Here is a 288,358-nt window from a genome sequence, read left to right as displayed (position 1 = left end):
AATGTACAAAACAGTTCATATGTTTTTCCCCCTGATCGGGATGTTCAATTGTATGATTATTATTATATTTATAATAATAAAAGTTATTATTATTAATAATAATAATGTATTTATATTGATGAGTCAAAGCCTTGACACATTACAGTCCTGCTATCCTGTATTGGATGAGTGAACAATTTATTTAAATTGGGGAACGCTTCAAAGTCATAACATTGTGCTCTTCATCTCTTCCAATATATCCAAATATGCAAAAGCAAGACCGCCACATAACAAAGTCTTCTTTACATGTGCTTACCAGCCAAGTCATAACCACCACTTCAAAACAGAAACTCCAGACACGACCATTTTCTGGCACTTTCATTCAAATCGCTTGCCATTGTTCACAAGGTTCACAAAGTCAAACATTTGGTTTAATTTTTGACAGCGATCTGAGTGGTATTCAAACCTACACAGTGGGGATGCCCAATTAAAATCCCCATTGATCAAAGTATTAACTCAACTGACTTTCCAGCAGTCTGTCAACATCCCAGTAGCTGACTTAAGTTAAAACATAGATTTCATAGATCGTATATTCATTTTGAACGTGGGGGAGTTGGAAGGCAGGTTTTGAAACCGACAGGCTTGCCATTGTATTGTCAAAATGCTAGGCCATGCTAAGCTAGTGTTTCCTGGCTGTTATTTCATATTTTTAGTTTGCAGACATGGGAGCGGTATCAATCTTCACCTATAACTTCCTTCTCCCAAATGTTGTACTTTCCATTTTGTCAGTGACATAAGAATATATTTTTATTTGGAATAATAACATACAAATAAAAAAGGTTAATTAATAAATAAAATAAAAAGATGAGAAACAAATGCTCAATATATTTATTTACATAACATTAAATTACATTAATTACAAATTTTCTTTCTGCAGGTGCACAGGATTGAGTGCTATGGATTTTATAAAATATATAGGTCCTTGCACACTAGATGCGTTGTATAATGCATGTTGCTAATATATTCTGAACATGTATCAATGCCAGCTTTTGCATCAGACAGAGACAGATGTAATTCACTTCAGTATATTTGCTATTGCGTGTTGTTTATGTGCATCGCCATTGATGTGCAAAGGCGTTAATGGTTTTACACAATATGTCTGTAAATGTGAAGTAAAAACACCAAATATAGGGAGAATTAAAGGGATCGAATTTCAATTACACTTTAAAGCCAAAAATAGCTCAGGGGAAACATCAACTTTTCAATTAAAAAAACTAATCTACTCCACAAACCAAGCTCTCAGCAAAAGGAACAAAACAACAAACCATTGCATGATTCCAATATATTCTCCAGTAATTTTCTCCGCTCCCACCGATGTTGGAGTTCTCAAAGTTCTACACACACCGACTGCAAACACAGTTGTTAGAAATACACACCCACTTTTTTAAACACTTCTGTCAACCATCAAGGCAGCTTCCGCTCCCTCCGTCTGTGAGAAGTCTCCATAATCTCCACAGCCTGTTAATATTTCCTCTCTCCAATCTGGAGTGTGACGGTTTAGTTGCTATAGGAAAGCATCACAAAAGCAGATGAGAACATACCATGATGGAAAATAATGCTTTTCAGTACAACAGCCGCCTTCCTTCCTTTCAATATACGGGAGAAAGAAACAGTAACAGCTAATATTTATTTTAATTTGAAAAGACAACTGTCACAATTATGTGAACACATCTTTCTTAGGTTAATGATAAGGAGGTTGGTGATCCTTGTGGTAGACGTTTTCTGGGATGGATAAATATTTCTAAAGCTGTTTTCTGACTTGAACTGAAGTCCAGACATTTTTTGGGACTTCAACTGCCGGTCCCCGGTCCCCTGTCCAGAGAATATGTAAATGAGCCCAGGTGAGGATACCGCAGGAAAATGGCCAAAATTCATGGCAAGTGAGTAGGCATGTTGATGATGTTTGGAACAAGTGATGGACACAAAACTGAAATAAATAAATTTGAAGATGCAGAGGTGTAAACTTAGAAAGACAACAAGATCCGAGAGCTATTGACGACAACAACCAAAGTATGTTAATTGTAGCAAACATGGCCTAGTGGATAAGTAGTATGTATATGGACGATCAGGGGACAGAACTGACACTGATGCAGAGTTCCATTAGACCTCGGAGCTCAGATCTCGGAATGACGTCACAACCGAATAACCCTGATAGAGTTTCAGTTGCACAGGAGCAATATTTAAGCTAGCTTGACTAAATCAGTTCATGATAACTCATTATGCTGCATTTCACACAGACTAACAGTCTGTAGTAAAATGTCCACAGACAGTAACTTGGCAGAACTATGTGTACGACAGGAGTGCTAATAAACTCTCACTACTGTTGATACACAGAGGGGCCATCTTTAATTTCGAAGTTGGCGATGGTGAGGCTCCTCCGACCTTCTGAGTCAAAATTCCGACTTGAGGGCCGTTCCAATTGTTACTTCTGGGTTGGAAATTGCAAAACGAGGTTTAATGGAACATTATAGCCCACTGCTAAATGTAGCATGGCCAGTTGTGTAAAGCCATAGAGCTAAGCTAAACGACCACGAGAAGCTAATGTCACACTCTCTGTTTCTCCACTGTAAAGTCGGTGGAGGTTTGAAGGTTTCATTGCGCCCATTTGAGAGAGTCACGATGCGAAAAACCTGTGTTGTAACTAAAGCTGTTGTGTTTATTGCCAGATGTGATCCAAAAACAAGTAGACCCTGTACTTGTGAATACATTTCATCACAGTTTATTTTTCGGGGCTGAACCCAGCTCTCAAATCCAGACAGACACATACAAGCTAAGTATGAGCAGGAAAACCTGTTTTACACACATGTGTTTGAAAAAAAATTTTTGTCAGCAAGATTTTCAAGAGGTGTTAAGAAGCGTTAGCACCATGAGACAACTGGCTAAACTCCATCTGCGGCTGCACAGGTCTGAATATTTCCATTAGACTGGTCTGACGTGGCTACATACTGTGCATCATAGGCTACTATGGTGAAGGACCTTATAAAAGTAGATTGAATTCAGATTTTGGAAGATGCACTTATGAACCATATGATTTACAATGAATATTTTCAATTTACTTGCGTCTGTGCTGATAGAATCATAGCCAATTTTTGAATACTATATTTTGTGGAATTTTTGGACGAGTTTGACAGAAAGTCAGTCAGGAAGTGCAAAAATCAAATAGAGAAATGGACAGACAGAGAGTAAAGACGGACAGACAGAGAGAGAGAGAAGACGGACAGACAGAGAAGCACCAGACACACGGGACGTTTCCTGTCATGTGGTGCGATCATGTATCATTGGTCAGCACGCTGGGTCAGACCCTCGCTCTATCAGTCCGCAGAGATAGCCCACCCTCCAGATGGCCTTGGTCCAACAGGTGGTCCCATAGTGGGGGTGGGGCTGAGAGGTCTGACATCTGCCTTCCGCGGCTAACCCCTCAAACACACACACACACACACACGCACACACACACACACACAGATACACACGGTAGTTTGTAGCAACACCTTTTCCTCCCTGTTCTACATATTTTCTGCAGTGAGATCTCGGGGCCCTGGGGCTCCGTCTCCTACTGTCTGTCTGTTTCCTCTATCAGATTTCACACGTTGCAGCTCAGTGTGTGCTAATTTCCATGGCTCACGCTTCAAACAATGACAGCTCATTAGCATGTATTGTGCGGCCTTGGATTGTTGGCAACGACTGAATATGGATTCAATGCACAGGCCTTCTGTTTTATTTTATTTTCATTTGCTCATAATGTGAGTTTGTTGTAGCTGTTTGTGTACAGAGCTTTACAGTGTACAGCTTTGCACTTGTTAGATCTGTACTGATGTTTGGTTAATTGCTTATGTAAGAGTGATGCTTTTCAATAGTCAGGACTGAATCACTACGGTGAGCAAGTTTAAGGCCTGTACACTTTCCACTTAAATATCTATGACAGATATTATAATTTTTCATTAAAAATGAGTCAGATATCCAATGTAAAAAAGTTAGAATTCATTTTAAATTACAGACCTGGTTGAGCAAGTTAAAGTTCATATTAGAAAATAATAAAATGTTTGTAACAACAACAGATTTATAATTTATTTCACTGACTTATCTGTTGACTGATGATATCAGCCAATCGTTGTCCGATCACTTTATATACACGTGAATTTGTTTTACTCTTCTACTGTACTCACCGTCAACCCACCAAAGTAGCTTCCATTCTTACATGAATATTGGGATTTGTTCTCTACACTTTCACAGCAGCTGAATAAAAGTAGACTTTTGGTTTTTCAAAACTGTTTTCAACATTTAATCGGGGAACAGGATTTTATCTCAAATTTGTAGCTCACGTTGACTAAATAAAGTAAAATTAGAGGGAAATATGATCAAAGACAGAAGCTTAAACTGTTTATTGTTGAAAAGCTGAATATAATGAATGTGACAGAACATCCTATCAGCTGTTCTGTTTGATACTAAGAGAACAATTACAGTTTCACAGCATCAGTTTTATTTTTGAAGGCAAAGTGTGGCTTGAACAAACATGTTGATTCTGTTTTGCAAAATTGAAGATGGTAATGAAGTATTTTCGTATCATTGCTTGACAAAAAGATGATGTCTGTCAGAAGGGAGGTGACACAATGACAACTGATCTGCAAGAAAGTTGTTAAAGTCTAAAATCAGACGAACAATGTGGTGTCCAGGTGACAGGAGATGTGAGATGCAGTGTGAAGGTTCAGCAGAACTCGCTGTTAAAGTTGAATTATTCATCAGATGTCATTGCCATTATTTTTCTACCTTCAATTGACAGGTACCTGTGAGTCCATATGGCATCTGTGCCCGGATACATGCACACACTAAACCAGGAAGGGTGGGAGGTGTCAGGGGTTGAGAACAGATGATTTGTAGTACATTGAGAGCGTGTGTGTGTGTGTGTGTGTGTGTGTGTGTGTGTGTGTGTGTGTGTGTGTGTGTGTGTGTGTGTGTGTGTGGCAGAGGTCTCGTTAGCACCACAAGTGTACGGCTAAATTAGTCTCCTCTATGCCTCCATCACACCTGCTCACAGACCCTGCAGCTGTCACTAAGCCCACGTCTGTCTTTCTATCTATACATCATTCATTCATGCATTCGGCCCCTTCAAAGAAATAACCTAATTGCCGATTCAAAAAGGGTTGTGATGAAAAACATGATATTTACATATAAAACTTAAGAACTCTTTTTATGTCAAAATATTTGATATTATATATATTAGTATTTTTAAATGAGGCCCTGCTGCTTCTAATCAAGAAGGAGATCAGAATACTTGATTCAGCAGTGATAACAACAATTACTGACGGTATAACAACTATTATTATGACTGACAGTGAAATATGAAGGCAACAAGATTATAATTGGCATCAGTAAACACATTTTAAACAATATGGGAAAGCAAATAAGAGTTTAAGTATCTGTCTTTCATCTGTCTCAATGGATTTTTTTTTAATCTATCTTTACTTCTTTATCATAATATTATTATTATTAATAATAATAATAATAATTGTATTTCTCCTGACAATTATCAATGATTAAAACAATTGTAAATGTTTTCTTTATTTTGTTTTTTGTTTAAGAACAGTTTTACTTAATTAATACAGCAAAAATAATGACGAATACAATTTATTTTAATATAACATACAAAAAAGAAAGTCTAAGTAGTCCAATAGAACAAAAGAACAGTGGTGTTCTTCATATTATTACTCAAGTCACATTACAAAGAGAAAACAGATTGAATTAGATGAGTTACAAAAGACAACAAATTGCATTATACAAATATCTTTATATTTCCATCCAAGTAAATATAATTCTTCATTCATTCAATGAGCCCAAAAATCACAAAGTGAATTCAGCCTCACATATAAAACATAATATATTTTTTTAAATATCAACATTTAACAGCTTCAAACTCCTGCAGCTTCTGCACTTGACTGTCCTTACTCTCTCTCACCTTGAATTGTTAAATTGTTGTATTTTATTGCTCGGGCATTTAAAGTCTCGTCTCATCAACTACAGTGTTATGCTGAGCCATGCCCCCCTCCCCCTCCCCCCTCCCCATATTGTACAAACCTCTAAACAAAAGAGGAGCCAGAATGAACAAATGGACTAGAATGAAAGTGGACAATGGGCCGCAGGAGTAAAAAGGTCAAGAGGTCAGCTTGGCCGCGACCCCTCTGGTCAGTTAGAATCAATGTGGTCTGTGCTGCCACCACCTCAACAGCTTGTTATTGCTGGTCAGGTCACTTGTGTCTGCCCTCTTCTTTGGACCCTCACAGCAGGCTTACAAATGATTAGAACAATATATATACTATAAAAGTACATGTTTAAATATGTTGCAATAAAATGTGTTTTCTTGTGTTTCTTGTTACATCTCTTTCACTTTCTGTCCTTTCATCCACGTCATCTCTTCCCTTAAACTATCTGCCACGGCGTGACCTTCGTCCACTTTACAAGCTGGACTCCCACAGCCTGTGGAGACCTTACAATATTGCTTTTGAACAGGGTCCAATAAACAAACAATTACAAGAGAAGAGGACGTATCGGGCTGAATTGCTTCACGATGGCGCAGCGTTTAATTTCTGATTTCACAGTCTTTTGGAAGAGGGGACGGGGGGCCAAGCCAAACAGCAGCCACTTTCCCAGGGACTCTGATACACACACATGCACACACACACACACACACACACACACACACACACACACACACACACACACACACAACAAACACACACACACAATGTTGTTTTCATGCCCCACTGTTTTTGAGCGGCCTGTAATTACACCCAATAGCCCAATGTCATGGCTCCCATTTCCCGTTTTATGTATAGATGTAATGCATTGTGGCCCGAGCACATCCATCTCTATCTGGGTTTTTACATGCTGTCTCATAACTGAATTGCATATTGAATAATTAAATATCCAGCCATATATAATCACTACACATTGTGGGGAGTGACCACAGTTTCAATACTCACCTAATGGATTGATTCAGTTATAACAGTGGGCAGGAGTAAGTAGCTTTCCTACTGGCTTGTCTAACCACAGCCTCGCCATAAAGACCAACGTTAAGCAACACACAGATCAATACGCACCGCTGGAAGAGGGTCTGGGGGTTGGCGGTGGAGGGGAAATCTTGAGTGAGAGCATGATGAAGCCTTTCCATCGAGAAAGTTACACGTTCTCTCCATTTTAAAAAGCTTTTAACTCCATTTCCTCCTGTGTGAGATCTTTTACAGCGATGAATAAGTATTCTATCAATATTTATATCATATTTTACATATTTTCAGTCTTTCATCTGATGATTTGAAATCCATAAGAACATTATTATATCAGGAGTCAAACACAGTCGCAGTGTTGTTTTACATCCCCTCTCTCACACTTCTATCTGGAGTTCTATAGGAAAAACGTTTTGGTTCGGTCTATGTAAACACATCCAGGCCAAACACGGATTGCCTTATACTGTAGCCTGGTAAAACTCACTGATAAATGCAAATGGCGACGGTCAGTCAGCTTTAAATTAAACCAAACAAATAATCAAATCTGGACTTAAATGCTAATTATTTCATAAAAAATCAACATCAGCCACTGTTCTCTAGTGTTGCTATCCTCATGGAAGGCTGTGCATTAATATGTTGGCTCCCTAACATTCAACAATTTGCACTTCTTCAGAATATTGTAGGCTCAGTAAAATGAATATGTCTTGTTGCAATGTTGTTTGCAAATTTAAAAAAGCAAAAAAGGTTATAGAGATCGTGTGAACCGTTTCAGAAAAGTTAAGTTAGTAAGCATAAGTAACTTTTGATCTCATGAATATTCTCGTTACTTTCTCTGTGACGTACTTTTTATCCTCTTGGCTCTTTTAAGACACACACACACACACACACACACACACACACACACACACACACACACACACACACACACACACACACACACACACACACACACACACGCTCACACGTGCGGCAGCCTGCACCCATTGTTCCTGCGCTATTGTTCTCAGCGGCTCATCCACCCCCTGATACATCTGCCAGCCCCGATCCATTGTCCAGCAGCGTGCCACACAAACAGGCATCAATTAGGCAGCCTGTCCCTTTCTGTAGCAACGTGATTGTTGTGGCCTGGTCTCCGTCACAGCACCTGTTTCAAACATGTTGGAGGCCTTTGATGGGCTGTAACTTAACCCCTGCTCAAATGATCCGAGGGGTAAAAATAGCATGTGCCACACAGGTCAGGTTCAGCTATTGATCAGTAAAGAACTCCTTACTGTGACACATTGACACAGTGTGCATGAAAAAACCCTTTTTCCTTATTGGTTTTTAATTATTATTCATTCATTTAATCATCATTATACATATAAGAGCCACACTGTGGTCATATAGTGCAGCTTACCTGACTTGAATGGTGACAATATTTATGGTCAGACATGGATGAAGTTGTAGCTCTGTCATCTGAACTTTGTAGGAGTAGGCAATTGAAAAAGAAAATGATTTACCAACTTAACACATCTCTTCACTTGGTAGCAAACAATATCATAAGCTTTCAATCATACTTCTATTACCCGATAACTATAATTTGAACATACTATATTAATTACTGTGCTAATAACTAGTATTTTTTCAAGTTCCTCTGACAACTTTCTTTTTTTATTGCATGTGGATGATATGTAACGATGTTCTCTTTTCTAGAAATTATACTCTATTATTCATTAGGATCAGGTCTATTAGAGAGTCGACGAGATGGCAGGAAATGAGGGAAAAGAAAGATGGAAATATAGTCCTCAAATAGACTCAAAACTGGAGAATTGGATCTTTAGTTTTACTTGAATTCGACAAATCTACCAATACAAATACATGTACTTGAGTGGTGTATTCCACAGTTTATTTTCTTGACCACTACTTTAAAGAATATTATTATGGGTCTCAGTGGAGACTTTTAATACTCCAATGTCTGCATGCTGGTTCAGAGGATACCAGGGATAGATACAGTATTGCTGACTGCTGAGGTATTGGTTTGTTTCTGTTGACAAGGCAAATATCTACTGTAAGGAAGCTGAATATTGGCACAAATATTAGTGGCAGCCTCCAAAAACACAAATCAGTTATTGCACTCCTTGCTTTCCTGAGGAAGCTTAAGACGTTTTCCTGCTTATAGATATTTCTGTGTCATAAATGGGCTTTTCCCATAAATGTGTTGATCCAGCATCACAAGCTTTACGGATAATTTATTTGTCTACTGAAGCCTGACGAAATGTTCTACTTAGGATTTGAATAAGTAACATTATGGTATGTTACTGATATTTGGTTTAACATCTATTGGGACTGGTCATGAACAAACACTGCAGAAAGCGTAGAGCAAGTGATTGGACAATGAAAACCAGAGTAGAGTTACCAGACAATCATATGTACACAGGAAACTATCTGACACATGGTGTATCACACCGGCCGCTGACCTGTCATACAGTTATTGATCCATAGGTCAAGGGTCATTATACTCCTAACAAAGCTTCATTAAGGACCCTTTTATTGGCTCCATGGAATAAAAAACGATAAAGGGTCACTGATGAAAGGCTCAATACACCATGATAAAGAGTTTTGAACATACAATATGTAACCTCGGCCACTAGGGGTCTCATTAACAAAAGACCTGAAATCGTGAACCAGTGTGGGATCATCGGAGTTGCTGATGAAAACCAATCTGGCAGGAGTCAGGTACAAATCATGTTCACAGATGAGGTTAAGTATTAAAGTTTTTTTTCACGTTACAGAGTAAAAGTAATGAATAATCATCCACGAGTGTACAATAAAAACATAGGATCAAGAAAAAACGCCGACTGACTGACTAGGTTGTGTAGTAGTGTGTATGTGTTGTCTCTTTGCAATACGCTGTAAGACACAGGATGTTATAACAAAGACGCGCAATTACGAATTAACTGGATATGAAGCAATCAGAAGGCAACAGAATGAAAGGTACCATTACCTTGACTAAAATTGTGTATTTCTCTGGGTATGAACACTGGAAATGTTAGTACACGTGTCAACAAAATTTCTGACAAAGGTCTGCTCGCGTATTAGACATTTTAATAAAGGATTGTTAAATATTGTATCTTTACGCTGTTAAATTGTCCGCACCACGACTTTATTTGGACATGAAGTAATAAAACAATAAGTGACTGTGGTTATTCCAAACCTTTATTTCAAAAAGGAGTGAATGAATAATAAGCATAACAGCTTTTTAGACGAAGCAGACACGGTACTAAACTAACTGGAAACACACGATTTCCCCAATTCACACCAGAGGATCAAATGCTAGTTTATAAACATTTCATGCAAATTTAATGCGGATCCACAGTGAACAAACATAGAAATATACAAATTATAGCAGTGTAGAAAAAGTCTGTGTGTCTTTGAGACATAAGCCACTATAACATGATAAAAGGCTTTATTGAAATACTAAAGAAGCAGACGTACAAAATAGAATCATTGTCTCCATATGTCAACAGACTCTGATACACCTTTCCTCCATGCCTGCACGGACGGAGCAGAAGTAAATATTATCTTGTGTACGAAAAGAAACTGTTAATCTGTTCTCAAACTTCATGGTTTAAAAGAACCGCAGCTAATTAACCGCACACCAAAACAGGAATACATTTTAATATTGATCCCCTCATCTCCCTGGTGCATTGTCTGTGTGCATGTGAGTGTGGCTGTGTGTGTGTGTGTGCATGTGCGTGTGTGCGTGCGTGTGTGCAGGCAAGAGTATGATTATGAATATTTTAAGAGCACATTTAACATGGCGAAGCCGGAGCAGGCTCGGTGAGGGATTTGCGCCTACTCTTCAGCTAATGACCCCAGGCGCTTCCAGCAAAGCTTCTTCATATTTTAAAGAAAGTCGATAGAGCTGCAGCCCAGTCAGCAGCATTAAGATTCATACAGACGCCACAGGGACCCTGAAAAAATTAATAACACGCGTGTCTAACAATCCTTCCTGCGATTTAGTGGAGCACCCACGCTCTCTGCCTGAAATGCAAAGTAGTAATGAACACACAGATAACATAAATTCCGAACACGCTTGCCGTACCCCTCAAGTCAGGGCACAAACACACTCTTACACCCACGCTTTCCTTCATCCCCTTCTCGACAAACACACCCATCATCTCCTCGCACTTGTGGCCAAAGGTAAACACACTCTTTTCATCACTCGGCACTCTACGATTTTACTGTCTACTTTCCATCTCTGTCTCTTTTTCTCTTAAAAAAAAGGAGGAGATGAATAAGATGAATAAAGCACAAATCCAGGGGCTCTACAAGACCCGGATGGCACTAAGGAATAAAAACACCTTTTTTTCACTTTCCTTGGTTGTAATGAATTTTTCAAGACTTCTTGTCTGCAGATGTGCCAAGGCATTGACAGGTCCTCTCACTGCAAGGTTAGCCATTGTCTGGAATCCATCTCAGCAGCTCTTTGCTTGTTTACAGTTTTAAAGTGTTGACACTGCTGGTAGTAGTGTCTGTCACCCAGTAAGAAAGGGATGCTGGGAGGCCCCCCATCCAGTATTATTGTACAATTTCCTTAACGATAATAATAATGCTAATAAACACACACTAAGTGGCAAAGGAGCTGACAAAAAAAAAGTGCAAATTTGGCCCACTGATTAAAAAGGCTTCTTGTTTCTTAATGTGAATAATGTTTAAATTAATAAATTATGACAAAGCCACATATCTATTCTGATTAAATTCTGAACTTTTTATACCTTTATAAATATTCATTTCAGTTAACATAATAAACAATGATTCACTATCTCACTGAAAAATAAGAGCCCTGATTTACCAACAAACAATTTATATCACTTTGAAATTCTTTGTGACAACTTGACACACTGGTAAAATGGGGGATCTTGTTTCAGTGTGAATAATCTCTTCTGATTAAAATCTGAATTTTTAAAACCTTTTCAGTTTATCAAAATGAAATATTGTTCCATTTCTCACTGTGTGTAGATGCTGCAAACAGTTTAAAATCTAGACGTCAGCAGGTTAAGGAGTAAATTAAATAGAACAGGTTGAGTTGTAGGTACTTGAGGTTTGGTTCTGCTCTGGGGTTTCCTTATAGTCAGGAAGGACAACAGTGCAGCGGCAGGCCCTGCTCGCCCTGTGAGGCTAGACAGCATATGGCACCGTCTCCCAGAGAACAACACACCACCCGAGCAGCCTGGCATTCTCAGAGTGAGTGTGTGTGTGTGTTTGTGTCAAAAAATGTGTGTGTGTGTGTGTGTGGCTGCTTATAATATGTGAATATTTGCAGGAGTAGGAAAGATGGCTGCTTAAGAAGAGAAACAACTCGAAGGAAATAGAACAAAGAGGACGCACGGGAAATTGTTTTTGTTTCCATGGTCACATCAACTAAACAGATGTCGAACACGACAAACCGTCACAAGGCTTTTGAAAACAAAGAACCGTCTCCTGATGTGAACGAAGGGAATCAGTTTTAATTCGAGCTGCATCATGCACATGTTTGTTAAAAGAGACGGGAGATGTAAGAACAAAACATTTCACTTTACATGTGGACGCACTATAGGGAAACTAAATGCTTGTTTGAATGAGATGCGAGAAGCCTCTGGATGTCCAATGAGGCAGCACATTGATGAGGATGCAGGACAGAGTAAGTGAGCTGAGTTAGACTGAGCGGGTCTGATTGTCTATCTGACAGAATAGTTTCCACTTCCATATGTGAGTTAAAAGGGAAAGAAGAGAATCAATAAGGCATTAGTGGAAAGCCATCAAAAAAAGAGCGATCCAAAGCTTATTACAGCCAGTAGGTCAGGAAGTTGGCTATCATTTATTTAGGGTGAGTTACCTTAAGACTACAGTTAAATCAACTTTATTCCATCCATTTGACCACACCGTCTGCCTCAGTTATTCAGGGAACGTGTAAATTAAAGCAGCAGGTTATAGAGTGTGGGTGTCCGCAAGGTATTTGGAAACAATTTTATAAAAATCGACTCAGCCCGAATAATGCACAGCCTTCCTTCAAATCCTCTGCTGGAAAGATCTCTCTCTCTCTAAGGCCATGATGAGAGGCTCATATAAAGCAGCTCATCAGCAGCCTGCTTGCCCATATGTGCCTCACACCCCGAGGTCCCCAGTGGGCCCTGGCTATGTGCAGTGATATCATCTCATCTGCCAACATGGACCACTTGGATAAAAAAAACAGTGGCTCTTCTGGTTGGCCTCTTTTGCTCTCACTGGCTATTGTCATGAGCTGAAGAGAGAGTGAAGCCAGTCTAGTGCCCAAACAAGTCAGTCCAAACAAAACAAATAAACGTGCATACTAAATAAGAGAGGTTAGCCAATGATTGAGATGCAGAGTCATGACGGCAACTGGAGGCCAAATGGGGGCAAACACTGTTTACACAACAATAAATACACACTCAATGCATAAACAGGGATAAATAAAGAAAAACTGAAATCCAAAAATGATTCACAAACAAAGGCAGACATCCTCGGCTCAGAGCAGGAGGAGGAGAGGCAGTCGTAAAAACTGTGTGTTGTCAAATCACTAAGGTGTGAATCCTCGGGGCCAATATTGATGATGACATATGCTGTGGGAAACAGACGGATAGACAGGGAAGCAGGGTCCAGCGTCATATCGGCGGAGTGTGGCTGCGGGTCCCGAGCGGCGGCGGTTCGCTTATCCCCCTGCCACCGCACATATGTTTGGGACATGGAACAGTTGGACGTGGCCGAGGGCTAAAATGGGTCAGACCGACACAGATGGAGGAAAAAAACTCCCACTGGGTCACTGTCAGATGACTAACACTCACAGAAGGAGAAAAGGGGAGTGATAGAATATGTGCACGTGTGGGTTTTTATGGGAGTGAGGTAGTTAGATTTTGACAGATTTGAACAGTTTGCCAACTGCATTTGTCGAGAAAGCAGGCCAGAAAATATACAAGAACAACCGCAACATGTTTTGGATACAAAATGTGTTTGTGCTACCCTCGAGTATGAAGAGCAATAAGGACAGTCCGAATGTCCAACATTAAATTTGGTTTCCTGCTTTTTTCACCTCTCTTCCCTCCACTGCTTCCCTTGACCTTTTACCTCATGTATAATTATATGAATAAGAATTTCATGATCAATAACTGACATGATCAATAACTTGAGTCACAGCTCCTAATGTCAAGTGATAATCTTCAGCGTGATACATCTAATACACTATTTGGACATTTGGACAGACGGAGAGCTTTTGGTTTAGGGGCCTAGAAATGTCCCATGTGAGGGATTCTCTACAAGAGAGATCAGCTGCAGGAGAACACAAACATATTTCGAGACTGAAAAAATTAGCAAATTGCACCTCAGAGATGACGTGGATCACCCAGACCAGATTACATGCTATATTCCGAAACAAAAAGGTAAAAAGGTCACTGGAAATAATCAAGAATTAAGCACAGAACAATTACTTTCCAACATCTATTTATCTCTAATACAAGAAATGACAAAACACGCAAAGATGCCGTTAGAAATTCTCCTCCGATATGAGAGGAAGTCTTTACACAAAGCTTTCCTCCTATTTTTCAGCAGTCCCATGGTGTCAGCAGAGACGTATTCATAGGGCTTCAGGCAAATGTCCTTGGTTGTCAAAAACCTCCATTAGGGAATAGAATGTGAGGCAATAATTGTAGAGTTGAAAGGTCACCTATCCATTTGTTCATTATGTTTAAACGAGAAGGGAAATTCCTTTCAGTGTAATCCTTGGCTGCCTTTTGATTTGATCTTTCAACACTGTTTCTAACAAAGAGATGGACCCATTCAGCACTGAGCTCAAAATGCCTTGGCTCTCTGAACGTTGTGTCACAGCGTCTTTTGCTGAATGTGCTTTTGTTGATGTGAACTCTATACATAAAAAATCACTTTGCCAACAGCTTCCAGGTGTCGAGGCGTCGTTTCCCTCAGGTCTCTTGAGAAGCACTTGCATTTAACATATATAGATACAACAGAAAAATAATTCCCGAGCATCTTTCACCTCAAGTGAACCATGACATCACACGGAGACAAACAAATCCCTTTCGCGCAAACTGGAAGCCATGTTGTCAACCATGCATTAGTATGTGGGTGGCATGTGCTCTGCGAGGCAGTCATATGTTAACAGTGGATCTCTTGGATGGAAGTCAAGTTTGCAGCTGCAGCCTCGGAATAATTCATTGCTTGCCTTTTTACCCAGGAGGAGCCACAGGTAGTTGATGAAGTGGCAGTGCCAAGACTCCCAACTGGCGAAGACGAAGCGCAGCTGCCAGGAGTCAGTGCAGCCAGATGCCGCTGCTGATGTACCATGTGTTCCAAGCAGGGCAACAGTGTGTTTGTGTGCGAGCTGGGGTGGGAGGGGAGAGAACGGAGCGCTTGCCAAGACATTCGCACATTGATGCCAACCTGACACATGCTTGGGCACTCCCCATGGTTTGTGTTACCATCTCAGCCTCTCGCACAGATCTGTGGGGGGTCCCCTGTCTCCCCTTTCCCTCAGATGCAATCCTCTGCCAAGACGGGAGTTGGCGCCTGCTTGCGGCCATCCTGCCCATCGGTGGCGAGATCCTTTCAGGTGGTCTTTGCTGAATGGTGTGCTGGCAACAGTCCATTGCAGCAGAATGCCAGCTTCTGCTTACTAGATATTCTGTCTCATCATGTTTCCGCCATAACCGTAATTATAACTCCTTATGTTAGCCGTGTCTGGTCCTCTCACCCCTGACGGACATATAGGCGATGCCCCGATCGTCCTCCACTCTTCATCCAGCCCCAGCAGGTCTCCAGGAGCAGTAAATACGTCTCTAAATGGCTCCGGATGCGGTCCCCATACGTCGCATATCAAAAATATGGCCATCTTCCAGGAAACAAATCCAAAAAACGTGGGTCGTCTGTGCCTTCTTTCGTCTCATCGGAGATGACGTTCGGTCATTTTAAGATTGAATCCTCAGAAAATGCGGCAGTGGCATAAGCATCGAAAAAGACTGAAGGCTGTGTAAAATCCCCACCAATAAAGGATTCCCTAAAAAATGACATAGCTCCTGTGGTAGCATAGCATCCCCGTAAATAGCATTTCCCCCCACGAATGGGAACGAGTGGTCTTTGACGATACTATTCCTGAGAGTGGAGGGGAGTTCTCCGAAACAAAGGCTGCAATTTGGTTAGGAACATGCCATCCTCGTTTCTAGTGTAGGGGGTTTGGGAAGGGAAATGAAAACTTTTTGAACGTGTGCCATGTCTGTACCATTCTCTTATCTGAGGCCCGCGACTGCCAGCTGGCGGCAGAATGTGCCTACTTGCACTGTGATGATGAAGCCAGCCAAGCTAGTTGGCACACAGTGTGGTAGGACTGGCATGTGATCTAAAGCCAATCTGTGTGGTGTAGCTGTGCTGTCTGGTCCCCTGTCCCCGTCTCTGGTGAGCAGACTCTCCCCTGGTCCTGCAATCTACAATCTGAGCAGCATGGAGAACTGTGCTTTAATCACAGGTGATAATTTCCTCACTAAACTTGGCTTTTTATATGAAAAGGTGGGAAGTTTATACAAACAAAACAGGAGGGAATAACATTATATTGTTATTGATATAAAGCCTCACACACTGTCTCTAAACCTCTGGTGTCATATTAACACAGTTCTTACAATCTGGTGACAGGATATTTCAACATTATCTGTGACACGTGTTACGACGTTGTGATTTTAATAAATGGAGTGAGCAGCAAATTGCTTTCTACTGATTTATTGAATGATTTTAATAGTGTAGTCCAAATGAATGGGCCAATGTGTGTGTGTGTGTGTGTGTGTGTGTGTGTGTGTGTGTGTGTGTGTGTGTGTGTGTGTGTGTGTGTGTGTGTGTGTGTGGTTGTTTAAAGTGCATATGTCTGTTCATGCACCCATGTATCACAATTTCATTGAGAAAACATGTTTGAATAAAGTTTTTTTTTTAGAGGACGACAAATTACATCATCACTGAAATATCTTAAATAATTAAGTACAGTGTTATTCAAATACCATTCATTTTAAATTGTCACGATTTTGACATAATATATGATATCTGTTTGTACTAGCGAGGTGGGAACCATCGCGAGCAATTTTTGTTTCATGTCGGAACGTTAATGCCGGTGCACCGTCCTTCACGACATGGCACCGGCTTCTTGTTGAGGTGAGTGTGAACAGAATGAAATGTGTTGACAGCGGAACACAGACAATGTTAAAGGGATTTTCATGAGTTATTCTCGGGGAAATGGAGATTTTCAATCTCCCGTGTTGTTGGTCTGAGTTGTGTCGTTTCCTTCTGTCGCTGTCAGTCACAGGAACAAGTCCAATGTTGTGTTTAGCTGAACTTTGTAACGTTGTTGTCCTTGTTATATTTGAGGTGAGCGGTTACAGCTGCTCTGAATGACGTGATGGTTATGTTTAATATCTCATGAAGCTACTCAGAAAAGGGTTGAACCTTGATAGTGACACACCTACAGATAGATAGATAGATAGATAGATAGATAGATAGATAGATAGATAGATAGATAGATAGATAGATAGATAGATAGATAGATAGATAGATAGATAGATAGATGGATGGATACTTTATTGATCCCGAGGGAAATGTATGAATCCAGTGTCACACAAAACAGTCAAACACAAGATTATAAGAATAATAAAACCTCAAAATGAGTCAAGAATAAGTTCACTACAGTGAGATGAAAGTCCAGCCACCAGATCTACTAGAACGCTGTCACATACAAATATTTGAAGTATATAGTGATTGAAAGACACAAGCGAACATTGAAGCCAGCCAAATATATACACATCTGCATCTGTACAAAATTGTGCTTTGAAAATTGCATACACATTGGAGGCAGTCACACGCCTACAGACACTTTTGAAATATATCTAATATAATTTTTGTCGTGTAGTTTTGTGTAATAAACAGTCCAGAAACTCAACACTGTTACGACACTACACATCAGCTGCAGACTTCTTGTCCCAGAGAGCACTGCTCTGCCTGTGTAAACAGTCGCCTCATGTTGACTGTGGCTCTGGGGACGAGCAATTCTGACAGCGTCTGAGCCAGAAAACCAAAGTTATTGTAGGACCCAGTATCCAAGTGCTACACAACAGGCAAACTGGACTTGGTTGAGACATTTCACTCAGTTCTAACTGAGCTGGGAGTCGTAGACAGGACCCAGTGTTGTGAGTTTTCAAAAAACTTGAGACTATAAGTCAGGATCTCTCTGCTGTGTTAACAGGTTTCTGCAGGTTCCTAAAAAGTCTGAAAAATATTCATCTGAAATTTACGTCTTTAAAAATGTTAAATCATTACACACAGTACTTGGCTACTTCACTCTTTAATTAGGAAGTGTGAATAATTCTGGGTAACGGGGACGATATTCCTTCATATCTGCTTTAGTTGACATAGGTCTTAAATTTCACTAATAATGGTCAAGACAAAATAGTTAATTCCTGCTTTAATTTCTGTCAATAATCGTATTATACATATTATACAGTCATACATTCCTTTGGGAGAAGATGCTGATATTCGTGTGTTGCGTGATAAAACAAAGCTCTAATGCTTTTTTGTCCTTTCACCTCCCAGATCTCGTCTGATATGAGCAGACTGAGGGTGAAGCCGGCCTGAGGTTCCGTCTCTAGAGGATATGAACAGCTGAATCTCAAACATGCTGCCTGGACTTGTTGCTGTTGCAAGTCGCTCTCTGAAGGGGACTGTGCCTCACTGGAAAGCCACTCTTCACAGAACTTGTTTTCCATCAAAGGCCAGGGAATGGCTTCTGGTTCAAAGGGGCACTCACAGATGGACCTCCGCCCCGTCATCGAGGATGAACCAGAGGCCAGTGTTTGTCAGAGCTCCAGCATTTGGAGATAAGCTCGCTGTGATAGACAGCAGTGGCAGCCACAGCTACAAGCAGTTATACTGCAGCAGCTTAGATCTTGCAGGTAGAATCAGCAGCGCTCTCAACTGTGACTTTGCAGGTCTGGAAGGAAAACAAATCTCCTTCCTGTGTGCTAATGACGCTTCATACACAGTGGCACAGTGGGCAGCCTGGATGAGTGGAGGGACGGCAGTACCACTTTACCGGAAACACCCTCAGTCGGAATTGGAGTATGTGATCTCTGACTCCCAGAGTTCACTGCTGGTGGCGGGACATCCCTTCGCCGAGATCCTCGAGCCTCTGGCGCTGAAGCTGGGGCTTCCGTGCCTGACGCTGCCTCCTATGTCTGACCTGGGCTCTGTAGGTGTGGAAGACACAGAGGACAAGGAGACGTCCATCACTGACTGGGCGGATCGACCAGCTATGATCATCTACACCAGCGGAACCACAGGGAGACCCAAGGGGGTTCTACATACACACAGCTCCATCCAAGCCATGGTGTTGTCTTTTTTACCTTTACTACATTGGTAACAAACAAATACATTTAATCCTGGTTGTCATAGATTAATAGACTTCCAGTTTTTCTGCGGTGAAAAAGGTTTTTTCATCACTCTGACCCAGTAGAGCATGATACAGCTGGTGCACTCTGACGGAAAAACTAATTAAAATAATGAGCTGTGTGCGTTTTCAAATTTTTGGTTTTATTCACATTAGTCTTTAAATAGACCTGTTTCAAATAATTGAATTAGATTATATGACCCCTTCAATAATTAGTATTTTATATTAATAATGTTTTGTGTAATATTGAGTTCATGTAAGTGTGCTTTATTGAACTTCAATCCATTGTAGCTTTGCTACAAAAAAATAAATAAAACTCCCTTTTCTTGTCTTGATGAAATAAAACTTTCACATCCCTCGTTTCTGAAATAACTGCAAGTAGAATATCCTTGTAAAATAGTCAAAAGCTACTTGAGATTTGGGAATTTGTGCAATTAAATGACACAACAGGCTAGTTGTGTTAATTGTTCTAAATCATTAACACTTGAACAATGAAAGAGATTCAAGAGGTTGGAAAGTGTTTCATAACTGTTTTTGTTGCTGTATGTTGAATTTCTGAGCCTTTTTATTGTTTGTTGGTGATATTTACACTTTTTATTTCTGTTAACTACTAAAATCATGATGGTGTGACATCATGAGCAGCCACAATTATAGTTTCAATACATGAAAATGAAATGGTACTTCATTTTATCTATAAGTTTACATACCACTAGGGGGAAATACATTATATGTAGATGTGTTCTCTGACAGGAGTGATATTAGAGCATAGTGTGTTTGATTATTTCACTTATCGATTAAATGTCTTTATTCATTGAATTCTGGGAATTTCAGGAGTAATTTGTAAAAAATTGGGAAATCTGAAGGACATGAGACACAGAAAGTGAAGCAAATAAACTTCATCAGAAGACTTACACATGATGCTTTTCTTAAATTCATCCTCCTCAAGGACAAGATTACATACATTGTATTCATCTATAAAAACCTACCATTACATACAACAAGTTACATACGACCAGAGGGTCCTAGTACACTGGTGAAGAACAGGAATCATTTCTGTGACCTTGAAGTGTCCCATCTGAGGACAAGAGGGAGATCATCATGTTTGCAACACTGGGACCAGGTTGAGATGATTAATCTGAAGATGATAAAATAGTCTGACCCTTCACCCCTCTTTTCTTTCCTCCCCCCTCAGGTACAGTGTCTGGTCTCCGAGTGGGCGTGGACCAGAGATGATGTCATCCTCCACACCTTGCCGCTCCACCACGTGCATGGCATCGTTAACAAGCTGCTGTGCCCGCTCTGGGTGGGCGCCACCTGCATCATGCTGCCTGAATTCCAGCCTCAGAAGGTCCAGACTGCACTTTATCTCTCTCTTTATCCTCTTCTTCCAACTCTTTCTTTTGGTACAGTGCAACTTTCATTCACCAAAAAGAGGCAGATTTACAGTTGTAATGTGGAGGGAGACTGACAGAGCCAAAAAGAAGACGTCCGGCTCGGTCAAAGTGTTGCAAGGTTAAAAAAGACCTTGAGCAATTTCCAACTTCAACCCCTCTTTCTCCATGGTTCCTCTTTTACTTTTCTTCTTCCCTCTTTTCTCCTTGCTTCATCTCCTCTCTGTCTCTCCCTCTATCAGTCCCCCCCAGCCCCCCACCTACCCACCCCCCTCCTGTCAAACTAAGTGTTTGGGGCTCAGTGATGAATTGCCCTGTGTGGCTTTGTATCTGACCAATGCCGACTCACAGCAGGGGCTTAAGCAGCAGATCAATCGATGAGCTGACATTGAAGGATGATAGTGCTTGTTTGGCCCGGAGAGGGGAGGGGAAGATGGGGTACTAAGCGTGTGCGTATAGAAGTTTAGATGCACGTGTTTTCCCTATAGTATATGTGTTATTGTTCGTCAGGACCTCGGCAGCTTGATGGCAGTGACAGTAGAGGGAAAGTAAAGGTCTTTATAGGACATGTATGCATCAGTCAACAGGGGTATTGCTACGTTGTTATTATAGCTATCAGTATTCAACTGGTATCCCTGACCTTGTGTACCAAACCACAAAACCCCTCCTTTCAACCTTAGAAAAAAGCCTTTATTCTCCTCCTGCTGAAGTTACAGTACATTGATGAAGTGATCGATAGTCTGTCTCTTCTCTCCCTGAAGATCTTTGAAGGGTAGCCCGAGCAGCAGAGGCCACCATTGATTTTTAACGATTTCGCCTGGAGATAGTGGCAGAAATTTTCAGCCCAGGAATTGTGATCCAGTAAATCGCTGTTAAGTCTATTTCAACTGTGCTGTTTACAGACTGACGTGAGCAGATAGTCATGCAGGGGTTTACAGCACCAGTCTTATTACGGTTACTTGAATCCCACTGACCACTTCAACAGGTAATACTGTATTTCAAACATTATGGAACTATTCCTTCAACACAGCAGACAAGCACACATTAAATATTGCAGACATTGACATTGATATTTATTAAAAGGAACGGATAATGCACAAATTCTTGTGTTCTACCAGGTAAAGGCATTTTATTAAGTTGACTGATTGATGGAGGCGTTACTTACACACTCACATCTTCCTCTTCTATAATTCAAAGTCAACACTGTTATCTCTAAAGTGTTATTTTATACACTAATGGTTCAGGTTGAATAGACTTGGGGGCATAAAGCATTTGACAGTGTTTTGGCTCTAGGGACGGCAATTTAAGTCCATATAGCAGCCTGTCGGTCAAACACCACTTTCTCCAGACAAAAGTATCTCAGCTACTATTGGATGAATTCCATGGATATTTGTACACACAATGGTCTCATGGTCCTGAAAGCCTGAAGTCTACTGGCTTTTACAAGCTTGTAGTGTAGCTCTAGGTTCTTTCGACATACTTTCGAAACCAATACCAGCACTGCACTCTTTGAACCTTGTTGGAACACAGTTTTTTAACCAACGTAAGCCAAATGCATCAATGTTGTTTTCATAAAAGCAACTGCAAAGTAAAACCACTCTGAAAGGACTGATCAAACTCAAAAAGCTGATAAAGAAATAAGTTAATGATACAATCTGGTAAACCATCAATGCTAACTTTTGATACTTTTTCAACATCTGATCGTCCTTTTAGAAGAATTGACGTATTTGAGTGCCGCGCTGAGCAGCTCATACAGTTATTTAGGATGCAGACCATTGCTCAGGATTCTCACCACATCCTGTCCCCCAGGTGGAGGCCAACTCTTTGACAGACATAAATTGCCTTCCTCTCCCCTCTAGACTGGACTTGGTTGAAGCGCTCCACTGCACTTGATAGACACCACCCAGAATGGTCGGGGCACACAGTTAATAACCCTGCTCTCTCTGCACAAAGTTTTATTCTGTATGAGCACCGGTGAACTGTCAATGCTGGCACATCAACTTCTAATGATATTGCAAGAAATGGCACAAGTATAGACTGTAAACAATCATTTGAGTTGTATTTATCTAGATATTCTTTATTAGATGCAGAAGAGGACTTAGTAAGTGAGAAATAAGGTGTTGTCTACGATGAGGTGAGTTGAAGGATGAGTTGAGAAGTGTTTGCCACATTAGAAAGGGATGTGGTGGTACTGTAGGTGAGAGTGATGATAGGAGAGACTGCATCTTTCTCTGTATATGTCTAGTTGGTGTGTGTGTGTGTTTGAGAGAGAGAGAGAGTGAGAGAGAGGTAGCGACTGCAGAGGCAGCGAAGCAGGAAATTACGAAATGGAGAAAGAAGGTAAGTGAATGTGAGATAGGGAGCGAAGGTAAAGGGGGGGCCGAAGATGAAGGGAAGATGCAGGGTCAGAGATGAAAGTAAAGAATAGAGAAGACACACTGGGTAAATGGAGGCAGAATGAAAGAAGAAGAAGAAGTGAGCTTAAGTAGACTAAGAGAGGAGAGGAGGGGAGGAGAGCGGAGACAGCTGGGGAGGAGCGTTTGTCTCCCAGGGGGGAGACCAGAGTTAGGGAAGCTGTCGTTCACCTTCACTTAATTCATGCTGTTGTCCCATCCTCCCGTTGTCTACTGCGATGCACCCAGACGACTCGTGTGTGTGTGCGTGTGTGTGTGTGTGTGTGTGTGTGTGTGTGTGTGTGTGTGTGTGTGTGTGTGTGTGTGTGTGTGTGTGTGTGTGTGTGTGTGTGTGTGTGGGAGTGGGAGTGGGGTGGGTGGGGCTGGGTGTGTGAAACAGCTTTGTCCTTGAATAAGTGAGTTAATGTGATATTTGAACAGTTTTTTATATGTGCATGTTGTTCACAATGTATGTTTATGTTCATCTGTGTGTGTGTGTGTGTGTGTGCGCATACGTGTGTGTGTATGTGTAAAGCCTCTGTAATGGTCAAAAAGCACATTTGTCATCAGTAGCTGGACAGAGGCCTTTTCACTGGCCCACAGCGATCTGCTGTTTTCCTCTCCCTGACCTTTACAAACCGTGACTTATTTTCTTGTCTTTTTCTGGCATTGTGTTGACAGGTCTAAAATAAGGCTGCCGTCTGGACCATACTCTGCCATTTACATCAAATATAGGAAAATAAAAATCACACCTCTCTATCACAAGCCCTTATGGAATGCATCTGGACATTATAATTTAGTTTGCTTGGCTCCATCCATTATATTCACGGCTTTCCTTTTTAGCTTTTCCTTATCTCTGTCCTCCCTCTTCACTTAAGTGTTGTGCTTATCTCTCCCCTTTCTCTCTGTCTCTCTCTCTCCCTCTCTTTGCTGCGTTGCAGGTGTGGGAGATGCTGTTGAGCTCTAAGGCTCCCATGGTTAATGTGTTCATGGCCGTGCCAACTATCTACTCTAAGCTGATCCAGTACTATGATCAGCACTTCACGCAGCCTCATGTCAAGGACTTTGTCAAAGCCGTGTGCAAAGAAAGGATCAGGTACTGGTTGTGGGATGGATGGCACTCAGCTTACTCATGGGCAGAGAGGTGTTTGTGGATACATGTATGAAGGGTGCGATTCTATTTGAGGTGATTACTGACACCAGGGCCGTTGGATGGTTGTGTTGAACAAAGGACAACCTCTACCGACTTGAGTCAGGAAAAATATTAATTTCGATATCACAATTTTGGAATATTTTAGCTCAAGAATTTGTATTCATCAACTAACTAATGTCATATTTCCACTGCTTATCTCATGTGGATGATTGATACACAACAAAACAAAAATTGAATGCTATAGAATGCTTGAAAATAATTAGGAACTAAATCCATATTTCAGTACCATGGACAGTGACACCAGGCCAGGGATGCCATTTGTAAGCTGCATTATTTCAGAGAGTAATCACAAACTGTGAGAGCACAATGGGTCATCAATATAAAAAAAAAATAGACTTTTGTTGTACCCATAGATTTTATATAAAGATTGACGACGTGACTGCTCCCCAAAAGTGAAGCGAAAGCGTCTCGATCGGTGGCTGGCTACAGTACACGTTATAAATTCCACCTCCTCCTCTAAAAGTAAAAGTACAAGCTGAATACATTTTACTTTAAAACTGCTGCAGTTTTAGCTAGTGCCTGTCACACTGACGTTCGTTCGGGTGTTTTTTCTGTACGTTTGGTTTTATTTTGTTATTTAATGCAATACAATCTTATAATCTAAAACATGTTTTTTAAATTTTCTGTGATGTTTTATAAACCTTTAGGGTCATCACTACCCTGATACCCGTTTAAGTTCCAGTCCACTGTAAATAAGCATTTTTCACAATGTGTTTTTATGGCATATTAAAGCCTAGCAAGTTCTTTATTTGGAGCCTGGAGTGTTTTCCTCATGTCTGGCTTTCTCCCTCCAGATTAATGGTTTCGGGCTCGGCTGCTCTCCCTCTTCCCACTCTGCAGCGCTGGGAGGAAATTACAGGACACACACTGCTAGAACGCTACGGCATGACGGAGATTGGCATGGCACTGTCCAACTCTCTCAAAGGCCCACGCATCCCAGGTACACAAGTTTGACTGACTGCATACACCCACACAAAAAAAAGTGTTTTTAACACATTATGGTAAAACACAGAGGCAAACAAGTGAAAGTAAGATAAAAGGTCATTGTCAGAACAGCTCTGTTACCAACTGGTTTATTTGAATTCCTTAACTTTAATAACTGACAATAATTTACTACCTCAGGTGTATAAATACTGACAGCACAAACACAAGTGTGCCAACTGTTGGTTCAATGGTCCTTCTTTATATACAGTCTATAGCTCGAACACCATCACTCTTAGTCAGATCATCAAACATTAGTCAAAAAAATTGGCCATTTTTTGTGTCTGTCTTTCATTTACAAATGCTGGATTAAGGCTACACATCATTTATGTTCTGTGTTGTGCTCTTAAGAAACATTGTCATCACTGTGTTGGTGAAACTGAACTCATAGTTTTACTGGCAGTGAAAAATTGGTTTCCAGTCAGCCCTTCTTTAAGATTTGCATATGTCAGACTTTAATGTGGGATGTCATGAACATTTTCCTTGGCACAAAAGACGTTAAAAAGCACAACCTTGCACCACAGCATTATTGGGCAGGTTTACAGCGACAGCATGTCTGCTTGAGCCACATCTCAGGGATTATTCTGCACCTTTGGCCAAAGAAACTGAGCCGTTGGTCTCACCACAGATTGAGATACTTTTTATTTTCTTTATCATAAATCTCAGATCTCTCTGATATGATTCCATCTCCCTCACCAGTTTGATTCAGTGCTTCAGCTTCTTGGGTCGTGTTTTGATCATAGGAAGTTCTCTCTGGTTTGATGTCAGGTAAAAACCCACGATCCCAACTACACCTCCCTCACACACGCAACAACAAAGACAGGGACTGGAAATGAGGTCAGAATACTGGCGGTTTCTTTCTTCTTTCGTCTTTTCCTGCCCCCCCCCCCCTTTTTTTCTTCCCATCTTCTCCTTCCCTTCCTGTTCCCCAGCCAACTCTTCCTCTTACAGGTAAAGCTAATTAGCTTGCAAGTGGATTGGGTAATCCTCTGTCTGCTGTCTTGCTGGGGCATTGTTTTGTTTGTTTGTCAGGTTATGTTTGGCATAAACTGAACAGGTTGTGTTTGATTCCTCTCGGGTGATTATTAAGAAAGGCTTCAAGAGGTCTATTGATGTTTCCATTGCAGCGCTGAGACTTGTGGAGGATGTGTGCATGTTTGTGTGCCAAGGTGTGTTTGTATATATAAGTGTATGCAGTCATGAGCTTGTAGCTGTTTGAGTCAGTGTGTTCCTGTCTTGTCTTTAAGTAGGTTAAAATGGATCAATAGCAAACCGTAGGAAACACTCTCAGAAGAGTAGTGGAGTCACCTTCTCTATGCTCCTCTTACACACACTCACTTTCTCTTCTCTCTGTCCTTCGCCAACTAAGTAGCACACAACTCAGCTTTTAATGCACCTTATTGACAGCAATTTTATTAATAAGTTCCGACTGTAAATACAGCGTCTAACTGGCCTGATTTTGTTGTGTAGCGTACAGTTTTGGAGCATTACAGATTAACAGCAGCGTGGCTTTCTAGGTCACGTTGCCCTTGTTGAGATGTAAATATGTGAGATGAGTTCACCCTAGTTCTTTCCATCTCATTATTATCTCACTCTGCTGCCCCTTTTTAATCTTCATAAATCTTTTTCTTCCTTATTTTTGCCTTCATTTCTCGCCTGAAGTCTCTTCCTCCAGATGTTCTCCTTCCATACCTTTATGTCATTTATCCTGAAGATTATTTGGTCTTTCTTACAAGTTCTTCGAAGAGCAATACTATTTGGACCTTTGTCCTTCTTGTCCCACTCCACATATTGAGTTATACTATTAATTGATTTTGGAGACTTTGCCATTGAGGTTGTTGTCAAGTTGTTTACTTGGAGAAGATCTCAAGATGATTATTGTTCTTTTGTTATCCCTTTTTTTTACCAGGTTTGTTCCCAAGGACAATTTTAATCAATTTTATTATTTCATAACGATTGCTACAGATATTTTTAAATACTAAAATAAAAAAAAGGCCTTAGATTTTGTGCCGCTAATTTAGGGTTGTGTTGTCATGGAAGTAGGTCAAGCAGAGCTCCAGATGTCCCTGTCCCCAGCAACATTTTCGAGCTTCTTCTGGAGGAGGATGCCAGGGATCAGCATGCCCAGGCCCCTGACCTGGCTTGTTGCCCGGCTTACATTGCAGCCCAACCTGATGCCTGCTCCTGCTGTGGTGAACCCAGGGTGTTGACTTTGTGTAATTCCATAGCTTCAGGGATCAATGGCCCAGTCACCAGGAGTTCACTGGTGAGCTCTCCTGGGAACCAGGTCTCGCTCCAGGATTGTGGACAAACTTTATTCTGGTTGTTGTAAATCGAACTTAGTCTGATCTCTCTACTTGAACCAATTTGCTTTTTGTAGGCCAAAGGCAAAGTAATGCCCCCAACCTGAAGTGTCCTTAAGCCAGTCACTGAATGTCCTCCAGCTGAACCTGATCCCACTCCTACTGCTTCTGAACTAATGAAAATAAGTTACCAGAACCACCTTGTGCTGCAGGTGTCCATTAACCTTGTTCACACTGTCCACAGCAGTCCAGGATATCATTATAACCAGTGATGGAAGATCACTGGTTATTGAGAACCAATACAGTAATAATATGTAAAAGTAAAATTCCTGCATGGAAAATCCCATTTATGAATAAAAGTACATCAATATTAATAGCTGCAATACTGATATTATATATGGCATCATACAATGATTAATACTGAAGCATCAGTGTAACTAAAGCAGTAAAATAAATGTAATGAACTACAATATGAAATATTTAATTAGTTTCTTTGATTATGCCCTCGACAGAAACAGCTTGTCTCATCTTCGGACCCCAACTTGTTTGTTATCCTGCTCAGTATCAGTCTTTTGTGGTCATTTCCCTTATGGACTGAATGCATGTGAAGCGGGGCATGTGATAGACATTGCCAATCAAGACTGGAGTGGACTGGATCAATATGAAGCGAGAGGATCAGTCTTTAATTAGGACCTGACCTGCTCCTCACTGGGAGATCAGTGGTCTGTGAAACGGCATAATAACCTCAAAGGTGAAGGTAGCGATTCTCATCCGATACACTTTTTGTCAATCTCAGTAAATAACTCCTCAGTGCCAAGCTCTCCATTCCGTGGGTGCTACTGGACAGCCCTGGCTCTGTAAATGAGAAATAAATAAAATATCTTGGTCATTGCCACACAACAGTATTCCTGCTACAGCAACAGGGAATGTTAATGCACAAGGAAAAGTAGAAGAAGCAGGGACATTGTGAAAAAGGGAGGTGGGAGTGAAAGCTGGTTAATCTGTTACATGCTAGTGGATAGTTCCAATCTAAGGATTACCAGGGGAAGGGGAAAGAGCAGTCAATCCTTCTTTCACTCCCAGACAATGTAGATTATTGTGTTATGCTGCAGAGCCAATAGAATAGTAATGTTTGTCCCATCTTGTTAACCAGCATGTGTTTGTGTCGCAAATGTAAAATTACTTGACCATGGACATTCAGCTTGCTTTGTAGTTTTCCATATGTCCATACGTGTGCGAAGCTTCAGTGTGAAAAGGGTTTAATATCATGTAGAAGAGCTAAAAGCATAACTTTGCTAGCACAAGGACTTTATTTGAATAGATACATCATTTGAAATGTTATAACGTGACCTTACTTATTAGCTTGGCTACCAACCTCGGATCCTTTGTTTTTCTTTCAATTCATCCAAAAATCTGTGGTAGATGTGGTAGAAGCAGAGAAGGATGATCTTGTGTAATTGGGTTAACTTGATACCATGGATGCTGCAGTTCATACATTTTGAGAATTCAATTCACTTGATAGATGGCAGTGTCTCCAAGTGTATCTGGAATCTGTTTTTAAGAGTCTAAGACAGATGTCCAGAAACAGTTCTATTATTTGGAGTTTACGCGGATGCTGGTGAGGCTGCATTGGGCATTTTCCCCGAAATCCCCATTACTGTCAACGTAAGCCAACTTGTGGCAACTGAGATGAATGGCCTTTGGTTTCCACTGTTTTACAAGCTCAGAAAACCATTTAGTGACTGGTTATGCCCTGCAGATGGAGGTTAATGCCGTCTTGGAAGAGAACACTATCGTTGTCGTATAGGCTTCGCGAAGGCTGATGATCGTCACTTTGTTAGATACGCCCCAAATGTGTCCAGCTTTTTTGATAAGGGACGAAATCATCCCATCTTGTTTGTAATAAATCATCTTCCCTTTGTACTGTGATACTTATGTGTGTCTGTGTCTCTGCTTGATCTGTTGACAGGGGCTGTGGGGTCACCACTCCCAGGTGTGGAGGTTCGGATTGTCATGAATAATGCAAGCAACACCACGATCGCGGAGGGCAGCCACAGAGAGACTCGGGTAATCTATAAATAAATAGGGTTACACACTGAATTATCTATAGGAAGTGAAATATTTCAAAAGGTTGTATAATTCATTGAAATTCAAACCTTGAAATGTACTTAAAAAGTCATGATACCGATAGTGACTAACTTTCCAGAAATGTATGTTAAATATGGGATATGTTTAGTTTTCAGCACATATTTAGTATGTAAAGTAGTATTTGTTTTCTTGCTTGTTGTTGGACAGTTCATCACCCAGCAATCAACCAAATGGTCATTTAACACTATTCTGGCTAATTTAAACTCTTTCTTACTGTCTAAATCGTGTGTTTCTGTCTCTTCCTTTCTCTCTGTGCATATGCTACAGGTTCGTGCAGGTATGGAGGGGAAAGAGGGCGATCTCCTGGTTCGAGGTCCGTCTGTCTTTCAGGAATACTGGAACAAGCCTGAGGAGACCAGAGAGTCTTTCACTGATGGCAACTGGTTCAAAACAGGTACTGAGCCCTCATCTCCTCCTCTACCCTTTGCTCTGGTCTTAACTCACACTTCAGCACTGTACGCAGGCCCACACACATTCGCATACACACACATTCGCACACACAATCCCTTGGAGGAAGTGAATTCTGCTACTAATTGCATCTACATGAGTGGTGCTGTCAGAGGGATTCAGGGGAGTGGGAGAGATGTCAAAGGATTTTTTTCATCTTCACTACAGAATACTCTTCCAGGGCCCGATTTTAAGCACTGGATCAGGAGTCCAGTCGCCAAAGCACACACGCACACACATGCACGCCCACCTGCGCACGCCCAACCACGCACGCACGCACGCACGCATACACACACACACACACACACACACACAAACACACACAGTTTGAGTATATGTGTTGTGTGTGTGTTTCGGGGGACTATAAATGGACTATGTGTGTTTTTGGTGCTGCAGGGCATTTTTCCTCCTAAGTGGTTATGACTGCTCTGGGTCTTGAGGAACCAAGTATTGCTCTCTCGCTCTTCCTCTCCCCCTCTCCCTGTTTTTAGTGTGTGTGTGTGTGTGTGTGTGTGTGTGCACGTGTGCGTCTAAAAGCACAGAGAAAAGCTGTCATCGGAGGCTTTCTCCCCTGCGGCCTAGCACTTCATTCTCTGCCCTCCTTCCCCAAAGGAGCGCTTCTTTACTGCAAAGCCACCGACAGACAGGTGTTAGGTTGTCATGGGGGAGGCTGGGTGGTGCACAAGGAGCTTTGAATTGTAATGTACACGACAGGATATAAGCAAGAGAGTGAGGAAAGAGCTGGCGGTATTGAGCTTGGAGATGTACTGGTGGAGGGGTTAGAAAGAGTCAACTACAGAGGGTGGCATTTGTGGTCCCAGAGAGACTTGTGACGGACAAGGTAGGGATGGGGAGCGAACAGTGGTGTTGGAGGAGGAGGGAGTAGGAGTGGGGGGTAAAAAGCAGCAAGGAAGGAGCGAGTGATGGAGAGTGAAGCAGGGTGAGGCAGTGGGAGAGCAGGGCAGACTGTGTTTAATTGGCTTTGCAGGCTGGAAGGACAGAGATCCAGAGCACAGCACGCTGCTGTCACACTCCATTACAGCCACTGGCCACATAATGAGAGCCAGTGCAATCAGCTCCCCACAGACTGGTACCTCAAGCAACATGCACACTGACACACACACACACACTGTCGACTCTTCTGTAGAAAGCCTTCAAACGCCTTCTTGGCCCTACCTGCCTCTGATGAAGTTAAACAAACACATACACTGAGTTGTCAGTATATTAACCACCTAGTTAAAACTCACCTCTTTAAAACAGTTAAAAATGAACATTCATTCTTTATGTAGGTGAAGTTGCAAGACTGCTGTATTAGGCTGCACTATTTTAAATCTAGGTGTTCCTAATAAACTGCCAACTAAGTGTATGAAGCTGTGAATTGAAAGGTTCTCTAGAAATAAAAGGCCTGTCCAGACAATGTTTGGTTTAAGCTCTTTCAAAGCTCATTGTGATTGAATCATCTTCCCCAGTCTTTGTTGTTGTACTCTGGCTCAAAGCACGAGCAGCCATCGTAGTCGATGCTTAATCAGAAATTAGGAAAAGATTCAGCCATAACAATCCAAATGTCTCTCTCCAACTCTCACTCTCTCTCTCGTTTCCACCTCTGCCTTCCTAAAACAACCCAAGTCTCAAAAGATTTGAGTGTGAGGCTTCTTGTTGAGTGAGAAGTGTAATGTTGCCTTTTAGGAAAGTTTGAACCTTTTATTAGTGATAAAAAAAGCCTTTTAATGGACATTTCTTGGACTGTCGCAGTTGCCCCAGGATTACTCTGCTGCCGTGTTGCAGCAGTCAGGGGAGGAGATTTAAAGTGAAGGCTATAACGAAAACACACTTTAGTTTATCCTGTGTTTCTTTGCTGTGGAACAATTTACGGAGAAGAAAAAATAACATCTGTAACCCGCAGCTGATCCCAATTCACAAGTCTAAACAGTTAATTCTGTTAATTTCCAGATAGACGCATGCTTTTGTGGTCTGGAAACTCCCACACACGCTACTTTTGCACTTAACCTTCTCCTGAGCTTTCTACCTCCCCTCTCACATTCGTACCATTTTTACCCTCACACCTGCTCCTTGTTTCACACTCCACCTTCCTTTCTAACACTGTCTCTTTCTCACACTCCACTGCTGACTTACTAAGTCCTGGCTGATCTTTTGTCACCTTCCCTCTGAGCTTTTCATGTGTCCGTTGTTATATATCCCCCAGGATTTAACCTCCAGGTCAGGGAAAAGGACATAAAGGGTGTTCAGCCCTTTTCAAGAATCGGACTTAGATCTACTTTTGTGTACTGGGGCTGTCAAAGTGATTTTCAACAAATTGTATTCATGTTCAACTCTCACACATCCACTAACTGATCTACATCAGGACTGTGACCGTTCGTCCGTCTCCAGCTACAGTGTCATCGGCAGGATTTGTATTCAGCCTGAGAGACTCAACTTAGGGCTGAAATTCTATTTGTTATTCATCAAAGTAGCTCATGACTTAAGTGCAGGACCAACATTTTTGCTGAGACATGGAGAATGTGTAAAGGAGATAGCGCTGTAGTTTGAAAAGAGGTTTGTGGTTCATTGAAGGTCAAAAGTGTCCAGCTTTTCAAACTCAACTTTCAACAGAGTGTAAGATTTAAGAGAAGTAATGTTCAGTTTTGCAGGTCCATTTATTGTTAGTAAAACCTTATCTTATTATCAAGATTATTATTATTTTTCACATTTATTTAAAAAATAACACAGTTTGCGTTTGATAAATCCGAAAAGTTTGAGAAGAAGAAGGCAAAGGAGAGCTGGCTGGAGAAAAGTTGAGTGTAAGAATCAGAGGAGGAGGGTGAGAGTTAAGATCAATAAGTTCTCAGCTGGCCAGAGGTGTCCTCTCTAGTGCGAGGGACTTCTGCAGAGCATGACTGGCAGCTTCATAGGAAAACTGTCACCTTCTGTTCACAAACATCTTTGAGTGCGTTGGCCCCTCTCACCTTTCACAACCTCTTTGTGCTCTACAGTGTTTTCTATAGAGCTGTTTTCTGACATGGACTCCTGAGGAAGTCCGGAGAATTGTAACTCGGACATTTGCCTTTCACAAATGAAGAACGCAGGAGAAATAATATAATTCGATTTCAGTCCTTATTGTCAAAAGCTCTCACATCTTGTCTTTCCAAGCTGACATCTTCCTCATCTTCAAGATATGTATATTATTTATTTATTTATTTATTTTTGGCTTGCGTCTCTTGCAAGTTAGAATCTCGCTGCAGACATTTTCCTGCTGTATTCTCACATGGGCTCACTTGGATATTTTATGGATATAATACCTGGGTGTGGCAGGTAAAGATCCAGATAAATGTCTGGAGCAACTTGCTCTGACATGCTTTCTCTCATACGACTCTTGAAAATGTATGGAAAATATCCAGCCTTGTATTGGCTTTAATTGGATTTCATGTACACTTGTAAAATACAACAAGTCAGGGCCTTCATATTACAAAACCTTTGTGTTAAAAAGCAGTTGGTTGAGAGGGTACATATGTGTGTGTACTTCTGCATGTGTGTGACCCAGCGAGCACTCACCCCAGCTGTAAAGGTGAGCTTCAGATCTGCGGGGTAACTCCTCCACAGACAGACTGACAGTAGTGTGGCTTATATCCTGCAGAGCCATCACTACTCATTTGTGCATGGGTCTTTCGCTCCCAGCTGTGCTCTCCTCTTCCCTGCCTCCGTCGCTCTCTGTGTTTCCAGTGTCATATTTTACCCCGGGTCACATCTTGTCCTCCTAACTCCAATGTCAGAGCTCCCTGTGGGATCCGCCGACACCCCAGCCTCCGAGCAGTCAGTTCAAACAAGCCGTCCCTGTGACATTTAAACAGCAAAGGTGGCACTGCATGCTGCTTCTCGTTTTATTAACACCAGTTGAAAGTAACTTTTTTATTTCATTGGTATCTGCTGTTTTACATTCATCCGTTTAGGGGCCTGTAGTACAAAGTAGGATTTGTGGTTATATAGGTAACTTCAGGTTTAACTCTTAACTTCCTTCCCACAGGGTTCGGAAAGGGACAAAAGAGTAAACTGACGAATCATCAAGAGAAATCCGTACATTTATATAGATCAGTCAAATCCTTTTGCTGTTCCAGGCTGTCCTTCTGACAAACACAGGGAGATATTATCACATTGAATAAATACACACAGTATATGTTACAGTTTCATTTATACTGAACAAAGGGTTCACTGAGCCATTTGATAGTCCAGCTTCATATAACAGGATATTGAGGACAGTCAGTGGTAGGTTCAGTAAAGCCGGATCAAGAATATATATATATATTATATATATAATTCCAATTATGCTAACTTGCTACAGGCCCCTGGTCAAAAGCAAAGACACTAGATGTAGTGTGATTTCATATTGAACCAAAATTTAAAATTAATTTGAGTTTTTTAAAACTGTTTTGCCTCAGACTTCAATGTGTCTTGGCTGACTATCGGATAGTTCTTCTTTTGATTCAGTGCAGAGAAGGAGCATATAAACAACAGTTAAGTAGTTTGCCTGATGATCATGAAAGATCTGAGACAGACATCAATCCTCAAGTTCAGCTTGTTATCTGCTGGTGGAGAGGCAGCCCAGCACGGACTATAATCAGTAATATTAACATAAAGCAATTCACGCTCCTTTAATTGCATTATATTAAACAAATTAGATCACTCATCCAAGTGCAAAGTGCTTTATTGTACAATATTAATTACAAAAAAAGGAGCTGTGACAAAAGTTAAGGATGATAAATAATGTCAGAGCTGAGATTTCTCTGCTCGGCTGTCTGTTATTTATCCTCATTAACTCTTCCGTCTAGGCTGTGGAGCTTTAATGTGGAACATTAATATTCATATATGCTAAGTGTTTACAGTCAGTCTGAGGAGAGGCATGACTCACATTTAGACCTCTGTCATCTCTGTTCAGATAAGGCTCTCCTCTCCACTGTGATGGAGGGCACTCGGCTCTAACCCGCAGTGTGAGGGTTTAGGTTGTGATGAAAGACGGCGACTCCACTTGTACCTTCTCACAGAGGAGAAGCACCACCACTTTCAAACACTTTGGACTCGCCTACGCACGACACAACGTGACTGTCAGTGCCTCTGAAATGTCAATGATTCTGAAGGGATACGACACTTCTTAGACTCAAAAGTTTGAATGGACATGCCATCGGTGTGTGCAGACATTTTTATATCTTGGAGTTGGGAGCACCTATAACTTCGGCCAGGGAGATTATGTTTTCATCTGCATTTCTTCATTTGTTTGTTGGCAAGATTACACAAAAAACAATCAACAGATTTCCACAAAACTCAGTGGAAGGATTGAATAGGACGGGGAAGAACCCATTCAATTAAGTTGCCGAGCCAGATCTGTATGCAGATCTATTATTATAATTTTTGTTCCTTGTTTTTCTTGGTTAAGAATTTAAATACAGTTAAGGCCTACAGAACTTCAGCAACCTCCACAGCTGATGCGATTGGTCAGATCAAAGCTTTTCTTTGTCTTTCTGGAATGAGCAGAAGGTAAAAATATAATTAATTATCGCAATAGAATTGTTTTCAAATGCAATGTTATAAAAGTCCAATATATGACTAATGCATTGTGCAAACACAGTGAGGAGGTATAACACATATTTGATCTACCTAAAATTTATTACATGTTTTGCTGTTGCTGTCATTATCTGTTTAAAACCACAATTTTCAGGAGCAAAAATCTGTCTTTAAACTTAAAAGACATTTTAATGTCATAATTCTCCCAATTTACTGATGTGAACATTTTTATCACAATAAAAATCCTAATGTCACCTTTGTGTGTTACAGTTTGGGATCATCTTGTTTATAAGTCTACATAACCTGGTTTTTACAGCAGTTACAGGACAAGTTATAGACGTATAAGACCTCGCTGTTATCAAGGCTTATTCTATCAACCTTGGATAAGTGGAGATAGAAATTCCCTTCATCCTCCCAAAAGAAAAATTGTGCCAAAGCTGCTCAGTAAGAAAGTGACACAAACGCTTTGTATAGTCACAAAAAAATAACATTTTAACTTAGATTTTCAGGATAAAGTGTTTGCGTGTTTTCATAATGTTTTCATCGTTTTACTAAAGATCTTTTGCCTTTAACCACCCAATTGAACTTGAATTATTAAGCCGCATCTCATCCTTGAATTTAAGTCTTTATACTTACTAAAGTGTTTCAGTCTTTGTTTGAGAGTGCAGTAAATTAATGTGGAAATGTTTTCATTTTATTCCTCAAAGTATGCGCTTTACAGGAAGCTACATGCCAGCCCACGTCTCCAGGGCTGGGTGGGGTGTGCACACAAAAACAAGTACATGGTACTTAGATCAAGGCCAGACTGAAATCACATTCAATTACAAACACTCGTCTAACACTTCTTTCTATCCGTGTCAGTGACAGCAGAAATGTGTTCTGGGGATGAAAGTTCCTAAAAGTGAAGAGATGACTTCTTTCACCTCCACAAAACCAGTTGTTATGCATTCTCCGTGTCCGCTCTGCTTCCCCAACACCTCCGGCAGCGATGCTTGTGGCTGAACTGTTGTTGTGGCGTTGGCCTTTGTCATGTGACACACTCTGCCCTTTTCCTTCTCACTCTCTTGTTTTTCCTCTAAGAAAAGAAACATGCTCTGTCTCTGCCTGTATCCGTGTGCCTGTGTAATTTGAATAGTTTTGTGCTTGCTTTGCAGAGCAGAGCTGCTTTGGAAACATGTAAAAGTATAGTTTTAATATTTTCTGAGGTAACATTAAATGCACCGTAACTGTGGAACCCTCAGCTCTCGGTGTTTGTTGAGTGAGGACTCAGGGAAACAGGGGCAGTTTTAAAGCCGACAGCCTGGTTCTACATCCAGGATCTTCCCCGACTCTGCTGGGCTAACATAACATGACAGCTCCTCAAAAGTGAATCCAAAGGGTCTCAATTATATAAAGCTATGTTAGAGTGCACATTTGACTGGTTATCTTGGTATTGTTTAGTTATCTGATGCTATAAAAACGTGGTGAAAGCTGAGAGTGTCTTCTGATTGGTTGAATGGGGGTGTTGCAGAACCTCGCTTCCACAGCTCAAGCCTCTAATCACTACTGCACAGATTCTGGCTTCAAATCTGAGAAAAGTGGCAGCGTTTTTAACCAGGATATTTTGTTGGAGACATGTCTCTCATTTTTTTATACTGTCAATGATCTGGGCTTAATTTAAGCTCCAGCCAACATCACCAGTAGTTTGCTGTAAATATCAAATAGCCTTTGTCTGTTTACGAAAATACTATATGGGTGCTCAGGATTAAAAAAACATGACAGTTGGAATGAAGATCAATAATCTATGTTAATAATTTCATTAATCCTCTAAAAGCAATGTTGCATAACAACACGTGTTGTTTTTTCCTGGTAACAAAATAATTTTTTATAGCTGAAAGTAATTTGGTGTTGATTTTCTGCCGTTGTGGTTTAACAGTTCTGTGGCGGCAACTAATGTGATTTTCTTGTTTTCTCTGAAAGACATTAGTGAAGTTTTCTCCGCCCTCCATCCTCAGTTAAAGTCTTGATCTGTTTTTATTTCTTTTTTTTTTCCTGCACTGTGTGCCTTCACTTTCTTTAATGCCTCAGAATGAGATGAAAGCCCAGTGCAATTAGGCTTCTTATCGTTTTAATTAAGAAAGCCATTCGGCCATATCTGGCTCCAACGCCATAACACATAATGGCGGAGAGTCTCTGATGCCTGAAGTAGTGTTTGTGTGCATGTGTGTACATACTGTGTGTGTGTGTGTGTGTGTGTCCTAGTAACACAGTTCCCGACAATCTCTCCCGACCTTCTTCCCTCTTTTATCAGTCTTCGTTCTCCAATCACTATTCCCACTTGTGCCTCTCTCCAAACATGCTGTTCTATCCCTTGTTATTTACTTCTCCTCAAAGAGAGACAAGGTCAGAGTCCTGTGTAAGTGCTTCAGAGTCAGCTCAAGTATGTTGTGTACCAGTGTTTCTCTCAAACCCCTTTTGTCCAACATAGTCTCAATAATTCTGTTTCCTCGCTTCAGCATTTACAGCTAAATGGACCCATTTTGTGGTGTTTTTATCTGTTTCAGCTTGCGCACACACACACTCACACACACACACACACTCATAAACTCACAGGGCACAATAACAGCTTATCAATGTGCATGTAACCAGTCCCTTTCCCCTGATCTATGTGCATAAGATGATAGAGCTGCATATCATTTTTTCCTTCTACCCCCTCATCCTAAGACGGAGAACTACCCTGTTAGTAGTGTTAACACCCAACCAAGCTCCTCCACTCCCCTCCTCCATCTCCCTCTCCCTCCATCCCCCCTCTCTCCTCCTCTGTTACCCCAGCCTATCAGTGCGGAGCAGTGGTCTGTGAAGAAATTCCCAATATCTAAATTTACACACTGTATCAATCTTGTTTAATAGACTGGAAAGCTTATAGCCGCCGTGGCAAGCCGGCAGAGAGGGCAGCGGTGATAAATTGTCGGTGTGCAGGCGACAGCCGCCCGTGATGTATAATGAAATATTTATGATTTATCCCAGCTAATAAACTGAAATGAAGTGCGTGATGTATGGGAACAGATGGGCCCTCTATTGATGCTGAGGCAGAGAGGCAAGGAGGGAAAGGAGGAGACAGGAAGAGAGGTGGAGATGTGATGAGAGATGCTCCAGACGTAGTGAAAGAAAAAAATGGAGGGTAAGGATGGGAGTAAAAAAAAAACAACAGTTGTGTGTGTCTGACTGACACTGTGACACTGGAGAAGGGGAAGCTGGGGGGAAAAGTTGACATAAATGTGAGATGGATGGAAGGATTCCGGGTTAGAAGAGAGAACAAATGAGATTAAATGATGGAGAACCAGACATACGGAAGATGGCAGTACAAACAGACCACTATCAAAATATAATCCTTCTCCTATAATGCTTCATCGTGTTGAATCCAGGCAAGGGAGGGCCAGTTGTTTTCTTTTATTGAGTCGATATTTCAGGTGCAGGTTTTTTCCCAGCTCTGGTGTCTGCAGACGTGCACAGTCTCACATTGTGGAAAGGTTCCTGGGAGGGCTGTACCCACGATTTTAGAAATACTGAAACCTTAGAGTGGAATTCATTTTCTTATCTAACTCTTTGTCAGAAAGTAAATAAATGTCAAATTATTGTCATTATTATCATTCCTTTAAAAAAAATCAACCATAAATATAATATGAATGATTTGGGGGGTTTTTCATTGTATTTTTATATAAATTTAATAATTGAATGGTTTAGTTTCTGTAAATGGGATGTCCCTACAAACTGGTCTCATTGATTCTCTGTGCCAGGTATTATTGCATTTGGCAAGAAAATAATAAGTTCCTTTATTTAAATGTATTGTTTGAGTAATACAAATATTTTAGGGTTGTTTTGTGTCTAATGTAAAAGCTCTTATATAAGAATGGTGACAATTAGCCTTCCCTCTGAGAATCTCTATATGTATAGCTGTAGTCTACAGCTGTGGCCCCCACCCTTGACTTTTCCTGACCTCTCCTTCATTCAACCCCATCCAACCTTAACCAAATTAGTGTCACACACACACACACCGTCACACACACACACCGTCACACACTTCCATTCCCTCCTCGGCCCCAGCTGTGGACGCAGCACCTGTAATAATCCAAAAGGACACCTTCCTGTTCCCTCTTTTCTTCTCCCCCACACCTTCCCTCCTCCGTCCATTTTTTATCCCTCTGTCTCTCTCCACTCATCCATACTGACCCATTTCCTCGTGCTTGTCATCCCCGGGCCCAGCTGAGTCCCCCATCCCACATACTGTACTCATCCTCCCCCACACCTGTCCCCCAGACACCTCTGTGCTTGTGTGTGTGTGTCTGGAGGATGTGGGGGGAACTCTCATCCATCCACTGCACCCCGACTTCCTCTGTCTCAGACACACACCCTATATTGCACCAAGTTCACACACCCTACATTCCTTGTATCACGTTATGTAGCTTTTATGAGTATATATGCTTTTTTTGTTCAGTAAATATTTTGGTCACCCGCATAGTATTCCCCAGAAAACCTTAAAGTTTTCTCTGTCCCAATAATTAATTCATGGCTATTACCAGTAAATGAGGAGGTCTTGTGGCACAGATAATAATAAAAATTAGAATCAGAATTGTTTTAATTGCCAAGTATATTTACACATACAGGAAATTGCCTCGGTGTGGTTGGTAATAGAAAGTTAGGAGCGTATAGTTGAAGAAAATGCTAATACGCTGCTGATCATAGACAATCAACGTACTTTAAAGTGTCTGTGGTGCAAATGGATAATGTTTCAAGATTAAAGATAGTAATTGTAATTATTCATTAAAATGTTTAAAAAATGAATACACCTATCTTAAGAATTTTGTTGACTTGTGTACTTACAAAATTTAATGTTTCAGCCCAGGGTCAAGGTAACTGGACGTTTCATTTTGGTCGCCTTTGTACTGCATCATATCTACTTCATCTTCCAGGCTAAACACTGTATGAAAAGGAAAATCCAGTTAGCCAATCAGTCCATCAATTTCCGACCCTATTAAATAACAAAAAATAATGAGCCATGAAAATCTTCCTGGAATGTTTTTATTGATCACCCTCTCTCTCCCTGTTTGTCTTTTAGGAGACACAGCCGTCTATAGAGATGGAGCGTATTGGATCATGGGCCGAACCAGTGTTGACATCATCAAGAGTGGCGGCTACAAGATCAGTGCTCTCGAGGTAGAGCGCCACCTACTGGCTCATCCAGCCATCATGGGTAAGAGAGCTGATCAGTTTAAGTCTGTAGATATTTGGACAATAACGCACTTTAAATTTTTATGATATGTCTGTTCTGCAGTATACAAATTAAATGACGATGTTATGAAATTGATGGGCTTTTGCATCAATATTGTATCAAGACTTAAAGCTGATTTTAAACATTATCTAATTCCGGAAATAAGACAATGATGCTGCACAAACAAGATGACGGAGGAGAGTTTTAAGACCGAGCCGTGGGCTGTTTCAAAGAAAGGTGTAATTTCAACATCTAATGTACATGTAAACAACCTCTAATCACAATTGAGAGTCAGCACCTTTAACCCCAGGTCATTGCTGCCCTTTAAAACCAATGTGTTTAAGTACAGAGCAGACACAGCAAAACATGGCGGTGTCTTATTATTCTTAAGTACTGCCCTAAGATGAAAGAATGGGAGCAGCTGAAACTTAACAACAAGGCGTCTGCTCCGTGTGGTCTTCACTTCACAGATGTGGCCGTCGTCGGGGCCCCAGATGCTGTTTGGGGTCAGAAGGTCACGGCAGTGGTGCAGCTGAAGAAGGGCCAGAGTATGACCCTGCCGGAGCTGAAGGCCTGGGCGAGGTACTGTGACTTTAAGATTTGTAATAATTCCTTCATTGTAAATACCTTTTATTTCTCCTATAAATTTGTTTATACTTGATTTCAGAATGATGTTAAAATCGTGCCACAGTCTGTTAACAGATCAATAAATTAACTTCATTGGCATATTACTGTTGCTACAGGGTTAGCAACACATAAGCCATAACAAGAGCAACCTCAGTTGTTTTGTTCATAGACATTAAAGTAGGGAAAATGCTTTTAAATACACGGTAATAAACCTGCATCCTTGAGTCTAAGCTGCATAAAAATGTGCATCCCCTTCATTCAGTCCTCTCTCTCCTCCCACTGTCAAACTAAAAAGAAATGCCACTAAGCACAATATGATTTATATGATACATTTTTTAAAAGATACGTATTTGGAAATGAAAGATGGTTATCAGGTCTTTTTTTCTTAATAAAAAGATAAAAGAGTTTTGGTTTCTAATAAGGAATAAAGCTTAAAAAAAAGATAAATACATGGACTTAACTGGAAACTTGCCTTTCTGGATTATATCTGATCTCACTAGTACATGAAACCAAATATTTGCTACGTACACACCAGCGCAGCCCTTTTGTGTTTCTGTTATTTTTGGTATGAATGACCAGTGAGGATGAAACCACTAACCACTGGACCACCTGCCACCTTTAAAAGTGCTCTGTGGCAGCAGGTGGACTCCAACCAGTACCACCAGTGGAGACAGTGACCTGAATAACTTGCAACCAATCCATCATCCTGAATTCACAAAAACAAAAACGCAAAAAAAAAAAAAGAAGCGCTGTGTCCCGTTACTGCCAGAGACTGCTGACCCTGTCTTATTGCGGTGATTCCAGAAGACAATTTTCTCAGTCCTGCGGTAAACAAATGAAGGCTCCTAATGCTCTTCCAGCAGTTCAGCACACCCTCCCCCAGCGACCGGCCCTGAAGTCCTCAGATCAATACGAGAGGATGTGAGGGAGAGAGAGAGGCCAGAGATGGACTAATGAGGCGAGCTGAAAGAAAGACAGGCGATGAAAAAGAGGAATATGTGCGAGAAGTGAACAAACCATAGTTACAGTGGGCTTTGTCCCCCCCCCCCCCCCCCCTCTAAATGTCAGCAGTGTTTGTTTTGTGGAACATGGACAGGTAGTGTTGACACGCTGCCCTCCACTCCACAGTGACACACACCCCTCTTCCTTTTCTTTTACCCTTCTGTTACCTCGTTTTCATAAAATATGGATCCATTCATCTGTCCAATATTTTTTTTCTTCGTTTTGTCTCCTCCACTATCCTGTCTCGTAACCTGAGTGGATGGGTGGGTGGGTGGGTGGGTGGGTGTACGCTGTGGGCTACATATGGTGTGGGGGGTGTTAGATGCTACTGCTGTGGACTGCTCGGCTGGTCATACTGCTGCTGCCTGTTACCCAGGATAACACACACACACACACATACACACACACACACACTCACACTCACACTCACACTCACACTCACACACACTCACTCACTCACTCTCACTCTCACTCACACTCACACACTCACACACACACACACTCTCATACACTCACTTACAAACACACCCAGTGTTTCCAGCCACGGGTGCTGCCAGTGGACAGGCAGTGCCAGCGCCCTGTGCCGAGGCCAGTGTGTAGAGGAGAGGGAGATAAGAAGAGACGTAAACAAGGAGATGGATGCTCACTCTTCAGTGCCCTGGCTTCAGCTGTCAGTCTGGATCTCCATCACCCCCCCCTCGCCCCACGCAGCCTCGAACACGCACGCACCAACACGCTGCCCCCGAGAAACCTGTGACACGAGCGAGCCCCATTACAGAGATGTGGATGTGTGTACAAATACTCGCTCACACTTCACTCACTGAGGGACAGAGACATCTGCTAAAAGTAGTGTTTGATGGCAGCAACATGAGTCATTATGCACACTCACACCACAAGCACTCACACACACACACACACACACACAGACACGCACACAAACAAACAAACTAGGTTAGGAGATAATAAAAAAAAGCTTCAGGCTTCAGGACTTGACGTAACAACCATGCACTCAAAACGGAAAAAATAAAACACTTTTAATTATCTCAGCCTTCTGTTTTTCCTTTTATTATTAGTTGTTTTTTTTTATTTCATCTCACAGTGATTATATTGTTTTGCACAAAGGGAATTGTCTGTGTCTGGAAGGCGAATTGGGGATAGAAGGGAGGAGAGCTGCAGAGTGTATGAAGGACATTTCTTTCCTTATCTCGGCTGCTCTGCCACAGGGCGAGCCTTTGTGTTGCAGTTGTTTTCTGTTTTTGTTGTTGCCTATGTGCCGGCGTGCACACGTTTATGCATCCGCTCGTGTTCTGTGTGTCCCCGTGCGTGCTTGTGTTAGTTTAGTCTGTGCGTTTCTGCAGTAAACAGTCATCAGTTTACTAACACCAGTGTTTGTTGCAGGGAACACATGGCTGCCTACACCATCCCCACAGGCCTGGTGCTGGTGGAGGAGCTGCCCAGGAATCAGATGGGCAAGGTCAACAAGAAGGACCTGCTGCGACACTTCTTCCACTGACCGAGTCACCTCCATGTGTACCACAACAAACAGGTTCCTGGTCACTTCCTGGCTGCTCTCATCCGGTTCTTAGATTCAAATATCACAGACAAGTGCAGGAAATACAGAATAATGGATAAACAATAACAGAATTACTTAATTCTAATGTGTTGAATGCCAATTATCCTGAGATCCCTTCATGTCAAATAATCTATTTGATATGTATTTTTTTGAGAATTTTAAACAGATCGAATCCTGATGGAAAAATCATCTGATGTTGCTTCAAAAATAGATTCAAAATTCTAACTAACCAACATGGATGTGTCAGACGCAACCTAATATGACCCACTTTTGTAGGGTTTGCATTGGAAGCAGTGTCTTTTCTTGCCACAATACTGTATAACCAGGGTTAGACTATGTAGTGGTTCATACTGGAAACAGAAGTCTATACTCTAGACACATAATACGGATAAAAGACACCTGATTTATAAGAGTGTGTTCAACTGTTGACCAACAAATCATCCATTTTTTTATTTGGATCTGCACAAAATTGCGCACACTCATAAATATCAGCCTCCTAAACATGATTGATTTTTGAATTATTTTCTGAGAAATCCACTAAAATTGTTGCAAATCTTCCAATGTTGAAAAAAAGGACTGCATCCAACGCTGATCAGCACTAACATGTAATGGGGTTTCTCCTTGACCCATTCCACAACCTTCCACCAAAATATATGGAAATCCATTTAGTAGTTTTTGCGTAATCCTGCTTAATTACAGACATATCCATGCAGACGTAAACAGAACCCGTTGGTAGAGGTTAAATGTAATTACTTTAAACTGAGACGGCTCTTACATCATCTAATCTTTTCGTCTTTAATGAAATTAATTTGAAACTTTTGGTGCAGTTTGTAGATTGTTCTGTTTACAGTGTGTAAACTGTACAGAAGTGGGACAAACTATTTGATACACTCTCCTCAGAGTCCCCCAGCAGATCGTCTGCTTTGACTCCTGATCAAAAAATCCACAAACCCTGCGCAGGAAGTCCAACTTTTCCAAGAAAAGAGTTCAACACAGCGGTACCTCTTGGTAAAGAGTGCTAAGGGTTCTGTTATTTGTAAATTCAGATGTTTTATTGGTGTGATCACTTCATTTTGTTGGTAGAAGTGGTTGATTACACCCGAACGAATGGGCTGGAAAAGGAAACATTGAAATGTAATCAGCGGGAAACATGGTTAAGATTAATTTCTTTGCACACACACACAGATGCACTTGACATGTTTATCTGAAAAATAAAAAAGTTTTTATAAAATATAGATTTCAAAAGTGTTATTTTTTGTTTGCTTCTTGCAGACTTCTTACATGTGTGTGTGTGTGTGTGCAGCTGTGGTTACACAGGTGTGATGAGAGCCTGAAGGCACAACACCACAGCTGGATGCCCTGCTCTCCATCTGACTCACCCTCTCTCTGCGCTCGCTCTTCGCACCTCTCGTCCTTTTCTCATCTCCGCTTCTTCAGACACTTCACCTCCTCTTTCTTCATCACAAGTCAAAACAGATTGCAAAAGCAACAGGACGAACTTGACTGCGAGGCTCTTTTTGAATGAGCCCCAGCGAGCAGCCAGAATAGACAGAGAGTGCATGAAAAGATGAAAGAAAGGCAGAGAGAGAGGAGTTAAAACATAAAGCAGGACTGTCAGAGATTGGAGCCTTAACAAGAGCTGGCTAGAGAAAGTTGAGAGGAGGAGGGGATGAAAGAAATGAAAATGCAAAAGAAAAAGTCAGTGTGTGGTTTTGAATAAGTGATGTGCTAAAAAAATATGGAGATGAAGACGGGGAAAGAGAGGCCGTTCGAAAATACGGTTGAGATAAACAGATGTGATGAACAGCCAGAGAACTGAAGAAGGAAAGAAACACAAAAACCTTCGGCCAATAAAACCGCCCGTCCACACACACACACACACACACACACACACTTACGCACACACACAGTAAAACACACGCTCATCCGCCCACAGTCACCAGAGACCTGATTAAGAGAGCAGAGCTATCGATCTGTGGGCTGGCAGGCTAGGATGGATGAGCAGGCAGGGCTGCAGGAGCACCAGAGGACAGCTCCCGTGCCCCCCCATCCCTCGCCGCCCCACCCAACCACCCACGCCCGAGCTGGGAGTCGGCCAGGGCCAGGGGCGGGGGGGCTGCCACGCTGAGGCCGCGGCTGAGGGTCAGAACTGAAGAGTGTGGAGCTGCTGCACAGTTGTAGTCGATGTATTTTGGATGGGGGGGGGTGTTCAGGACCAGGTTCCAGTGCTCGGCCGGTGCTCATGGTGAAGCTGGTGGAGATATTCCCTCGACTCCAGCTTGACGGAGCGCTCGTGCCCTTGAACCACCTCCACCCCCCCGCCCCCCCACCCCCTTTCGCTCCTCTTCTCTCCCAACACACATTCAAACCCTGCCTGCCTGAGTCCGCTGGAGCATGGCGGAGGAAGTTGTCTGCAGATGGCTGCTTATTGGCCCCCAGGGTCCTGAGGACGGGGGGGTTATGGGGGACACCGGTGAGGTTGTATTTGTTTGTTCTGTAGAGTAGAAAAGGTTCAAAGAGCAGGTGATGTCACAAAGAGATAGAGGAGAAGTTGGTATTCTCATGGCGCAGTTTCACTTTTTATGTAAACCTCCTTGGAAAGTGAGATTTATTCCTCTGGACTAATTTCGCCTCCTGTCCAGATGACGGATCCATCATCTGGGAACATGAATCAGGCGGCATCACAGGACAACAGAGGAGGGAAAGAGAATTACACTTTTTATGACATCCAGCGCACTGATTGAATGCCAGCTCATTCAATCACTGATTCATTTTCTCTGAGCGCCTTTCAGAATCTTATCCCAGCATGCACCTGGTCGAAGGCAGACAGGAACGCTCGACAGCTTGCGGCTCACAGGGCGGACAGACACCGATGGGCACATAGTTCAGTCTTGACAAACAGAAAAAAAGGACACAAGGGCAGTATGAATAGAAAAACACAAAATCTGTGTGAAAAATGTGCTTCAGAGTAAAAAGCCGGTGAAGAGAAACTTAATGGAAGCTAAGGGGGGGGGGGGGTGTTCCACTGGTTTAACCTCCCACCGTGTTGTGGTGATGTGGACGTGTACAGGGATGCTTCAGTGCACTGCGGCGTCACAGCTGAGTGTAACCACATGTGCAACCAGCGTCTTCTCATTAAACCTGCTGCCTCAGAGTCCCTCTGATCCCCAGGAACACACCCTCACCCGGCACTGATACCTTTTGTCAAACACATGGAATTTGGGATTTAAGGCACAATTCAAGCTGATGGAATATAAAATAAATATTTGCACATATGCAGAGATAGGTTTGTCATGAATGGGTGAAAGGGTCTGTAGCCCTCTCGTTCCTGTGTGTAGTCAGTTGTCTCAGCAGAAGGACGGGAAGCAGAGGATACAGAGAACCGAGAAGTTGCTGCTCCAGGCCCAGAGGCAGTCCAGCAGTGAAACCACAGCTTCCTGATGTACAGTTATTTTTACAGATTGAAGAGGTTTTATGTAAGTTGTCTCTACCACCACATGGGGTTTCACACCAGGAGTGGGTGGTGGGGATGGTCATGTTACCTTTGAACTGAATCAGGCTATTTCCAGTTTCCAGTCTTGGTTTTAACGATTTTTAAATGCCTTGTCTCACTTGGCAGAAGACAGGCTCAAGTGTTTATTGTAAAAACTAGCAACAGATCCCCGGCTGGTCGGCTGGACAGGAGACGTGGTTGTGATTGACTGAGCAGGACAGGCAGGTTGTGTCTGAGCAGGAGTTCTGAAACCAGGCAGGCTGGAGAGGCTGGACGTGGCTGGTCACAGGCACAGGTGGGGGGGGAGGGTGAACCTGAGGCAGAGGCAAACAAGTGTTTAACAGGAGCAGGCCGATTGGCAAAGCATCAAAGCAAAGGCAAAGTGTAGCTGTGACGTTTCTACCACCGCTGGTGACTGAACAATCTGCTGGAGACTGGAGGGAAGAGGGTTTTACAGCTGCGTCTCATGAGGAGCTGACCCGGAGACGACAGACACACAAACATGTAAACAGGGGAAACAGGAGGAAGAGAGAGGAGTGCAGAGGGATACTCTCAACAAGTGGGGGTGAGATAAGCTTTGTATCTTATTGCTCAGACATGAGAGTGGAGTCAATCTTATCAGCACGGAACTAATTAATAGAATACTTGAAAAATTTGCACTTGAACATATTGCGTACTAGTTTATAACTTATACTGCAGCCATCAGACACCATGGGGAGATCCAGATGATTTGCCTTTCTTATGTGCAGCTCTGGGAACATCGAGAGTAAAGTTCTGTGACCTGAGTCACTATATGAATACAACAATTCCGAAATGTGCCCAGCACCTGCAGCATGTAAAGCCCTGAGATGCAATAATTAACATTTAATATTGAAATAAAATGAATATTTAAACTTTACAGCCGATGCAGAGGGGTGACGCTGTATTAATGTGTTCGCTGCTTTCGGAGGATTTGAATTCAGTCTTGCGCATACACACTGTGTTACTTTGAAAGTCATCCTCGGCTGCTCCGGCTCCTCAGAGGTCTCCGTCAGCCTGTCATCCTGCCGCGGAACATGAAAGCCGTCCGTCATGAATGATTCTGGAGAAGAAAGAAGTTCATCCCTCGTCTCTTCTTAACACCGGCTGCATAATAAACAGGTCAGAGTGAAGTAGTGAGTCACAGACACACGGTGGCCTCTGCTCTTACACGCTGCTGCTCTGTTGTACATTTCTGGCACAAACAGAAATATCAAGCTACAATTATACAGTCAAACATTTACATGTGCACACTTTTGACAGTCACAAAAGGCTCCGGGCCTGCAGCTACTTGATCAACATGACAGGCTTTATGCATGTAAGTGGGTGGAGGGGAGGAGTGATCGGAGGATGACAGGCAGAGCTCCTCAGCCCCGGGGACACCCTGAGTGTACAGTGCACACACACACACTCAAATGCACATCAGTGAATCCAGAACCCACCAGGTCCGTGTGGGTACATAACCGATGCTTGTAGTGGCAGGTTGTTGTTTACATGGAGCTCATGTTTATTCTAAAGCTACTTACACCTCACTGGCTCAGCCTCGGGCTCCGTTCCTGTGAATCTCCTGCTGACTCGCTCTCTGCTTTCTCTTTGCCTTTTTTTCTCTGTTGACCTTTTTTCACATTTTCTATCCCTCTTTTTTCTTTTCTTCTCTTCTCCCCTCTGTCCCTCATGACTCGGTTATTTTTATTCATCTCATCGTTTAAGATGGAGGATGTTAGACGTCACATTTCAGAGGGCATTGTGATATTTACCTCCTCATGCAAAGTTGTGTTTTCAACTGCGTTTGTTTGTTAGTTAGCAGGATTATTCCAAAACTTACAGTTTGCTAGGAAATATAGTGGAAGGATGCGATATGGCTCTGAAGATCCCATTACATTTTAGTGCGGATCCAGGAATTTTTATTCTCTTTCTTTAAGCGATAGGGCAAAGACCTTAAATTTGTTCTGATTTCCCAGGGAATCATTTATGGATCTTGATTGAATTTAAGGGGACTGTTGGGACTTGGTGGAGCCATGTGCTCTGAGTAACATTCTAGTTTTTATTTGTATTGGAATATCTCATCATGATATTACCAAGTAAATATTTGTTATGCTTTTTTTTCCTCATCTCTATCTGTGTCTTTGGATGTGCAGTTAAAATTAAATTTTTTGGGGGGGAAATAAAAGTTAAAAATACAGAATCAATACTGAATTATCATGTTTTAGCTCTCATAACTCGGCCCACTCCACAATGGAGAGAGACAAGGTCATGAGAGAATAAATAGCAGGCAGACTAGCTAATGATCTATCATTCTGGACAAGCGGCTGCACCCAAGAGCGGGCCGGCTGACAAGATCATTAATAAAAGCTGCTGGGAGAGTGATCGATCGGCTTGATGGATGATCAGAGCCACAAATACTATAAAACACCTGGATGTCAAGCCTCGTCTCTTTGAAGAGAGGGAGGGAGGGAGGAGAAGGAAAGAGAAAAAAATCCCGACCCCGATGGGGAGTCGTCGGGGGGGATCAAACCCCGACGCTCAACCTCTGTGCTGGAAAATGAATTCAGTGCCGCAGCCGCAGGTGTGGTTTTATGCATGTAGCCTATCTGTGCATAGCCGCGCTGTAAATCTGTCTGTTTTTGATGCAGTCGCTGGGTGTTGTCCTTCCACAGACGCTCAGTGGGAGAGCATCATTGTAATTTGAGGTGGATGGGGGAGCCGGCAGGTGTCGTGTGGTACAGGCTGATGCAGCAGTCCACTGTGGTGTAATGGGAGGTATTTATTATTGACGTGCTCCGCTCACACCATTACTGAGCTCTGTGGTGGTAATCTGTGTCTCTACAACGCGTCTGCACTCCCTCCTTCTATCTCCTCTTTCTCCCTGCTCTATCTGTGGTATCTGCCGGTGTGGTACAGTCTCTTTTGTCATCTACACACACACACACACACACCTTACTCAGCAGTTCATCTCAATTCCTAATCTTTTCAGTAAGAGAGAGAATGAGTTCAGAGGGAGTGTAGTCTCCTTGCATGGCTGCGTGTATCAATATCTGTACATTGATCTGGCCTCGCCTCTCCTCCATTCGTGCAGATATAGATTGGTTTTCCCAGCAGGTATCTGCGCCTAGAATCTGACTGATGGGCGGAGTGCATGAGGGAGGCTGTATTGAACCAGGGTGTCCCACATGCCACTAGAGTGTGTTAGACCGCTGAGCAAAAAAGCACTGGGAAGAGGAAGGGGGGGGGGGGGGGGGTGCAAGACTCTACTTCAGGCGAGTGCAGCAGATACTGGGGATAGAGGAGCGACTTCTTACCAATATCTGACTTCACGCTGAGGTAACAACAAAGGCCGAGGACTGCAATGATCGTTTTCATTATGGATTAAACTTTTGATTACTTTGGGATTTATTGATCAGTCATTTAGTCGATCACCAGTAGAAGTGGTGAAAAGTGCCCATCGACCAGGAGTCCAAAAATGTAAAGAAATTTAACGCAACAAACATTTGAGTAGCTCAAACCAGATAAGATATTACATTTTTTTATTTTAGCTGAATAAAATATGAACTTAATGAATATATGAAATTTGGACTTCATGAATGATGTTCATTCGGACTTAGCTGCAAATAAATATAACATAGAGGTAAACCGTTTTCAAACATTGCATTGATATCATACAATTTTTGATTTGTTTTTTTTCCTTCCACTTATATCAAACCTAGGTTTACTGGCCTGTGGTTGTATGCCTCCCTCATATGAGGTCGCTGTGACCTTTGACCACTACATTTGAGTCTGGGGCACAGATGGTTAATTTCTCAGCCTCAGTGAACATTTGTGACAAACCTGAAAGGATTCTCTCCGGGCTTTTTTAAGAAAACCCATTCATAAGGCAAAAAAAATGTTTTTGTCATGTTGCTCTGACCTTGACCTTTGACCTTCAACCCCCAAAATATAATCAGTTCTTCTTTGAGTCTAACTGAACATTTGAAGTAAATATGAAGGAATTCCCTCAAGGTGTTCTTGAGATATCGTGTTCACAACAGTAGGACAAACAGCCAGCCAAGACAGAACGATTTTCTTTTCAAAACTTTATGACATCTTTAAAAGATATATTTTGTATTTAAAGACATATAACACAGGCTACCTGCTCTGTGACTGGCACATACCACACATGAATTAGTCAGCACATTCATTTAAAAAATCATGTGTCTGTGCAAAAGAGACACATGGTCACACACAAACTTTCCAACAACAATTATATTAATGTTAAGATGTCAGAATATTTATCTTAACATATATAATATTAATAAATGACATCCTGATTAATGCATGTTGTCCCCTACATTTAAAAGCACCAGATTGATGGCACTGACTATTTAGTTTACAATAAATATGTAAAAGCATAAACCTGATGGATAAACTCCATACAGTAAATAGAAAGCTGTGTAATCTGTGTTTGGGTTGGGAGTGTGTAGGATGTTTTATGTGCAAATGCATTTTGTCTGTGTGTGTCTGTGCTGTTAGCATCAGTGCCTGACCATAAATCAGAGGCCCTCAGGCCGGGGGATTGCCCATCGCGTGGCTCCACGTGTAATTACAAAGCTGACATTTAAACAGCAGCAGCCATATTTCACTCGCGCCAGCACCGGATGCAGAGTGGTCTACGGATGGAGTAAAAGTTTTCAAAAAAAAAAGAAGTCAGGAAAAAAAAATCAATAAGACATAGAATGCATTCTAATGCCTTGTTAATGGACCCGCATATTAATTATTCAGCAGTGGCCATTTTGTCTGCTCATTAAAGTGGCAGCTGTGAGGAGAAATGTGCAGCATTACTCCGGCCTGCTCTGCTGCTCGGGCGACGTTATTACCTCATTCTCCTCCTCCCACAATGCAACATGTCTGCGTGCGCTTGTTCCCTCTCAGAAAACTGATGTGGATTTGTTGGTCTGAAGATCCCTCATGTTTGTATTTGCTGGTTCTTTTAGGAGATGTTATTTTAGTGTGTTTAGAGGAAACATTGTTTTTGAGTTTAATGCACCATGTGATGTCATCGCTTATGAATTATTTCACATCAATCATGTCATATTATCACTTTTATTTATTTACTTGTGTGAGATTAGTATTGATTATTATTTTCTACTCATTGTGAAAGGAAAAACAACTTCATCTTTGACTTACCTTCTTCGATTGCTTTTCTCCATTACATCTCTCTAACATGGATATACTGTATCAAACTGTCTGAAATTGTTGACTTCACACGTGAACCATGTCAGAAACTATAGAGAAGGCAGAAGCTGAGGCAACGTGACAATAGTGGGTTAAAGGCAAACTCTGCAGTGACTTTAAAAACAGTCACATGTTTGTATACAGGCTGCAAAAATGAATGTAGAATTTAACTTGAAAACTGTCTTAAAAGAGGCAAAGCACGATTTGTTTCCATTTCAAATAAACTGATGTTTTTTTTAAACTCGATCAATAATGAAAGGACCTGATCTTTGCTATTCAATATATGATTTAAATGACTTTTTCCTTATTATTTTATTATTGAGCTAAATCTTTGAACATCATCCCTATTTACAAAATCAATATCTTTTTTATTCAAATTACAAAACAGAGGAATACACAGTTTACACTAAAAGGGAAATTAGAAGAATTCAAACATTTAGAAAACAGGTTTGAACCTTTTCAAGCATGTTGTTGCAGCCTGCATGTTACACATTATGTTACTGGAAGTAGTTTTTTAAATCCATGAAGGTTCAGCGGTGTCGAGGATGAGGGTGAAGGCTGCTGCTGGCAGGTTGACCCGGTGGTTAGGAAATGTATCTGAGGTGGGAGCTGTGAGACATGGGGGGGGGGGATTAAAATTCCTGTTTGGCCTGCTGTCAACCTGCGTCTGCTGACTGCTAAGAGAAGCCGCTGCGTGACGGGACTCCTAATGACACTGCAGCAGCTATTGCCACAAATTGCTTTGACTTGATTTATTTCTTCTTTTACAACCCACCTCCCCACACACCCACCGCTGCTCCTCCTCCTTCTTCTTCTTCCTCCCAACAGCCAAGCATTCGGTTTCTTTCTCTGTCTCCCTCTGTCTTCGTAGACACACACACTCTGTGTGCACATGGGATGGCATCTCCTCTGCAGCGCCATGCCAGTGGCAGGCAGCATCTGTCTCTAGGTCCCCCTGCCACACAGTGTTACAGTCAGGGGAGGTCACTCACTCGACTGGCCAGTTTGGAAAGGCCTGTGGGCAGAGCCGAGCAAGACCGGCTCCGAAATGAGGGCGTCCAGGCGGAAACTTGTCCCCAGGTCCATCCTGCTTTGCCTGCCTCATGCAATTTGTATCTGTTTGTGTGCTTGTGTGTGTGTGTGTGAGAGAGAGAGAGAGAGAGAGAGAGAGAGAGAGAGAGAGCTTTTGCAAGCACAGACAATGATTTTGTAGGTCAGAGGGCAGCAAGGCATCAAAAACAACTAAAGGCTGCTTCTACAAGTCCTCTCGCCCTGTGTGTCTTTTTCTGAGCTTGTCCAATGCTTGTCTTTCTGTTTGACTTTGCGAAATGTGTGTCAGTGTGTGTGTGTGTGTGTGTGTGTGTGTGTGTGTGTGTGTGTGTGTGTGTGTGTCTGTGTGTCAGTGTGTGTGTGTGTGTGTGTGTGTGTGTGTGTGTGTGTGTGTGTGTGTGTGTGTGTGTGTGTGTGTGTGTGTGTGTGTGTGTCTGTGTCTGTGTGTGTGTCTGTGTGTGTGTGTCTGTGTCTGTGTCTGTGTCTGTGTGTGTGTGTGTGTGCGTGCGTCTCTCATTCTTTCCGCAGCACACAACCTGCAGTGATGCATCCCTGTGCTCAGCCACTGTTTGGCCAGTTTTAATCTCCTTACATTTAGACTGTTTAAATTGTCTCAGTTCAGTTAAGTTCCTATTTACCTAACCAAAGTGGAATGCTATCAGAGGCAGCAGGCAGTCGTCTGCCAATCACACAACAGATAGCTCCTTCATGCAGCGACAGCCCAGATAAGAGGAGAAAGGACCGTTTCATTAAACAGAGGAGGGAATAGGGGATGAGCACAGGCAGCCTGGACCAGCTCGCATCAGCTCTTTATTCATTCCATCGCAAAGTTAGTCCTTCTTAAATTCAAAGTAGTGCTTAAGCTTCAAAGTAGTGATTTACAAAACTGGCCTGCACCTTGAAACTGTATCTAAATCTTTAGTAATGTCCAGTAAAAAAGCAATAATCAGCAGGTAAACAGTCACAAATATTACTATTAATTGTAACTGTTTAAGAGAGGTTGAAAATATGTGTCATGGTAGGTATCGCCTTGTTTTTTTAGCTTTTTTTAAATTTAAATTAAAGTCTTTAGCAGTTTACATAAATATTAAACAGCATTTGTTGTTAAGTCGACTAGAATTACTGAAGAAACTTGAGTTTGGATTTCTGGCTTCTGCTTCGGCTAGAGAAAAGATATTTGAAACCGTATGAAGAATCAATGTGAAGCTAAAAGTAGAAGACCCAGACTCACATTATCATCTTTTCATGCAGCAATGGAGGCACTGGCCAATCAGATTGTGTTAATGTGACAGAGGAGGCAGAGAACTCATATCTAGAAAGAAGTGGAACGGCAGACACTTTGTTTTATGGGTCTGTAAATTATAATTCATTTACAAATGATCTCCCAAGATGTTCCATAGAAAGAACTGTGTAAACTGATAGTTATTACAGGTAAAAAAAAGGGATCAGTTGATAAACTAGCTTTTTATAAAAAAAAAGTAGCACAACCTTGAGATTTTATACGCAATGTGTGAAATATGTTTAACAGCATACAGTTGACACTGTTCAGTATGGATAAATAATAAAGTTCACAGTAGAAATGAATAAACTATTGATTAAGGAGAAAACTGAAGAATTTCTCTAATGCAAATTATATATTTTTCTCAAATAATAGTTCGACCAAACCAGAATAACTGCCTTTTATTTTACTTGTTCCAAATTACAAAACTATATAATGTAAATGTCTTTGTACTGAGGTTATAGTGAAGCTGATTTTCGGCTTATAAACTGTATAGCGGATGTTCCTGGTGCGCTCGTGGTCGTCCTGTCTCACTGTCGTTTGTCTTCTTCTTCAGTTTCTTTCATCTTGAAATCCTTGTCATTCTTCAACTCCACCGTTTTTTTTTCTCTCTCCCACAATCAGTTCATTTCGATATCTGTAACTGTCTCTCTCGTTCCATATCCATCCATCTTTTCCGCATGCCCTTTTCAGGAGGTGGGGTATTTATCATCTTTATACCTGGAGGTTTGAGGGCTGTGCACTGGCCTGATAGATGGGCGAGCCACTGATGTGCAACCACCTCAGGAGACACAAACCAGACAGCTATTTAGTAACTGAACAAGACACATTGCTTTTTCTTTTATTGTTTTCAAACTGCAAGGATGTGTGTGTGTGTGTGTGTGTGTGTGTGTGTGTGTGTGTGTGTGTGTGTGTGTGTGTGTGTGTGTGTGTGTGTGTGTGTGTGTGTGTGTGTGTGTGTGTGTGTGTGTGTGTGTGTGTGTGTGTGTGTGTGTGTACAGGGAGGTCGTGGAGAGGGCGGTTTAAGAGGAGGAGGACAAGGAAGGAAAGAGAGGAAGAAAAAACTAAACAACAGATGCTCCTTCGCTGTCCAGAAAAATGCAACAACTGTGCACAAGATGGGCCATTATCCATCTATAGTGTATCACAATGTTGTTGACAAATCAATGACTCTGACAGTGATGACTCTGTGTTACAGCAAAACACAAAGCACTCAGACAGTCTCCCTGCCTGCTATGGAGACTGCAGCGAGGGAGCACTCGGGGCAAGGGTACTCAGAGCCAGGAGGAGTGTGTGCGTGTGTGTTTGAGTGTGTGTCTGTGTCCGTGTGTGACACAGAAAGAGTTTATATCGAGCATATTTGTGTTTGCTGTTTTTGAAAATGTAATGTAAAAGCACAAGAGATCCTCATTAAACCTTCATGCGATTGGTCTGATTTTATGAATCGTACATATTATTGCGGTGAAATATTAACATTAATTTAAAAAGCACCACTCGGCCTGACCTCAGACATTTTCCTGGTTTCCTGAAGTGCTGAGGTTAACACAGCCACTTTAGTTCTTTAACACAAATCAGTCTTTTCACAAGTGTGTGCAGAGGCTTTAATGTGAGACCTGACCTGTTCCTGGCTAAAGCTGCTCTGCATTCATATCCTGCAGACTGGAAATCCTTCAGGAATCAGATGTGCCGCCTGTAGCCGACTGTGCTGCAGAACAAAAATCCATCTGTGCCGACAGACTTCACAGAACATGGGATCCATGGTTAACATGCAACATGCACGCTGAGACAGGGTCGGAGATGAGCGTGTGGCGTGTAGTGAGTTGGAGAAGACTTGCAGCGTGAGCCTTGTGGAAAGAGAGGGGTGGGCGTTAATAGGAGTTTGATTGACAGGTAGTCTCAGAGCCCCCCCGTGGACGGTGCCAGGGGCAGGTCACTGGGGCGAGAGCACTGTTGCCCATATAGATATAAACGCTTGAGCGCTTGACTGCTGTCTTTGCATAAGGGCCTCTCCCGGCTGGGGAGTCCACTGGTTTCTAGTGAGTGATGCTGGTGCATTAGTTTATTCTCTTATTCTTCAGGGACACATTGATAAACACACGGTGTGTTTTTCATCTGTTGACCGTGTTCAGACGTCAAAGGGCGAGACCGTCCTCCCGTCAAAAATGTAAACCCAGAGGACATTTGTGCGAGCAGCTTGATATGTCCCAGGGTTATGTTCTATCAGGAGGTGACGTCTATTAGTCTTGTCAGGCGGCATCAGTCTTTTCAGCAAATGCCCGAAAACATGTTTACATTCAACTGAATGAGTCGTCTTTTGGATGAAATAATATGACGGAGCAGAGGAGGAAGTCAGGTGACGTTATAGAGCGAGGCCGATCCTAATTTCCTGTTTCCTACTGAGAGTAAACGCTGTTACTTTTATACTTTGTTATCACAATGACAAAGGTCGTTTTACCTTAAAGGAGAACATATTTTAACCCAAACTTTTTTACTAAGCATAGCCATGTTGTTTTCAGAGTTATTGACTTTTAATCATATTTTTCTTTGGCATATCTCTTGTTGTCATAAGGGATTATAATTCAGATACAACTCCTGAAGGGAATGTTGTATACGCTCATTTATTTTCAAGGGCTTGTTGTAAAAGGCTCCTCAGAATCTACATTTATTGTTTGAAGCCATGGAATTGAATTGAGTACAGTTCAACTGAGCATCCAAGGAAAAACCATAGAAATAACATGTTTTTTATTCATACACCCTTGATAAAAAAACCTTGAATTTTTGTACAATTTTTTTGTGGAAAAACTAAATTTGACATTCATAATAATAATCTACATATGAGGGACTTAATATAATTACATGGAAACTGTGTGAATGTGGGGAAGTGAGTGTAATTTAGTTTGTAAGGTTAAAAGCACTAAGAAAAAATTTACCTGTGAGTGGCAGCTGTTCAAGTAATCACCGTGTTTTAAAAACACTTTCTGCAGTTATTTCCAGAATCCTGCAACCACCTGGACGGTTCCTGGGAACAATAAAACTATTTTCATACCTATATGAAAATCACCAATGTTGAAAAGAAGAATAAACATGTATATTGGAATATTACAAATTGAGAAGGGAGTTATGCCATTTCAGGCAACAATCCTTTCTCTCTCTTTTTTTGATGAGACAAAAGACTAAGACACACACACACACACACAAACACACCCACACACACACACACACAAACACACACACACAAACACACACACACACACACACACACACACACACACACACACACACACACACACACACACACACACACACACACAAACTGGGAGGTCAGAGCTCAGGATCAGTGCAGAACAGCATCAGTGCTGAAGGACGGTCCCTGTACTCAATACAAAACCATGCAGCCACAATTAAAGAGGCTACAAAATCTGTTTATGGATGAAAGAACAGAGGCTGGAGGAGAAAAGTAAAAATCCCTGTGAGTGTCATTTTCACGTCCCTGCACAGACAGGGGAGGGAGGGAGGGAGTGGGGGGGGGGAGCAGCAGGGAGAAACAACAGGGGGAGCTGAAGGGGTTAAAAGGGAACAACGACAGCGGCACCCAGGCAATGAGACAAGTGTCGACAGCGACAGGAAAAAGACGGAGGCTGCCCATGTGCCTATGTCTCCTGCGACCCCCACCCCCCCTCTGTCCCCACCCCCTCCACTGCAGACGAGCATATGTGGGCTGACAACATGACATTGCCGGTGAAGAGAGGGAGGGACAGACAGAGAGAGAGAGAGAGGGAGAGAGAGAGGGAGGACCAGGAGCCTCTGTAGCCCTGACATCCCCGAGTCTGACAGCTGATGGAGGCAGATTAGCCTCACGCATGCACATAACTGTCACCCACCTCCAACTCCACACACATCCCCGTCCAATCCTCTCCTCATTCTACCCCCCCGACCCAAAAAGACCTCTCTCTGCTCCTCTCCATCCCTCGGCTGCTGCTGCTGCTCCTCCTTCCCTACATCCCTGCCCCGGCTGCACAGAGACCAGCACTGACTCCTAAACTCTCCTCCCTCTACTCCTTTTAGTTTACACACACACACACACACACACACACACACACACACACACACACACACACACACACACACACACACACACACACGGTTGGCAGAGAAAGTGACCATTACCGGCTCAGCACTGAGGGGATGATGTTACACAGATGGGTTTTGCATCACACAGAGCTTGGTGAATTTGCACTGGTACAATGCTTATACGTTTGCTTTGCGGGCCATGACCCGGCTCGTACTGACAGTCAGGGTCCTAACAACCGAATCAAGATGCAAGCCGGCAAGCGCAGAGTCGAGACCTGTTACTGGGAGCAAGTTCACGCAAGCCGTCTGCCTATTACTGTACACAGCAGATAACCATTACCATAATGTCTGTAAGCCCCGTGACTCGAGTGCCCTCACACAGCCCTGACACGGGGAGCTGGAGCTACGATGCATTAGCTGTTCAGGTGCACGCATAACTTCACTATGCATTGACATCTTTGGGTCTTATCTCACAGCGGACAATGGATTGTGTTTTTCTGGTGGGGGGTCATTGTTAGAAGCATAGAGGAAGACAAAGATTGTGTGTGTGTGTGTGTGTGTGTGTAGGGCTTGTGAGGCTTGTGTAGCTTGTGTACTGTATTTCTGAGTAAGAAACAAAAAGCTGACATTTTACTCTCCGACAGAGAAGAGGTTGAGGCGAGAGAATAGAAGAGAAAGTGTGTGCATGTGTGTTGCCTCTATGTGTGTGTGTCTCTGTGTGTGTGTTGCCTGTATGTGTGTGTGTGTGTGTATGTGTGTGTGTGTTGCCTGTACGTGTGTGTGTGTGTGTGTGTAGCGAGGCAGACGTCCACCCTGGGACTGTATGTCATCGATTGAGCTGCAGGAAGAGGCCTATTATCTCCAGCCATGGTTCAAGCGGGGGAGTCAAGTGTGTCATATGTGTTGGCTCTAATTGGCAACCCACCCTGGTGGAGGCTGACTGGGGGTGAAGGCCGAGCTGCTGCAGCAACACGACCACCTCACACACACACAGACACACACTCACCTGCCTCCACCGGTGCCTTTGGTTATGTTTCATTATTCTGTTTGGTGTTTGAGTCGCTGTTTCTCTGCACGTAGACAGATTTATAAACGAGAGGAATGTTCAGAAATATGATATCGAGCATAATGACAAGCCGACGTAAACGCAGGGATTATTACAGTGCATTGTGTTGCTCTGTGTTTGTGTCTTTAGTTATATATGATGCAAGGATTTGGGGGATTAGCCGACTGCACTTTACTGTTGTGCTGTGAGTCAGTCTCTGTTTTTTTTTCTGCTCAATATTTTGCCCTCCATCCTCAGGGTCATTATTTGTTCTATTCTGCAGACAGATCTCTTATCAGACAAACCCTCAAGTCTCACAAGTTTCCTCTTCTCTTGTCTCTTCAGCTGTACGCCAACACAGTCTAACACTGCCCCCTACAGGTCCACAAAATCACTGCATTCTCTGCAAAGACAACTGCTTTCAAAACACAAAAAGACCTGATTTTGGCTCATGAGGTTACAGTGGATGGAAAATGCATAAAGAAATTCACATGTATATTTAAAACTCACAATCTGACTGATACAAAAAAATTTAAAAAAAATCATGTATATGAGTCTTATAAAGCTTTTTCAGGCTCAAGTCTTTTATTGGAATAGCAATGAACTCCCATTTATTTTGTGACATCATTCATTTGTGTGGTTGGTTTAATATTTCCCACCTAAATTATTTATTGTGATACAACATAAATAGTTCAATATGAGCTAAGACAGATTAGATGGGGTGGGACATGCATGTGTCTAAAAAGAAATGACTCTGCCATAATGTGCAAAAACAACAATTTAAACATATCTAATGCTTTGGCAGCCAATCAGTGAGTCACACTGACGATGCCAGAGGAATTAGTCAGTTGTTCACAGACAAATATCAAGAGCTGCAGCTACAAAGTTGAGTTAATGGAAAAATACATCAAAATATCAGTATGATAAAGTGATAGAAGTATATGAAGGGGCAGCAGAGTGGATTGGTGGTTAGAGAAGGTTGCTAGTTCAAATCCTGGGGTTCTAAACAGAGGTGTAAATGTGAGTGTCTCTGTATTTTGATTCGCTGGCGCCCTCTCCAGGGTGTACGTCGCCTCTTATCCAATGTCAGCTGAAAAGGATAAGTGGTACAGATAGAGGATTGATCGATAGATAATGGACTGATCGATTCCTGTGAGGCTGCCTTGTTAAACCACACACGTCACAGAGAGAAGTTTCATCCTTTGATTTGTGAGTCAAACCTTAAAGAGATATCTTGTGAGAGGAGATGTTTTTCTCATCAGGCAACTCTGCTTTCTTTATTTTTTTTAAATTAAACCATGATAACATTCTTCATTGTTTGTTAAAGTGGTCTTCATAACCAAATGACATTTAGAGAAAATCAACCTCAACAGTAGATTTGTTCTCGACTGTAGCTGCTACTGACGACAGACATACGTGAAAACCAAGTTGCTCTGCCCCCCCCCACAATATCCATCATTAATGGTGTTACTGTCTGCCTGGAGAGCCAGACAGCTCCCACGTCTGGTGCCTTATTTTCCGATCAGTGGGGCTCCGAGCCACCTGTATGTTCACAATATTGTGTAGTTACATGACTTCAGCTTCAAGAGCACTGCGAGTCTGCTTCCCCATTATCACCTCAGTGGGTCCCGACAGGAACCAGCCTTTGAAACTCTCATTTCATCGTGTTCTGCTGTGTCTGATTGACAATGAGGTTCAGTAAATATATACATAAATTATATGTATCACCCTTTGCAGAGTAACCTATATTTTCACCAGTGTTTGTTTGTTTGTTTTTTGGTTTGTATATTGTTTGTTTGTGAGCAAGATTACACAAAAACAGTTGATTTTAACGAAACTTAGTGGAGAAATGCCGTACAGGTCAGGGATGAACCCATTCAATCTTGGTGCGGATACGGATCAGATGGTGAATCCAGGAATATTACATAAATGTCTTTATCATTGAGGTATGGAGCGTTTTCTCCGGCAATAATTTATGTATCTTGATGAAAAAGATCTGCCACAATTAGGGGACTGACATTTCTGTGTGTGACATTTGGTGCATCTTGATGTGACTGTTGGGCCTTGGCGGAGGTATACTCTCTATTCAGTAATTTTCAGGTTTGAGCTGTCACAAATATGATCATTAATAATCATTGAGATGAGGTTCTTATAGGGTCTTGTAATAATTATTGTTGTATATTGAATCACAGATTTGAGGTATGCAGCTTTCTGCAGATCTATATTTTGCAACTTTCAGCTTCTTGTTTAAGTTTTGCTGCCTGAATTGTAAATAACACATTTCATCATACAACCAACATTTTAAGGAACCTTTTTGCTAAAACGTTAGCGAACAGTCTCTTGTTACAGTAGAAAGAGACATATTATCAACTTCTAAAGTGATACTTTCCTAGGGTTGTGTTTACATTTTATTCTTTTAATCAGATGAAACATGGCTTAGATGAAAACAAGGCCACATCATTAATTTATAGGATTTACAGGTTTCCAACAGTGGGCAGCAGAGCTCTGTCACTAAATGTGTAAGAAATGTTTTTAAGCAAGATTATAATTAGTTCAACTTTCTAACTTTAGTTTTACCTTGTGTTTATGAGAAACTCACCTGGACGCCTCTTAATCTGATCTAATCCAAACTACATTATCAGCTGGAGAAGAGGCTCCACTGGCACCATCTGAATTTTCTGCATGCATGCTGTTAAGAGAGCTGTGTGTGTGTGTGTGTGTGTGTGTGTGTGTGTGTGTGTGTGTGTGTGTGTGTGTGTGTGTGTGTTTGTGTGTTTGTGTGTGTGTGTGTGTGTGTGTGTGTGTGTGTGTGTGTGTGTGTGTGTGTGTGTGTGTGTTTGTGTTTGTGTTTGTGTGTGTGTGTGTGTGTGTGTGCGTGTTTGTGTTTGTGTTTGTGTGTATATGAATGTGTGCTTGCATGTCTATCTTTTTGTATTAGGGCCATTCAATGGGCTGTTTTAGGGGTAAGACTTGGTTTTAGGGTTAGAATTAGGTTAAGGTTAGGGTAAGGGGCTAGGGAATGCATTATGTCCTAACAACTATAGAGAGACATGCATGTGTGTGTATGTGTGTGTCTGTGTGTGTGTGTGTGTGTGTGTCATCAGTGTGGCTCCTGCCAACTGCCTCTGCCTAAAATGACAGAGACAGGTGCTGTAAAATCGCCCCTTTATACCAGACACACACATACACACACACACACACATTCATGAACACACATGGAAGCATACGGACACCCACTCAGCATGCAGGCCCAGTCTGCCAACACATTCCCACTGCTCTGCTTTCTAACACCAGTGTCTCTACTGTAATATCAACAGTCTTCTCTAACTGTACATTCATAACCCAGCCCGTGAGTTTCATTTGTGTGGCAGCAGCGAGTCTTCACTTGAGGTTTTCAGCAGAGTTTGTTGTCTGACCTGTGAGCGGTGTGTCTGTGGTAAACGAGGAGCCGATGTGCTCCGACATTGTTTACGCTCTAAAGATCCGTATCGACCGCTGACCTGTGAGCAGACGTGCTGAGGGGGTGTTGATGAGTGCTGAACGTAGCGTGGAGGAGACCTGGACTCTGCACGTCTAATGGTCCCATAATGCCAAACACATCTTCCCTGCAGGTTTCCCCTCCCTCGAGGGCGTGCGTCCTTCAGAACAAACCGACTTTCTCAACTTTGTCCCTCTGAGGCGGAAAAACAGCAAAACACCTGAACGTAGGCAGTCCTCACTTGTACCTGACGGCTCGTGGGGACGTGTCAGTCACATTTCAAGCGTCACAGAAATGGCAGTCTGAATTTTGACATCACTTGCAGAGAACCATAGATCTTCATCTTCTGCTTTGACAGAGAGTTGAAAATAGCAGGCCATCAAAGGGTTGTGTGTGAATGTTCTGAATATGTGAGGGTGCAACTCACACCACACGGCACAGAGAGGTCACGCATCCGACCTCACGACATCAAGACTCATCGGAACAAGATGGATTTAAGAAGAACCTTCGACAGAAGAGTATATTGTGTTGTCAAGTTGGGTCTGTAAAACACTAGAAACATGTTTTATTTATGTTTCTCTGTAATCATGTCAGCAGGAGATGTTAGAGGACTTACAAGGAAATCAAACTCTTGGATAGATTTTTTCGTGCCAACTTAGTTTTAGTATTACTTTTTTTTTACGGTAACCAATTTCCACCACTTTCCATCAAGTCATTATAATGAGAAACTTTTACAAAAAAGTAACATAGTTATTCAAAATAACCTGCTCAAAATTACAACAAACCTCCTTAATCTACTGATTCAGTATCTCAAAATAATGAGTTAATATCACAAAATAATTACTTGGTATCTCAAAATGCTGAATAACTTAATACTTGCTTTTTGTTTTATTCCATTATATAGTTTTGGGCTGTTAAGGTGACAAGACATCTGAAGACGTGACCTTGTTTCTGAGAAACTTTGATAATTTCACCGACGGCAGATTTTATTAAAGCAATTTGAAATTCAAGTCCTTTTTTGGTTGCTGCTAAATGGTTCGGTGCCATTGCAGACGACCAGAGTTGCATCTGACTTCACATTATTCCATCATTGCCAGAACCAGAGCTCAGAGAATTTGGAACAGCTTTCATCGCTTTTCAATAAGCTACATTTAAAAAGAGAATTTTGAAACACATTCGGTTTGATTGATATTGTACTGAAATTGTGATTTCACAATTCTGCTTCATATGTTTTGCTCAGAAACGTGTTGAAGTTTACTCACACGCTCATTTTCATCTGGTGTAGAGACACAGACTGCGTCCACACTACCAGCAGCTGCCCTGCCTCTCTCTCCATCTCTCTCCCTCTCTCTCTCTCTCTCTCTCTCTCTCTCTCTCTCTCTCTCTCTCTCTCTCTCCCTCTCTCCCTCTTCCACTGGGTCCATGAGTGACAGCACATGTGCTGGGGTACTTGGGAGGGCCACTGCTGAAATTCTAACCCCCTACCCAGCGACTGTGAGACATACCCCAGCTATGGACAGGGAGGAGCCCTGAGAGACGGGCGCTGGGAGAGGGAAGGGGGGAGAGACAGAGGGAGAGACTGCGAGAGCGAGAGGACGGAGAGAAGGAAGGAAGTAGAAGGTTCAGGATTGGAGAGTTTGGCCCAGTGGAGCCACTCAGGAGCTCAGGTCTCAGTTGGAGGAGCCTCGGATCTTTGATTCATCAGTGATCTGTTAGTGCTGAGTTTCTGAGTGCAGGTAGTGAGGATGAGGGCGAAGACCTGGATGGTGTGTCTGCTGGGTGCTCTGCTCGCTCAGGTAAGAAACAGACTTTACTTTGTGTTGAGTTATTTGAGCATCAAAGTACGTTTGGTGTTTTCTCTTGAGTTAAAGACTTTCGAAGATTTTAAAGCACAGGTGCCTGAGCAATGGACGAGTAGGAGGGTCAGGGGTAGCTTCTGATTGGTTTAAAAATGTCACTAGCAAGTACATCGACTACTATAAAGGCATATGTCATTTCCATCAAACTGTACCGTTGTGGTACTGCCCCCCCTCTCCTCCCCTGCTCTATGGGTCTATATTCAACCTACCTCTATTTGTTGGCTCTTCCCACTTCCTGCCCCTTCAGAGTGCGAGCTTGGCCGGAGAGTGACCTTTCACTGGCCCTGCTCCCCAGATACACAGTTTATGTCTTTACCTGAGTGATGTCCTCAGCCAAACATCAACTCATTTCCATCAATATGGAGCCACTGCACCGGCTCTGCAATCAGAGGCCGCGGCCGATATAAACACTGGAGTTGTAACGAGGATGATGAAGCGTCCTAAGGAGGACGAGACTCCAGATCTGTAAAGAGGGCTCCGGGCATCATTAGTCGCCCCTGTCAGCAGGCGCCATTATGAGTTCCAAAATGGATGACAATGTAAACTGACTTATTACCAACAGCACTTCCAAGCCCCATCCGTCTTTCTCTGTGTTTGGAGTTGTAATGCGGCCCAGGTCAGGAGGCTGAGTGACGGGGCCATGGGTGATTCTTGGGGAACGTCTTGCTATGATTTGCTCATAGTAAATAATTAAAGCCATTGTTAATGTGGCAGATTCTGTGTGGCTGTGGAAAGGAATAATTCAGATCTTCTTTATTAGTGAACTTTCTCACCGATCATACATTTTTGCAAATGTTGAGTATCTTCAGAGTCTTTATTTTAACCTTGCGCTATTTTTGTGGTTAATTTTCATCTTCCACCAACTAACTGATGGAGAGAAAGGCGAGAAAATATTTTTTGTCTATTTTGAACATGGGAGTAATAAATCACTGACACAGCCAAGGGGAAAACCAATTAGTCACAGTGAGGCCCTGAAGTCCTGTGACATTACACAAAAGATATTTCTGCTCAAACACTCAGGAGAGTAATACTTTCATTTCAATGACCAGAAGTAACCTATGAATGATCTGAAAGCAAAATGTCTTGTGGTTCATGGATCCTGATGAAGAAAAATCTGTCATATTATTTATATGATTATATGATTTGTGCAATTAGTTTGTGTTTATTAAAGAAAGTTAATTTGAACATTTATGCATAAATGCAATAACTTGTTGACGAAGTGACGAATTGACGACTGTAAAACACATTGAGGCGAAAAACAAAGTAAAGGAAACCGACTCCTCAGTCAACTCGTTTTATGATCTTGACTCTTGTCTCTTTATCGTTTGCTCCCCCTGAAACCTTAGTCGGTGTAAAACAGCTTGCAGGTATCCCCCCCCCCCCCCCCCCCCCCCCCAGCAGGACGACTGATTCAGGCTCTAAATCCTCTGACTGATTGTTTCCGATGAGTGAGACCTCAGCGGCAGCTGGACGCTGCTACACTCTCTTGATTTGTACCCAATTTCATGGTCCAGAAGTGGCCCACTCCTCTTTCCGCCAGGGGGATTACAGAGCGGGACAAATGGCATCACGTATGCATCTGGGAACAGCTGTGGCTGCTGCCCACTCCTCACCTCAACAGACACCCGCCGCCGCAGGGCCAAGCACCGTCCGCTTCAAAACAACACCAGCTCACTGAGAATGAATGGAGCACAACTGACGCACAAGTGGAAGCTATCAGGTGACACTGAGAGCTTTCACTTGGACTGGACTGACAGCTGCTGGTGGTTGAATTGATCTATTCAGATTACTTACTCATTAGTTACGAATAGAAAGATATTTGTAATCGTTTTACATATGAAACAGCCACCAGTTGTCTTTGAAAAAGAATATACAAAGAAAATATGGGTAATCTCTGTAGAGATTCTGCACATGACCTGAAGCCACTCTCCGTGTTAGTGGATGGGACTTGGGCCAAACTAAAAAAGTCAAAGTAAACGTTAATTACATTATTATCTGGTGAGATTGGATAAGTCATTTGATACAATAACTCTGGCTCCATTCCATGTTTACATCTGCACAGACTTCAGATCCATATTGTGTCTATTTTAGCTTTATTTTGGGACAAAGGAAGTGGAAACGTGTTTTCCATGTTTATGTTCATTTTAAACTTAATACTCTGGAAAGCTTTTAGCAATTGTTGACTAGCATTGAGCAATGCGTCCTCCTCCAAGGGAAGGGAGGAGAAATACAGACATGAAATTCTGTAAACAGACTTTTTCTGTGTTGTAAATTCACTCTCTAAAGGAATACACAACCAAAAATGAATCTTCTGAGTCTCCGGTTCCTCGGTGTTGATCATATGTTCATTATGTTCCAAACACTTCCCTGTTGATCAGTCTCTTCCTGTTTGTCATGACGCTTCCCTGAACGAGGTGTGTCTAGTGATTTTTGGTTTGTTTGCAGTTATTTAAGATTATTTTGATGTTTTCTCTCATCACAGTGATATTGGATTGTAATTGCAGTAAACTAATGCTGCTGTGCAGATTTGCAACACAGTAAATAGACTGAAGTAGATCGGCACTCAGTGGAGGGGATTCCTCCACCAAAGCCAAACAGTCTCCTTATGAAACCACATTTAAATTCACTAGAAACAATGATTATTGATTTGATGTTCACCAAAATTGCACAGACTCATACATATCAGTCCCTAAATATGAAATGTTTTTTTCATGAAGATCCATACATTTTTATGGAGAGAAATCTCACCAAATTTGTCATTGTTTTCGCGTAATCCTGCTTTAAAAACACGAATGAGAACATAACCTCCTTGACCGAGCTCATCACGTTATTAAGTATCTTTAATCCACCACTTGTCGGATGACGTTATTTCCGTGTGCATTTTTTCAGTGCCTCCACATTTCTCCCCTTATTGAGTCCTCTCTTTGGACCTACTTGAATGTTACAACCTTGCTCAGCATTCCGAAAGATCAGACATCTGCTCCAAAGAGGACACAAACTTGTAGTGGCTCCAGAAATAGGGTGTCCATACCGATGCTGGGCAGTCATGACTTAGCAAAGAGTAGGGTGTGGGACCAGGGGGCGGTTGCTGCAGAATGTGGTTGAATGACCAGTAACAGAAGTGACCAGGGAGGCACCTGTGCGACCTCTTGACCTGCGGCTGAAGGAAGTGTCAGACGAGCGAGACCTTACTTCTCAGGCTGCGCAGTGTGTTGATCTGGAGTTGTTTGTGTGATTGTTCCACTCACACACGTCTGGTCTGGAGACGCTCAGGCCGATAGAGATTGAGATAAAGAAAAAAAACAGAGATTCAGTGGGCAGTGTGCTCTTCTAATAGGCCAAATGTTACAAGGAGGCATTTTTTAAAAATCTATCACTTGTTTAAAAACATCACAGGAATTGTGGTTGTCCCAGTTTCATTTATTTCTTTCACATGTCTCGTTTGTAGTGTGGCGTAAACATTCCCCACTTCCTGTAGGCTACCAACACTTTGAGGTTGTACCAAACAATCTGAAAGGTGTGACTCTACAATCAGGGCTGTTCTGAGGCATGCTGGGAAGGACGATTGTAAATGCTCTTGAATGTGTGTCCGTAAGACATAAGGCATTTGTACCAGTTACAATATTTGGAAAGTGGAAAGTCCTGTTGGATTTGTGAGTGAAGGTCCCAGGTTTAATGTATTAGCAATGTGTTACTACTAGAATGTTAGCGTGTGTCACTACAGTCTCACACTAGTTTTTCTATATATGTCTATACGAGTATATCCTGGCTCTATTGATATGTCTATTATCTGTTGTTATTGTTCTAAGTTGTTAAACAAGAAACAGGAGACTGCATATCTTGCATGCCAACAGTCCTCTACTGAAACCACTTTTAAATTTACTAGAAGATTTTATTTGGATCGGCGCCAAATCGCACAGACTAATAAATACCAGTCTCCTAAACATGACTGATTTTTAACATCATGATCCAAAAATTATTCTCTGACAAATCAGCGGAAATTTTGAAAAATGCCCGAACTCGCAATGTTAAAAAAATTTAAAAACAAATATCTTATCTGAATAAGCACCAAACCTTAATCGTTTATTTCTTGACCCATCACACATCCTTCCACCAAGTTTTGTGGTATACTTCTGGTAGTTTTTTGTAATTTGACTTACAAATAAACAAACAAACAAATGGACCTCCTCCCTTGTAGAGACAATGATAAATTAGAAACTTAATTTTGACAAAGGCATTTTTGCTTAACAGTTATTTCCCAAAGAAAGGACACATTCAAAATAGGACTCTAGTGAAGTACAATGTGACACTTTTATTCTCACAATCCAGCATCAAGGAGGCAGAATCTAGCTTTCTAGAACTCAGCCAACACTCTTCAGCAGCAGCAGCAGAGTGCTTCATGGCTCCTGTAGTGAGGGCCTATCCTCCCTAAAGAAGCTGTCCATGCTCCTTTGAGGGCCTGGGGTCAAAGGTCAAGCTGTAATAGTGTCTGGGAAAAGCCTCTAAAACGGTTGATCTGTGTGTGGTGACATCTCTCAGACTGTCAGAAAAGGTAGTTGTTGCTCTAATTGGTAACGTGACACTTCCATTCAAGTTTCCTCATCTTGGTCTGGTAAAAACGTTATAACAGATACTTGGTGGAGCCACCGTCCAAAACACGGTGTCATGTTCCCTTCAGACTGAAGAGACAGGACAGTGATGAAGGGTGTGTTAAAAAAAAACCTGTTATCTGACCGTTGTATGCTTTTCTGACTACTACTTGTTTTATAATCTGGAAAATGTTGCAGTTTACTTCAGTATTTCCACAATAAAGTTTGTGACTTCATTATCGTCCATTAAACTTGAAAACAAGCAGCAGACTTTTACTTCAGTCCACAATTCTTTATTCACCAAACATTTTCAGATTTATTGCATTCATGTACATAAGAGGAATAAGAAGCAGCGTTAAGAATTAAAGAGATTGCTAACAAAAATCCTTTGGTTCCAAAATTCTCTGTGAAATGAATGTAATGATTTAATTACAGACCATAATGTCCTATTAGTTCTTATCAAATTTTCTGAATATCTGAAAGTCTCAATGAATCAGCACAGTATTTCTTAAACAGTATTCCTCCTTGCATATTAGAGGAAGATAAAGATGGTTCAAAAATAGACCAGCAAATTAATAAAGCTACCAAGTATTTTCTAAAAATAGATCTCCAGGACCTGGTGGTTCTGACAATGATCTTGATGCTCTACTTTTGCATATATAGCAACCATCTTATATCAAATTAACATTCATCCTAAAATGCTGCTGATAAAACCTTTGAATTTAACCAAATGTCAAAACTAACATCAACCATCATCCTCAACCATATTGTTTAGTACGAATGATCAAATTCGACCAAGATTTTAGACTTAATATAGTTTATGTCAAATTCATCTTTTCAAAGTGTCATAGACAATATCAAGTCACACTTTTATCCTAAATGTTCTATTGCTTACGTGAGCTGTAAAGCAGGATGTACTACAGAGAAGGGCTGTGTGTTTATGATGAATTTGCTGTGTGTCTGCATTCTTAAGGAGGAGGTGGTTGCTCCGACCGAAGAGTTCACAAATCAGTCAAACTGAGAAAGTGCTATATTTGGACGTACGACCGTGATGCAGCTGTTATTGATTTTGGGGTGAAGTAGCCATACACAATGTGTGCAATGCTGCAGGAGGTTCGAGAGCGTGTATGTGCAGAGGGCTTAAACATGGAAGTGGATAGCTATCAGGATGAATTTGTGTGGGTGACAGGCACTGCTGGAATGCGCCTGTAAACATCTCGGTGGATGTGTAGATGAGGACGGCTTCGAAAAGTTAAATAGGTATGAGCCGGGAATATAGAAAAAGTCTAAGATTAGCCTGCCCCCTGACTCGGCCTGCAGATGCCCGCCATGGTTTCCATTCCTCGCTGTACTGTCCAGCGGCATGCCAGAGGATCGGAATATTAGCTCCCCCACCCCAGAGACAAGGGATCACAGGCCATTAGGGAAAATATTCACAATTGTATCCACTGTTTTAGTGAGTTCATGTTCAGTTATATCTCGGTTTATGTCTGGTTTCATTGGACTGTGTCTTTGAGCTGTTCAACATATGGGACGTAATGCTGAGTCCAGTGAATTCCCACAGAGGAAGCAACTTACGGAAGTGTAATGTTGGACCTGAGCGTGGGATGGTGTTTTGTTGATGCACGTGCATGTACTGTATATCAGTGTGTGGGGGTGCGTTTGCGTCTGTGGGATTCCTGCAACAGAGCAGATCCGTAAGGTGACCCCAAACTCCCAGTCAGGTGCGGAGCTAAGCATGAAGGGGGAATTTGTGAGTGTGAGTGGGAATGCTGGTGGGAAAGCACAGGATCTAAATCCACAGTCGACAGCTGTGGCCTGAGTATGTTTCTCATGTGTGTGGGTGTATTTGTGTGAACGTGGTGGAGACAGCAGCGCGGTGGAGGAGGAGGAGGGCTTGTGAAACGAGTGTGAGTGTTTGTGTTTCCTCGTCCTCGGATGAATTTGCGCCCAGTTCAAAGGGAGCTGACAAAGACGTGTATTAGTGAGTGAAACCTGAAGCCGTGGCCCCTCAGACCTCCTGCCCTGAACAATCCCTGCCACGGTTAACATACAGAAATTCCATCAGGCCTCTGAGAGTAAATAGCACTGAGGGATACTTGTGATATTGTTTTTAACAGCTGCATATGTCTATAATGACATAATTTGTGTCGGTCCCTGAAGGAGAAAGACTGGAAACAAAAACTTCAAGTGACTTATCCACATATTATATGTTTATGTTTGATGTAATGTAGGTTAACTTTGAATTGACTGCATATTCCTGTGATCATCAGGCGTGGAGCACCGCAGAACATCAACGAAATGAGGAAGAGCTTCCTCCTCTGGCCCTCTACCCCTGGAGAAATCAAGGAAGGGGATTGGTCAGGGTGAGGAGAGACTGGATCATCCCTCCAATCAGAGTGTTGGAAAACAGCAAGCAGGTTCCTGAAAACCTTGTCCAGGTAAAAGCTTTGATATATAACATCATGATAGATAAATGCAGAACCCTGGTGTAAATGGTACTTAAACGTAAGGTTCACAATATAATCTGCTGAAAGACGATGTCCCTACTGTGTAATAATATTGTATAATAATGATAATAAAATTTCTCCATGCTGTGGTGCACAGTCACTCACTCTATACCAATTAAGAGTTTATGTAATTATAGCTGAAGTAGCTGATGTGAGGCCTCAGCAGAGAAACACCCTCAAGGAAGGAGCATGATCAATGCCTGTTCACACGGCTCACGCACACTTTTCAATTTAACTCTAAATTATTTTGAAAGCTTCAACACTACAGTTCCCTGACTTTCAAAGAGGTGCAGGCGAATGAAGCAAAAACGGCTTTATAACCTTTTTTTAACATTTTCCTAAACTGTCTTTTCAATCTCTCCGGCTGTGAAATTAGAAATCTTGGAGGTATCTTAAATTTGATAAGAAAAGACTGAGGCTAAAGCTACATGAGTTAATCCATATAATACATTGTTCTTGCAATATAATAGATATAGAGCTGTTCTGTTGTAGTATTGCAAAGAACATGGAGAATAAAAAAAAGAAAAATCTGACTCTGATTTCATGGAACAAATCATGTTTGGCTGCTCAGCAAGCTAATAAATTACTTCTTGTAAATCATTCACATTTTCATTCACTTGAAACATTGCAAGAAAAAAACACTCTGACATGTTTGGACCGTTTAACAGGGAGCTGACAGGAACGGTTCTGGAAAATGTCCAGAGCAATGGACACGGACATTCGTGTTCTCACATGCAGCCCATCTGGAGAAATGAAAATGTCTTTCAGTACATGTCTGAAAACAGCTTTACTTTAGTTGTAGTGACATTTAGCTTCTAATGTTTAACAGCAGTTGCTAACCATTTGCCAAACAAGTGCATATATATGTTTATATAATGTGAGTAACAGTTATACTTTGACTATAATCAAAATTAGATTGTGATGAAGGAAGAATCTGGTGTTTTTCTTCTCCTGAGGGCAAACTCTTTATTATGCATTTGTTTCACTGAGCTGATGACTGACTCCAGTTAAACACACTGCCTCCTGTAGCCATGCACTGCTGATTTGAAATGATGATCTCACACTTCACTGCACCAGTTTTTAAAAGACGTGTGTCATGTAAATGTTGTGTTAATGCTTTTACAGGCGACCTGTAATATATAAATCCCATCATACCAGAACAAATATTGAGGCACTTTTATGAAGTGATGAATTTGCTGTAAAGACGATATGTCAAAAACAGGGACTACAAAATGCATGAAATATGGACTCCCTGCTACTATAACTTCAGAATCTCATTTCCTGCTATAAGTCAAAGACCTCTCTGAGTTTAAACACTCTTGTCTCAAGGTCCCCCGTCAACATCCACACATCTGGTCTTACGACATATGGTCTACAACCCCCCTTCCTCCTTCCCCTGAGGTTGTAACAATCATATCTCCTTCCTCTGCCCAGATCAAATCGGACAAAATCTTTACAGGTGAGGTGATCTACAAGCTGGAGGGACCGGGGGTGGACCAGGTGCCCAAGAATCTGTTTGAGATCGACGATATAACGGGGATGATCAGGAGCAAGCGGCCCCTGGACCGAGAGAGATACAGAAGCTTCACGGTGAGAGAGCATTTATTGGTGTGGCCGCTTTAAGTCCTCCAGTCGCTTGAAATGCGTTTTAAAGGCCAATCAAACAGAGGCACTTAACACAGCGAGACACCGGCCAAGTGTTTCAAAGTGTGGGTCCATGTTTTCGTCTCAAAGCCAAGATCTGCCTCAGACACCAGCACAAACAGCCAGAGGTCAGTTTCCAAGGGCTTTAATGGGCATCTAGGGAGCGAATTCAGGATGTTTCACACCAGATGACTCGTGATGGATGCTCATGATGTCGAGGCAAACATCCTGCACATTTCTTTCTGCTATACCCAGCATATGTTGTGTACACGTCTCACAGATACCCGCAGAGAGTCTCATCTGTAGTTTCAGGGGTAAACAGCATTGCAGCCAAATACAATACAATTGAAGTACATTTTAACCACATCTTCAAACGTACAACAGGAAAAAAACATAAAATGCCTCCATACTGCTCGTGTGGTGTCATCCAAGTGTCCATAAGCCTCGACATTCAAATTAAAACTGGAAACGGTGTCATTTACACAATTCTTTAAGCCTTTTTACGTTTGTGGAAGTGGTCACAATTAAATGCTGTTTACTCCTGATTCTATGTCAGCATCGGCCTCACATGGTCACAGATGGTTTGAAACATTGAGTGTCATTATTGGCCATGTTCAACCCATGAAATGACAATATTTAATAAATTTGAAACCATCATTGATGTGTTTCATCATAGTACAGTCATACTAGTTAGTTTACAGCTCAATGTATTCAGAAGAATTCACTTTTTTAATTGAGAAACATTTGCTCTTGTAACTGTTTGTGTTTGTCTTTGTTACTTGCAGCTAAAAGCCTTTGCGCTGTCGCCCAGTGGAGAGAGACTAGAGAATCCCACCACCATAGAGATAGTGGTGCTGGATCAGAACGACAACAGACCGGCTTTCATCCAAAGCGAGTTTGTCGGTGCTGTCTCTGAGTTCTCTGTCCCAGGTACGTCCATGTGTTATATGTTACATCACTAACCTTTCATTTTCTCAACTTACACACATTTTCCTAGAAATCCCAGGTTACATTTCCTTGCTAAAGTGGCCTGAGTAGCTTTCTGGTGTGAATCCGGGGTCTCTCTGTGTGGAGTTTGCATGTTCTGGGTTTTCTCTGTGAACCCCGGCTCCCTCACACATCACATTTGACAGATATAATATTTATCACTTTGCTGCATAATGTGAATAAAACTTGAATCCATAACCTCATCCGTGAACATGATTTGCGCCTCAGTTGGATCAGGTAGATTTCCATTGGTAATGGTGATGGATCATTGATCCCACACTGCTTCATGCTGCCATGCAGCAGGTCTTTTCTTCATCTTTAGATTGAGACCCCTTGTGGCCAGAGTTATATATTGTACATTTAACTTAAATGTGTAATTTGCTAACAAAGTCACTGAATCAACTAGGGCAGTGTTGTGCCTCTAAGAAATTGAAGGTTTGAGTAAAATGCTCAAATAACCAAGTAAATATTTTACACCTAGAGACACATTGTCTTTCCATTTTAGGAATAGTATGTTTAAGTCTTGCAGCCTCAGCTCAGCCGGCACATTCTTATTATTTCTCATAGGCACATCAGTGATGACAGTCTCAGCCACTGATTTAGACGACCCAATGACAGAAAACGCCTATCTGAGCTACTCCATCATCGGCCAGGAGAGTGATCCTGCCAACGCCATCAGCAGGACCATGTTTGGTATTAACAACGAGACGGGAGCCATCTACACGAGGGACGTCGGCTTGGACAGAGAGGTGAAGTGCAGGTCAACGTTAAGATGCATTTTCTCACATTACATCGTTCATTTCATTAAAATGTGATGAATTCTGTTTCAGGTGGTGAAAAGTTTCAGATTGAAAGTGCAGGTTGCTGACATGGGGGGCATGGGACTAACAGGGGAAGGTGTGGCGGTCATACACGTATCTGACATCAACAACCATGCTCCACAGTTCAGCTCTGTCTCGGTGAGTCTCACACAACCATACAAGAAGTTATCCGTATTAAATTACATAAGGTTAATTTCATTTATATATTACGAGATACGTTGCTTCACAGTGATTTCAATGCTTCGGCCTGTGTTCTGTGTGTGCATGCAGTACAGTATGACAGCAGCGGAGAACAGGCAGGACTACGAGATCGGCCGGGTGAATGTGACGGACAGAGACGATCAGGGAACAGGAAACTGGGAAGCCAAATATTTTATTGCCAATGATCTTGATGGAAACTTCGCCATCGCTACAGACCCCGTCACCAACCAGGGCGTCCTGTCAGTAGTGAAGGTACAGTGTGCAGGAGGAGAGTGGGAGGGAGGGGGCGTGACCATTGTTAGGTATCACATATGCTTTTATTTTACTGAATAAAACTCAGGTTCTATATATTTTTGTTGTTGTATTTGTTTTTCCTCTTTATTTATAATTACTTATCAAGTTTGTGATTATGACATTTTTAAAGTTACATTTCAATGTCATAAGGGTTTGATAACATCTCAGGAATCCTTGCCAATCATTTCCAACACACATATTTCCGCAGATGTATCGGGTTCAGGAATATTTTACTCATTTATATTAGTATCGACTTCAGCTCCCAAACCTCCACATCAGTCAGGCTCTAATTGAGACATCACATGAGTCATCGGTTTGATCAAACATGTGGATTCATGTCAATTATCCACAGTTACTCTGACAAAGACAAATTACTCTATGTGTTGTTGTGGGGCCCAGGAGTAAAAAGAGGTTTTCAAAATGGGTGACTTTGCCCTTTAAATCAAAACATACACTGAGGTCCACAGACACAGTTCAACTCAATAACACCATCTAGTGGTCAGATTTGGAACTAGAGGTACCTCATATAAAGATTTTAATTAGGCTTTTCCTACATGTGCGATGGGGAATAAGGTAGAAATGACTGAAATTTAGTTTTTCCTTCAATTAAAAACAGTGTCCTATCCTGTGTTGCAGCCTCTGGATTTTGAAGCACATAGTGAGTATGAGCTGAGTGTAACGGTGGAAAACGTCAACAGTCTGAGCAACAAGGCTCCGAACCTCCCAGTGAGCTCTGCTGTGGTGGTGGTCAGTGTTACCAATGAGAACGAAGCTCCACATTTCAGGGAGGACCCGATTCAGATCGTGGTCCCTGAGTCGGTAGTTCCCGGGACCCTCCTGAAGAGCAACATCGCCTTTGACCCTGATTATTCTGAGCTGAGGTATGAAGATACAGCAGCAACACATAGGGACCATTTTCTATTCATAGAAACTGTCAGCAAATAAAAGTAATCGTCCACTCTTTGTGTTCTAGATATGAGATCGTCAGGGATCCGGAGAAATGGCTGGACATCAACAGAGATACAGGAGATATTACAGCCAAGAGAACCTTCAACATGAGATCTCCAAATGTTAAGAACCGTATCTACACGGCTGTGGTGAAGGTGACAGGTCAGTTCATCCACTTATTCTCACTCTGCTCCTCTGGCATTCAAAATTTAATATTTGTATCTATATCTGTATTTAATATGACATTTGAGAGTTGCAACAAGTTGAATGAGTCGACTGTATTGTCTTGAGGGAAATTTGTCTTGGAAACACACTGCTGTTGAAAAACATACACACATTAACACTTTATGTTTCTGAATGAATCAATTTATAAAGCAGAAAAAGATAATTTAATGGCCTTAAAATGTAATAAAAGATGGGAGGTCACTTCACGAATATCAACATATGTGATTTTAAAACGGTCTTGCAAGTTGATTTGAGTTCAAAACGTGATGTTCTGGTTAATGTTTGGTTTTCACTTCCTTTATGAGGAAATAATGTCTCAATACAAACTTTCATTAACTTGTTTTTGCATTTGAAGAGAGATTAGCAAACATAACTGATTGTTGTGGTGTTTTCAGTGGAAGTTGATAATACAAAGTTGTCTCATTGCTGTGTATTTATGTTCTTCCCTGTAGACGGTGGTGGTGTGTGGACCACAGCCACAGTCGTCATCACACTGAAGGAGACCAATGACTTCCCCCCTCAGCTGTTTCCTCTGAGCGGCTCTGTGTGCAGGGGGGCACACCGGACACGCTCTGGTCTGATGGTGACGGCGGTGGATGAGGATCTTCCTCCGCACGCTGCACCCTTCTTCTTTGAAATGTCAGATTATCTGTCAGTCAACTGGACTGTTGTTCAAGTCAATGGTAAGGAGACAGCACTAAGGGTGAGAGTGGAGGCGGTGCTGTGGATTTGTATAAAGGATGTTTAGTCTCTTCCTGATGTCAAACCATTCTCGTCTTTTCTCATCTTCAGATACTCATGCTGTGCTTCAGCCCCTGGTGGAGCTGGAGGCAGGAGAGTATGCAGTCACAGTGGTGGTGTCAGACTCTGGCAGCCCAACTCTGAGCGCCTACGCTCAGGTCAACATCACCGTGTGTCCCTGCGACTCCTTCGGAGACTGTAAGACTGAGGCAGGGGCTGTCTCAGGCACCAGCGTGGGAATCAGCTTCATCGCTCTCATTATCATCATGGCCTGTGTTGCACTCCTACTGTGTAAGTCCTCTTAGAGAAGCATGAGTCTAGTTCCAGACGCTTTCAAACCTTTGGGCTGATGTGTTGTTTGAAGAAAACTCTAAAGACATGTCGACTTTGAGCTGTTGAAGACTGGGTTGGATTTCTTTCTTGATGATAGACTCGATAAATCAATTAATAGAGAAAAAATATTCAAATATTCAGAAAAAAGTCCAATATGATAATTACAATGTTGGCTGCAGCTCTATCATTATTGAATCCTCGCTGACTTCTCTGTGTTTGATTGCAGTGCTGCTGCTCCTGGCCGTGGCAGCGACCACCTGCGGGAGACGCCACCACATCAAGAAGGGAGGCGGTCTGCTTGTCGGGGAATCGGAGGATGACATCCGGGACAACGTCATCAACTATGACGAGCAGGGCGGGGGTGAGGAGGACGAGGTGAGGACACTATGGATTTTAATTATTGTGGATTTGTTTTGTTTGTTTTTATGCAATCATCGCTGATTATTAATGTTCACGTCGTCAAACCGTTCATCTTATCTTGCAGAACGCCTTTAACATCGACATGCTGTGGACTCCCCATGATGCACCTTCGACCCCGGGGTCATACTGCCCGATGCCCCGTGTCCCTCGAGGCAAGCAGCCCCTCAGGATGGACGCCCCACACAACCTGCCCTCGCCCACCTACCCGAGGAGACCTCCTGCAGATCCCACTGACATCGAGGACTATATCAATGACGTGAGAGACATTCATGACAGGCCCAAATCATAATCGAATGTCATACAAAAGAGGACAGACAGGAACTCACCATCACTGTCTTCTCTGGGTATTTTCCTTTCACTTATCAAACCTTCTTTATCGTTCTTTTTCCTCCTCAGGGCCTGGAGGCAGCAGACAACGATCCTAACGTGCCTCCATACGACACAGCTCTGATCTACGACTATGAGGGAGAGGGATCCCTGGCAGGCAGCCTCAGCTCCATCGCTTCAGGCAGCTCGGACGGAGACCAAGACTACGACTACCTCAACAGCTGGGGACCACGCTTTCAGAAACTGGCCAACATGTATGACCCACGTTAAGTCGGACAGCGGTCCCCCCCCCCACGGAGAGTAGTATCACGAGGAGCTAGAGACACAGATCCTGCTGCAGGCGTTGTATTCTAGACACGTTTGATGAGTGTTTTTTGTCCAGGACGAGATTTGAAGTGCACCGGGGAAAATGAATGTGATGTAAAAAAACGTGGGGCTTTGATCTAATGTGCCTTATGTTGAGGATCATTCGTACACAAGTGTCAAACTGGCTCGTGCCACTGTTTTGAGGTGAGCTCAGGATAAGTCAATGAGAATGTCAAAATCATATGTTGACGTGGTCACAAAGGAAGGAGCTGTGCATGTTACAGGGCAAACAGAACGTGTGTTGAAATGTGAGTCCATGTCTGCTGTGGTTTCTCTTCAGACAAGGATGACTCGGTAATGATTCATACAACAAACCTGAAATATAAATGTATTTCTTTTTTTTATATCAGTGATTATTTTATAAAAATGTTTTGCTTTGATATTGATTTTGTTGGTTTTTCTGTTATCACAAATCCTCCATTCCAGCATCTGTTTCAATCTTTACAAAAGCCATCGCAGCACAACACATGACTGAAGAACTTTAATGCACTATGTTCTGTATTCTAACTGTTGGAGGTTAAACATTTTAATGTTTATTGAATTTAGATTATACTGGTTTCTTCAGAATAAATGTAATTATTTTATTTAGTGTCTACCTCATATAATGATCAGTATGAAACACGCTGCAGGGTAAGTCGTACTACATGCATGTTACCAATGAAATTAAATGCTACAAGAACATCACACAGTATTTAAATATTTATTTATTTATTTATTTAAATATTTAACAACACAACCCTTTGGATTTTCATATTCACAAACCAGCACAGAGCCTCTCAGACAGATAGTGTTTTATTTTTTCTATCTGTTAATTCAATCTCTATCTGCTGCCTAATCACCAACACAAGTCTTTTGGGTTTGAACCTTTAAGGCTTATTTCAAAATGTACAAGGAAGAAAAGTTTCCTCTGTTGATGGAGAGCAGTTGAATTTGTCCTTTTTTAACCACACGTCTCTTTCAGCCTGGTCAAAGGAAACACTCCACAGCAATTTACTGATGTGAGTACAAACACAGTGATGCAGACCTGAATGCGTTTGTGTAGAGTCAAAACATCCAGATATTTTTGTTGCAGTTGGCAACTTAAAATCTCCCTTAGTTAACTTTTTCCTTCAGTGTGCAACTTGAATCCGAGCCTGTGTGCCACAGTGCGGCTGCATCAAATGATCCCAGCATCTGTTTCAGGTATTAACACAGAGTTGTGGAATCCGAAGACAAAACATTTAATTGTTTATTACACACAATGTAAAATGCTGATTGGAAGCTTTTTCCGTCTGCTCTTTATGCGAATCAGAGACATCCTGTTTAAATAGACTTGTCTTTATTGCTTCCAGGGTATAATTAACTGTGGCACACGACTAAGAAAACAAATGGACTTCCTCCCAAAATAATCCTTCTGCACTGGCTGCACATTAAGGCCTACGTCAGATTATCAAATGGCTCCGTACACTGGAAAAATAAGTGCAAATGTTCATTTGGACAAATGTCTGCATGGAGTTCTGAGAAGCTATGATTTCACCTTCAGTCATATAAAGCTTCAAAGTGAGGGAACAGCGCCGGGCTTCATTAAGCTCACCCAGCCCCTGATGAACCGCTGCCCCCCCTTCAACAAAGTCAGTGTTCAAAAATACTTTTGCTACATTCACTTCAAGATCAGACTAGCTGTGGCTCCATGTGGTCTTCACTGTGTTTGAGAGGAGGTGGTTGAGGTTCGTCCTCTCCTGTGTCTTGTTTGTCCTTCTCAGCTTCCATCCAGCTCTGAGGGCTGATCATCTTCTTGGGTCCGTGAGGGGACGGGCCCAGCAAAGCTTCGATGTCATCGTAGTTCACCACCTCGCGCTCTAACAGGGCATTGGCCAACTGGAGAGACAGAAACAGACTTGGTGTCACTTAGGCCCCGTTCAGATCAGGTATTAACATCCGTCCTGAGTGATCCAATCACAAGTGGACAGAGCTAAGTTCTTCTGTGATCAGATCTCACTTCACCGCTCTATATGCAAATTATAACGTACGTCATTCGTGTTCGTGATAACCAAATGTATTTTTATCCAGCTTACAAATGTGTCCGATGTTACTGTGAGTGTGTGTCTGCACGAGTGAGACATAGAGAGAGAGAGGGGGAGCAGAGTCAGGAGGGGCTGGATGTATACATCAATAGTAAGAAGAGCTTCTATGAAGAAAGATCTGGAAAGGTATCAATTAGATGAGGTGATCAGTTTTGTGTACGTTAACACATGTAGTTAGTGTTGAGCACTAGTGATCAGATCCCTTTGGATAGAAGTCAATAGCAGGTCTGAACTGGGTTTTACTGCAACTTCTCACTTAAACATCACAGAATGGTTAAGACAAAAAAGAGGAATAATACAAGAAGTAAAGTCTGACCAGTGTCAGTTTGTCTCTGTTGTCCTGTATCAGCTTCTCTGTTTGTCTGTAAGCGCGGGCTATCAACAGCTTGGCCTCCTGAAAGAACACAGTCACAATTTAATTACATTCATTGTGAACTAGATCAGTTGAACAGGGGGATGATAAAGTAACTAGACCTACTTCAGAAACACGGTTAACATTTCGGCCTCATGAAACATAAATAGCAAAAATGAAAAAAAATGTCAACGTTTCAAGGATTTTAAGGTGATAACCAAAACTGATTATCTCGACTTTCACCGTGGGCTAATTTAAGAGCAGTGAACTAATCCAATTTTAGAAAACTCACGAGGTCCATCTGTTGCTGCAGGCCCTGGCTGAAAGGACGGCGCCCAACGGCACCTTGCGCCTCTGACTCTGGGAACGAGACCTGTCCGACGCTGTCACACATGCCGTACTGCTTCACCATAGAGTAGGCCACACGTGTCACCTTACGCAAATCATCCTGAGCTCCTGGGGACACAGCGGAACATTCAGTGGGTGTCGGGTTAACCACACAGAGTAGGAGAGTGTTGGCTGTGTAGTCGGATGTTTTTAAACAATTTCTCTTATTTAATTCTTGTAGCAAGAATAAAGATCAGATTTCATGTTAGGAATAATAAAACAAATAATATTTGGTGATTTTAAAACTTAGGAATGTGGAAAAAGTGAGAGTGAAAGCTATGAAGAAGTTACTTTGAAACAATCAGCAGGATAAATGAGGAGCATTTGTTAGAAGGTGACATGCAAGTGAACAGGCTGTGGGAGATGTACCTGTTGTAACTTTGTTAAAGGTGATAGCTTCTGCCGCTCGTCCTCCCAGAGCCATACACATCCGCTCAAACAGCTGCTCCTTGGTGAACAGGTACTGGTCACGGGGCAGGATCTGAGCAAATCCCAGAGCCGCATTGGTGCGTGGAGCAATGGACACCTGGAAAACACATCACGTGATCCATCAGTTACAGCAGACGTTGCAGTCTTCAAGGCATCACAACTGCCACAACTTCCTGCACTGACTGTCCACAGCACAAATCTAAAAAATCCTTTCATTCATAATTTTGGCTACTTAATTTGTACTCATTCATAGATGAGGTTGGGTTTGTAGGTCGCTCCATCTGGCAGCCAATACCTTATTAATTGAGCGTTCCATATTTAACACCTAGTCTGATGCCCTGGTCGATTGGGCTTTGGCAGAGAATCTGGTTCATTTATTCTACTTTAATATAATACACAATTGCTGCAGCCTTATAAATTGCTGAAAACAAAACCTCATGTCCTCAAACTCCTCTCAAAACACTAACACAAAACTGCACAACTTGTTTTATGTTAGGGGATGCAGTTACACAGGTCTTGCATTTTAAATAAAAGCCTACCCCACATCAAGCAGCAGTCATACATGAGTGTGTTACCTTCATCACTGCCTCTGTGTGCTCAAGTAACCATCCCACCAGGGCATGTCCAGACTCATGGAAGGCAACCACTCTCTGCTCCTCTTTACACAGGATCTTACTCTTCTTTACGCTTCCTAAGGAGACACACACAAACACACAAACAAGCGTATATGTCAGATTTCAGAGTAGCAAATGAGACATATGAAATGTGTTGGTGTGCTGCTTGTAACATGTTACCCGCTATTACTCTCTCCACTGCGTACTCAAAGTTGAAGGTGTGGATGGACTTGTGTCCCTCTCTGGCAGCATGCAGAGCGGCTTCGTTGCAAATGTTAGCAATGTCTGCACCTGCAGAGAAACAGTGGAACAGAGAGTTTTCATATTTGTTGGAGAGTTTTGACACCGGGGGTGCGGGCAATTCTTTTGTTATGGCCACAGATGTTCATCGATTTACATGAGGACAGAACAGTAAAAATGCGTACCACTGAAGCCTGGAGTTAGCTCAGCCAGACGCTGAGAGTAGAAGTGAGCCGGCTGCGTCAGCTTCAGGATCTTCAGATGCTGCTCGTAGATCTCCTTCCTCTCCTGAGAGACAACAAGGGTAATGAGACATTAGAGTAGATCTAATGTAGGTGTATATGAGTCAGTTTTCCCGGTATTATATGTTGATACATTGTACTTTAGATTGTACAATGGAATAGCTTATCCCATACTAATGTGTAGGAAAGGAGTAGTTACAAGGAATGAAAGGCTAGTTAGTTCCCTGCAAAAGATACAGTGGTTTGTCAACAGTAAATAAACTTTTTGCTTTACAATAGTACGAAAACAACACATTGGGTAGAGATGTTCCACTACAGATAGCAGCATCAAAATGCCTCTGATATTACAGATAATGCCAGGACAAGCATGGACGAGTACACAAATGTATGTACCATCTTTTTTGCATGTAAGTATTCACCCAGATAAAACTTCTCTCTTCGTGGAAATCACTTCTTCTCCAAAACAGCAGTTACACTGTACTGCCACAGGTAAATACTGTCTTTAGAGACGTGAAGAAGACGTGATTTCCAGTACTGTAGCGTGAGACAGGGGTAGTAAAAATTTCAGGAATTTCACACAGGAAAGTCCCAAAAGTAAATGGAGATGAGTTCCGTATCCAGGACTTCAGTTTCAAATGGTGGCAGTAATTAAAGGTCTTTTTTTTCTAATTTCATGAAACTGAGGCTACACTTTACAAGTTGTTATAGGAAGTAACTGTTGTGTATTCCAAGCTTAATGTATCAATGATAGCAATCATAACTTCCATACAGAGATAGTAGCATACAGCTGTTAAAATATAATAATATTAATAATATATGTTTTTATGCAACCACGTCAACTCATTATTGAAAGACTCAAAAAGATACAAGTAAGTGCAGTACAGTAAGTACACTTTTTAAATTGAAACCAAAGTGAGGGTATAAGTCTACCTGCAGTGTCGGCATGTCTATGAAGATATGCCTGTCCAGTCTGCCTGGTCTCATGAGAGCATTGTCCAAGATGTCTGCTCTGTTGGTGGAAGCGAGGACGATGACATGGTCTGTCGTTCCCATTCCTGTAGGAGAAGAGGAGTTCAGCGTTTCATTGTTCGGCCTCTTATGAAAACAGACTGCTCTAAAGTCCCAGGTTTTACTCACCATCCATCTCGACCAGCAGCTGGTTGAGGGTCTGCTCCTCCTCATTGTTGGAGAAACCCGACGTGTTGGTCGAGCGCTTCTTTCCTACAGCGTCGATCTCGTCGATGTAGACGATGCAGGGCGCTCGGGACCGAGCCTCTTTGAACAGACTCCTGACCCTCGCAGCACCCAGGCCTACACACAAAAACACAAAATAAGTCAGATCACAACTGTAACATACCCTTATTTAACGTGTCATGAGAAATTAACGTTCTGATAAGCCTGCCATGAACCGTCGTTATAATTACCTCCGATGACCTCCACAAACTCAGAGCCAGCCATAGCCAGAAAGGGCACCGCGGCCTCAGTGGCTACAGCCTTAGCCAGCAGCGTCTTCCCACATCCTGGAGGACCAAGCAGCAACGCACCCTTGGGAACCTTGGCTCCCAGCTGGAGGTATCGTTCTGGATTCTGACAACACACAAAATCACTGTGGTGAGCAATGCACTGCAATCTTAAGTGTTCAAAGTTTGCATTGACATCCTGTAGCTAAGGGGGACTGAATCTAAATCGCTCACACTTTAGATTACTTATTTGGAATTGAATATTCAGGGGCTAATATATCATACAAGAGTGACATATATTATTTGAGTCTGGTTTCTTACCTTGAGGTAGTCGACGAATTCCTTAACTTCTGTTTTAGCCTCGTGCAGCCCTGCCACATCTTTGAAACGCACACCTTTACCCGACTTGCCATCCACAATGGTGAACTTGGCCATCTTCAGCTGATTCTGTCAAGTGTGTTGTGATATGCAATTAATACGCATGATAAAGCAGTGAAACAGCCAAAAAAAACTAATTGTTAATGTACACAAGTAGATTTGCTAATGCAGTGTCAACTCACAAAAGCACTGAAGCCACCTTCTTTGCCACCCATGCCCGCAAGTCGAAAGATGTACCAGAGGATAGCCACGCCAATAGCTGCCATCCCCAGAGCATAGAGTGCACTGTGGAGAGAAGAGATGAGAAGGCATCGTATCAGAGCTTTGTTCTCTTTACATCAGTGTAGGAGAAAATCTAAATCAGCGTTCAAGATACTAAAAATAGAGCTGGAGATGCCAACATCACAAGTCACAAACATAGCCACATAAAAAAAGAAAAAGAAGAGACTGTTCATGGATTATGGTAACAACACATAATGATAGTGACTGGCTCTTTATGAAATTACCAATGAGAAGAAGAAGAAGAAGAAGAAGAAGAAGAAGAAGAAGAAGAAGAAGAAGAAGAAGAAGAAGAAGAAGAAGAAGAAGAAGAAGAAGAAGAAGAAGAAGAAAAAGAAGAAGAAGAAGAAGAAGAAGAATCCAAGATAATTACAAGTTAATTGATAAGTTTTTTGTGATTGACATTTCCTTTGACACTATTTGGAGATAGCATTCCTTCAAACAGCAGGAAACACCTTTTCGATTTAAAGTTTACGGTGAGATAGTTCATCTTCTTACTTTCCGAAGAATCCAGTACGTTTGTACGACACCGGTATCCTGTCTTTAGCGTTAATACCCAGCTCCTCCTCAGCAGCTCGCAGCTTCTCCTCAAATTTGTCTATGTTGGCGACCTGCATTCTGTATATGAGGGCCAACTTCTGCAGAGCGGGAAACATGGAAGGATGTGAGAGGTTAGCGTGCCATGGTGCTGTGAAAGCTCTGGCGCTAATTACATGTTTGCATTAATCCTTCACAACGTACAGGCCTCCCAAAGATGACTGCGCCAGGATGAAGGTAGATTTCTACGATGTCACTCTCAGGAACAACTTGCACACGGGACACCTCCCCTTTGGCCAACATCTCGTTGACAAAGTCGTTCCAGGAGATGTTACCACCGCTGGTGTTAATAGAGTTCAGCAGGCTAATGATGAGAGCGACGATGAAGAGCATTCTCAGGCGCTCCCTGTACATCTGGTCCTCCTGCTCACGCCGTTTCTTCTCCTCTGTTAGGCGAGGAGGAAGGAAACAAAGAATATCAAAGAAAAGCATTAAGATCACAGCCGGACGTTATAAAGTTATGGAACAACCATCTGCCTAAGCAATTCATCACTTACCCTCATTTTCCTCTGGAATTTTTCCCTTCGGTTCATCACTTTTCTTATTCTCTTGTTTGGATTGAGACGTACTGAAGAAGTTTGTTGACCCTGAGATCAGAGTGTTTTAAATCATGATTCAGTCACAAGAAATAAATAAATATTCAAACTAAGGTTAAGAGAATTGATTGTTTACCTAATAGATTTATCAAACCAACAGGGTTCCTCAGCAGGTTGTTCCTGATTAAATCTTTGCTAATTCCCAACAGGCCAGGACTCAATGGTCTGTGGAGAAGACTCTGAAAAGGGAATAATAACATTAGGGTCATTCAGTGACAAATCCTCACACTTTATGGTCGAACCATCACAGATTTGATCTGACATGCTGATTTGATCACGAGAAACCAATGGGAATGAAGATATGAGTTATTAACTTTTTAGGGTACTCTGTTACTTTGACTTAGACTCTCTTCTTTAATATACAGTAGGTCACGTGGTTATCATATTGTTTTAAAGCTCTATTCCATCTCGATATTTAACCAAAACATAGAAGTTATAAACCAACCACAGTGTGCACAAAATCTTTAAATGGAATTATGTATTATACTGCCTCACCATGAATAAACAATAAATAAACATATTGAACTTAAGTTATACTGCTATCGGTGAAGATCATATTGTGATGATTATTGATATCAATCCTACGTGTTGTGTGTGTTATTAAAGTTGTGTGCTACGGCAACAACTGACTCTCTTCTATCAGTTTTCTACATTTGACTCACAGTGTGTAAGACAGTTGATAACAAACCACATGTTAGCTCGGCCTGTTTGAGGATCCATGATGTGCTGGTCTCACCTGGAGGACTTGCTGAGGCTGACTCGTCACTGTCCGCTCGGACTGGGAAAGCAGCATCTTTCGGAACAGCACATTTTGAACACTTTCGCTGCGGATCGTCCTGTTAGCTAAAGCATGAGCTCCTCGCCTCGACAGTAGCCACAGCAAACGTGAGCTGTGTTTCCTACACAGACCGAGACGGTGCTGTAACAACAGAGCGGCCATGACACCGGTGCTCACTGACTCTGTCAACTGAACAAGTGTTACGACATAGTTATTAATGTCGTAATAAGCTCAAAGTCAAGCTGTGTTTACCTCTAGCTTGGTGCAGCGCTAGCTAGCTTGATTGCTATGTTATTCAACTGTGCAACAGAGCCAAGATGTCAGCGGCTGAGGGAGGGACCTGGCTGCAGACAAGATGGCGGACCTCCAAGCTCTGTAAGCGCATGCGGGGTAAATATGTACTCGACAGGAAATTATGCAAACCCAGGAGCGGAAGTGGATCTTCTTACTTTATTTTAACACAGATTAATCAAACTATACCAACTTTATTCCCTAGAAATGTTTTTTTACAAGTTAACTGATAGTCGATACTTTGCATTATGTTATTTTTTACATTTTTATAAGTTGATTCAACAAGTCTTTAAAAGGTCTCCAATTATTTTATCTGTATAAACAGTGTGAATGTAGGCGATAGTTAGATATACATCTATTAAAGCAAATCTTCCACAAATGTGGTTTCCCCAAAAACAATGTTTTTGTGGCAGATTTGAATGAGAATGACAGTTTACAAAAATATCGTAAACGCTAAATTGAATAAGAGAATATATGAACATTAATTCCAAAATGACCAGTTCTGTGGTATTAGGCCACTTTAAACCACACTGTTTGTCTCGTACTAAATTTCATGTTACCAATCATTTTTAAAAGCATAAAACTTTTAATTCAGCTAACTATCTGCACTTGAATGTAGAATCTGGACCCTAGAGTCATATTATATCATTTTCTGTTAGTATTAATAGGTTTGTTGACATAATGGTTGAACAGCGAACCAGCAGGGGGCACTGTTGGTTAATTCATGACCCAGAGCTGTGGCTCGTCTCGGTCCAGTTGATACGTGTAAATATTTTGTTTACAGCTGCACGAGTCTACTGGTGAAAAACCCAAACACGTTTTAACCTGGATCATCGTGCAGCTACGTGTCACTAACTGTGTCGCTAATTATTATAACCAATAATAACCAGAGCTGGTCGTTTTATTAATCACTTTTAACTCCAAACTTTAGAGGATCACAAATCATTGAACTTTACGAGCAGTGTCTTTACAAACTAATTTCCAAACAACTGCAGCGTGTTAGTACTCGTGCCCCTATTCGTTGCTGGAACGAAGGAAAGAACGTAGTGTTTAGCGACGTGTACGGGTCAGTTTGAGTGACGTGTGAAGTCAGCGAATGAGCGTCCCGGATTTGTCTGTGAGCGAATGGGATCCTTTCTTTCAACCCTCCTGCGTTTCAGCTTGACGTTGGGTGCGTTCGTTGTTCTCAGCGACACGCTCCGATCTCTTGCGAACTCGGTGCCCCCCCTTACATACTTGACCTTTATTTGAAGTCTGATTCTCTCCATTGAATACAATATATAGTGAGTAATAATGGCCCAAATATATGGTGTGACTTGCATTTTTGATTATATATTTGTGAGAAGTTAGACGAGCATAAATAGCTGGTACTACAGAAATTCGTTTAATATCTCAGTTAGCAACATTAAGTGTATTTATACTAATTAGGTGAACGTTTGCAGAATACATCAAAGTTCAATTGACCTCTGAAAAAAAATCTATATGTATCAACAACAACACAAACAAAAAAAAACACTTTGTCAATACGCATCACGGTTTGTATAGGTGTTGAAAACGAGCGCACCCGACGCTTCTACTCCATTTCCTTTTCTCGGTCTCCAGCTATATAATGGAGTGTGGTCCATTGCGCATGAAACTGCGCGCGTCGGTCCGCCACGTTGGGGCCCAGCTCGCGGTCATTGTGAACGTGGAACGAGACGCTGTGCGGATCCAAAATGGCGTCAGTTTCCTAGAGGTCGGAAACGGTATCCACCCACAGCAGCGCATCCAATCAGATGGCTCGTTTTCATCTCGGAGCACTTCCGCCCCGCACGTCCACACAGCGAAGTCAAAGGCCGTTCTGAACCCGCTCGAATGTGTTGGCGGAGAGGATTAAACCGAGAGAAAACATTGTCTTTCGATGGTTTACGACCACCACAGCAAGCCCGGCGTCGTGCACATGGACTGGTAAAGGCTCCCAGTTGGCGGTGGAGACGAGAGAACTGCGCAGTGAACGAGCTTTCGTGGATATTTTAGTGTTTCCCCCCCCTCGCTGGAAGCCTGTTCGCACTGTTTTCGCAAGCTAGCTGCTAGCTGCTAGCCTCGGCCCCGCGGAGCTGCGATGGTCGTCGCGGGGTTTAGCGGATGTGTCCGGGCCACTCTTCACTGAACCGACGACACCAAATGGGACCGTCCAGCATCGGGCGAAACCATCGCGGCATAGACTAACCTTTAAGAGACATTTCTCTCTTTGTTTTTTGTGGGAATTGAACCCGAGGTAAGTCACATTTCACTTTGCCCTGCACGGTTAAAACGTGAACAACAACAAACTGAGTATTTCCAGTCCCTTGGGTGACTCTGGTTATTGTTTGTTGCAACAAAGGTCAACTTTATATCTGAAGTTGTACTAACGATTTAAAAGCATTTGCGTCATCAATGGAATAATTAGTTCTCATCGGTTTTTGCCACGCTGCTCTGTTTATGTAATACATCCTCCCAGCTGCTTGTTCAATCGGTGATAATCTGAGCAGAAATGTAGGTTATTACGTGTATTACATCACCTGACACTGTTTTGGTAGACGTTGTTTAGCTGACATGAGTGTGATGGGTCTTGCACGAACAGCAAGTTGTTGTTTTTAAACTAAATTCAAATGTTTTGAGGGAGAATCTGGTGCTGCATGCCTCCGTACCATGCGTGCACGTATACGTACGTGCAAGCCTCCAGAATAACCAGTCAGCCTTGTGCTTGTGTATTGGGAGGCTTGTGTGTGTGTGAAGCGATGATACATTTATTTATTATTATGTACAATAGGTTTAATAGTAATGTTTGGTTTTGTGCATACACTCGTGATCAGCATTTTCAATATCACACGCTCCAATTATCATTGCATTTCTCAATGAGGAAAACTGACAACCTCCAAATGTTGACCTGGGTTGGATTGTCACATTGACACTGGTTACTTTGCAGGTGACCCGAGTCACCACGACTCCACCTGCTTATCCAGTTATGTGTGCATGGCGTCACACATTGCTGTCACCATGTCTTGCCCATTTGCTGGTGTGTTCCTGCCCTAAAGCAGAATTGATGTGTCACGAGCCTGTGTGCAAGGATGGCAATGGACTAGATTGTGAGAACTACACAGCACCAAATATATACGTGCTTTGTAGTACTATTTAAAGAACGGTGCTTTATAATGCCCACAGGCTATCTGGTGTTGTCAGGAAGTGTCAGTAAATAGTAGACCAACAGTGGGCTGTATGAATGGATAAGTGTCACAGTGATTACCTAAGTTGGTTAAGCGGAGTGCCTGTGTTTTCTGTGGTAAAGAACATGTAAAGGAGGCACAGCAGGGTTGGATTTGAGAGACTAGTTGCAGAAGGAATCTGAGTGTGGATAAAAAACTCTCTACTTTGGTGCAGTACCAATGCTGAGGAAAACACTGCAGTGCCGCTGGTGGTGTTTTCCACCAAGATACTGAGAGTGTTTTAGTTTGTTGGGGCGTTCATGTTGACTACACTGCAGAGGCAGTGATGCATATCTCTGTCTCCCTTGAGCTTGCGTAGGTCCTATTTTTCTGTGCTATATTAAAACACTAATGTTCGAATGGTATCAAATGCTCTTCTCATGTACATGAAGATTATGAGGATTGGGATGTAAATATAATCGAGGCTTCATTGCATAATGATGACAACCCCAATACTGATTTAAAATCTCATTGAAATGTATCTTTTGGGCAGTTTCTTAGTAACAATTATATTCTTTGACATTCTGTTAAATTCCACACACATTTGTACAGGTCTGCAGCATAGTGTTCTCTTGTATACCTTTTATTGAACTGTTTCCTTTTGAAACTATTTACTAGTGTTTACGTGAAATTTATGATTGTAGACAGTATTGAGAATCCCTGAATTAGAAATAATAATCCATCTGTAATGCTTACAGTAAGCAACGGGCATTTATTTTATTCCAGTCTCTTTTTGAGACTTTCTTGAGTTAAATGCCAAGTACTTATCTTGTCTCATGTACGGTTAATTGCCATGTCGATTGACGCTCCTGATCTGGCCCTGCTATAAGTGGTACCATATACATAAGGCATAACCTCTGTCTGCAGCAGGAAATTGAGATTTGTTGGCATCAGAAAGAGCCATGAGCTGTGGTTGTAGCTCCAGGATACACATTTTGTGTTGTATAAAAACATGTAGCAAGTTTCTGCTCCTCAACTGTTTTTGTCACTTTGATTCTAAGACATCCTGATCCTATCGTGTATTTGTAGTACCTTGAGTAGAAGGTTGACTTCAAGGCAAACACTACTGAGTGAACTCATCATGGCAAAAATACAATTAGTTAAAAAAGAAACAGATACTTTGCATTAGTGTATTTGGACGACTCAACAGTTGTACAGGATGAAACATTAAAGAATCAATATTGTTATTATACAAACAATTCTCAAACCGAAACCACGATCCAGACATCCATGGTTTCGGTTTGCGATTCGCAAAGATGTAATGGCAACACGTCTCCCTGCCCATCCCCAAGCGCTGCCATATCTGCAGCCGGTTGCTTGTGTGCATATGTATCCAGTCACACTCCACTTTCTTTTACCTTTACAAACGTGAGTTTTAAGGTTTGCGTGTTGTCCCCCCTCGGGCGCAGATGCCCCGTCTCTGAAGTCGGAGTCGGGAGGAAATCAAGCGTCTGAGTCAGGTGGACTGTTAATGCCTTATGGAGGTTCAGAGTTGCTGGCCAGTTAATGCCGGATTCACCTGTACATATTGTATAAACGCTGTTGTTCTGGCTTCTCTTTCCATTTACGTTCCTGAGGTTGTTGTTTTGGTACGATTCGCAGTAAAACCCCGGAACAGATTGTTTTAGTTTAATCTGTTTTTTGTTGTATGAACTGGATTGAACTGAACTGTGTGGGGCCTGTTGGGGAGACTGACACTGACTTTGTATATATACAAATTGAACATTGAGACTGTGGGAGATGCACCCCTGCATCGCTCCTATTCATTGGTTATTTTTGTTAACGTAGTTTCACGTGGTGTCAGGTCCAACATGTTCTTTAGTGTTCTTCTCTTTGCTGTTCCAAATGTTGGATTTTTCTTACGAACCCACTACACACGCTCTCCAAAAAAACAAGGTATGAACTGAACTATTGAATAGTAAGTTGTTGTTGTTGTTGATGGAAAAAAAATCATATAAGTGGTTGTGAAACCCTGTTTGTCTGTGCCATTACGCTAAACTTTGTAGTTGTGTTTATGTATCAGTTGTCTTTCCGGGAAAGAATGGGCGTTACTTTTCCTGCTCCCATGCTCTCTTTATAAGATCTATTATATAATGATGAAATGCGTAGGTGGCTGACAGTGTACATGATTCATTTTGCAATTTTTTCCTTGAATATTGCCGAGAAACCCTCTTTAGGATCAAATGGAAGAATACAAAAGCTTGTGCTGGTTGTGAGAAGTTGGAGAAGGATTTTGCTGCAACTTCAGCACTCACTCACTCTGCCTGCCCTCTGTGTATGCAAGCTCTCCCCTCCCCCACTAGTGCTGGGAGTGTGGTCCTTTTAGGTAAACAAGCATGGCTACTCCTGTTTCTTGCCTCTCTGCCTTGTTTTCTCTCTCTATCGTGGTTTCTCTCTCACTCCCCTCGGTTCAAGTTGTCTAAATCTTTAATTGCTGCTGTTCTTCCAGCACAATCTCCGCGGATACTCAAATTGCATCTGAAGCCCTTTGAAATTCAGACTAGTCCTTTGCCCCCTCACTAGTCCTTTGCCCCCTCCTCAATCCTCCAAGCAAAATGGAACAAAATGGCGGGCCCCAGTCCTGCTGTTTCCCTCTGGGACTGTAGAGCACTATTTTGGGGTTAAGGAGGTCCTGGTGGTTGAAGGCATCTTTAACTCATGCAAGGTTGTGGTTACTTGCTTGCCTTCCACTGCACCACTCTCGATAATATTTTCTCTTTCCTGAGTCGCTTGAACATCAAACGGACGGGTTCTCTATTCTGGCATGCTGCTGCTTTTCCAGAAATGTGCATTTACAGACTTGGCTTTTGATCTTTCTGATTTAAGCTTGAAGAAGGAATATTTTATGCCCCAAGTTTTAGAGGTACATTATCAATATGCCTTGTCAGAATCTCAGGCACCCAGCACGTCTCCAAACCTGTATAATACACGAGTTGGCTCCTGGGGGGTTTGATACGACTTGTTATTCTTTCACAAATAAAAAAATCTTTAAAATGGAAGGGAACAAATCTTTTGTATTTGAAGGTTATAAGGTTACTGTAAACAGGAAGCAGATTGTCAAGTTGTGCGTTGAATTGTTAATGAAAGTTAGCGTTAGCATTGCTTTGTATTCAGTGCTGGAAGTAGAGTCATAAGCTGCTTTTAAGGATTGGACTCGGCAGATCCACTCTATATTTTGTGGAGGAGGTGCATTTGTTAACGCAAATGTCCGAGTGAGATGCTCTACGGGTACTACAGACAATATCGGCCTGACCTCCTTGTATAATGTCTGTAGAAACCCAGGGGAATCTGATGTGTGAACACAGCAAGGGATCCCCCACTGGATTTACGTGCAAGTGGGGGAAGATGATCCACGAGAGTTCGTAGAGATAAGACCCGATGACGGTGTCGGGGTGCTGTAAACATGATCACGTGATCTACGCAGCAGAGTTAATACGTCACTTCCTGCCTCTGTCTGCTCCACCTCTAGCCTGAATAATGCAGAGGATTTAAAGCTGCGCAGAGAACCTCCAGCTGTGCAAGTGTGAAAGGTAGACCATGGGTAAATTTCGTATTCAGTTTTCTGGGTTTACCCAGAGGTCATGCCTTAAACTGCTTTACAGCAACTCCAGAGTAGCTTGGACACCAGGTTTAAACTAAGCGCAAGTGATGTGTTTAAAAATTGAAAGGTATCATTGTTGACATAGGGGCAGCTAGCATCAGGGGTGGTACAAATCTTAAGACAACACTAGGTGCTTAGTTTGGATGTGCCGGAAGTAGCATGGGATGATGCATTTTCCATACATGGCAGAAATGGATACTACAGGAAATGTCCTGAGGTCAGTTGGCCAGGTCTGGGAGCTGATGGCAGAGACAGTCTGTGTGATGTGTCCCTGAGGGCTGAGCTGTTATGGTCTGCTCAGCCTGTAGTTGACACACAGCGAAGAAGACAGGCTTGCTTGCCTGGTATCACTTACCTACTCTGTCTCTACTCCTGAATCTTAAGTCCCCTTTTTAACCATTTGCCATGACTAAGGTATCAGGCTCATGTGTTTTTTTTAACCTCTTAACAAGCTGTGTTATAAAACAGAATGTTATTCATTCATTGCAGTGATACATCCACAACTGAAATCAATTGAGATCTAGCTCAAGCAGTATACACAGAACATTTAGTGAATAAAGCTTTGTTTTGAAGTAACCATAGCAGTTCTTGCTGACAGAATCCTAGATTGGTTTAGTTGCATATTATGTAGAAAAGAAGCCGGTCAAAATTAATATTGGGTCTTTTTTTACTATATTGCTGAGATAAGTAGGCAAAGAGCTGCAGGTCCCAATGCAGATTGGAGAATGATATCAACTTGATGGTAGACGTGATATATGAAGCAGTTTGTCTTTTGTGTTCCCCATCACTTCAGAGGTGGAACAGGGTGACAAACCAACCTTTGTCACCCAGAGATAAATAAAATATGTCTGGGATTATTGCCACTTTTAGAGATTGCTTCATGCTGTCTACTTGTGTGCTCTGAGGCAAATGGCTATATCAGTTTTCTTTAAGCCGTCTTGTACCCAGACGACCGCTTCATGTTGGACATAAGCTATAAGCTGAGACAGGGGGTAAGGGTGTTGTGACAAAGTGTCGGGTGGGGGAGGGTAGAGGTGGTGTGGCCTGGCTGAATCTCAATCACCAAGGCCCTTCAGCAGGGCTGGCCTTTTGATGGGCCAGCTGCAGCCATTCATCCAGCCATTTACATTGAAATGCAACAACAGGAAGGGGGGAGGGGAAGACTGTGGGGAGATGGGCCTCTGCGCTTGTGCAAGTGGGATGTGAATGAAAAGCAAAGGCATACCTAAATACCAAAGAGAGGAGGTCCGTCAGTCGAGGCCCACGCCCGTGCTAGCCAATGCGTACTTTGTTTTTCACCCAGCATGCTGTGGGGCAGTATACTTTACACAAAGGATCTAAGCACCCTTTTGACCAGTACATGCATTTTCACCACTCAGCTCTTTTCCATCTTTACAGCCAGGCTAGTGGCTATAAAGAGATTGTGATTCATCCCACTGTCTGTTTTAACAGGACTCTAATGTTACACCTGTTGACCGTAATGCTTTTTTTACTTTTCTTTAATATTTCCTGGGTAATTGCCTTCAGACAGATGATTTACAGATGTTAGTTCTTCATCAAGACTTATTTATGAAGCTTGTAAGCGCTGTGGAATTTAAAGTTCTTGTTCCCGGCTTGCTGTAATGGAGGCCATGCTGTGCTTTTGGTCGGGAGAAGAAGCTTGTTCTCATTACGAGCTTTCGACCCACAAATGAGGCCAGTGTGTCATTTTTCTAAGTTCATGCAGCTTTCCAGGATAACTTGGATGTCTTCAGAGGTGTGCATGTGACAATGTTCAAGAGGCGTTTTGGGGAACGTGTTAAAGCCAAATTCATACTGACAGTAGTATTGCATCACTAACCACATCCTTATTTATGTCAGGTAAACTACTGAATAGGTAGTCCAGCTAGAGGGCTGCAGCAAAACTGACAGAAGTTAAATCTGGCTGAACTTTTGCAGGTACACAGTTCCTCGTCAGCCAGCAAGAATACTGTTTGGGTTGGTCAGATAAGTTCAGGCTACCTTCTAGGTAAAATTCTTGGTAGAACAAACGATAAAGGCCTGCTGTAAAAGATAAGTATGAGAACTTTAAGAATTTACAGAAATGCCATATAATAAACATAATCCAATGTTTTTGTGTGCTAATAATCTCAATATCGGGGCCAGCTCCACAAAAGTAAAAATCCCTTCTATAAAACAGCATTGGTCGGCTGGATCAATATCATGTGGCGCAAACAGTCACTATAGCCATTTTCAGACATGACCTGCGGGTAAATCCCAGAGAATTAGTTTGTCTTCACACATGCAGAAAACAACGGGAGGTTCCCTGCATCGACGCATCCCAACAGCATAGTCCTCCGCATAATTCAAGCCAAGGGTGGAGCAGCCGGGTGCAGCAGGCCCAGGCAGGAAGCAACATATTACCTTTGCTTCTGAGATCATGTGATTGCCTTTACAACACACAGACACCGACGTCAGTGTTGCACCCCTGAATAAGAATTACATAACTTGAGTCAGAAACACAGCATCTGTTAAGCTTTTAAGTCAGTGTTTTTAATGACTGTTATAAAAACAATGAATAGCGTTTCCTCAATGTGATGTCTTGTTGGACGACATCTTGTATTAATCAAAACCTTTGTTGTGATGTTGACTGAAGTGATGCTTGGTCCAAGTACTCATTCTAATATAGTGCCACTTATAATATCATGCCTTACATAACTTTTAGATTGCAGAAATGGTACCTGTCAACTGAGGCTGATGAATATTTCTGGGCCACTGCACCAAGGCCTGCAATGAGTTCACTATTTCATGCTCACAAACCCTTCTGACAACAAAAACAGAGATATGTCAACTGAACCATCTGTTCTCTATGAGCACATATATTCACATACAGAATGAGTGCTCACAAAGAACTAGGTGGGTCAGGGGTGGTTTCTAATTTGTACGATGTTATATAGGAAGTTGAGTGCCATTGTTTGGGTTTCATTATTAAACTGGAGAAAAAATCTAAGTATTTACCCCTTCAACCCTTAACTCGACTTGTATGTCGTAACCTTTGGCTGAAATCACAGCCTTGAGTGGACATTTTATTTTACTTTTTTCATGTATTTTAAGAGTTGAACATAATGCAGTTGCCTTTTCACAGAGATATATTTGCATTGCATCACATAATGCAGGTTTTTACATTCATTCTCTCTTAAGAAATATATTTTGTGGATATAAGGTTTCACTGAGATATTAAAGATGTCTCTTTGACTCAAATAGTTATAATTGCTGTTGAGTCAATGCTGTAAATGCATCATGGTATTACAGAGTTGGTAGCTGCGGTAAACAGTTGAAGCTTGAAGGGTAGGTGCTGCCAAGCATGTATATCAGCAACAGGACATGTACATTTCAAGTAAAAAAATTCAAAGCTAATGATCTGTTGAAAAAGTATAAAGCAATGAGATGTCACTAATTTTAGCTCGTCCACTTTCCGTACTTCGTACGTTGCTTTAGCTTGTCAAACTAGGGCACTGTAAGTACTGTTTGATGCTTTGCTTTGATTTGCTGTACAATAGTGTGAGATTCATCGTGAGCTTATGCCATTTGTCAAACAACAGTTGATGTTACATCTGAGTGTAACTTGTCAGAGAAGAATTCAAATGTTTGAAGTGCATTTGTGTTTGAACAACTTACCATCAAATCTTCAACACAACTAAGCATTGGATGTGTTTGCTGTTGGTCTGTTTCCCACATAATAATATCAATCGATTTAAATGTTGTAATTCAAGAAAAATACAAAAAGCTTAAGTTGCTGCCCTGAATGGTTATTTATATCATATTGTACAAAAGATTCTCCCCAAGTCATCGAAAAGGTGAGAATGAAATGTGTCTTTTTGGGGGGCAGGGGCAGGAATTAGCTTGTGTGTTTAACTAGAGCAGTCAAGAGGGAGTGGAAAATCACATCATCTTCATTCAGCCTGCACAGGGACTTTCCCTCCTGAATATGTGGCAGCACAGAGCAGCTTTTAAAGCTACAGGCCACTATGTGTTTGGCCCTTGTATCGAGCCTTGTACGTCCACATTGAATCCCTGTGTCAGACATTGTGAAGGTAATTTCGCTGAGGTATTTGTTTTGCCCAGAAAGGCAGTAGCCTAAATGAGAAGTGGAAAATAGGAGAACAGGAAATATAGAAAACATTTTAAGTTGGCCTCGAGCTACCAATAATCTTTCCAACATTTCACTATGTTTGTCTGCCAAGGCTTTGCAACAGTCATAGATCTGTGATTGGGTGACTACAGTTAACCAGACACTGATCCTCTAAGTTCTTTTGATGCAAGAACCTTCTTCCCTATAAATACACTGCCTTGTTTTTGTGCCCATCTCTGTGTTTGTGAGGGCGTCTGTGTGCGTGGTTGCGTGTGTGCTTGTGCCACTCATACTCCCTGCAGTGAATCTTTTTATAGAAACAGCAGCCAGCAATGTAATCTCTGGCGTGGATGTAGGACAGCCTTTTATTCCTCCTCATTACTTATGCAAAGCCATTTCTCACCCACAATCACTGCATAGCCTGTTTGAAAAAGGTGAACAGTCAAAGGATCATACCCGTGTTTTTGCATGGTTTAGCACATGTTCTACAAATTGTCTATACTTTGTTGCTGTGAGTCCTTTCTCTGAAGTGTCATGTCTTTATTTTATTTTTAATACCTTTTCCTGGCTATTATCAGCCATGCCAATATTTGAATTTCAGTGCAGTTTGAAGTGCTTATGTATCGTAACTGTTTTGTTATAATACATAAATAATATAAAAGAGGAAACTTAAGCTGGCAAACAGTATTTTACTCATGGTCTGTGGTGTGAGAAAACACACCTGGAAGACAGGAAGCCAACATTAGTGTCATAAAAACAGTATAATGAACCGGATGGCTTCCTGCATTAAAATGCCCTCCTTTGTTGCCAGCTCTCTCAAGTCAGATTTTAAAGCCCCACCATTAAACCATCTAAATAATGGAAAAACACAGCTCCTGTAAGCTTTAAATGTGCACATATTTTGCCTCAGGCGCTTCATCTCAAACAATAAATGTCAGAGGCTATGATTTGGTTGATGTCACGTTAAGTTTCCCAAGGTTGTGATCAGTGATAAGTATTGTTGTTGGTTTTAGTTTTTAAGGGACCATGTGGTTGTTAAAGAAGAACCTCTTTTTTTGCTGCATTTGTTCTTTTTTTTAAATATGTAGTTATAAGTGGTTATTTTTCAATCATGCAATAATTCATAAATCCGGTTTGTCTGTGTTGATTGGCAATACAGACATACACCTAATTGTACTCACGTGGAACAAATCTATCAAATTTCACCATGTTATCTGTATTTCTTGGACAGAACAGATTGTCTCTTGAACTCAACCCTGTGGTGCACTGTTATGCTGCTCTCTCACACACTTGGATCAACTCTCCCCCCATCCTCTCTTTCCATACCCAACTACCTCTGTACTTGCTCCTCTTATGCTCCCACTCAAACCCTTATAAACCAACATTTGGCCATATATGTTTTTTTTTTTAATGCAGGCAAACCCAATTACTCTATTTCCATTGCCAGTAGACACGTTTTCCTTTCCGTTTTTGTCTTTTTGTTCTTGGTGTGTCATTTAACGTCACAAATATGCTGTAAAACAGATTTGGTAAACTGTAGCAAGCAGCACATACTCCACTAAGTATGTTACAGCAGTACCTATTTAAATATAGTTAGGTTTAATCTCTTAAAACTTGACACCAACAGAAAAATGTTTGGCAACTGCTCTGAGTAGAGTGAAATTGAATTTAAATCTGAGATGGCAAGTCTCACAAGTTACCAATTGAGGTGACAACTTTTATCACCTCTTAAACAAACATCATTGCATTGCGTTAATTTGATTTGGAATTTAATGTTCCTTTACTGAGGACTAATGCCAGAGTTTAGTGGATGTTGGCTGGGTTTTTGGTCCAGCCGTTTTCAGACTTGACCTCCGGGTAAAATCTGGAGAATTGGCTATGGAATTAACCAAGACTTTGCCTTTCACCAATGCACAACACAGCGGGAGGCTTTCTGCCCAGACAAATTCACGACTGCATCAAATCCTCTGTGTTATTCAGGCGAAAAGGTGGAACAGCCGGGTGCAGCATACAGAGACAGGAAGTGAAGTATTAACTCTGCTCTGTAGATCACGTGATCATGTTTACAACACCCCGACACCATCGTCAGCTCTTACCACCACAAACTCTCCTGACATCTTTGTCAGTGTCTTCAATGTGTGTGTCACCACTTTTTCACATGGGCATTTTTGTTTTCTTCTTGTTTTTTATCTTTGTGTTTCACACATGCACCTCCTCCGGAGAAATTCTGAGGTTCTGCAGAGTCCCCTGCATGTTTGAAAGCAGCTTATGTCGGCCTCTGCAACCCTCTCCGTATTTTTTAACACTGCATCCTCACATGCCCATCCTCCCTCTCCCGTCCCTGACAGCATCTCCCCCCTCTCCCATTTCCACCTCAATGCAGTAGCCCTGGGTCGTCAGGGAGCTGAGGGCGTTGGACCTAACTGTTTGTCTTGATTCCTTCTTTGACAAAAGTCATAGTAAATGATGCACACACACCTGTAGGCTTGGTGTTTTCCGTATTTGGTCTATTACATTTTGTGTTGGGTAATTCAGGATTATTTACTTGACATGTCTTTCCCCTAGTCCAACCTTCAAATATGTACATTTATATAAGATACCCCTTTCCGCTGCTGGAAGAACCTGACACTGAATCTCTTAAGTGATGACCAACCTGCACTGCTGATATGATAGGGGGTGCAAAGTTCACTCTATTACCTGACTTAGTGCAGGCGATTGAGATCTCTATTCTTTGTGTGAGGCAACGAGAGGCGGGCTACTAACCATACAACTGTCAAGGCCATTTAACAGATCAAAAATGTGGATGTATTTTATTTATCATTGTCTCTTTCATGAACAGATCATCTGTTTCTACAGTTGCACATTCAGTATATATATCCAGATTTATGAAATGCTGAGATTGTGAGGGCTCTTCTTTATGTCTCCATGTCTTTCTTGTTGCCTCCGTCAAGGTGGTCATGTTTTCAATGCTGTTTGTTTGTCTATTAGTTTGCAGCATTTTATAAAAACTGTTGGACAGATCACCATGGAAGTTGGTGGAAAGATGGGGACTGGTTCTAGGAAGAATACATTACAATATGATGCAGATTTGGACCAGGAAAGTTTTCCCTTTCTTAAAGGTTGCATCTTATTGACTATTTAGATTTCCCAGTGAAAAAATCATTGATCTTATTTTCAAGGGGACTGATATCTGTGAGCCTGTGTGCACTTTATCCTAGGTTTTTGTCATAAATGGCCACCGTCCTGAGTCCTGTATATTTCATACCTCCATAGAAGAGTTGTCACCAGCTTTTTATCTAAAAGATCAAAGCCCTCTTCAGCAAGCTTGTGTGTGATTTGTCTTTTCCCTCCAAGGAGTGAGAGGAAAAAAATATACACTACACTCATATCGTGTGGGTGTGTGTTTATTCATAGAGTTCAATGGCAATCGTTGTTTTCATAATAGTGGCTTGACAGCCTCAGTTAGCGTTGTTACTTAGCATGTTTATATTCAGTGGCAACCCTTTATCGGGTCGTGTTGTCTTAACATGCATCAACCTACTGCTCTTGTCATTATCCCACTTTGTGCACCGTGTGCTTTGCAGTACTTTTTACACACTCTTAAATGTATTCTCGCCCATATAAAGCATTTCAATAAATGCCAGATGCTGGCCAAACAGATGACTTTTCTTAGAAATCCAGCTGGCTACTGGATCACGGTATTTCAGCAAAATAGTGACCACAGCCCTTATTTTCCTAGACTGCAGAGAGTAAGGCCTTGACTTGAGGCTGACTTGTTTTAGAGGTATACTTTATTTTGAATTCCCTGCATTTTATAAGTGTTGAATAATTGTTTATATTTTAATACGAAGCCCTGTCTGCTCACTGTCCAGGGCTCAGCTGTGGTGTATGCTCCACAAACACACACGCACTGAGTAAGCTGATCATAGAGGTTGTGTTAGATGCACACAGTGAACCAGTTGAAGTTGACGACAACAACTCTAATTTTAAGTTTAATTAAAAGGCCAATACTTTATCAACCCACCTGATAAAGTATGTGTATGTACTCAAATAATGGATTCAGCCAACACAACCACTAAATGCTTCTGCAGCTAACAGGGCATTTTGATGGAGAAGGTAAAATGTGTATGTAGCAAACGTACCTACTGCATGAGACAAACAAGCCAACCTCCTTTACCAGCGGTACCTGCAGACAGTGAATCACAGCAGCTTCAGAGGGAGGAGGACATGAGGATGCAGTGATTACTTTGACAAGTGCGATTTCAGGAATTTTTTCAATCTACTGATATTTTAGATGTCTTTGCATTGAGAGATTATTGATGTAAAAGTAACTTTTGCTGCTCTAAAATACTACTTAGTTGGCATATCAGATGCTCCAAATAATGTTTTAAAAATAAGTAATATAAATTCTTCCAGTAATACACATGGTCGTATTGATATATATTCTTTCCCAACGTGTATATGTTCTACCAGAGCTACCAAATTTGAGCTTTTCAGTGCTAAGAACACCCCTAACCGACTTCTTTTACTTGCTCACTAGTTGTTATGTTTACTTTTGTCAAACCCCTGTTTTCTAAGTTTTTTAAATAGGTTTCCAATGAGGACTAAATTAGAAATGCCATAGTGACTCAACCTTGTCAAAAATGAGAAAAGGGTTATTGACAATATGACCCAATGAAATACAATGAAGATCACCAATGGCCTTTTTGACAACGATACAGTTGCATCCTGCATGATGGCATGGTGGAATTTGCACAGATAGAATTCTGAGTTGCACATCCCTCTGTAGAATTGGGGAGTAGACTTTGGTTCAGTTTGTGTGGAGACAATGTGTGTCAGCTGGAGATATGTATTAAATGCCTACTTTTTAACTGGCAGAGTTTTTGTGTGGGTGAACGGATGGCCGCAGGCTTTCAGAACAGTCGACTTGTTCTGTGGTGTTAGAGCATGTGCGGGTGTTTATGTCGATAATGTACCATGTGCTGCTACTCCTCCATTTCCAATATTCATAGGGCTCTGTCTTCCACTGCAACCATGGCAACAGAAAATTAACAATGGCAGAATTGTGGAGATTTGGGTTCTTTGCAGGGCTGATGTCGATCCCGATTATTAATAACCAGGGGGGGGCGATAACTGAAATTTAAACTGGCCCCTGGTAATTAAGTGATGCGCAAGAAATAACGTTAAAGCGTATTATTTTCCTTTTCCTAGTTAGGTGGTATAATTACAGATCAACAAAAGAACTTAACTTTTACGTTACCTATCACATTCAAGTTAGCTCTACGAGACAACAAAGCGTTACGATATAATGGCCTTAAGTTAGCCTACCTATAATCTATGTAAAAACACCATCCAACTAAGGGTGAGTAATGTTACGTTTGCGATATGGTGGCTAAAATGAGTTCCAGTTGCACCAACGTTACTCAAAAGATATAGCTGTCACATACATAAATAAACCTGTAATAAAAATAAAACTGTAGGTTGTATCAAAAGTGGGCATTTTCAGTGTAACTGGGAAACTTGGCTTGTTTGTCATCATATAAATAGATCATAGGATTGTGTGTTTTTGCAACTTCTATCTCTCTCTTTGTGTGTGTTGGTTTCACTCTAACCCACACGTCACTGATGCGCAACAGGTAAAACATAAACATAGCTCCGCTCTGTGTTCAAAGTTGCTCCAGTCTGAAATGCGTTCCTTTGCATCGGTCTGTGAAAGATGTGATGTCTTTGAAATCAGATAATGCTGTGGGCGGGACATTGCTCGAGACCACAGAGTTGTCAATAGACATTTTAAAATTGATTGATAGTATCGGCAATCTGATGAAAAAAAATGTACAGATAATGTATAATAAAGAAGCAATATATTGGCCCTGATAACCGTCCGGCCGATAATGGATCGACCCCTCGTGGAAATGCTCAGGTTGTGTGTGAGGCTGAATGACAGAGCAAGCTTTCTTGAAAGAAAATCAAATCCCTGTTAGTTCAATGTCTGACTTCCCTACACTTATTTATAATGCCATTGTTAAAAAGCACAGATTATTCAATTGTCAAATGACGAAACATCACGACTCAAATTTTACCTAAAATGCTTTGTGTTGTTTGGCTGTTTTGTTAACATTTGGTACAAACTAGATTTCAATGTGGCACATACCATTCTGTATCTCCATTTGCAATATCATAATTAGGAACTATAATGTGCTATATAATCTAAGTGAACATAGACCTCAACAGCTGTACCACAGTATAAAAAGCTGTAATCAAGAAACAAACCAGATTATGAAGTATACAACAGTGATATGTCGGCTTGTATACTAAATAATAGGAGATGCTGTTTTCATGAGCATAGTGCAGACAAGTGTGATTTGGACTTCTACATAGGGATGTCACGAGAACCGATACCTACGATACCTTTCTATACTAACATAACAAAACGATGCCGATCCCCAAGTTTTTGAAGTACCGTAGGCACCGTCAGCTTCGATGCCAGCATCTGTTAGCAACTTAGCATTAGCATCGGTGCTGTGCCAGTCGACGTTTACATTCTGAAAACCAAGACGGCAACTGCGGCTGCAGCGTTCGCCCCACCTCGACTTGTTTATTAAAAAGGCACAAAGAGTCGTGTATGGAAGTATTTTGCGTTTGACGCCGGGTTTACACCGGACACGGAAGCAACGCCGCTGCTCCGCGCTAATCCTTAGCGCGCCGGCACATGGTTGTTTACACCGGAAGCTGAAGCGGCGCATGGGAGTGGATGGAAGCCAGCTGTTATTTAAGGCTTGGTCCTGCGCTTACGAGTCGCTTTGGCGTCGCTTTGGCGTCGCTTTGGCGTCGCTTCAGCGTCCGGTGTAAACCCGGCGTGAGGCAGATGTATCATTTAATGCATAACGTGTCTCACAACAAAGCGTCACTCACATGCGACCGCAACTACCGTATAACCCTCAGTATATGCGCAGCGCAAGCACATTGAATTACCGTATATGACATTAACAACATCCAAATAATGCACTTTTTTTTTACCGTGGTATCGAAATTGGCATCGAGAATCGTGTTATTTTACTGGTATTGGCACCGACTACTGAATTTTTGGTATCGTGACACCCCTACTTCTACATATGTATTTGAAGCAAGCAGTAGTACACCACTGACTTCTAGAGAAACAGTTTGTAAGTGCAGAAATTATTGTTGTGTTATAGTCAGTTGACAGAAAATGGATGTCTTATCAATTTTAAAGTGTATTTTCAAAGTCATAATTTAGGAAGAACACATTTACATCGTCTTAAATGAAGAGGAGTGTTGTTGGGTTTGGATTTACTGAGAAAAACCTGGTTGTGGTAGTGGTGAAATCGATAGCCTATAGATGTAGTGCTGATGTGGCTTGGCAAATGCAAACAGTTTGTCTTAACATCAGTGATTGTTCAGTTATCAACATTAATTGCATAATAAATCTAAGCTACACTCCTTTCTTGGCTTCCTTTGCATTCACAGGTTTTGTCTATGCAGCAGTTCTGGCCCTTGCTTATGTAGTTAGGTTGTTTATGTAAAATCTACAAGGAAATAGCAATAGGAAGTTGATTAACTTGATTTAATAGAAATTAAACTTGGTAGCTGTTGGTTTGTGTGCTGCTGTCAGTGCTTGGCAAAGGGTTTGTGAGCACTACATTTGTAATGCCAATATACAGCCATGAGTTTGTAGTATTTTTTTACATCACCACAAAGTCAATAAATGTGTCTTTATTTTTGAACCATAACCACAACACTTTAAAGGAAGACGCATAAAGTGATAGAGATTAACTCCTCTATAGCGGTGTTATATTAATATGTCAGATGCAAAGGGTATTATTATCAAATATTAAATAAACTTATCAGACTCAGAATCGACATGAATGCAGTATTAAAATGACACCTTTTCTGTAATTAGTTGTTGGCTGTTATCACCTTAATGCTTGTTTTAACAGTAAGTTAAGCCCTTCAATCACTATTCTAAACTAACATTGCTAGTAAAATGTTAATCTGCTGCCAAATAACTGTGTAGTGAACCTACATTGTTTATTAGTTTGCTGGTGTACATTTTAATGTACAGTTCGCTCAGATAGAGGGGGAAATGAGCTGGGAAATTATATAAAAAAGCAACAGGCTGGGCCCAAAGCTCTGTGACCAAAGTGGTGTGAGGCTTTTCGAGCCCTCTGTCAGAAAATAAGGAAGCTTCTTTAAATTTGACTTCATCAGAATGTAAGACTTAAGGACCCAATATGCAACAAGCCCAAGCTGTAACTGTAACTATACAAGAACTACTTCTACGCTTGGTTGAAACTAGGGATGTCACGAGAACCGATACCTACGATACCTTTCGATACTAACATAACAAAACGATGCCGATGCCCAAGTTTTTGAAGTACCGTAGGCACTGTCAGCTTCGATGCCAGCATCTGTTAGCAACTTAGCATTAGCATCGGTGCTGCGCCAGTCGACGTTTACATTCTGAAAACCAAGACGGCAACTGCGGCTGCAGCGTTCGCCCCACCTCGACTTGTTTATTAAAAAGGCACAAAGAGTCGTGTATGGAAGTATTTTGCATTTGACGCCGGGTTTACACCGGACACGGAAGCAACGCCGCTGCTCCGCGCTAATCCTTAGCGCGCCGGCACATGGTTGTTTACACCGGAAGCTGAAGCGGCGCATGGGAGTGGATGGGAGCCAGCTGTTATTTAAGGCTTGGTGCTGCGCTTACGAGTCGCTTTGGCGTCGCTTCAGCGTCCGGTGTAAACCCAGCGTGAGGCAGATGTATCATTTAATGCATAACGTGTCTCACAACAAAGCGTCACTCACACGCGACCCCAACTACCGTATAACCCTCAGTATATGCGCAGCGCAAGCACATTGAATTACCGTATATGACATTAACAACATCCAAATAATGCACTTTTTTTTAACGGTGGTATCGAAATTGGCATCGAGAATCGTGTTATTTTACTGGTATTGGCACCGACTACTGAATTTTTGGTATTGTGACACCCCTAGTTGAAACCTATTTTTATTTTTATAAATCCATGTGAAGAATAACTAGTTGCAACGCCATGGATGTTTCACTTAATCAGAAAGGATTGAACTAGCTAGGGAAGAGACTTATTGGTTTAGCTTCTCTCTTGTTGATGAGGTCTTGGATTAATTTACTTGATCATTTTTAATGAAGCAGCTCTTAACAGCATTATTATGAATGTTTGAACAAGCACCGTGCTGTCATTGCTGTTCTTCATTTTCATTCCAGCTACATCAGAAGTTACAGTATGGCGGTACAGTATGATTTCTGAATCCATGGGACCATGGGAAATTGGAAAGTGTTTTCCTTTGTTGCACAGCCAAGCTGAGGATATGTTCATCTGCACACCCTGTATATAAAGAACACATGCAAGTGTCTGCTTGAGCCCAGCATTTAAAAAATAAAAAATAAAGCATCTTTTGAATGTGAAGGTTTTTCCCAGTCCAGAGAGCTTGTTACCTTGACAACAGCAGAAGATTCGTAGCAAGGGGAACTGAGCGTGTGAGCTGAGCTTGCAGTGGCATGGCTGTGCTGAACAAACAAGCGCTGTCGCTAACCATGTCACGAGCAGAGCTGCTGCTGCTGCGTTTCATTGCAGCTCTTCTCCACTCCCTGCTCCTCCTTCTCTAACTCCTCAGCCTTGATTTAATATCAGGCTTTTATTTGGCTGGCTTGTTGTTCAGCTACCCCAGCCATGTGACAGACTCACCTTTAATCTTTCCCATCTTTTATTTATTCTAACTCCCAGCTCCATCTCCCCCGCTCATGCTCCTGCCTGCACTTGCTTTATATACCTCTCATTGTTAACTTCTATGCAGATGTTTTATCTCACACTAGTGTGTTTGGTGTTTGGATAAACTGATTTGGATAGAGCTGTCCCGCTGCTGTCTGTGCTGGTGGAGATATGGAGGACCAGTGTGCTGTGGTCCCGCCCTGCAGAAGCCAGGCTTTATCAATAATGTAGATGTTTTTGAGGAGGAGAGGTGTGGTGTGTATCTCTTTTCCTTTCTCCTCCCCCTGGCCCATCTCTCCATCCCCCTCAGCTGTCTCCCCATACCCTCCAGTGTCAGGTTTCCCCTACAGTATTGGCGCATAGAAGAGCAGATGACTGAATCTAATTAGTGAAGATATTACAATAAGCTCCGATACCTGATGCTTTGACGTACTGCAGGCCAAATCCAGACGTCTATATTAAGCTGCTGTTGCTTCCTATTGTTCAATTGGTATTGTGCTCGGATCTTATATAGGCGTTCTTCACTGACAGACAACCCCCCCAGATATTATAGGCAGTGCTTCATCCATGTTTAGTACGTCATTTTAGTAAAAGTAGTTTGGTGTTTCAATTGATTCAATCGATTATAATCGGATGTCACAATACCAAAAATGTAGTAGGCCATGGCATGAGATTTCCACGATTCCCGATACGAAGATTTCAGTTATCAGATATAACTCAATGACTGAAAGACAACAGCAGAGGCATGCACATGCAATGTACTAACACACTGACACACTTATATACTCGAGTGTCAGGCTGCAAGCAGAAGGTTACTACAGCCGTAGTGACGGACCATTAAAACATATATTAAAATGCTAACCCTATCAGTGCCCAACCTCTGCGCCGATCATCAAATGACTCCAATCACACACAAGCTGACCCGATCTCAACAAGAACCTGCTGAACTCCATTTTCCTAGATAAACCTGCCTTAGCTGTTTCTGCAACAATGAGGTTGAAACACTGTGTTGCATCACAATCTGCTGAAAAGACTTTGCCATAAGTGAATAACTTGAGCTGCTTTCAGTAGTACACTGAAGTCTGGACATTTTCCTGAAATCTCGAGAGTGTCTGTATGCGAGAGTGTCCGCATCAATTGCTAATGGGATTTTCTGGACCTTTTCCTGGCAGGCCCCTGGTAAAATGTCTGAGTGAGGTCAGGAGGTAACGCAGCAAGAAAATGTTTGAGAACGTGAGTGAGTGGGCATGTTGATGATGTCTCTATCAAACGACAGACCCGAAATGGGAAGAATACAATTTTATCAGAATGAAAAAGAGGTACCATACACCTAGACGCCGATGTTGATGTTAACTTGGACAGATAATAAGATTTGACCGCTTTTGGCGATAAGGGCAGATGTTGATGTACTGTCAAACACTTGCTTGTTTTTATCACATTGCCATTGATACAACAGCTAACAACATGACTTTAGGCTAATGCATTATTTCATGAGTCTTTCATCAGGCTACTTTGGTCCGATATACTATATTTCATTGTGTCTAAAGGCACTACAGGTTCATTTTGTTTCGCTGAAAATTTCTGCCAACTTTTCTACTCCAGTGCATATCGTGTCCCGTATATGAACTCCGCTAAAATTTGGCTAGCCTGGGAATTCTTGTTCAAGATGATTAACTGTGCTGCAGATTCTACAGTGTGAGCATGAATAAATGTTTCGCTATGACATGTATGAGGAGGAGATATTTATGAAATCAGACATAGGTTAGTATTGTTGCTACAGCTGCTTTTTAGTTGGCTCTGTTTGTTCGCCGACATGACAGCCAGACACAAGACTGACTGAGTAGGTGTTCTGCAGGCCTGCGGGGGGTGCACAGTGATGTGTTATATAGTCCAGGTATCACATACGTTATGTGCTCCCATTGTTCATGCACATGGGCCCAGCATTCTTTAATTGTTTTCCAACCATGAGGTCTTGATAGCAGTCTGTCGTTTTTGGGTTTGTCTCATACACTAAATACACATTACCTTTATAGTTTACTATTTGAATCTCCTGCATGTCACCTCCATATCAAACATTGGAGCACATTTGAGGCTTTAGTCTGTGAATATATTGTAGGACAATTGTTGCAACGATTGAATTGAGTAAAACCAACTAGCAAGAAGCCGTGTTTGACTGAAACTAAACATTTCAGTCTCTCTAGTGCAAAGCCATTGCCCCAGCTCCAGTGAAGAGATTTATCCTTATCTGCAGTCATAGTCTGTCAGCATCAAAGACAGCCTCTGATTGTTGTTGAAGGTCACTGTTAAAACCAGCATTGGTCTCACCAGCTCTCTCACTTACAGCAGTGTTTTTAAAGAGCTTGTAGTGCATCTGCCTCGACCACACATGTGCCTCCTGCCCCCCTGTGCCTCACAAACGGTTCTGATCCTCACCAATATGGTGAAATCTCTGCTGCAGTGATGAGCTTAGATCTCTAAATCTCTGATATTTCAGCTGCTTGTCAACAGCGACATGTCTAGTGAACATGCAGATGAATTCATAATGCGGACATGTTGTCATGGTGATGCAGAACTAGAAATTTGCTGTATGTATGGCTGCACTTGGCTGAAGCAGGCTTTTGACTCGGGGCAAGGTTGTATTGAACCAAGGTTTAAAGCAGGGGTTTGGCCTCTGACCTCTAATGGTTCAGCTACTTAGTCTGGTTCACAAATATTTAATCACATCTATAGATTTTATTTTGTACAGACTTGTGCATTTAGATTTAGTAAATTTGACTATTCAGCAGATTTGCTATTTGTCATCCCCCATTCTCTCCTTCTGTAGTTTAGTCAAAGCCAATAAGCTAGGTAGCAACTGTTCCTGAGGAGCATGCGTCTTTGAACTTTGAACTGTCCCAACCTAATGTTGAGTGCTTGGTTGAACTTATCGAACATTTGTTGAACTTTACTTAGAAGCAATTCCAAAATAATTGACACCATGTCAAACAGGTCGTTTGTGTTGTGTTTAAAAGTCAAATGGTATCACAGCTCAACCAGCTAACTTGGATGCTCAGTCAACTTACGCTGAGACTTTCTGAGTGAACATATGATAATTGACATATATAATATGATTGATCTAATAATGATTGAATAGAGTTCACACAGTATACCATGGCCGGTTTAGTTAATCTAAACAGTACCCTCAGGTTATTCTTTTCCTGCAACCAATCGATGGGTGGAAGAGTAGGTGCGATTTCAGGCAACTTAGATTAACCAGCTACAGCCCTAGATAACTTTCAGCTTCCAACTAACTGGTGCAACTAGTTCAACATGTTTATTTATATTCTTAAGCTATCAAAGTCTTATCTGTTACACCACAATTCCTGTTGGCAGAGTAATGTGCCCTATGTCTTTGTCCTGTTCCCACGGAGGTGTTAGTTTTCTGAAGTGTGCTGTGTAGTGAAGTGTAAGGTTTTGCAAAGTAAAATCACAAAGCGATTGTTGGTTAACACTTGAAATTGTCACTGATAAAGCTAGTAAGTGTTCAGTTTTCATATTATGGAACGGCTTTCTTTTATTTCACTTCCTGACAAATTTCCATCTAGAAATGTTCATTGGAGTGACAGTCGACTCGTTTTCTTACAGCTCATTGTGTTGCTTGCTAGTTTGTCTTTACAATAGTGAATTGTATACAATAACAAATTATAATTTTGTAATAAAGAAAATTCATAGTTTTTGTCCCTGACTTACTTTGGTGTAGCGATTGTTTGTTGGTGCTGTTTGGATCGTTTATTAATCTCCCGCACTCAGATGAAACGGTTTCCTGTATGTTTTTTGGGGTGATTGTCCAAGTGAATTTATGCTGTGTCTCAAACTCTGTTGGGAGTATAGGGTTCTGCTTCCTGGCTGGATTATTACATTCTATCAACCCTGTGATTCCCACTGGGAAAGCCCCAGAGGTTCCACTTCAGAACAAACATAAATACACATCTATCCATCATCCTTCTTATCACTTAGGCCTTTCCAGCATGGTCTGGCCTTAATCTGTCCTGCGTACCCACCTGCCACCCTGCGTGTACTATCAGCTTTTGAGCTCTATCCAGTAAAACCTTGTACAAGAGTCCTGTTTGATATTCATACCAATAGCAGAGGTACAAGATCACTCCTACCCAATAATAATTTGTGCATGAATGCAGATTGTGAGATAAAAGGGACTTGTAAATACTATATCTATTTAAATGGTGTTAACCCTGACAGCTAGTTGCAAACGACCATTCGACTCCAATCCTCTTGTGATGCCGTAAACCAGATTGATGGAACAAATGTGGGTTCAAACTGGGGGGGGGGGGGGTGGTCCAATAATCACTGGAATGTTACCAGTTTAGCCTGACAATGGACCTCTGTTAAATACCCTCCCATGTCCCGCCTCCTAAATCCTGATAAATCCTTGTCCTCATAGTTGGGAAGAGACTGGGGGAAGGGACACTAGCCAGACAGGTCAGTAACATTAGCAGATCTCGGACTCTGGACTGTGGCTGATGTGTGTTCCAATTTGGCTCCTTACTGTGGACCAGATAAGGAAATGTTCTGAGGACAACCAGGTGCAATAGTCATAGGGGTTGGCTGCCACAGTCATCCTTATATGTGCTTCTTTTACAAACCATTAAACAGGACACAACTAAAGTTAAAGGTCAACATATCTTTACACAATCTTTGTTCATGAAGTTGATGCATTGTGACTGTCATTTCATGAACCCTCTAAACACCAGAGTTGCAAAGCACTGAGGCTGTTGGTGTAGTTTTGTTGGTGCATTACCTAACCACATCTTGTTTATAAATTCAGAAATCTTTGTCTCTCTCTGTCTATGATGTTTAGTGCTTTTATGAGTGCCCTTTGAGACCCCAACCCTCATTCCTTTTAAACTAGACTTGTTGTGAAGTCACGTATGTCACAGACATCCAGGTTGACATGTTTAGTAAGGGGAAGGGCTGTCAATTATTTTACACCATAAAACTGCAAGCTATTTATTTCAAGTGACATTAAAATCAGATGTTCATATGTAAGATTCCTAACAAAGCCATGTGAAGAGGACTTTTTGTGCAAAGGGCCTGTTTATGGCATTTTATGGAACTTTTATAAGTTTTCCATATGAACTGAGAAGTAGCAGTGAGCCTATTTTTACTTTTAAATTGCTGAAATCGATAGACCCACACACGTTTTCTACTGGCATACCTGTAGCTGTATTGGCTCGACTTTAATAATGTTTCCACCTCATTGCTGCACACCTCAAAATGCAGGCAGTTTATTAGCATATTTGTTATTTGAACACATATAAACAACTTTTGATTGTAGACATTCTATGGCATGTTATCAGCAGGTAAATCTTAAATCAAAATAAACCCCTAAATGTTGTTGAACTGATAATCTGTCTATACACAATTCACTTTGATTTGTCAAGGAAGGTGTGGGCTCAAGACATACAATTTAGTACAAGACAATGTAAAGGTTTGTGATAATGACTACACAGGAGCACAGGGGCTGGGTGCAGATATTCTCCATCTTGTCCAATGTTCTAAAATGGATAAAGACATGGTTTTGAAGGAACAAAAAACTGAACAAACAGCTCACTTTATTTCATTGCCTCTGTACCCTGTTCTGTCATAGGCCTCTCTCAGCTTGTCATATAACAGTGGGAGAACCGATCCTGGGAGGAGAAACATGATCCTCTGCATCCACCCCAATACCCATCCTTTGCAAGGAATGTGAAACTGCATGTTCTGTCCAAGTAATTAATGCCTGGTTTTGTTTTCATCTTGTTTTTCAGGATTCTGTGGACTCTGCAGCAGCAGGTGTTTTTCTAGTTGGATTTTAGCCCACTGACGTTCTCCCACAGCCATGGAATCGGTATGTTAATGAAAATCATCTTCTACATCTCCAAGCCGATATTCCGTCTTTAATGGCAGTTTGAATTGAAACCGTTAGTAAGCGCTTGCTTATTAGAAAGTTGTTTCTGACTAGTTCCTCATCTATTTGCACTATAGTACAAAATATGCAGTACATTATAGTGTGTGTGTGTGGACGTTGTTTTTAAAATTTTGGTAGGGAAACTTGAGACCCTTTGAGGATATACAATTTCCCCTATATCTTTTCATATCATATGCTTAGGTATACAGTCTTTCTGCTTTGGTTTCACTGCTAACATAGACCCCATACAGTTAATAGCCTAATCAGATACGGATAAATTTAAATGCATTATTTCCATTCTACCAACATAGTTGTATTGAAAAAATTACACCTGGCACCCGAAAAGTATTAGACTTTATTTGATGATCAGTGTTTAAAATGTGGCGCTTTTTTTATGTAGAGCGTGAATGCACGGCAGTTCAAGTCTAATGCGATGTATATCAGGCAAGTTCATATAAAATTATTTATATATTGTGCAGCCCTAGTACAAGGTTTTAGTACTTTATTTGATCTCTTGGTATGATGATATAGGTATACAAGAGCACAATGAAATGCCTTTGACCTTGCATGCCGCCCAAAGGGAAAAATTAAATGCGGAAGACGAGAGGGGGCCCTCCTAAAGAAGAGTACACTCCTGCTGTGGAGCTGGCCCTTTGCAATAATGAGGGTCGTTCATAAAAAAAATTGTCAGGGAACTCCAAAGGGTTTTATTGGTCTCTGAACACTTCTGTGCTTCTAAGAGATCATCTGATGATACACAAACCAAGCTCCTCTGGCCTTCCGCAAATAGTGCTGCCATTTTTCCAAGAGAATTAATTGGCAAAAAGGTTGTGCTTTTATATGCATTTATTAGTTTTGATCGAACTTAACCAGCTCCTATGCAGATTAGGGCTATATGGTTAGTTACCATGGCGATGTCACTTACCAATGTTACCCTGAATACCCAGGGTTAAATATTAAATGATCTCATAAATCAGACAAGCATGAGGCATCTCAAGCTCTTCTTTTTAAACCAAACAACTAGTGTATTGTGTTTGTTTTAAGCAGTATTGAAAAAGACTGCCTGTACATGAGTGCACTTAAAAGTCAGGCTCTACCTTTTATTGTCAGTCATGCAGGGGACTGTGTGTGTGTGTGCAGAAGGTGCTTGTACCAACAGGCAAGTGCAGCAGCATTGAGCTCTATCCACTGGAATGCATGTATTAAGAACAGGGCTTAGTGCATGGCTAACCTCTGCTTTCCTGTCCCTTTGTCAGAGGCTGTGTCTGTGTGTATGTGCTTGTGTGTTAGAGACTGTGAAAAATAGGTCACAGCTTCTGTAGTGCAGCGTTAGCATGTGTCCACCCGAAGCCCTCCATCACCCTCTCTCTGTCCCACTCACACTTACATTGCATACATTGAATACACACAACTACATCTTTTTGTTTTGATGATATTTTTGAGAGTCCAAATATGTATCTTTGACGCACTGGAGCATTACTGAGAAGGACCTATCCCCTGAAAGTGTGACAGGAAAAAACTAGAGCACATTAGCATCGGTGGTTCTCCAGCTTGATTGCAAGTCCACTACATCTGACAGTTTAGCTAAGGCTAATCTTCTCTGGATGCTAGAATTTATTAAACTTAAAAATATGTTTAGATGAGAAGAGTTGGTTCGAGATTTTTGAAGAACTCTGACAACAACTGCTAGCACCTTGAATCTACCTCTTTGTTCGAAAGGTGCTTTATAAATAAGATTGCCTCGCCTTGCCAAGATCTGTCTTTGTAAACTCTAAAACAAGGGTTGGTAATCTTGGAAAAGTTCAAGAACACCCTACTCTTTGAAAGAAAGCACCCAATACATCCCAGCCACCCGTCCCCCCGTCCCCAAAACACATGAACACTGCTTGATAACTGCTAGAATCCGACTTTTCTGTGACCTGCTCGAAACGTCCCGGCTATCATCTCTGCTCCGGTGGTGTATGCCTCTCTGCCCCAATCGTTTGAAGTTTCAGACCACTCCATTTGTTGATAGCTATGGAGACGTGAAGAGGATTTCAACTAATAAGAACATGTGTGAGAAACAGCTTACCAACCCTAACCCCATTTTTATGCGTGACGTCGCAAACACCTGATCATGCGAAGTATTCTGACACAGACAGGATAACATCTGAAATATGTGATTCTTTTTTATTTTTACAAACAGAAGTGTTCGATCCACAAAATCAGTGAATATGTGTTATTAGAAATCTGGGGGCTGATGATCGCTGTCTGCACTGCCTACATTTCTTGACCAACAGCTGCAAAACTGGCTCAGCCCCCCTCTTCCCCTGCACAAAGTCATCTCTCTCCTCTGTCTCTCTTACTCTCCTCCCACCTTCCTCTCTTGCGTCTGTTTGTCTGTAGCTGTGCACCAGTAAGAGCTGCTAATGTTTACCTCTCTGAGCTGCCTATATCTGCTTACTGTCAGTGGCAACCACGGAAACTGATCATTAAAGGTCCCATCGTATGAATTCCACTTTTGTAGTGCTTCTACACGTTAATTTGGGTATCTGGCATGTCTACCGTCCCAAAAACTGTGGAAAAACACAACTCCCGCGATCTGGTGTGGTTCCTCTATGTCAGGAAGTATGCGCTAGCGAGCGTCCAATGGGGTTATGGGCATTCTTTACGTCATTGGCAGTTTAGGGTTACGTCAGCGCAGAGACCCCCACCAACACTCGACCCACCAATCGATGGAACCACAACAGATTTAAGAACCACCCACTTTATTGACCGTCCATCGGTTTGCGCCGCGATTGCATTCTTGCGAGCCTTGTAAACACTTGGATAAGCTATCTAGCAGCATGAAACGAATTCGACCACCGAGAGCCACCGCGTAGCCCATAGCCCGTAGCCTGGAGCCCGGGAGGCGAGAGCCGGGAGAGTGAGCTGTTGGTGTTTTTTCCAGGTAGGAGCTCGGAGCTGCTTCACTGTGTTGATGCTGTGGTTATGCTGCCTCAACTGGATGTGACTTTGTTGTTGTTAGCAGCAGCAGCTAACGCTGGCTTCTGTGTGTGTGTTTTTCCCCGGTGGAAGCAGCATGTATGAATACAAAACAGCTTGCTGCTAGCGACGCTAGCCTAGCGTTAGCTGCGGCACCGGCACCTCCGTGCACCGCCGCTGTCGGGTCCGGGACGTCCCGGTGAGGGCTCCTTGGAGGTGCCGCTGTTAGCTCCGGGGACGTTCCGGTGAGGGCTCCGGGACGTCCCGGTGAGGGATCCTCGGAGGTGCCGCTGTTAGCTCCCGGAGTCTAGCTTGTGTGTGTGTATGTTTGTGGCGTTCCGGGCATGCAGCACGTTTACATAGAAAACAATGCACTCGGAGGCTAACCCGACTCGTAGCTTCTGTGTGTGTCTGTCTTTGTTAGAAACTAGCATTGGAACGTGTTCAAGGAACCCCCCCCCGGTCTCCGGTTGCATTGTACCGGTGCCGGTGGGCTCGCTCAGCGCCAGGGTGGCGAAGCGGAGGAGGAGGAGGGGGGCAGAGAGCTGCACATTATAACTTTTGTGGCTCTTACAGATTTGCTCCACGCAGCCCGAGCTGCACAAACCGGTGCCGGTCACCAGCAGCTCGTTGCCGCCTCCGTCGCTCGCTTTAAAATAGACTCATTCCCGGGGTTTTAAGTGCATTTCGCCGCAGAAGTTGCAGCAGTGTTAGCTTCCAAGGCTAGCCCCCACATCCCTTTGCCTGTGTGTGTCTGTGTCTATCTGTGTGTGTGCGTGTGTCTGTGTGTGTGTGCGTGTGTCTGTGTGTGTGTGTGTGTGTGTGTGTGCGAGCGCTCAGACACAATTATATACTGTATACACACATATCTAATGCATGTATTTAAATAAATGTACATCCTTATCAGAGGGTGTAGTAGTTTTAAAATTGTAGCTTCAATGAAGAAACACAACAAACAAATACAGAAATATATGTGCAGGACAGTGACTTAAAATTATTTTAACAACCTTACATATGCTAAGGAGAGATTTAAGACGTGAAAGTGGATGTGTGTGTGTGTGTGATTGACAGGGGGGGGCGGGGCGGTGAGAGAGGGGGGGGGGGACGGGACTCAAAAGAGGTCAATCTGCAGAGGGCTGTTTTAGACAGGGTAAAAAGGCTGTTGTTTTAAATGATCCTTGTGGTATTTTGACCAAAAAATGTTACAGACATTTCATTAAGACCCCAAGGAACCATATCAACTGTGGTAAAATGGGCATACGAGGGGACCTTTAAGCTTATTGTGGTGCCGGTAGTGAAATGCATGCTGTCTGCATGGGTGCCTATGGTGTCTGGGCGTGCTTGCACCTAACACACACACACACACCTTCTGTCACTCTCCTTCTACCTCCCCTCATGTGATGCCAGTCACATGGTTTCCAGGCAAGCGGCTCAGTAAATCAGAATCAGACTTTTATTTTTAACTGCTTTAAATCCTCCACCTGGTCTTCATCATTAGCAGAAGGGACTGAGGTGTGACGTGATTACGACTGGGTTTAGACACAGATTTTTTCATCAGTCAATTCATTCTAAAACACGCTATTTGTCACGATTCCATATCTGTTTGTTTAGGGATAATTTAGTTACCCTCTACTGCTATGTTTTAGCACTGAATACGTGAGAGTGATATGGGAACTAAAGTTATGGGTTCAGGCCTTTGTGGCATACCTTCTAAATTTACATGTTAGAAACAGTTTTTGGACCAAAGTGTGTTGAATGTGTCCGTTTTTGTCTAAAAGTGGTGTCGCCTCTGTGCTGTAGCAGCAGTATTGATATTAATCTGACTGGTATTCTTCAGCAGATGAGCTCAGAGGGGAGGGGTGTCGGCAGGTTTTCGATTTATTGCAGATAAAAAAGCAAAAATTCATGTTATCACACCTTCTCCACTGGTTCTCTCACAGCTCGCCTTCCAGCCCCTCCCCTTCCTCTAAAGCAGGGCTCGCTCCTCAGTGGGGATTAGTGTGTGCTGCAGCTCAGAACAGGGAAGTGGGCCCTGCTAGTGGTATTACATAACCCGCCCCCGCTAGTGCAGCTCGGGCTGGCCTGGCTGGAGAGACGACTATAGAGGCTTTGTTTTCCCAACCTTCCCTTCTTCCTCCCCTCTGCCGCTCCTCCTCTTCCCCTTTAAGCAAGCTGCATACTGATGCCGTATAGAAGGAGTCTGTTTGCCGGGAACAGGCGAGGCACTGTGGCATGGAGTGCAGAGAAATACGCTAATAGCAAGCTGAATGGTGCGAAGCGCACCTCTTAGGCAGAGGAATTTGAGGGCTGCCATAGGTCATACAATTTCAGGGAGATAGGGAAACAAGGGACTGCAGAACGGGGCTTTAGTATCCGCCCAGGGGTTCCACATCAGCATTCCCAGTGTTTATACAGAAGGTTAGAGTTATTTTGAGTGTTGGAGCTCTGTGCCAAATTTCTCAATGTTGACAGGTTATGAGATGCTTTCTAAGTATTTTTTGTGCAGCACATGAACACGCACGCACACAAGCACGTACACTATTCCCCACCTGGCAGTCTGCCACTGTAGGGTGGGAGTGGGAGGCCAGTGTGCTCTGTGTAATGGAGGTTCAGACCAGTTAGCACTCTGACTGAGAAGAAGTAACCCGTAGGCGTGAGAGTGAAAAAGATAAATAGCAGTGCACAGCGGCAGCTTTATGCACAACATCTTGCAGCAATGAGTCCTTTGCTTGCTCTTTATTTCTGCATTTTTCCTTAAATTGATGAGGAGGGAACGTAACTCGACACCAGAAGATACTTGGTGTTATGGGTATGAGTAGCAGGGATTTTTCCGTCTCACACAACAAAACACTTATTTGTTTCTACTGGCTTAAATTCAAATTTGGGAGGTATTTGAATACCATGCCTAGAATCATGCTAGAAGCATATTCAGCAAGTTATCTCTTTGCTTGACTGTCACACATTGCTGCAGCGGTTAATGTAGTTCATATGGTCTCGCTATGTGGTAAATTAGTCTCTGCATTTCTTCCTTGTTTCTGACTCTTCAGGGGTTTGGTTATTCATATGTGTTGAGGAATATATTTGTTTTAAGGTCACAAAAGCCATCAAGCGTTTCCAAAACTGTTGACAATGTTTACAAAGAAAAAGAATAGTTGTCATATGTTGATAGTGTAAACATTTAATTTACTAGCAAGCCCCTCTTGCTATTTAGATATGAATACAAATAATGTGGTTACACAAATTTGGGATATAAATAGTAGTATCTGTGCTGGTGCATGGGCTCCATGAGCACAGGATGTTGGTTTGCTTTCATCAGGATTTTTTCCTGCTCTTGCTGGGAGGTCATGGTTTCTTCCCAGGCACTGTTTTCTACAAACTTAAGTACACGTTAATACACACACGCAAACAGGATCTGTACCTGATGGTTAGACTGATTTAGACTCATTGCTTTATAATGTTGGTGGTCTATGAGTTGCCATGAATTCTACTGTCTACTTATTCCATCAGCGTCTTGAAGCCTGTCTTTTGAAGAACTGGTCTGTTTTATGTCATTCTCCCTGTTGAGTCATAGCTGCTGTCTTCGCCCTTCCTTTATTTCTTTCTGTGTGGCTCACCTCACTTTATCGTCACAAGAGTCGTGTCATGGAAGTTTTTTGGTTACTTGTAATTAGTAAAAAAATTACAGATTGTGTGATTTGGTTGAAGAATACTGTATCACATTATGGCAACAATAAATGTTTTATTAATATTATCTGATGTGTTTTTTACCAGCAGACCAACTGTATGCTTAATGTATTCATTTTGAAATTATGTTTGATTGGCATGGCGTTTTTCATATTGATAATGAACACAATTTACACAATAATAGACACTACAACATTATGATAGATAGTGATCAATGAAGATTATAATCTGTGTTATGGGCCCACTTTCATCCCAATGCTTCCTCCCTGCATATCAAATTTGAGACAGTCAAGGACTGTGTGTCTCTAGTTTGCATTTTTATACTATCTTGGCGTCATCTCTGCATTTGGAGATGGGCTTGAGTGTGCTTTCAGTACGTCAGCCATGAGCCAAGTTCCCATCAAAGAGTCGCTGCTGCACCAAAGACAGTGTTTAGATGTGATGGCTAATTTTAGAGCAGCTAGGCTCTTGTCCAAGGTGGGGGAGGATAAGATAACATTGAAGCAGCCCTCCCTCCTTACACAGTTTGGTTTTGATTGTCAAACCAATATCCATCATCCAGCTGTCTCCATCACCCCTCATTCAGCCCCTGTGAGTGTTGGGCACAAAATAATATTTTTGGGTGTAGATACAAACCTTATTTATGGTTACCAACTCTCAGTCCATGATCTCACTGAGGATCATACAAGCGAGGACATATTGTCATCATATTTTACTTAAATAAATTGGCATTAGTACAATTGGCATTTGTCATATGTTTTTATGAAGTTAAGTGCTACATCATCCTTCATTGTTTTGCAAATGCTCCAAACCACTCGGGACCATATCTGAAGACAATGTACAGATACACCAAAGGGACACATACTGCCTCACATGTCTCCACATCAATGTGCAAGAGCTCAGCCTGGATAAGCAGCTAGTTTGAATTTCTAAACTAAACCATGTGTTTGACTAATCCTTTGCTGTATACGAGTGCAGTGCGAGGCAATTGGCCTTTTTTCTCTAAGAAGGTAGTCAAAACCATGCAAAGGGCTATTTAATGCTGAATGAGAGCAGATAGCAGCTAAGCTCCCTTCTCTAGAGATTCTGGCCATAATGGCAGTGATAATGGACTGTGTTCTGATTTTGTTTATGTCAGAAAGGCATATGGTTTCAGGAAATCTGGCCCTCAATGGTTGTGGATATGTTACTCGTTCATTTATTTATTTATTCTCAACATGAGATCTGAATTCCATCAATTTGGACTCGCACACAAAAACATGCAGTTACACTCCCCCAGCACATCATACTTGTACACAGACCATGTGGCAAAGCTGTCCCTGTCTGGCCCCTCTCCCCTCTCCCTCTCACAGCCACAGAGCACTGACCTTGGTTTCAAGTAGCTGTGCTCTGTTAGAAAGCCAACACCTCTCCCGGGATGGGCTGACCTTGTTGTCTGACACACTGTAAGTCTGCACGCCCCTCTCTGTCTCTCTTATTCAGTCACACACACCTCAACCTCAGCGGTCTTTACAAGTCCCTCTGTGTAAAACTTCACCTTTGCAAAATCATGGATATTATACTGTAGAGGAGCAGGTCTCTTTGTATTGTTGTTTACATAAGAATGCAGAGTTTAGCTGGTTTGGGTTTCTCCCCTACCAGGTGTTCCTTCATCAGACAACCAACCACCTCTTCTCTCAGTGACAACATGCTCTTTTATGATGGTGTTTGCAGCCTTGCACATCATTGTCGCCTCCCTTTATGCCCCTAACTTTGATTCCCTGTAGCTGTCCAGCTGTGCAGTGCATAGACGGGTCCAGACATGTATATCCATTTCATTGTAGGCTCATAACTGATAGTGTTCTTATGTAGAGGAGGTTTTTCATCCATTCATGAAGCTTGCCTCTCTCAACTTGTGTTTTAGTCACACCGGCATAGGTTCAATTTGTGTAAAAAAGTATTGCTAGTATTTGCATAAAGTGTCAGCCAAAGCAAATATGAAGTGTATGACATTCATTGTGTCATACAGGTTGTTGTAATCAAAGAACGAATCATGAAATAATGAAATGAAATTTAAACAGGTTGTTCTATATTATGTAAAGTCATTATTACCAGCTTGCGCTTCAATCAAGCTATGTACTGGTACACATCCCAGAGCACATTGTTACATTTCCAGTCAAGTCGAAAGGAGAAAAATGTTGTTGGAGAAACATCAGGAATGTTCCTTTGGCGTCCAGGCTTCTGAGGTGGTGGGAAAGTTTGTGTATTTGACTGACCGTTGAGCCTGCAGCAGCAGTGAAGCTCAATGTAAACAATTATGTCCCTGTCACTGTAGTTCACCTGACAGCAGTTGACAAAAATGACCAACACAATTTCACATCTTATCCGAAAGGCTATAGCCTATGAAAATGGTAGGTTTATGATTCCTCTACAAAACCTCTCCACATGATCTCCTGATTTGATGAACATTTGGTTCTTGGCTGTGCATGTAGCAACATAGGTTAATAATGGCACCAACAATATTTAAAAGAAGCAGCCCTCATGGTATGTTTCACTTACACCTTATTTGATCTTCTAGTGTTTCATTCTATCACAAACTTCTGTTAGGAGCTTAATTTGATACACTTGAAACTTGTTTTTGTTTGTGGCGTGGACTTTCTATGTTTTACCACAAAACAGGAAGCGGTTTGTAACTCGATTGTAAATTGTAGAGATTGTAAATGGTCAAATCAGCCTCAAACCTCACATTTGATAAGAGTCCCGATTAACACTTCTTGAGGCTTAAACTTCACAACTTTCTGTTATTCCTATATTGTGATCCATTTCTTCTCACAACTGTCAAAAGGTATTTCCAAGCAGCAAAATGTGTATTTTTGCTCTAAGCTTGCTGTAGCGTACTGTAGAGAAATGTTAAAGACGTTCTCAGATGTTCACTTAAATGTATCGGCCAGGTCTTTGGCCCAGGGCATTAGTATCTTGTTGAAGGCCATCTGGAAAACCCTTCTGTACTTATTAAAAAATGAAAAAGCTATGCAAAAATGCTCAAAACTGTCAGCATTGTGGTTTGGTTGTGTGCAGTCCAGTTGTGTTTATGTGCTTTATAAAAGTTGGGCTTGGGCCAATAGCCAGCCAGGAGGACAGACGAGGAAGCAGATGGATCTGTTTGGACTTAACCCTTCCCACGCCACTTCATCCTCTTGGCCCTCCTTTTCCAACCTGCACGCCTCTCTGCAGAGTAGAATGAAGGGGGCTGTTTGTGTGTATGTGTGTGTGTGTGTGTGTGTGTGCGCGTGCATGTGGTTGTGGGTGAAGACAGAAAGCAGACAGACAAAACAAGAGGGAGCGAGAAAGTCTTTGCTATTGCAGACATTTCCATACAGATTCAGTCTGCTCTGAACTATGCTGACATATGGCTCCTGCTGCCATGTAGGAAATGCTCTGGTACTCGGCTCTCTGTCTCCGGCTCTTCCCCACCTCTGGTACTCTCTGCTGTCTGCTCTCTCAGCCAAACCAGCACTTTGCTTGTTTGTCCCACGAATGTCTTGCTCTTTCTGGGATGTTGAGTCACCACACCCAATGAGGTCCACTGGCTGTCAGCCGATTGTTTTAGCCACTCTGCCTCCCTTTCTCTTGCTGTAGCCATCTCAGTAGTCAACGTTTCACCTGCAAACATATAATTGCTGTTGGTCCCATGCTAAAAATGATTTTTTTTCAGTCAGGCACACACCACTATACGCAGTATACTTTTTTTGTACTGAGGGGTGAATTGCTCGTGACATTGTTGTTTAGCCCCATTTCATTGCCTGGCCAGTGTCTGTCTACAAACATGCTCAGGAGAGGGTTTGCAAGCAACAAAATGTGTCGCAGTCACTCCGCAGTCACTGCAACAATTAAAATACAATCCTCAAATGTAAAAAAGATGGTGAATTGAACAAACAAAATTAAACTTTCTCAAACTTGTGTAGTTTAAAAACAAGACAAAAAATGGAACAGTCGACAAAAGCAAAAGAGATATTCCCATAGTATACGTGTCAGAAAGCTCCAGGGTTTCCCCCAGAAAACTTGCTAAGCCTGGTGGTAGGGCTGCTAGAAGGCACCCGCAGGGGTGGGGTGGTTGAGTCGGATTTTGAGCTGGACACCATTGTTTCTTATACTCTAAACATGTTGCACTTTGTTTAATATGCACACCTAACTTTTTTATTTTGATAAGGGGTTAAATAGATACTTTGATATCTTTTTGAGTTGCACCGCTGACTTAACTTATAAGCCCTCTTTTTTATTTATTTTTATCACGTTGGAGTTGCTAGTTTAAACCTACAGTTTTGCACTTTAATATTTGAGCCTTTGTTTACATTTTATTTTGTGCTGCATTATATGGTGACATACAGTTTGTTGTTGAAATAAATTAAACACAGAACTTTGTAGGGCTATTTGAGTCCTCCTCATATTTGTGGAAAATGTATGAAATAAGAAGTACCCTATTTTTAAATAAATAAAACCAAATAGCTGCAGCCTAATCGTGTAACGGACTAGGTTTATGTTTATGTTCGGTTTTGACTTATGTTCAGTAAAACACTGTGTTGAAGGAGCGTTCTGATGTCTGAGGGTCAGTGAAGGCGACGTATGTTCAGTAAAACACTGTGTTGAAGGAGCGTTCTGATGTCCGAGGGTCAGTGAAGGCGTCTGGGTGGGACATGTGACTGTTTGGACCAATAGGATGGTTGCTTGGGGATCGGGGCTCAATGAGGAAGTGAAGTGTTGTTGATGTGCGCGAGTGACGGATTTTTTTTTTTTTTTTTAAATAAAAAAAACATGCGACGCTTAGCCTGGCGGGGGGGGGAGTAAGGCCTGGCGGCCCGCCAGGCCTATACAGCACTGGGGGAAACCCTGAGCTCAATATCTGGCTATATTTTAATAGATCTGAATCTCACTTTTTTAATATTCACAATAAAATATGCTCTGCATGCTTACCTTGAGGCATTCGAGAGTCATTCAGAATTTGTGTAGAAATGCAGGGTCCCACTATTATTGGAAATCAGTGTCGTCTGAGTAAAGTTTCTGGAAGACACCCTCCCTCCTAACCAGTGGACTGTAAATAGAAAACCCCGAGGGAAGATCAATACCAACTCTGCCTGTTGATGAGGAGGGAAGCTCACTGTGTGAAAGAGATGCACGGCATGTTTTATAGAGTAGATGTGCTCACATGGTATCCCCAAAATTGCCCCCATCTTTTTCCCATATTGGCATAGCTGGACAGGTCCATCTACTTTTGTATTTTGTTACCTCTGGTAAGGAGGTTATGTTTTTTATATATCAATGGATTTTGCTCAAAATGTTTCTTTGTATCACACTGACTCTTCGACTTATTTTTGGAGAAGAGAGCATCTGTGGGTCAATGCACTGATGTCATCTGTTGCCGTATGGTAACAATAGCTTTAGTTCCTCTTCCCATTTCTTCCTTCCACCCATCCATTACAACTACTACAGCCATTACCCATCGACTACACTCCGATCCCCCCTTTACCGTCCACCAACAGAAATAAGAGCCTTGGTCTTATTGTTCTCAGTGATGTAGATAACTATAACATAAGGGGAGCAGGAGAGCCAGAGTCAAGTAGAGAAAAGAGTATGGGGTAAGAGGAGGAGCACTGAAGGCTAGCATTTGTTTAAAAAAAGTTGAGTCTCACAGTCTCGTGTGACTGTTTTATGGATAGATGGTGGGGGATGGTACGTAGAGGGTTTAGAAAGGCACTGACCTCTGATCTGAAATACGTATTCTGGATTTTTTTAAGTCAACTAGTTCACCACCCTCTGGTGTCTGTCTCTTATCATTATCTCAGAGCGTCAACCAGCACCCCAGGATAGACTGTGCTGTGCTGTTCTTATATAATCAGAACTGTGTTCTTCTCGTGCTTCTTATTCTTACCTCTTGGCCTTTTTTGTGACCTTTGGCCAAACCTTAATGGCAGTGAATTGACAGCGTCACAAACCTTGCAGCCTTTGAGAAGCTGTTAAAAGGAGAAGGGATTAAAGTTAGACCTGTGTTCAAATTCAGCAAAGTAGGCTAGCAAAATACTGTTATGGTATGTGCTTGTTATGATATGTAATGGCGAAGCAGTAGTCAATGTTGATACGATGAAAGTTACAAACTTTGTTCTATGTATTTTGCATAGTTGCTTCAGTATCATCTGGAGATCAAATACAACATATGTCATAATTTCAACAAGCTTTAGAAGGGTCCCAAGAAACTATGGTCTTTGTTTATATATTCTCTTGCACAAACTCATAATAACTTTTGTTCACATTTTCTCAGAATATTTAAGCCCCAATAACAAGCCATACATCTGTGGTTCAAGTATTCTCTTTTCTATTAGTAACCGTTGATTTGTCACCATGCATTGTAGTACTTGCATGGTAGCTGAGAAAATGGGTTGACACATAATGTACCAGTAAATTACTTCCCAGTAGCCTTGGACTTAAGAATCTGGTATGTGTATGTGTGATAGAGGTGCAGTATTTTAAGGATACATACATACAAACATGGTTTCGTAAAAATAGAATATAGTAATAGCCTAAAATTAGGTAGTGCATGTCCTCTGTACTGATGCCTGGCCACTCACTCAGTTCTCCTTTGTTGAACAGTATTTTTCTGCTCTCACACCACCTCTGCTGTGAGAAGTAGTGATGTGTCGGTCGTGAACGATTCGTTCACTATGAACAAATCCTTACAAGGACTCGGGAGTAACGAGTCCTCTCAATGAGAGATTCGTTCATTTTCTTGTGGCCGCGCATCGGGACTGTTCCATAGGCTCAGTCAAGGAAGCAGAAATGATTCGTTCACTTCCCTACTGGGTCTTCGGGTACGAGTCTTTGGATCATTTTTCACGTGACCTGCATTGGCTCAGTAGAGGAGCGCTGGAGCTGTAGCGAGGGACGTTCACTGTCTCCCGGAGAAATGAACACTCTGTGTTTTTAGTATAGAAAGAGTGAATTATATTCGTTCACAAGTCATACAGACTGGTTTTGTTATTTCACTTTACATTAACACTTACAGTTTAGTGCAGTGTAATTGTTTGCCGTGATAATTAAATGCCAGTATGATAATAAATGACAATTTCAAACCATACAAACTGTAATGTTGTACTGTATTTAATAGGTTTACTTTAAAAAATATGATCTGCAGTAAACTGTAAGTGTAAATAACAAAACCAGTCATTATAACTTGTGAACGAATATAATTCACTCTTTCTATACTAAAAACACAGAGTGTTCATTTCTCCGGGAGACAGTGAACGTCCCTCGCATCTCCAGCGCTCTTCTACTGAGCCAATGCAGGTCACGTGATAAATGATCCAAAGACTCGTACCCGAAGACCCAGTAGGGAAGTGAACGAATCATTTCTGCTTCCTTGACTGAGCCTATGGAACAGTCCCGTTGCGCAGCCCCCCCCCCCCCCGTTGAAATGAACGAGTGACTCGAAAAAAGATTCGTTCCTTTTACTGAACGAGATTCAAAGAACCGGGTCGGTAAAAAGATCCGAACTTCCCATCACTAGTGAGAAGACAGAAATGAAAAAGTAAAACATTTCAGGAGAGCTCCTCTGCTCCCTCATTTTGTGTAACGAAGTAATGTACCAGTAATTCTAGAGGACCCATTCATAATGACCTGGTTCATAAAGTTTAACAATTTATTTGTGACATTGCTGTTGATGTCATTTATATGGCTGTAATTTGGCAACATTTTTAGTTTTAGCAAATTCTGGGATAATAGACCTTTTTGTTCCTACATCTTTGTTTTTGTTGTTTTTAGATTATAGTAGGTCTGTGGTGCGTCACTACTAGTTGTGTCCAAAATATTACATCTTAGTGGGAAAACCCTTGTTGGGTTTGGTTTCTTGTCATTAGTTTATGAATCAGTAATTCCTTTGCTCTTTCACTTTATTTTCCTAAAGCAGACTCTAAAAACATAAATGTGATAGTATCATGTGATGATCTTTCCCCGCAAACAGAGAGGCAGATCACAAAGAGCAGTTGGGAAAGTTGGTTTCTTGATATTATTGAGACACAGCACCCGGCCAGCTCTGTTCATTTATTGTCATTGTGTTTGACAAGCTTTGTTTTCCGATCCACATCATAATTTAAAACTGGCATTTTGAGATCTATCCACTTCGAAGATTGTTTTTTGAGAAAGCACAATGATGGATGGAAAAATATTGACTTTGGCCCAAACTTAGAGAAAATGACCCCTTTTCTGATTTAGCCGGCTTAGCGTGGATATTTCCGTAACTAGCAGTCATAGGCAGCAGCCATTCATGGTATGAAGTACCATTAGATTGCATCATTCAGATTTAAAGCTCTTCCTTCTCTGTCTGCCTGCCTGCCTGTCTTTCTCTTTGCTGCTTTACTTTCTCTTTCCTGTTTTATGTACAGCACAACATCCCTATTGTCTCTGATAGCAGTATTTGCTTAGACATATGTGATGGCAACTGCTACGACTAACTACTAATGTCACAGGAGGCTCGTCTGCAGTTTACTTGTTTTGTTTTACTGTCATAGCCAAACATTTCTTTTAATGGATTAGAATCAGTTCTGATGGATTAATGAATTATTGGGTGCGTCACGATTGGGGAAAAAAACTAAATCAATAACAATGTATTACAGCAAATTAGGTAAGGCCTTGTATCTTTGCCACAGATTGTTGCTTTTTTTTCATGGCCAGAAGGGAGAGTGACTCACGCTCATCCGCCCTCACATTTAGAGTTTGTGTGCTTGTGAGGAGCGAGCGGCTTGTTTGTGTGACAGTGATGTGTTCAGATAAGACATCAGAGGTGTGGCGACTGTCTATTTTCTGCCCTGCATCGTTATCTGCTTGCTCCTAGTCAAGTCACAAAGCCGGAAACTCACCCACTGCACATGTAGGGTTGTATTGTATTTTTGTCTTTTTGTCAGTCAGCAAAGCGCTGCTGCACGCTCTTCAGCAATACCAGTGTTGTGTGGATTGTGTGGAAGTAAACCGGACACAGCTCAAATACGCAAATATATCAACTTATACCTTATTTATTTATTCTTTTATTTCCAGTCACCACTCACATACTAGTAACCTAGTCAATGTAGCTATGAGGCAGGTTTTGGTCTGGTTAGGTCAAGTTGGCTCTGCTATTATCTTGATTTGTTTTTTACAGCCTATGTGCCTGTAATTGGGAAAGATATTGGTCCCGGACCCATAAAACAGAATTCCTGTCTGTTTCCAGTTGAACAATGTTAGATATCTCTCTAGCTTGCACAGAAGATTGCTTCCTGAGCCGCATTCTAGAACTGATTGGTCTTTGATGTATACGTTTTGTGTTGTGCTTTACAGCATTCACATTTTAACTGTTTCTGTCCTAGCACATGGACTTACTCTGACATTGTCCGGGCATTTTACTAAGGAGCTGTCAGGGAAAAACTCCGGAGAGCGACCAGAGCAACTGACCCCCACATCTGCATTATGTCATACAACCTCTCTGGATAGTTTGAATTTCAGTGCATGTCTGAAAGCAGAATCAATCAGAGCCTTTTATAAAGACGACCAGAAGCAGGGTACTTTTTTAGCAGGGTTCCCTTGAGACAAACTAATGCATCTATTCAATACACTGGATTGGTATCAGCATTGCTACTGAGCTTACTAAATGCTTTAGCCAGACAGGACAAATCCCCAGCAAATTATTTCTCATTTGCTTTTGGGAGGTAGCAACAGTTACATGTAATATTTGTATTAATATTCTCAAGCATTACAGTATTGCATATCCATTATTTTCTCATTGTGGTTCATTTCACAATTCCTATACATTTCATTTGGTTCTACCTCAATGTGAAAACAAGTTCAGCACATGATAAGGTGTCATTTTTCTGTCTAGTGAAATACTTCATTTTAATATGATTGGTGATATATCAGAGGTGAAAGCGTCAAAGGGAATTTTCTCTGCTCATATTCACTCAAATCATCCCAGCAGGGTTCTTCTTTATCCACTGCAGTCTATCATGAGAAATTCTATCTCATATTTTCCGTTTTTTTCATATTTATCTCAATGTGACCCACAATTCCAATTTATAATTCAATTCAGTTACGCTTTGATATGTAAATTACATTTTGAAGTATGGATTGCATGATTTGTACTTTTATTCTGTGAAGACAGAATCCAGTAGATGTTGCTGTGGGTGCTGCTAAAACTGTCAGTCTGATGTGGTTGAATGCTTGAATTGGAACAGTAAATTATCCCGCTTATGCCTGTATCACAGAGTAAAAAGCAGGGGGAGGAATTTATTAGCTCACATAAATAAACAAGTTGCTTGACAAACATTGAAATGGGTGAAATGATAAAGGCACATTTATTTGTATTATTTTCAAGAACTACATTTTCACCTTATTCTGATAATGGAAGATGTTTCATTCTGGCCTATCTTGGCAAACGCTTGAGAGCTTTTTCTTCTTGGTTTTGCTGCTGTGTAGTTCTTCACTCTGTTTTTGCTGCCCCTCTTGTATTGAAGTGATGTAGAGCACTGGAGCCTGAATAGGCTGAAATAAACAATAGGAAGTCTAATCTCTTCCCCAGCGTTCGCCCCCTGACTTTCATAGTCCCGTGTTTAGCCCTGAGCAGAGTGAAATGCCTTATTTCCAGCAACATGGCTGCCTCTCGACAACTTTGAATTATAGTGGAAAAGCAGCTTGTCAGTTTCTTCAATCTTCTACGTTTTCTTAGCTATTTCATCCTACTAAACTTAGTTCAATGAGTTCAACCAAGGTGTAGTTACCAAGCCCTTACACCAGCTGATTGTTTTCCTTTCAAACCAGATAAGCTCCAGTTTCTTCATTGAGCTGCATGGTTTTTATTTTCCGCCGAAATGTTGGTGACCTCAAGCTCAGTTCACCTGTGCTCTAGTTGGCATTGTATACTCCCATCTTTCCAGTGCTGTGGCTCACGTAGCCAACTGGTGTGAGTTGCTGAGAAACGAGGCCCTGCATAGCAGTGGAATAAAACACAGCACCTGTCACAGAGGCCTGAGGGGGACGAAGAGGACATTGCTATATCAGCATTGCTCTATGTATGTTTCTTCCCTTACTTTTTTATTGTATATACTCCATACTTTCCAGTTCGACTGCACTAAGTTTAAGTCTATACTGTAATGGTGAGTTCACCAGCCAATCCGGAAGAGCACGCAGCTTTCACCGGCTCCTCCAGGAGCTATGTCTGGTTGACGTTACCTTTGGCCTACCAGTGGCCGGTGAGTTTCATTCATACAATGTTTGGCTTTCGCGATTCAATCATCAAATATTTCAACTCGCATTGGAAGCAATTGACGTGAAATTTGCATCCAACGTGCAAATGGTGCGGCACAATAGACGAATGGGACGTTGGCCAAGAGAGAACCATTCAAATCTCGGTGTGGATCTGGACAAAGATACAGGAAGATAAAGGAAAATGTTGAATTTTTGCGTATCTTGGCAAACGCATGGGATTCTTTTTCTCCTTAGCTTTGCTGCTGTGTAGATCTTCAGTCTGTTAGGTCTTTTGAATAGGACGTGGGCCAAGACAGAACCTTTTATATCTTCGTGCAGATCTGGACAAAGGGACTGATCTTTTCTTTCACATTTTGTTATTTGATACTTTCACATATTTCTCTTGGAATAATGCATGTAGTTTGAACAAGCATATTTTGGGGACAGATTTCTTATAAAATATAGATCTAGTAGTTTTAAAAATGGTTTCATAGGGTGGCTGTTGTATCTTTGTGAAGGTGCTGTATGTGTTCTGAATCGCATTCTAGGTAAAGTTTAATTTTTATCTCTACTGTAACAATACCGATTTTGAAAGAGACTCGCATTCATTGTTATACTCAAGTGTTCTAACTACTAAACAAACGTATGGCAGTGCATGTTTGTGTGATCTAGACCACTCACTGGTTACTATGGCAGTAGGCTTACAGCAAAATAACAAATCCTCTCCAGATGAAGTTGCATGTGTTAAGAGCTGTGACTCAGTGCATGCACAAATGTAGTGACTACTTAAAAATGGGATAACATGTCATATTTTACAAAGGATTTAGTATTGCAGTACAGATAGGAGAAAATAGAAACAGGGTCCATTTTGTTTGAAAGAAGACAATAAGACTGTCAAGTTTGTAACATTCAAATACTAATAGCAGGTGCTTTTTGGTGTGTTTTTTCTGCCAATTTATGAACCACTCTACTGCTTCAGTTTATGTGCCATTATGCACATTCTGTGTTTAAGATTAAGAGTTTATATTTTGGATGGTCCTTATATGGCTGTTTACTAGTTTACATGTTACAAATTCACATTCAACTTAATATATGACAATACATACGATAAAAGGTCTCAAATTCAAGGGATTTTGACATTTCCAGCAAAGACAGGAAGTTAAGAAAAACAAAAATGCAATGGAGCGCTTCCCTGATTCTGGAAAAGCTGAGGCGGAGAGCAACTGCCTCGTGTTCAACCCATGTTCATAGTTTCAGACGGGGAGGCTGGCGTGTTTATGTGCAAGTCAGTAGGTGGATGGGGGAGCTGAGGGTGGCATCTCCTAATGGAACTGGATCTGTACGTGATCAGGAATGAGATGAGGCAGATCTGCTCCTCACCTGTCCTGTAGTGCAGGGTAAGACACGCACACATACACAATCTGTGTATCAAGGAAAGCCTGCCCTGAGTGTTTGCTGGATAATCTGATGAATCTCCCCAGCAGCATGTGTGCCCACCTGTTAGTACAGCCCCTTGTTCCCCCTTCAATCACTACCACATTACTGAGAGGGGGGGGTAATAGTATGTTTTCGCGTGGATAAGTGGGCAAGAGTGGCTTGCGGAATGTAAAGCCACTTAACTGTTGAAAGATGACTGGTTAAGGTGTGGTGGGTATAGGACAATATAGGGGTAGAGTGATGTGTGTGTGCTTTGCTGATTGAACCATAAAGATCTGGAGATTAGTGCTTTTGCAATCAAACGTGTGCCATACATGGGCTGCTTTTCCTGGAATCTTACATCCGATCTACTGTATGCTGGTGTAGGGATAAAGAGGCATGTGTGGTTGAACAAGAAATTCCGGTGCTCAAAAGCCGAAGACCCCTCCAGTTCTTTGCCATTGCTGTAAAGACGAGCCAAACCTCTGAGCAACTTTTGAATGACAATAAACCAGCAGGGTTGACTCCTTTTGGCATGGTTTTAAACACCAGTATTATAAATGAATCATACTGCTACCTGGTAAGGCTGCATGGCTAACAGCTGTTGAGTGCTAGTTTTCTTTCAAAATTGACATCATGCATTGCTCCTCTTTTTAATCCTGAGAAAGTTGAATTTGTCTTGTTTTGTGTCTGATGTGTGTTAGAAACATCATCACACGCACTTGCTGTGAATTTACAAACTTTTTAATTCAGTTTTATCACAGACGTTTTCTGTACATTTTTACCAGAGGGCTAGCAGGAACTGACTCAGATATTTGCAATGTCACATAAAGCCTCTCTGGAATATTTCAGGAAAATGTCTGGACTTCATTGCATGTCTGAAAGCAGCTAGCGACTGGCCAGCAGCAGAATACCTAGTTTAGCAGCTATTAAGAACAGAGTTGAAGGTGACCCAGGTGATCCTGATGATTCTTGTCTTCACCCACCAGGCTCCTGCAGACGGGGAATAATAAGAGAAGAGAAAACATGAAATGGGGCCATCACATGGTACATTCCTGCTAACTCAGCCAAAACACCATAAACCCTGTAGGTGCTTCACACTGTAGCGTACTCTTCAACAGCACCGCACCTTGTGTTTTACTGAGCAGCCCCGGCAGCAGCACGAGGGCTGGGTAGATCTAGAAGTGTGCTGCGTTGTCGATAACATAAAAGCATTAGGTCGAAAAATTAACATGTGCTGAAGCCACTGAATTACACAAATGTGATGGAGCAAATTAGATGAGGAGACGTGTCCTTTTCCTGCTGTGTGGTTGCTGAAGCTGTTGGCTGGGTGTCTCTCGACAGAAGTAACCAGCACACACTCATTGGTCTCCTGCACTTCCCCTCTACCACTCGGTGGCTTTCACACACTGCAGAAACGTGAGCCTGAATAAATTGTCACACGCTCGCAGATTATCTTCCCAGGATGTTATTTTGTGCAGGGAGGATGTTTGAAATGCCAGTCACAGACACACTGCACCCTCCCCCATCCTCTCTCCCACACACACAGTCTTTTATAATGTACCGTTGAGCAGCAGTGGAAGAGTGCAGTGTAGTATTGCAGAGCTCTGCAGGGCTTATTTTTTTGTTTTTTTTGAAGTGTGTGAGTGTGCCGGAACACATTGTGACAGTGTGGCGTAACGAGGCAACACGTGAGCCATTCTCACAGTGGGACTTTATGGAGAGGCTGATTTACAGCACAGCTATTCACACCATCCTGCTTGTTCCTCCAGACCCTCCCCTCTGTCTTTCGCAATGACCATCCACCTCTTGATCTCCTTTCAGTCCCTTTCTAGTAATTTCTCTCGAACTCTTTCCCCCTTTTTCCCCTGTAAATAAAATGCATACTACCTCCTCAGTTAACAAGGGGAGATGAGCAATCTGAGGCAGTGAGGGAGGGAGGCTGAGCTCAGCCGAGGCATTGACAGGAGTAGAGAGACCCAGAACGGGTGTGAGCAGCTAAATATAGAGCGCCTCTTTGGAGCGGTGATGATGTCACAGGCCGGAGAGGAGAGGAAAACAGGGGGAAAAGAAGCAATGCGAGACTCGGAGGCAGCAGCCACTTCTCATAACTGACTATTCGCCAAAAGCCATACACAAAGAGCCGTGTTTTCTATATTACTGAAGCGAGAGTAAATGTAGTAGTTTAAGGTTGCTTTCTATGCAATTTTGTCATACCGGGGATTAAGATGTTTGTTTTGAAATATGAAGATGTATGATCTATGGTAGAGATGCAGTAATGAGGGCTTAAGTGGTGATACCAATCATTTGGCATAATGTTCCATTTTTAATTATGATAGGTACTTTTTATTATTCTTGATGTCAGGGAGAAACATTTTTTTACTAAATTTTTTTTGCTAAATACTGATGTTCTTCGTAGAAACATATTTGCACTGTTCTAGTTTTGCGTACACGGTGTGACAGTCCCACACACCCCCACCCCATACTCCATATCAAGGACACTACCTTTGTTGAACAAAACTAATATGTAATCCTGTCAGATCTCTAGCACAAGATAACTGGATATGTGAATGCATCTGTAATGGTTTGCAGTGAAAGGAAATGTGGAGGAGCGCTCGATTTACTGCAGCAAGATCTATGTGGTTGTGCAACCGTACAAGCCTCCTTGGTTTTTTCATCTTCCTGCTGGCTCTGTAGCATAACACATTTCGGATGATGGCTACTACAGAGGGATGTATAATGATAAACGTATGGCCATATAATACTTTACTGAATTTTAAATTTCTTATATTGTGTCCTTACATTTTTCTGCGTGCAAATGTTTTGCTAAATTAGAGAGGCTAATGTTCATGGTAAAGGAACAGAAAACAAAGCAGTGTTTGAATCACCTTGTTTACTTGACATGTCTTTTTTTGCCTTTATGTGTCTACATCACATAAATGTATAGTTTGGTACGTAACAGAATGGAAGATTAGAGACCCTTGTTCCCATGGCTACAACGTTATTTACTGCTGATTGGGAAGCCTGTGGTTTATGGATGTGACAGTTCTGATGCACGCTCTACACAGTTGACCAATTGCAAAGGAGTGCTCCAGCTGACCAATCAGAGCCGTCTGGGAGAAATTTAGATGGAGATTGAAAAAAGTCACTCTATACAGTATGAGACAACTGTGTATTTTGAACATTACAGCATTTAAATGACCCCCAAATCATGAACCTGTAACTAGCAGATGTAAGGACACTTTTAAGTGTGTGTGTGACAGCGGCAGAGTTGAGAACAGAGTGTTGCTGGTAATCCAACTAACACAGTCTTTTTAATCAGTATTAACTTTTGTCAGGTCAGGGCCAGTGAGGATTTTATTGCAATGCGGCAGCTGCAGCACAGAGCCATTGCCTATTCCTATTGATCACTATGCTTGGTGGATTTTTTAAGTACAGAAGGTTGGCTAGTCTGGTTGGAGCTGTGTATCATCTACAGTAATACTGCCAGCAGCATGTTTTCTAAAAAAGTCAACTTAATGGTTCATTTTTCAAGAAGCAGTTTGACGTTTGAATGGATCTTAAGCGTAAATGACGTGTGGTTGATCTGAGCAACGCTGAACTGGACTATGCTCTTAACCCTTTGTGTTAGTAAACATGACAGCTGTAAAAGTGTAAAGTTGGCCCTCTTTATGACCCATCTTTAAACAGAGGTGTGTACCTCCCTTTTCTGTCATGCTCTCCATCTCTCAAGGCCGATATATAGTCGGATTTTACGCATGCACGCAAGACACGCAACACACCCCTCACGTGCCTGCGTGCCCCCTCTTGCGGCTTGCGTGCGTCCGCCAATTTTTCTAACTATACGCCAAAGCGACGCGAGCCTCATGCAGTCCACCAGAAAAAGGCTCTGAGGAGCCGTCATGGCGATGCAAATAAACGACTCTTCTTCGTGTGTGGCACGAAGAAGAGCCGACTTCGACAAAAAAAACATTACTCCGCCTAGTGTTCTGGTTGGAAATTGCTTTGCAACACGCGCAACACGTTATAGAAGCATAAACCAAAACAAGTCCGTCGATGCAGCTGCGTGGCCAGCCGCGGTTGCATACGCAGTACTATAATTCGGCCTTCAGACGTTGGCCTTGTTTTTCAGTACATTATATAAGTTGTTGCTCTTCACCAAGCAACTTGCAGTAGTGCTGTTGTTCCCTCAGTCAAATATTATTCATATGTTGAAGGACTTGGAATTGAAAAGGGTTATTGTCACTCATTTAGGCAATAAAACACTTTGGAAATTAAGAGTTGGGACTCATTCAAGCTGAATGACTTCTTACCTTTGCCCTAGCCTATAACAGATTTAACATCCCTTTCATTCTATCATATAAATAGAACGTATTTTATCTATATAAACTGCTTCTATTTTGCAATCATTTTAGATTTGGCTTCAGGGGAGCATAAACCACATATTATTGTGTGTGTGTGGGTGTGCATGAGCCTGCACATGTCCCTCATGTGATCTGATGTAGAGTGGCTTTCTTGTGTAGGTTGCTAGGCAACATGCTGTAGAATTCTCAGTCATAATCTTTGATTTTAGCTCAGAGAGACGGAGAACGAGTGGAGGAGGAAGCAAGAATGAACCAGTGTTTTAGAGTGCATGGCTAAGCCCTCCGAAAAACACACTCACTGCCTTAACAAGCTGCAGTCCTCCTTCAGAGTGGCTTTTGTATTTTCCGTGATTCAATTTAGTTCTGTGCTAAAAAGTGGTTGTGAAGACCATCGTTTTCTTGTGTACAAAGACGTCCTAAACAGTTGAATTAGGTTGCTTATATGAACATGTGAGGAACAGATATTGTATTATGTGGGATCAGCAGTGGGAGATCCTTTAGTGGAGTAAAGTAGGATGGTTCAGGTCAGTTATTGTGAGCCGTGTAGAATATAGTGGTATTGAGAAATATTAGCTTACAAATGAAAATAAAACATATTCATACTGGACCTTGCACTTATTTAAAATGATATGTTTGTATTTTCCCCTCTTTACTCAGAGGGGACATGAACAAGAGGTGGTTATTCTCAGTGGAAGGTGGCCTTTAGTTGTTGCCCAATAGATAAAGCATGAGTCGAGTAGTAATTTGGCTTACTGTGTTGTAATCTCTGTTGAGAATAAATACAGCTATGCAGAACAGTCAAAGTTTATTTTCCAACACGTATCCGTTTGACCTCATTTGCACATTTCCATTGGCTCCATGGAGAGCCTGCTCTCTGTTGTTATCATCTCCATATTATTCTGCCTTGTTTACACTTGTCTCATTCGTACCTTAACACTCCATATGCTGAAAGCATTATGGTCAGACTTTACGCATTTAACACCTAATGATATTCAAATCCACTTTCTCATTTTTTTTAATTTATTATTTGCCATAGGTACTGTGCTACTACTGTACTAACAGTAGCACAATCTCCAATTTAATGACTTTTTCACAGGCTTATCTGAATATACTAGAAAAGAAAGGCAGGGAGAGGGGTTTGGAGAGCTGTTTTCAAGCAGGCTAAACAAACCTGGAGGGAAAGAGGAGGTGCAGACGGCCTTGTAGCTGACTAAAGAGCAAGTTGGCGAGGGGTAAGGGAGGCAAGTCTGCGAGATGATGGAGGAAAGCAGCCCAGTGACGGCACAGAGGTAGTGTGTGTAGGCTGAGGAGCTAGCTAGCACCCTAGCTTGAATGAAACGCCTTTGTGTGCTTAATAAGATTGCTGGCAGTGCTCCAGCAGCTCTGGCTAGTGTAGGATTAGGCTTGGACAATCAGGACTGCAGGATCAAAACAAGGGGCAGGAACACCAGGGTCATTCTGCTTGCTAGGATACCATCTGCCCTGCCTGCCTGCCGCAGTCAGGGGGAGGGGAAAGAGAGAGAGAGGGTGAGAGGGGGGAATGGGGGAAGGGCAGACCAGAGCTCTAGAGGCATCAACAATGTTGAGGCAGAGCTAGGCAGCTTTGTATGCAGCTCAGCTTTGCTCTGCTCAGTTCAGCATGCTGTGCTCTGCTTGCATACGCACACACTGAAACCCAAAATATATGCCTGTCTACAGATATAAAAAATCATCTGACATTGCTATACCCTCACAAAAGGCATTTCAATCGCAGTGACTAAACGTGTTAATAAAATACGCAACTTTAACAAAACAAATCATAATAAATGTCCTTTCAGTGGGATAATTTGTATTTTTGCATAGAAAATGTTGTCCTTTTTCAAGCTCATGTGATACAATATATTACACTTTTTACACATTTTCCATTTTGTTTTGTCCTCTGCACAGTTAATTCTCACATTATCAGTTTTACAGACATTCCATGTTGTTGTATCCCCTTCTCATGCCTTAACTAAAACTTTTACTAAAACTAAATATTTTTTGCACACTAAAAATAGCAGAAATAAAGCCCACAGAAATGTTAGAAATGTTTTTTTACCTCAGTATAATCTTTGTTTTTATGGTTGATATCGCCAAAGGGCGCACAGAAGGAAATTGTATGCCTAATATTGTGTGTGTGCGTGCGTGAGTAGGTTTCTTGGACGACTGAGCTGATTGCTAAGGCCCTTTTGGGATCTAGTTTAGTATTCCAGCAACGTCATGCTATCAAAAAATAATCTGCTGCCTTCGTTTTGTATTGAATACAATCTACTATTTATTCCCTTTCTTACCAAGAATTTTTTCCTCATTTTCCTTACCCCTTCGTCTGGCTTCAGCCTTATGCTTATCCTTGCTCTCCAGTCTCAGACACAACATTACCTGCAGGCCCCATGACACAAACACGCACACACACTCTCTCCCCCCCTCGGTTCTCACACACGCTCTCTCACACAGACACGTACACACAAAAGACAGGACAAGCTCAGAGCAGGGGTGGTGTCATATTGGTTCAGTCCCCCCTTTGTGTTTGTGTAGAATGGATTTGTCCAGCCGCCCTGTGTTGTGCTTGGCCTGCACACTGTATTGTTGGAGGGGGTGCTCTGCATGGCTCCTAGCCTCTCTATGAACTCAGATCTTGTGGTTAGCACTTTCCAAAGACTGCACCTGAACTCCCAACACAAGTATTTTTGTTAAATCATTAGTCTTTTTGCTTGGTTTGCAATTTCTACAACAGATGTGAGACTGAGTGTATAAAAATATCTTGTGTTACAGCAGACTCTGTACTGGGGGGGGGGGGGGGTTAAAGTGTTGTGGGTGAAAGCTGCTGTGGGCATGGTGTGACAGAAGACAAGAGGGCAGGTTGAGGTAAAGAGATTAGAGGACCGTCAGGCTCATTCGAGGCAAAGGTTGTGGATGGTGGCTTGAGGAAAAAGAAGAGAGTACAGCTGATGTAATGGGTAACAATATCCATGCTCCTTGTAAATGCCTGTGTGCACCTTTTTAGAGTGTGTGTGTGCATGCGTGCATTAGTACTAAGGGCCAGCCTGCTGGCTCTCATCAATAATTCACCAGTCCTCTTAGTGAGTCTCTCCTCCTCCCTAACTCCCCTCCCCCAGCTGCCTCCTCTATCCTCCCTCTTTGCCCTAACCCCATCTCTCCTTTGCCCATCACCAAACACCTTCCAAAAACACAAACCACACCCTCCATACTGAACCATAATCTTGATACCCTATCCTGTACTACAAAGTCCCAAGCTAGTGCAAGCCAGGGTTACAGATATTTTTTATAGTTTTTGTTATCTGGTTTATGGTCCAGGATTCATAATAGGGACATATCCCAAGATAATCTCAGTTTGTGTGAGAGAAAGCTAGTGCACTAGGGGTTTCAGGGAGATGACGTAGTTTGTTGTTCTGGTTGCAGCCATCCTCTTGTGGATGGCAGTCTTACAGCTTTTTGGCAGAGCTCCCATGGCCACATTTAATGCTGATGCAGCACAAAAACACAAAGTAAACGAAAGGAGACAGTTGGGTGGAAGAGGAGGTCGGCCTCTTTATTACAGAATTGTATTTCCTGATTAATTTTCCTTTCATTTATTTGTATGACTCAGTTGAATCAGTTTCAATGTGATTTCTTAAAAGCCAATTAATGTACTAGCTTCAAACAATGTACTATACATCATTTTACATCCAGACACATGGGTATTCTATCATTAAATGCACATAAACTGTGATACATTTAGGCAAGGTTTTTCTGTGGAACTTTTATATAAGCAAATGCGTATTACCCTGGCCTTGGTTTAATTTTATGGCTGCTGCTGTGGAGACATAACTTTGTCATAATTTCAAAAATAAATCTCTAAAGGATTATTCCAATGAATAACCTAAAGGGCCTCAACGCAAATCACAGCCTGATCTGAAAACCACTTCAGCTGAAGTTATTGTTGCATAAAGTGTGAATGTTTGAGTCTTGTATTTTCAGAGTGATAGCTTTTCCATTTGTTTTACCACTTTTCCTTGTTCTCCTTTTGCTTTGCCTCAACTTTGCTTATCACTGACACTCACTGCTCATGCTCTCTTCCCCTCATCGGGCCGTTTCAGCCCAGGTCGTCTTGTAGTGTGAAAACTGCTCCATTGTATTAGAAAAATTTGTGGGTGAGACAAAAGAGGAGAAGAAACAGGGTGCAGGGGTGGAGGTAATTAGGAAACCAGATCCACGGCTTGGCTTCAAAGGCAACTAGATCCCTTTGCTGCGCTTATTGATCAGCCAGGAATGTTGCTGGTCTCCTTGGTATGGGTGTGAGATATCATGGAGACACTGCACTCACACCACAAACATTTGAATCAGTATTTTTCTTTTTTTCATGTCGATTTAATATGGGGTAGAAATATAATGTTGGGACTATTCGCCAGCATGAATATTGAGAGTCTGTGATCCAGCACGCTCTGCATTTTGCTTTTCGTGTAGGTTTTAGGAGATAAGATTTTCGGTGTTTGTCCTGAAGTGTAGAGATCAAGAGAAACCACAACTGTGACAGCCATTGTACTATTTAACTCCTTCTTTCCTGTCCCCTAATTTTCTTTTCCATCCTATCGTTATCTACCCCCGTTATCTTGCTTTCCTTTTTCCTGTTCCCTCCCTCCCAGAGAGCAGGCACATGCAGAGCCAAGTAAACACTTTGATATGCAGAAGGAATCTCTCTCATCCCCCACCCCCTTCTCTTTCTCTCTCACTCTCTCTCCCCACAGCCTATGTAGGTCATCATGACTCACTCCTTTATGCTTCAAAAGCCGGATCCCTGCTCAGTTGCTCTATCTTGAGCCCTCTCACGTTCATCGTTGTGTAAGAGAAGTGTTTGACAGAGTGTGCAGGCAAAGGAGTTGCAGACGACCATTTTATGATTGAAATGTTTTTTCTGTTGAATTCATACTGTAGGTTTTTAGCGTTAATTCTGTAGTTCGTTTGCTTGTAACAATCATTGCTTTCAGCTGCAATATACAGATTTCTTTCTCAAAGCCAATTTGTTTGTTTCTCCTCTGCATTTTCTCTGACCTAGATGCTACAGCAATCAGATTTAACATTGTGCTGTGTCAGAAATTAAATGCCTTAGGCCTATTTCCAGGTTTGTGGCTCAGAGTTAAGTTTAACATTTTCCTATTTCTTTTTTCGACTTACTTATATGCAGGTTTTCCCATTTGAAAATATGTTATTGTGATTCTTTAATCATCCATGCACATTGTGTACTATTTTAAATATGTTCCCTGTTTTTAAGCCCACATCCATTGCGTGACCACGTAAGCAATCCAATTGGGTTAAATCCAGGCCAGTGCACGCTGCACATCTGTTGCTGGTGCTCGCTTTTACTACTCCTCCAGCCGGCTACCTGTTGACTGGTTAGCTCAATATTTGTGTGCTTCATCCTTGTGAGGGGTTGCAGTTCAGAGGGAAGCCCCTTTTTTGTGCTCCTTCAACACATGGCAGAGTATCTGCATATGAATGCTGCCTTCTGCTTCTCCACACTGCCACTGAAGAACCACCCCCATAAACGCCAGGGCGTCTTGACATGTATGTGTGCTAACATGCATGTGTCTGCACTGTCAAAGAGGATAAATCGTTCTTTTGGCATTTATATTTGAAGATAGCAGATGAGACCAATCTATGCTGAATGTATTAAAGTCATCTGCTTGTGAGTGTGTGTGTGTGTGTGTGTATATATGAGCGTGTACGGGTGTGTAAGGGTATGGTGAAACTGCCATGGGCTACAGTCTGTCAGAGGCGTTTACTAGTGAAAGCCAGGCTTTGAGGACCATCTCACTATTCTGACCCAGATCCCAAAAGGCCTTAGCGTGTCACATGTGTATCCTTTTGTGCTCCTCTCTCCAGGGCTGCTTTCATATTGGCCAGACCTTAGATGGATACAAAGGAGTGCACAGGGTTTTTTTGATGAGTCACTCAACCGAACAAAAACAGAAGGAGGGGTGAAGGAAAAAACACAATGCCCAGCAACCCCCCAGCCCCCAACAGTGCTCCCTGAAAACAGTCCAATATTACATCACATACAGTGAGGACTGACAGTTAAGAGTGTGTCTAGTGGTCTTAATGGTGGTCAACCGATACCCGCTACATTATGCCATAACATAAAGGAACATGCTGGGAGCAAATTTAAATCGCCAGGCAAGCACAATAAGCAGAGAGGCTGAAGAGGCTTGTGCATCTGTGTGCAAGATGAGGAGGGGGGGTTGGGTGTACTATGGTAAAAGTAAAGCTTTGTAAAGAAAACCTGAGAAGGCTGAGTTTTGGGGCTTTACAATCACACACCTGTATCATCTGTCCCTTCTCCCCAGCCTCAGTGCTCCCCTGAAATATTCCATCACGGTCCCATCTTCAAGTCACTCCCGTAAGACCAGAAACTATGGCTTGATAAGTAGAGATGTCGCATACCATTTCCCCCTTCCCGATACTGACCTGAACTTGGTTATTGGCTTATACTGATCTGATACCAATGCATTTTAATAACAATCCTATATAATCTTTTTTCAACTTCGCTATGCTAGTAACCCTGTATCGAAGCGTTAATTGCTATTATTGCTGTATGGCCTGGCTCAGGTTAAACACTTTGAAAAACAGAGATGAAACTAAAGTCTTGCATCCGGTACACGTTTTATTTGTGGGACTTTCTTGCATGAAATATTACTGATATTTGAGCTAGCTTTGGCTAATGCTACATTTTACTATCAGAAATCCTCACTTCTTTGCTGCTTTATAAGAAGTACTTGCCAGTGACAGTACAGTGCAACTGTTGTTCTGAAGCAGCAAAGTAGAAGTTATTTCCGGGAAAGATATATGTATATTATGGGCTGGGGGGTTGCTGGGCATTGGGTTTTTTCCTTCACCCCTCCTTCTGTTTTTGTATCGGTACATATATTTGCGTTGCGTACTCGCCAGTGCCCAACCGACCGTTTCATCAGTATTTGAGAATTTTCCAATGCTTGTATCAGAATCTCTGTTGATAAGTGAGTCCTTCAACAACCTCTGTCCATGGATCAATCCCAAACAAAGACTGGGAGAGCTTCAAATTCTGTGAAATCCTGTCCAGTACAGTGATATGCAGTCCATCTTTGCCTTCCGCTCTAATATGCTGTTATTATTATCAACCTCCTTTTATAGCCTTGTCAGCAACTTCTCTCTAAATGCACTTGTGTATTTTCCACTGGTGTAACTTTAGTAGCAGTCCGTCTCTCTGGCATGGGTAAATGGTTAAGTGTGCCTGCAGTGTAAACTTTCCAGATTTTGCCAGAAGGCACTATTATGGCATGCATTTCTATTCAGTAGTTGTCTCCCTCTGTCTCTCATGCTCATCTTCAAAGTAACTTTTCCATAAGAGAGTGGGTGTTTGCAGTTGGCCATCAACAGGAAATTCCAGACTTGGAGTGTGGGGGTAGGGGATGGCTGGGAGAGAAGTGAGAAGATCAGTGTGTTTGGTTTTATAAGAGCACCCAAAGGTCTCTGAGTGGTTGGTCTACATAAGAGCTCCCTCTGGTCACTTGAATGGGAAACAAAACGCAGCATCTTCTACACTAGTTTTGAATCGCCTCTCCTACCTCCTCATAACCTTATTTTGCATGTCATTGTTTATTATTACTATTTGTAAACTCTTATTAACTATAGTTTGCATTTTTTCCTCATTACTCCTACATCATACTTGATGCTTTTATATACTTACTTCCTCTGCCTTCATTTTCCACGGAAATGCTTATCTTATTTTGCTTTATAAATGCTGCTGAGATGACCAAGCTGTTTTTCTACCTACTACTGTGCCTTGGTTTCTACATGCTTAAAAACTGCAGAAATTTCAATCTTACTAAGGATGCTGATACTAACAAGCAAGAATCCCTCGACATAAGTAATTTATAATCCGAAATCTTTATTTGCCTGTAGGGGTGCAACGATTAGTCGACGTCGTCGACAAAAATTGATGACCAAAATAGTCGCCGACGGATTTACTAGTCGATGATTCGTTGGTGACGTCATAGCGCGTGTTTCTCGTGACGCGCAGCGGAACTAAACGTCGTTTTACCGGAGGTGCTGATGAAAGTACCTGAGGAGTGAGCCATCTCGCTCCCTTCCTATCTCTGAAAGTCGCGCTTGTGCAATAGCGACGAAACATCGACCAATGTCGGTGTCCGCTGCCGCGCGCAGTCGCGCACCAGGAAGTAAAAAGTTCGGGAGAACTTCACTCATAACATGGCCCGAGAAAAACTACATGCAGTATCTGTACGGTGGACCTGCTCTCCATGGAAGCATGACACGCGCATTTGAGGAGGAGGCACGTGTGACTTCGTAACGGAGACGATGCGGACTCGCCTCTGTCAGATGTTATATATAAACGTATATACCTGCGCGCAGGATTCTAGATACAATTACAAAAATATGGTTTAAACTTTTTTTTAACGAGTTTAAAAGCGTTATGTTATCCTATTGCCTGATAAACGTCTTGTTTTAATCAAAATGATTTAGTCCGAAGAAGACTGTAGTTTCGTTTGTTGATGTTTTTATTAATGTTATTTTCCCTGTCCTTTTTTGTTAACACGAAAAATGGATACTTGATTTTTAATTTATTTTTAGTACCAGCACTTGGCCTGTTCTTGGTTCACAGTAAAAAGGGAAACTTAAATTTAAATTCATTTTTTTATTAGCACTTTGCCTGTCCTTGGTTTTAAATGGACAAAAACTAGATTTTTCTTTGGTTTTGTGTAAACAGTACCCTTATATGCAGCAAAGTTTATTAAAAGACATTTTTTGTAATGAACTATCTATCTTTATTGTCTTTATTTTCAGTCATCACATGCCTTGAACAACCTCAAGCTAAATTTAAAAGCTGCTTGCTAAATAATAGCTATTGAGAATTTGTGTCATTCATAATCCTAATTCTTCATAATTCATAATAAAGTCGATTAATCGTTTTCAATAATCGGTGACTAATCGACTATCAGAATAGTCGTTAGTTGCAGCCCTATTTGCCTGAACAATTAATTTGAAAATATATTATATACAGGCCCAAAACTTTACCTGGGCGGTAATAACATTTTTTGTGGGAGCATCAACTGGTGTGCAGACATTTCTTGTCTTCTATTCTCTTGTTTCTCAGTTAGATAATGTTAATCTCCATGTTCATGCATGTTCCCATACTTGCATAAACATTTGCTTTAAAAGCTGCAATATAACGTGTTTATTGTTGTTTAAGACACAACGGAACTTGCCACTAAGCAAACAGTTAATGCAAACCATGTATGGTATAATTACAGGACCGCATTGGTGCTTCATTCATGTTAAAGTTTTGTGTCGTTAGTGGCCTTACAATTGAACAGGAAAGTGGCCCAAGAAGTGAAAGCCACTGCCGTTCTCCGTCTAACATCATTCTCATCTTCTTTCTAGTTGTCTTTTTTATTTCTCTAATGAAAACAGTGTGTTCTGCCTCTGCGGTAGGGCTGCACAGGGTTATGGGGTAAAGCTTTAATTGGCTAAATTGCATTCATATGTTGATAGCTGTTGTCTGGCTGGAAGTGTGTGCGTGTGTTGTGTGTTTGTGCACTTGTGCACATCCGTTTGCTGGTTCAGATGTTAAGAAGTGATACCTTGTGAGCACCAGAAGAATAATTCCCTCAGGGTAGTGCCTCTTTCAGTTATTGCACTTTCCATTCCTGACAAAAATAGTCTGCACACATTCGCACATACACACTTTTTAGACACGCAGACTCAAGCACACTAACACTAAGAGATAAAGGAATGATAATTCAAAACTGCATGTAAATTGGGTTGGGTTGTGCTGCTTGGCTTAAGCATTAGATCATTAGCTCTTGATATGAGATAGGAGCCATTGTTTCTTCGTAATAGTATATTGATCAAGTTGCTGGTTTGGGGTCAGAACTAGTTTTTGTAGTCCAGAGTTAGGAATGGTACCTTTATTTATTCCACTACTCCTAAACTGGTTTGGAAAAGTACAAATCGTAATGGCAATAGTGTAAGAGTTCATAAGGTTGAGATTTTACCTGACTTGACTTGAGAACCCCATTGTCGTTATACAATACATGTTTCCCTCCAAGCCATGTTGATGATGATGGATGATTTCAGGGCTTTATTTTATATCTAGTCTCAGTGCTGGTGATAGAATATAGTTATGTAGGTGCTCTGTGGCTTCATTGATGACCATTCAAGGTATCCTCAAAGGCACTTTCCTCAATCCACTAATTGGAGCCTTTTTGTTAAACTTGATGAGTTTATTGATTTTTCCATTATAAGGGAGTGTTGCCTGCTACAGACCCTACCTGGTCAGTTGTTTGCATGTCTTGCCTTCCTGTTCGTTGTATTTGTTCTGCATCAATATTAACTTTACTGTGGTTAAGGTGAGGCTTAAGTAAGCTAAACTGAGACTGCTTTATGGCAACTGTTTTTCAGACATCAACTCTCTAAAATGTCAGGAAAGTTGGGTCCAGACATTGGTTTTTCATATTTGTAGAATTCAGCAGGAGATTGTCCGGGTCAGTCGTATTTACCACAACCGGACCGTTTCAGGCACAGGAGATGGTCTAGCTAAAGCATGCTAGAGGCAGGACACGTCGTATAAATTCTGCTGTGAACAGCACTATGTTTTTGTTTATAGCATATGAGGTCGCTGACACTTAAAGCTCTTGAATCATGTTGTTTTTCCAAGTTTATATCTTTGTATGTGCGTTCTTTGTTCAAGGCACATCTTCACTGTGAATTTGAGATATTGCATAACTGGAAGTCGTCTCACGTAATTATTTTCTCTGACAATTTCTAACCTATAATTCTTTTTAAAGACATGATTTGTGACAAGTATTTCTTGTCTGTTTGACAGATTTGATCTATTGGTTAAGTTATGTCATCTAATGTCAATAAAGACAATCGGAACTCGTTCATACAGATAAATGAATTTCCTCTGTGGCAGCAGAACACGTTACACCAGCCTTCAGAAACTCCTTCCGCTAACCAAACACTTACAGTGTAAGGCTGATTAACTCTGACATACCTACTGCCAAAGAACTTGAAAAATAAATTTACTAGCCTAACAACATTAACGCTACATACTAACCCAAAATGCAACAACGACCGTTCTGACACTGGTACTTGCTCCACCCTAAAAGAACACCAATTTTAGAATTCCTGCTACACCTACAGGACCAGAGACTGCTGATTTGTAAGATCCTACTCTAGATTACACTATTGAAACATACCTTGTTTGCATCAGATTTGTTTTAAACAGAATCTAAACTGTAACTTGAAATCAAGTGGCATATTTATCTGTTCATCGTGACATTATGACTAAGCTCGTCAAAGACTTTTACGTGGCATCCACTACACACACATTTCGCTTCTTGTACTTTCAAGAAAATGTTTCCACACACACATACACACCCTGAAAAATGTTAACATGCAAATTCGTACTAGGAATATGCACATATTCTCAGTTACCTCAATTTGGCATCCCTGCCCCCTTTTTTTCAGCAGGCACCGCCCCGGCCCTCAGCTGGCTGTGCTCTGCAGTAGCAGGTCTTTCATCCCTCCATCCCTCTATCCGGCCCAGCCCAGTGATTTATAATTCATCTGGGATCCTGCGTCCCTCCACCCCTCTGCACCAGGACAGCATTAACATTCTGTTTGGTCCCCAGCTACTCTGTACCCGTGTGTGTGTGTGTGTGTGTGTGTGTGTGTGTGTGTGTGTGTGTGTGTGTGTGTGTGTGTGTGTGTGTGTGTGTGTGTGTGTGTGTGTGTGTGTGTGTGTGTGTGTGTGTGTGTGTGTGTGTGTGTGTGTGTGTGTGTGTGTGTGTGTGTGTGTGTGTGTGTGTGTGTGTGTGTGTGTGTGTGTGTGTGTGTGTGTGTGTGTGTAATGATTCCTAGGCCCAGCCAGTGAGGCTCCATTTGGAATGGTTGTTACTGTAGCTGTATGCGTGTTCATTCTGTTCTGGCTCTGCCAGCGTTCCTCTGTCATTGCAGGCATCAAGTTGCTTGTCTGGCTGTCAGTCTGCTTCTAATCTCTGCTGTTTGTTCTCCTTCTCCTCTGTCTTCATAAGTCAGCTGCCTGTCCCTCCTTCTGATCCCTGTATAATAACAGAAAGCAGTGCGGCAGAAAGTTTTAAGAGAGCAGCTGTAATAGGGCCGCACCATTAATCGTAAAAGTGCAATATCAATTCATACCTCGGCACAATCTCATTTGTAAAGGACAACTATTCTCCTGCGTTTTCATCAGGGACTTCACCTGCATCCAAACAAGTGCTTGTACTTTCTCCCTCAACAAATTGACAATGCACACATTTCACTGCACCTGCTGAAACCAGCAGTAAGGAAAATAAACTTAGTGAATAACTAGGATTCTAAGATTTGGTGCAGAGTTTACCTGCAGTTTGCTTTTCAAACATGCACAACACAGCAGGAGGTTATCAGCACAGACACATTCACAACACCATCACATCCTCAGCATTATTCAGGCAAGAGGCTGAGCGTGGAGAACTAATTCCGCTCCAGATATCACGTGATCTTCTTAACACAAGATACGAGTGTCCACTATTAACACCAAGAACTCTCTTGACACATTCGTCGTTTTATTCTATATGTGGGGCTCCGCTATTTTTGTTTAAGTTTTTTTCTATCACGCTTAACAAGCATCATCATTGGTTGTGTTATAGCCTTTTCCTAGACCATTTCACCTGTCTACCATAGCGACTGACCTCATGTCTTGTTCTCACGTGACGACAAATAGGAGCAATCAGTGAGAAAGTCAATAAGAGAAGGAGAGAGCTATAACTGCTTGAGCAAAACAAGTGTATGTTTAAATGTACAAGAGGCAGTTAGCCATTGTAATGTAAAGAAATGGCAACAATTAGCGTGGAGATAGAAATGGGCATCCCATGTAGTTAGGCCTGCAACAGAACAAACCTTCAGCTGCTACAAACAGTGCATGTGTGAAGCTTCTACTTAAAACTGCTATGGTTTTATCAGGGTTGCATCACGGCATACAGTTTGCTTCAAAAGTGGGATGCTTTTCAGATGTTGGCGGTTTCGACATCAGTCTGTGTGTGTGTGTGTGTGTGTGTGTGTGTGTGTGTGTGTGTGTGTGTGTGTGTGTGTGTGTGTGTGTGTGTGTGTGTGTGTGTGTGTGTGTGTGTGTGTGTGTGTGTGTGTGTGTGTGTGTGTGTGTGTGTGTGTGTGTGTGTGTGTGTGTGTGTGTGTGTGTGTGTGTGTGTGTGTGTGTGTGTGTGTGTGTGTGTTTGTTTGCATGTGTGTGAGAGACATTATGATGCTCATCTATGGAAAGGTCATATCCACCCTCTGTGCCTCTCTTGCCTTGCCTCTCTCTCACTGTTCATTATCCATCCAGGCTTTCTCCCTGCGCTCTGCATTTATTTTTACCTCCTCACATAATCCTTAATTAATGTGGATCTAGTCTTCGTGCCTCACATTCTACGACCATACACACTTGCTTGAACGAACGCTCATTCATGTTCCCTCCAACAGGCGCACACAATCAATTGTGTATCTTCCCTGTCAGTCTCTTGCTGGAGAATAATGATCTAGATCAGACACACACACAACCACATCTTAACATATGGCACACTGTACAATCACAAACTGATTGAGTGGCTCAGGAAGCTAAAGCATTTACCATACAACCATCATGCTCTGAGTTTAATACGGAATGGGACCTCTTGCACACGCCACCTCTACCTCATTCTCCAGCTGTGTTGAATAGTTTATAAAAATGTGAAATTTTCACGATTTCATTTGGTGACTGAGCACACATTTTGGATTAAATTGGAACATATATGCCTCAAGTTTATTTATTATAAGTTGAAAATGTAAACCAGGTTCAATGTTGGAATTGAAAGGATCTAGATTCTTGAAATGCTTGTGTATAAATATGTATTACCGCCATCAAGACATTTTTCACCCCTGTCCATTTGTTTGTTGTTGGTAGGTTTGTTTGATTGTAAGACTGATTACAAAAAGACCTACAGGATAATTTACCCTGAAACTTAGTGGAAGGATGTGGTATGTGTCAGAGAAGAACCCGGTAAATGTTGGTGCGGATCCAGGAACATTTTCACTCTTTTCCCAGGGGATAATTTGTGCATCCTGATGAAAACAGGCATGTTTAGGGGACTGATTTCTTTAAGTTTGCAAATGGCTGCATGCCTTGGCTGGGGTTTGCGCTCAACTGAGTTCCATTCTAATTAGTACTACGCATCAAAATCTAAATTATGATGCCATAAAGGGTTGTCCTCCTCTAAATGTTATAATATCTTAAGCATTACTTGGAGCAGTAGCTTGTTCCTTACTGTCCAGTCTGTCAACAAAAACACCTGAAAAAAGTCAGTGAATTGGCCTTTAGCCCTTTTAGTTAAAATAATAATAAAATGTTGAATGGAGATAAAATATGTGAAATTATTGTTGGAAAGCGGGTTGCAAGCTGTCACTAAAGTGGTGAAACCAGAGCTGAGACTTTTGTACTTCACAAAAAAAAAAAAGCATGGTGTTGTGTTAAAGCTGTGCTTCCCCTCCAGTGTCTGCCCTAAGCTATAAGCAGCGAACACTCAGTCTTTAATTGACGTCACTGGTATGATTAGTGTAAGAGCCTAAATGCAAGAGGCTGCAAATGCTCTATGAGGAATGGGACAGCACTTCAGGCTGTGCTGCTAACCCCTGGTGCTTTACATCACATTAAATGTAGTACACGTTTCTGTCTTTATGAATAGGACCTGGGAGTTGTATGGGTACTTTTTGTTATTATTATTGTATATCATGATGTCTATCCTCAGTTGATGTACATTACTCTTGCTCTGGAGAGAATAATATAACCATCAACCATCTGCAGATGAATCTCATCAGCTATTTGTAGAGGTCATTATTGTTATAATTCTGCTTATCACATCTCGCTTTTATTGAATCTTGCTTTACTGATGTATTGCTATACTTACTTATTTGAGTTGGTAACTAAAGTTGTTGATGGTCTCATGTTCAAGATTTGGACGATTAAATGTATCTTTATCAAGGCATAAACATTACCTGTGCATTGTCCATATTATTTTGTTTTGTCTTTCAAAATATGTCTTATAATAGATCTGTTTTGAGAGAGGGGCGCTCTGTCTTCATGTTGAGCCATTGAATTTTGTTTTGAACTTCATACAAGGCATAATTTGATTTGCATATATGATGTAGAAAGGTTGTAAGGGTTTAGATTTAAAAGCTTGCAAGAGTAACAGTCTACATGGCATCAGTAATCACATTTTGAGTGGGTGTCACTTAGAGTGGCAGCTTCGAAGATTTAAGCTCAGGTTGATTTGGTCTCTATTCTAGTTGGTTGTAACAGCAAAAGCCGGCAGGGCTCAGCAGCAAAACCAACTATTGTGATTTTATTCAGGAAGTGAAGTTATAATTGGCCTTTTTTCCTTCATTCTATGAGCAGCTGTGATCTGATGTTGTGCTGCAGACCTATGAGTTTGCAAAGAGCAGTGCACAGAGAAAGTTGTTGTTTACCTCTCTGAGAAGTAGGAGTTGTGCAGCCTGTCGCTTGAAGCGCTTTGACTAACAGCTCACTGTGGCTGCACCACCTTGTTTCATTACTCCCTGCAATATTTCAAACTGATCCACTGTCAAAAAAATGAATGTTTTGTAGATTAAGTTTGGATGAACGATTTGTCAAGTGCTAAGCTCACCATCACATTGCCTTTCCTGTGACTGCTTCATAATAGGAAATATTGCCAATTGCATGCTTTTAGCGTCACTTATATCACAAAAGTAGGAAATGTTATATTTGCATTAGCAGTAACTTAGTACAGCATTTTCTTCCAGCCACAGTAAGAGAATTAGCTTGTGCAAAACAATATTTAACTGGATTCCCCCTTGTACAGAATCGTGTCTGGTAACTAGGACACTTAAACATAAACTTGGTGCATTTTGTGCTTTGCTGTGTGTTTATGATCCTAATCAGCCTGAGTACATTCCCTGCATGGAAAGATGGGTCAACCAAACATGCTGCTGTTCTTTCCATCACTGCTGCTTGACAACCGCAAACCAGGGGGTTGGGGATGTGAAAATAAGGCCGAGTTATCCAGAGAACTGGAGCAGATAATGTGGCTTCAGCTGATGTTTGAAGTGTCATTTTTGTTGTTGTTGTGTTTATTGTGGTGCTGGTTGTTTTGCAATCTTTCACTGATTTCCCTGGTGCATGGTGTGATTAGTCCAGTTATAATGTTTTTTGGACTGTTATGCTATTTTGCATTGTAAAATACGTTATGCATTGTGATTTCAGGCACTAACTGTGTACTTCTGTAGTATCTACGTTAGTAATGACATTTGTCAGCGCATAGGAGGCTGTGAATGAGTGAAACAGCCCTGTTTGGTCAGACGGTGATCAAAAGGTCATAAAGTGATTGAATCCTTGTTGCTTGAGGTTGAATTGTAGAGGCACTCTTTTATCAATTGGTTCCCTCTCTCCGTTCACAGCAATTTCACTAGCTTCTCTGATAGCCCTGCATCTGTCTCATCCTTGAGTTGCTAGGCAACAGGCTTTCCGTGTGTGTGTGTGTTTGTGTGTGTGTCAGCGCGTGCTTGCCTGCATGCGTGTGTGCTGACACGTTGCTGTGGCAATGTCAGGCTTTTGCCGGAGAGAGGGAGAGATTGAGAATAAAAAGAGAGGCAGATGAGAGAGACGTACTCAGAGAGGAGAGGGGGAAGAAATGATAATGAGTCAGAGCACTGATGAAGCTGAGGGATTGGAGAGGAGAGAGCTAAAAAAGCACTAGATTGTCTCTGGCCTTTCCTGTAGCCTAGCAGCACTTATACATATACTGCTATATCTCTCTCTATATATATACAGGCCTGCAACTATCTTAGTGAGGTCACTGGCAAAGACGGTATGATTTACCAGACTGGCAGGCAGGCAGTAAGCACTGAGCTCTTATTGGATGGAACAGAGAGGTATAAGGGAGAGTGAACGTGCTCAGAATAGGAAATCAGAACAAGTGATTGGATTCCTCCCCACATCTCACTCCTCTCTTGCTGTCTGGCTCTCTCTACTCCTAGAGCCGTATGGATAATGGAACCACTCCCACTTACTCACATTTCTAATATATGTTTGTCATTTCCAAATGCCCTTGTGTATCACCTGCTGCTCAGATCGATATTTAACCATAAGGACATGTTATTGAGTAGAAAAATAAATCGAATATTGAGAATCTATTGAACCCAAAAACTTTTGTTTGCTAAAGTACAACCTACAATGCAAGTTGGTAGGCTAGTACTCTAAACCCTCCTGTTTCCCAAAAGCAGACTTGTGCAGGAGCTTGGCCCCCGCCCTCCAGAAGTATAGATAATCTCTGTTCTTTGATTAAATGCTATGCACACAGCAATTCTGCTCTTTTCTTACTGCTTTTGAAAGCACACAGTTCTCATCTCGCATAATGCAGCCTTCCTCCGAGTGCTTGTGTATGTGTTAGCACACATGTTTGTGTGTGTTGCTCTCCTCTTTCCCTACACAGGTTTATAATGAAGTGAATGGGCCCAGGTCAGGGACTGAGCAGCCAAGCTGGGCTCTGGTTGCCAGGATACAGCAGCCAAGCCCGGCTGGTATATCTGCACACCAAACAGGCTAGTTAGCTGCTGCTGCTGACCTGTAGACTGTTTTCCTGCATTACATGTCAATAGATTTCCATGGTTTCTACTGGGTATCCACACAAGGGCTGGTTGATATGGTATAATTTTGACATTACAATCACAAGACTATGCCGAATGTTATTCTTGAAGCCAGGTCAAGACAACATACTTAGCCTGATGACTTCTGGATCTGTTGGAATAAAACTAGTTTTTGCATCATTGCACTTAATCTTTAATTAGAGTGAGGAATATAGAGGGAGAAAATGGTTCACAGCTACGGATGACACCTGAACGTTAAAAAAACGTGATCCAGTCACCATCCACATAAAAACACATTGGTAGCCTAGTGAGAGGTTTGAGGCAAACACTAGCAATCCATAGACGTGTGCTGGAGTAGCACACGACTTCAATAAATTACAATCTTTCCCCTGCCGTAGCCTGAGGGTAGGTGGGCGCAAGGCAATTTTTTTTTTATTATTTACCTAATTTATGTACGCTTGTTTCATTTGAGCTCGGTGTGAGAGCCTCGGCTGCAGCAGTCTCTCTCTGCTTTCTCTTTCACCCTGTGTGTCTTAGCCTCTCCACAGTCTCTGGCCTTCCCACACAAACACAGAGGCGAGGGGAGCAGAGAAAGAGAGAATCTCGTTAGGTTAAGTGCAATAAAACCTTTCCAACAAGTATTATAAGTCCCTGTAAAACCCGAAGTGGACAGACATGTAACCATATCGTCTTGAGTGTTAGCCTTTTTAAACTCACCCGTCAGAAGTTGTACATTTTACCACCTTCATATAACTATAACTAATAGTGGGTGATGCCTAAACAGAACACAACAGGCTGTGTCAGTGTGTATGGTTGATATCATGTTTTTGTAGCCTTTGGTTTAAGGGACAGGAAGTACAGTACCTTGATGTAAATAAATTACAGTTGTATGTAGAATGTGATAAAAATATTGCCTTTTGACTGCCCATATGTTAGCTGTTAGCCATAGCCATTAGCTAGTGTCACAGAAAATATTGCTGCAACACGAGTTTTTGTTGGATACTTATTAATTTAGCTAAGTTAAATGGTTAAGTATTATTGTAGCAACACAGATTATTACCTCCTCTAATGAAGCTCTTACATTTCTTTGTTAGTTTGTTTACAAAGGTGTGCAACGATTAGTGCAATAGCGTCAAAACACGGCCAATGGCGTCCTCCGCTGCAGCAGCATCGCGCAGCAGAAAGAAAAAGTCCGAAGAAGACTGTAGTTTTGTTTGTTGATGTTTTTATTGCTGTTACTTTCCCTGTCATTTTTGTTAACAGGAAAAATGAATACTTGATTTTTAATTTATTTGTTTTATTAGCACTTTGCCTGTCCTTGCTTTTAAATGGACAAAAACTTGATTTGTCTTTGCTTTTGTGTCAACAGTACCCTTATATGAAACAAAGTTTATTAAAAGACATTTTTTTTTAATGAAGTATCAATTTTTATTGCCTTTATTTTCAGTCATCACATGCCTCGAACAACCTCAAGCTAAATTTAAAAGCTGCTTGCTAAATAAGAGCAATTGAGAATTTGTGTCATTCATAATCCGATTAGTCGATTAATCGTTTCAATAATCGGTGACTAATCGACTATCAGAATAGTCGTTAGTTGCAGCCCTAGTGTGCATTAATAACTGATTATCATGAAACCTGGTGGAAGTATGCAGTATAGATTTGGGAAGAACCCATTAAAGTTTGGTTTGGGAGCAGTTCCAGGATTCTTTTAATCAGTTTCTTTAACACTGCAGCGTTTTTGTGCATTCATTTTATTGAGATTTTCACTGATTTAAGGTGATGACTTTCAAAAGGGGGTAGAACTTGGCCTGAGAAGGGAATGAACTGAAGTTGACTCATAATCATCTCTGGTATGAGGACACTTTGACCTATATAACATTTGCTCCTCCATCTCTGTTTATATGCATGAGCCATAGCGCATCTGTTAACCAACACCAAGCTATCGGTTGTCTGGCTGTCAAAGAGTGTGCTGCTGATTTGTGTCTGATTGTGCAATAGGCAACTAGGTTTGTGCACGCAACACACATGAGCAGAGACAGAGAGCAACGTGCCCATCCCTCTATGCAGCTGCTGTGTTGTTCAGCTGTTAGTGTGGAACATTTGAGGTGTGTTTTTGTGTGTACAGTAAGAGTTAGGAGTGGCCTGGGGTTTGCACAAACATCAGCTTTTCGACTCTGCACCTTCACTTCCTTTATGTGCATTAACATATCTGTTTTCCTGTTGCTGTATTTTATAATGTATGGTAGAAGAAGGTCCAATGAACCATATGTCTCTAAACCATACCCTAGGATTTTACAACATCCTGTCATATTATTTAAAACAAACATTAATGAATATAAAATTAAAATGATTAAATCTAAAGCTATATTACAATATTACATGTGTCAGCTTTTAGTCCTATTCATAGTTTATAAGGACTGACTCTGTTATTGAATCTGCTGTTGGGACCAAAATCATTTGAGCTGGAGAAATTGTTTCTTCTTAATTAAATTACCAGTGCTCATTTTGCATGATAGTTTCACTAGTTTCGAAATTGTTTGACACTTACAAGATAATTTAGATAGGTTTTTAAATTACTACACGTTGTCCTAACTTCAAGGCAGTCTTAGTGTAATGTGTTTGAGAAATTAAGTACCCTTGTAGTATGACGTCCCCATGTAACTGTGTGCCTGTGGTGTGTGTAAGTGCGTCTGTGAGTGTGCACACAGTATGCTGCAATATGCTGAAGCGTTGGCCTCTGTCTGACCGCAGAGGGAGTGGCTCACAGGATGGAGAGGATGCTACGGGAGAATGAAGAGAGAAAGTAACGGGGCACAGAAAGAAAGGGGTGTGTGCTTTTATGCAAGAGCCAGGGAGAGTGGAATGGAGAGTTGTACTCGCAGGTCCTGTCCTTTGTTTGGAAGATATTCTTTCTTTGGCTCACCTTTTACCAACTCCTCTCTGCAGTCATTATCTCAACGGCCAGGTTTAACTTGATTGACGCCACATATAAAACATTAAAACTCAACGTGGCTGTTCCTCTGGGTAAGGGGCAGGGAGTATCATCAAGAGATGTGGCCGTAGTCTGCGGGTCATCCAAATATTAAACCTGACTACCGTGTTTTTAAAATGTACTTAAATAATGATAAATATAAATATTTTTATGTTGAATTTATTTAATGTTTGTTGGTTTTCGTTTGGATTACGCAAAAACTACACAAACAAATTTCATGACATTTTGTGAAGCCTGTAATGACCCAAAGAGCGACTCGCTTCATTTTGATTTGGATCCTGGGCTTTCGTTAAGATGGCAAGATTGTTAATTTTTGATGTTTTCACCAATTTCCCAGAGCATTCTGGATGTAGATTTGAATGAAAATAAGTTTTTAGGGGACCAATATCAGTCTGTCCAATTTGGTGTGGTTTGAGTTTTCTTTTGGACTCTTCTCAGTGCTACTCTAGTAACAATAATGCTATGTGTTGTTAATTCCCCACACTAAGTTCTTCCTATCACGTCAACTTCAAAATACTGCCTTTCTTTGTTTTGTATTTGGTTGATGTCTAGAAACAGGGTACTGGCCTAGAAAGTTCACTTCCTCTGCAGCTCATTACAATTACCATAAGCTTGTGATTTGCCACTTATCTTCTTGCAAATGTGTATAAACCCAACCTTGTGGTTTTCATTAGATGCACAAATGAAATTAAGTAGCCCGGTGGTCTTGGCTCATGTTTAAAAGCAGTTGATGTGAAAGTGTACGTGCATGTTGACCAATAGGGACTTAATATACAATACAGTATGTTAAATGTTTAAAGGGTCAGAGTTCAGGGTTACTAAAGTGCTGCTATCACGCCAACTACTTTCATAGTACTGGCAACAGCAGAATAAATAATTAAAGGCAGATTTTTTTTTTTTACTATTGTATTTGTTGTTTTTAAGACTGTCATAAATAAATGTTTATTGATGTCATGTTTTTCCAGCCTAAATGCTTACATTCAAGATTGAAAGCATCATGTGCACTCTAATCCTGCTTAAGTGTTTTCAACATTTTGGCAACATTTACTCTTACAGTTTAAATAAAAAAGTCAAGCTCTGGCAAACACACGATCAGATGCAATGTTGCTTGACCACATCACAAAAGATATATTTTTCTATTGTTAATAAACTTACATGAAGAAATTGGTTCAAACAGTCATATACACACAAATACACATATGGAACTACTCAAGTAATTTTTGGTAACAACACACATGCACAAAGTCAGTCGCACACTGTTAGCAGATGTTGTGTATATTTTGATTGGGATGGAATTACAAAGGAAATGAGGCCTGTGGTTTTCAACAGGGTTTCCTCTCCATAACTGTACCTTTGTGCGACTAGGAGATTGCAGACATAATTTTCCTGTATTTCGCATGTCAGCGAATTATTGAGTTGCTATATCCGCCTATCATAGTGGTCCCAAAATACTGCTGAGATTATTTTTCTAGAAGCCCAGCTGACCCAGTTTAAGGCATGTGTGCGTGTGTGTGTAGGCAAGGTTTGTTTGGTTCTGAGAGTAGTTGACCTTCCCTTCCACATTGTTTGATGTGGTGAATGTGGGAGTTTAGGAGATGTTGAAATGACCCCCACAGTAGTAGCGAATGGGGAATAACAATGAGCCATAGGAGAGAGGAAGGGGGGTGTGGTTTGCTGCGTCTCATGTGTCTCTCTTTCCATTTACCAGAATAGGGGGAGCAGTACATCCTCTGTACTTGTGTGCCTCTCCGGTTGGTTGGCTGGCTGGCTGGCTCGGTGGCTGTCTTGACTTGACTGACTGGACTGGAGGGATATAAATAGCAGTCTTTGAGTAGGATAACTGCGAAGGGAAAGAAAGGGGGGAGGGGCGGGAACATGTAAGTGGCGCTAGGGAAGATAGGAGTGCCAGTGTCTCAGAAAAAATAATGCAGCCATGGTCTCATCTGTTCAGTCACTCAGTCAGTCACAAGGATGATTATACTTGGACGCACTCAGAAGAGAAAGTGCATTATGGAGAATTGGAGGGATGGAATGTATGATTAATTCATGGCCCTGTGAAGCTGAAGGCCTCGCTTCATGAAAGAAGGCAGTTGGTAGTAATGCACATGTTTTGTACATGCACAAAGCAAAATAGAGAATGAGAACACAGAGCACATATGATGCTGCAGAACCCTCTGTTGTTTACGGTCATGATCAAAACCATCACTTCTACCTTATAGATTTTGAGTGTTTGCTGTTTGGAGACAATGGTCAATGTTGTTGGCTGACTATGTTGGGGGTTCCTTGAATCAGGATGGGGTGAAGTTCACAATTACAAGGGACGGCTGTCTACGAGAAGCTAATTGGGTTTTTGTTGCCAGTCACGTTGTTTGAGTCATTCCTCAGCTGTTCCTCATTCACTCACCAGCTGACAACCTGGGTGTTATGCAATATCTAAAATGTTGTGTCCTGGTCTGTCATACCTCAACTCCAGTGTGTCAATGCTTTGGTTGACGTATAGCTGACATTCTTAAAAACGTCCACATATTACAAAGCATATTTTTAAGTTCTTTAAGCAGACGTACCTGCTGCAGCAGCAACCTAGCCGGCTGTCCTCCCTCTCAACTCCTCTTCCCCAGGAGCAAGGGTGTAATGGTTGAAAATAGAGTGCTTGATGTTCCGCTAATGGCTGCATTGTCTGGCAGTGTGTAAATGTGTTTTCAAAGAAACCTAGTGGCCAGGTGCTAACCTCTACCCCCCATCTCTTTTTCCCCTTTCTCTTTGTTCCAGACGGTTGATGACGATGCAATGGCAGCGTGAATGAAGCTTGGCGTGGGGAGAGCTGAACGATGCCCAAAGGTGGGGGTTCTAAAACCCCCCAGCTTGACCACTTCCCACTCAGCACCGACATGGTGGAAAAGCAGGGTGGGAAGAAGGTAAGACTGGAAAAAAAACACACTCCCTACCCACTAACCAAATGCATTTATACAGATAAAATACCTGTGTGTGTGTGTGTGTTAGCTGATAGACACATGAGGTGATATTATTTATATTATCTCAAACACAATATGAATTTGCTCTTGCCACAGTATCACTTTATGTCATGGCCTTTGTAGTAGCCCAAGTTCAACCAACAGCAACATTTGTTATCAATGAACAGTTATCAACATCATATCTTGGTACCAAGAATGAACTGGATACTGTGGTTGTAGAGTTCACTAAGAGTCACCCAGACCATGGCAGCCCGCCTTATTCTAATCTGTTCTGCCACACTTTTATAATGAACCCAAACGTTTTTTACACTTCCCATAGTAACATAAGAGATCTCTTACTTGATGTTTTGCTACATCGCTGCATTTCATAGCTGTGTGCAGTGCTATTTGCAGCACTATTTGTTGTAGGCTCACTCGCACCATGATCCGCAGTGTTTTAACCATCCACGCAGTTGGACCTCATAGTTTCATTTGCACAACTGCTAATGTGAATGGGAGCAGTTCTCTCTCTAATGCCAGAATTAATGTTTCTCTCTTTAGTCTGTGTACCAGTCACGCAGAATCTGTTGCAGATAAGAGTGACCTTAATGTGTGTGCACATAGTTAGTTCATATTTCCTAACCTTTCCAAGGCCACTTTATGACACACTCGTACATTAACTATTGGCTACTGATAAACCGTTTTTGTGTCCTTGAAATTATGGGGGGAAAATGTACAGGATTTATCAGCCATATTTAGGAGCAACAACAGCAATGTTGGCAGGTTATGACATATTCAGTCTTGAATGTTTGGAAGGAAGCATATCCTTAATTTGACACAGGTATGGTCATGTTGTCTGCAGTGGAGCAAAGAGTGAGGCGCAGCTTGATGATGTCACAGTGTGTGCCAACGTTTAAGCTACAGGCAGCCGCACCAAGAGGCAGTGAGAGGAGAGGTAGGGCTTATGCAGGCATGGATTTACAGCCCTCTGCAAAGGATTGCATCAGACTCTGGCATGGAGGAAGGGAGGGAGGGAACGAAGAGCACAGGGGTGGGTGGAAAATGGAGTGAGACGAAATGAGCAGGCATTGCTAGGAGACCACAGAACAGGGTGTCTAATGAAGGCATATCTGAGGAAAGTCTCAATGTCAGAGCCGTCGTTAAATTGAATTCACAAAGGAACAACATGAGATAAGGTTCTTAGTTATTTGACTATTTTCTTCTATTTACTCAATCTGTGCCAGGTCGAACCAAGTTCTATATTTTCGGTCATCTTTTATTTTTATTATTTTTTATGTTGCAGGTGTGTGCAACATGCTTTTGTGTGAATTGTGGGTTCTCTTGTAGAGGCCTTTGTGTAGGTAGGGGAGAATATAGACAGCGAGGGAGAGAAAGGAAGCGAGATCGGCTGACTGTAGCTGACAGTGTTTGTCTCTACTGTAGCATGACATCATAGTCTTATGACTCGGGCAGGGCAGGGGGAGGAGTTCACAGAGTCGACACATAATGGAAAACCTGCCCTGAGGGTAGAAAGAGATGAGATGGGGACAGAAGGTAGGACTGAGAAATTAAAAGAAATAAAGTGAGCGTGTGTTCATTGTGTCTGAACTGCTCCTGTGTCCCCTTATGAGAATTTAAACCCTCTGTAAATAAAGCATCGTGATTCAACTTTACCTTGCAACAAAATACTCAATTGTTTGTACACTTACGCTTTGTGGCCAAATATTTAGGATTAAGAAAATCAACAAAATAAAAACAATCTCTGTTCAGAGAAGATTTTTAGCTCCACATCAGAAATCATCTCTGTCTATATCAATACACCTGAAAAGGCATATCACATAACCATTCTCCTACACTGAGCATGAGTAAATAGGAAGCTGATTGTCTATTCTGCAGTTGGTTGCTGAGATGCAGGAAATGCTACAAACAAGCAAAAGAAACGCACTGAAAGTAAGGGTTGGCAAAGCTTCTAATCTATTATCCATGTTTATTTATTATTCCTGTTGCATTCACAACTTCACAGAAAAGTTAACATGAGTGTCTATTTCATTGTCTCTAAAAGTCTCTGTTTCTGCCTGTCCAGATTAGAATGCAAACTCAAGAGTTTTCAAAGTAAAACAAGGCTAGCAGTATTTGTATTGAAAAGTTATTGAAAACTACAACATAATAGTACTTTGATATTCTACTGAATTGAAGCATTTTGCATTTAAACATAATGGAATTGTTAAAAGGCACAACAATACTTGACGTATCAGTAATCATCTTATCATTATTGATTTAAAGATGTCCTAGCTTTATAATTGTGCATTGCAAGTCTAATTCCCCAGGATATATCCTGACCTGGTAAAGTTTTTTTTAGTGTCCTATAGCATATCTATGACATTATCACACAGAAACCTATGATAGGCCTTTTAGTATTTACATTATGTGGACAAAGCACAAAGCAACTCTTGTAAAGCTGCTAGTCAGGATACGCAAGTCATTATCACTGTCATATTCCAGTACAACAAAGAAACCTGTTGAACAAACACATAAGTATTTACATCTGTTGATAGCACAGACAGTTGGTCTTGTGATTGTTTCCAGCAGCTGTAGACCACAGAGCTGAGTCGGCGTCAGTGCTGCCTCCTCACTCTGTGCCTTGCTGTTTGTGCTGCGGCCAGAGATCCAGGAATGTAGGAGGAAAGTCCATTGAAAGGTTTTGCTTTGCAAAGTCCGTAATGGAAAGAAGAGTCAGGGCAGAGAACTGCATTTAATTCAGGAGTAGGCTGCACATTCCCTGCCGTCTTAAACGGGTCTGTGTCTGATGGCTAATGTCTCATTTTTACTTTTTTATACTTTCTATTCAGAAAACAACAGAGATATGGTGTAAATTGGAGTGATCAATGGTCTTTAACTCTTAACCACGCCTTGTACAGTGTTCTTCATGTTCTGATTTGTCTCCTTCACAGGATAAAGTGTTGTCAAACAAGACGCCCAAGTTGGATCGCAGTGATGGGGTCAAAGAGATGAAAGAAAAGGCCCCTAAAAGGAAGCTGCCCTTTACTGCTGGAGCTAATGGAGACCAGAAAGATTCTGACTCAGGTGAGAGATTTTGGCATATGTATACGTCACACCACAATGTGGGTATGAAAAAAGAAATGGGAGTTATTGCATCACATCCCCTAAACCTGGAAGTTTGTAGCTATTACTTGTGATAGGGAGTTGGGCATTTAAGTGAATGAGCTCTCGCTCCTGGTTCAAGTCATTTCTGTGTCTGTGGCAGACCCAAGGAGTTTGTTCCTGCAATCACAGTCAGCAAGGAGAAGACGACCACACAAAATCATGATCCAATTAAGTGGGGATTTGTGTAACGTACAGGTCTGACCAGGTCTGGCTTTGGTAAGGCTCCGGCTTTGTGTTTTCTTTAATTAGTGAGAGAAGGACTACTGCTCGTGCTTGTTTGACTTTGGGCTTTAAGGGTTCAGGATTTAGTTTGTTGATAATGGTCCAACTCAGGCTTTGGTAACAGCCTTCATCATCAGCATTGGCTGAGTCGCTACATTGGTTTATGTTCAGCCATTAGAGTTGGAAAAAGACTATCCATTCCAGGCTGGAGTGGAAAACTAAAAGGGTGTGTTGCACCAAATGACTGCTATGGTTTGGGGTCATGCTTTTTCTCGACATGTGGGATTGTGTGTAATTTTGTGCGTAGCGCAAGGGAATTGTGAATAGGTGAAAGGTTTGATTGAGAAGCTGTATCTAAAATATATATCCAGACCATTTATCTTGCTTCCTCACTACATTAATTGTAACTCTTGAATTCCTGTTGTGTTTTGTGCATGTCATTGCCGTTTGCATGCTAATACTTGTATTTCAAGATGATTTATTATATCCTCAGGAGTAGTGTGTTCCTGTTTGCTGGTTTCATCTCATTTACCTGTTTGCTGTCTCAGACTGCTTATTGTAGCTTCTGGTAGAATGAGAGTACACCCCTCTCCCCCCACACCCCTCCTCAGTAAAGGAAGGTGTGAACTTTCGTCTCAGGAACAACAGCAGTACAGTCTGTTAGTATGCTAATAGTGTGGTCTGTTATTCAATGGGGCTGTATGGTTGTTCAGGCCTTGACTCTCATCTCTCTGCAACATATTCTAAAAAGGAGTTTCTACCACAGAAGCCTTGAAATATCCAGGCCTCATGCCATTGTTGTTTATGAGGATGGATTGCAACACAAAATCATATATAAAAGCTGTGGCTAGGCTAATGCTTGGTTGGAGAATGTGTTCAGAATCAATGCCATACTTCCCTCAACTGTGTGTTGAGCCGTTGTTGTTGTTGTTGTTGTTGTTGTATAACTGTGTTGCATAATGTGACTTTGTTGTGTCGCCTTTCAAGTTCTGACACTGCTGGGTCAGCGTCTAGCTGCTCTGCAAAATTTCACACCTCTGATACAATAGAATAGAAAATATCTGGAATCAAGTCACCACAGGCAGATTTCTCACTGTGTAGCTAGTAAATCCTGTCCAATCACTTTTCATTAAATTTAGCTTATATTTTTGCCTCTCTAAAACGTTTCAGCTGTGTTCTTTATATCTGTGTTGTTTGGAATTGTCTTCTGTTGAACACAGAATAAGCGTTTTTCTCTAGCCTTAGCTTGGCCTAATTTTAAATCAGTATTGCTTATTCGGTCTGCCAAGTGGGTTTGTTTGTTTTTTTGTCTGTTAGTCATTAGCATTACACAAAAACTACTTGAGGGATTACCATGAAACTTGGTAGAAGGATGCATTATGGGTCAGGGGAGATGGTGGGTTTGCTTGCTGTGAATCCTGCAGAGGATCTCCTGCTGTGTTCTTACATTGGCTCCTCTGGACCTTATCAGGACTAGGAGGGCCAGATGGAGAAAGTTCAAAGATACTTTGGACACTCTCGCTCCGACATTTTTGCGTCCACACATACAGCCCCTGCAGAGAAAGTCCAGAGGATCTCTGGAGTTCAGTGCACGTCTTAAAGCAGTTTAAGGGTGTGGGAAATTTGGTGCAGCTTAATTGAAGTTAAGGGACTGTTGGCCTTGGCGAAGGTATGTACTCTACTGAGTTCTCTTCTAGTTTCTATATCCTGTACAGCAATTCTAATGTTGTTTGTGTGCATTGCTATCAAATCAGCCTCTGATTAGCATGCACATGGAAGGTGCCTGATTTGTGTTTACAAATATTACAAGCACCTACTAGCAAACTAGAGAAGTGACAGGAGTATGTATTGACTGTATGCCTCTGTATAGTAAACAGCAGATGATTTGAGATGAGGTTAATCACATCCCTCAGAACTAAAGCTCTCATCATTTTGCAGAATCGCCAAGCCTCCCTTGACCTCCTCATGAGGAGCGTTAGACAGCAGCATTCTTCCTTCCTGAGGTCATCCTCCCCTTCCTTGTCCTCTTCACCACCACTTTCCACAACAGCAGTTAGACTTCAGGGATAGATGCTAGAACAGTCTTGTCAGAAAACGACAACGCCCACACTAAAGATGGATAATTCTGAAAGTGCTGTTTACTCGTGAAAACCGCCAGTGTTTTCAGGTCATTTTTGTGGACATCAATGATGCACCAAAACAAAGGAAAAAGAACAAAATATTTTCTTCTTGCCCCTACTTGTCTTTTCATTTGGAAACAACCAAATTTTCTGTTTGTTGAGACCATACAGAGCGTTTTGTTGTGTTGGAGTCAATCGGTCATCTATTAGTCACTTGGCAGTTAGTCAAGCTTTAAGCTCCTTAAACCTAAGGATGTGCTGCCATCCGTTTTTGTTGTTGTTCAGACTATTAATTTGAAATGGTTGCTTTTCTGTGTGGGTTTTTATTATCTTTATTGAAGAGCGTTCTCTTTCAGTTTGAGAGCAGGACTTGCAGTGAGATATATTTTGTTTGGACAGATATCCTGCGCTCCAGCTTCAACCGACTCCAGTTCGACTATAAATTCCCCCCTCTTCATATTCGAATTTTGAATAAAAAGTGACAGCTCTAATATACAGAAGGCCAAACCAAATCCGCCAAACAAATCTTATCAATTTGCTGTTGTGTGGTCTACGTCACGTGCTCTTTTTGTGTCTCTGTGTTTACGTAAATGTGCTTAAACGGAGTCACTTTACTCTCCTTTGTGCTGTCTTTTGTGTTATTGCAGCCTCTCCTATTGGCTCTTTTTTGGCGGTACAGTAGTGTCGGTCATGTTTTGTTAACGTAAGCTGAGCCATGTATAGAGGTTTGCAAAAGGAGCCGGAACGTCCGTCCGTCCCTCCGGCAGATTATAGCTTAGAGAGATGTGTCTTTCTGACTCCCAGGCTCACTCTGAATACAACCAGAAGACAAAAGCTATACACTCATGACCTAACTAATTTAAACAATGTTTAACACATGTGCCAGCTGGACAGAGAGGGCAGACACAGCTTTATACACCACTATGTTCATAACATATATTTGTGAGTCTCTCTTGCTCAGTACAAAGCATTGACAAAACATCCTGTTGGCCACTTCCTGCCTCTTCTCTCTTAACTTCCTGTTTATGCAAACTTTATGAGTCCCTAAACAGAACACGTTTTTTCTTCTCAGTCCAACGTGCCTTGGTCAGAGATACCTGGTAGGACTGGTTGGAGGGGTTCTTCTTGTTGTTGAGTTTGTTGGCTCACTGAACCAGACACTCTCTTTGTTTTGAGATTGGCTAACGCTAAAGGATTGTCTGCCTGCCATATCAAAATCTAACTCTATTATAGCTTGACATCTATGTTTGATGTGGTCCCCTCCCACAGTTGAGGTAGGCAGTCTATTCATGGCCTGACTCTCCCTAGCTAGCTTGTGTTCCTTTTTATATTCTCCTTTTCGCTTATCTTGTTAGTCAAGTTTCATGCAGTGGGAAGAGTTAGGTTTCAACCCTGTGTGTAAGCTGAGCAATATCATTTTACTGAGACAAACAAAGGCCACAGCAGTGTTCCCTAAATGGACAACCAACTACCACACTATGAGACACAACGTTGTGCAATTGTTCATACGAGTGATTCAGTAATGCACACGTGATGTGTATTTTTGGTTCACGTGATGATAAATAATAGACAATTTTGTGTTTATTTTGTCCAATTTTCATCTGTCTCATCTTTCTCTAAATTCTCAGGATGAAAAACTTAACACAAAATTCATGAAAGCAAAATCATATCCCTCTTTTAAACATGTGGAACACACTTTGTGTTTATTTGTATTCCCTTTAGTCACTTTAAAATCATACATATTTGTACAAGCACTAGTCACTGGGTTTAAAAGTTTTACTTTTTGCTTCACTGGTAAAGCTTGAAAGTACTTAATTTGAAACCGTGATCTTGCTCCAAATGTCTGTTCAATTATTCAAAAATTTGAGATGTTTCCACCCAATTTTCCCTTTCCAATACTGATTCTGATACCTGGACATCGCCTTTCGGCTGCTATCGAGTACCAATCTGTTCCAATGCATTGGAAGTGATGATTGTTATCATTATTATATGGCCTATTACTAGCGTTGTTAATGGCAACATCCCTCGTAACTGAAGTCCTGCATACGGTTCACGTTTACAGCGTGAAATATTGCAGATATTTTAGCTAGCTATGGCTAGTTAACACTACTGGAAATCACTTATTTTCCCTTTCTCTAAAAGCAGTACTATAGTATAGCTCAACTGCTGTGTTTAAGCATGGAAGAAGAAATGATTACTGTGAAGAGAGAATTGAGGTTTTATTTTGGTGAAACTAATATACATTAAAGAAGTGGTATCGGATAGTTATATAGATTTGCATAGTCTTTCATGCCCAACCTTGTTTTTTTTATGTTGTATCAGACACATTTCTGATGCTGGTATTGGTCCCAGAACATCTCTAAAACAAACTATCCTTTCTGCATTTTGTGTCACCTGGAGTCTGATCCATGTGATGATGACTCTTGTATTAGAGACTTTTGCCGTGTGTGTTGTTTTTCATCGCAGTCCTCAATGTGTGTAAATGCTGCCTTCCTGGTTCCCAATCTTGTAAACATAGTATGGAAAGGCAAGCGTAGCACTTTTTTCTCCTCTGCTGCCCAAAAACATGTTTGGACTGCTTCTGTGGTTCCCGCTGTTAAAGTCTTAGCAGAAGGAATGTGTCTAAATGGCAAATGCTTTGGAGAACGTGAGAGTGTATCAAAGAGGGGTGGGGGCACATTAGCTGTAAGTGCTCACAGATGTTAGTGAAAGTTCATCAGCTCTGTACTCGTGACTGGAAAAATATTTTCCTGGAAATCTTTAAGCCACCGGAAGCATGAGCCGCCATGCTTCCTCCTCGACTTATTTACTTGTGTTTTGTAGCCTGGAGCAGTGAGGCTAGACTTGGAATAAAAAAATGTCCCACACGAATAATACTCAGACCTTTCCATTGTTCTACTGGTTCCTTTGTACATGCTCAATTGAATTTGCAGGTTATTTCACTGCTGTAGGAGTCTGTATCGTTGACAGTGTTTTTTAGCAGTGAGCTGTGGGAGTTGTTTCCCCTGATGAAGTGTGGCAGTCCTGTGTAGCTTTACCCTCCATAAGGGTCATCAAATGGTATGTTGCCACTGAAAATAATTGCTGGGTGTGTCTTTGTGGAGCAGCTGCTTTTGTCCAGTAGCACCGTGTCTCCAGTAAGCCTGGCACGCAGGCAGGCATGTGGTGACCTTGGCAAGGCCATGTTGAATTGAAATGTACACCAGATATTTCATAATAACTGTGGGTCTGCCAAGTCACACCCTCTTTCCTCCCCTCTCGATGTGGGATGATTGGCTTGGAGACAGGCAGACATAAACACGCCGCCTGTTAGCCCCTCCCTTCCTCAGGGGCAGCTGGGTAATAACAAAAAAGTCGCCCCCTCCTACCACCCAACCTCTGGCATACTGGACTACAAATGTGTAGTATGTAGTATGTACCTTTTTATGGAGGATTTTTTAGATGGTTTAGATTTCTTTGGCTGTGGAAATACCAAGTGTGAGTTGCGTTGGGTAGACTAGATCGTAAATTCCATACTACTTTTACATTTTTGTACTTTTTATAAACATTTTATAATTAGTCTGACTACAGTGATATATTTAATGGGCTTTTGAAACTGTCAGATACAAGAAATGCAGTTTGTACTGTACAGCTTCCCTATAAAATGAATGCAGTTTAGTTCATATTACTAGTGTTAATATCTTTGGTAGTCACAACAAGAGATGATCGTCCATCTATTAGCTCTACCTCTTTTCCTTTTGTTAGTCATGGTGTGCTAAAGCCAATCCCACCTGGCATTCAGCGAGAGGTTGAGTAAACCCTGGACAAGGTTGGCAGTCTGTCACAAGGCTGATGTACAGAAATAAACAGCTATGACCCAAAACATTTACACCAATAGACAATTTCCCCAATTTATGTTTTTTGTGGGTATAACACTCATAACACCATAACACAACCATTACTCTCCCGTGTCATGAATTTGTTTGTGTGTACGTGACTGATCATGTAGTGTCGATACAACCCAATAAAGTGAGCTTTGCCCCTTTCTCTTCTTTTATCGTTACAGAGAAACCAGGTCCAGAGCGGAAGCGAATTAAAAAGGAGCCTACCAACACCCGGAAGGCGGGCTTGGCTTTTGGGATGGGGATGCCAGGGATCCGGGCCGGGTACCCCCTTTCTGAGCGGCAGCAGGTGGCCTTGCTCATGCAAATGACAGCTGAGGAGTCCATCAACAGTCCAGGTGCGTGCTTATCATGGAGGCCACGTCCTCTGTGGACGGGTGTCAGAGGAGGACAGGGAGGGAGCTTTATGTTGAATGCGTTTATGTGCCTTGCCATGCACGTGCTGTAGATGAATGAAGGTGGTCTTGAAGGGCGAGGCGGACAGGGCTGATAGTTTTTGTTTCTTTTTTTTAGCTCCGCATCTTGAATCTAGTTACACAAGCTAATCCACATTAATTCTCATTACAGCTACAATGTAGAGCTATGCAGTCAGTGAAAGTGGTTGTTTTTGTAGCAGCTGTAATAGTCACATATTAGTTAATCAACAGCAGTGAAACTCTTTTCTAGAATACAGCATGGGGCCATCAAGGAAATGAAACTAAACTACCCGGGTTGGTATTGCGTTAGACTGGAACTAATGGCGCAATTCAAAATCTGAGCCAAATCACAGCCAGAAATCCAGATGCAAAGCTCCTGCAAGGATTTAGTTTTTGTTATAAATCATAGTTGCTGTCAGATGGTAGCTCTGACCTAGTTAATTACATGTACAACCTACTTATCCTCACAAGTTGTAATTTTTGTAATTGATAAATGCATTGGACACCAAAAAACGTTTTAACTTTTTCTCTCAGTGTTGACATTTGTGATGTAATTTAGTTGAATAGGACCAATGTGTCGCCACTTTTATTTATATGTAATTCCTCTGTTGCATGCCTGTCTGCATGGACAATGATTAAGTGGCTGGTTTCAAACGTTCTTTTTGACAATAGCGATACAAACTCAATAATGTAAATGTGATTTAGTCTTGGATTTAATCCCTTTAATGAGATGAAATGAGCTCAAGTGAAGTAGTTCCAACCACTCTGCTGCTGACTGATAGGGTAAGACTGCCCCCCTCTGGCTGAAAGCAGTTCAGATATTTTGATATTCATAGAAGTCATAATCGTATCAAGAAAATCGTTGTCTTAATATATGTGACCTACAAAACTGTTCTAGTGTTAAAGTGCTTTTTCCATCTCCGTCCAACAGACACAACACCAAAGCATCAGTCGCAGTCCAGTATGGGTCAGAAGGGAACGCCAAACTCTGCATCTAAAACCAAAGACAAAGTGAATAAACGGAATGAGAGAGGAGAGACTCGGCTGCACAGAGCAGCGATCCGTGGAGAGGTACGCCGCATCAAGGAGCTCATCAGCGAGGGAGCTGATGTGAATGTAAAAGACTTTGCAGGTGAGAAGCTCTTGTAGAGATTGTCCTTTGCTTTCTGCACAAAGCAATATAGGTTACTTCATATTCTGCATACAGCTCTCTTACTGTAATTCTTCTTCTGTTTAGGCTGGACTGCATTGCATGAAGCGTGCAATAGGGGGTTCTATGATGTGGCCAAGCAGCTGCTGGCAGCCGGAGCAGAGGTCAACACCAAGGGCCTGGATGATGACACCCCTTTACACGATGCATCCAGCAATGGACATTTCAAGGTAGCAAAAATAAACACTCAGTCAAATCGCATCATGTCTTAATTCTGTCAATACTATTATCACAGTAGTAAAGCTTTAGAGAAACATCTTTACATTTCCAAAGACTCTGAAAATGTTAATGGTTGTAGAGACCCTTTCTCATCTTTTCCTTGTCATCAATACTCTGTCAAGTTTATTAATACACTCAAATAGTAACTTTTAAGTTATTGGTGCATTCATTTTAGTGTCCTTTGACACTATATGTAATATAAATGTTCTTAAATTAAAGTAAATATTCATTAAATATTTCATATTATTTGTTTCAGGTGGTTAAGCTTCTTTTACGGTATGGAGGGGACCCACGTCAAAGCAACAGGCGAGGTGAAACACCACTGAAGGTTGCCAACTCTCCAACTATGCTGAATCTATTGCTGGGGAAAGGCACGTACACTTCAAGTGAAGACAGTTCATCGGGTACGGAACAAAAAAGTCTTGTGTCACCAATTACATGATTGTTACAAGTAATGGAAGTTATTCATGTAGATAAGCTGTTAGTGTTAAACTGTGTTTTAATTGTGCCTCTCTTTACTTTCCACAGAATCATCAGAGGAGGAAGATGCCCCCTCATTCGCCCCGTCCAGCTCTGTCGATGGCAATAACACAGACTCAGAGTTTGAGAAGGGCCTGAAGTTGAAAGGGAAAACTATGGACCCTCCTAAATCTGCGACCACACCAGTCAAAGATGAATATGAATTCGATGAGGACGATGAGGAGGAACGTGTCCCTCCAGTGGACGATAAACACCTCTTGAAAAAAGACTTTCGTAAGGAACCTGTCCCCAAGCCCAACAGCCTCACCGCCATACCCAAGATGGAGGTCAAAACTTATTCCAAAAGCAACTCGCTCACACCAAAGAAAACTGTCAGGCGGATCATCTCTGACAGTAACAGTTCAGATGAGGACGACAGGACGTTGTGTTTTACTTCAGCGCCTACGCCGCGGCAACAAGCCCAGCAAACAAATACCAAGGCTAGAGACTCTGGCTCCATGAGCTCTAAACAACAGAAAGACAAGAATAAAGTCAAAAGGAAGCGGAAGAAGGAGCCTAAAAATAATGTCAGTAAAGAAGTCAAGTCTAGTAAAGTCAACGACAAATTCTGTACATCAGATTCTGACTGTGGAGACATGGAGAGTGAGGACGACAAGGGCTCAAATAGTATAAAGGACTCATCTACAGTGAGCCTGAAAGAATCCCCTGGCTTTAACGCATCCTCCTCCTCCTCTTCCCATGGTACCTCGAACTCACAAAAACAAGCACCGTCATTAGCAGAACAGCATCCAAAGCAGTGGAGGACAGATGGATGGAAGACTGTGTCCTCTCCCACATGGTCAGACGTCAGTTCTCTCTCTGATTCAGTCAGAACAAGACTATCCAGTGAGTCTGACTACTCCTCCGCTGATTCCAGTGTAGAGTCAATAAAACAAGTCAAGAGGAAAGCACAGGAGAGCAAAAAGAAGAATAACAATGTGCACAGTAACACAGTGGACAAGAAAAATTCTGAGCTCTACAAAAACTCCAATGCAGAAAGTGCGGTCTCGAAAACTGACGTAGACGGCAAAGTTCTGAAAAAGCATAAAGTGAAGCACAAGCACAAAAATAAGGAAAAGGACAAGGCTCCTAGTCTAGTGCTTAATCAAGACATGAATGAGAAATTTGTCAAGAGCTATTCTTTTGATTATGATGATTCTAGGCAGAAGTCCCTAATCGTTGAGTCAGAGTCACCAGCTGAGAGCAAAGTCAAGTTATCCAAACATGAAAAAGACCATTCGAAAAAGGAGGACAGGCTTTTGAAAAGTAAGTCTGATGATAAGGATTGGTCGTCTGGGAAAGACCTGCACAGAACGACAAAGGAAGAGAAAAACAAAAAATCTAAGGACTCCACCAAGGACAAGACCAGTAAGGAGGAGAGGGAGAAACCAGTAAAACCTGACAAGGAGAGAGCTGTCAAAGAGAAGGAGAAGCCCAAGGAGGATAAACAAAAAGCTCACAAAGAGGAGAGGAAGAAAAAGTCCAAGGAGAAGTCCTCCTCAAAGGCAGACCGGAAAAGTGAGCAGAAAGAGGAAAAACATCTTAAGGTGGACAAGGAGAAAAACACCAAGGAGGAAAAAGAGAAATGTAAAAAAGACAAGGCACCGAAGGAAGAGTCTGAGTATGAAGGCTATGACGTCAACAACCATTTCCTCAACCTTGATGACACAAAGCTCAGTGCCTCAGACGACCACCATGACAGATGGGGCTCCGAGATGTCCTCTGACTCCTCCCTCTACGAAGATGACAGTTGGGATGCTCCCATTAAAGAGTACAAGGAATACAAAGCCAACAACGCTGTTAAACTCATTGTTGAGACTGTTAAGGAAGAGACCAGGAGGAAAGAAATCAAAGTCAAGGACAAGAAATCGGATCACAGTGAGAAAAGGTCAGAGAAGGAAGCCACATCTAGAAAGAAAGACAAAGACTCCTCTGAAAAGACAAACGAAAAGAAAAAAGACTGGTCTGAAAAACAAAAATTAAACTTGAGTCACTCAGTCGAAAAAGAAAAGAAGCGGAAGGAGTCCACAGAAGTGGTTAAAGACAAAAAGGACAAGGATTCTTTGGACAACAGTCGAGACCGTAAAGATTCACACGAGTCCATAAAGGATAGAAAGGACATGAAAATCAAACAGGAATCTACAAGAGATGATTTTTGCAATGATGCTTTCTTTAAAGACATTGATGCTGCAAAATCATGTGATGTCCGAGAGAGAAACTACTCTGGAAAGGAGAAAGAGAAGAAGGGGGACGGCACAGACAAGAGAGAAAAGACTAAAGCGGACAAGCACAAAGACAAAACAAAGGACAGAGGCACTGATCAGGAGAAGGAAAAAAGTGAGAAAAGCTTGACAGAAAAACCTGCCAAGGAAAAGGATACAGACCGGGGCACCAAAGACAAGAAGGAGGTAGTAAAAGACAAACACAAAGAGTCTCACGGCAAAGACAAAGATCGAAAGATGTCTTCAGAACAGACCAAGGAGAAGAAAGAAAAGGCCTCTCAAGACAAACACACCGATAGGGAGAAAGACTTTGTGGAGCTAAAGAAAGAGGAAAGAAAACCAGAGAAAACCAGAGAGAAAACGTGGTACAAGATTGCCGACATATTCACTGATGAGAGTGACGATGAGGAGGAGAGCTACAATGGTGGTGTGCTTGTGTCTGACTCCATCAGGAAAGACTCAACACCTGATGTGGAGGAGTCAGATCATTTCCCTTTAGAAAAAATAAGAAAATCTTCTGTGGAAGCTAAGCACAACACTGAAAAGGCAAAAGACAAAGACCACAAAGAAAAGAAGAAAGAAAAGGCTACATTTGACACCGGTAAAGAGAGGAAAGGCTCCCTGGAGAAACACAACAAGGACAAGAAGGACTGTGTGGATGCAAAACACAAGGAGAGAAAAGACAGAATGTCAGTGGACTCAAACCTAGAGAAGAAAAATAAGCAGAAGCTCCTGGACAAAAGGGACACGAGTGAGGAAAAGACAAAGAGCAAATATAAAGACAAGCTGGAACACTCAAAGGAAAGGAAACCATCAAAAGGCAGTGGTGAGAATGAAAAGTCCCTTTTGGAAAAATTGGAGGAGGAAGCGATGAATGACTATAAGGACGACTCCAATGATAAGCATAGTGAAATCTCCTCAGATAGTTTCACTGACAGAGGTCACGAGCCAGTCCTCACCAGTTACTATGAATCCATCAGTCTTACTGACGTGTCTGAGGACAGGCGAGACTCCCTGTCCATATCTACACCCCAGGACAAGTTCAGAGAGAAAGAAAGACATCGACATTCCTCTTCATCCTCGTCCAAGAAAAGCCACGACAAGGATAAAGAAAAGGTCAAGAAAGAAAAAGGCGACAAACGTGACAAGACGGAGGAGATAAGAGAGTCCTACAGCCGCAGAGAGAGCCTACCTTTTGAGAAAGAGTCCATGCCTCTAGAAGCTGACCCTTATACTTTCCCATTCGGAGTTAAGGGAGACGGAGACGATGACTTTGAGAAAACTTTGGAGTTTGAAAAAGAGATGTCCAAAAAAGACAAAGACAAATCTTCGAGTGTCATCAGTGACAGAATGAAGGACAAAAAGAAAAAGGAGAAACATAAGGAAAAAGTTAAGGAGGAGAAAAATAAGTACATCGATGGCTTTGGGTCATTGAAACACTCCAAAGAGGATGTAAAGTCAGGCTTGAAAGACAGCCCACAGGTCACCGTTCTCAAAGATAGGTCAAAGGAAGACAGTCCTAAATTCGATATGAAAAAAGACAGAAATCGGGATATACTGGACAAAGACAACAGGGTGGACCACAGCAAATCTAAGGCTAAGGATGAAAATGAAAAAATCACTCAGTCCAAAGACACAGTGCGGAAAGACAATCGGCCGCGTGAAAAACTGTTGGTGGACGGTGATTATCAAATGACGAGTTTTGGTCAGATGTTGAGTCTAAAAGACCAGGAGATTGAAGAGCGCCACAAGAAACACAAAGAGAGGATGAAGCAGATGGAAAAGCTGAGACCCAAGTCAGGGGACCCTAAACTGAAGGACAAAACCAAGTCCACAGAGGAAGTACGAAAAAACCGCAGTGAACTTTCGTCAAAGAAATCCAACAGCCTGGAATCTGGTCTTAAAGAAAAGAAGCTGAAGGATGTGGGTCTCCCACCGCTTATTATTTCTCCGGGCGGGAAGTTCCAGCCTTCGGACAGTCAAAACTCAAAGGACTGGCTGGGCGGACCCCAAATGAAGGAGAACCTCCCTGCTTCTCCCAGGCCGGATCAAAACAGGCCGACTGGTGTCCCCACACCGACATCTGTGATCTCCTGCCCCAGTTTTGAGGAAGTGATGCAGACTCCACGTACCCCATCATGCAGTGCAGAGGATTACCCTGACATAATGTTGGATGGGTTGGATTGTCAGAACTCAACAGCTATGACCATGTCAATGAATGCCTGCTCTCCATCGTTCTTTGAAAGGTATTTACACACATGTACAATAAGGCAGGGTTACTGTTGTGATCATTAAACTGTTTTCTTCTCCTGAATGTGCCATATTTTTCTAATGTCCTCTCCTTTGTCTTGTGCACCCAGCAGGTATTCTAACTCCCAGAGTTTCCAGGAAGGGACCTGCCCTACCCCTGCGAAGAACCTTCAGCTTTCACTCGTCAGCCGCTCTGCATCCTCAGACGTCCGCAGGCCGCTGGAGGATGAGTTTAAGGCTGAGGCTGACAAGTTCCTTCCACAGGAGACTGATCCAGAAGCCGACTTTGATCCAACCTCTGCCCAAACTCCAGAGGACAAATCAGCAGATAGGCTAGAGTGTCTGTCTTCTCCTTATTTCTCCCCATTGGGAATGTTGTCCCCTCAGCAGGAGCCAGCACTTCCTACACCAGATGTGGCAGAACCAGCTCTGACTGGTTCTGAGGGTAGTGAACACCTTCCTGAAAGTGTATACAGCTTCTTGCCGAAACCCTCTACACCGGTTCACAGGCCAGACCCCCAGGAGCCCTGCTTCGACATCGCTGCACCACCAACACCAGCTCCTGCTGCTTTGCCACCCCTGGACCTCGATGACATCTCTGAGCCTCACCACAGTGAACCTAACCTCGTCATCTCTGATCTTCCTTCTGTCACAGAAGAGGAGGAGCAGGAAGAAGAGGAGGAGGACGAAGAAGAAGCAGATGAAGAAGAAGAAGAAGAAGAAGAGGAAGAAGAGGAAGAAGAGGAGGACGATGAGGAAGAAGGCGACATGGACGAGAGAGCTGATGGAGACCACTGTGCAGTGGAGGAGCCTGAGCAAACAAGGGAGCCAGTTTCCTTCTCCCCTCAGGTTGAGGACCCTCTGAGGAAGAGCTGGCCTGCAGAGTCTCCAGACCGACAGGATCCAGAAGTCCATGAGGTGTCTCCCACACACTCTGCCCCCAACCAGGGAGAGAACTGTTTTGATCACAGCATGGGCTGGAACCCCAATATGGACCTCAAATCTCCCCACAGGACATACGGGGAAATAGAGGCTGCTGTCTCCAAAATAACCAGTCCTTACTCTCATTCAGACAGTGATATGCTTCACTTGTCTGGACACCCCTCTGTTACTCCCCCCTATGCCTGGAACAGGTGGCACAAAGAGGAACCAGAGGACTTTGATGAGCAGAAAGAGGCTGTGGCTGACATCCCCTCCCCAGAGAGACGTGACTCAGTAATCGATGTGGAACCTAACTATCTAAACACCTCATCCTCTTCCAACAGGCTGGAGTCTTTCTTCCAAGAATGCAACAAACCAAGCATGGAGGATACTCACCAGATAGTTGAAGAGCCAACATGTGTAGAGCCAGACAGCAGACAGAGTACTCACACTTTCAGTGCTACAAGTGAAGTCATCATGAGTCCAACAGTGGCACCTGAGCCTGTGGTGCCCTGGGCAGACCCATTCTCAGCTGACACAGATGAGCTAGATGACCTGGGACCATTCTCTTTGCCTGACCTACCACTACCAGACAAGTCAGAAGAAGGTGAATCTCGAGACCCTGAACCAGCTGACCTCACCCAAACTGTGCCCATCCACATCAGACACAGTATCACAGAGCGAGATGACCCAGACATAATAGAGGTGGACCTTCCAAGCCTGGCTAAGACCACAGGCCCTGCTGGAGACCTAAGTTTGGAGGAACCTACCGGTCAAGATTTGGTCGTACCGTCACCACATGACAACTTCCAACAGGACTTGGACCTTGAGCCTCAAAGTGTGCCGGTCAACAACTCTGTATCTCTCATTCAACAACAGGAGAGAAAAGGATCTTATATAGAGCCTGATGAGTCGGAGACTAATATGTTGTATTCAGCTGCGAGTCCAGATGCCAGTCAGCAACATCACCCACAGATCCACTCCCTCACTGAGTCGCTGCAGTTACCCCTGGATTCAGTGTCTGCTGTCAGGTCAGATGTGATGCAGGAGGAGATGTCTGAGCCTGTAGCAGAATCTGTGACATGCAGTCCTCTTCCTCAGCCACCAGTGGCAGTCAGCCTCTCCAGCCCACTGGAACTACCAGACACTCAGGAGACCACGTCCAAGCTAATACCTGTAACTCTGACCACTGTGTCCACCATTATTGACATCCCGAAGAAAGTGGATGAAATCCCCCAAAGGATTACCCGCAATCGCGCCAAGAACAATCCCTCTGCCGCTACTGTCCCTTCTACCTCCAGCATAATAACCTCATCTGCTACTGCCAACCCTGTAACGACCAGTCCAACAGCGAGCATTAACGTGATCCCCATTCGAACCCCAACACCCACCTCAGGCTCCTCCATCTCAGTTCTGAAGAAAGACAAGGAATCTGTAATTCATGTCACCTCTACTGCATCTATTTCAACCCCTGCAGTTTCTGTACCTACTTCTGTGACAACTCCTGCATCAGTGGTTCTCAGTAAGACGACAAAAGGACGCCCTCTCCAGGTGGATGAAGAGGAGTCTCAGACCCAGCATCCGCGGAAGAGGAGATTTCCACGTTCTACTGGGCAGCAGGTCCAGGTTCAGCTGGTAAACACGGCCATGCAGCAGACCAGGGAAATGATTCAGCAGACTCTGGCTGTTGTAGTAAATGCCATCAAGCTGGACGATATCGAGCCCTACCACTGCGATCGTTCCAACCCTTACTTTGAGTACCTGCAGATCAGGAAGAAGATTGAGGAGAAGAGGAAGATTCTGTGTTACATCACCCCACAGGCCCCACAGTGTTATGCTGAATATGTGACTTACACCGGCTCCTACCTGCTGGATGGCAAGCCGCTCAGCAAGCTTCACATCCCTGTGGTAAATTATCCTGTCTTTACTTTTTCCCAGATTAGAATCTTAAATAGTCAGGAGTTTTCAGACAGTTTGGAATATATGCCTGATTTTTGTATAATTCCATATTTCTGTCTGCTGCAAAGACAAACAGTGCATAGCAGGATGTTTTTCTTAAGATACATAAATGCTGTATCTAAACGGTAAACTAACTAATGTTATATTTGTTTATCAGATTGCACCACCTCCATCACTGGCAGAACCTCTGAAGGAGCTCTTCAGACAACAAGAGGGAATAAGAGGGAAGCTCAGGTTGCAGCACAGCATAGAACGGGTAAGAAATATACTGTCATGGCACATCTTATTATCTGGGATTGTTTTCTTGCTGTTGGTCGGCTTATATTCATTTTCTTTTCTTTCTTTTTTTTTACTGTTCACAGGAGAAGCTGATTGTGTCATGTGAGCAGGAGGTTTTAAGAGTCCATTGCAGGGCAGCCAGGACAATAGCCAATCAGGCCGTGCCATTCAGCGCCTGCACCATGCTATTGGACTCGGAAGTGTACAACATGCCATCAGAGAGCCAGGTACAAATCGGTTACAAAAACATGATTGGTCAGATATCATTCTATCAGCGGTGGCCATATCTTTATTTCATTCATTACTTGGTCTATGTTTTAACTTGGTCTGTGTTCTCAGGGTGATGAAAACAAATCTGTGAGAGATCGCTTCAACGCTCGCCAGTTCATTTCCTGGATTCAGGATGTGGATGATAAATATGACCGCATGAAGGTAAGTGTCGACACTCTGCAGTGATTAATTTGCTGGGATGTTTTAAGTTACAGACTTGATGCCACAGCCTGTGTACGTACCAATCATGTTGATTCTTTGCTTCTTCTCCCCCAGACGTGTTTGTTGATGCGACAACAGCATGAGGCAGCAGCGCTCAACGCAGTGCAAAGGATGGAGTGGCAGTTGAAGGTTCAAGAGCTGGACCCAGCAGGACACAAGTCCCTCTGTGTCAACGAAGTGCCGTCCTTCTACGTGCCAATGGTCGATGTCAATGACGACTTTGTCCTGCTGCCTGCATGACACACCTGTGATCACAGATCGAGCGCAAACTTTGTCTGAATCACTTCTTCATAAAGAGACTTCGTTGAACAGAACGAATGGAAAGGGCTAGCAAGTTCGACAGAGGACTTTAGACAAGAAAAAATTATATTCTATAGAAAAAGTAAAGATGAAAAACTTGCTCTCAATTCCCTTCCACGAAGAAGGAAACATGTTTTTACTGGGGAAAAAGAAAATACACAACTTGCACTTTCATCCTCAAACGTTTTTACGCTTTCGTTAGGTCAGAGTGCGAGAAGCAGAAACAGTTTTTGCTTTGAGGCTCTGACATCAGGACACAGCTCCTCAGCGCTCGGTTACAGTGAGACCGGGGACAGAGATATTTTTTCTTCATTTGTTTTTAGTCCCTGCTCCAATAGAGCCACCACCCCTGGGATGTATCTGCAAAGAGTTATCTCAGCAGTGTGGTGCCTGTCGTGAAGGAGGACTAAGGTGAAGCCTCCCCTGTTGATCCGGGGCTCCTAGTGGGCCAGGAGAACCAGACAGAGTCAGTGCTGGTCTATCAACAGAGTTGCGGTGCATTATGTGGATCTTCAATGTGGATCTACACCAAGAAATCTGGGACAGACGGACCTGGAAGCTAGAACCACACCCAGAGGACGCCGTTTCGGTTCACCGCACCAACTCGGTCTGAGCGGCAGCGCAACAGAGCCTGCAGCAGGTCGTAACATAGCAGAGGGCTAGCGATGTGTGTGCACGTCAGGGCCCAGTATCTGAGGGGAAGAGACTGACCCTTCAGCCTCTCAGCCTGGCTACACAGAAGAGGACAGGCATGGATCGCCGAGGACCGACCGGAGTGATCCTCGGCCACCGTGTTTGCTCCGACACAAAAACATCAGACCGCCGTGGACTGCAGAAACTCCACATGACAACCAGAAGACACAAACATAACGAATGTCAGACTCAAAGAGACTATTGAGAAATTGTGGTTTAGCGGGAGAGAAATATTGTTTTTGTCTATTTCTTTACTTGGGCATTTCATTGCTTCTGAGGAAGTGACTTGAAACACTACAGAGCCAATATTAGTTTAATGGAAAAAAACAAAAGAAAACTGAAAAAAAGTTGTATTCCGTAAATTATGTACAGTTTTTATATTCGTTAACCAATGTATTCTTGCTGCCTTCTAGATAATTTATTTTGCCACACATTACTGCACAGTTGTAAATAACCTATGTACTGTAATATCACTCAGTTAAGTGTAAAGAAAAAACAGAAAAGAAATAAAAATTATCTTTTTATGTACAGTTCACTTTTGGGCAGCACTTTCCCCCCCTTCATATCCATGGGCCAAAATGTGTACACGATTCTGTCAGTATTGGAAAGACTCCAGTGCACAGTCATACGATCCCATCTCTAGATCCCGTCCAGGCTCGGATAAGAAGTCTCACCTGGACGCGGATCACCACAAAACACAAATAGCTGACAGAAAACACTTGTGGATTTAGCCAGCCTCCCACAGGCCAACCACCATATAGTCCCTCGGATGTAGCAGAATAACTGTTGAGGATTTATTTAAAGTATAGACAGAGGATTATTATTCATTGCTTTACTACACAATTATATCTGAAAATTTTCAAACCAAGAAAATGCCTTTTTCAGTGAAAAAAATGTACTCATTGTTGGGCAAGGTCACAGATATATATCAGTGGGGTGAAAGTTGGAGAGATGTCATTTACGAGCAATGCCATCGTGTTCATGTTAGTATGGTTTCATTTTTCTTGTTTTTACTTTTAAAAAATTGGACTGAATCATTTCGAATGATCACAAAACATTGGGTGAAACCAACAAGACGCAGGTCTTTCAGCATTTCATTATATGTTCTGTTCTCCCAGCTCGTCTGCTTTTCACACGGAAAAGACTGAAGAGCTGTAACAGCTTTTGAAAGCTTTCATTCCACAGCCATGTCACGCTGTTCCTGTCGGTCTGTCTGCCCCTCGGCCAGTGTTGGAGACCAGCTTATTTTCTTGGTGCTGTTCCAATTTTACTCACTGGATGGCGCCAGTGGCTCTGCGTGTCAGAAAATTCAAGAACCCTATTTGGCTTTGCATGAGACCTGTGGCCTTTAAATATATTTTATGTTTTTAAATATATTTAAATTTTACTAGAACCCATAGAGAGTTTAATTCTCTTAGTTTGGCCGTCAGTTAAATCATTCTCGGCTCAAGAACAAACACATTTTTTATCCGTGCTTAATCTGAAAGGCGTTTGGCTTTGTCGTTGTCAGGGATTATAAATGTTAGGTTACTTCTTGATATAACTCTGATGTGTCGGGGGCATTGTTATGATTTTGAGTCTTGCGTTGGGCCCAAGCAAAACAGTTATGAGACGTAGATCTTCTCAGAATCAACTAAAAAGTGAACAGACATCAACACAGACTGTAGAGGGGGAAGATATAGCCTAATGCTGAAAAGACCATTTGAAATCCCATTGAAATGTTGATTTGTGACAACCTGTATTGATTCTGTTTATTTCGTGGGTCTTGGTTTTGAAAAGCTTTCCCGACCTGCCACACAGCCGACGTTCTGTCCGTGTGTGAGAGCTGCTCACGTATCCTGATGGCAATATTATCTGAACCTCTTTAAGTTATTTACACACTGTCAGTCAACATAGCTGTGTATGGTATGTCTAGTGCTAGTGCAATGGTTGTTGCTATTACACTGTGCAGACAAGGTGGCTAGATGCATTGTCCTGGATAGTTTTTGACAGATCCTGGTTGTTAAATACACACACACACACACACACACACACACACTTGGATTCATATAGCCAGAAATTTGGTTTCAAACCCTTGCTTGTCTTGATTTAGTTTTTATTTTGTTGTTGGTTTCTTACAGTTTTTTGGGACGAGGGGTAATGGGTGTCGTTTGTTCACAAAATCCTTGTGTTTGTTTTTTTTAGCTCAGTGTTTGTAGTTTTGAATGTTGTTGTGTTTATCTTGTTGTTTTTTTTTCTCTTTCTAATTCAGACATAAACACCAGTGGCATGTCAATCACATTGCTTATCGAGCAGAATGTATACCGTTACTATGCCCCGACCGACAACACCCTCTCACTATTGTTTACAAGACATCAAGTGTGTTTCCGTTTCCTGCGTCACCTTTTTAACGGTTTGAGCCCCGCCTTTGTTTTTGTTTTTTACTTCTGTAATGAGTCTTTTATTTGAACCACAAAGGCTTGAAATAGTGATGGTTGACATATAAGTGACAGGCTATTTCTCCCGCCCCCCGGTCTGCGGTACAGTGTCACCTAGAGCAATTGAGTAAAAACACTTCCCACTGCGTCAATTCTCCAGTGTGAATATTCAACTGACAAAAGGATAGAGTTCTGGATCAAATTGAAGAAAGAAAAAAAAGACATAAAACACACGTCAGTCCTCAGATGCACAGTAGAGCACTTGACCGTGGTGATACAGATGCTAGCCTGACACCACCTCAGTCAACAACATATTACCTCTACTCTCCTTACATTCACTCATAATGTTTATTTTAGATTTGTTATTCGTTGTTTTTATTCTTACTGGACGTAAATATACATATTTGCTATTTTTTCATTATATATAGAATCACAATTTCAAGCCTTTTTTTCTAGTTTTCTTTTGTTTTCTTTTTTTTAATTAAAACCCAGACTGTAGCTGTTTCTTTGTTCCTTTTTTAGAATGGAAAATGACTAATAAAAAGCATGGAGAACTACTCTTTAAATGGTGAGAAATAACCTATTTATTATCTTTTTGTTTTTTCTGACACCTGTGGTATGTTTTGAGTTGAAGTTGGTCTCCGCTGTGTAAATTTTCCTCCTTGTAATGCGTGAAAGAGACATACTGTACATAGCTCTGTAAATAAAACCTCCCAGGACGTTTTGCACCCTCCTCTTTGTACTAGTCTGAAAAATTGCGTAGAATGTGGGGTTCTAACAGCAACGGGCTGCGTGCGCTCGCTGCAGGTGATATGATGTAACAATGTAACATTTTTTTATTTGTACAATGTAGTTTATTTGTGTACATATTGTTGGAGCAGCTAAGGGGGAGGGCGGGAAGGGTGTAATGAGGGGGGCGGGGGGTTGTTGATGCTATCGTCAGTGCTGTAACAGAAATCCAGTACTTTCACCTCTAGCTGTTGTTGATTTCCTGCAAAAAAGAAGAGTTTAAGAAAAAGAAAAGACAAAAAAAATACAAACGAGAGAACCTGAAAATGAGGATGGATGGCAAAAAAAAGACAAACTAAAAAGTAAAAATTCTAAATTGTTATTTTCTACAGTTGCATGTACAGAGAGCGCAAGAACTGCTGTTGTTCCTCAGAGATTATGTTCGTTAATAAAATTTTGAAATATTACCAGCTGCCCTCTGCTTTTTGATTTTTGTGTTTGTCATGAGCCGTACGGTACTCAAGCTTCATCAATGCTGCCGCTGATCATTTCTGACACTCAGAATATCCACTCCTAAGAAAAATCTATACATTTAAGAATAAACCTGTAAAGAGTAGGAACACATTCAGCTATAACATCGATCTCTATGTAATGTCCCAGAGACACTTTTCTATAGAGAGGAGGAAGAGGAATGTCTGGTGTCAAGGAGCTGGATATTGAGAATGAAAACCATGTCTGTGTGAATGTTTGAAATTCCTTCTCTGCTGGATGTGGTCCGTGAGGTCGTCCTTCTGGCTGAAATCCGATTTAACAGCATGAAGTTATCAACAAACACTTGTACCTTAATGTTATTACTGTGTTGGAATCCTTTCATCAAACATATTACTAATACATTCATGGCTTTTACCCATAGACTGTGAATAAAGATGGACAAAGCGTCTCCACTTCTTCCCACTTTCCATAAATGAATCCATACGCTTGATATGCTCGACCAATCATGAGTCTCAGCTGTCAATCATAACGTTTCCTCCTCCTCCACCTCCTCCTCCTCCTCCATGTGTGACCTCCCGCTGCGCCTCCTCTCTCCGGACTGTGCGCCCTCACTGCGCCATGGCCACGGACGCATGCGCCTCCGCTCGCCTCCTCATGGATTACGAGACGCAGCTCTTCCCTTACACCGGGGGCTACGGACGCTACAACCGGGTGGTGGTCGTGTTCAGCTGGCTGCCCAACTTCGCGGTCATGCTGAGCCTCTTCAGCGACGTCTTCTTCACCTTGCTCCCGGACTCGTACCACTGCAGGCCGGACCCGCAGCTGCTGCCCTCCACCTTCCTCCTCAGCAACTTCTCCAGGCAGCGCATCTTCAACCTCACCATCCCCTGGGTGAACGGCTCCGGCCTCAGCCACTGCGAGCTCTTCAAGTACCCGGCCAACACGTCGGAGCTGGCCGACACCGTGCCCAGGGAGAGGGTCTCCTGCACCCGGGGGTGGGAGTACAGTAGCTCCGCGGGGCTCCAGAGCAACTTTGTCACCGAGGTAAGGGACCGAACCCCCCACAGGTCGTGGTCAGGTCTGTGGACCAGATGTGGACATTAGAAGTTTCAGGGCATGAAATGAATGAGAAGGTCCATTCATCCAAAGTTCTGTGGCTGAAGTGAGGTTCCACTTTATAGAGCTGGATTTGTAGTTCTTCTTGGTTCATTCACTCTTCTATATAAGTTTTCCTGAGTCACTCTAAAAGCTGGTGATGTGTTCTGGCCCTGCACCAACATGTTGCTGAACACTTTCCTCACGGAGGCTTGTATCAGTGTGGTGTGGAAGGTGGCTGTTCACAGCTTCCAGTCAATATTTGCTCAGGTTGAGCTGCTCAAACAGTTCTAACTCTCACTCGTCTGTGGTCGGTCTCTGGGTCATTCTGTAGACACCAAACAGTGCACACACACACACACGAGTCTTCTACCAAACACAGCACTGATATTCATTAATAAAACAAATGATCTACTTTAGGATTAAAAAGTGATGAAGTGTGTGAAAAGACTAAAAGTGTTGTAGGGTTTTATCTCAACACGCCTACTAGAAATCAAACTCAGACCTCCACCAAGGCCCAACAGTCTCCTTCCATTCAGTCAAGCTGCACCACACTCCTCACACTCATAGAAATAAGATCCCTTAATGTGCCGGTTTTTTTATCATCAAAATCCATGAATTTTGAGATCTTGACCTTAAAATTGAATTGAATATGTCCCTAACATCTGCTTACTACATCTGTTTTTATTCCCATGTATTTTGTGAAGCACTTTGTTTCGATAAGTGCTACACAAATAAAGCCATTATTTTTATTAACATCCGCCCTCACTGGAGCTGCACCTTAATGTAACATGCTCTCTCTCCTGACCTATACCACGTCCCTCCACCAGGTTTCATGGTAATCGGACATGTCGTTTTTGTGTAACTCTGCTTGTAATCTATTAAACAAACATCCAAAACCAACCAACAAACTAGGATGCCACTGTGTAGAGCTCGTACTTCCACGAGGCCCAATAGTCACACTAAATTCATTCAGGCTGCAACAAATTTCAGTCACTCGTAAATATCAGTTCCATAAATGTTGCTGATTTCCTTCATCTAAAAGATCCAGAAATTATTCTCTGAGATGCGCAAATGTCAAAATCTTGCGATGTTAAAGATGGTGATAAAAAACACCTGGAACCATCCTCTGCTTTGGATCCGCACCAAATTCGAGTGGATTCTCTCCGATTCTACCACAACCTTCCCCTGAGTTTCGTGGAAATCTGTTTATTCGTTTTTGTGTCCTCCTGTTCACAAACAAACAGATAAACAGACAGGGGTGAAAACATAACCCTTGTGACAGAGGTAGATACGATTAAGATACATTTATTTGTCCTAAACACAAGGTAAGAATCAGAGCCTGGACATTATGTTTCATTGTGTGTCACATTGTGCAATGTGTGTAAATAAGCAGCAGAGACTTGTTTATCTCTTCACTGGTCTCGTGCTCCTCTCTGACCCCCCCCAGTCTGCAAACACTGATAACGGGTTCTCACAAAAACTCTGTCTCAAGGTGTCGTCACCCAAACATCTGTTTCTGTGCAGTGTTAGGTAACGTACAGCAGAGAAACCCAGGGGGGGTTTGATGCAGTTTCCGAACCAGAGTCATTATGGGTAATTGCCCCTCAGCTTTTCCTCAGATTATCTTCAGTGTGTTGTGGTTCCAAGGAAATAAACATCCGGCAGAGGGGAGACCCTTTCCTCCTCTCCCCCCAGTGACGAGCTGTGGCGCTGGGAAGTCTGAGGCCTCGATGTTCCTTCCTGAGTCAACACGTCCTTCACTGACAATGGCTTCCTCTGAACATGATGTCCCTCACCAGGCCAGAGGAAAACGTTAGGAAAGGAAAAGTTGACTAAACGACATGAGAGCTCATCCCATTAAAACACACAGAGCGATCTGATGCAGAAACACCTCAGAGTCGTCCTGTGGTCCCAACTCACACCGGTGTTGTCTGCTGTGAGACGGACTTGTTTATTGAACTGGATGTTTATGTCGGAGGCAACTGTTTATAGAATGGATGTTGGTCCGATTTTGCCTGAGACCACTCCTCCGCATTTCTGAAGTCTCTGGCGTTAGCTGAGCATATGCTGTCATGTTTTTCAGACTTGATACATAACTGAAGTTTCACAGTGTTTGGGACGAGTTCAGCAGCAGAAACCTGATTTGTATGTTCCTCAGACCTACTAAAGTTTTTATATACAAAACACTGTATTAACAAAACCCTTAATATAAACAGCAGCTGTTTATTATACTTACCTAAAGCTAATGGAGTGTAATACGAGAATTCTGCAATAAATCCTACAGCATTTATAAGCTAAGAAAGGCGGATGTATCTTCATGACAGTTCACTTTGTGTCTCTGAGATGTGGAGGTTTGTGTTGTGTTGTGTTGGAATGAGGGACGGTTCTACTTCACCCTGCCTGGTGTTTATTATTGTCTCCACCGCATTTATATCAAAGAGAGGAGAGAAGTGGAGCAGTTTCCTGCAAGCGGCAGCTAACCAGGTGTAGATCAGCTGGCACTGACAGGCTCTACTTTGAGCTCCACTTTGTTCTAATGTAATAACAGTCAGCAGACATTTAACTCAATTAGAAAAGAACATGAGCTACATTCCTGCTTCCTCACACAAATCACTCTGTGTGACTCGCCTGCTGTTCTCTGCATTCTGTGTCGTCCGATTACCATGAATGCAGCATGTTGGTGATGATGTGTTCATGTCCCTTATTTAAAACTATCTGTCATCACACACATGAATTAGGTATCTGCGTTTTTAATATTTTTTGCAAATGTCCCTTGTCGTCGTCTATTCTCAAAGCACATTACAAGTCATTATTTCGATTCAGCTGATGCCAATGAAGTTACTGAGCCTGGAAGCTGATCGGTCATCCAACTGTAATGAGATGAAATGTGAAAGAAACGGAAAAAACCTCTCAGATTCAGAGTGTCAGCTGCTGGGAAACAGTAAATTCTCAATTAATGTTTTTAACAGATTCAAATCCAGAGGAAACATAAGAAACAACCTTGGATAATGTTTGACACCTCAGTCTCAAATCTAATTTCTGCTGCTTACCTGACTTCATGTTGTGATGGCATCAGGTACATTTTCTGCAGATGCACAATTGAATTTGGATTTTTTTTTCATAGAGGTATATGAGGACATAAGCCTGTTCTGATAAACATTTTAAATAGCAACATGTGGAAAGAAAGTTTCCCCAATTGGAACAAAATACTACAGATCCCTTCTTTACATTTTGAATCGAAGGCCAACAAAATAAACAGAAGTTTGTTTCCTTTTAAAAACCAAAGAAAATGGCAGCACCGTCTGTTTTTAGTGAAATTTAAGTTAATATTTTCATTTTGAATGTGTCGTCCTCTGCAGTGGAACCTGGTTTGCAGCGACTACTGGAAAATCCCTTTGCAGCACATCTGTTTCATGACCGGGTGGATTCTGGGATACATCTTCATCGGTACATTATGTGACTGGTAAGTGTTGATCATGTTTTATGTGGAACACCAATGTGTTCAATATTCAATAAATAAAAAATACACTCTTAACATTAGCATGTGAATATTTTATTTTATATCAATGAACCAACTTTGAAATAATTGACAATACTAAACTACGGCTACTCTCGGACGTTAACTGAACATGAAAACATTTCTACAGCGGATTTGACTCGTGCAGGCTCTACCCAGGTGAAGCCTTCCTTCACCTAAACGTTCCAGGCAATTTCCTGTTGTTGTGAACGCATCTTATTCATCATTATTATTTCATATGTGAAAGGAAAACTAGCTCAAATTTCCAGACTTTTAAGTTATGTCTGAAGATAACTTAAACGAACCCGAAGTTATTGAGGAAAACACCATGGTGAATAACAATGTCACATGTGTGTGTGAGATGATGGCATGTGCACTGTGTGTGTTTGCAGGTTGGGTCGTCGGCGAGGTTTCCTCCTCTCCATCGTTCTGTCCAGTCTGCTGGGCGTCGCCGTATGTTTGTCCAGCAGCGCGGTGGTGTTCCTGCTGCTGCGTCTGGCTCAAGGCGCCATGCTCGCCGGGGTTCTCCTGTCCTCGTACATCGCCAGTGAGTCTCCTGCTCACACATTCAGCTCAGGCTGAAAAAAACAACCTGTGCTCCTCCGCACCCAGCCGCTCACTTCTGTGTTTACTTTAGAGAGCACTTCAGGATTCCTGTGCTCCAGTGCGAGTCACACGTTGGCACCGTATTCATGCAGATGTCATGTTATCTCTAGTTTAATAGCATTTTTCACTGTGATTTGAATTTAGACAAATGATCTAAAAGTAAATGTTACTGAAAATAACTTTTGGAATTGGCAAGATTGTTTTCTGTTTTCATGTGGGGTAAAAAATCTTCTTTAAATCAAAACAGAAAGTTTTTTTCTCAAGGGAACACAATTCTATTTTCATTATCGCATCAAAACATCATTTAATCGCGTTTATTCCAAAAAAAACAGAGCAGAACTTAATTCCTAAGTAAATACTGTCCAGATTATACAGTGAGTTCTCTTTTGACGATTTAGCTGCAGCCATAGTGGGTTTGACAGCGTTTATACATAATATACGTTTTCTCTTGCTGGGAGATTTAAGTTATGCAAATGTTAATATCGTAAATTCCTCCCTTGTGATTCCCAGTGTAGAATAACATGTAGCTTATTCAGTTTGATGGATACAGCTGCACATTCAACAGCTTGTGATGTAAAAGTGTAGAACGACAAACTACCTTTAACTGACTGAGTTATCTTATCAGTCCGAGATAAGAGAAGTCTCGCTGTGCACTGTACAGAAGCAAGTTAGAAAAATCTGCTTATCTTCTGATGTTTTATTCCTGACTGCCCTCTTTCCACTGTGGGACTCATACAGGATTATCTTATCTTATCATATTTTACCGTCTTATCTTTATTTCACGTAACAACTGAAGTCTTATTTTTTATTTGTGAAAGTCAAGAAAGACAGTTTGATATATAATGATAACAATGACAGCTGGATAGTTTTACCTTCCGTTGATTCCATACGACGGGAGACTGTAACGGTTTCTCTCTGAATACTTCTCGTCTGCTTTGGGCAGAAGTGTTCTCTTTTATTCTTCTAAAAAGGCTTTTATATTAAATGTAACAGTAGTTTAACTATGTAAGAATCTCTGTAAGAATGAGGAACAATTTAATTACTTTGATCAGACCCACGAGTCAGATAAATGATCAGATTATCATATTAATGTTTCGACAAAACATGTGATTGAAAAGTTCTGAGGATAATCTTAAAAATGGTATATCTGCATTTTCAATCAATCAAGCAATCAATCAATCAATCAATCAATCAATCAATCAATCAATCAATCAATCAATCAATCCATCCAATTTTACTTGTGTAGCCTATATTCACATTGTCTCATTGGGCTTAACAGGGTGCGGCATCAAGAAACTTTGAAACTTAAGACAGAGTCCCATGTGAGAATCCCTCTCCCAGGACGGACAGAGGTGCAATAGATGCCGCGAGTAGTAGAGCATGAAAAACTGTAATTAAAAAAATACATGTTGGCCATCAATCGTACAAGTATAACGTTAAAGAAAAGATATAAAAAAATACAATTATCATTTAGTCCTAAGTGTTTTAACCCCTCGTCCCACACTGAGTCTGACTGTGATTTTAAATTGCATTAAACTTGAAAGAAATAGCCGAGGTTCAAACACACCAACCGACAGCCAAACATGTGACCACTTGGGCTTTTCTCATTACAAGAAAATGAAAGCGAATAATAGTTGAACCAAAACATTTGTACAAGTCTCTTTAGTTTGAAAGTTATAAATGATATATATTATATTAGAAGAAGTTTTGCTCTCTGGTCACACTGTAGCAGAAATAGGTTTTTACAACGGAATCTTTGGATCAGGGGAAGAAGAAACTTTTTTTTCCACAAAGCAGTGCACAAAAAAAAACTAATATTCAAATAGTTAACATTGGTAACAGCTTTGAGATTTCATCAGAATAATAAAAAAAAGCTATTCTATATCTATTTGTGTCATTTAAGTCCCCACCCATGTGTTGATGTGAACTCTGTTCTGGACACAGACTGGTAGAATGGAAAGACGACCCACTCTGGGTTTGTTCGTGGACGTCATGTTTTCTGGTTGCATTTACCTCTTCACATCTGACTTCAAGGAATCTCTTCAAATTAGACCCTTTTTTACTTGGACCTAAAGATTAACTGATTAGATTTCAGTGGTCAAAGGTCAAAGGTCACAGTGACCTCGTATGACTCTGGAAAGACGTGTGTGTTGACTGAAACTGCTCTGGTTATTGAACCCATACATCTGCAGGGTCGTCTTTCTCCTGTGGTCACGTAATAAATTGAACTAAATGACCGGACGTCTGTTGCCATCGGCTACGTGTCAGAGTAGATAAGATACAGACTTGGATCATTGTTTTTCACAGGTGTGTGTATGACTGTGTATGTGTGTCTATGACTGAATCACTGTGTGTGCGTGTGTCGTGCTGAGCTGTGACTGACAGCCAGCAGCTGGTCGGGTTTGTCTTTACTTGTGCGTCTCAGCTTTCGTCTCACAGGGTTTCAGCGTCTCTGTGACGAATCTTCAGCTCCGTGCCGACGCTGTGACGCCTGTGAGGAGACGTCTCTGACTGGTAGAGGACACACAGTGTCTCCCTACCACCCTGCTTGTTTTATTCCTAGAACTATCTCCAGAGTTAAGCAGCATGGGAATGTAGTTACGTGAACAGAACACATTCCTGCGTGGGAGGTGGAGATACTGGAGCGTCCCGCCTGAAACACGCACGTTTTCAGCTTTTAATCAAATGAGACCCTACTCCCACATTCCTGTGAGGTCAGAGCGAGTTTGAGTCCAGGTGCTTTTTTTTTAGGTCAGGCCTTGAGAGAGTTTTTTTCCCCTCAGTGATGTTGTTCCAAGCACATCTCGTCCACAGAGAGGAGAAAACAATAGCGGGACAAAGCTGAAGGCGAGGAAGTGAGCAGGAAGTGAGCAGGATGAGAGCAGGAAGTGAGCTCCTCGTTTTCCTTATAGACCAAGAGCAGCTGGAAGCCGAATCACAGCTGTGGAGGGAATGAGGTTAAAGTTCAGGAGAAACTGGACACACTCGCACACAGGTTTACGTCAGTTCCCGAGTCTGGAGTTTGTTATCTCCTTGCTTACTGAACCTTGCATTTGTGTTTATTTCCAGATAGTGTGCAGATTCTTGCTTTAAACCAGCAGACTCAACACTAGAGGAGACTTGATTGTCCTGTGTTGCATAACTGAGTTTAGTACGGTTCTCATCGAGGAGACGCAGAACTTTTCTTCCACAAATCTACAAAAGCAAATGAGGTTTTACTGTCAATGTATAGTATACTGTCAATATAAAACATTTAGCTCGGAATAAGAACATTTCAATATTTTTTAGAAACAAATTAGCACTTAAATATACATCAGTGTGATAAGAACAACCTACAAAGAAACGATCTGTGAGAAATCATGTATTCGACATGTACTCGGTCGATGTCTCATCTACTAACATAGAGGTGGTGGTGTTGATGGCCTATACTGCAGCCAGCCACCAGGGGGCAACCAATCTGTCCATCTTTATATACGATCTAGGATCCTAAAATTGCATATTCTAGGCTAATCCGTGCTGTTAAAGATTAGCTAGTGGATTAATATTTAATATATGAAATAAATGCAGTTATACAAAACACATGTATAACAGCCAGTAGTTGTGTGTGTGTAAGGTTTCAAGTTTTGACAGGAAGTCGTTTGGTTTGGCACAAAAGGAATTAGTGTTTCTGTTTTCCCCCCCCTGACGTGTGTCTCTCTCCTCTCTCTCAGGGCTGGAGCTGTGTGATCCTCCTCACCGGCTCATGGTTGCCATGGTCAGCGGCTTCTTTGCCGTGTTTGCAGAGCTGCTGTTGCCATGTCTCGCTCTACTGTGCCGAGATTGGCCCATTTTGCAGGCTGTGATCACGCTGCCTCTGCTCCTGCTGCTCTCCTATTGGTGGTGAGTCAGGCGGCAGTATTCACACACCAAATACACAGACACACACCTCACCATGTGCGTATTTGGTGACTCATTAAGGGCTGTTGGTTACAGTCGAGCTCGATACCAGTGTCACATTATGACATAATGTGTTAGTGTGTGTTTGACACGTCTGCAGTTTGCTTCTAGCATCCACACCTGAAGGTTTGAATAAACAAAACCCTCTGTTAGTGTTTTCAGGTATGAAACTGAAGCAGTTACACACATTCTCAGGTTTTATGAATGAGTAAGGAGACCCTCAGTCTTCAGAGGAGTGAGCAGCGACAATATTAATGTTGAAACCTCCTTTAATTCTGTGATCGCTCATGAAGAGGAAACTGCAATGATATGTCGATCACCGACTGATGAGGCTCCATGATTCTAGCTTTCTGCAAAGAGCTTTGTAAATTTAGGGGGTTTGCCTAGGACTAATGGTCCTAGGACTAAATAGACACTTATTGTGTGTGTCTGATACGCCTGGGACGGTTGTGGTCCCTTCAACCTCCAGCCCTTACGTCTCTTGAAACCTGTCAGGAAGTGAGTGTCTGTAGCATCCGTTAATTGGACATTTGTTTATAATCATAATTCTTATCTAATCCTGACTTTGCATGAGGAGCTGGTAGAGCCTGACCCTCGTCTGTATCAGGGTGTCATGCAGATGCAGCGGTTTGCGCTGTGGCCTCATAGTGAAAAAGTTCTTTGTTCAAATCCCGTTTTTTTTATGTGCGTTTTTGCATGTTCTCCTCTGGTCAGGTAGATCAGGGAGATAATGGCTGGATGTGGATATAAAAAATAAGATGTTTGTCGATGTTACAAAGTATTTGAGCTTTGACAACAGGATTTTTTTTGCTCAGCTGTGAGTCCGTGTTTCCTGAGTCTCCTCGCTGGCTGCTGGCCACCGCTCAGATCCCTCAGCTGAAGAGGAGCCTCCAGGAGTTCTCCACCCGAAATGGTGTTTGTCTGCAAGATGACATCTACCCTGGTGAAACTCTCCTGTCAGGTACTTACACTCACACCTTTGTGCACGCACACATATTTTATTGAAACATCAAAATGTTTCATAAACTTTATCTAGACAGTTTTATAAAAAGCCAAACTGCCAAACACATAAGACATCAGGGGTTTTCACCTACATTGAAAACTCAAAAGCTAGATAAAGATTTTTAAAATTGTTGAATTCTTGTTTTCAATCCCCTTCCTCTGTTCGCAGAGATCGATTCAACATATGGAGACGAGTGTCGACCGAGCTACCACTCAGTTCTGGAGCTGCGCGGGTCTCGTGTGATCTGGAAGAACTGCCTCATCCTCAGCTTCACTCTGTGAGTTTTTCATCTTGTAAATCCCGTTTCAATCTTTCTCACCTCACTGATTTTTAAAGACGGGAAGGGAGATGACGAAGAAGGTGAACAGTGCGATTTTAAAGAATGATTTTTAAGCCTCTAGGTACATGATGTGTTTAAAGAAGATCCAGTGTCTTGTTTCTGAGGTTTCACTCCCTGGTCTCTCTCCTCCAGGTTAATTGGAACAGGCATCCAGTACTGTTTCACCAGAAACCTGCACCGTTATTCCACCAACTTCTACTTCAGCTACTTCCTCCGAGTCATCACCGGAGCGCTGGCCTGCATCTTCATCTGTTTGTCCGTTAATCGCTTTGGTCGCCGTGGTATTCTCCTGCTCTCAGCTATCATCACTGGGCTGTCGTCACTGCTGCTGCTGGCCCTCACTCAGTGTAAGTCACATCTCCAGCTTCATAATAATATTTTATTTCGACAGTTGTTCTCAGGCCGTTAGAGATCACAACACGAAGCAGATATTAAGTCATATTATGGAAATATACAGAGATTTTTTTCAAGAGGTGACATACATTACATACATAATATTATAATTAAATGGTTTTGTGTCAAAACACCACAAATACTCACCTTTAATTGCATTATTTTCAGCACCTCAGGTTATATATCTTGTACTCGCATACCACATGTACTTTACTATTATTATATACACTTATGATTAGTTGTATGTAGGGTTGGGTACCGAGAACCGGTTCCAATATGGAACCGGTTCCAATACAACCGGTACCTACCCGGACCGAAACGCAACGAAGATTTCGGTGCTTCATTTCGGTGCCTGAGCCAATGGAAAACTGAGGTCTCCGCTCGTCCCGCCTCCTCACACTTCCGCGCTGCCGGAAGAGTCTGTCCACCCGCGGCTGCCGGTGGACAGACTCTTGTCCCCGCGCTGCCCGCACCCCGCGTGCGTCAGGGCTCCCGTGCAGGTGTGGGGGGGGGGAAGGATCTCCTCGTGAGACCTCTCCCCGGCGCTGGCTGGCCCCCGCCGGGCGCATTTCCTCCGTGGCGGTGCTCCGGGACCGGGGGCTCCGGGACCGGGGGCTCCGGGACCGGGGGCTCCGGGACCGGGGGCTCCGGGACCGGGGGCTCCGGGACCGGGGGCTCCGGGACCGGGCTCCGGGACCGGGCGGAACGAAGACCACGCCGAGAAATGTTTCATAAAAGTGACCGCATTTTAGGGGGACGAAGGCGGGCCGAAGCCTGCCTGCGACAGCCCCAGCCGCGGAGACACGGGGGGGGGGGGGGGTCTGAGTGTGTGTGTTTTGTATTTATTTTTATTTATTTAAGTATAGTGTAAACTTTTGTTAACAGTTCGTATGTTATTCATAGTTTTGAGTTAAAAAGGGTTTTGTATTTATTTATATTTATAATCTACTTTAAACAGTTAATATATTTGGCAATAAAAAAAGCCTTTCTTAGTCAAGCATCGTTTTGTGCACTTTTTTGAAAAAAGTATCGGTTTAGGCACCGGTATCGTTTTAAAAGTATCGGTTAGGAACCGGTATCGGATAAAAACCAAACGATACCCATCCCTAGTTGTATGTCATTTATTGTGAAATAATCTATACATCATATACATAGTATTTGTGTATTCTATTCATATTATATACCAGTGGTTCTTAACCTGGGTTCGATCGAACCCCAGGGGTTCGGTGAGGCACTCTCAGGGGTTCGGCAGGGGTCAAGACACACACAGTATAGCTCGGTTCATACTGGCAATATCTGGCCGTTTTTTTCAGCCATCAAAAAATTGGCTGCAGACAATTTGGCAACACACAATTTTTCTTCGCTGTGTCAGATTACAAATATTTTGTTGCTTAGTAAAAATTAGTTACACAAAAGAAATTCCCCCTCCGCTTGGCTGTCATTGGCTGCAGCTGATCACGCCACATTGCTTAGCTTTGATATCTGTGCTGCAGGGAACTTGGTGCGCTCAGTAGTCGACTTGTGGCTGTTGTGATTGTACGTAGGGTTGCAAAGGGGCGGTAAATTTCCGGAAACTTTCCGGAAACTTGCCATGGGAAGTTTAGCTCGGGAATTTGGGGAATTTTGAAAAAAAAAAAAAAAATTCGCAAATTAAACGCTGAGCAATAAAAACGTCATTCAAAACTCTATTTTAAAGATGTATGGAATGCAGCACACGCTGCACGTTGAGTTTCAACCCTCCACTGTGCATTCTTCCATCACATGCACAGATAACTCCCAGCATCCTTCACACTACAGCAGGGCTATTGAGGCCTGCTGTAGTGTGCAGGACTAGTCAGGTAAGTTTCCATGATATTACTGGGGAAAATATATTATGATCATCTAGCCTATTTCCATTAATTTATCCATCAATTGTAAAATATGTTTACAGACGATTCCAATTGTTTGGCTAACTATTTATATCTCTGGCATTGCATTAGAGTTTTTTAACAAACTTTTTTCTCATCTTATCTACAGAACAATGCCACGTGCACTATTTCATGTGTGGAGACATTTCACCCCATCCAATGTAAAAGGAAAGGCTGTGTACATTTGCAAATACTGTGCAAAGACCTATGTTAAGAATGACACAAAGATGCAGAAGCATATAGTCAAGTGCCCAAAGTTTCCTCAGGGCTCAAATCAGCCTATGACAAAACAAAATGTTTATTTTGTATATGACAAGGTAAATACACTTAGTATTAAATCACCGACAACATTTCCAGTTTATTCCCTTTAATTCCCGTTAATTCCTGTATATTCCCGTTAATTCCCGTATATTCCCGTTAATTCCCATGGAAAGTTTCCAACTTTGAATATTCCCAGAATTTTGCAACCCTAATTGTACGTCATTCAGCAGAGCCAGCTTCAACAGCAACTCTTCAGAACAACAACGCTCTAAACGTTTTGGTGATCCTTGAGATACTCACACCGTTTGTTACAACTTATTTTTGCGAGCGATGCTTTTCGGGGATGGTAGACATGAAAATTAAGAAAAGGAACAGACTTTGTTGTGAAAATGATATAAGAGTCGCACTTGCCAAGGTGAAGCCGGGCATTTCTGACGCTGTATCTGTAAGGCAACAGCAAAAGTCGCTAGTTGCAATAAATATTATTTATTATATTTGTTATGTTTTTGTGTGAAATTCCTGTTTGTTGGTTTTGTTTTTTGAACACAGTGATTTTGTGTGCACCTGATTCATGGTTAATTTTGTGCACTAACAAAATATATACCTATGTTTTAAAGAAATAATATTTTATTTGTCCAATTACGAAGGGTTCGGTGAATGCACTGATGAAGCTTGCAGGGTTCAGTACCTCCAATAAGGTTAAGAACCACTGTTATATACTATACCTGAGTATATACAGTCTAGATATATATTTCAGATTTCCTTATAATTTCCTTATAAATATACACAAATACAGTATACATCCTACATATCTGCTAATTCTGTGCAATTATAATTATTATACTATATATATGTAGAAGCACAGGATAATTATATATTAAGTATATAAATATAAAGAATATAAATATGTAAAGTATGTATAGTTTGTATATAAATATATATTTGAACTAACTCTACAACTCAGTTTCTCATTCTCTGGGTCAGGACCCAACATGGAGTCACTCAATATTTATATATAATCCATATCCTCCTTCCATGCTATTGAAAATCCAATGTGAACGCCATGCTGATCTGATCAATGAAGAAACCCATCCAGCGCACAGTGCTGCTGATGGGTCGTCTCAGTTGATGTTTGACAGTTTGTACTCTCTGTGTGTCAGACCTGCGTGGAGGCCTGGTGCTGGTGCTCTCTGTCGTGGGCCTGCTGTTCTCCCAGGCTCTCGCTATGCTCAGTGTGTTCTTCGCCTGTGAGGTGATGCCCACTGTCATTCGGTGAGTGTCCACTTGTGTTTCACATCTTAAGCATGAAACTCCGAATGATCGGACTCCTCCCTGATGGTGTCACATGATGGAATCTAAACATCTAAAGTGTTTAAAACTTAAAACAAGTATTGAATTAATCTCACTAACAAACAATCCCCATGTAACTGAATAAAGTGATAAATGTATATTAGTCCACGGCTAAAAAATAGTCCCCCTTTACAACAGAATGATATTGAAATATACAGTATTTCTCATCCATTTTCAAACAACAACCCTAACTTCCTGTGTGGTTTTTGCATGTCCTGAGTGTCTCTGCGTTGGTTTCCTCCAGTTTCTTCCGTGCACTCTCCCAAAACACGTCGATTGAGATCAGTTCAATAGGAAACTTTAAACTGTGCTTAAAGTTCCCCCCCCCCCTCTTACCCAATCAGCTGGGACCCTCAAACAATAACTGGTACAGATAAGAGATTGTATTGTCTGACCCTTACACCTCGATGCCTTCTTCCTCTGACTGTTTTTCTTTTCCCTCTGTCAGAGGTGGAAGCCTCGGCCTGGTTCTGGCAGCGGGTTGTGTCGGCATGGCCGCCTCCTCCCTGATGGAGCTTCAGAACAACAGCGGCTACTTCCTCCACCATGTCATTTTTGCCTCCTTCGCCGTCCTCTCCGTCCTCTCCATCATGCTGCTTCCTGAAAGCAAACGCAAGCCGCTACCTGACTCCCTGAAGGAGGGCGAGAACCGGCGGCGCCCTCCGCTCTTTCTGGCCCGGCCCGACCGGGACAACCTGCCTCTGCTGTGCAGCCGGCCCCCTCTGTCGTCTTACAACCCAGACAACTACTCCCGCTTGTTTTCAGCCACCAGGAAGATGTTGACTAAAGACAATTTGCCGTATCGGATTTCTCAGCCAGTTCTCTCCCCTCTGCTGTCGAGCAGTGACACACAGGGACAAGACAATGAGACACAGAGGGCGGATGTACCTTAAGAACCTCCTCTGTGAAAACGTGGATTATCCCTCCTCCTTCATACCTCTGATGGTTTTACCTTCATCCTTTAGTGAATTATTGTCTCAGGCACTGGACGCTCCTCACACAGCAGAAGAACTGGCCACAGCTTGGATTCTTTGAACTTTAGAGCGATAACTCCAAGTTTGTTCTCAGCAAAATATCAGTATCTTCCTGTTGTGTTTTACACTTGAAGCCGTTACTGTGTGGTGATTTTTTTTCTCCTGTGGATTCAGCTTTTTCTGGAGGCTACAAAGGCCTCTGCTGAACTGTGAGTGTGCACATTGTGTCTCTTTGTGTTGTCGACTAATTTTTTAAAAGGTTAAAACTCCTCTGGAAAGTCCAGGTGAGGTCACGCTGCTTGATCTGAGGTTGGCAATTGTTTTAGTTTCCCCCAGAGAAACTCGCTCCACCGTGCGGCTGCTGTAAATCATCAAGGGATCATTTGAGCGTCGGCCCTTTGTCCATTTCTTAACAACTCATGCACTTTTCATTAAGTCTGTTCATCTGATTCACCAGCAGTGTCTCCATGCTGAGAGGACACACAAGAGTGGTTCATGCTGTGGTAGTGGAAGTCCTGTGTTGACCCAGGAAACCCACAAGAGGATGCTAGATGATACACTGGTCACTGGGAATCACTATCATGTGATAGACAATATCACAATGTTATTATTATCAATAGGAACAAAACTTAAGTCCAAAAATACATTCATATATTTAATTTGTGATGTGCAAGCACTGTGAGGAGGTAAAGCACATAATTCATCTACCTCAGATTCGTAAAGTCTGTTATTCTCTGCTCACAAAGATGAGTTTAAAACCACAACCTTCACTCAGGAGTCAAAATCTGTATTTAAATGAAAAGAAAGAAAAATGTGACATTATCAATAAAGATATTGTATAATATTTTTCCATTTTGCCCAGCCCTAATTTATTCCTTAGCATTTTAATGGTGAAACCACTAAGAAGCTCTGATAATCAGAGTTTTTCTCTTTTAAGTATTGAACACAATGTAGAGATCTGTGTGAAAATGAACACCACATACAAAACAGTATTTTAAAGGTGCAATTTTATAAAAGTCGGCCTTAAACCCCTGAGTCTGTGTTCTTACACGTTTCTCCGTATTTAATGTTAGAAACGATGAGATTGACAGTCTGAAAAGTGAATGTAATTATGTCTACGCTGTCGCTGAAAGGATGTTGAACTCCTCAAGGTGTTTGTGCCTGTGCGTGCGCTACAAGAAAAAAAACATAAAGCGTCAGCCTTCAGAAGATGTTACTGTTATATATATTTTTTCATTGTTTTACAATAATTCAACTTCAGTGTGCAAACATTTGTATGAAACTGATTTTACATTTTGTGTTTATTTGTCTACAATAGGATTTTGATGTTAAAAACTGTAGGAATTAAGGAATGTCACCTTTTTTGTGATTTAACTATCATGCCATCAGTTTAAAGATCGAAATCATGTTCATATTTTCAAGCCGAAAGTGGAGCAACTCATCTAGAAATTAAATTTAAAAGGTGTAAATCTGCAGTGGCACGTTTATCTCTCATGTGCATTACCCTCTCAGACCACTAGGTAGAGCACTTCTCCTAGAAATATGGACATGCTGGTGTCAAGGACTGTTTTTGTGTGTTGTTCTGACTTCTTGTCCTGATCCTCTTTTTAAAAGTTCCATGTAAAACAGATGTTCAATACAGATGAAACTTTGACTCAGGCCTGAACAACTTCAACTTGTCGTGATCATTTCTGTTTGGTTTTAACTGTGACACTGTAACTGAATCAAACCTGTTGAAGTCCATTAAAATCGGACAAGACACCAGCTGTCCAACCCGATTGACACTGCAGCGTTTCAGTGTTTCTTTCAGCACAGAGAGGATTTCACAATTTACACTGTTAATGTGATAAGAGGCGGCATAGCCAGTGTGAGCAGGAGGCCCAGTGCACTGTGGGATTGGACGGCTCCGGAGCTGGGGTAGAAGAAGCTCGTCCTGCATGGGGTCTTCACCTCCTCGTACGGAATAGGAACATCATCTGGACTCAGACCACTCTGACTGTCACGGACCTGACACACAAAGACAAGACCGTCAGCCTGCAGACGCACAAACACTGTGACAGGTGTGTGCTCTCTCACAGCGGCCACCTGCTACCAGAGCACCTTCACCTACTTTTTTATAGAAGATCCACTGTTTTTTATCATGAATCCCTTTTTAATTTGCACAATGGAAATCTAAATCTTTTGACTCTTTCTATAGATCTGCCGAGGCTTAACAGTCTCAGCACATTTATATTCTCTAGATTTTGTTTTGGATCAGACCAAAGGCTCAAAGATATGTGAGATCAAGGAAAATGTTGACACCCAATCTCACAATGTTGAAAGTAAAAAACAAACACGTTGTTGATCCACCTCCTGATCCGGATCCACACCAAAAACTCCAATAAACAAACCAACACAGATGAAACCTCCTCGGGGAGAGGTCATAAAAAGATTGGCTTATTTGTATTTATTTTTATCAGGATTTACTAGGCTAATCAAAAGAATCGTTATATCCTCCATACCCAGCCGGTTGTTTGGTTTGTTAGTTTGCTTGGGAAGATGCTGTGTGGGGCAATGAGGGAAGAACCCATTCGATTTCGGTGCAGATTCAGAATATTAGCACTGCAAATATTTTTTACTCCATTTTCATCATTTCCCAAGGAAATTAGGAACTGTGTGAAATCTGTTTAAATGCATGAGGACTGGTTGGCCTTGGTGGAGATGTGCACTCCAAGTGGAAAAACAGGCTTTACATAGTTGGAAATCAATTGGGCTCTATGAATGTTTCCAGTAGAATATCAGGTTTCATATTAGGACGTTTTTCTTTATGATTAGAAGAATCAGAAAGATACTCTGTCCTTCCCATTAGCAGGGTTACCATGGACACACTGAATTACTTTCATACTGAAAATAAAAAATCTAAACCAGTTGTGATTCACCTGAAGATGTGTAATGTTTCACAAAGCCTGTGCCAAAGGCCAAGGGGTACAACTAATGGATATAGTGTTATATAGCCAATTCAGAGTATTTCTAACCCTCACATGATCACCTCTGCAATCACACAACCCCCCCTGTATTTTCACAGGTTTTAGAAATGGTGATTTTTTATATTCTCCATCTCACACGATGAAGGTGTAGCATCAGATGCTCCCGGCTGGGTTCCCACCCACATCTTTCAAACTTTACACCCCCAGTTAATAATCCAGGCTCACTGTTATAAATGTCTTATCGCCAAGATAACCCTCAAGGTTATTTCCTCAGACTTGACAAACCTCTTTCCCAGCCACACGCAATATTATGCTCATAATGTTCTTTCAATGATTCAGTGTTTACTGCAACTACTACTGCAAAAAAAAAGATTTCCCGATGGTGTTTGAACTGGTATCAGAAATACACACATAGAGTTCACGATTGTTTTTTCACAGTTTCAAAGAGTCTTAAAGAGTCTTTTGAGGGTTACCACTTGTTTTGGGTTCAGGTCAGAACTGTTTGTTTGGTCAGGTGTGTCGTTTCATTGGTTGGAGATTTTCATTATGTCAACACAACTGTACATATTCAAACGTGTGTGTAAGTGCGTCAGTGTCTTTTCTTCACCTTCTCGACCTCTCTCAGGACGCGGAGCAGGTTGTTTCCCAGAGCAGCTTTAACCTCTTCATCGGTCCATCCTCTTCTCAGCAGTTCAGCCACCAGATTGGGCACCTTGGACACATCCTCCAGACCCTCAGGTAATCTGCAGGAAGGAGGATTTTACTTCCTGTTAGTGACACAGAACTGTCATGTCAAGTCTTGTGTAGTGCACCTACTACACAATAACTGCTGTCAAATCTAACTGTTGCTGCTGATGTCTGCATGAAAAGTTGTGACAAAGAAAAAAGAAAAAACAAGATCAAGAGCACAGAAATATCTTCATGGCCAGAACTTTTTTAAATCTGAGTAAATTTTGTTAGAATGTGAGATTCCCATCATTGCTCGTAATAAGCCGCTCATTTTGGAAATTGTCTTTTCTGGACTCTAAGTTAATGTAGGAATGGTTCCTGCACTAACCTGGTTACTCCGTCATAATCTCCGCCAAAACCGATGATACCCGCCCCGGCCACTTTCTTGATATGGTCAAAGTGATCTACAGTGACAGCAGTAAACAGAGATTAAAGTGCATCAACATGGAGGGGCTGTGGAGAGAATGTTAATTTTCAACCAGCTTTACAATGGGTGTCATCATAATCAGCATCATAACGGTTTAATTTACCAGCAACATCCGAGAGCTTCGCGGTCTTGCTGCAGGTCACGTAGTCGTTGTAGAAGTTCACCATGACGATTCCGCCGGTTTGATTCTGCAGCGACAGACAGGATGGGACGTGGCAGTGAGACGTGGAGAGAGACACAGTGTGTTAGACATGGAGACCCTGCAGGGACTGAGAGAAAGACGTGACCCGAGCCAAGAGATGTGTTCAAACCTGCTGTAATCCAAGAACATGAGGGTATTGACCTCATCTATTTGAATGCCCGGTTGGAACCGTTTGTTATTTAACACCGCTGCACAATAATTCTCCTTTTATTGCCTTTAAACGGGAACGTGCCTTTATTATATCAGTAGAAGTCCACACAAGGTGAACGGTTTACAGCTGCTTTAAGGCCTTCGGGGCCACAAAGAGCTTTATGTGCAGTTATCTGAGATAGTGAGCAGGGAAGGTAGCTTGTGTTTTCGTAGTTCTTAACAGCTCCTGTGGACCGTTCACCCGGAACGTACTGCTTCTCCATAAACAGAACACCTCTGATCTTTGTGGTCATAAAAGCTCAGTAACATTGAGCCGTGTGCCATGAGAACCTGTGTGAGAGAATACCACAGCTTTGTGCTCCTCGCGGCAACTAAACTGTAAAATACCCAATAACCAAGTTTTTATAGCATCAAATAACGAATCAAGAACATGTTGAGAGAGAGAGAGAGAGAGAGAGAGGAGAGAGAGAGAGAGAGAGAGAGAGAGAGAGAGAGAGAGAGAGACAGAGAGAGAGAGAGAGACGATGCAAGGTGGAGATCTTGAAGTTTTTATGTTGACTGTGGCAGGACAAATTAGACTATGGCGGACTGTTACAGTGCGGGTAGTCAATGGGAAACACTGAGCGATACACACACACACACAAACACACAGAGTGACTCACGACTCTCTTGAGAACATCATCAGGGACATTCCTCTTATGCTGACAGATGCTGTAGGCAGAGGAGTGGCTGAAGATGACGGGAGCTTTGGACATATCCAGCACCTGGTTCATGACGGCCACGGTCACATGAGCCAGGTCGATCAGCATCCCCAGCCGGTTCATCTCCACTACCAGTTGCTGGTGAGGGAAAACACAATGATTAATAAAACAAGAAGAAATAAACACTTTATAGATACATTAAATTTGTCTTGTCTTCTAGGATAAACATATTACAAGTAAAATTATAACATGTTGTTATTCTAATTGATTAAAACACATTTGCACCAGAAAAAGGCTTAATTTCAAATTAATTTCAAGTGTGCAAGTTGAGACAGTTTTCATTTGACACATTTTTGAAGAGATGACTGGGGACGCCTTGATCGGGCAATGGAAGAATAACATCTGTAAACCCTTATCAGACCTTGCCAAATGGAGATAGGCCATTATGTTCAGATGGCTCTGATCCAGTGTCAACAAGCCAGTTATCCGCCCTGACAAGAAAAACAAAAAGAGTCCCCTGAAAAAATCTGACTGATCAGAGGAGAACATTTGTTTAGATTCCTTATCACATTTATAGTTTGGGAAATGTAATTAAATCGATCTGTTAAGATTTAATACCCATGTGAATTTGTTTTTTTTTCAAATACCTGACACTGCAAATATTATTACAAATGCTCATATATGGCTTCAGGACCTCAGTGGCTCCTGCAGAGAATCTGATATCGATGCACACGAGGCCTGAAGGAAATCCCCAAACTCTCCACATCCTGAGCTGAGCACCACATCCGACTGTTACACACCTCACTGAGCTCCCCAGAGAGTTTGCTTAGTAAACAGAAAACTGCTTTCTCTAGGGAAAAATCTGTAGATCATTAACCCTGGGAAACGAGGGTTGGTTGGTAGACTGAATTGAAAAAATCAGCTTCATGTATTTTCTTAGAAAAAGAAGATTTTGCAAAGAAAACATTTAATACAATGTCGGGCTATAGATTGAACTACTTGACGAGATTTGATTTGATTTGATGGGATCTGAAAAGATTTATTGATTTGTCTAAACGTTGATCTAAAGAAAGTTTTTAAATATTTTGAAAACTGATTCACTAGCAAGGACCACGCCACAACAATATGTAATTTAAAGGTTGAATGGATATTTTGGACGTTGAGGGAAGAGGCTGAGGTGGAGCTGTGTCTCACAGGCTGGTCTGGGAGGAGGCACCGGGGACCGGGTGGAAGGAAACTCATCATGGGCGTTCTGTCTCAGGCATCAGTATTACGTGCCCCCCATTCCAGTACCTATAATTACACATGTGAGACATGTGCACCCAACTGAATGAGAAAGGATGCAGGAAGAGAGGATGAAGGGATGAGGGTTAGCAGAGGGAGGAATGAGGTAGAAGGGATGAAGGGAAGTGAAAGGGTGGGCTGAGAGATCTGAGATATCCTGGTTGGCTGGGCACATGTGGGCTTGACAGGTGTGTGTGTGTGGGGGGGGGGGGGGCGGCCCTGCTCCCGTACGAGAATTGAACTTGTTAACATTTCAAAGTTCCACCAGTGAGAATTTGCTGATTTTCCAAGTGTGAAATACTCGAAATAAACAGAATAATTTTGATTATCATTTGGACAACAGATTAGAAGCGATCACTAGTTCTTGGTTGATGTGTTCCTCATTATTTTCTAATACTTTAACAAATCAAATCAGTTTAGAGTTCACTCCACCTCAACCAACAACAATAAAGAACAAAACCTGTTTAAAGGTCACATGTGTCTCATTTTCCTTTGTGTACTAGATGGCATAATTGTGCAATGCTGATGTCTCTCACCACGGTGTGTTGCAGGAGTGTGTGAGAGTCAGGTAGCGGACCCCCAGCTGGTACATGACGCGGAGGGTTCCCAGACTGCTGTCCAAAGAATGACCCCCCTCCACCCCGATCAGACTGGCTGTCTTGTTCATGTTGAAGGCGTCCATGATGTCTGTGCAGCCACACGTGAGAGAGGACAGGTGATTCCACCAGGAAGCAGAGGCAGGTAGGAGCAGAGACGACGTAGCAATGCATTTCATTGTCTCTGAAATTACTAGTACAACTTGAAGTCTCACCTTTGCTGCTGGTGGCGAACATGAAGGTTTCTGGGTATTTTTGGCACATCCTGTGAATCACATCGATCTGCTCCAGTGTTTGTCTGACGGCATCTTTGTACTGAGTCTCACATGGAACGTAGGCTGACCAGAACTGAGAGGAATAAATGATAACGTATGGATTATCTGCACGGCTGATGTGTAGCATACAGCGAGTTCTCAACAAGATTCTTCATAAAGTAAGACACGAGAGAGTTAGAAGGCATCGCACCAAGAGTGGGATTGCCTTCAACAAATGAAATGTTTGATTTAAGAGTGGGTCCCGGACTAGATAATGATCTGATCTGCTTACAGGTGGATCTTTACTGGCTAAGTGAAACTACAAACCCCTGTGGCTGTAGTTTCAAGTAAACAGTTTCATCCTATAATATTTTATTTAGCACAGAAATAAGGAGGCTTACACCTGCAAGGCACAAGGGCTTATATCATTAGATCTTCCTCACACCTTTCGTCATGACCAAAAAATATGAAACCTCTGAAATGATATCGGTATCCTTTGACCTTGAAAGCCTAATTTCCTTAAATTCCCAGTACATCCCATTCTGTATGTACCTGCGCTCCCAGCCGTCCCTCTTTGATCTTGGGGATGTTGGTGTGTGTTGATTCGAGGGTGTTGAGATCCACTAGGTTGAGCTCATTGTTGAATTTCTTTAGAAGCTGCCATGGCAGGTCGTTGTGGCTGAAAGATCAGAAGCAGGAGGTGTCACTCTCTAACAAAGATTTTTCTCAATGCTTTCATCACAAAGTGCTTTGACAGCAGCGAGGAAAACTCCAGAGTTTCTTTCCTATTTGTATTCAAGAGCATGGACTTTCATTTGAGAGGATAACATATTCATTTCCTGTCCAGATTTTCTAATGCTTTCCTTAAAAAACCATGTCCTCGCTGGATAAACAGCCAACCAGAGTTCTAGAGCAGCATTCACATCAACGCGCGGCTTCACAACAACAGCACCAACAACCGATTCTCCAGTGAGTCAAGCTTCACTGAATAAACAGGTGAAGAGCTTTCTGTGCAGCAGTCTTCTCTAACTTTTCGATGATTTTGCACTTGTTTTGCGAAAGGGGCACCAGCTTCTATTGGAGCATGATTTAATCAGACTCAAATTTGAAGTCATGATTTCTTGACTCAATGGATTAACATTCTCTATTTCAAAAGAGCACAAAGGGAACAACAAGGTACAAAAACCTGACATTTGTTGACTATTATTCGCTAGGAAAGGAATATTTACAAAGATGATAACTCAGGAAAATTGCAAAGTGGAATAAATGAAACCTGCCGTGGCTCAATAACTGCTGATCACAAGTTTCATTCCAAGCAAACATGTTTGGAAGAGTCACTGCAGTTTGCAAATGTAGTAAAATCAACACAAAGTCTGAGTTCAATTCAAAATTATATGAAGCTGTTTTTCATATAATATTTTAATATTTTCTTTCACGGTTTTAAGAAACCCAGTGAAATTGTGAGCAGCTCAATGTGTTGCTTAATCTGACAAGATCTCCCTGTGATGCCACATGAGTAATAAACTGGAATGTGTTTTGATATATATTCTAAGCTCCATCAGAGACCACCCCTTTTTTACATAAAAATACAGAAGAAAGTTTGTTGCCACAGTGTTGTCATAACACAGGGTTTTTAATGTTTGAGAGCAAATTATCATAGATTTATTTCAATGCCAGATGTAAATTTTAATTAATTGCACTTTTAAAAGAATGATGGTGAAATTAAAACAAAAGATCTGCTGAGGCTGGTTGAACAGGAAATCAATAATTGATCTATTCTTATACAGCTATTGGGGATTAGTCAGTGCAACCCAGAGAAGGCTTCTCCTCATTTCTGAGCAAAAACCGTAGTTCAGGTTTTAAGGAAGGGTTTTATGGAGGTGGCATTGGCTCTTGAAAAACGCTACCAGATGCTTACAGCTTAAGGCTGCCCTCTGAAAAACTGTTTTGAGCAGGAGCAGAGGAAATCTGCACCCAAACAGTTGCTCTTTGCGACGGGAGTTCAGAAAGAATAAAGATAAGAAAGAAACCTCATAAAAACTTCTTTTTTTTGCTGAATTAGCACCGGAAATTGCTTCCGAATACTTTTTATGTTGCTTCCATGGCAAAAAGCAAATACCATAATCAAAACCACCGTGTGAAGCTCTTTTTATTCCATGTAGGACACTTACCCATCGATGAGTGGCGTCTCAGACATCAGCTCCAGAGCTCTGGTCAAGTACTGGTCTGCCGAGGTGAAGGCACAAGAACTGACCCACACCACCAGATAGACAGCTGAGATAACCCTGGACATCATTTCTGAAACTTTTACACACTGTTGAATCCTCCTCTTTTTCTTTGTGTAAACAAACTTTTTAGATTAGATTTGCGTGTACTTATTTTTTATCCTCTGAACCGATACTGACTCACTCTACTAGGCTGCAGCTGGAAAAGATTTCCCCTCTCGTCTGCCAGTTTCCAGTCGTTTAGTTTTGTTGGTACCGGAGCAGATTCTTTTGGATTCTCACCACAGTCTTCTGTCTGTTTCCATTTGACTACGCCTTTAAGCATCAACTCGGCCCCTTGCTCCTCCTCTCTGAGTCTGTTGTTTATTACTGTGCAGTCGCTTAAACAATCCTTACAATCTCTGTGGTGGTTGAGCAATAACTGGTGGTAAATTTATATTGTGCCTTTTGACTGCTTTTCTATAGCTCACAATATCATCTCTTTCTTTTCATTACATATGTCAGTGTAGTTGAACTTCACTCTGAAGAAAAATTATTGAATTTCACATCAAGTTAGATCATATATACAATGTGTTTATATTTGCATATGTTCCTTTTTTTCTTATTAACTCTGCAGAAGAGGTTATGTTTTCATTTGCATTCATTTATTTGCCGAATTATGCAAAAACTACAACATAGCTCACAACACAGTTCTCTAGTTGTCTACAATGAACTGATGATACAGGAAAGTAGCTTGATACACCTTACTTCCCTCTGTCGTCACATGAAAAAGGGCAGAGTGAAATACTAACTCTGAGCCACAAATGTGTTTTTTAAATATTCCCATATAATAGAAAACTACTTAGTGAGATGCTACCCAGGCTTGGTGGGAGATGATTAATGAGAGAACTTTAAGTAAATGTATGATAGACCAGAAAGTATCAAAAGTGAATGGGTAATCAGGCAGAAAATGGATAAGATACAAGGGATCAGGCATGTGCACAGACATTTTGGGGGGCAGGTGCTCAAACCAAAAAAAAAGGGCAACCATCGCCAAAATTATTTATGAAATTAAAAACAATAATAATAAATAAATAAAACTTACTGATTCTCCCTCATTTGTTTTACTAGTTAATGTCCTGATCCAATATAAAAGAGAGCTGCTACCCTGAGCTGCTTGTTGCAGTTCCCTGTCCTTCTGCTTTTGGAGTCTCTCTTTTCTTGGCATTATGCTAAAAAAATTTAAATGAGATAAATCAATGTTGTGCATAATAATCAAGAGTGACTTACATAATCTCTATAAAGCTGACAACACAGTACACACACACATTTTTGTTTACTGTTTTCTGACAGAGTGGAAGTATAAGCAGCATTACACTAATAATATACCACAATATACCTCACCAGACTGTCATGTAGCTCAACTTAAGACCTACCTTTCATTTCAATAATTACGATTTTAAATGAAACAAAACTAGTTAACTTGTCTAATTTGTAGAACAGTAAAACTGCCTTTAAATTATCTGCCTGTCTGTCTGTCTGCCTGCCTGCCTGCCTGTCTGTCTGTCTGCCTGCCTGTCTGTCTGCCTGCCTGCCTGCCTGCCTGTCTGTCTGTCTGTCTGTCTGTCTGTCTGTCTGTCTGTCTGTCTGTCTGTCTGTCTGTCTGTCTGTCTGTCTGTCTGTCTGTCTGTCTGTCTGTCTGTATCTCTCTCCCTCTCTCTCTTCATTCAACATGACAAACGTCAGTAAACAGCTGGAAAAGGCTTTGAAATTACGGATTTCGTGAGTTTTTTGTTAGTTTATTTTTTAGGAAACGTCGGACCAGTTGCGACGTAATGTTTTCAGCGGCGCTAATGTTGTGGTTCATGTATCACCAAACACCGTCGGGGGATTGCACACACAGCGTCATTACCTGTTTGTCTGAAGCTGCGGGTCATAGGAGAAGTGGCTGCAGCCGTTTGGCCCTCAGCTGTATGAGGAGGGGAAGGAGGAGGAGGAGGAGGGGGAGGGGGAGGGGCCAGCGGGGGCTTGTCAGCGCCGCGGAGCATGTCGGGGCGAAATTCTCACAAGAACTCAAATAAATGCCCCGTCAGACATCAAAACACATTGGGGGGAATTGATGACAGAGAGAGTAATTTTTATTCTTAATCATTGATGAATGAAGAAAAAATTGGGCTCCACCAGAAGGACACTTTTCTCCTCCAGGGTAAAAGGGCTGGGGCCTCATTTATAAAAGAGTGCGTAGGATTCATACTAAAAGTTAGGTACGTACAAAATCCGGAAATGGCGTACGCAAAAGATAATTCCGATTTGTAAAACCGTGCGCACGTACACCTGAACGCAATGTTCGCTTTATAAATCACAGTCCACTTGGAAACGTTCGTACGTGGATCTGCCTCCAAATCCGCCCTCCACACGCCCACTTTCCACCATAAATGGTCAACGCAAAGCACGGCGTGAATATTAAATAATGCTGCTGACCAATGGGTTTCCACCGTGAGTCCTGACGGAGTCACCACATCAAGCGATGTGAAGAGGAAGTGAAACTTTCTGACACTGACAGCGAGGTGTTTGTTAGTGAGGTGGAGGTGAAGAGCGACTTTTTGGGACAGCAGTGATGTCACTAATAAAGAAAATACACTGATACTCTGCTGCTGCTGCCGTGGATAACACACTGTGTGAGATCAGAGATCGCTGAAGCCTCGCTTCCTCCTCGTTCTTCCAGTCACATGCACACATCGAGCAGATCCCCGCTCCGGTGTCACGGCAGTATTTATTTATTTAGAGCATCGGACCGATTCCCTCACATCAGTGGATCCTCACCTCTTCGGGTATATTATTAGGAAAGTTTCTTAATTTCTTATAAGTAATCTCCAGTGCGCTCTGTGCTCTGTGCGCTCTGTGCGCCCTCTGGCTCAGTCCCGTTCACTGCAGCGATCTGATGATACACGCACAGTGTTAGAAGATACTATTAAAACCTATTAATGACTCGGCTCCGTAACTCTGCCGTTAAATCGAATCTGAACCTAATTTGCTTAAAGTTGTTTTATATTTTTTTAATTAAAAGGCTCATGTGGAGCAGATACGTCACGCGAGAAAAACTGTTGGTTTTAATGTAAATTATGAATTGGATCAATAATCTGCTGCAGTTCACCACCTCACGTCTGTGTCGCCGTTTTCCCGTCTCCCCAAAACGCTCGTACGGGAGGGTCTAAGTTTGCGTAGAAATACGCACATTTTCCCGTCAAGTTTGTTTTTATAAATCCCAACGTTGGCGTGAGAAGTGGCGTACGCACGTTTCAGGCCCGTTTTGTGCGTACGCAACGGTTATAAATGAGGCCCCAGGCCCGTTTTGTGCGTACGCAACGGTTATAAATGAGGCCCCTGGTGCTTGAGCACCACTAGGGGTCTATCTGTGCACGTGCCTGCAAGGGATATTAACTGGTCGAACTTGCAATAAGAAAAGAATATGAGTAAATATGCATAGTCAGTTCCCACAAGTCATGGGATGGTGGTAGAGGGATCGGGGCGGTGGGAGGCGCTGGTGAACCTCACCCAGGGCACCAAGAAGGCTCGAGTCGGCCCTGGCACATAATAAAGAATTCACTGGTGGTACAGACTTTGTTTTGAGAATTAATACTGCGCCAGTTGATCAGATAATAATTAAAAGGTAATCCTGTATAACGATTAGAATTACTAAGGATTTTCTTCATGCTTGCACATGCACTTAAAGTACATTAATTTATCTTGACTATGACATGACGGAGATGCCCTTTCTGTGAGGTGTCACATATGTAAGCTCTGATTTATCGCCCGTAAATGTCACCCTCTTATCTTCAAGGCTGCTCTGGGACAGAGGGCTGCAGGCAGATCACGCAGTGCTCGAGCAAACTGAAGAAAAGATGATTAAAAGACCGTCATCACATACTCACACATACATGACCTTCACTTCCTCACTGAGATGAAGACTTTTCATTCATCTCACCCATCAAACGCCATTTTCATTTTCCACTAGCATTCTGCAGCCTAATAATGTTGTTTTTTATGTAAAATGAAAGGGAGCGCCGCTTGTGAGCTACTTCCAGCAGCCATCTCGACTGCACTTGAGTTGCTTGACTGATCTTTATCTTCATCTCAGATAGAAAAGTTGCTTTTATGAAAAATATATTTTTCTAAACATATACAAATCGTAATTTATATCGAAGTGCAGGAGTTGTGATTTTTAATCAGATGATAAGTTAACTAAAAATTAAGTCGTATATAGTTCTTCTTTGTAATTTTATAGTACATCTGACCTAAAACAAATACTCACATTCTCACCTTCCGACATCTACATCAGCTCTTCCCTCTAATTTCTTCATTATTTAGTTTTTTTCTTACAGCAGACTATTGCACACGTTCATTACTAAACCACCTTTTGTTTCCTGTTTTACTCAGTGATTCCACAACGTATGTATGTAAGTACCATCACAAGAAGTACACCTCTGTCTGTCTGTCGAGCAGTTGTCACATTTCCATTTCCTCTTTCTAATTTAAGTGACGCGTGTGGGGTCATCGCTTGGTTCGCTCACAGAGACAGAGACAGACAGCGACAGGCAGAGCTACAGAGCGGTACACACCAAAAGAGAACTGCTCAAGACACAAGAGGAAGCTAAAAGAGACACGGAGAGCAGCCAATACTTAACTTACATTAAGGCAGGATATGGCCAGGTTGGATGTCACAGAGATGTTTCATGGTATTGCGTTCCCTGGACACCTGCACACCCAGGAATCCTTACAACTTGCTCTCAGATTTCCGTTTCGGGACACGGACGTTCTCATCGTCTCCTACCCGAAGTCAGGTAACTACAGATGACAACTAAACTCATGTTCTATCGGTGCAATTTAAATGTATTATATCTTATATGTGCAATCATGTTCATATGTATATATTCATTTCTCCTTTGTACCTATTCTTTGTGTTTTTTATATTTCACTGTGTTTATATAGCATTTTTACTTTTTACCCATTACAAGGAAGTCATGTTTTAGCCCCTGTCCTGTGGTTTGCATGTGAGCTGGATTACACAAAAACACCAAATGTATTTCTATAGAACAAGAAAGAACCCAGATTTGGACAAAGGGGAAGATCCGGACACACTTTCTTTTCACCTATTTCCTAGGAAATCTGAAAAAACTGCAAATTTGTCGGGAATCACTGACTCACTGCTGACTGCACACACAGTAACATTGTGACTTGTAATCACATCATGATTCATTTGTTTGAAGTTTGGGTTTTTAAACTATTCTAAGAACCTTTTTGCTTTTGAATGAATGAATTTAATGAACGTCAGCACAGTGATTGTTTCTCTCTCTCCTTTCCACAGGTACCACATGGATGCAGGAAATTGTGACCCTAGTATCGAGCAGAGGGGACCCACATCTGAACCAAACTGTTCCAAACTGGACCAGGGCTCCCTGGCTGGAACAGTACTACAGTGCAGCTGTACTGGAGGCCTCATCCCCCACACAACGCACCATCACCACCCACCTGCCTCATCACCTGCTGGGCCCGGCCCTCCAGGGCTCCAAAGCCAAGGTCAGAATTACACAGAGTTATTGTAAACTGGTCAGGTCGATATTTATGGCAACTGTAAAATGATCCTGCCTAGTATGGATCTTGTTTTTAATTATTTTAAACGTTCCTCACATCAGTTATAAGTTATATAAGTTAGAATTCAAAATGTTTGACAGCGTGGCTCTTTGTCACGTCTCAGGTCATCTATGTGAGCAGAAACCCCAAAGACGTGCTGGTGTCCTTTTACCACTTTCACAAAATGGCCAACTTTCTCCCTGGCGCTGGCACGTTTGAAGAGTTTTTAAATAGATTCCTCGAGGGCACGCGTGAGTGGACAGAGAACATGTTTTCTTTTGTAAATTATTTATAATTTGATCAAAGACACATGGTTGATTTTTTTCCACAAATATTTGTTGCAGTGAACTTTGGCTCCTGGTTTGATCACATCAAAGGCTGGACCAGTCAAATGGCTTCTATGGACAATCTGCTTCACGTCACCTATGAAGAGATGTCGCTGGTAGATGAGAAGTGATTCATCATTCTCATCACATGATATTTCTATAAATGCATATTTATTAAAAGACAGTAAACCTGCCTGTTTTTTAAGATGCTCCTATCACGTGGAAAGAGGAACTTTATAAAAATATTTACTCTGCTTTCATCTCTTCAAACTCAGCTTTGCTCACATACCTGAATCATTTTAGTGTTGCAGTCCAAACCTTATATCTTGATAAAACATTTAACAATATTATATCTTTTTATCACGCACAGGACCTACATGGTGCCATAAGGAGGGTCAGCTCTTTTCTAGAGTGCCCCCTGGTGGAGGAGGAGGTCAACAAGAGTGTGCAACATTGCAGCTTCGCCGGGATGAAAAATAACAACATGGTCAACTACACCCTCATTCCTCATGAGATAATGGACCATAGCAAGGGCTCCTTCATGAGAAATGGTGAGGCTATGACAATATCAAAATATATATTTTAGTGGCCACCAAGATTGAAACCTGTTCCAGCCTGGAGGGGACAAGTGGTCCAAAGATAAAACTGAGGGCTCCGCAGTTTAAGGACTGTATTCTTTCACAGTGTATTTTTCTATTAAACACCATTTACATAGAACTGACTGGGGGAAGCAGGGAACAGGCCTCCGACGCTGCTGTCACAACCACATCCTCTTGACCTAAAGGTCTTGGTAAAGTGGTTTTGTTTGGTTGCTGCTTCTCTTTGTTTTGCAGTTTTTTTTTGCTGTAGCGAAGACACCACAAGCACGACTGTGGTATAAATGTTCACATCTGACTCTTGGCAGGGGGTAAAAAAGGTGAATACCTCCTTTAAGAGGTGAACTAACTTTATCGTGAACATGAGTCAACAGGCATGTTTTTAAAATCATGATCAACTATTCAGTTTGGTTGTAGATATATAGATTTACCTTCAATCAGGCTTTTAAAAATCACATAAATCAAATATCATCCTTGTTGCTTCCCTTTCCAACCATATAGGTAAGACTGGTGACTGGAAGAACATGTTCACAGAGGAGCAGAATCAGTATTTCGAAAGCGTCTTCAAGTCCAAGATGCACGACTGCACTGAGTTTGTGTGGGAGGTGCAGGATCAAGAGGAGACGCACGCTAAAGACCACATTTCTCTATAGTTTAATTAAACCATAACAGCTGCATAAATCCACGAGTATGCAATAGATTCAGCCCTAAATGACATATTGTTTTAAACATAATCATACATGGCACTTTAGCAGTGTGTTTCTATGCCTCTTAGTATTATTTGCTGTCTTACTTTATTAATAAGTGTAATGTGACATTTGTGATGGCGCATTCATTCTAATAAATGTGTGGATAACTCTCAATTCAACTGAATCCTCTTGTGGTTGACTCTTAACAAAGTCTTGATGTCTTTGCTACAGAACAAGTGGCACTTTTGGTTGCTAATGTGCTCAACAAGCAAAGCGATTGAACGTTGTGTCAGGAGCCCATAATGAGCAGAGAAGGAAGATGATTCAGAAATTCTTCCAGTCTTCCTCGTGCGCCCTGTAACTTCTACCACCGACATGCTGTGACATACACAGGTCAGTTTACATGCACTTGAGTCGCTCTGATCCAATCCCAGTGCATGTGTGTGTAAGATCAGACATGTGGTACAGAGTGTACAGAACATGGTGTTCTCTGTGACTGTCGGGGGGGATAACTGGTGGAGATGCTCTGGTCTGACACAGGTGAAGAGGGCATTTATCTACTTAGGCTTGTCGCTATATGACATCTTATTGATATGAAACAGTGTTATATGATAGTTTGTAGAATTCAAGCGTCCCAGCATGTTACGGATGTTTCTGTGAATACATTTCAACAATCAATGGGCAAACTGAACGCTGTGGAATATAATTTTGCTTTTATGACATTAGAGTTTAGTAAAATCATTAATGCCAAGGACAAATCTTTACGAGAAAGATGCTTTTGATAAAATAATTGCCTACAAAACTATTCCGAAAACAAGACCTTCTCACCAAACAATTTCCACCTGTGTGTGTGTGTGTGTGTGTGTGTGTGTGTGTGTGTGTGTGTGTGTGTGTGTGTGTGTGTGTGTGTGTGTGTGTGTACACTTCTTGCTTAACCTTTGGCTTGATAAGAAAGAAAGGAGATTCAAACTCATGCTCTGGCAACCTTGAAGATCTTATGTCTTTTCAGAACATTGTATGAAAACCACAATAGATTTTTTTTTCTATGTTCAATGACACAACAGTTTTCTCTCTTTTTTGGGTGCTTTTTCTCTAATTTCGTAATCAAGTTGACAAGGGCTCCAATGTGTTATCAGCTGCGGATAAAGGCCATGCATCGGTCACACACACACACACACACACACACACACACACACACACACACACACACACACACACACACACACACACACGGTTGAAGCATTCAAACACTTTGTTGTGCATTCGAACTCACGTTTCCTCAATGTGAGAAGCCGCTTCACACCTCTCTATGCTGAGGGGAAGGAGGATGAAGGATAAAGCTGATGACGTCAGAACGAGATCAAACTAGAACGTCACTCAGTAGAGCTTATACCTCCGTCACGGTCCAGCAGTCCCCTTTTGAAATCACATTTAAAGTCGCCATTTCTAGATTTTGATGTGGATCCGCACCACATTGCATGCACTCATGAATTTCAGGCCCCTTAACACGTCCGAAACAAACGTACAGGGGTGAAAACACAACTAGGCGCTGATAACAAAACAACACACTGGTAAAATGTGTCTACCTTTATTGTTGTTATTATTTTAGTATTATTGTTTTTTGAATAGTTGATTTTAATCTGCCCAGCTGATCCAACAGCTGAGCTGCGTTCACTTTTACTTGCACAGTGACTGTTGTTCCTGTGTGATTAGAGACTGCTAATGAGAGCAGCATGTTTGTGCCCTGGACAAGAGAAGGTGTGACATTGGTGGCCTTTGCATGGCATTTATTGTCTTTCACATCATCTTTCCCCATTGTGTCTAGCAGTTGCAGAGTATGCAAATAGTTCATCTCAACACACACACACACAAAGAACGATTCATTTTTACACAGAGAAGAAGATTTAGTGGGAACTGCAGGAGACGGCACATCAGAGTGAACATCAGTGTGACAAAGAAAAGAAAACCTTGAGTTTCAGTCGTTTACAGACGTTTTGTTGTCGTTTCCAAGGATCACACATAACCTTGAATCCCTCGAACTTCTTTATTTACTCTCAATATATCTGCGACAATGTCTGCCTCTGGTACGACACAGGAAATCTCAAGTTGCCACAGCAGCACATCCATTTTGGAGCTGTTGAATGAGCTGAAGGTAAAGCAAGTTTAAGTGAACTCTAATGTAGGTTGGATTCTACCGACATCCTGTATTCAAACTTTTTTCGACTTTTTCCAGAGCTCTGAATAGCTGTTGACATCTTCACTGTCATAAAGATGTGGTGGCAGTCTTCAGCTGTTCAGACATGCCCTGAACATTTCCCTGATACCTTCCAGAGGGGCTGTATGTGAGAATTGAAACGTCTGAATCAGTTGCTCCAGACATTTTACTCAACTTTTCCACCTGCCCCAAGGTAAAATATCTGGAAAAAGTCAGAATGAGCCCATGTGAGAATACATAAAAATCAAAAAGTAGGTATCACACTTAATAACCAAGTAGAAATCAAATGTCCTTTCATTGTCTGTCAGGTTTATTCACATGGTTCAACCAATGCTTAGCAACTGACCCTAGCCGTCCATTCACAAGGACATCTCTTCAGCTTCCTTCAAGGGACCTGATTAAAAAAGATGGAGGAGGTGAATAAACAAGGAAACAGACACTGTGTTAATATTTAGAGATTAACTGTTGTGTTTCCTGATGATATCTGTTTAATATGTGAAAGGAAGAATCATTCATTACCCGGCATATCTATTGTGAGTAAAGACTGTCCGTAGCCAATGAAAGACACAGTAAATCCTGTTTTGGCAAACAGTGGAAAATGATCCATCAGCCGATACAGTTCCATGCAACTGTTGTTTTATTACCCTGTGCTTGGTGTGTGTATGTGTGTGTGTGTGTGTGTGTGTGTGTGTGATACAGTAAATAGGATTTGGGTGATTGAGTTTCCCAGTGACACATGAACACAGTGTAAATAACCTGGCAGCTGAGTACATAACAAGCTTTCAACAGCAGAAAGGATCAGAAAATACCACTGATAAGTATCACTCCTACCTCAGAGATCCAGTCCTGTGTTTGACGACTGAAGATACAGGTGTACAGAGAGTATCAACACATTCAGTACCGGGGCATTCGCTCTATATGTGCACGTGTCAAATATTCAAACTAATACTAGTTCAGAGTACTTGTGCTCTGAATGTAATATATATAATTATTATTTAAACAGCAGGAATTACAGGAGCAACCAGAGTCGCACTCCCCTCATGAGACCACATGTAAATTCACTAGATCCAGATTTTCATTTTAATCAAGATCCATGAATTATTCTCTTAAGAACATCTACATCAAAATTGAATACCCGACCCCTGCAGAACATTTCACTGAAATGGGTTCAGTTGGTGATTCGTAATCCTAATTACAAACAACAAGATTTACAGATGTGTTTTAAAAAGAAAAAACTACAAATCAAAAATGTAAAGTTACTTTATTTACAAAATAATGCATATTATATCTAAACAGGTGAATGAGAGATATGAAACAACTTTGGCTGTACAGATGTAGTACAGCTGAAGAAATAAAAAACATGTTTACTGAGACAGTCATCGGGTTTAGATACATGAAGAAGTGCTTTAAACAACCTATATATACCTGAAAAGGGTATATAACTGAAAGGTCGTATACAATTGTCTTTATTGAGCAAGTGCAGTCAGTGTGCTACTGATTCTTCATCTTCTTCAATCAAAAACAAAGTTTAAACAAAGCTGTATTAGAAATGGCGATGTACTCTCCATTCATCAGTACATCAAACCGACTTCAGAGGCAAATTTCCAAGAACAGCAGCGTGAAGTCCCTTTTTACTAAAAACACAAAGGGTTTTACATATTGTATGAAAAGTGTACCTCGTCTCACATACAACAATGTTCATGGTCCATGCGGATTTGAGTTCCAGCTGCAGTGAGAGACGGTGTTGTGACCTCAGTCAGTGCTCTGCAGGAGTGATGGAGTCAGAGAGCGTATACTGTGAGACTGGTGAAGAGTAATGGCCCTTGACAGGGATATTAATATTTTAGAAGCTAAAGAAGAACCTCCTACACCCTGCAGCTGACCTGCTAAAAAAATGTCTTAATCCTTTCAGCAGCTTCATTTTTATTTTACCTACACAGGCCGAAACATTCAGCAAGACAAACTGTATAGTTTCTCTCAAAATCTCAGCCTGAAGCCAATATGATTTCACAGAGTGTAAATCAGGGCCTGCACCTGTATGCAGTGGACTGAGAGGGACTGATATGCACAGGGTTGAAGTTGTGTGTGTCTGTTGAAAGATGCAGGAGAGTCTGTGTCAATTCAGAGTATAGGGGAAAAAAGACAGTCCACAAGTCAGATTAAAAAGATCCAGTGCATATGCAGCTTGTCATAGATAACACATAAAAGTATTCTTGAGTTTTTCCTCATCTTGCCCATGGTTCTGAAGATCAAAGGTGTTACAATAGTTGTCATGTGTTTTCTTCTGGTTCTTGTCCGAGTCGAGAACCACGTTCTTCAAGATATTCCTACATGATGACAGAGTGCTGTGCAACATGCTGGTCCAAAATCTCCCAGCTGTGTTGAGATGTAGCACTTTCACAACAGGGGTTACATCCAAAAAAAAAAAAAAGCCGAGGTCCAAATGCAGATGCCAAATGAGGAACGCTTTAGAAAACAATCAGACTTTCGGTAGAATCCAGGCATCTCACAGGTTGAAGGTCAAAAAACAAAACTTTAAAAAAAACTCACTATAAATACGAGGAATAAACACCAAAAGACACACACAAAAAAACACAAATCTAAAAAGGTGTTTCAAATAACATTGACAATATGATGATAGGACAGAAAAAAACAGCAAGCTAAAGAAAAGAAACAATTAAAAACAATTTGAGAGAACTGAACAGTAACAAGTAAAATGGAGATAAACCCAATTAAAAACTAAAATATAAGAACAAAATCACAAGAATGAAAATAATAAAAGAGATATAGTAAGAATAAGTAAAAGTAGTTAAAGATTATAAAAGAGAGTGAACTGTTGGGGAAACATATAAAACTTCAAAATGGCTGAATGTCTCATTCCTAGTCAAAAGCAAGACTGCAGGGGTAGGTATTAAGTAAACATTTGAATCAGATCAAGAGAAATGAAAACAGTAGTCTCAGACCCTGCCCTTTGATTTCCTCTTCCCTCTCATCTTTTGCTCTCATATTGTATCAGACATGCATCTGTCATCGCCCTTCTTCTCTGATGTGGAGAGAAGCGTTTGTTATTGACACAGCTCAAGTGTTGTGGCAGAGTGCACCTGCCGGGTCGAAATACCTTTTAAGTCCTGCTTCTATTGTCGGAGAAAAAACTTATCTGCAGGCAATGATTTGAGTTCTGTCTTTCATGCTGAAGACTGTACGTGAGGAAATGTGGTCTCAACCTTGAGTCCTCCAAATGAAGAGGAATTATGCAGGATTCAGACGTGTGCGCTGGAGGCTTCGACCAGAACGTTGCACGTTCCCTTGGATTGAGGGGACGTTATGCGTTGCAGAATTGCATTGTGGTTCTCCTGAGTTGCTCCGACGTTGTATAGCAGAAGTTTAGCAGAGCTCAACTTTTCATTTGGCAACAGAGGCACCAGCCAATCAAATCTTGTCGAAACTAAATCAAGCAGAGGTATTAATATGTTAATTCAAAAGAGGTTGTGGTTGTGGATTTTATTTTCCGAGAACTTCTCTTCAGCATTGCACAGAGAGCTAGCATGGCATGTCAGCATAAAAGCCGGCTTGTGAGTCCCTAACAAGGAAACAATGATTGATATTGATGTATAACAATCGCTCTTGCACCATGCATCACGCACACCCATCACCAATCAATGCATAGTTGTGAGTCCAGAATCATTCTTTCCTCCTTTTTCTATTTTTTTTATCTGAGGCCTCTCTTGTCAGTGCTATAAATCCAGAATTATGAATCTACCTGCTACTGCCATCCGACCTTTGCAGCTCATCCAGAATGCAGCAGCTCGACTGGTTTTTAACCAACCTAAATTCACTCGCACTACTCCGCTCCTCCGCTCCCTACACTGGCTACCAGTGGCGGCCCGCATCCGGTTCAAAACACTAGTACTCGCATACCATGCAGTAAACAGATCAGGTCCAGTTTACATCCAGGACATGGTCAAACATTACACACCAGCACGTTCACTCCGCTCTGCTTCAGCTAAACGACTCGTTCCTCCTTCACTGCGAGCTAAACACTCATCAAAATCACGACTGTTTGCTGTCCTAGCTCCTAAATGGTGGAATGAGCTCCCACTCGACATCCGGACATCTGAAAGTTTACACATCTTTCGCCGAAAACTAAAAACACACCTCTTCCGACTGTACCTTGAATAAAAAAAAAAAACTAACCACTTTTGAAAACTAACACTTTGGTAGCACTAAAATGGCACTTACTTATAGCACTTTGTAGTTTTGCTTTATTTCGAAGAAATTTTACTGTCTTGATTCTTGTTGTTCTTGGTTTGTACCCTCAGGGTTGAATGCACTTATTGTAAGTCGCTTTGGATAAAAGCGTCAGCTAAATGAAATGTTATGTAATGTAATATAACATTAAATTATATTTGTATACATGTAGAAATATGTATAGAATACACTGTGGTTAAGTTTTCACTGCAGACACAAAAATGACTTATGTAGGGTTATGGTGAAAATGTGGTGATATTTAGTTGATCCATCCAACCAACCACCCAACCTCTTACTTCTTTGTGCAAAATTTTGATGTTTTAAGTGTTTCTAACAGTAAACCACACAGCTGCACACCGGCCAACATAGAGGGAGGTGAGACGGAGTCATTGTTTAAGTATGAAGACAACATCACTCTCTTTAAAGGATCCTGTAAGACATCCATCATGTTCTACTCACTTGTGTGGATTATGGCAAACAAGCAGAAATCCATATATTGAATTTATTTCAACAAATATATATGTAAACAGTATATGTATATTGTCACAAGTCTACCCTTTTCACTTCTGTTCATCACATCAATAAAGAGACAGAAGACAGCATTAGTTACGTTATGAATGGATTATTTAATAAAATTCACGGTTTAAAATTCACAATTATGTTCTTTACAAAATTCAGCCTGAAACTCTACAGCTGCCACTTGTACATTTTGGACATTGCATCTGAGCGCAGAGCAGACGAGTTGTCTGTGTCTCCTCTGATGACACTGTGAATCCAGGGTAAGTACGAGGAAATCTTCATATAGACTCCGTACTTGTATCTTTTACACGGTTTGTCATAGGAAAGGATCCCTGCAGCGTAAATGTCCCCAGTTTCTGTGTCACTGACTGCCAGAGCGCCCCCTGCATCCCCAAAACAAACATTTTCCCCGTAGTTAGTAGCCGCTGTGCAGAACATGTTTTCGTCTACATCTGGAGTGAAAGATACACTTCCATATTCTGCTTTACAGTGAGAATGATCAGCTAGTGGGAGTTTGAGGTATTTCAGTGACGTAGCAGGGGTGAGGTGGATCCCCCAGCCCCAGCCGGGGATGACCCCTGACCCTCCCACGGTGTTGCTCAGGTCATGTCCGCTCTCCGGCAGGGGGATGGGGGTCACTTTATCGCTCATAACCACAGGCTCCTTCAGCTGGATCAGAGCCAGGTCGTTGTCCCAGTCAGAGTGATTCTGGAAGCTTGGATGGAGAACAACCTGACGGAGAGGAAGGTAAGTGTTTCGTTAATTTATCTGGCATCTGTTTTTTCACTAAAAAAGCCAAAGATTCTTAGTATTTTAATCATATGGACTTTTTTTCATCCAACTGTGTTGGGGCATACGTGTATATCATAAAGCTTTGTGATTTAACAGGCTTAAAGACAGTAAGAATGATGAGTGAAAAGTCAATAAGTTAAAGTTTGTCTCCGACCCTAAAATATAATTTTTTTTACCCACCTTCTCTACCGTGACCTCTTTAGAGGCAACAGCTTCTTCTCGTTGGGAGATTCCCACGTACACTTTGGGGATTATGGGATGTTTTCCCTGAATGTCCTCTCGAGTCTTTCTGACAAACAGGTTCCTGCCAGCCGTCAAAACCCATCGATCAGAGATGAGAGCACCACCTGCATAGCCTCCGTCCATCACGCTGTCAGCAAGGTACACCATGACCTGCCAGGGGACATGAGGGGCCAGGGTTCCCCCGACCATTCGCCTGGACCGGAGTGATGCCAATCTGGAGGCTGGAAAATGAATCATTCATTTACTTTTTCATTCTTTTTACTTTCTTTTTATTTTCTGCTTCAATCCTTTTGATAGCTTATAGCTGGTTAAAATCTTGCCTTTCTGGAAATCAATTCCCAGAATGGTAGATTATGGTTTCCCACAAGGATCAATATTACTATTTACTCTTCACAGAAATATTGTTCATTTTCCACAACAGATATTGTAACCTAGGATCTCCATGACTATTTATTTCAGATATTAAAGCATGTTGTGTATTGCTTCATGATATCGGTTGTATCAATTAAGCTTTGTAGAGTGAATGCAATGCTTTCATGCCACTAATTTATGCATCATCAAGCTTTGATGCGTGTGTCTAGTGCCGGTGAGTATCCATGAAAACTACTTTATAAGATCAAAGCAGTGGCAAGATCTCAAGCACAAGGATGGTATCATTCTGAAAACTGGTCACGATCTTTAATTATCATTAATGACAAGGTTCATGGATCATTAATGGTTATCTTTGACCTGATTGATGTGTACTCAACACAATGGACAATGACTTACACATACCATAAAATGAATGAGACTAATGCACTACATAAATTGCATGAACAGAAAATGCATTCAGAGCTTCTGTTACTTTAAGTTTTACTCATCCCATTATGCTTATCTTTATCGTGACAAATATATTCCCCCTGTTGTCAACAAATCATTTTTCAACGTGCCTCCAGGCAGATAAGTCATATCTCTCACCGGACTCTGATTTATTGGTTTATCTCCCTTTTTTAGGGTTGTCAGATTCTGTAAGTTCAGAACCAAATGAAGATCAGTATCTGAAATGAGCTGTTCTAGCCCAGACCTCAGATTGTGTAGGACAGACCTGTCATTCCACGCAGGAGTTATCTGTATGAAGAGCATCTGTCTAGAAGGTATTAGTGTTAACAAGCAGCGGACATCAGAGAGATGGACCCTGTGGTCACTTGGATCCACTTGAACGTGTGCTGAAGTGAAAGGCTGCTGTTTGGATGGATTAATGTGGGGGAGTTTTACCAAAAGTTGTTTCAAAATTGATCTAAACAAATATAAAACTACAGTATAATGAGAGTGGGCTGTTCTGAGACAATGTGCTCTGTGTATACATAGACCATTTTTGGGTGTACACAATTATTGAATGGAACTCCTTTCACTTCTCACACAGCGCCATCAACAGGCCCAACTTTTAATTTCTTCGTTTATTGCTGTACATCTAATGATCTCAGACTGCCAAACTCTTTATCGTCTTTTAAATCTGATATTTTCATTTTTTACTTAACAAATGGAATTAGTTTGTTCAATAATTTTATCTTGTATATTTACTTTTGCTGTATTTATTTTTAAACTTTTGAAACATGCTAAATAGATGAACCAATTATGACAAAATAGCTTCAAAATAAATGACAGCTCTCTTCACCATGCTCTTCACTTGCTTACCCATAAAGAACGGACAACAATTAGGCTAATGTAAACCAGCTATACATCAGAATGCTGGCATTGTAATTGTGACTATGTTGGCATGCTGATATTAGCATATAACTCTCATTACTTTTGCATATATGCTAAACCTCCGGAGTAACAATGGCTTTAGGTTTGAACTTGTCATGCTCTGCGTGTCAAATTGAGTTCCCTACCAACAATTTTTCTATTGTCTATATTTATCATAATCATGCAGTATTGATGCAAAAACTATAAAAAGGTTTTAAATGAAGACACAGTGTTTATCAGAGCAGGCATGTGTGTGTGTTTGTGTAAATGTTTGTGTGTGTTACCTGACAACGAGCGTTCAATCCTGTTCTCAGCATGAGACACGTCTGGCAGAGAGGCCAGTGCAGCCAGAAGGAGCACAGTCAGAGAAAACCTTCAAACAACAGCAGACACATGATGAACAAACAGTAAATCTTTCTCTATCATTTCAAACAACAGGTCCACTAATGGATTAAAATGATTTCTTTCACTAATTTACATTATCTCATCAAACATCACAACATTAGAAACTTAAAGTCAGTGACAGTGGAATTAAAAAAAAGTTTCTAGAACAACAGAATAAATGAACTTACCACATTTTGTTGTTAATATTCCTCTTTTTCGAGCAGTGACTGGTTTAAATCTCTGCTCTTGAGTGTGTGGTGCATTTTGGAGCTGGGAGTCTTTATAACGGCTCAGAGCCCTGAAAATGTCCCCAAATTTCCCCAAATGTCCCAGGACAGAAGTATTGATTCCCGGATTTTGAAAAAAACAGTTGTGAAATCTCTAATGTCCACAGTCTGGATTCAGGACAAAGGGCTTTCATCTGTGATTAAAATCTGTAGCAGTAATAATACGACAGCAAATCATTTGACGGATTTGTTGTTGTTGATTTCAACAGATTGACCATATGGTGTAAACGTTTTCTGTCATTATTTACAAAAGGTTAACAATGCTGACTGATTTGTATCAGTCCAAGATTATAACACAATGATATTGCAGCACAATGTGCAGTTCAATTTGTTTTTAAAGTAAAAAAAAAGAAGCACATAATGTCCCCTTTCAATTTATCTGCAGGGAACACAAACAAAAATCACACATCAAATTCCCGGCAGTAAATAGTTAACTGTGTTGTGATACGTGTGCTCGAGGGAGGAAAGTCCAGCATTACAGCTTTGGTTATTTACAAGAGGTCACAGCGAGGCTCCAGAGGTTTGTGACTAAGATGAGGTTTTTATTTCAGTTTGCTGCCTTGACTTTTAATTATATTGCTTTGCATTGTTTTAAAATGCAGCTCGTCAAACACAATGATGTCAGATCAAGAGTCATCGAAGACAATGTGTCACATATAAGATAAAGTGTGAGAGTTTGCTAAAAATAAAGCCTCTGCTTTCATAAAACTGGTGTTTGGTTTTGATTTAGCATTTCATTTAATCTTTTCAATTTTTCTAATGGTTTTCAGTATTAAATTAAGTGAAGATTTTGGCTCCGGCTCCCCCCATGACCCTCAAAGGATAAGTAGAATAAGGATGGATGGATGGATGGATGGATGGATGGATGGATGGATGGATGGATGGATGGATGGATGGATGGATGGATGGATGGAAGGATGGATGGATGGATGGGTGGATGGGGTAAGTGAACATGGTCTTAATCAAACATAAAATGCAAACAAAATCAATAAAGTGCCATACGTGGCAGGTAAAAATACCAAAATACACAAATTAACAAGAAATATTGTGCGTTTATTTTCACCTATGTGCACAGAGAGTAAGTTTAAATGTTTGCAGAGTGAATATTTCAACAGTATGTACTGTACATGAGTACTGACACGTAAAACCTGATTTTCACATGCACGGCGTCAGTAGAACATGGTCCCACATCTAACAAGCCCGTAGAGACAGATTTCAGATTCATATCTTTGACTTCAAAGTTCGTTTCATTCTTGAAGGAGATTGATCACAAGTTCTTGCAGGCCCAGAGAAATGATTTCCTGAGGGTAATCAGTTTAAGCATGTAATTGGACATGAAAATACTGAAAACCAAACACTGAAGTCATTTCCTGCTGGCTGTGTTACTGAAGCTTTACTCTGTAAGCTGTACTAAGTGACCTGGGGGCGAGTGCAATCTTAACTGGATCAGACACAGAAGCTGTTCATTTAAGAAGCCCCTCTCTTCTCTCTGTCAGCACTTTAACCTCATCCACGTTGCCATAACTCTTTATTTTTCTGATTATATCATGAACACATATTTTTAGAGCAATGTCAGTCAGTTGATTGGTGATTCTCTCAGTTGTGCAAAATCTAACTGTACTTTGTGTTTTGTGATGACGGCAAACGTTTGTATACTAAAACTATCAGTCAGTCAGTTAATTAAGTGAGCGATGACATTGTCAGCTGGTTAGAATGCTGAGCTAATAGCGCACCGGCTCCTTTGACTGCACCCTCACATCCTATATGCTTGTGTTAATGAAGTATTTAAACATCCCCTCAGGCATGTATTGGAAATACAGACTATACTTTGAATAATAATGTGTGACTTAATGATACTGCTGATTTGTTTTCCTGTTAAAGGGTTGGAAATTATTTTATTGCATCTGTATTTTAAATTTTAATCAATTTTATCTGCCTTTAAATACGAGTATGTTTTTTTATCTAATTTTGTTCACTTGTATTTTTTCTATTTATTGTAATTCACAAAATAGCTTCAATATTGTTAAAGCTTTTTCTGGTATTTCATTGAGAGCATTTGTATTTGTTTAGTCTTATTATTGTCTCATCAGTCACTTGTGAAGCACTGACCTGTATAAAAGGTGCTTGATTGATTGTTGGCTCACAGAGGGAACTGTTGAGTGCCTTTGGTGCTATAAAAATGACATTTTATATAATTCAAAGTCATTTTCTCCCAAGAAAAAGCGACTATTAGCTGGTTTGAAATTCAAGAAATTATGATTTATATGCTTAATCCTGCATTTAAAAAAATCCCAATGTATTTGCCCTTAATCTTAAATCCATTCTCAGCGTATGTGCAATGTGTAAGTTGCTGATAAGCCCAGGATCAGCGTCCACTTATCAACATGTCACATTATCATTATGCTCACAGACCTGCGATTTAATATGAGAAGAAAACTTTCCCTCTAGTTGATGCAAGTGAGGGTCTTCCAGTGCCGAGTGCACGGACGTAATTCTACAGAATGAAGCTTGATGATATACAATTACCAAAACAAATTTTTAATTAGAGGGAGGAAGTAAATAAAGCTTTAAAGTCTCCCCACCCCCCGCAGAAAGGATTTCATAGAAAATTAACTCCTCTTCACACAATAAATGACACAGCGGCTGTCACTTTGAGAGCGGATTGGTTCAAGTTGCTGCCTGTGCTGTGTTTTATTATTCATACCGTGACTTGTAATCTTCTACCAAAGATTATGTTGTGGCAGCAGGTCTGAGAGATGTTGAACCGACTGTGCTGGAGCATTGCACATCCAGTCACTCAGGCTACTGGGATCCTACGTGTAATCAAGCAGAAGCCAGGTTGTGCCTGTTCAGTATTTTGTGGACTAGAAGTCTCAAAGAGGTCTCAGCCATTTGTGTATGATTTGACCTTGACTATAACAAGGAATATGTCTTATATTTATTTATTTGGCAGTTTACAAACCCCTTGAGGATCAGGCTACACAATGCTGCTCCGCCTGTTTCTTTTTACTCCTCAGCTCTGACCTCCATATTTCTTCAGTATTAATTCATGAGATGTGAGCTTTGATTTCCGTTTTATTTTCAATGCATTTGTTGTTCAATGACTATTCAACCCGGCTCAGGGAGATAGGGTCAGGGCAAGGGCAAATTAGCAATGTGTCCTGCAACGTGTTGACGAGCTTTTCAAATCCAATTCAAGTGCAGGGGTCTCACTTGAATGCTATGGTCTCTGCTATGGGGCAAAAAAGAGAATGGAACATGACCCGTGTGCAAGCCACGGTCAAAGCCACGCGCCCAAGCCAAGGCCATCGTCGGGAAAAACTCAAACGCCCCAAGAGAGGATGGATGCATTATCCCCCCACTCATACTGTAAAAGAGTCACCTCTCATTAGTTCTATGTATCTGTGTCTCTCTCGGCTCTTTTTTCCATTGTTGTCTCTTTCTGCATCTCTGTTCCAACACACAGAGCAGGAGTGAGACGGATGTTAAAAGTTTGGAAACTTGCTAGTGTGAAAGATGAAGAAAAGAAAAAGGTCCTTATACAAGGTCGAAGGTTTACGACCCTTGTGTAAAGAGTTAAATTAAAAATAACGAAGTGTGAACTGAAGGCAAGAGTTCACAAATAATACATAAGGCCCGAGAGATGCTTGGGGGGGTTGAAGAACCACGGGGGAATGAGTGGGAGGCAAAACGTGGGAGGAAAGGATGAGAGAGGCGAGTTAAACGCTGCTGCAGACTTTACCTTGAAGCTCTAGGGGAAGTGCGTGTGCATGCGATAAGAACTGCAAGCCATGCAGAGGGTGAGCGGAGGAGAAGAGGGGGGGCAGTGAAGTGGGGTATGGAGGGTTAAATGTCGAAAGAATGAGAGAGAGAGAGAGAGAGAGAGAGAGAGAGAGAGAGAGAAAAGCGGAGGAGGAAGAGAGGAGGGAGAGAGGGGGGAGAGAGGGGGGAGGCTGAATCACAGAGACAGAGAGCTTGAGCGGGTGAGAGGCTCTGTGCTGAATGTGTGCTCCAGCAGAATGAATGATGAGACGACCACAGCTCCACTTTCTGCTTCTCTGGAGGATTTTAAACGGATTTTACATCCACTTTAACACTGGATTGTTTTATCAACCTGTCTATGCACAACTGCTCTGTGGTCCATGACGGTGGGAATGCAGGTAAGATCATCTGATTCTCATTTTCAATGTTTGATTTGTCTAGTGTATGTGATATATCATTGTTTGAGTGTTGATTGAAAAAGGATGATTAGGAATTAGTATGGATATTTACTTTGATGAGAATACTTTTTTTCTGTGGAATAATATGACTTTCCAAGTAGTGGGATTTCAAAAAGCAGAAAAGTAGCTGTTTATTCAGTTTCGTGTTTGGAGTAAACATGTTTTCTATGTTATAGTTTTAAGTTTGTCTAACTAATCTTTGATGCACTTACAGGGACTGCTAAACAGGAAGCTTTTGCAGAAATTTAGCATATTAAGTGTTTCTAAAAAAGAGCAGCAAGATAATCATTGATACTGATAATGTTAGGTCCTTCGTCCAGACAACATTATGACCCTGATTTGGAAATCTCCATTTTACCTCTAAAATCACTTCAATACACTTTAATAATTATAAGAAGAGTGAGCCTGTGGATTCCTACTCTGTGTCTGATCATTGAGTCATGCAGCGGCTGACTAAGTCAACGGAGGTGGGTGTGATGACCATTAGCACCATGCAATTTACACACTGGAGACACCATATTCACACACACTCATACACTCATGGCCACACATCAAATGTCAACGATCACTTCAACAGCATTCTGTTCAGATTACAGCTCACAGCTATGGAATTATTCTGTGTGCATATAGTGCATCAATCAAATAAGTATTGGGTATGTGTACATAGGCACAAGAGAAAAAGACAAAAGACAATTGTAGAGCATGGGGAGTTCACAGTTTTGTTTTAGTAAATTAGACTTACTTTATTACTTTTACTGAGGTACAGTTGAATTACTGAGTAATAAGCCAAGTACAGTGAGGCACCGGACATGGAACGGAAGGGAAATTGTTTATCTTATATGTATGACATATTTAAATATTTGTGGACTTAAAATGCTTATTTTTAATTAATCATTTGTTTGTGCATTATTGTTGTTGCTGGAGAACAACACATTAGGCCTCACTTTGAAAGAAGGGTGTGTCTGTATATATAGCTTCATCTATAAAGGAGCTTAGAGTTTTCATACATTTGTTGCTGTAATTATTATGTATAATACATTGGTCCTTGTTCACCCCTTTTAATTTATTTTATGGAAGTTCTAAAATGTATATGAGATAACATGCCGCACATATTGACACCTTTTCATGTCATATAGTGAGAGGACATATATATAGTACCCTGTCTATTCAATATGTAGTGGGTAATTTAAAAAAAGTACTTATAGGCCAATTTATTTTGAATTTTCCACAAAATGCTAATTTGTTATCTGTTTGTTTCCGATACTTCTTTCCTTTCACTTAAAGATATTTACATACAAACTATTAATAGAATAACTGATAGGATGTGATCGCATTATAAACACACTTTAAAATATTGAAAATGTAAATTTTGTAATATGTGTTTTGAAGTAGAAAGAGTTTTAACAGGAATTGCTGCTGGGCTCAAAATTCCTATGAATGCTATAATTGCTGTGGGGAAATTGCATTTTGAAAAAAGAAAATCTAGAGAGAGAGGTAATGTAAAATGAAAATATTGGTGTGAAGCATCATTGTAGCAAAAACTGATGTTGCTAAGGAACAAGAAAATGTGTAAGCGTGACATTAAGGCAGGAAAAGATATAATAACCAGAACCAGAAAGTCACACTACGTGCTTGTATCTGGGTTTGTGTGAGTATGTTGCTCGTGCACTATTCCGATAACCACAAGGGAAACGAACACAGACAGAATGACAAGTTAAGATGTGAAGCGGAAGTGGTCTTTCTGCTCGTGTGCTGTGGACGTCGGCCTCAGGGGGCTTAGAGCCAGCCTTTCCATTATTACTGCACATGACCCCTCTGCTCGTTGGGCGATCTGGCCTGAGAGCCATGACCAAGCCCCCAGACTCTTCCTACATATGTCCAACCTGTCCCTCAGGGACACAGAGCTGTCAGGGAAAATTCACTGCATGCATGAACAACAACCTCAAGTGCAGCTATTCCAGCACAAGTGTCTCCAGAGAGAGACAAAGGGTAGGCGTTTTTTAAGGACCCCCAGGGTTGGATTTATTTGTGCACATGTGGTCAAATATAGTGAATTACCAGTTGTTCAAGTAACTCATTGCACTGCAACTCAGCTGAATTCAATGTTATTTGTATAGCGCCAAATCATTACATACATTATCTCAAGTCAAATAAACATAGTAAGGTTGAGACCTCAAAACTTATAGAGAAACCCAACAGTTCCCACAATGCACTATGGCGACTGTGCAGAGAAAAAATGCCTTTATGAACATGAAGAAACCTCTGGCAGGACAGGCGGACATCTTCCTCCACTGATGGGGTAAGAAAGACCTGCATGGCTACAAAGATGTCAATGCAAGGCCTGCTCGTAAATTGGTCCATTTCGCCCTAAGACAGAAATGTATTAAGTGCCCAATCCATCCTAGTTCGACAACTTGGATGGATTGACATGAAATTTAGCGCCAATATCCACAGTTCCATGTAGCTGAATCAAACTTACTTGAGGATTCCCTAACTATTCCTCTAGTGCCACCATAACTAGACATCTGCAGTTTTAATGAACAATATCTTGACAACTATGGATTGCCTTGAAATTGAAATTCCAGGTTCATACAGGATTCCTTCTAATGACTCGTCCTCTGGCATCACCATCAGGTCACAGGTTTGACTTATTGAAAAGAAGTGGTATTCATGTATTGACAATGATTCAGGTATTCAGAACACCTCAACATCTAGTCGATGGATTAGCACGAAATTACATCCAAGCATTCCGGTTTCCAAGATAATTTATTCTGATGAATGTGGTAGTGCGTCTGATTGTCCATCATCTCTAAAGGAAACATGTCACTCTGCTGCTCATTGACCTTCACTGGACATGCACGGTCGTTGCAATCAAACTCAAGTTTCTAATGCTTCCTACCACAGAGATTATTGAACCCATGAACTCGATCATACAGGTTTGTCTTCCATCTCTGCCACTGGGTTCCTCTAAACTGGATTGTGAATCCTAGGTGGTGGAACACGCTTCCCTCTCTGTCTCCAAGAACTGCTTGAAGAGTCTTCTCCTCAGAGAGCATCTCCTCTCCTAACACTACTAACACTCTACCCGCACTTACAGCACAGTTCTTTACCACATCTCTTTGCACTTTGTCCCTTAGAACAGGTTTAGCACTCCTTCAGAAGTCTCCTCCAACGTACTGCACTGGCGCTTGAGTGTTGTTGATCACATGTATGTCAGTACCAGCCAGCCCCACATATCAGAGTAAATCCACGTCAGAGTACAGCAGCAGAGTGGTTGGAAAATTCAACAGGCGTAGAGGAAATAATCACAAACTAAAATAATACAAATATCTCTGGATTAAAAGGAGGTGCAACACAATTTGAATGAAAATGTTCTGTCTGAAGATAGTTTTGGTTAGTACACTTGTTTGATGTGTTTTTAACTTATTCACATTGGACAGATTTGGCCTCACTCCAAGGTCTCCTTCAGTATGATGTACTGAACCTTGAGTGATGTTTTTCACACGTAAGTCAGTTTGAATATATAGCTGCCAAATGATACATTTGTATATTAATCAAATGGCATGACATTGGATTGATAACTATTGGATGGATTGCCATAAAAAAAATTGCGCCATTCATTTGCCAGATGTATTGTAAAAACTACCTTTCCTGACTATGATTGATATTTCATTTACATTAACATTTAACAGTAGTTTCAGACTCATTCCCCTTTAACATTACATGAATCACCTTGATTGTTTTTTTTCACACTGTACAATACAGCTGCTAAATCTCCACTGTTGAGGCAGGTCTGCAGTATTTGATTAAAGCACCCTGTTCAAATTCAGATATAGGAGCTAGTTTAAGGTGATGTTGGTATGGCATTACTCTACCAGCAGTGAACTGTGTGTGTGTGTGCGTGTGTAATGTGTGTGTTTATGTGTGTGTGTGTGTGTGTGTGTGTGTGTGTGAACGTGCACTGTCTCTGCTGTCAGCTGTTGTCTCACTATCCCTGAGGTCTTGCCGCAGGGTACACTTCTGCTTGTCATCTTTAGTCAAGGTAAAGGCAAAAAGCTCCTTAATGAGGTTCAACCAAAAATAATTTTTAGTTTGTTTCGACTCTAGTGGCAACAGATAAATAATGAGTAAAGGGATGGATTTGTTAAGACATTATTTATTGACAATGTATTTGCCCAAAGCTGTTGAAAGAAATAAGCCAGCATGTGTATAATTCATGATTTATCGTTGTATGTATCATTTACACTGCACGTTTTAATTATCCTCATGATGAATCTGTTTAAATGATTTATAGATCAAAACAATCAAAAGATTTACACGGTTCTTTGGTATGTCAGTTTTAACGTGTTGCTGCAGCTGATTATTACTGTCACTGATATGAAGTGAACACCAAGGTGCAATGAGAAGCATAACTTTAACAAACATACAACTTGTATCTGGAAAACCAGCAATACATTAATTTACAATTCATCTGAATATTAAAAGTGTTAAAGGAAGGACTCTCAACTAGACTGGTTAAGGTTAAGCTCAGTAGTTTTGGACCCCACTGGAATTGAAATGTCTCTGGTAGCATTTGAGAAACAACCAAGCATGAGACCAAAAAGCTACCTGCACAGGACCAACCACAGATACAAAATAATCCAATTCCAATTTTGGGAATGTCATCAACACACCCTCGAGACAATATCTTGTTTTATATATATACCTTACGCTTTTGTAAAAAAAACCTCTACTGCTAATATTACTTTCTGTACATGAAATGTTTTGCTATCAGCATATTTGAATTTAATTTGTAGAAGGATCATTAATTCAAAATCAAAATTAGACCAGTGGCATCCGGTGGTGGCCTTCAGGTAACCTAAAGCAACCAAAAGGTCCTATACTGCAGCCAGCCACCAGGGGGCAATCAAGATGTTTTGGCTTTACTTTTAGGAGTTGTCATGTCAATGTCTGTGGTTCCCTAAGTCAATATAAATGGCTCATGAAAACACTAATTCTAAGTTTCAGGTCATTAAAGCTAATGAAAACATTTTTCTCTCTTGTTTGTCAAGTTCTCATTATTCTGAGGCTAATTCACTGCTGGTACCAGATGTTTCCAAGCTTGTGAAGTTTCTTTGATTGTGTTTCAAAGCCATGGCGAGAACATGGGTTTGACTTTGGTCTAGCTCTGGTCTGAATATGTCCGTTCCTGTTACCCTTTGTTTGGTTGGACGTCTGCACCTTTCTGCTCTCCAGCCCAGTGAACAGCATAAATGATTGAAGGACCTGCGCATTTGGTTGTCAGCTGAGTTGGACATTTAGTACTGAACCTAGAGTTTCTGCATGGGCACTGACAACGTCGAGGTACTCCATACAGTTTTAGAGTACAGAGAGACATCATATAAACACAACACACTGGCTTACAACCCCAGGTGGAGGTCTATAAGTACAACACATATTTTTCTTCATTTTAGAAATGGTGCAAACTGTAGTGTTTTCAAGTCTGCACATATTTAGTCATCAACAACCTCCAAACCATCATTGAATTATGGGCTTTATATATGATAAGATATTACAAAGAAAACAATCAGAAAAAAAATAAACAGTATTTTCTAAACAATCATCTATGTGCAGCCTTGAAATTTATATATAGCAACATTTTAAACAGCAACTAGGTTTATAGACCTATGCACAGAAATAAATATATTCATGATTGTGGCTTCAGGAAATTATGTCCTAAAGACCACTGTTTAAATTCTTTCTAATATTCTAAATATGAATAAGACCCACATTGTCCAGTGTTATCAAGAATAATTACATATGACAATACAGTATTTAGAAAATGTGCGATTCGTTTTTGGATGGTAAATGTGCACGTTAAAGGGGAAGATAAAAAGCTTTTGTCCCGTTTTAGCGCTGAAGACTTTGTTTAGATTTGTTTTGTACGTGAAGTGTGTCATCACAGTTATTTATAACATTAATGACAGCTGAAATCAAGATTTTGACTTGACTGCATCATGAGAGTGGATATTCTGTTGACTGTGCTTCACACAGTTGTGAATGAGGCTTTACTTTATGATACAAGTTGACTCTCATTGGTGGAGGAAGTACACAAATGTTTTACTTGAGTAAAAGTACAGATAAATAGACAATAAATATACTCAAGTAAAAGTAAAAGAATCATATTCACTTTAGACCTGCTTTGATGTTGATGAAGGAAGCACGGTCTTTTGGTACCCACCCACTCTGATTGGACAAATTCCTCTTTCATTATTGACAGTGAACATCTCAAGTAATGCATTGTAAAAAATATAGTGGCATAGAAATTAAAGTAACGAGGTAAATGTACTTTCTAGCATCCAACCACTTTTGATTTGTTTTGAAAAGATATGATGTGGTACCTGAAAACCATGACTGAATGAATTTTATAAGCAATTACTGTCTGCTATACATTTCTCTAGTGTTTTTAACATATGATTTAAATGTGTTCATTCAACAGGACAGTTCCTCAGCACAGGACATGGTCTCCTGAGCAGCCCGTCCACCGACACATCCAAGGACTAAACCAGTCAGTGTATCCTGGGCCATGACTGCTCTGCTTCACAACGTCAGCGGCCCAGGGAGCACAGCGGTTCTGCTGCCGATCACCGACAGCCCATTCAACCTGACCGCAGCGACTCAGGCAGGACCCGGGTCAGGCCAATCACTGGCTCCTCTCTGTACCCTCTGTTGCTGTGGGTTTGTCAACCGTACCTTGGCAGTGGTGTTCATGGTCAGCCTGGCATTTGCCATCGTGGTTGGAAATGTGGTCACGCTTACTGTCTTTGTGCAAACAAGGCAGTCGAGAACACCACAGGGATACTTGAAAGGTAAATATTGTAAAGCATATTGCTAACCATTTTTTCACATCAACATTTTATATGAGAAGGTGTAAATCTGCGTCAAAATGCTTACTGTATGTATTATACAAATTATTCACATGCAGTAAGTGCAATTGTAACTTGAATAACTGGAGACGAATCAAGAAGAATACTTAATACATCCCTTGCCTACTTCTTAGTCTTCTTCTTTGTCTTCTTCTCCTTCTCATTGTGTCTTCTTTCTCTACAGTGTCTTTGGCCATAGCAGACATGATGGTCGGTGTCCTCGTCGTCCCTTTCTCCATCTACACTGAAATCTCTCTAATGGTGACGAGCTCTCTTCCCATTTGGTACCAGGGTAGTTTCACTTCCCTGGCCTCCTCCTCCCTCGGCGGAATAGTGAGCCCCTGGCAGCCCTGCCTGCTAATTGGCCCCGTGTTTGCTGGATGCACTTTTGTCTCCATTAGCACCATCTTCCTCATGACCTTGGAGCGAAGCGTTGCCATCTTGTGGCCGCTCCAAAAGGATGCCTTGGTGACTCGGAGGCGGACTCTGCTCCTCATCCTGCTCTCTTGGGGGGCGAGCTTCCTGCTGGCTCTCGCGCCGCTCATCTTCAGCAGTAACTTCATTCTGGAGTACAATGAGTGCAGTCGTATGTGTAACTACACACCTCTATTGCATGGAGGTCAGCTGCCGGCCGATGCCAACATTTTGCTGCTGTTCCCAACGTTTGACTTCACGCTGCTCGGTGGCACGTTAGTGGTTAATATTTTGTCTTTCACAAGCATTCGACGGTACTCCCGAAAACGCAAGCTGCTCTCAGAGGGGAGTCTGAGTGATGGAGGGGGTGGAGGCGGCGTAGGAGGCTGCCCTCACAGGCCTTCTTTCTCCGACATTAAAGCTGCTAAGACGATTGGCATACTGACCTTTGCCTTCACAGCATCCTTCTCTCCCATCGCAGTGTGTGTGCTCGGGAACGTGGTGGGATACACCTGGTGTAACTTTTCCTTTGTTGCCTTCTGGATCCTGACAGGAAACAGCTGCTGCAACGTGATCATCTACAGCGTCAGGGACCACCGCTTCAGGAAGGGTGTGACACTACTCTTTAAGCGAGACCACTCCCCCCCACATGGCGAGAAGTCTTGAGAGATACATAAATGAATTCATCGGCAACAGGTTTACTGCTTTGTGGCTGTTTTCCAGTTAGTTTGACTTTAAGGGAATAGGTTGACATTTTGAGGAATGCATATTCATTCTCTTGGCAAGAAAAAGAAGAAGCCGCTCTCTATGTTTGTACGGAAAATATGAAGCTGGAGTTTGGGCTGCTTAACGTGGCTTGGTCACATAGATTGTATGTAATGATGGATCACGTGTCTTTTCTTCCAGATGTGAAGCAAAAATAATCCAGATTTGAACGACGCCATCTTGTAGATTTGGAACGAAAGTCTATGCAGTAGTGATTAGGGGATGGGACCTCTGGAGCAAGGTCCCTTCGATACATGTGCTTGATTCTATTGGCAGTTGTTGATCATTATGTTTCACCTTGTCTTTATTTAATTAAATAAGTATTTATTTAATATATGATTATAGTTACCTTAAATGACAGAAACCATCTCTAAGAAAAACAATTTTTTAACATGTTCTTTGAGTTTTTAGTTTGGTCCATGTCCCATCCACTAACATTGAATAGGCGAGATTTACTACCTACACTTCAGGCAGCCACATGGGGGTGATCAAGATGCTTTGGCTTTACTTTGGGGGAAGTGTCATGTTGTCCATCTTTATATATTCTCTATGCTCTGCTCTGTCTAAAGATAACAAAATCCTCCTTCAACCAGCTTACAGCCTTTGTGCTGAGCTAAGCTATGCTAAGCGTACCTATGCTAAGCTAACCTTATTAACTCTACATCCGTGAGAGTCATCTCAGTCTTCTTGTTTATCTCTTCGCCAGAAAATGAAATGAGCGTATAATCAAAATAATTAATTTAAACATGAAAGTATTGCCAAACTTTGTGTCTAAAAACTGTAAATAGAAGGCAAGTTTTTTTATTTTGACATCCATCCACATTTATCTCAGCTAACAGAAACTAGTACTGTATCTATGCACATCATGATGATTCAGCTTTCAGGATCTGACCAAACACATATACTGTAGATCTAAAGGGAAAGAGACACTTTCTGAATAAACTGCAGGTATTTGTAACAACTCTACTGCCACAACAATCTACATCCTGCCCTCATCGTCCTGCCTCCGTCTGGAATCAAACCTCTGTCCTGAAGATTTACAATGCTTTTCAATAACTTCAGGACTAAACCTACAGTCTCTCCAGAAGGTGCATGGACAACCACAATAACCGTAATGGTTCATTCAAGGGTTTTGTCAACTCAAGGTTTTATTCCTGCTATGTTTTGTTATGGGAACAGTTCACGTAGATCTGATTCTGTGGTGTCACATACATTATTGAGCATCTACATTCATTTGTGATATTTAATTTGCCTCAATCAGAAATGCACTTTATCAGTTACCACATGAGCCATTTGCATTGTGCCATGTGTCAGACAAGATTAATTTTATACAAGTTTTATTTGAGGTATTTTTATAATATTGCTTATTTCTTAGTACACGTAAATGAAAGAGAATGATCTGTTTATTCATTCAATCAGTAATGATGACTAAGTGAATGGGATGCCAAACATAGAGATTTAGTCTGAAAAGCATAATGATTAAAGCAGACCCTCATGCTCTGCCAGCCTCTGTCTTTTCAGGGTATAATGTATTTGTAACATGAAATGATCTCATCTGTGTTTCAGCTATAAGTCTTGTGTACTGTTCGGAAATCTGTATTGTACAATTTGACAATATAATGATTATATGCATGAGGCCGAGGGGCATTTCACATTGTTAGATAGGTATATTTCTATTCATGATTAAAATGTTTGCATTTCAAGAATTTCTGTGATAATTGACAGGCCTTTGATGTGGTAATGATTCAGCAACTACATCAACAAAAAGGGAAAAGTTCTGTTGTCTTGCCATTGCTTGCTCAAAATTGTTTTTGTTTTGTGAATATACAAATTGTATTGCTATCGTTCTATCGACATGATAAAAAAATGTGTCCTGTTTACCATAAAGTGCCCATTAAAGGAATATTTTGACATTTTAGAAAATGTGCTTATTTGCTGAGAATGAGATGAAGAGATTGATTTTATGTCACATTTTCCCTTTAAAGATTGGATTGGTAATCCTGGAAAGCTCAGATAGAGCAGGCTAAACTTTGACCCTCTTGCCAAAGCCATGCCCATATGAACGTGCACTGCCTGACAACTACTGGAAGCTGACTTTTGACTCCCGGGGTAACATCTGGCCCCATTCCCTGCTTCAGCGGAGTATCTCTCTACAGATGAAAACTCCAGTCGTGCACAGTGAGAGCACGGGCAGGCAATAAGATATCAAGTTGTTTAAGAACAAATCACCAACCTTACCTTTAAGTATGAGGCTCTAGCCAACAGGCAACTGGCTTAATTTAACATAAACTCTGCGAATAAGTAAAAGTCAAACTAAAAGTGCAATGCAAAATCCTCCTTCAACCAACTTACAGCCTTTGTATTAAGCTAAGCAATGCTGAGCTAAACCTTAATATGGTTAGTTAACATAGCTGAGGTGGTGGATGCAAACAGCTTCCTGATTGCATCCACCACCTCACCAATAATGTGAATAAGCACATTTCCTCCAGCCTGTCATATTATTCCCTAAAAAACAACTGACTGACAATCCAGTACATGTTCATTGTAGCATTTTGTAATATCAAGGGTGCTGTGATTTAATATATGTTGATCAACAACAAACATCAGGGAATTTAATGGTCAACAAAAAAAGAAAATATGTTAATGTGTCATGTGTGAACTTCACAGAATGAATGAATATCTTACATGTACAAACTTGCGTTTTTTCCACCAAAGACATTCACATTCATTGAAATCCTCAGCATCGTTATCATCGTCGGTGAATAATTGATTCTCCCTGTGCTGATATCGAATCACTGTACAGAGTTGTATCAGTTGTGAATAATTCATGAGTGGCGATTGCATCGGATTTGGTCATAATAAATGTGTTTGGGAACATTTCATTTGTGAGTTTTAATGGGCTTCAGTTTGACAGATAAGCACTCAGCTCACTGCTGTAATATTCACAGACTCAGCAGAAGCTGCTCCCGTGGGAATAAGAAAATACCTCAGCATTTCTCAGTTTACTCCGGAGTATTATTGGCTTAATCCTACAGGGATCATGTTTTTCTTGTTATGTAACGTGGAAGAGAAAGAGCTGCAGTGGCATCAGAGTCACCCAGGTAGGGAAGCAGAGTGAGGTCGAGTGTTCAGTCTATTTCTGAAATAGCACAGCTGATGAGCCTAAAGACACAGCAGAGAGGATCTTGAAACCTAGTGACCCAAATTGTAATTTGAGGAGTGTCTGTTTCGCAGAGATGTGAAACGAGTTTGCAATTTACATTTTTAATGCCAGAGAGACCTCCTACTTTGAAAAGACATCAGACGAGAGGGTGAGAGGCTGACGACTAACGTCAGCAGTGATGGGATAAAAGCGTCCTCCACATCCAGTGTCACCATGACATAAATGATCTGACACTTGCCTCCTCATGTGACCAAGTACAAAGAATGAGGAACAAGAGGTTATCAGAGAGAAGAGACAGACTGAGACAATTAAAGACCGAGAATAAATCACTTGGTCTCTTATGAATGTATGTCACCAATGAGTGCATCAATGCATATCAATCTACAGAGTCTGATTGCATTAGCAGACTCGTGTAGCAGCACATTATAGCCTTACAATAACAGGCCTATGACTCATATTCTATAGTGGCCATACCGACTGACACTGTCTGAGGGTTTTTATTCACGGCTGCTGCGGTAGACAACTGACTCACCTACCGTGGAAATTGCTGCAGGGCAGTGGAAACTCTACTGGAAAGACACTGTGCGTCTTGTTGTGAACCCCCATGCGTGTCTGAGGATTTATATTAAAGCATAATAGTCCCTTTGTAGTTCATGTTTTTTTATATATATATTTTGTTACATGTTCAAAGCCTGCCATTCAAATTGCAAATATAAAGAATCAGCTACATTGTGTTTGTAGAGATGTTTGGACATTTTCGTGTTGGCTTCCCCTGGTGCAAAATTGTAATTTCAAAGGACAAAATAATAAACAGTTTGAAGTTCAACTGTTTGTTTGTCATCTGATTCTTCTTCATGTGACATCCAACTGTCATAAACGCAACCTGCTCTCAAATTTCCTCTATTGATGTACTTGTTATATTTTAACCATATACCTGTTGTGGACGATGCGTCTCCACCTCCTCCGACTCTCCATAAATGAACCCCAACAACCAGGATACAAAGGCTGCCATCTTGGAGCCAGAGTCTGGGGGATGGAGCCACTGTTGCAAAGTTCTGCCAATACATGCACTCAACCAATCAGGAGTCAGTCTCCCCTGTCGAAGCATTATGTTTCCATTCCTTTTTATAGCATCAAATATCCAAACTTACTGGAAAGATTTAGCACTTGAATATACACTGCTCAAAAAATTAAAGGAACACCTTTTTATCAGGGTATGGCATTAATTCAATTGAACTTTTTTGATAATTATCTGGTCAGTTAAGTACCAGAGGGGGTTTTTAATCCGATTCAGCTGCATTGGTGTTGATGGAATTAACAACAGGTGCACTAGAGGGGCAACAATGAGACGACCCCCAAAAAAATAGGAGCGGTTTTGCATGTGGAGGCCATTTCAAGTTTCTCCCTCTTGATCACTTCGACTGGTTTTCCATTAGTGTTGGCTTTAGCTAGAGTCATTATCTCTACTGGGAGCATGAGGCGATTTCTTAACCATACAGAAGTTGCACAGATTGTCCAACTCCTCCAGGATGGCACATCCATGCGTGCCGTTGCAAGGAGATTTGATATGTCTCACAGCATAATCTCCAGAACATGGAGGAGATTCCAGGAGACAGGCAGTTACTCTAGGAGAACTGGACAGGGCCGTAGAGGGTCCTCAACCCATCAGAGGACCGATATCTGCTGCTTTGTGCAAGGAGGAACAGGTTGAGCACTGCCCGAGCCCTACAGAATGACCTCCAGCAGGCCACTGGTGTGAATGTCTCTGCCCAAACAGTCAGAAACAGACTTCATGAGGGTGGCCTCAGGGCGCGACGTCCTGTAGTGTGCCCTGTGCTCACTGCCCAGCACCCTGGAGCTCGATTGGCATTTGCTATAGAACACCAGAATTGGCATGTCCGCCATCGGCGCCCTGTGCTTTTCACAGATGAGAGCAGGTTCACCCTGAGCACCTGTGATAGACGTGAAAGGGTCTGGAGAAGCCAAGGAGAACGCTAGCTGCCTGCAACATCGTTCAGCATGACCGGTTTGGTGGTGGGTCAGTGATGGTCTGGGGAGGCATATCCATGGAGGGACGCACAGACCTCTACAGGCTAGAGAACGGCAGTCTTACTGCCATTAGGTATCGGGATGAAATCCTTGAACCCATGGTCAGACCCTACGCTGGTGCAGTAGGTCCTGGGTTCTTCCTGATGCACGATAATGCCCGGCCTCATGTGGCAAGGGTATGCAGGCAGTACGTGGAGGATGAAGAAATTGATGCAATTGAATGGCCCTCATGATCACCTGACCTAAACCCGATTGAACACCTCTGGGACATTATGTTTCGGTCCATCAGACGCCGCCAGGTTGCTCCTCAGACTTTACAGGAGCTCACTGATGCCCTTAGACAGATCTGGGAGGACATCCCACAAGACACCATCCGTTGTCTCATTAGGAGCATGCTGCGATGTTGTCAAGCATGCATACAGGCACGTAGGGGCCACACAAGATAATGAGAAGCATTTTGAGTTGCAGAAATTTAATTTTGGCAAAATGGCCAAGTCTGCCACATCACTTTTTCACTATGATTTTCAGGGTGTCTATAAAATTGAGCCCTCTGTAGGCTGAAAACTACTTTTATTTCCATCAAAGATGTGGCATCGTTTTGTTGCCTGTCCATATCAGTATAAATATCCAACACAATTTTTTTTCACAATGAGATCTGATGTGTTTTCAAAGTGTTCCTTTAATTTTTTTGAGCAGTGTATATCAGTCTACTTTCTAAAGCCACAGAAAACATTTTTGACAAAGATTTATGGAATTATTTCCTCTGCTGCAGCCAGCCACCAGGTGGCGATCAAGACTCTTTAGCTTCACTTTTGTGGAGCTGTCATGTCGTCCATCCCTATGCAGACTATTGTCTTAATACCAACTCTTCATCAAATCAAGACTTCCTTTCAGTGCAGTGAAGAGATATGTTACTATTCTCCCACAGTATATGAGCAGTAGTTCACTATAAAATCGTATGAACCGAGCCTGTTGCATTCACCTCCAGGCTCAACTCAAAGGAAACTGTGTGCATCTGATGTCAGACTTTGCAACAATCATGTATCTCATAGCTGAATGAATTAACCCAGTAGGATACATTGAATTTAAGTTAATTTGTAAAACATAATTCAAAAGCACAGCCATTAAAAGTGCTTTACATAGGATATAAATGCATCATATCAAATAATAAAAACATAAGTCCTGAAAAGAAGCATTTAGAGAGAAATGAAGAGGAGTTAAATAGAGATTTATAAAAACAAAAATAAAAGACTTAAAGTAACAGTGAAGTGTAAGAAATTACTTTATTTTTTATTTGACTTAATAAATAGGCTGAGATAAGCAGGAATCTTTTTAGAATTGATTTAAAAGAACTAAGAGTAGCAGCAGACTTGCAGTTCTCCAGGAGCTTGTTCCAGGAATGGCGAGCATAAAAAGTGCCTCTCCATGTTTAGTAAAAGATGAAAGGGAAAGGATCATTTTTCCAGGGATCAACAAGACACTCCGACCTGAGCAACCACTCACGCAGCCACTTTTCATACTGAATTTAGTTCGCAAAGAAAAAAGGCTGCCGCAGCCCTGTTATATGGGAGACGACTGTGTCGCAAACAATGTGAATTATATTGCAACGGATGTAATGTCTTGTGTAACAACTTGTAACAGGAAACATTTGTGGGAGACGGATCAAAGCTGCTTTGTAGTTGAAAGAATTCAGGAGGGAAGAAATTCAGTCTCTTATACGTGAGCTATCGAGACAAACAGTAGAGACTCATTTGCAAGTAAACAAAAAAACAAGGGTGGTGGTTATTTGTTAGTCAGAATCATTTAAATATGGTCAAATGTCTGGAGATAGAGAGTATGTACGTCTCTACCTTAGTCTGGAAGAGACTTTGTGCGGAGAAAAATAAGAATGAACTGACGACAGTTAAATACAGAAATGGACCATTTCCGGTCTGGAAACAACAAAGTGCGTCACACATACATGCCAATGGATTTTGGGGTAACAGCAGAGCACGGTTGTTGTCTGTATTAGAAAGACTCTGTGTCTCTATAGTTACACCACAACACAACCACACAACCACACAGACACAACAACGCCGCTAGCAAGAGACGCTGCAGACGATGGGTCAGAGCACTTTGGAGCCTCAGCAAGGTTATGTATTGTTGTCTGTCCTATTTCTATTTCATCCTCTCCTGTTTCATTGTCCTAATGAATTTTTAATTGTCTCTCTAAGCTCTTAAGGCAAGAGATGTGTGTCAGAACCGATAAAGCACAGAGACCACCTGTGGCTGGAGTCTGTTTTTGGCTCGACGGAGGAAAGGGCAAAGGCAGAGATGGCTGAGAGGGCTGACAGGGAGGGGTGGGTTTGGAACGCTGTGTCTCCTCCACAGGGGCAACGACAAGCCACCTCCACTCCACGATCACAGGAGTCCAAAAAAGCTGTAAGACTATACTGGAAACAACTGGGGTTATCTTTATCTCTTTGTCATACTCCACTGATCCCAGATCAACTGCTAGAAAACATAATTCATCCTGACGCTTTAGTTTAGACCAAGTGTGCGAAGTGGAGGAGAGCAGGATGACTTTGATTTGGACAGATTGGCTGATTATCTTCAGTTATTGTTGAAAAGATTAACATGTCTTTGTGCTGACAAAACTGAAACACATTCAGGATGAGGGAATAGGACCGTGATAATTATGTTGCATCAATTTTTTTGAAAGATAATAGTTGGTTATAGATACTTAGTGATTCAGACTGAAAGAACATCTTTTGTTTAAATTTATACTGGGAACTACTCAGCACCTCCTTAATCAGATGAAAAAAGATTGAGTTGTATATTTGAATATGAAACACTTGAAGCGATAATTAGACATAATGGGAAATGTGCTTTTTGCTTTTCTGGCAGCTCCATCCACCGACTCTGGCTCCAAATGCACCAGATGGCTGTGTTCAGATATTTTACATAATCTTTTATACCATTTATGATCTTTTCAGAGGAAAACAGTGGGAAAGTATTTTATCAATTCAAACTTTTGTTTTATTTCTCCTGTCCTCTGATCCATCCATCTACTGAACTGCTGTTCATGAAATGCATAAGATATAAGAGTGTGAGTCTGAGATGCATGAACTCTCTCTTATATTTGCACCAATGAGAAATCTATTGCTGCCTTTGCAGAAAAAATGCAGATGCTTCTCTTCACCAGTTCCATCTTCATCTGTCCCTCTTGCTCAGTCCCACATTTCACAGACAAGTCAGTCAGATTATTCAGCCGTTATCACAGCGTGGTCCACAGGAGGCCCCCTGCACGACAGAGCCCGAGTCGAATGCAGTCTTTTGGTCTCCAGATATATTTGGAGTCCCTGCTGACATTGTCCACTATAAATACACACACCTGCACAGTTCGTTGAAAGTCTACTTGATAAACTCACCATAGCACTTATGTTGAGTGGTCCTGTCTGTGCGGCTTGTCCTCGGGCAGAGTAGTGCCTCTGTATTATTTATCACAGGGGTTTTACTGTGTTTGAGGAGGGTGGTATTATAACTCAACCGATATGACCCTGGGAGTCATCAGTTCCCCAACTGGAGTCACAATCCTTGTTTAAAAAGCTGCAAGGATTTTAAAATGTATCAGTCTGTCACATCACTACCAATAAAGAGGACAGTGAAAAATACTGAGCACCTGCCTCCTTACTAATGAATATTTAGATTCATCAAAATCACATTCGGTGTAAAGTATCAGTTAAGATTAGCAAACCAAATCAAAATCACAGTTTAATTTATCAAGTGCCGTATTAGGTTGAAAACCAAGGTGCCAAGTGACAAGTCAAAATACAAGAACTGAATAAAATGCTTCAATTTCTTTTATTTTTTTTTATATAGTACAGTACAATTACTGGCAGGAAGAGGTTCAACCTGCTGGGGATTCTTCAGAAAAAAACACAATGCAACCTTATGATTCACATGCACATTTGTTTGTCTTGCAATTAAATTAATGTAGTTTTTCAAATAACATTTAGCTTGATGCAATTTACATTACATACTTGTTTTTGTCACTTTTGAAATATGCCCATAACCTTCAATTTTTTTTTTCAAATGCTGATAAGAGCTTTTCTGTATTGATGCTGAAATAAGAAGAGAAAAATGAGTACTTACACCACAAATTTTTATATTTCAGAAAAAAAATCAAATCATCTGAAGAAAAGAAAGACCTTTAAAAGGATGACAGCCAAGACAAACAGAGATTGGTGCTCATTTATCATCTGCCACACTCATGACATTAGGGGACTCATCTCATGAGCAAATGAGAGATGGTGACGACCCAGAGCTGCTGCCGGTCATAGGATACGTGCTGGACAGTCATGGACATCGGGACTAAACCCCAAACGGTGCCTTGTGGGAATCGTGCGGTCATGCCATGTCTGATGAGAGGAAAGTCAAACAGGTTTTTTTATGAATAGAGATGAACTGAGTGCTGTGATTTTCACTCTCCATATCTAAGGTACAAGTGTAGCATGAGGAACTCTACACTTTGCTGTTTGTAAGCTTGACACTGAGTGAAGGAGATGACTCAAGTCTCGGCCGAAATCTTTACAGTTTTGAAAGACAATTGTCGATTACACCACTGTAATTATATGTTGACTTCTGATTTTCATTTTTTGCTCTTTCCAAGCCAGATGTAATTCCATTAAAGAGAGAGACATGTTTAGAATACTGTGCCCTTGTGTCTCTTGTTCTTAAATTATACGTACTGTAATGATGTGTGCACAGTAAAACACATATTTGTATGTGATATATGAGACTCTGAGGACCACTGACTTACCTTTGGTAGATTGTGCCCGTTGTACTCACTCCAAACACGCTTCCATCTGTCCCCACTTCAATCATTTTCATTGCCGGCCCTGGCACGGATACCCAGCCAATATTGCTGCAGGTGGTTGGTGATATTCCTCCCTGTCATAAGAAGAACACATACATTGGGATGTTGCCATGATCTCTGAGTGAGTACACTAAATGACAATATGAGATGCAACAGCTACTTACCCATGAGACATAAACTTGGGAGTTATGGTTAACTCCCCAGCATCCGTACAGTGGGCCACAGCTGATGTACTTCATGGTTGCAGGAATTCTAGTCCACCGGTTATTGACCGCTTGAATCAAAGCATCAACCGATCTCAAACAGAAGATGTAATTGTTGGAGGGGTTTACCCCGACGACCTGCCCACCACCACCAGCATCTACCTGCGGCATAGTCAGACCTGCAGACCAAAACATAGGTCATTATATTACCATTACAGTACTATAATATGTTGGTACAGGTCAATTAGTCGTCGAGCACTGTGTGAACAGTTAATGTAGAGAATGCCGTAGCTACAATACATTAAACCGTAAACAAACAACATAATGATCATACAAACACAATAATATGAATTGTTACCATTGACTCGTCTTAAGTATCCAGCTCCCAAGCTGTAGACCCTGTTTGCGGGGTCAGTCCCCCACACTCCAGAAGGTCCCACTGAGACATGCTTGAACGTGCCAAGCCTGTACCAGTTGCGTCCACTCAGGGAGTGGGCCTGATTGTCAATGTCTGTTGCAACCACCATTCCCATTCCAGCGTCAACCTGTTTGACAAGGTGCCGCCGAACCGGTCCGCATCTCCATGCTGTGAAGACAAAATCATGATTTATCTAAATGTAGAAAACTGGAATAAAATGACGATTCAAGGATTAAGACTGTGATAAGTCAAATGTAAATCTTGACTTACCCTGACTGACAGCCAGGCAACCCAGCACCAGCAAAAGGGCTGCAACAGCTTTCATGTTGTCTCTGTGTTTGTGAGTCCGTGCTCTGCAGTGCAACTATGGATGAACCGCTATCTTCTCTGTAGAGCTGCTGTCCTTCAAGCTGATCAGTTTTGTTTGCCTTATATACTTTATCTGGACTGAAACGAAGTTCTCCCCCAAAACTGGTTCTGCAGGCTGTCCGGGGAATAAAGGGGGAATAATTTTTTTTTGGAACGTTAACAAGTAGGCTTTCATTCATTTTAAATGTTTAGCCAGTTGGACTTGATCAACAGAAAACCAGGAATGTCATTACACTCGTGGCACTCAAGTCAACGGAGTTCATTAAACAATAATGACATGACATCTTTTCTCATGAATGCAGTTGTGCAGTTGTTGAAAAAGGTTGCGGATACACAAGACGAGCCACAAATACAAGAGGCCACTTACATTTGTAAAAATGTTGGATGCAAATACGCGAAAAATAGGGACCTACACGTTGGTGTAAGACCCTTCCATCACTCTCAGTGGCCCTGAGCAGTCCGTCTCCGAGAATAGAAATTAGATGTTTTCTATACTCATAACTACACACAACAACAAGACTGATGTCTTTACTTGTCACAAGTCTAAGTATGAGAGGGCTTCTACTTCAGTACTTGGAGAAAACCATTAACAAACAGAGACTCTGCTCCTCTGTGTGACTGTCACTGCCTGTCAGTGCCCAGCTCCTCTCTCCGAGTTGCCTTTACTGATGACACATTTGTGAAACATCTCCATTAGCACTTCATTACTTCCTTATATCAACATGCACAAAAGTTCACTGGAGGCCTTTGTAATTGTTGTTTTGGTGCAGTGAAAAAATATTTCATATCTTTTCTTCACAGGTTATTGACAGTTCTTGTAGAGAAGCAACACACCAAAACCCCAAAAATGGGCATTAAGTATATGCCCATTAGATTTAGTTTTCCTAAAGAAGCAGAAGTGTAAAGGTTCAAAACATTATAAAGCCCGATCCATGAAGACTTCATTTGTCTCCAAAGTAGTACAGACAAATGCACCATGGTTGCCATTTTACATGGAAGAGAAAATAATGCACCTAAAACCTGATTGTTTGGGGTAAGTTAATCTTAAATATTATTAAAAAAATATCTACATTATCATCCAAAACAACCAACATATTTTTGTGTGAGTTTTAATGTAACAAAGCATTCTTTGTCATATATACACTTCTGACTTCCTGTACTCCTCTAGATCACCTGAGTTTTAGGCGTTGGTCCATGCTGTAAGTTTGGCATGATCTGATTTGCCGAATGGGGGGGCGAGGTAGAGCCTTACATGCATTCCCGAAAGGTGTGTTAACATGGTTGAGTGTATTCTCAGGACAGCTGATGTGTTAATAGTATCTCGGCAGGACTTTTCTTCAGCTGGGCGTTGTTAAAATCTTCTGCCGGATTATACACCGCTGTTATAAAGGCGTTATTGTATTGTATTAGCTGTTCACTGTCCGTTTACATTCATATACACAGCTCTCACTTCATTTAATAACTGGATGTTGCACTGATCATCGTTGTTTTATTTCTTGTTTTGACTTTTGTTTTGACGTGCTCTATGTGCCTTAGAATTGAAGAAGTGTTTAAAATTGCAGACTGGACTTCCGGTGGTGACGATGTAGGAGAAAGCCGCTCGAAAGAGGTCTCCCGGTTGAACTATTAATATTTACCTGTAAGTACCACAATTGATTCGGGAAAGTAAATGATAACAGTTATAACTTCGACACAGCCGTGAAATGAGTGGTTCTAAATCTAAAGCGAGCAGTACACCGAGCTGTCCAGTTACTCGCGGCGGTGCGGCTACGGTAGCTAGCAAACTTGCTAAAATGGCATCCACGAGCCCTGATGCTAGCAGCAAACCTGGTCTCGTCGAAGACGCACCGGACATTTTTTCAATGAGCCAGCTGGTTTCTGAACTAGAGAAGCAACGAGCCTCGCTTCGGGAAGACATGTCTGTGTTAATCCAGGAGTCCGTTAAACCCTTACAGACTTCAGTGGACGCACTTCGTGAGACGGTGAATCACTTTAATGGTCGCCTCGCCGCTACAGAGTCCCTGGCCGGGGACAACTTTGAGCGCATAACGGGCGCGGAGAACACAGTGAAGATACTGCAGGCCCAGAACAAGTCTCTTCAAGACCGCCTCGACGATCTTGAAAACAGGTCCCGTAGAGTCAACCTCAGGATTATTAATATTCCTGAGGGCAGTGAAAAGGGCCAGGACCCGATCGAGTTCGTGTCTAATCTGCTGATGGAAAACCTCGGCCCCGACGTCCTTTCTAAACCTCCGGAGCTCGAGAGAGCGCACCGCTCCCTAGCTCCTAAACCCGGACCGGGAGGCAGACCCAGGCCCTTTGTCATATGCTTTCATCGTTTTCAGGAGAGGGAGAAAGTGCTTCGTTGGGCCAGACAACACGAGCTTAAGTGCCGCGAAACAGCGTTGCGGGTGTACCCAGATGTCAGCGCCATCACTGCGAAGAAGCGAGCCGCTTTCAACAAAATCAAGCAAGCCCTCTACCAGAAAGGCGTGAAGTTCAGGCTTCTCTTTCCTGCTCGCCTGCAAGTATCATATGAGGATGAGGTGTTCACTTTCGAGGCTCCGGAGGACGCGCACGCATTTTACAAGGAGCGGGTGATGGACAGAAAGTAAAACACATCAGGATATTCCAGGCTGCTGCCCACATTGGTGAGTTTCACCCCCAGCTGTGTTGATGATACTGTGTGCTCCAGCCCTGTGGACTCGCTGCCCTGCAGACTTCTTCAACCAGCGTCATGGTAACCATGGAAACGGGTAGGCACGTGAGCTGTGTTTACAGTTTGCCCTTATCGTACTGCAGGAGCGATGTGGATTTTCGTACTTTGCTTTGCCTTGTTGGGGACTCAGTTTACTTACAAATGTACAGTGTGGATGCCATATGTTATGTTATCAACATCTTTTTTGTTCTGATTATGATGGTAAACATGCTAAGTTGGTTTTGATGAGACCTTAGTCTGGCTGATGTGCCTCTGAAGTGCTCACAATTATCTTATATCAGGCGTTGCATTTTTCAAACTTATAGACGGCCTGTCTACTTTAGTTAAATGTGAGGTGAGGACTAAATTTAATTTAGTCTTCTGTAAACATGTTGTTCTTTCAAAACGTGGTGTATGTGTTATATATTCAACGGGATGACCTCTTGAACAAGAGAGGGTTATGGAAGCTGAAAGTGTTATCCTGTCGGGATTGAAGATGTGGAGGCATCTGGTTTGTATAAGGGATTGTGGGGTGGGAGGGTTGTGGAGGGATTCTTTGAGGGTTTTTTTTTGTTGTTGGTTTGTTCTGGTTGTGTGTTTCTGTTTTGTTTTCCCCCTTTTCCTTTGGCTCAGTGGTCACGTCAGGCCTGGGAGAATCATAGCTCCTCATTTTTTATGTCATGATGACTCACGGTAAGAAGCTTCGTCTTATCTCCTGGAATCTGAAGGGTGTCAACCAGCCTATTAAACGTAATAAGGTAATGACTCATTTAAAGCAACTTGGGGGTGATATTTTCTTTTTACAAGAAACTCACCTCCGCACTTCTGATGTTAAGAGTATCAAGCGGCCTTGGATAAGGGATGTATTTCACTCTAAATTCCCAGTAAGGGCGAGAGGTGCGGCTATCCTTATAAACAAAAATGTTCCGTTTGAATTGTCAAACTCCATTGAAGACTCCAATGGTCGATTTGTAATTATTTCTGGTAGACTATGTGGCACGCCTGTGGTCAAGTTTTTTCTCCTCCCTCCCTAAAGTTGATGATCACTACTTAATTATTGGAGGCGATTTCAATTAAATTCAGGACCCCTCCCTAGACAGGTCTTCCTCTAGTCCTCAGGCGCTATCCAAGTCAGCTAAAGTCCTTGACACACATAAAATCAGTTTAGGCTTATTTGACCCATGGAGAGCTACTTCCCATTCGGACAAAGCTTATTCTTTTTTTTCACATGTTCATCATTCATATTCTCGGATAAACTTTTTTCTTTTGGATAATTATTTTTTATCAGAGATCCACTCTTGTGAGTACCATAGTATTGTTATCTCAGACCACGCCCCTGTATCGGTGGATATTGGCTTTCCTAGTCTCGTCCCTCCCTCCAGGCAGTGGAGACTTAACTCTTCTCTGCTAGCCCAAGCCTCCTTTAAAGATTTTCTTCACACTCAGATCTCCTTGTTCTTTGATACTAATGATTCTCCAGAGATATCTAGACGTATTCTATGGGAGGCCTTCAAGGCGTTTATGCGTGGGCAGATTATATCATATGTCTCAACCTTAAAGAAAGCAGAAAGGGCAGAGTTTGAGGCAATCACCAAAGAGATATTTAAAATTGATAATTTGTATGCTGCGGCTCCTACCCCTGCTCTTTACAAAGAACGCCTTCAGCTCCAGTCCAAATTTGAGTTAATATCCACTAGTAAAACTCAGAAACAGTTATTTCTTGCTAAACAACGCTTCTTTGAGGCTGGGGATAAAGCGGGAAGACTACTAGCACATCAAGCGCGCACAGCTACACTATCCAGGTTGATCCCTCAGATTAAGTCTGCGTCAGGTGAAGTCACCTCAGACCCCACAGAAATTAATAAATAATTTTGTTCTTTCTACTCTAACCTCTATTCCTCCCAATGTCCTCCGACTGTTTGGGATGGAGTTAACTCACTTGATAAGATTGTTTTCCCTAAAATAAATGAAGATTTGGGTAGGGAGCTGGGGAGTCCAGTCTCTACCAGAGAGGTTCAGGAAGCAATTATGTCACTCCAGAATGGTAAAACTCCGGGCCCTGATGGGTTCACGGTTGAGTTTTTTAAGTTATTCTCTGCCGTCATTGCACCTGCCCTCCAGAGAATGTATAATGAGTCCTTTGTTGAGGGCCGACTGCCTCCTACCCTGTCGGAGGCCACTATTTCTCTTCTGCTTAAGAGTGATAAGGACCCTCTTTTGTGTGGTAGCTATAGGCCCATTTCTCTGTTGAATGTTGATTTAAAAATCCTGTCAAAGATAAATACAGGTGCCCAACGCCTACAACGGGTCCTGTCATGTATAATATCAACCGATCAAACGGGTTTCATGCTTGGTAGGCACTCGTTTCATAACACAAGGAGGCTTTTAAATATCATTGGTTCTCCTGGTTCAGGCGTTCCGGAAGTGGTTATTTCACTGGACGCAGAGAAGGCCTTCGACAGGGTGGAGTGGAGCTTCCTTTTTTTTGTTTTGCAGAAATTTGGTTTCAATCTGGAATTTATATCTTGGATTAAATTGCTTTATGCCAGCCCAGTTGCCTCTGTCCACACAAACGGACTCCAGTCTGTTCCATTTCCCCTTTATCGAGGAACCAGACAGGGCTGCCCTCTTTCCCCCCTCCTATTTGCCATGGCTATTGAACCTCTGGCCATCTGGCTACGCCAGGAGGATGGGTTTGAGGGCATCATCAGAGCTGGGAAAGTTCACAAATTATCGTTGTATGCCGATGACCTCCTCTTATACATGTCTAATCCAGCTGCCTCTCTCCCTGTGGTTCTAGATATCTTTGACAAATTTGGGTCCTATTCAGGTTATAAACTTAATATCCACAAGAGTGAAGTTCTTCCCATTAATTCTGCGTCAAAAAATATACCTCAGTCCTTATTCCCTTTCAAACATGTTACAGGTGGATTTAAATATCTGGGGGTGCATATTACTGATTCAATGAGTCATCTTTTCTCTAAAAATTTCTCTCCTCTAGTTGAGAAATGTAAACTAGATTTTGTCAGATGGTCTGGTCTTCCACTATCCCTTGTGGGTCGAGTTAATTTGGTTAAGATGGTTGTTTTACCGAAGTTTTTATATCTTTTTTCACATATCCCTGTCCTTATTAAAAAGTCCTTTTTTAGCTCGCTCGACCAACTAATAGGTTCTTTCCTATGGAGCAATAAAAATCCACGTATCAGAAAGTCAGTGCTACAGCTCCCGAAGGCTCTTGGTGGCTTAGCTTTGCCCAATTTCCGACACTATTACTGGTCCTGTAATATTTATAAACTTTTATACTGGATTAATAACACAGCAGATGACCAGTGCCCCGTGTGGGTGGATATGGAACTTGCATCTTCCAAGCTCTCTCTTCATTCCCTGGTTTGCTCCCAGCTCCCTCTAACTGCCCCCAACTTTACCTCCAATCCAGTGGTAACTAACTCTGTTAGAATCTGGATTCAAATGAGGAAGAACCTGGGCCTTCATAGGGGCTCAGACCTCTCTCCAATTACTAACAATCACCTATTTCCGCCTTCTTGCACTGACTTGACCTTTCGGACGTGGTTCAACAAAGGGATTACAAAATTTAAGGACCTTTACAACCAAGGGACTTTTATGTCGTTTTTAGAGCTCTCAAGAAAATTTGACCTGCCTAATTCCCATCTATTTAGTTTTTTTCAGATAAGGCATTTTGTTCAGAATCAGAACCCAAAATTCCCCAGTCGTCCCCCAGAAACATTGATTGATTCAATACTGGCTCTTGATCCCGGACAAAAGCGGCTAATTTCTAGCATTTACAGCCTTATCAACTCTTCTCTCGATAGCCCAGCATCAGGCCCCAAGTATTCTTGGGAGCAAGAGCTTGGAGTCACACTACCTGATGATTATTGGGAACAAGTACTACGGTTGGTTCATTCCTCTTCAATCTGTGCGAGGCATGGCCTCCTACAATGTAAAGTAGTGCACAAAGTTCACTACACTAACTTGAGGCTATCTCGAATTTATCCCAATGTAACTGACTCCTGTAACAGGTGCAAACAATCCCTAGCAGATCATTCTCATATGTTCTGGTCCTGTCCCGGGCTTGCCACATTCTGGTCTGAAATCTTTAAAACTCTTAGCACAGCATATAACACTACCATCTCTCCTCAACCTCTCTTGGCTTTGTTTGGGGCCCCCCTACAGCCTTTTGCCTCTAGAGTTATACAGAATGTCCTTGCCTTTACCACCCTGTTGGCCAGACGCCTTATACTCTTTAAATGGAAACACCCTCAACCCCCATCTCACAGTAGGTGGGTTGAAGAAGTTTTACTGTTCATGAGTCTTGAAAAGCTTAGATTTTCCCTGAATGGTTCCTTAAATTCATTTGAAAAGACTTGGAGACCTCTCTTAAGTCATATTGAGTCTTTGACATCTCTGCGTTATGGTGATGACTGAGCCTCCCCCTCCCCCCCATTTATTTTATTTTTAATAACAATTCACCCTTCCCCTTTAAGTATTTATTTTATTTTATTTATTTATTTATTTATTTATTTTTATATTTGGTTGTTTTTTCGTGTTTATAGGTTTGTTATGGGTGCTGGGGATGGGAATGTGGGAGGGATAAAAAGATGAGAAAAAATGTAAGATGGAAGTATTCCCTGTTATATTGTTGTATCTCGTGAAACTACTTCCAATAAACAAAAATATAAAAAAAAAAAAATTGCGGACTGGCTACACAAATAGTACGGGCAGTAATGAGTTGTAATTCTTTTTAAACAACTTTGTTTCTAAGTAATTGACGGTCTCATTTTAATGCATATCAGAGTTTTTGTTCAGTGATGCTGAATCATTTAAGAAGGAACCACAATATATTTACGAATCAAGTACTTGCAGCAATAGTTTTCACTGATTCCCAAATAAACAGTAGTCTAATGAAGAGAGGATGAATGAAGTTACACCAGAGATAGGATAGAAGTTAAAAGGGATGAAAGCCCAAATCAGAGATTGATGCCAAACTGATGACATTAGTGTGAGCACTTCATGATCAAACCAGAGGTGGTCACAATCCAAAGATAGCACAGGTCGTAGGACAGGTGTCTGACGGGCATGCACATTGGCACTAACCCAGTGTTTTTTAAAACATAAGGACACAGAATAAAAATACATACAAATTAAAACTTTTTATTGAAAAATATTTACACTGACTTAGATTTTTTTTTTGATATTCCATGTCCTGCTGTGTGTGTTTTGTATGAATGTATATAAACACTCTCCCATCAGCGGGAACCGGTTTGTGCAGCTTGGCGTCGAGTTCCCGGTTTGCCTCCATCACACCTGTGACTTCCTGTAGCCAGAGGCCTCACCAGTTCAGATCCTTCTCTTTTGCACTGAAATACTTGAATGGGACTTTCTGTTCTTTATCTCATTTCGGCATTTACAGTATACAAGGGATTCGATTTTCACACATGCAACATTTCCTTTTATTTCCCCAAGAAATTGAGATGCAAGTTTATCCTCCAATTCTCCTTACTATCAGATGGAAGAAAAGCTGCCGTTAGTGTTGGCCACACGGCTCCTTTGTGCTGCTAAAGACACTGGTGGAGTTGGTGCCGCTCAGCTCTTATTTTCATTAAGTCGAGTTAGACAAAGAGGGTGTGGTAGCCCTGGTTCCCACTGAGGGTTACAGTATGTGCACCTACACATTTGTATCTTTAACAGGATCAACAAACCAAACTGGGTCAGACGGTCTCTTCAAACGTCTCTCCACCACAAATTCTCCAAATTAAAGTTGACAGGGATTGTTGAAAATTATGCTATTTTGTTGAACAGGTACACATAGAGCAAAAAATATATTGAGTTAGAGAGCCATCTTTTCCACCTGCAGTTCAGGGTCTAATGTGTAGATGGGCAGCGTGAATCTGTTAATATTATAGTCTAGCATATAAAATTGTTAATTATACACAGTATTATAACTTCCTACAAACTTCCAAATATGATAACATCACCATCAGGATTCAGGAAGAAAGTTTTTTTCAGCCGTCTTGGTCGACCTGACCCGACCTGACAGGCTCGCAGCTGTCGTTCCTCCTCCTCCTCGTCCTTATGGTAAACAAACACATCAGACAGCACCTGCAGCCCCCCCCGCTTACGTAACCTTGTCTGCTTGACATCTGCCAATCTGTGCGTTGATACCTTTCACCACCTTCTCAGAGTTTGACATGATTCGTTCAGAGCCTGTCTACATTCAAGACTGTGACATGTCGGGTCTCAGTTATATAATGGAGCGTTTTCAAAATAGATTTTTTTTTGTAATGTGCTAGTGCTACGGAAGATGAGTGCGGTTATCTGGTTCCTCAATGTTGATCCTTTGTCCTGCCGTCATCAGGAACTGCCAAAGTGCTGCTGGATTTGTAAGTGGAGTCATTTATATGAGTCGATGATGCTATATCTCAATATACAATCATGACTTTAAGCACTTAGAAACCAAGGTGGTTTAAAATCTTGATGGACTACATGCACTGATGGTACAATGTTTGGACTAAAGCGTTAAATCAATACCCCATCACTGTTATATGATGTACTGTAAAGCATATAGTTACCCAGAGTTTCAAAAGATAAAGCTAAAAGCTAATTCACTGCTCGCATGTTTTCAGTTCATGCTTCAAAACAATATTCTGGCTAGACTTTGACCGTTACTAGTCTGAGATAACCTATCACTGTGTTCCTCGGATCAAAACTATAGTCAAATAATTCATCATCTGTTTTTCAAAAGTGAAGCTTGTAAATGTTTATTGACCTTGAATGTCAAAACGATGTGTACACTTTGAGATAACGAGTTGAAATAATGTTGCATAAAATAGTGCGATACATGATCGGGTGATAATTTGTACCTGATGCTTTTAAAAACAGGCAAAAAAGACAAAGGTGTCATGGTCGACAGGAAGACAATACGAGGGTAAACCCAATTCCCTGTGTTGAACTTCTGCAGGTTGACTTCATACCCCTGGACGAGTTGCCTGTGAAAGGATAGAATTTTTTTAAAAGCACAGAGCATATCTCCATTCCTGGATCCTTGTCTCACAGTTTTCCTCAAATTTGTAAAAATACAACTTACTCCTTTATGCAGCCACTTGAAATTTTAGTAGATTTCACTAGTGAAACAAACTGATGGATTTATTTAATATATTATCTGCTAAATATGTTTTTTCATTAACTGAAATTAACTTAATGTTTTTTTATTTTACTTAGTCTTATTGTAGGTATGTTTTTTAATGAAATGTCTATGTTAGAAACTAAATTGCTGACTGTCAATTAACAGACTGCTTTACCATTATTTTCAGGAAATGTAAGAGTTGCTCTCAACACATTCATCTGTATTCCTTTGGAGCACATTTTCACTTTGGGATTTTCTTCGCCCCACTTGCAGATTAGTTCGGGCTCTGGCAGGTTGGCCGCATATTGTCTGTGAAAAGGGATTTTCAGGCAATTCCACTGATTTCCATTGTGATTCAAGAAGGTGCGCTCGCGTTCGCGTTGGCTCCTGCAGGGATTTCATGCTGCATTCCAGTGTTCACAGCTCTTGCGCCTTTGCCGTCACAGTTCTGGAGATTTGTATCAATCTAAAGTGTTTGGCAGTGTAATGCAGCTTTCCTCTCCAGAATCACCCTATACTCATTTCAAGTCACTGCAGTGTTGGGTTTCACACGCCTCCTCCCCAGGACGCTGCCAGCGGCTGCAGGCTTCACAGCAAAATGCTGTTAAGTGACAAACAAAACTCTGCTCATGCTTTAAATGTCTTAAGTCATTCCAGGCTGTTCCACACCTTTTGTCAGGGGTTGCTTCCTTCCTTTAAACATATAAAGGTCTCGTTAATCTAATGTTTTATTCATATATACATTTTTTGGTCTATTGATGATGCCGCAACACTGAAAGGGCCTTTTACATTTCCCTGCATCTGCTACTATTGGCAAACAAAATGATGTTGGTTTCTGCAACTCTTCAATGCATTTGTAACAAAAAAAAAGGTTAGCGTTAAAAAAGATATATATACATTGATTTAAATTTTCATTTTCATGTATAATCAAATAAGACCTTAACACCACAAACAGTAAAATGCAATGACTTCACCACAATATCTGTGCAACCACATATATGTTAATTCAGCGTTTATTTTCTGAATGTGTATTTATTTATTTAACTGAAGTCACAATCATGTTTAGACTGTCATGAATATCTTTTGATTGTCTGGGTTGTTTATATTTTCATTAAAAAAATGCTTAAGTTTGAAAATGTGACAAAATATTAAATAACAAATATTTAAACATTAATTAAACCCACTGGCCTTGCAATGAATTCTTTAAATTATTATTCTTATTAACTGCTTTCTTTCTTTCTCTGAGGGGACATTTTTTTAATCATGTTTTAAAGTCTACAAATGACCCAGAAACAGTTTTGCTTTACCTGGTAACATTCAGGGTTGATTCGTTTTCTGACCAATGACCAGGAAGACATTAAAGACCACATGCTCAAATATCTCCAATAGTCTCTTTGCCAAAGAAAATGCTTCATTAGTTTTGCCATCCCACGTTCAAGGAAAAAACAAATATCACACAGAAAAAAGAAAAATTAAAGAAAAATAAATATATCAGAAATCATCTGATGTAAATGTCATCTGTATAAAGGAAAAAGACAAACAGCGACTAAATGTCAAAAAAACATATAACTGATTTCTAAATGAGGTAGAAAGCATTGCCAACCATTTCCTTTTCCTCGTCTGCTGCTCTGCATCATCATTGTTTGAACACATGCTTTGCATACATGTTCATTCACTGCAGGGGTTTTTTCTCCCTCCTATTTACTGGCTTTACGTACATTACCGAGACATCTGCTTTCAACAGGTCAGAAGTCTATTTCTACATTGATTAGTTACACCAGTGAATGACAGAAAGAAATATGCCTTAACTGTAATGCCCTCATAATATATATAATTGTAGGAGTCAATGGGATAGAGTAGTCAGGAGATCTCTCGTTTTGTGCACCTTTCGGAGTGCGTTTTATCTCACAAACATTTTACTGCTACAGAGAACGGGTGTCACCGAGACATCCGCTTTTAAGCACTCCTAGTGCCCTTGCTACCGTGGTAACCCCCCAGCTCCTTACAGGGTGTGAAAGCGTGCAAACCACATAGTGAAATCAATCAGTGTAAACCAATGTAACCGTCTTTGGTGAATTCTGTCTCATCAAGTGTCCACTACATAATAAGATAAGATACATTTATTTGTCCCAAACACATGCACAGACATGCACAAGCACACTCATGCAAGGAGGGAAATTTAACCTCTGCTTTTAACCCATCTGGTGCAGGACACACAGAGCCATGTACGGCGCCCGGGGAGCAGATGTTGGGGGAGTAAGGTGCCTTGCTCAGGGGCACTAGACAGGGTAGGGAGAATCCTCTTGGATTTTTGGACAGATCAATCCAGGTTCGTCTTTTTGTTGTTTCTCCGTGGAGTCGAACCAGAGACGAACCAGAGACCTTGAATATCTGTCTCATTCAAGCTGATAAATGACCTTTCTCTTGCTATTAGCCTTCAGTTTGTATCAGTGCACGGCACAAATAGCATCTCCGGGACAGATATGTGCTGCCTCCAAGCTACGATGGAAGATACACGAGGAATACGTACATCTCAGTGGCCTTAAGTTTGAAAGTTTGTGCCGTCTGGAAGTCAGGCCTCATCTTTCCTCCCCCTTGTGACACAACATATGGGATACAAGCCTGTTTGAACTTGGCCTCAGGATATGAAGAGGAAGGCGCTTGGCAGCTCACAGCTGATCCTCACAGTACTGCTGCTTTACCTCACTATGGTCGCTGTCTATTCTGGGATCAGCAGGCGCTGCTGTATTCTGAGAGTAAGAACAGGGGTTGTGTACTAGCTCAGCTGATGGAAGTGGATTTAAGGGTGTTTATTTATTTATGATCTCAAACGATCATCTTTTGGACACACTCCTTAGATTCACAAGAACTTGAAAAAAAAAAAAACAGAAGGACCTTTTGTTCATTTGTAATCAGTCGCGGTTCACCAGTAGGTGGATTCCAGATGTGGATCTCCCACACTGGAACAAATGTCTTTTATATACATTACGGTAAACTGAGTTATTTGTCATTTTGGATATCTTTCTGCCAAGTCTGCCAAGACAGCAGTAAACTAGAAAACATAACAAATAATAAATATATATATTGTGGCGTGCACTCATGGATGTGTCCTCTCACCCAGTGGTCGATGGGAAATGTAAAGTCTGTAGCTATATATACTTCCCGTATGGGGAACATGTGCCTGTTCTTCCTGGCTACTGAATAAACAACAGTAAGCAGTACCTGCGTCTCTGCCTTTCCTTGTCCTGCCACATTGGTGACCCCGTTTTTTGAACATGTTCGAGGTGAAGGAGGATAGTGTCCCTTCCTCATCGGGGAGGACGTTTTTTCTTCCCCGGCTCCCGTGGACCGTGTCTCCACGACGACCATGGCGCAGCAGCTTCCAGGATCGAACAGCTCCGTGGAGCACGTTAAGCTCCCGGCGTTTTGGCGTTTTGGTTTCAGCACATCGAGGCTCTCTTCCATCTGCGAGGAGTAACGGCAGACGACTCCAGGTATTTTTTGGTGGTCGCGGCTTTGGACCAGCAATCCACCCGGCGCGTGATGCAGCTCCTGCGAGCCCCGCCGCTGCGGGGAAAGTACACCGCCATCAAGCAGCTTCTCCTCCGGCGCTACAGCTTGTCAGCCGCGGAGAGAGCGGACAAGCTACTGTCGCTTCCCGGTTTGGGTGATGGTTCGGCAGTGGACCTGATGGACGAGATGCTGTCGTTGCTGGGCTCCGAGGATGAGGGTTTCCTGTTCCCGCACATCTTTCTGCGCCAGCTCCCGCTGCAGGTGCGCGCAGCCCTCGCCAACTCTTCTTGCTTGGCGGCCGGCGACTTCCGTGGATTAGCTGAGGAGGCGGACCGGATCCTGCTGTCTTCGAGGAACGTCTCCGTGCAGAGTGTGGCCACGGAGTCCTCGCAGTCGACGTTGGAGAACGAGGTTCCGGCAGTGACGGCTGCAGTCTCCACCCGCACACAGCGCGGCCAGCTGTGTTTCTTCCACCAGCGCTTCGGCAGCAAGGCGCGCCGCTGCGTTCCTCCGTGCGCGTTCCAGGCACCGGGAAACGGAAGAGCCGGCGCTCGGTAGCAGCCGTGGGCGCTGGTGATCAAGAGGAGCTGCTGTACGTTCATGACTCCATATCAGGTAATCAGTTTCTGGTGGACTCCGGCTCGCAGAAGAGCCTTCTCCCTCCTGCAGCTACGGACCTCTCGGCCCGTGGCAGTGGTCCGCGTCTGACAGCGGCTAACGGCTCGGCTATAGAGACGTTTGGTACCAAGTCTGTGACTGTGTGTTTCAATGGACGCAAATTTCTGTGTGATTTTGTTGTAGCCTCCATTACGGTTCCTATTATCGGAGCAGATTTTCTGTGCACTAATGGGTTGTTAGTGGATGTAACTAATCGCAGGCTCATTGATGCTGTGTCTTTTGCGTCTTTTCCGTGTCAGTCAGGGGGACCCGGGCCGTTAACACACGCTAATTTTGCGGCGTCAAAGGATGTCTTCCAGCGCTTACTGGCGGAATTTCCTTCGCTGACAACACCCGCATTTTCTGCCGCGGTTACTAAACACGGCGTGGAACATTTCATTCCCACTGCGGGTACGCCTGTTTTCGCACGTTCACGTCGCCTCGACACCGTGAAGTTAGCCACCGCGAAGGAGGAGTTTGCTACCATGGAGCGTTTGGGGATCGTTAGGCGGTCCAACAGCCCGTGGGCTTCACCGCTCCACATGGTGCCCAAGGCAGACGGTTCTTGGCGGCCGTGCGGCGACTTCCGCCGTTTAAAAAACATTACGGTCCATGACCGTTACCCAATTCCGCATGTTCAGGATTTTTCGATTCGTCTGGCGGGCATGACAATTTTTTCTAAAATCAATTTGGTGCGAGGTTATCATCAGGTGCCTGTGCGGGCAGAGGACGTGCCCAAGACTGCTGTCATTACGCCGTTTGGGCTTTTCGAGTTCCTGCGAATGCCGTTCGGCCTTAAAGGCGCAGCGCAGACGTTTCAGCGATTGATGGACTCGGTGCTACGTGACCTCGCGTTTGTTTTCGTCTATTTGGACGACATCTTGGTGGCCAGCCCGTCGGCTGATGAACATTTGTCGCACCTTAGGCAGGTTTTCCAGCGCCTTGATGGGCATGGTCTCATTGTCAACACAGCCAAGTGCCAGTTTGGGCTGTCTGTCATAGACTTTTTGGGCCATCGCATTTCGTCGCAGGGTGCGGTTCCTTTGCCCTCGAAGGTGCATGCAGTTGCGGATTTTCCCCGTCCGGTCTCGGTCAGGTCGCTACAGGAGTTTTTGGGCATGGTAAACTTTTACAATCGTTTCTTGCCTCGTGCGGCCCAACTCCTGCAACCATTGTATGGTGCTTTGAAGCTTAAGAAAGCCAAGGACCAGGTTGATTGGACCCCTGTGAGGATCCAGGCTTTTGAGGGGGCTAAGGCTGCCCTGGCTAACGCGGCGCTTCTGGCGCACCCCGCGTCTCGGGCGCCCATCGCCCTCACGACCGATGCTTCAGATGTGGCTGTTGGTGCAGTTGTTGAACAGCGGGTTGCGGGTGCGTGGCAGCCCCTTGCATTTTTTAGCTGCGGTTTGCGAGACAGTGAGCGAAAATACAGTGTGTTTGACCGGGAACTGTTAGCGTTGTACCTGGCTACGCGTCATTTCCGTTTCCTGCTGGAAGGCCGCCCTTTCACAGCCTATGTTGACCACAAACCATTGACGTTTGCTATGGCAAAGGTGACAGAGCCATGGTCTGCTCGCCAGCAGCGCCATCTAGCGGCGATCTCCGAATTCACAACGGACATCCAACATGTGGCGGGTAAAGCGAACCCGGTTGCAGACTGCCTGTCGCGGGTGCTGGTGTGCCCTGTGCATCTTGGGGTTGATTTTTCCGCACTGGCTGCCGATCAACCTGGGGACCCGGGTATCGTTGCACTAGAGCTGCGAGTACCGGTCTGGAGCTGGAGGAGGCAGTTGTGCAAAATGGTGGGCCTGCCCTCCTTTGCGACGTCTCCACGGGCCGCCCCCGCCCGGTGGTGCCGGTTGCTTGGCGCCGTCGGGTCTTTGATATGGTGCACTCTATCTCATCCGGGTGTCCGGGCGTCGGTGAAGTTGGTGTCTTCGAAGTTTGTGTGGCCTGGCCTTCGCAAAGAGGTCAAGGAGTGGGCGGCCACATGTGTGGCGTGTCAGCGAGCTAAAGTTCACCAGCACACTAGGGCGCCCCTCGAGCCATTTTTGATTCCAGCCAGGCGTTTTGATCATGTGCATATCGACCTTGTGGGGCCTCTTCCCCCTTCCCAGGGTTTTACACATCTCCTTACCATGGTAGATCGGACCACTAGGTGGCCAGAGGCGGTTCCTCTGTCTTCCACGACATCTGCGGACGTGGCACGCGCTTTTCTTTCAGCTTGGGTCTCACGTTTTGGTGCACCGTCTGATATCACCTCTGACAGAGGCCCGCAGTTCATTTCGGAGCTCTGGTCGGCGCTAGCAAAGTCTTTGGGCACACAGGTTCACCGTACCACTGCCTACCACCCCCAGGCTAACGGTTTGTGTGAACGTTTTCACTGGTCGCTTAAGGCGTCATTGCGGGCTGCGCTCTCAGATGCAAACTGGTTGGATCGGTTGCCGTGGGTGATGCTCGGGTTGCGCTCGGCTCCTAAGGCTGACCTGGATGCCTCGCCTGCAGAGTTGGTGCTCGGTCAGCCGCTCCGCATTCCAGGGGAGTTTCTGCCTCACAGCTCGGCCCCCTTTCCGCGTCCTGCGTCACAGTCCGCTTGTGCACCGGTGCCCGTGCATCATTTTTCTCCTCGGTCTTTCGTGCCAACGGATCTCGCGACCGCTCGGTTTGTTTTCGTGCGTCACGATGCTCACCGGTTTCCCCTCCAGCCCCCGTATGACGGCCCGTTTAGGGTGTTAGAGGCGGGTTCTAAAAGTTTCATTCTGGACATGGGCGGGCGCAGGGAGCGTGTTTCGTTAGACAGACTTAAGCCAGCTCATCTGTTGGCCGGCGAAGAGGTGCTACCGGCCCGGGTTCCCCGTCGTGGTCGCCCCCCTTCTAAGACCCCTGTGTTGTTTTCTCCAGTTGTGCCTCCTGATCCTGTGTCTGTTGTAAATGATGTCCCTTCTGCTTGTTTCACCCCTGCGTTTGCGGACGGGGATCGGCATAGCCGTTATGGTCGCCTCGTTAAACCCCCTGAGAGGTACTGACTTTTGTCCCATTTTGTATTTTTCCCTCTGGGTGTTCGGGGGGGGGGGCTGTGTGGCGTGCACTCATGGGTGTGTCCTCTCACCCAGTGGTCGATGGGAAATGTAAAGTCTGTAGCTATATATACTTCCCGTATGGGGAACATGTGCCTGTTCTTCCTGGCTACTGAATAAACAACAGTAAGCAGTACCTGCGTCTCTGCCTTTCCTTGTCCTGCCACAATATATATATATATATATATAAATTGAGCTGTTTCTTATAAGAGTTTTTTTCCTGGGAAATGCAGTGTGCCAGATGTGATTGGAGTTTCATGTAATTTTTCTGTCTATGAACAACTCTTTACTGTTGGAGCTTTAATCAAGTCTGATGCCCAAAACCTTAAAACAGAGAGAGACTATGAACAGCCCTCAATCATAGAGCAAAGCTAAATAAAATCTCAAATAACTTTCGAGCTGTTGTTGTGTTTGGCAACTTTAATATGTCTTTTTTTGTCATCGTATCCATTCATTTATGAATATAATTACATTTATTTTTGGATTGTAAATAATACAATATCAACATTTGAAGGTGTTTCAACTTCTGCATTGGATAATTCCTCAAACAAACAAACAAACAAACTGTTGTATCTGTATATCATCATGTCAGATTATTGTCTCTACACACAAGAAAATGACTTGTATCCGTCGTTAAAAATGAGTTTCGAGACCAAGTGTTTGAAAAATTCAGGCACTTTGGTCTCCGTACAGATTGAGAAATACTTGCTGCTGTTACACTGTAACAAAAGGATGAAAGCCTGAAATAAAGTTACAAACAGACTTCTGCTTGTACCGAAGCACCATCATTAAGCATTATTCACTTTATAACTTTCAGGTAACGGATTAGCTGAGGTTTGGTGCATTTACTGTTTGCACTCCTCACAACAAATAATGAAAATATGGTAAAAACCTGACTGTCGCTTCCAGCCTGTACATCAAGAAGCATGGACGAACACAAATACTCAGCATTCATCTCATTCCTGACGACGTCGATGATCATGCTTCTTAGTTGGAGGAGTTGGCAGCTTCAGGTGCTGCTAAGGCCTGAGTGTCTGTGTCTGTCAGCAGGTTCTGTTTATGAGTCGAGCCGCCTGCTTCTCGATGATCTGCTCCAACTGCCTCCGATACGCTGCTGAAGCCTTCCTCTCTGTGGAAAGTGATAATTCACTGAATTAAAAATATGAACAGCTTTGTTGTCGTTCAACATGTGCCTGTCAGTGTGGGTTTAAAGAGTTTATTGACAAAGCAACAGTAATGTCACTGTGACGATGAAAGACAGACAGAAAAAAACGGAGGGACAGGACGACAGCATTTCCATTCACGGTCATACTCACTTCAGAAGTTGCTCCAATTCTCGCTTGATCTTTGACACTATAGGTGGACCCTGATAGGTCAAAGCAGTGTAGAGCTGAACCAATGAAGCACCAGCACGGATCTTATCCATAGCATCCTGCCCACTGGCCACACCACCAATTCCCACAATTGGTATTTTACCTACAATTACATGAATATGATTTTCAGTTTACTGCCGAATTAAGAAGAGAAAAAAACTGAAAATTAACCTATTTTAGAAACAGAAACTATGTCTTGCAGCAGAGGGGATGAGGAATGGACATTACCTTTAGTGAGGTTGTACATCTCTCTCACAGTGCTGGTAGAGAGGTCTTTGAGCGGCTGGCCACTGAGCCCACCAACCTCAGACTTGTGTGGATCCTGGAGCGTCTCGGGCCTGGACACCGTGGTGTTGGAAACCATTAAACCGTCAACACCCAGCTGCAGAGACAGGACGTACAAAGAGGCGAGGACGGGGAGTAAGTCTCAGATAAAGATTAATGTTGGGAGACTAGAGGTAAAGGACATTTGGCTATCACAGACCTCCAATGTAAAGTGCACCGTTACTAAGTGCTGTTAAAATATTTGCTTTCCTTTTCCCTCCTAAATGTCTTCCATTAGGGTTCGTCTACTCCTCGCTCCGATGAGCAAAACAACATTCAAGTTAACCTACTGAGGTCGTGATGACGTAACCAGAACAGAGCTGAGGACAAGACTTTTGAGTGTTTCTGTTACGCAACACATTTTAAACAGAGCTCTGATGAGTCTAGTTATAAAGTTAATACAACTTTAAAACTGTCAACGTCAGGCAGATTTCTATACCTGTGATTTACGTAATATTGAAGAAATGCTCAGTATAAAACCCTATGATTGATCACTAAAGAATCACAGATTAGTTTGCAGCCAGATTAGTTTTACATTTTAAAAGATAGTAATACAAAAATTTCATCTCTATCCCTCCCAGTAAAAACTGCACAGATGATGAACGGATTCCTGTCTGAATAAAACCTGCACACGCTCTTTTATTTGCAATGAGAGCAACACACAGCTGTGATGAATGTCAGATCAGAAAGAAATGAAACTAAGGACAGTTAGAACATTCAATTCAAAGGCAATATAACATCAAACCTCAGTGACAACAGCGGCAATGTCTTGTTTGTCCTGCGCTGTGAGGTCAGGAGCGATCTTCACCAGGACCGGAGGTTTGTGTTTTCCCTGCAGGGCATCACGCTCCTTCAACACCTGAGCAGATTGTGTGAAGTGAGAACATCCGGTGAGAGGGCACAGGGAGACACAACTACAGAACCAGGTGATTTCACTCTGCAGACGCCTGTGTCAGAAAGAGACACAAGAGACCATCTGAGAGACTGAACGAAAGTATGAAGGAGATTGAGCTTCGGGAATTTAGTTAGCCAGAAGACACTTTCAGAATAAAGATTTACTATATGTCACATTGAATTTCGTTGTAATCTCAATGCCAGTTCAGATATTTTTGAAGGGGATATGCTGAACTATGAATCCAGTGATTTGTCCCTATTGGGTTGAATCAAAGTAATAAAACCACCATTCGGACAATCCTACCGTGTTCAGGAGCTGGTGGAGCTCAGCCTTCCCCTGCAGATCCCGCAGACCAGGCGTATTAGGGCTGCTGACGTTTACCACCAGGTAGTCAGCCAGAGGGCCCAGCATTCTCACCCCCTCCAAGTAATCTGCCCCGGCGTCCTGGGACAGTTTGTTCTTCCCCAGGTTGATGCCCAGGGGAAGGCCAGCTATAAACACACACACACCCAAACACAAGGAAATTCAGACAAATACAAACACAAGTTGCATCATCAAACGCATGACTCAGCTGGTGCAGAGGCTGCTCATGTGCTACATGGGCTGGGAGCAGGTATGGATCAGACACAGCAGAACGGGAGACAAGGACAGGTCAAGAATATTCTAACAGAAAAGAAAATTTAAAACCAAATCCTATTTAGTCCCGGGCTTCTTTGTTTCAAACTAACTGACTAGTAAATATTAAATACAGAGAATTCAAAACATGCCAGATTTATCCCTCACTCCATGTTGTATAAATAAAAGCATTTTTTGGGTAAATGAGAAATCAAAATGGGTTGAAATTTTAAAACATTATGGAAAACATTTTTTGTTTTTACATTACATTAGTCGCTACAGAATATACAGATGCCTGCTAACCTTTACTTTGCTCTTGCTGGGCTTCTTCCCGAGCTTTCAGCCTCTGCTGCACTTCTGCCAAACCACAGCTGTTGAATCCATATCTGGACAACACAGATATGCAGCATGACTTGTTAGAACCCTGGCCTATTGGTAAAATGAATCATTTAAAAAAAGCACAACAAGCTAAAAATCAAGTGCACAAATACTTAAACCTTAATATGACATTTTCATTGGAGTAATTAAAATGAGATGCTTTAAATCCAATGAGAAAGTTTTAAATTCACTAGTAAATTGTCTGTTGGAACATTTCCATAAATTACCAATTTTACTGGGAATAATGACAGAAATAAACTAAATACTGGTAAAGACAGATTTCCATCACTTATTCATCCCTCAATTACACAAACTGCTAAGAAAATGACATAAGCCTGTGAAAAATAAAATAAAATAATTTAAAAATTATGGCTAATGTGAACTGAAACTAACGTGACTCATTTCCTTCTAAACCCCTATTTGATCATAATAAAAAAGTTAAAAAAAACATCTTCATTGAAAATGGAACATTTAAATGCACATAAAAACAGTCATACATTGCGAAACATAAACAAATTATCTATACCAATATATACATTTTAGTTAGTGCACATAGCTAGAACTAATACAGTTACCATAGTCGGCTGGATTATCGACAAGGTAGCTTCTTATAAAACATACCTGTTAACAACAGCCTGATCTGCAGGGAGTCGAAACACACGAGGCTTGGGGTTCCCCTCCTGAGGTTTGGGCGTGATCGATCCCACTTCGACAAAACCAAAACCCATCTTGTACAAACCGTCCACAGCCTCCCCGTGCTTGTCGAAGCCCGCCGCAATGCCAATAGGGTTTTTGAACTTTAATCCCAAGACGTTCACTTCCTGTGGAGACACGGTGGCAAACACAACAAAGTCTTAGAGAGTCTGGGATCATTCTGGAATAAACAGTCTGGTCGTGTAGCAGTGAGGTGACGTGCTTACCAATGACGCAGGGTCCTGGTAGCGATTCAGAGGAACCAGACCCAGACCGATCATCTTCACTGCCAACACATGTGCCATCTCTGCCCCCACAACCCTCTGCAGCAGGGGCATAAGTTGGTTGGCATAGAAACGCTCATCTCCAACCACGGTCAGGTAGGAGGCAAGCAGAAGGCTCCCTGAGCTGAGGATCTTGACCGCGTCTTTAAACTGCTTCTGTTGACAAGATTGTGAGAAATGAATACATTAAACCGCATTGTATTAGGACTAACTGTGAACAGACTGGTAATAGTTTGATAAACACATTCATAATGTTAGCATGGTCCCGATTTTCAGAATAACGATAAGTTTGCATCCAGGGTTTGGTTTAATAATTGAGATAACATCCAGAAAGGATGTGTGGTCGTGTGCAGGAGATAGTTTCTGCAAGACATCACATTATTAATGTGTGAACACAGCAAAGGCTGACGGGACATCAATGCAACTGAATATTGAAGTGAAGTCCACTTGTGCTTTTCCTGCTATGACGTCCAAAAATGTCGGCTGGCAAAACTCTATTGGGAGGTTCACAATATCAACCGCATGGTGCTGCATGCCAAACAGTATTACCACAAAGAGATAAAAATAAAGAATGAACACTGAGAATACAAAAATATACAATAAACAAAAACAACGTGAGAAGGCCACACCACAACACAGAGAACATGATCACAATATACACCTTTTACTACAGACTGAATATTATGGGTAGAGAAAAGTAGTTGTGCACAGGATGATTGCAAGAAGATGTACAATATGAAGTATTTGTGAACTTCTCTTGGCTTGTGTGGAACTGAGTGGTGATGAGCAAACTAAGCTACCAGGGACTTTATACATATGATATGAAAATATAAAGGATATATAATTCTAATGCATTTGAAATAATATGAGTATTTATTATTATGAAGTATTGTTAGTATAAAATGTTTAGCAAAAGAGTGCAAGTAGGGATGAGAAGTTGTGGTGTTGAGATTACAATAGCAACAGTGCTTCATTATGACGTGTATAAGTCCTGCAGTCTATGGTATAACTAGAAAGATGCACACTGCAGCCACAAAGACGCTAAACCATCGTGTCTTTGAATCTTTGGTCTGTTTGGCCTCTCTCCTTGTCTGGACCTTGAACACAGCAACACTTCAGGGAGAAGACAGGACATCATCCACCTGAACACACTGATGTGTCTTTGTGGGACTTTTTAGTATTGAGAAACAAGCGGTAGTTGTGTGTAATGAGCAAACACACACCACCGCTGTGTGAATGTGTGAGTAACATGTGTGCGAAGCTAAGGTGACTGAACAGCAAAGGAGAAGCTAAGCTAAGCTAACACAACAGTCACATGGAGTCTCACGTTGTTGTCTCACACCGTCCTGCAGAGGGTAAGTTAGAGAGGGGACATTACCTTCAGATGTCCCGCCATGGACACGACTCTGTCATTGCGTAATAAGGACACAGGAGGAGTTTCCTGACATGTTACACAAACGCACGCCGGCTCCACTTCCGCCTCATCCTCTCGCGATGTTTCCATCCTGAGCGTCGACTGGCGGAGGAGCTGATCACATGACACAGAGGAAAATACAAAACACAGCAGAAGATAGGCAAACACAACACGGAAATAAACAAAAACACCACAGCAGATACAAAAGCACAACAGCAAATAAATAAACACACCAGCAAATAAAAAAACACAACAACAGATAAGAAAACCCAACAGAAGATAGGCAAACACAACACGGAAATAAACAAAAACACCACAGAAAATTAAAAAACACAACTACAGATAATGAAACACAACAGCAAATACAAAAGTCAACAGCAAAAAAATACACAACAGCAGATAAGAGTGTATTTTTGATTTGCTGTTGTGTTTTCTTATTTATCAATGAATTTTTTCATTTGTTTCTGTGTTTTCTTATTTGCTGTTGTGTTGTTTGTTTTGTTGTAGTGTTTTTATTTGTTGGTCTGTTGTCTTATTAACCAATGTGCGTTTTGGTCTGTTGTGCTTTACCATCTGTAGTTGTATCTTATTTTGCCGTTGTGGTTTCCCACTTGTCATTGTGATTTTCACTTCAGGGCCACCGCAGCTTCCTCTGCACCCACAGTGTTTCTCAAGAGGTAAAAAGAAGGACGACTATATCAACAAGGATTTCATTTGAGAAAAATATATTTTGTTGTAATACATTGTTATTATGATACAAACAGAATAGTATTATATGTTTTTTCATGTGAATTAGTTTTAAAAAATGTGGAACCTGTCCTTGGTCAGTAGCAGAAGAAAAGCTTCATCTTGTTTGACCCTTGCCGAGTGACTCCTTCACTTTGCATCTTGTTTGAGTGTCTGCAGTGATTTTCCTAATCTATTGAGAACATATGCAGTGTTTTTCTGGAGAAAGTTCTCTCATTTACATGTGACGGACGGACGTGATCTTGCTCAGTTGCTGCTGCAGGCTCAGTCCCCTCAGCATTATGTCCTTTAGTTCTGTACATCACAATCACCATGAACATATTGCTCCGAGCCTCTGTCTTTTTGTGGATTTCCGCTGGATTTCTACTTTCACCTGTGGAGTCTGGAGCCTGTTGCAGCGATGATTTCTCTGCCCGGTGCGATCTTGTTTTGAGAGAAGAATGCTTTGAGTTTGTGGAGGACTTGAAAACCTGGTCCCAGGCCATGAGCAGCTGTGAAAAGAGAGGTGGGGAGCTCCTGAAAGAGATGAACAGCCCGATCAAGGTTCTCCTGAAGAACATCACCAGACAGAGAAACACCAGCAACTTCACATGGTGGCTGGGGGAGCTTGTTCAAGAGGAACCAAGCGGAGGTCAGTAAAATACACATACACAAGATTTCTTTTTTTGTGTTTAGTTTATTATGTCTTTGGCTTCTGATCCTTAAAATCAATTAGTGTTAGGCCTTCCCTTGAGACTGACAAACCAAATACAGCTGAAGGAAATAAACAACTGTTTGTTTTCGAGTTGCTTGTTTATATTTATCATCAGATGCCATGTAGATAATAAAGGTGATTCAATAACAGATCCTGCTCTTTTCATACAGCGAATACAGCTGGATTGATTTTTTTTATCTAACAAAATACTTCTCAAACACATTAAAATCCTTGTCTCAGATTTAGACATTTAAAAAAAGTTTGTAAAAGTCTAATTTTAGATCGTTCAGATGACACAAGACTATGGTAACTCTGAGTAAGTGATAAATGGTGATTTATTTGTATAAGGTTCAGGGCGGGCATATCGGACAGTTTGACAAAATATGGTTTAGAATGAGATTTAGACACATTCAGATTACATCACGCTTAGTGATACTATACATATGTAGATATCATCATAAAACCTTTAATGTAGGCCAATAGAAATAAAAATTAAGTATAGAAATTCAAAAAGTCATTATTCACCTTAAGGGTTTAAGAAATAACCCAAAACACCTTCAGAAACTTATTAAAAGGATTATGTTTAGTTCTGATACCTTAGAATGAGCCCTTTATATTTAAATACTTTATCAGTAGCGGGTCCTCTCAGGCCGCCATGTTTTTTTTACAGTAGCCCAGATTGGACAGATTAAACCTTTTTGAGTTTTTATGGCAACTGAAGGCTTCCAAAGGTTCTCTTTCAAGTTTGAAAGGGGAGCTGCAACAAGCAACTTCACCACAAGATGTCACTGATTTCTACACACTGAACCTTTACAACAACTCAATAAACACCTAAAAATAAACACTGACAGATTTACATAAATAACACTTAATTACCATTTTTCAGTTCTGAAAGTCTATCAAGAGAAAATGAATGGGTATTGAAAGCAGTATTGTATTATATGTGTGTGAGTGTGTGTGTGTGTGTGTGTGTGTGTGTGTGTGTGTGTGTGTGTGTGTATATATGTGTGTGTGGGTGTGTGTGCGTGTGTGCGTGTGTGTGTGTGTGTGTGTGTGTGTGTGTGTGTGTGTGTGTGTGTGTGTATACACTACAGAAAATGGGGATCCCTCAGAGGACAGCTGCACATTCATGAAGCTGAATCCTCTTGAGCTCGTTTTGACATCAGACTGCAGCCAGAGACGCAGCTTCCTCTGCAGCCGCAGTATGTTAACAACTCCTTATCATTGCCTTAGCTCCATCTTTCCTCCCTTTTCCTTTGTCTTTTAATCTGTTCTAGCTTTCTATCATTTCATTCCTTTGTATTCCACATGCAGCTTGATGAATGTGTCACTCTTGTTTTAAAGGTTTGCGGTCTTCACTAAACACAGGGGTAAGAGATCCATCGCACCCTAACAGAGTGGAACCATGTTAACATACAAACTGAATTGTCATGTTTGTTCATGTTGTCTTTGCAGAATAAATCTGTGTCCAGTCATGTGAGCAGACATCGTAAGTATGATTGAAAAGGACTGCGGTTTTCAGACATGAACTCCGTAAATTGCCGGCAAGTTGGGTCTGGACATTTTCCAGACTTATCCTTTCACATATGAAGAACACCGCAAGAGATTGTTCATGCTAGAAGCGTTAACAACAGCAGGGAAATGTCCAGAACATTTAGACCTGTGTAGACCAGGACATGATATCAAAATCTCGCTCTCATTTTGCATGTTATTTTGCAGCCCATTATGGTCATAAAGTCTCAGATCTCATTTTCTTTCCAAGTTGGCTTCTTCGTCAGCGTCCTGTAAATATGTGGCACATCTTTTTCATCCTGAGAAATGTGTATGAGAAACATCATTAACATACCCGCCCTAACATTTTCCTACTGAATTCTTGCACTGGCTCTCTCAGACATTTCCCAGACATTTTACCAGGGGGCAGGCATGAAAAGTTCCAGAAAATGTGTGGAGCAATCAATTCGGATATTTGCGTGTCTGAAAGCATTTTCTGTGTTTACACTGAAAGTAAAGAACAGAAGTTGGAGTGTCTGCTTGTCTTTCTCTGCCCCTCTAACACATTAACTTAAATTTCAGGACCCAAAAGGGAGACTTATACACTATTGTCCGAAATCACAGGGCTTCTCCAGGTGAGAGATGCCTTGCCCATTTAACACACAGACAATGAATACAACTATGTATATATTATATTATACTTTATTATTTCTAAAACTATTTAATTCAATAAAAAAAAGTACTGTTTTTCTGAGACAGGTAGCAGACCAAGAACTAGTGCGAATGGAAACAACAGTAGGGCAACCGACAAATGAAAGCAGGGTAGGTACTTCGCTTTGGAAAAATATATACATCAATATCATCATGATATTTAACTTTTTTTATAATGAGAGTCTGTCATGGTGTGTCACAAGTTCTCTGTTTCTTACCTTCGCAGGACAACTTCATTGAGTATTTGTTAAAAATCACCAATAAACTGACTCCACCAATTGCTTTGCAATACAATGACACCATCAGTCACATCATCAACTGTAGCACCGGCATCGTCCTCCTCTCAATAAAAAGATGCGACCTCAAGGAAAACCCAAGCCCCATAGTACGTACACTAGATTGTGTGACACACAAGCAATCACACACACACACTGATGTCGTTGTTGGTCTGCAAGTCGGTTGATGTTGAACTTTTCCCCCTTCCAGGCTTTGTTTGAGAAGGTTTTCGAGATTTATCGTACAATCGCTAGTCTGATTGGTTCCGTGATCACAGGCCAATATGTCATCAGGCACCGGACAGGCACCATCTATCAGAACAGGTAGGAATTCTCGTTCAGAATATCCCTGAAAATGTATACGCCCAGTGATCTCTGTGTATATATATATTCACTTTTTATGTCCCTATCGTTAGTTTTAAACCTGAGCTCCTCGGTGGTGCAGTGCTGGGTTCCGTCGAAGACGGTGATTTTGTCAAACTCCCCTCGTATTCATCACTTCAGTCTCGGCTGAAAGCGAACACCAAGGTCTACACTCAGGTATGTGTGTGTCATCATCCCGTGTATGTGTGTGTCAGTATTTGCTGCCATCTACAGCCTCTTAATAAGGGGCTACTCTCTTTCTCAGTTGTCCACGTTCTCACCAAATCCTCATCCTTCTGACGACAACATCTCAGGAACTGTTTGCAGCCTCTTACTCAGCAATGAGTTCTCTGACATCAAGCTGGAAAACCTGACAGAGATGATAGAGGTACAGAATATTGGGTCATTTGAACTATAGTGCCCCTATTTTTAAATGTAGGTAGTAAGCAAATGGTAGTAGGCAAATGGAACAAAAATGCGTTCCATTTTCCAGGGACTAGAACTAGAACAGATTGGAAACAAAAATGACAATGACAATAGGGGAAACTGTAATATTACCATTGTCAGTGTGATTACAAAGGTTATTCAGAGTGTCTAGAGTGAACCTCCTCACTACCGGGCGAATTGAAGGCAAGCGTAATAGTGAGGGTTGCTAACTAACTAAATTATGGGGCCTGCAGTTTATTTTTGAAAGTTGAACCTGAATGACCCTTTTAAGACCTTTTATTAACAGAAATTCTCCCCTGTGTCAAATCAGACTGACTTTCCAACTTTCTTCACAGCCGTCACACAATTTATTTTGTCCTGAATATGCAAATATGAAGATATTTCTTCTTACTTCCTCTCCCATGAATATTTGGCTTCACATTCTCATTTTAAAACCTTTATTTGAAGAAAAGAAACTGTCTGATGCTCTGTCTTCATATTTCTTTATGCTATATTCCTTGGTTCCTCCAGATCTTTATGCCTCGTGCAGGTGCTTCATCGGTGATGAACATTACTGTTGTGTTGGAGAGAAACACAAAAGCAGTGAGCAAAATCAACATCTCTGACCCGAGCGTGACCATCGTCTTTGACGTGGAGCCCAATATCAATGTGTCACTGATTCTCACCTTGTCACATGGGTCACCTCCTAACGCTGCATATTCTAACGGCACAACCATCTTGAGCTCAACAGGTCAACATCAGATTTTGATTTATAACCATGTACCCTGACAGAGTTTTGTCATTTTTACTACTTGAGTTTAATATACATGAGAGATTTATGTGTCTGTTAAAGTAATCTGTATCTGCAACAGTAGAATAATCCTGATCCAGTTTGGGACTCTTGCAATAATACAAAACAAATTTCGTTTAGTAAAATATAAATGCTGGCAAAGGTCAAAGGTCACAATTACCTCATATCGTTGTGAAGGCAATGCATCGGTAGATGCCTGTAGGGACTGAAATGTCACTGGGCAGTGGAGAAATAAAACCTCAGGGCAGAACATCTAGTTTACCATGCTTTGTATATTCTATCTCAAATAGACAAATTGTTTGAAGTTCATTCAATAGGTTCTTGGATTTTGATGTCCTATTGAGCTGCTTTTTGCTTCAGGACCCTACCGCTGGATGATTATCCCAGAGATGTTAGGGCAAACTCCTGGAATCTGGTACGTTGAAGCTGGCCTCTTTAATTCCTCATGGGAACCAGGCCTGTCACTGACTATATCTACTTTTACGAGCAAGTGTCTTTACTGGCACATAGCGAGGGAGATGTGGACCACAGAGGGCTGCCAGGTGAGTTTTCACATGGATAAAGTCTTAATAAATGTGGCTGTTTTACTTTGGCCCCACATGTACATACACAGTTATGTATTTGCAGCAATTGCAAATAAGTGATTAGCTGTCGTTGTCTAAGGTGGGAGGGAAAACCACTCCAGCAAGAACACAGTGCCTGTGTAATCACCTCACTCTGTTCGGGAGCTCCTTTTTTGTGATGCCAAACTACGTGGACATATCTCATACGGCCGAGTTGTTCGCCACTGTCAATGAAAACTTTGTGGTGCTGGCCCTGCTGTGTGCGTTTTTCGGCCTCTACCTGGTCACTCTGCTGTGGGCCTGGTATTCTGACCGCAGGGCGCTCTCTAAGGTCAGTCTCTCCACACTGCTCTCAAATCTAGTCAGCTAATGTTTTTCATATTACATTATTAGTTCAAGTTTAAGTTTCGAGTCAGAATGCAGTTGTTCCATGTTGGCTTCCAGAAACTCATCAGGTTACATCAGAAAAACAAATGCTCTCTTCTTGATTATCAGCAATTTACAAGCTTATCACCTCCTACCATTAAGCCATAATGTCCTTTTTGTAAATGGTGGATGTTTTGTTTTGAAACTAAACTCTCCACTGTTCAAAATAGAGCAATTTCTGCCAAAACATTTGTATTTATGCCCTTAATTGTTTTATGTTCAACTATCAGCGAAAGATGACTCTGCTGGAGGACAACCACCCAGGAGCTCAGTACAACTACCTGATCAGTGTCCAAACTGGACATCGCAAGAATGCTGGGACGACTGCCAGCGTGAGAGTCTTCTTTTCATGAATAGCTCATAGAATAACAATTTTACTGAGGTACCAACATGTTGGCTTCAAGGCCCATGCTGCTTCTTTAGGCTGGTTTGATTCAATCTGTGGATAATTTAGATGAATGTTTTCTCTCCATTTACCTGAATATATTTGTCGTCTATCAGAAAACGTATTCGGTGTAGTTACATTAATTTTACAGCTTTACAGTGACAAACACGGTGTTCATGTGCTACATTAGCCAACAAATCTAATCCAGATGGCAAGCAAGAAGCAAACATAGACATTGTGACGAGAGATATATAATTTTGCTTCCTTCAAGGATAGATTCATATTTTTTCAAAAATGTGATTAGATTTCAAGAAAATCGGATCAATCAGATTTAAAATGAAGACAGAAATTTGATAATCCATGTTTTCCCAAACTGCATGACCAATCAATGATGTTTTGTGGTTTGCTTTGGTAGTTATGGTAATGTCAAGTATATAAAACGTGTAGTAAATGGTCTCCCTTTCACAATCCTGGTTGCTGTTGAATCTTCATGTCGTGCTCTCCTGCAGGTCACGATGAAGCTGATAGGCACAGAGGGAGAGAGTGAGACCCACAGGCTCACTGATCCCGATAAGCCCGTATTTGAGAGAGGAGCTGTCGACATGTTCCTATTTGCCGCGCCGTTCCCAATGGGAGACTTGCAGAACCTCCGGCTGCAGCACGACAACTCTGGAGGTCACCCATCATGGTACAACACAGGCTGACACTAAACACACCTCAGAAGCAGTTCATACATTCCTCAAACTATTACTGGCACGTTACTTCTAATGAAAACAAAACTTTCTGGTACTATATACAGTATATATAATATATTTTTTGTGTTATGTCCCTTGTAAAAAGGTATATAAACAGAGTGATCATAATAGACCTCCAAACAAGACAGGTGTGGCACTTCTTCTGTGGCTGCTGGCTGAGCACCGACCGTGGAGACGGCATGACCAAGAAAACCTTCAACGCTGCGAAGAGCAACGAGATCGCCAGCTTCAGGTCGGAGGTGTTCCACTTTACACGGCTGACACTGAAACCAGATCAGCTCTTGTGAAAGTTGCGGGAGTTGATCAGTGTTATTATGAGTTTCTGTTTTTTTCTCTATCAGCAATATCTTCCAGAACAGAACGTCTACCGGCTTCAGGGATGAACACATCTGGGTGTCCATCGTGGATCCCCCCTCCCGGAGTCCGTTCACACGAGCCCAGAGGGTCTCATGCTGCATGAGCCTGCTCCTCTGCACCATGGCCATTAACATCGCCTTCTGGAACATTCCTATAAATGAGGACTCGCCAGTGATTTTTTCATTTGGTCAGTCCCTCAATCACACGTTTCATCCAAGAGGAAAAACTACTCTTTATGTCAATTTGATCAGGTTGTGATTTAGGCATCTAATAATCAAAAGTCACTTGCACAACAAACCCAGTATTTTATGAGAAACTTTCTCTAATAATCCACATATTCACACACACACACACACACACATTTAATCTAATATAATAAGTTGTTCTTTTTGGGTCTCAAAGTTTTGGATGAAAGGTTGAAGCAAACACATTACATAAAACATTTTCAACCATGGAAGCATTAGTACAGCTTTGCAGTAAAAGATAAATAAAAGAAGTGGGACGAGAGAATAAAAGACACATTTATAAGCACGTCATACTGAGCTTGTTGCTTTTTAGACGTCGTAGGAGTTGAAAAGAAAAACTCATAGCACCACAAACACTTTCCATCAACGTGCTGACTGTGTGTTCACGTGTGGGTGTCTGTAACCAGACAGCTGGACGTCAGAGAGTCATTCACAATCCTTTTTGTGTGGAGAAGTGACTCATCCAGCTGGGTTGTCTATCTCACTAACTCAGTCACTCACATGTAGGTGACAACAGACTGTCAACGAGAAGGAGCTGTTTAGTCATTGTCAGCAAAACCTGCAGATGACGCCACAGACTGTAAAAAAAAGATGGTAGACAAGTCTCTACATCCTCCCACTATCCAGGAATGAAACTTTAATATACTGGATATGAACGTGGCCATGTTGCATATTAGGAACCAGAGTCTGTGCAATAGAATTTAGAAGATGGGACCATGTCAATCACGACTTTAAAAAATCAAAAAAAAACTTACTGAAGAAATGAACACTTAAACACACATCGGTGTGACAAGTCCTCCCTCAAATCACAAAAAAAACACTAGAGAAAATATTATTAGTGTGTAGTGCCTGATCCATGGCCCATCAATTAACATGGAGGAGACAGGATTTGTGACCTATATTTCAGCCAGCCACCAGGTGGCGATTTTGCTTCACTTTTGTGGAGATGTTATGTCATTTATCTTTATATACAGTGTATTGTGTCCACATATTGGTACACAAATTGTAGAAACCTAAAAGGAAGGTGGTACAGGTTGCATTAAAACTGCACAACATGTCCAAATCCCTGTTGCTGCAGCCGTCTTTTTTTTGTTGGCCTGTTTTCAGTTGCTTCAACAACTGTGTCCTTGTCTCTGTCCAGGGTCGTTGCACATCACCTGGCAGGAGCTGATGGTGGGCGTTCAGAGTGGTCTCCTCATGTTCCCAATCAATATCCTCATCATCACCATCTTCCGCAGCATCCGACCCCGCATCATTTCAACTCCTCAGAAAAGCGACTGTGAGGAGAGCCTGAGACGCTGTGCAGTTACCATACCGACGATTCTCAAGGTGTGACAGTGTGCTCAGCAATTGCAAGTGACTTGTTTTGTGCATAACTCTAATGAATTGCACTCATCGCTTTCCCTGTGAGACCAGAGACATGTTTTGCATTCAGTAAATGATGCATCTCCTGCCACTGATATATACAGTACATGTAGCATTTGGCGTTTTGCTGTTCATCCCTTCTAGGACACAGAGGAGATCATTTCTCTGGTGAGCAAAAGTCCGAGGAACAAGATATCAGAGACGTCCAGGCTGGAGTCCACCGCTGACCTCTGCTCCAGCTTGGACAGGGTGCATGAATTCCTCCAACTCATGCAAGGTCGGTTTTTTATTTGCATTTTTTTTAATTTTACAGAGAAATAGCAAACTTGATCCCCTTTTGTTTGGTATGAGAAAAGGGATGTTCTTCACTGAAATAACCAGAGCAGCATTGTTGAGGAAAATAAACCAGAATGGCAAGTGCATTCAGATTCCTTAAAGGTTTAAAGGATAATGTTGCTGATATTGTAAGAATAAATTGTGCATTTTCAGGGGAGAATTATAAGTTGCATATTTTGGTGCAAAAGTGATTGTTTATAGCAAGAGGATGTTTTATGTGAGATTGACCTGAATAAACTGCAGTGCCATGTTCACTGTAATAAAGGAACATGTAATGTCCCTCATAGCACACTACTGACACCTTTACACTGTAGGTATCTCCCAATTCCGACCAGAATTCAACTGTTGCTTTGTGCGGTGAATACGTTCGTTCCTACTCAAAAGAAAGAAACCTCAACTGTGAGAATCATCACGCTGAGCAGAAAAATGTAATTTCATGCTGGTTCCTCTGGTGTAATCCTGTAATCCGAAGGGGAGAGTGAGAGTGACCCTCACTGGGTTTACTGCAGCAAGTTCCTCTTTGCTGGTCTCTGTCACCTCCTGATGGACCTGGAAAAGCTGGATGGAAAAAACTTCCCGACTCCAGAAGAGTACCAGCAGGCACTTAACGTCACCAACGTGCTGGTTCGCAAGGCGGAGATGGTCTTCAGCAGCCACTTCGCCTACTGGTCAGCACACAAACACACAAAGGAACTAAAATTTCACACACTCAGATATCAGCTCTCTAAATGTGCCTGGTTTTTTTAATCAATATCCACAAGTTATTCCCATCCGGGAAAATCCAGAACATTTTGAAACAAGTTGAAAAAAAGAAAAGTCGTTTTTTATTTTATTTGCAAAAAGTATAGTGAACCATCGAAGAAATGTTTCAAATTTAACCCAAGCAGGGTTGAAAGAAAGTAAAAGAAGATTGCTGGATCCGCCCCCTGATACAGATCCGGATCCAGATCTGCTTCTTCCTTGACCCTCACTGAATCCTTCCACTAAGTTTTGTGCTAATCCTGGAGTTTAAGTGTCATCATGCTTAGAAACAAACCAGCCAACAAACAGACAGACAGGGGTGAAAATATACTATAGTAGTATATAGTATAGTAGAACTATCTTTTACTGTGTGTATCATCCATTTTTCTCTCCTTCTCTTCCCTCTTCTTGGACCAGCCCACCTCCCGTGACAAAGAAGCAGAGGAGGACGGGGGGCGGCTGGCTGCCGTGGTGGTGTGTGTTCCTGGGCTGGTTCCTGTTGCTGTCCATCAGCGCAGTGTCCACCTACTTCACCCTCTTGTACGGTTTTCAGTACGGCAGAGATAAGTCCGTCAAGTGGGTCATGTCTCTGGGCCTCTCCCTCTTCCAGAGCATCTTCATACTGCAGCCGCTCAAGGTTGGTAAAGATGGAAAAACTCTGGATGATATAACCAGGCTTATGTTCATTTACATGCTGCAAAATAATGCAGTTGATTTAACAGATTTCTGTATAGTTGTCTTATATTTCTTATACAGAACATTAACAGATGATTCCTGTGCCTGTGTTCTGTTTGCAGGTGATCGGCATCGCTGTGTTCTTTGCCCTGCTGCTCAAACCTGTATCTGTGGAGGAGACTGAGGAAATAGAGCAAGTGCTGTTAGGTAAGAAAACCTGTCTGCAGCTCATCTGTTAGTTGAACTGGTTTGGATGTACAGACTATGAGCTGTTAGTCGAGTGTTGCAAGTGTTGAGCTGACACTGAAATCCCATGGAATAGATTTTAGACTGTTCCAGTGGCTTTTTGTCTCACAAGTTTCTGCCTCCCACTTTGGAACTGCAAACAGACTGAGAGGCATGTGAGAAGTCACTGCTGGTGCAAGACCATGAAGTGCTTTAAAAAATCTAATCAATAGGGAACCTGACAAGCAGCCAGTGTAACGACTCGAGTGTAGGAGTAAAGTTTAAAACTGTGTCTTTCTATGTTTTTCATCATCCT

At 41.9% G+C, this 288,358-nt stretch overlaps 11 protein-coding genes across 12 annotated transcripts; 6 read left to right on the top strand and 5 right to left on the bottom strand.

Moving 5' to 3' along the window:
- Positions 1-17,151: 17,151 nt before the first annotated feature.
- On the top strand, positions 17,152-45,604 carry acsf3 (acyl-CoA synthetase family member 3). The gene is made up of 10 exons (XM_061068926.1): positions 17,152-17,213; positions 18,645-19,437; positions 20,690-20,845; positions 24,223-24,377; positions 25,289-25,434; positions 29,748-29,845; positions 30,194-30,320; positions 41,019-41,153; positions 41,642-41,753; positions 44,199-45,604. Exons 2-10 carry the CDS (start codon positions 18,727-18,729, stop codon positions 44,311-44,313), a joined length of 1,755 nt encoding a protein of 584 aa, XP_060924909.1. The 5' UTR covers positions 17,152-17,213; positions 18,645-18,726; the 3' UTR covers positions 44,314-45,604.
- Positions 45,605-65,760: 20,156 nt separating this feature from the next.
- cdh15 (cadherin 15, type 1, M-cadherin (myotubule)) lies at positions 65,761-80,184 on the top strand. The gene is made up of 14 exons (XM_061068924.1): positions 65,761-65,811; positions 72,737-72,904; positions 74,408-74,563; positions 75,403-75,547; positions 76,172-76,353; positions 76,435-76,563; positions 76,696-76,878; positions 77,557-77,801; positions 77,894-78,030; positions 78,546-78,776; positions 78,886-79,125; positions 79,394-79,542; positions 79,652-79,843; positions 79,984-80,184. The coding sequence occupies exons 1-14, from the start codon at positions 65,761-65,763 to the stop codon at positions 80,182-80,184; spliced, it is 2,409 nt and encodes an 802-aa protein (XP_060924907.1).
- Positions 80,185-80,979: 795 nt separating this feature from the next.
- Positions 80,980-89,006, bottom strand: spg7 (SPG7 matrix AAA peptidase subunit, paraplegin). Its single transcript, XM_061067761.1, has 17 exons — positions 88,654-89,006; positions 87,994-88,096; positions 87,819-87,908; positions 87,466-87,707; positions 87,223-87,362; positions 86,628-86,730; positions 86,389-86,514; positions 86,032-86,194; positions 85,745-85,918; positions 85,538-85,662; positions 84,551-84,653; positions 84,306-84,416; positions 84,087-84,202; positions 83,452-83,608; positions 82,988-83,151; positions 82,660-82,737; positions 80,980-82,137 (listed from the first exon to the last, which is right to left on the bottom strand). Exons 1-17 carry the CDS (start codon positions 88,855-88,857, stop codon positions 81,931-81,933), a joined length of 2,406 nt encoding a protein of 801 aa, XP_060923744.1. The 5' UTR covers positions 88,858-89,006; the 3' UTR covers positions 80,980-81,930.
- Positions 89,007-90,826: 1,820 nt separating this feature from the next.
- On the top strand, positions 90,827-186,984 carry ankrd11 (ankyrin repeat domain 11). Of its 2 annotated transcripts, none has more exons than XM_061068634.1 (14): positions 90,827-91,243; positions 115,497-115,576; positions 162,785-162,930; positions 165,918-166,050; positions 172,519-172,692; positions 173,702-173,902; positions 174,008-174,150; positions 174,456-174,603; positions 174,728-179,186; positions 179,304-182,019; positions 182,228-182,326; positions 182,433-182,576; positions 182,689-182,781; positions 182,896-186,984. In XM_061068634.1, exons 3-14 carry the CDS (start codon positions 162,844-162,846, stop codon positions 183,079-183,081), a joined length of 8,583 nt encoding a protein of 2,860 aa, XP_060924617.1. In that variant the 5' UTR covers positions 90,827-91,243; positions 115,497-115,576; positions 162,785-162,843; the 3' UTR covers positions 183,082-186,984. The 2 variants fall into 2 exon arrangements, with proteins under 2 accessions (XP_060924617.1, XP_060924616.1); XM_061068633.1 differs by having other exon boundaries at positions 179,301-182,019.
- Positions 186,985-188,084: 1,100 nt separating this feature from the next.
- Positions 188,085-204,209, top strand: slc22a31 (solute carrier family 22 member 31). Its single transcript, XM_061068632.1, has 9 exons — positions 188,085-188,516; positions 191,930-192,033; positions 192,480-192,634; positions 196,404-196,572; positions 197,445-197,590; positions 197,801-197,909; positions 198,105-198,319; positions 201,694-201,805; positions 202,332-204,209. The coding sequence occupies exons 1-9, from the start codon at positions 188,091-188,093 to the stop codon at positions 202,774-202,776; spliced, it is 1,881 nt and encodes a 626-aa protein (XP_060924615.1). The 5' UTR covers positions 188,085-188,090; the 3' UTR covers positions 202,777-204,209.
- Positions 204,210-204,687: 478 nt separating this feature from the next.
- dpep1 (dipeptidase 1) lies at positions 204,688-212,462 on the bottom strand. Its single transcript, XM_061068631.1, has 10 exons — positions 212,338-212,462; positions 210,719-210,845; positions 210,128-210,260; positions 209,853-210,003; positions 208,454-208,523; positions 207,994-208,170; positions 207,083-207,167; positions 206,881-206,956; positions 206,431-206,566; positions 204,688-204,864 (listed from the first exon to the last, which is right to left on the bottom strand). Exons 1-10 carry the CDS (start codon positions 212,460-212,462, stop codon positions 204,688-204,690), a joined length of 1,257 nt encoding a protein of 418 aa, XP_060924614.1.
- A 4,610-nt stretch (positions 212,463-217,072) lies between these two features.
- sult5a1 (sulfotransferase family 5A, member 1) lies at positions 217,073-219,684 on the top strand. Its single transcript, XM_061068817.1, has 6 exons — positions 217,073-217,211; positions 217,736-217,947; positions 218,126-218,252; positions 218,346-218,443; positions 218,698-218,878; positions 219,425-219,684. Exons 1-6 carry the CDS (start codon positions 217,073-217,075, stop codon positions 219,574-219,576), a joined length of 909 nt encoding a protein of 302 aa, XP_060924800.1. The 3' UTR covers positions 219,577-219,684.
- Positions 219,685-226,681: 6,997 nt separating this feature from the next.
- hp (haptoglobin) lies at positions 226,682-230,045 on the bottom strand. Its single transcript, XM_061067884.1, has 4 exons — positions 229,927-230,045; positions 229,639-229,727; positions 227,567-227,850; positions 226,682-227,326 (listed from the first exon to the last, which is right to left on the bottom strand). The coding sequence occupies exons 1-4, from the start codon at positions 229,929-229,931 to the stop codon at positions 226,763-226,765; spliced, it is 942 nt and encodes a 313-aa protein (XP_060923867.1). The 5' UTR covers positions 229,932-230,045; the 3' UTR covers positions 226,682-226,762.
- A 4,057-nt stretch (positions 230,046-234,102) lies between these two features.
- LOC132998736 (beta-2 adrenergic receptor-like) lies at positions 234,103-243,669 on the top strand. Its single transcript, XM_061068480.1, has 3 exons — positions 234,103-234,185; positions 240,724-241,093; positions 241,335-243,669. The coding sequence occupies exons 2-3, from the start codon at positions 240,811-240,813 to the stop codon at positions 242,228-242,230; spliced, it is 1,179 nt and encodes a 392-aa protein (XP_060924463.1). The 5' UTR covers positions 234,103-234,185; positions 240,724-240,810; the 3' UTR covers positions 242,231-243,669.
- An 8,139-nt stretch (positions 243,670-251,808) lies between these two features.
- LOC132998158 (fish-egg lectin-like) lies at positions 251,809-253,345 on the bottom strand. The gene is made up of 5 exons (XM_061067656.1): positions 253,291-253,345; positions 252,961-253,188; positions 252,564-252,781; positions 252,343-252,473; positions 251,809-251,941 (listed from the first exon to the last, which is right to left on the bottom strand). The coding sequence occupies exons 1-5, from the start codon at positions 253,343-253,345 to the stop codon at positions 251,809-251,811; spliced, it is 765 nt and encodes a 254-aa protein (XP_060923639.1).
- A 17,544-nt stretch (positions 253,346-270,889) lies between these two features.
- dhodh (dihydroorotate dehydrogenase) lies at positions 270,890-276,436 on the bottom strand. The gene is made up of 9 exons (XM_061068365.1): positions 276,416-276,436; positions 274,981-275,193; positions 274,682-274,881; positions 273,986-274,068; positions 273,371-273,558; positions 272,918-273,031; positions 272,077-272,230; positions 271,792-271,951; positions 270,890-271,604 (listed from the first exon to the last, which is right to left on the bottom strand). Exons 1-9 carry the CDS (start codon positions 276,431-276,433, stop codon positions 271,463-271,465), a joined length of 1,272 nt encoding a protein of 423 aa, XP_060924348.1. The 5' UTR covers positions 276,434-276,436; the 3' UTR covers positions 270,890-271,462.
- Between the last annotated feature and the right edge of the window lie 11,922 nt (positions 276,437-288,358).

The sequence above is a fragment of the Limanda limanda genome, chromosome 3 (assembly GCF_963576545.1).
Source record: "Limanda limanda chromosome 3, fLimLim1.1, whole genome shotgun sequence".
Taxonomy (NCBI): Eukaryota; Metazoa; Chordata; class Actinopteri; order Pleuronectiformes; family Pleuronectidae; genus Limanda; species Limanda limanda.
Note: the sequence above shows the minus strand (reverse complement) of the source record. Positions and strands in the feature narration are given on the sequence as shown.

Coding starts and splice junctions, on each gene's coding strand:
- sult5a1 (XM_061068817.1), top strand. CDS start 217,073: ATGGCCAGGTTGGATGTCACAGAGATGTTTCATGGTATTGCGTTCCCT. Junction 217,212..217,735: donor CGTCTCCTACCCGAAGTCAG/GTAACTACAGAT, acceptor TCCTTTCCACAG/GTACCACATGGATGCAGGAA. Junction 218,253..218,345: donor TAGATTCCTCGAGGGCACGC/GTGAGTGGACAG, acceptor TATTTGTTGCAG/TGAACTTTGGCTCCTGGTTT.
- LOC132998736 (XM_061068480.1), top strand. CDS start 240,811: ATGACTGCTCTGCTTCACAACGTCAGCGGCCCAGGGAGCACAGCGGTT. Junction 241,094..241,334: donor ACCACAGGGATACTTGAAAG/GTAAATATTGTA, acceptor CTTTCTCTACAG/TGTCTTTGGCCATAGCAGAC.
- slc22a31 (XM_061068632.1), top strand. CDS start 188,091: ATGGCCACGGACGCATGCGCCTCCGCTCGCCTCCTCATGGATTACGAG. Junction 197,591..197,800: donor TGGTGAAACTCTCCTGTCAG/GTACTTACACTC, acceptor CTCTGTTCGCAG/AGATCGATTCAACATATGGA. Junction 201,806..202,331: donor GTGATGCCCACTGTCATTCG/GTGAGTGTCCAC, acceptor TCCCTCTGTCAG/AGGTGGAAGCCTCGGCCTGG.
- dpep1 (XM_061068631.1), bottom strand. CDS start 212,462: ATGATGTCCAGGGTTATCTCAGCTGTCTATCTGGTGGTGTGGGTCAGT. Junction 207,168..207,993: donor ATGATGTTCTCAAGAGAGTC/GTGAGTCACTCT, acceptor CTGTCGCTGCAG/AATCAAACCGGCGGAATCGT. Junction 206,957..207,082: donor GAAGCTCTCGGATGTTGCTG/GTAAATTAAACC, acceptor CTGTCACTGTAG/ATCACTTTGACCATATCAAG.
- spg7 (XM_061067761.1), bottom strand. CDS start 88,857: ATGGCCGCTCTGTTGTTACAGCACCGTCTCGGTCTGTGTAGGAAACAC. Junction 87,708..87,818: donor AATTCCAGAGGAAAATGAGG/GTAAGTGATGAA, acceptor CTCGCCTAACAG/AGGAGAAGAAACGGCGTGAG. Junction 84,417..84,550: donor GCTAACTCCAGGCTTCAGTG/GTACGCATTTTT, acceptor GTTTCTCTGCAG/GTGCAGACATTGCTAACATT.
- cdh15 (XM_061068924.1), top strand. CDS start 65,761: ATGAGGGCGAAGACCTGGATGGTGTGTCTGCTGGGTGCTCTGCTCGCT. Junction 76,879..77,556: donor GCGTCCTGTCAGTAGTGAAG/GTACAGTGTGCA, acceptor CCTGTGTTGCAG/CCTCTGGATTTTGAAGCACA. Junction 77,802..77,893: donor CCTGATTATTCTGAGCTGAG/GTATGAAGATAC, acceptor TTTGTGTTCTAG/ATATGAGATCGTCAGGGATC.
- acsf3 (XM_061068926.1), top strand. CDS start 18,727: ATGCTGCCTGGACTTGTTGCTGTTGCAAGTCGCTCTCTGAAGGGGACT. Junction 25,435..29,747: donor CAAAGGCCCACGCATCCCAG/GTACACAAGTTT, acceptor ATCTGTTGACAG/GGGCTGTGGGGTCACCACTC. Junction 29,846..30,193: donor GCAGCCACAGAGAGACTCGG/GTAATCTATAAA, acceptor CATATGCTACAG/GTTCGTGCAGGTATGGAGGG.
- hp (XM_061067884.1), bottom strand. Junction 227,851..229,638: donor GATTGAACGCTCGTTGTCAG/GTAACACACACA, acceptor TTCATTTTCCAG/CCTCCAGATTGGCATCACTC. Junction 227,327..227,566: donor AAGAGGTCACGGTAGAGAAG/GTGGGTAAAAAA, acceptor CCTCTCCGTCAG/GTTGTTCTCCATCCAAGCTT.
- ankrd11 (XM_061068633.1), top strand. CDS start 162,844: ATGCCCAAAGGTGGGGGTTCTAAAACCCCCCAGCTTGACCACTTCCCA. Junction 172,693..173,701: donor GGAGTCCATCAACAGTCCAG/GTGCGTGCTTAT, acceptor TCCGTCCAACAG/ACACAACACCAAAGCATCAG. Junction 182,327..182,432: donor TGCAGCACAGCATAGAACGG/GTAAGAAATATA, acceptor TACTGTTCACAG/GAGAAGCTGATTGTGTCATG.
- LOC132998158 (XM_061067656.1), bottom strand. CDS start 253,345: ATGAAAGCTGTTGCAGCCCTTTTGCTGGTGCTGGGTTGCCTGGCTGTC. Junction 252,474..252,563: donor CCCAAGTTTATGTCTCATGG/GTAAGTAGCTGT, acceptor TTCTTATGACAG/GGAGGAATATCACCAACCAC. Junction 251,942..252,342: donor ACGGGCACAATCTACCAAAG/GTAAGTCAGTGG, acceptor TCCTCTCATCAG/ACATGGCATGACCGCACGAT.
- dhodh (XM_061068365.1), bottom strand. Junction 274,882..274,980: donor ACCAGGACCCTGCGTCATTG/GTAAGCACGTCA, acceptor GTGTCTCCACAG/GAAGTGAACGTCTTGGGATT. Junction 271,952..272,076: donor GATGTACAACCTCACTAAAG/GTAATGTCCATT, acceptor ATGTAATTGTAG/GTAAAATACCAATTGTGGGA.